Below are 288,358 nucleotides of genomic sequence, written 5' to 3' on the forward strand. Positions count from 1 at the left end.
GTGCTATATATACAATTTAATTTAATATTGAGTAAAATATGTCATAATTTTTAATGTGTTATTATTTTCCAGTAAATATTTTTTTTATATACGTAATATTACATCTTATAATTTTTAAATTATAAATTGCTATAGTTTGGAAATTATTTGACCAAGTATATTAAGTAGGTACTTAAGGTTTGTGTGAAAATATAACTACTCGATTTTTAAAATATATTACAATGCATCAATTAGTCATACTGAGTTTGCATTATTAAAGGATAGAAATTACAATTAACTACATATATATTTATATAAATTATTAAATAAATCACATTACAGAGTTGCATATAAAGAAGTTTTGGATATAATTAGATGTAAGAAATGTAAGAATTTATCGTTAATAAAATTGGTTGTATGAGTAGGTATAATTTCTGATAGTATTTCTGATATATATATTAATGTTATATTATTTTTAGAAACAAATATTTCAAGTTTATTCAAAAATTAAAATCATAGAAAATACTCATAAAAAAGTTAACCGTTTTTGTTTTTCATTTGAGTTCTTTAAGATGACGTTTTTTTATTTTTAAAATAAATATCAAAAACATAAGAAAACTCAAGTGATTAATAAATGTTGTACAAGAATTTTTAGTCAGTTTTTTACTGGATATAGATAACTTCAAATTAGTTTAAACGATTTGTCAATAGACTTATTAACTGTAATTTAACTGATTATATGGTTCATTCAATATATCACATAATTTAATTATATATTACTCAAATAATGATATCGTTATGAATTTACTGGCTATTTGAAATAGATATCTACAATTAATGTATTTTTTAAAATTCGCGAAAAATGTAAAATCTCATAAAGGAATAAGGACGATCTGATCTCTCTTATTCTTATAAAATTGGATCAAATAAATGTTCAGCTTCTCGACCATTCAAAGAAAGAAACGCTTGATTACGGTAGTTGCAGGGATCGATAAAATAATATTATATTATATTATTATGTACGTGCACGAATTTTGTCACAGTTTTTCGCGTAACAATTTTAAGTTTATATTTTTCGTTAACCGTTCCTTATTAGAAATTCCTCGGCGCGTATGTTTTCAAAACGACCCTACAGTGTGCACTATCAATCAGTATAACAAACCTAACCTCTGCCCGTCGCCAGAATACAAGCGTAGTGGTATTATAGTCCGTGCGACGATGCACCCGGTTCGATCATCCGGAAAAAGAATCCAACGTACGCTAAACTTTTTCGTGGAACTATACGATTCGAGTATTTATTAATGATTGGGAGATCCGCAGTCGTGCATGAGTGTTGGCTCAAAACGTCAATGCGCTGACCCGTTAACATACATGGCCGGCACACCTGAAAAATATGTGAATCAGCTTGTAGGAGTTATTTTTCACGATTTTTAGATTTTTTTTTTAAACTTTTTTTCTACGAAACCTATTTATTTTTTCGTTCCATAACTTCAACTAAAACATTTTTGCCAACAATTACACGTAGAAATTTTAGTCGTTGAAACATTGGTTGTTTGCTTACAATGTTTAAACTAAGATAAGTGAAACAACCCCATGCAATTTTTGACATCAAATTTTAAATTATAATTAATAAAATGATTTTTTTTATCAGTATTATTTTGTATATTGTAGCTTAGAAACGTTAAAATGAAAATTATTAATCGATACAGTAATTTTCTTTTCTACGAAAATCTATTTTTGTTATATTCATATTAGATACAGTGTACTTACTACTTACCTACATTATAATCTTTCTGTTACGTAAAATGTTTTATGGTTTTTATTTTTAAATACTTTAAATAAAATTACAGACATTAAATTTCAAAATTTAAAAGGGAAATATTATATTTTTTTTTTTTTTTTAGAAATTTGGTGCTTAGTTAGAAAACCTAATATTTTTCTAATTTTTAAATTTTAATTATTAGTTAAATTAAATTAAATACAGTATGTTATTTATCGAGACAATTTATAACAGTTGGTTAATTACGAGTTTTTTGTTGAAGTAAATAAATGTGAATATCTAGACTCTAGTAGTTATTGATAATATTATAATATATTATTATTTTTTTTTATATAAATTATTATATTTATATGTGTTTTAGTTTAGTTTAATTCGTCCATCGAATAATATTATAATAATGTAACGTATCTGATTTTCAAGTTTTAATAACTATCAACAATTATTATAATATAATAAATATATGTAAACATTTCTTATCCATTAGTAAAATTTTCTACAAACACTAGGCGTCTAATGTTAAAGGCACTTTATATTGATAATAATTATCTGAATTTCTAAAAATGTATGATTTTAATATTATCACAAGATCTTTTGATAAATAGAACACAAAAAAAGTACTGTGTAAGACTTTATATTAAATCTCAACTAAAATATTATTTATTTAATAATAAAAAATGAATTTCCTGAATTAATAATACGATACGTTTTATAATTTCCAAATCATGTTATAAAATGCATAGTATACAATGTATAAAAATGTCATTACCTATAATGGTGACCCGTCATTTGATCCGGTAAATTATATCCGGCGACAATTGATCCCGTTCAAAAAACACTTGTACCAAAAATTTTCGGCTAAAAAACGTCCGGTAATAAAAAAATAATATAAAATTTAAAATTATTATTTTATTTACATAATTTTTAATAACGTCAGGTCAATTATAAATTATTTTTAAAGGCAATTAAAAAAATAAAAAAAATAAGAAAATAATATTTTATGATAACAATTTTTTATACTCGATACAACGCCATAATACTTTGTTTCATACACATTATGAATACTATATGAAAAACCTTTATTTATAAGTATATTTATGCCTTTTTATGAATTTAAATAGCATTATTTAATGTTAACGTTATTTATATACGTTTGCATATGGCTAGATGTACACTGTACTAAAATCAAAAAAATGGATATCAAGCTATCTCCGTCACAATAATAATTTTTATTTGAAAAATCGTTAAGAGCTGATTAGATTCGCTTATTCGTGGTTTAATCAACTATTATCTGTATATAAGATAATATTTTTTATAAAGTGGACTATCCACTTATTATATTCTATAATATTTTACATTATTATAGATTATTTTTCTAAAATTGTAATTATAATTTTTACGAGTATATATTTGTATTTTATATTTTTTTTTTTAATACTGTAATAACGTGAAAATTAAGAAAAAATAATATTCCCATATAAATATAAGTTTTAAAAGAAAGGTATTATCTTACTCCTAATATTCGGAGGGTTCTGGAGGTAGTGTCTTATAAAAGTAATCAAGTATACCGTTACATAAATTTAGTATTAAAAAAAGCTATAGAAATAATAGGTATTTTAGTCATACATCTTATCAGGTTCTCCGCAGTATGTTCTTTGGGAAGAGGTAAGGTAACACTGATTAAGAAACAACTTAAAGATAACTTAAATTTAAATAAGAAAAAACACCACTGGTTTAACTTATAAAAAAGGAAGAAGTCCAGTTATCACTCGCAGAATCTTGTGTGGGTCGTGTGGAGAGCTCTTGTTTGTGTGTATGGTGCGCATGCACTTAACAGTTTGGATGGTGCTCATGCACTCGACAGCTTGGCTGGTGTTTATGTACTTGATAGCTTGGCTAATGCTTATGCACTGATAAGAGAAAACGACCTGGTCAAGCCGGCCAGAATCGCTGGCAGCTCTATCAAAGGTCTCCGCGTTTTCTAAAGAAATTGGCTTTTTCCTAGGCGACAAAGACCCTCACTGGGCCATCCCTTGTCTTTGACGGCACACGAAATACATCACACGTGTTGCACCAATTGTCATAACTACATGTGAGTTCCTACGTGACCAAATAATATAGATCGTTCCTTTCATAAGTGATTAATTTTATTTATAAGGTTTTAAATGATTATCTACGCGCAACAACTTAACCGTTATTTATTTTATTGAATAGATAAATATAAGAAATATTACAATCATGGTATGTGAGCATATTATTACAATACTGGACGTTTTTTAGCTGGATATTTTTGACACAAGTTCGTTTTGAACCGGATCAAATGTCGCTATATATAATTTATCGGACCAAATGACGTAGAGCCTATTATAATGTAACATAATAATATATTATTTATATCAACCAAAATACAGATCACTTCAAGTGATAAGAAAGTGTTAAAAAGTAATCAAATTTATTTAACAGTTAAACACATTATTGTTATTTAATTTGAAATATAATGTAGTGGACGACCTCTTATTTTATGTTAGTACTGTGTTAATGATAAATTGGCATTATTAAATTAGTATAATCTTATTATAGCATAAAATTCAAAACATAATTAAATAAAACACGAATATGAACGTTAAAAAATTGTACATTTATAATCAAATATAAAAACATTGGTTATTATATTTATTATAAGATCTATTCATCTCACATCAAACGTAATGTAATGATAATTTTCCAATAACGAAATTCATTCATCGTAAATTATAATTGTAAATAAGATCTGATATTCAAAATTAAAACGCCTATGGGGATTTTGAGTAAAAAGCTTTATGAAAAATTTAAGTAATTATAACATTGTGAAAATCTTATTATATAATCACATTGATATTTAAAAATAATATTGATCAATTAATGTATTTATTAAAATATTTTTGTTCCTTATGTCTATAAGATTTTTAAATTTAGGATATTCTTTACAGATCGATCAAATGTTTTTCTTACCAGTGATAATTATATATCATTGAAATCATGAAAATATAAAAATATCTGACACGAATTTCAGAGAGTTCAATAATGAATCATTAAATCATAACGATGACGCACATGTGGTATAACTCAGAGACATTGGTTGTCTGATATATTTTGTAGATTAGTGTAGATATGATCTTGTAGGTATTCCGATGAATTGTTTACGCGACTATTAAATTTAAAAAAAAATATATATAAATATTTATTAGTTAATATAATATTAATATACACCATGGTTATCTACGATTACATATAATGTACTTAATATGTATTATATGTGTGTTTGCGGACAGATGGTGAGATTGCACCGCAAACGGTGTTGAAAATCAGACCAAAACATTATCACGCACTCCCGAGAATAACAAACATAATTAAAAAAACTGGTCTGAAATATTATTATTAATATATTTTGCCGTCCCACGTTTTACCTATAAAATTCAATTTCGTACGCGATAAACTACGCGAGTGTAAATTAATAAAAATAAATGCGTTTCGAGCAAACTGAATACCTATAATACTACTGTCGTAAACATGCGCTAGCAAGTAAACACACACACACACACACACACACTAACACACACTGTAAACAATTTCCTACTTCTGTTCACTTTTTAAACAGTGTACTAGGGTTTAATGACGACAGGCCTTAGAGTTAAATGGTGTGTAGTATATAGGTGTATACTGTATACGTAGTATAATGTAATACATAGTGGGTTGGCGCGTATGCCACACAAATCTCAAAAAGAAGCTTTAGAAAAAAAACTGTCTAAAAATTTGTCTCTGATCGTACACCATTTTAATATGATATGTGTGATAACATTTTTACTATACTATTTTAATACCTACGGTTTATGGTTATTTTATTTGTTTTATGAAACTGAACTTGTAGTATTTTACGTACATTTTACTTTTTAACAGTATTTCAAGTGAATAAATCAATTATAAATCCGAATTATTTCATAGGGTTTTTGCTACAGGATTTTTTTTCTCTTTACTATGCCACATGTATTATAATATATTAGGTGAGTTATGTATTCAATAAATCACTTATACTAATAAGGATTTTAATTGAACATCTTCTAAACATTTTATATTTTATTAATAATTTAATTGGTTAACGAACTCCGCACTAATGTAAAAGATGTGCATTCAGTTTAAGTAGTAAATAAATATTATTAGCAAGATTAGCAAGCCATGAAAAGCTGACTCTCTTAAACTCAGTAAAAAAAAAAAGTAGATACACGCCTTCAACTGGAAATGAAAATACTTTTGTAGCATTTTTTGTCTGTTTAAAATCTTTCTTATCCAAAAACATATTTTCCACTTTAATTTTCTCTATAAAAACTCAAGGATATTTGCGTTGGAAAAAAATTAAAACATTGAAGTCGAAAAATATATCTGTTAAAATCAATGATGTGCTATGAAAACAAATGTGGCTTGGGAAAACTATTTGACTAGCCTTCCGCATTTTTTTTTATCCAGGATATATTTAGTGGATGTTCAATACTAAAATCTATATTTATTTTGGAGTTTTATAGAACATGTTCTCCTAAAATAGTAATTGTGCTAAAAAAAATAACTCATATTTGACACAGCACACACAAAAAAAAAAATATAGTTAACAATACAATATATTATAGTTTTTCATCTGATAAATTACTTTTATTTTTTACGATGTTAATAGTGTTTTCAACATCAATGTTATCACATATACCTATTAGATTTTGAGTAGAGCGACTAATGTATTGATTTTACGATAATATATTGTTTGTGTGTGTGTATTTATATAGAGTTTAATCTATTTCCCTATTCATGGTATAATTTTCAAAATATTTTTATTTTTATTTTTTGAGCTATTTATAAACAATTGAAGTATATAAATGTTTAAGTTAAAATTATTAACAAATTTGACCAAAATTACAAAATTAGCACACTATTTTGTAGTTAGAAATTTGTAAAAGTTTTTTTTTTTAAATTAAGATTTAAAAATTTAAAACAAAAAAATGTATGGATATTTAATACTAGAACCAACAAATCTTAAAAATATACGATTGTAATTATTTTTTGATACCTGGATATTTAAATTTAAAACTTTAACGTAATTACATACATGAACAATGAACGACTATTATCATTATTTTGATATAATTCAAAACATTGTTCGTGAAGTGACGTAAAACTTTTACGAAAATTATAAATATTTTTATACTTAATGAAGTTTTTAAATTATATAAATTAATTTAAATACATTGCCTATATTGGTTTTTGTATACATTGATGTATAATTTTGAATTTAAATTTAACACATTAATATTACAGTGACTCATTTGAATTATATTTTACAGCAGACTGGTACCCATTACCAACTTTTTTTCTCTACAGCCATAAGCAAGAATACGAATACCTTTAATTATTATTTGTTTAAGTTGCTCACTAAAAACCGCAGCCCATAGGGAAAAGTACAGATATCCCGTTCCGTTTGTATAGTTCTAATTTTTTATAAGAATTTCGTAGGTTTTGATCTCTTGACTTTCATCTCGCTTGATTCTTTTTAAAATAAATTTAATACAAATTGCGTCCTGGATTATATTATAAAATTTATTATTTTTAATATTTTTTAACTGATTAATTAATTTATAAAATATTCTGAATAGTGTTAGAACTGACATATTTAGCTAATATATATTACAATATTTATTTTTCAAATATTTCCCAGGACTGATAATATTAAATTGAGTATTATATTTTATTTCACCAATTTATTTATCTGTTAAAAAAAATATAAATTTATTTTATTTTATCCTTTTCTTTCTCTCAAGTTAAATTTTTTTTTTTGTATATAAATACCATACTTAAAAATTTTTAAATTAGTAATCAAACACTATTTTACTGATAACAAGTTTTTCTCAATGATGTATAAAGTTTTTAAAAAATTATGCAAAGTTAAAAATATAAAAATAAACCGTGTATAATTACGGGATAAATTAATATTGCATTTTACATCTCTATAGTTGCAGCTTCAAAAATCGGTCTTTGACGTTACCAGTAAATCAAATAAGTCAGCCAGCAATTCAAAACGCGTGACGTGACGTGAAAAACGAATATTTACATAATATGCTACGGTGATGATCCATTAAAGACATGTTGACAGTGTCTACCATCGAACTTGAATTTTATATTTGAATAATTATTGATAAAATATTTAATTTTAATAAGAGAAATCTCATATAAATATCAACTGAAAATTCTGATTTAATAGTTTAAGTTTTTTATTATTTTCCTAACGACGTGAACTGAATAGTAGTCAAAGCGATGTATGTCTCATATTTTCAATATCAAACGTAGTTGTTCGTATTGGTTGCATCGCTGTTTTGTGGATTTTTAAAGTACGTACCCTAACAACTTGTATGTAGTTCTATGAAGCACGTCTCGTGCTTGTTGATAACTATTTTTATGTTGTTCTTTTTTGTTTGTAAATTTACTTTCGTAATTTTCTGTATTATAATTACTATTTACTACTTCGATTTACGACCGTATCTAATGAGCATAAAAACATTTATTTATTTACATTCTGTTGTTATATTATAGCTCAGACGGTTGCGACTTAAATATAATAAAATATTATAATATATACTATACACTCGTATATAAATATATAATAATATTTTTAATTTTACCATTTTGATTTTATCTAACGTCGAAATTACGTAATCATCCAATAGATAAAATAATAAACGATGGTATACCTATTTGCTTACATATAATTATTGATTTATGAACAAAAACATAATTTACCAAGAGAAAAACAATTTATATTATTAAATTATATGTACTAGACGTGCTTTCTTTATTTTTTGTGTTTATTTAAAAAATTTAACTACTGATACGGTTACGTACTGTTTAGAATGCTCCGTCAATGCGTTCTATATATATAGCACGTGTACGCGTGGAGTTATTGTTACGGGGATTAAGAGTGGGCGCTCGCCAAATGTAAAATTAAATTTCAATTTCGCGGGTCGTGCAAGGAAAATTCCTTTGAACTTTTCGACAAAGAGACATTACCCGGCGGGCTTCGCCGACAAATAAATAATAAGCTCACGGATGAGCGACGTCCACCATTGTCATACAAATAAAAAGTAAATCTAATATTGTAATGTTATTGGATACAAATACATACCTACTGCCGCTGTCAAAATAACGAAAAATTAAATGAAAAATAGACTGTTATATTATAATTACGTTTCTTATTAAATTTTCGCTACAGTGGTATTATGTTGTTATTATTATTATCATCATCATCATCGTTGTATTAAAATAATTGGCATACACGAATTTTCCCGTTTTTGAGACCAGTATTTATTTTGCTATATTATCCTAAATATGTGTGTATCATCTTTATTATTATACAATATTGTTATCGTTGAATTATTATTTTCTTATAAATTTCCATTATACGCGCAATATAATAATATTACTATCGTTATGAAAACGAGTATTTTCATGAGCTCGTTGACTACTTAATAGAATAGTCAGCCATATAATAACGGCTAAATAGGCCACTCATCTATACGCCCGTCGTCTAAAAGCCCTTATAATAAAGGTAAAAAATAAAAAGAACATCATTATAATCTGCTCGTTATGAAGACCCGAATAATTATGATTAGTAAAAATAAGAAAATATAATGTTTCAAGATTTTCATATTTCGGTGGTTAATACCTTTTTTTATTTTTTGTTCCGCAGATATCTCTTAAATGAATATAATTTTTGAGCACTGTGTACGCGCTTTTCATTGATTCCGTTTACTGTTTAAGTTTCATAATATTAGCGTAATTAGTCAAGCAGGTTACCCATACGTACGTCGCATATTATTAAAATATTATATGACCTACGGAGTTATTAAAATTCAAAACTAAAAATAAAGTACGAACTTAATTGTATGCCGCCGAAAACCGAAGAGCACAATAACAGTCATTTTTTCTTTCGCCCCCTCCCCCATATCATATACAATTCACAATATACGACCGTAAGAGCACCATTATATTTTATTTGTACGTCATTAAAACGCGTTCGATTAAATTCCTCTAAGTGCCCACCACTTCTCTTTATTGTAGTGCAATTTCGTCATCCAGTATGATAATATTATTATACTATTACGACTCAAAAGTACAATCAAAGTAGCATTGTGATCGAGAGGTCAATAATATGATATACCGAGTCAAGTATTGTATGCATTTTATAAGCTAATGACAATCAAATGTTATAATAATACACTCGTATTTGTATATTTTTTTAACTACGATTCACGACTGTTCAATCATAATAAGCCGTCTATCTGCGAAAAAATTAAGGACGAGATTCCTTGTACGATAAATGTATCATACAATAGCAAAGTTCTAATCATAATATTATAATGATGTGCTGCGGCCAGCAAACGAATGTCTTACGGTAGCTTTGCAAACTAGGTATTGCGCGCACAGTTCTTCCCTCTTCCACTAGTATCATGCTATAAATTATTACCACTATTTTTGACTGATTTTTTATCACTATATTTTGATCATGTTATTTTATCTTCAAAATATTTGATAATAATAAAAAAAAAACAGTTTAATCTCAGGTAATTTAAAAGCAATAGTGTAATTACTTCTAAATACTTTTATGCATGCGAATGATTGAAAGTATTTTAAATATTTATAGTCTTATTATTATCATCTTCAAGTCCAGAAATAACCACATTAACTTCATTAATAAAAGCTTTGCTATTTATCAGTGGTCTTACTAGGATTTTCATAAAAGGGGTGTTAATTAAAAACATTATATATGTTACGCACAAACTTTAACTATTATTTTAATTAATTAATATGTATACATTATTTCTGTGTAAAGAAAATAAAATATAATAATTATACAAATAATAGATATAATAAAATATTTTTTTAACAAAGCCAATTTGTGTTTCTACTTTTCTTTGAACATTGCATTTTTCAACAGGTTTTAAGTGTATTTGTCTTTTTTTATTCATAATTTTATAATTAATATGAGTTCCACCATTCTTTTCTAGTTTTCTTTCAGTTTTTAAGAAAATATTTATTTTTTGAACTAGGTCTCAACACTATTTTTATTTGGTTGCTAGACTTATTAATTGTGAGCTTGGTAGTAATTATAAATTGCTTGTATACATTAAAATTTGGCGTTCTGTAATATTTCTGTAATTATGAAAGACAGTTTTGTCATCTAAACTTTTAAACTAACAAGCTTAAGCTTGTTTGTGCTAATAAAGATTTATTTTAATAACATTATCAATACAAGAGTATTAAAAAGTATAATTAAAATTAAACATTTTTTTTATTTTAAACATTCATCATTGTATATATTTTGTCAGCATTTATAATATGGTGAGATGTTGTGAAGAATCTGATAATGATTTGATCCTTGATATTATTATGTTATTCAATATTTTATGAAACTATTTTAAGTATATATTAATATTAATACTAATCCAAAGTCTTAAACTCTTAAAAGATAGCATTAATACAAATATGTACTTAGTAAGCTTAAAAGTTATGGCCGTTTTAAGTATTATTTTTCGTAATGTATGTGAAATTTACTGGTGTCATTGTCTTGTTTTAAATTTTTTATAACTTTTTGGAGATGATTACCTATTAAATTCAGTATAAGTTATTTATAATAATATTTTCAATGATTTTATAGACAAGTGATTTTTTTTTTTTATCTTCTATGAATGTTAAATACATTTTGTCTTCAGAATGTATCTATCAGTAAAGTATTGAAAAATATATATTTAACTGGTTCAACTATAGTAAGCCAAGTATTATAAAATGATTAGAGCATGATCTGTCAAAAAGACTCTACAGTGAATTACTTCATTACATTTGTTTTTTTCTTAAATAATTGAAAAATTTGTTCTTTGGATCGATTTGATAAACAATTTACAACTGAGCAATCTATTTCAAATTAATTGACGGCAATAGCAGTATACACGAGAATGCATTTGTTCTATTCACATAAACTTGATCATGGCCAAATTAACAAATTGCACCGAGATAAAAACGATTTATATTGTATTTTACGTGAGAATTAGTATTGGATATGAAATATCTATTACACGAATAATATGAACATTAATTTATATTGTAAATTTATAACTGTTAAAAAACAAAAAAAATAACAAAAACTGATAAATTGACATTGTAATAAATCTTAATTATGCGTCAATAGACTGTATAACGCTAGTTTAATTGTGATCTGAAATTTCTAGAATTTATTTTTCCCTTTGTATTAAAAGTGCCTACGTGTCTACGAGTGTAATAGCAGCATGTTGTTGTTAGGATTGAGATCTAAAACCATACAATAACATTCGTCCATTTTGAGCATACTACGCTATGTTGGCCCAAATATTAATGTGAAACACGCGCACAAACACACTCCACCCAATCGCATTCAATAATCGTATATAATATTATAAGCGGCGATTGGATGCGAATTAGTTGGTCGATTCGCACGGCGGTCGGCTGTGGTGTGCAGGACAATATGATATATAATATGCAAACGATTGTCGTCATCGGTATAAATATATATATATATATAAATACACAGAGTAACATTAACTATGGTAAGCACACGCGCGCACACTTACGCGTGCACTAATGCGATGATAATAATATCTCGCCAAATAATAATATAATATATTTAACGACCGTGACGAGGACGCGTGTGTTGTATGTATTAGATTCGTCAGCGAGGTTTTTTTTTCAAATTTTTTCGGGTTTTTTTTTTTTTTTTTTTTTTTTTTTTGGCACCATAAACACGGCGCGCGCGTCATTATGTGCATGTAATGTGTAATTTATATCCGGTCGTTACGGCAAGGGCTTCCGATCGGAACGCGGCTCGGTCGGTTTATACATGTATAATACACGAGCACGATATGTATAAGCGCACATCGCGTTGTGGTGGTTTTGCACGGACCCGCATACCGCGACAATGAATTTTCCAGGTGACATGTATTGTTGAACACGTTATGAACACAATAAATATGATATTATTATTATTTTATATAGGTATAATTTTAAACTTTAATATTTTTTTGTGACGTCGTATCGCCGGACAACCGGATATTACTAGCTGATATTAGCTGTCAACGCGTAATATTCGATTGCCATGCGTTCGTCACAATCGTTCAAATAGTAATGATAATAATTATAATTAATATTAAAACAATATTTTCCGCTTACCGCGGATGATTTAGCATTAAATCGCTTTTCTGATTGTCCACATCGCTGTTTGGAAAAATAAGGCAGTATAGGTATAATGTAATTTATGCTATGCAAGGTGATTCATCTAGCATACTCACTCCCCTAAAACTATCTTAATCTAACTGATCCAGTAAACATTATTTTGGTAGTCGCTTAAAGTATTGTTGTTTTGAGTTCTCTGTGTGAATGCCAAATTTAAGCAAATATATGTATATGGTCGCGAGTTCATACAAAATTCCCATCGGAAAAAGCACTTACAGTTTTACCTGAATTTTTTAATTTTCTAGAAAACTTTTCCAATTTTTCTTTTCGTAAAAACTTTATTCAGATTATGATGAGCATTTTGAAAAAAAGCATTTCATCCATATGCATATATATATATATATAGAAATAAAAATAATACATATATTAAATTTCATTTTTGAATTTTTTAGTATAGGTACTTATAATGACTATAGTTTGATGCTTTTTCATCAAATTTTAAACAAATAATACATGAATAGTCTAGCATTTTTTATACTTGAATAATGTTTACGAATTATGAAATTCTAATATATTAGGTGTTATAAATATTTACTATAATAGTATAGTAATTTTTAAATCATTATAGATAACTAATTTTTATATATTTAATCAGAAACAATTTATTACGATTTCGACTAATCAACTGGACCAAAAAGGTAATTTATATGACGTAAAAGTTATGTTAAATGAATTGTAATTTAGAAGAAATTTTAATTTTTCTTTATCTGCGGAGGCATAGTGTAGTAAATATTCTCAAACTGCTGTCAATATTGACGTATGTGTGAACGACGGCTGAATGCTTAAATCATATATAGACCAAAATATTGTACATTATATTATACTCGTAATAGTCGTAATAATAATATACGATAAATATACGTTAGTTCGTGACGGGTGCCGGAAATTACTGTTTCCTTTTTCGCTTGAATTTCGAGTATGTATATGATTGTGACATATTTCACAAACATAATATTATAATACATGCATTAGGCAGAATTTTATAAGAACGCGATTTTGGCTAATAACCCCATTCAGAGCGTCTGGTTTTTAATTTTACTGAAAATTACTATTACCAACGTCGTTTTTCGCATTCTTGACAGTAATTATTATTCGTATATTCTTTTCTGTTGCCTGTTTATAGCAATACTTTTCAAATTAAGACTATTGCGTCCTACTGTGAGCAGTAAACAAAAAAAACATTTTCAATTACATTATTTTCGTACGCATACAATAAAAAACGAGGAAATAATTTAGTTTGAAAAGAAAATTATTTATTATAATTTATAATTTATAACTGTAGTACTTACATAACTATAGTAAATTCTAAAATTGTTTTTCTTTGTATCTTAACACAAATAAATTGATAATATTTAAGAATAGAATGAAAAAAATAATTTATCATCAAAGACTTAAGTAGAAGCGGAGTAAGAAATATTTTAAATGTGTTTATACAACTGGTCGTATACGTCATTAAAATCGTACACAATTGCACAGTATTTTATAATAAAAACAATTTAATATTATTTAAATGCAATTTTCTTCTAATGGTCTTGAGCCATTATAATTTTTAAATTATTTTTTTTCAAAAGACGTTTATGGCACATAACATGAAATTCTGGAATTGAAAATAGCCACTTAACTATTTAATAATTTAAAAAGAAAAAAATTGTTCCAAAGTACATTTGATTAAAAATTATTACTGTAAGTTTTTAGTTAGAAGAGGTGAATTGTAGCGTATTCAAGTAATTAGAAAAATATTCGTGATGGCTGGTAAACATCGTCACCAACTATTTGTTTAGAAAAGCGTAGTTTAATAAGAAAATTATTTTATAAAATTACGTAACTAAAATTTCTAATAAAAGTAATCAAGTAATCAAACTCAAAATCATTTTTGTATGTGATTATTTATCAGCACGATTCCTAACAACCAGGTACGCAATCCGACCGATTTTTATTTGTAAAATGTGTAATACAGCGCAAAGTATAGGCAATATATTTTAAAATTCTTATAGTTATGGTCTTATGGATATTATTTAAAAAAAAATGAAAATCAGATAATACATATTTTAATGTTATTGACTTATTCAATAAATATTTATTTTGATATACAATTCATGTTTCAAATGTTATATTTGAACTTTTGAATAAACTAAACTGATTTTCAACGAAAATAAAGAAAGAAAAAAACCCGTGTCAAATTTGACGGGCCGTTTATTGTATGATTACAATCTTGAAGCACTATCCTGTTGGTTTTTTTGCTATTTTTCTTTCATTGTTAAATTATGTGGTCACCGTAGACAGTAAAAATATTAAAAAAAAACTATTAATGCTGATTTATCATATGTGTATGGCAATAAAGTTTTTGGTTTACTTAATTTTGAGCAGTTGTGGTTAGTACAAGTGAGTGACCAAAATCTATTTGAATCATACCTCATAGCTATTTAGAGAAATAAATATTTTCATATTTTTATGTGTATTTTGATTGGCAGCTTAATATTAGAAATTGTGAAAAAATTAATTTATGAATATCCAGACTGGAGACCAAATTTGAAATAACCATAAAAAAGAGTCGTTTAAGATAAAGAAATAATAGAGTATTTTGCTCTATTGTTATTTCTAAATACGCTTATCACTCTGATAGCATGTTATTCATACTTTTGATTTAATCAAAATTGAAACATAATAAGCGAGGCGCGTCTGGTGTCGATGTCATGAAAAAGACGCAAGCAGGTTTTCGGCCCGTAATGTGATTTATTATTTTTTATCGATAAAAATATTTTTTTTTATCCATGTTAATATCTAATCGAAACGACTAACATACTTTCATCGATTTGTAAAGATAATGTTACGGTACTTTAATCAATCATTTATTTCAAACGTCACTTTAAATTTGTTCGTGATGAGTACCGCCATCGTTATTATTTTCATTGTTTTCTCGGCGCGTCCACTTTGATTGTGCACCAACAGATGATGTGACGTCTCATTTCTTCACAAAAAGTATTCATTATATCTGATTAATTAGTGATTGGTGCTTATTTTTTTGGTATTTGTATTTTTTAGCAAAGTGACTTTATTGGAAAAACATAAAAAATACCTATAAACAATAAAAATAAAAATTTTAATCTTAACACTTATAAATTAGAGTGTATTTATTTGATGGTTTTTAACTATATTTCATCGCTCATCTCATCTTGAGTGGATATTTTTCAAATTTTATTTTGGACTAATTGTTGGATATCATATAAAACTTAATGGATTCTATAATACTTTCATACTATTTTTGGGTTGAATGTATACTATAATGTCAATTCATATTTGTCACAAAATAAACAATTGAAAGTTTCTGCAACTCTTTACTCTTTGTTGATGATTCTATTTTATAGCTGCTGAAAAATATAATAGGTTTGTTATATTGAAAAGATAAAAACATGAATTTTTCAAAAGTCTCTACCCGAAAAAAATGCATTAATTTGTTTTGTGTAAACCATTAAATATTTTTATTTGCTACTCATCATTTTTACACTTATTTATTCATCTTATTCACCTGCATCTTTTCATATGAGTTCCTATAATTATGACCACTAACTTTTTGCGAAGACCGCAAACAAACGGTGTATGCAGACAACGGGAATACCACCACAGAGTTGTTATTCGTGGGCTATATGATTATTGATTGGGTAAATAGTTTTAAAAATCTAGTGATTAAATTTGCTTCGTTAATTCATGTTGTAGAAGTGTTCATTATTTATTAAAAAATTGGTTAAACCAAAAATCAAAGTTGATTTTGTAATATTATAATTTATAATCATCTACGTTTTATAAAAACTAAACATTCATGTATTTTTTATAGATTAAATGTAATTTTTTAATATTATTACGCCATAGTCTCATAGCTGTTAACAAATAAAACTGATGTGTAGTTACGTATATACTAAGAGTATTAAATTTGAAAAAAATTATTTTCTTAGTTCATGTTTTAAAATATTGAAAGATTTTCGTTTTAAATTATAAATAATTGGTTATTATTAGATCTTTGTTTTCAAGTGTTTAACGATTAAATAAATACTTAACTAGTAGCCACACTAACTAAATACAAATCACATTTATTTAATGTGTTGTCTTTATTTGTGTCAAGGAAATAATATTTTTTTCTGTCAAATATTTTCCAGTAAAAAAATAGTATTTTATTCTATTAATATTTATATATTATGCATATCATTACATGTATATAAAATTCTATAAATTTGGTGGCAATTGCATTATGTATATGAAAAATTATTTTTAATATGATTATTTATCATTTCAGCTTTTAGCACCCGATCATACATCAGCATAATGCTTTATTTTCCAAATTTTCGTTCCCAACTTTGGTAAGACAATAAAAAAAATAATTATAATGGCCATAGAAATTTATCGAACAACATTAATTGAGTGATATGAACTCTTCAGTATTAGTAATTGGCTGGTGCGTATATCAATAATGTTTAATTGTATATTATCGTTTTATCGTGAGTTGATACATATTTTAAATGCGTTTCATCGTCCATTATGTTAAAAAAATTTGTTTTTAACTTAACAAAATTTGTATATGAAAAATCGTCTTGTCTCTACTCCAAACATAACGATATTTGTTGGCTTTTTAGTGCCATTCATCGCCTCACTACCACAGCCACAGCGCATTTATGTCAGCTCCCCAACGCATGAATTAATCCAAAGGATTTAAAAACATTTCCGTGTCATAGTGTATCTTGTATAATATAATATATATTGTACACACTCAGACCACATTATTTACTGGATGGAATTGAGGATTAACGACGAAGATTATGTGTGATTGAACCTAATGCGTCGAACAACGACGGTGCAGTACGTGGTGTTGGGGGATATTATAGAATACCGCTATTTCAATATTAGTTCTAGTGCCGTAACCGTATAAGTCCAAACAAAAAAGGTATAATATTTTATAATCTATTAGTTTGTGTATTTGAAATGATACTATTCAGTGTATTGGCATTGTTTTCATTGTAAAATATGTTTAATATAAATAATTTAAAATTTAGATTATTTATATATAATCATACACTGGAAAAAACCAGTCGACATAAAAGTTACATAAATTAATGTTTATACATTTAAAAATACAAGGCATATAATGTAATGTAAATAAAAAATAATATTATATATATATATATATAATGTTTCTATAGATAGTATACATTTCATGTGCATTTAAATACACGTGTATATAGCATTATTATAATAACGTTTTTATGCAGACACTTTAAAATATAACAACTAAGATGTTTATTTTATTCAATAAAAACTTTTATAATTCCTTAAAAAATGATATAAAAAATACGATAAATTATAATATAAACCATACAAAAAATGTCTTTAAAATTGTTTAAACTACATCCTGACCTCTGCAACAGTGTTTCAAACCATACAATACGATTTGTCATTTTGCACGGTACCAAGTGGCAAGTAAATATTATATGGATAAGAATAAACGAATATATTGTCTTAAATTATAATCAAGTTAATAATACAGCTTATAAAATAATAGTAATTATATTGTTTTTATTCCGCATTTGACAAATCGATAGCAAAGGCGATCGAAAAATCTCAACGAAATCAAAATTTAATGTCGTATTACCTCGCAATATTGCGAATACGCGATCATTGGTAATAGATATAGCGCGTACCAACTATTATTATTATTATCTAATATCGTTTTTGTTCGCAGATGGCAAAAACGATATTTGAAGTTTAAAAAGCATAGTGCGGAAGTGTTGTTTAACTGCAACACCCATGTGTACATAAGATAATATACTTACATCCCTAACTTCACGTACACATTTAATACTTAACGTCTTGTATTCCTAATAATATGGCGTATCGCATGAATTCGGTCACCGCGCACTCTCCGATATGACGATATCATACACGGTGTCTCGTCCCACGGGACATCACAACTGTATAGTGTTACAGTGTAACGCAATATAATGTTATACACATAGTTAAGTAGGTCGGCTGCAGATAGGTATAGGTATGTATTATATTGTGCGAATTTGTAGCCTTATAGGTAAATAAGTAAGTACACACCTACCGCGCGCGGTGTGTGTGTGTGAGTGTGCAGCGCGTTGTCAGAATTGTAAAGTTTCCGAACACAACCTGCGGATCTGATAGGATTATTATATTATTTATGTTATATATTATTATTTGTCACAAATAATAATGATGATATTATTGTCGTAATTTTGTATGTTTGTGAGTGTGTGTGAGTGACAGAAATGACAGTGTTTTACACAATTATTATGAAATAACACAGGCTGTTTCGCCATTTTCGTCGTCGTAGACTGTAGTCCAACAATATACACGCTAGCCCGCTTTAAATAATATAATACTCGTATACTATAAAAGCACGTGGGTTAATTCCGTGGTATTATACATATAGTTCTGTGTGTGTCGCTTAACATAATCACATTTCGGTTAGGGTTGATTCTATTCACCATATATAGTCGATTCCGTAAAACATTTTTATCACTATCATCATTTTTTATATTTACACATTTAATAATAAAAATTAAACACGTTCCTACATAATATAGTTTTAATAAAAATGAACGATAAAGAAAAAAATAATTGATTACATTTAAGCGTAATTTATTTTCCATATCACAGAGTTCTACGTCAATAATATGATAACAATAAATACTTCTGATTTCGACTGTTTAAAGCTGTAATACCTCTAAAAGTGTTATAACTATATAATGGTTGGTGCACATTGAATTTAATAAAATGTTTGTTTTTAACATTAGAAATATGATTTGTTTTAGGTTTTTTATGTTTTTGTTTATTATAAACGGTCGATTCAATTATCCATCGATTACATGTCAGACAGATATATTGTTTATTTGTATATGATGCATGTTATATTTGATGTATATGTATACCTACGAATTACCTATTCTAATATATCTAATCTAATGATTGACGTGTATATCGATAATTTGAAATGTTAACATAATCATTTACATATATAAAATTAGTTCTTCCTACCAATAAAACGACACAGCTGGTTTTCTATGTTACATAAAAACGAGAATTTTAATTTTTAATATTGAGTTGAAATATTGGCTGGTAAAAAATAACGACGGCGAGCGATGCATTACGGTGTATACACGCCTTATATTATTACTATTTAAATGCACGTGGTCTAAGGGAGCAACAGGGTGACAAGGCAACAGAGTAACCGGCGACCGACAATAATAAGCTCATGCACATTATAATATTATTATTATAATTTCCGTCGACCTTGTACTTGATATCATTCTACAAAAAACTTTGCGCGTGTTTAGATTTTAATAATATCGTTTTGATCATCACAGCCAAGGGAAACTTAATTCAAAATATGTAATCTTAGATATATAAAGGACGTATTTCTATATGATAATACAGAAGAGCTGTGTAATATCGTTTCACGTGACTGTGCAGTAATAGGGCGTTTGGGCTTCTTCCCAGTCCTCGTATCGAATCCCGTTCGAACATTTAATATTATTTATTATTTTATATTTGAATAAGGATAAAAATAAAATGCGTAATTAGTAATAATTTAACCATTAAAATATATTCACGAATGTGAATTTCTTATTTTCTAAAACGTAAAAAAAAAAAAAAAAACGATTTTTACACTCGGATAAATTCGTTTTTTTGCGATATACTATTGTACGGTCTACGGTCTTAATCCATATAATATATAATGATATAATATTATTTAAGGGAGTTGACGTATCGATTGAATTGTAAATCTAATTACAACACATCTTTTTGACGTATAGTCGCTTGTACGGTTGCGTATACGTATGTATAGCAGTCCAGTCCGGTGAGAAAAAATAACATTTCTAGTATTGAAAAAGTTTCTCCGTAGAGCCAATAAATGGCTTTTATTCTATACACATACATATGCAATATACCTACGCGTGTATCATTGCGTATTTTACCTATATAGCTACCGCGCTGACCGGTGGGAAATAAAACGTCTATACGATACGCGCGCAGAGACCTATTTAAAAAAGTTTTCTTGACGAGACCATATTGTGTATTATATTGTATTATATTATATTATTCCGACTTCTTATGTCATCGACAGCTGCGCGCGGCGTTGATGTCGGTTTGCACTACGCACCGATTATCGAGTAGAAAAAAAAAACGATGTCCACGAGACGAAAGGAAAAACTGCGTCACGCGTGTCGTTTTATTTTGAGCTCTGCACGAGAAATCGACTGACCCGCATCAGTATAATATGTCCGTAAGAGAGAAAACTTTTCGACGTCGAGACATTACGCCGACAAAAACACGAAACGTTAAAAGCACGTCAATACGGGTTTGATGTGTTGTACAACTTGGCTTATTTGCGTTCAGCAGAACCGATCTTATGTAGTTAGCTTCAAAATTGGACATTTTGAGTTAACTCAACTATTATCAAACGTAAAAGGTTAAAAACTAAAAACATTGTTTCTGTCTTAACGTTAGCCTTTACTATATTTAATACTTTAAACATGTCAGTGCTGAGTATGGTATTACTAGTTAAAAAGCATTCATAACACGCTGATAAAAAAATCATGTATCGTATATATATATTTAGGCGTAACAGACGAACTAAGATGTACAGTATGATCTTAAAAATGATAAATCCCAATATCAAACTTTAAGTATACTTTATAGTTAATCGGAAAATATTATTTAAGTTCTTCATAAGAAGAGTATCGGTCTTATTTTTATTATTATGTACGACGTAAATTTTTGCACCCAGGCTTTTAGTTTTCAATTTTTTAATTATGTATTGTCAATTTCTCTTCACATTTTGATCATTTGACATAACTTAACCTCACAAGACTGTATTGTTCTTTTAAAGTAAGTACATTATGTGAAAATAGACAACATTATTGTTAAATTGTATTATTTTTTTGACCTAACTATCATGCATGCAGTTTATTATAATTATTGAAAAGAATATGCGATATTCCTATCATGTGAGATTCACTAAACAAGTAGTACGTATTATAACTAAAATATGCCTGTACAGTACAGTTACACAAATCTTAAACAAAACATAGGTTTTTGATTAAAATAAAGCTTTTAATTCCCATCACGATTTAATCAAAAGTTAAAGACACTAATCAATATAATCATTAAATGAAATCTTTTAGCAAAATTATGAATAAAATTGTGTACCAGGAACAATAACATATTATAGTTTTTATTTTTTTATTTACTTTAATTTATGAGTACATTATTAAAACACAATTTTAAAACTTATAATGATAAATTTATTAATTATTATAAATTTAATTATTTTTCTTTTATAAAAAATAAAAATAAAAATATACATTCTATATTTATTTAGTTAAACAACGTTAACTCTTATCGAATAACAAATTAAAAACTTTTATCTTTTAAATTAAGTCTTACACCAGAAGGATAAAAGAAAAAGTTATATAAGGTAAAATAGTAATCGTTTTAATTTAATTAATAAGATATTAAACAGGAATGTTCTTGTAAATTCAGTGGTAACATTTTATTTTTTTTCAACTTTTAAGTAATAGTATAGGAGACATACAAAAATCAGGCTAATTGAAAATAACAAGCAGCAAAGAGTTTTTAGCGGAAATCTTATCTTATCAAAAGCTCATCGAAGATAGAACGGTTGAAGAGTGATGTTTTCTAGTTTCAATTGAAGCTTTTGATAGCGAATTACTTTTCAGAGTTCTGTTAATCATTTTAGTATTATTTTAGATTCAAAATAAACTAATAATTATTATTTGAGTCAAATATATTACAATTTATTATTACATTGTATATATAATGTATGTATCCAATTAAATATAATGTGATTACACACTAATTACCACAAATAGTGTCATAACTCGTGAGTGCATCTTTCGTGGTTGAAATATTTGGAAAGCTTGCTTATGTATAATACACATATTTCATAACAGTTTATGTTTTTAACAAATAGAGTATAAATTTCATTAAGCAAGCATCTATTAAACATATTTTAAAATTATAAACATGAATGTTTATAAAATAAAAATGTCTTAAATTGTAAAATGTTCCAGTAAGAATTTTTAATTTAAACCGTACTATGCATATATAACACTCATGCATTATACGTATACGTATAGTAATAAACCAAAGTGCTAAAATATATTTGTTTATTATATTCTAAAATTCGAGTTCTTGGTAATAAAAACAATAACCACAAATTCACTCAACAGTTTAAACGAATTCACATACATTATTTTAATTAAATTCATCCTTCATGTGTTTTACTTACCGTTTGCAACCCTCGTCCTTCATCTAGAGCTACGGATTTAAAGATAAAACAAAATATTGTTGAATTTGCTTGAAAATAAATATTTGTGTATGAAAAACTGACGAAACTAAATAATCATCGTAATGTCTTATTATTTATTTCAAGAAATATAATTTTTTCATGTTGAAAAAAAATAAGAAAATTGATATTCATTGAGTAAATCACTATGATAAACTGACAATTTTATTAATCAAAGTATTTTTGACAATATATTATGCATAGAAAATAATAATATACGTCGTAATAAAACTTTCAAATCTCTATGAGTATTTATTAAATTTATACAGAATAACAAAAATTTTTATAATTAAGTAATAATTTGATCTTGAAATATCTGGAAAACAATTTGCAAATCTGTTTTGATATTTTTAAATTTCTTTGAGAAAATTTATAAGGATCTTCATATTAAATAACCAAAAAATAGTCATTCAAATTTACATTATATATTGTCAAATTTTGAACGTCATAAGTTTCTTAAATTGGTTACTTGTGAAATTTTCATACGAGTATTTTTAAATTTCTACAAGTATAGTACTTATACGGTTCATCAATATTTAGATATTATAAAAAAAAAAAAATGAAAACTTTTTAACATTAAAAATGCTTATAAAAAGCTTAAAAAAATATATTTAAATATTTTGAAAATTTTATTATGCATTGATAAAGATATTTTAATAATTGACAAATGTTTAAAGTTTATATGGTAATTATATTTTTGAATAATAAAAAAAATAATAAAAATCGCTTAAAGATTTTTTTTTTAATTTCAGTGGTAAATTAATATTATGGGATCTGTGTATTACAATTATTAAAATTCAAGTTATTTAATTAAGAAAAAAATGTATTTTTTACTTCTAAACCTCTCTAAAGGATTAATCAGATGTTTAAAATATACAATTCATTGTACAAAAATAAAGAATAAATAGACAAACATTATTATAAAACCAATATATTCATCGATATATGAATAGTATTATTAATATGATGGTAGTTTATGAAAAACTTGATGGAATTATGAGCATAAATGAATCTGTCTTCGCATTTTATGAAAAGGCTTTTGTACAAATACTTAATAATATTTCTATGGTTGCATATTATCACGGTCATTTATTTCTAGTAAAAAGTACAAAAGTACAGATATTAAACATGAAATATCATTTCAGTATAGTATATTATTATTGTATATCCCTCTGAAATTCCTGCTACAGTAAATTCAGAAAAATATATCAAATTTAATTAATAAAGAGTTTGTAATAAATATTATTTTGTTTCCGAAATGAATGATACAGTCGATTGTGTGAAAGTAATCGTGTGAAAATAATCCAAATTGCGTGGATTGTCTAAAATTAATCCGATTGGGTGAAGCACAATTGCATTATTGTTCGATAATATTATTATGATAGATAATAATTATAGTAAATGTATGATATAATAGAAGAGTAAGTTGGGCGATTAATCAGAAAATAATTACAAATTGTTTTGCCATATTTAATAGATTTCCGATTCTATTTTCTACGGGTTTTTTTATGAAAAAAAAAAAAAATAATAATAACAATAATATATAAAATTATTGTGATTATAATTATATTAAATAGTTATCAGAGCTCTGAATAGCTTAATTATAAATATTCGAGATTATTAATGATTAAACGTGATGTTTGGTGATAACTGACACATTTAAAAAATATAATTTATCAACTATTATTCATAGGTATTCGACTTACCGTCAAGGCGTCAACAAAAAAAAAATGATATTTTAATTTATATCACTTCAATCACATAATTTTTTTTATCAACAAACCATAAAAACCATTTGATAAATGATTCAGATAAATAAAACATAATACTTAATTTAATTTAATTTTGATTATCTAATATTATTTGTTGGAATTTTTAGTTTGGAGAACTGTAATACCTAACTTAACCTAAGTATTAATACCTTACGTTTTATGGTTGGATAAAAATAAATAAAATATAATCATTTAATACTACACAGGTAAGACATTTTAAGCAATATAATTTTTTTTAGATAGCAATACCATAATCATATTAACATGATGTACTATATTAATTAAAAACTATACTATTAGTAAAATACTGAAGTAAATTGCAAAGTATCATCTGATTTATATAAATTATAACGATCGAAGTCTTAACCTTAAGAATGTTGTATTGTATGCGTTCAATGTATGTTTAAATATATGGTGTGGTTATTATTAGTTTTGTTTTATTAATACACCTATTTACTGTCTTGTAATTCACAAAGAAGGATATACTATCTCTAAGCTTTCAAAACGCAAACATTCATAATATTTAGCATTCTAATGATAAATTATCAATGATGTAAAAAGATAAAAAATTGTAAAATAATATTCTAAGAATATAATATATTATACCCATTATTATTTTTCAATAATAAGTTCTTTTTTGATTTTTTGTATGATTTCATTCAAATATTTATATAAAATAAAAATAAGATCTAATGTTTTACGTAGAGAAAAAATATTTGTTTTAAAAGTACAGGGAACAGCATAGTAACTACTATATGTTAAAACCATAATATAAAATAATGTTTATTTTTCAAAAATATAACACGTACTTACCGTTTATCTAGTTTAGATACGATAACATATTGGTGTACTCAAATAAGTCATTGTGTTATGTTTTGACGAAGGATGACTGATCGTTGTTCATCCATGTTATTGTGTGGCGATTATAGGGAAAATAGGTTAGTGTAATAAAAAACTCTTACACATAAAGGTATACATACATATTTATTAAATAACATTTTTTTTTTTCATTTTTCAGAGACAGATAAACGTTAATAATACTGATTTATTATTTCTAAAGATAATTAAACAACAATATAGTCAATGAAAATACATTATACAAATACATATGAATTTCAAGTTTATATTATAATATAATGTATATTATACTTAAATATTATATTTATTATTTATATATATATTTATTAAAGACTATGTTTTATTTGTTATTACAAAATGCCTAATGCATATCAATAATATTATGTCTTATAAGTATTAAATTACTTATTGCAAGTTTATATTGTATATAGGAAACAAATAGCTTTACTTAATTATTAGATTGGGTCACAACTGAAATAAAAGGAAAATATTTTGTGTTCCTTCAACGATAGGTATAATACATTTTAAATGTGTGCGGGAAATTCGTTATTATTAATATATATATATATATATATATAAATATAATAAATATGTATAATTTTTTTTTTACAAAATTTTATAGACCAAAAAGTGTTAGAGATTGATTGTCTCTTAGCAACGTGGGCAATTGATTATACCCTCCATGTAATAGTATTATTATTTACACACCATTTCATGCCACCCTTTGAAAAGTGCCATTTTATCAATTTCGCTGTCATGTGACCGCGGCTTAAATTAAATTCTATCGTAAATCATAATTAGGGGCTTAATACTGAGAAATTTATGCTATTTTGGAAAGTTTGGAGAAAAACACGTACTAAACTATATATATATATATATATATATATATATACATATATATTATATGATATGCAAATTTAAAAAATATAATAATATATATATATATATATATATATATCACACACCTTTTTAAAAAATAAAAACGGAAATACTATAATTGCTTTTCAAATAAATATATTATGGATACATACTCGAACGATTGTTTAGCTATAATAAGAACAGATATTGGCACCATTTTATTTTAAATTGCACATTAAATTATTTTATATTTAATATAAATACGATTTATTGCATTTTACACGAGCTCAGCTAATCCACTTTTGAGCTTAATACATTGAAATCATAGTTTTTTTTGCATTATATCAACCAATATATAATAATATTAATTAAATACAAAATACAAAAAATTATTCAAAAGGTATAGTTGAAGAAAACGAGAAAATGTATTTACAATATAAATTTAGATCAACGCGATTATAATATGATGATTCGATTGATAATCACACATCGCAGCTAGTAATAAATAAATAAATAAAAAAAAAAAAAAAATGAAGAAAAAAACATTAAATCCCTTAAATATTAATTTTAGAACAGAATATGACACTTGACGTATAGGTCATATTCGTTTCAACTACTTGGAAAGACGTTGGAGTGAGTTAATGTAATGTAGCATTACATTTACTACCGTTAAAAGAAACATAATAATATGTTATATTTTAGTAATAAGTAATAGAAATAACGTGGATAGTTTTTTGAGATAACAAATAATTTTAACTACATATCCATTTGAGTTTTATACAAGTCAATAAATATAAATAGTTTTATATAAAAATTATTTTGTCCTGGCCTAAATAAAAATAATTTATTAAATTTAATAATTATACACATACATGCGTTGTTTGTGAAAAGTAAGAGCGTATATTAATTTAATAAGATTGTTAAGTTTCCAAATTAGAGTCTAACGCTGAATCTCGAACAACAATAGATATAGTATTATGTACATGAAATAAAATTCGAAAATTGTATATACAGAATTATAACTTAAAGAAATTTAATTACAGGAAAATAAAATAAAAACTATAATATGTAATAACCATTTTCTAACACGTATTTTGGGTCGAAACAGAATAATTTGAGGTGCAAATTTTCAACGTTTCATTATTAAACGGATTGAATCGTGGAAGACATTGCGTGTAAAATAGATTGATTACATTTGGTTATCATTAGCAATTAAAACAATGAATATTTTTAAGTCATTAGTAATTAAAATATCGTCCAACCGCCGGTGTAAAAAAGTGGGTGGGGTCATAGGTGGAGAGTGTAACATTTTATGTTCAAACGAGAAATCGAACACGCGAAATATTACGCGTACAGTTGTTGTTCAAAAAGGCGGTAACTAAAGTATACATATACTATAATATAATATTATGTATAATAAACTTTTATAACTCTGGAAATGACGTTAAACTGAGTTTAGAAGTCGAGATGCATACAACGATAAATTTTAAATATCTTGGCGTTGAGTTTGAACAATAAACATCCTATACAACACAAGCATGTACCAAATACTTCTTTTATGTATAGTATTGTATTATATTACAATAATGTCCAGCTTTCGAAAAAACATATTTTCATATAATTTAAGAATTCTAAGTTGAACGATGCACAACAAAAAGTATCCATGGACAAAAATATTCAAACTACAAAATCTGGTACGAAAAATTTAACAAAAAAAAATGATTTGATATTCTGTGACAAGAAAAAAAAAACTAGAATTTTTCCACTGACAACATGACAAAATAGTAATATTATTTTAGTTTATATCGTAATGATTTTGAGTATTTATTTGTGATGAGCAAATAAAAACTCGGATGAGAAGGATGTATAACTAAATATTTTGGTTTAGATTTTTTCTATCCATGGATTTTGTCTGTTTTGAATTTTTGATAGAACATGAATATGTTATATGGGCATCACGGGTAAAAATATTTGATTATTACGATAGGTATGCAGTCTTACAAATCCTAAAAACAAAAATAATAATACTACCGTTGATACTACTACTACTACTACTAATGATAATAATGATAATAATGATCATCATCATTAATCAATCATCATTACGGCGTCGAGAAAATAAATCCGGTGGGTGTCCTCATGTGTTTAATGAACAACATTCTTTACGGACAGCGATCGAAAAAAACAAGGAACCGTATTATAATAGTGATGTATGACATAGATGCGGATGGGCGATGGAAGGGTATTGGACATGGTGTTCCGTGAAATCATCCCTGCAGAGGTACAGGGATGTCGCGGGGTACACAATTCGCACGTGTCAGAGAGAGGAAGGATATAGACGAGCACCCGGAAGGTGCGTACCTACCTGGGAATTAAGAAACTGGCGCAACACGATACCGTTTAGTCATCGTTATTCGGGACGTTGCAAAGTGCGCTAGTCGAGTAGGGGTTGTCGTGGCAGGTGCGTAGCGGTGCTGGTAGTCGCGGAAGTGTTGGTCGGGTGCGAGTTGGATCATATCACCGGTATGTAACCGAGGTTCTTGCGTTGCAGGAACAGATGTATTTCCGAGAACTTCGGCCGATCCGAGTCGCCGCGCTTCCAGCACTCGGCCATGATCTCATACATTTCGCGCGGGCAGCTGGGCGGCGGTTCCGCGTACCTGTGCTTGCCGTTGGCCAGGTACATGTGGTTGGCGTTCTCCACCACCTGTTCGTTGGTCAGCTCTGCCAGCGGTTGGTGGCTGCAGAACATGAGTATCTCCCACAGGGTGACTGCGAATGACCAAACGTCGCTTTTCGACGTGTACTTGCCCTGCGAGCACATAAACCAGACGGTATCGTTGTTACAATAATTCAATACGGAGTAACTCGCCGCCGCGATTACTAATTGCGTTTGGAGACTGGTTTTCGAACATATCGAACGTTCTGAACTTTATGCGATTTAAATTTCGAATCCGGAAACTAATACTTGAAATCGAACGGTTCGAGAAAAATTGAGTTCGATGTACATACTTTTATAAATTATGAAAAACAGAACTCTAGAACACTATTTTTATTTACCGAATTTCCCGTATCGTTTCGTAAACTAAATTTAAAGTTTGAAAGTTCAAAATTTTCAAGTAAGCAACGTGTTTGGTTTTGTTTTCGATTTTAAACAAATCGAAAATTAGTGTTCGAGAAAAATGAAGTTCGACTCATTCCCAGTCGTGATTAAAATATCGCGGCTGGAGAGTAATTTTTTGGTGTTTTGTTGTTAAAAAATGTATTTATTACCTTTTAGTGTAGATTGTGCGATGTACAATTGTTATTAATTTTATTTTGTGTATTATGAGTTACGAAAATTCTACTTAATTAATCTGCATTTTCTATTGATATGGTCAATATCTAAATATTTTCAATATTTACCCATTTATTATATTTTAATGAAAATGTATAGTTATTGTTAAAATATCAAATATAATTATTCAATCATATTTTTATTTTTTTTTTAACTGTGAATTGAGCTAAAAAAAAAATTACATAGTTTCAGTCCATATTTTTCATATTTTTATACCTACATTTGAATCCCAAAAATAATGACAACTTTGCATAAAAAAAAATAAAAAATAAAAATGTTGTAATTAATTTAAAAGAAAAAGTTGAAAAATGTTTTTATTACACTGCAAATTTTAAGTTATAATTAGTGACAAAAATGGTAGAAATTAATGATAATAATTATTAATAGCTATAAATTATTTCTCTGTAATCATGCGTAGGTACACTGCAAAAAATTCATATGGACGCTTATTGTTACCCTTATAGCGAGAAAGTTACAAATTTCTATTATACATAAACCATGTACTCTGAGTTAGAAACTTCAAGTGTGAAACGTGCATGTACACAATATTATAAATTTAAAAATAACAATTAAAATATTATGTCCATTACATAAAAAAAAAAACGATCTGTCTAAAGTACCAAATATATATTATTTAAGTTTATATTAAAAAAAAAAAAATTATTATATCTACATAATTATTAATTATTTTAGTTTTGTAGGTGGTGATTACGTTTGGAAATATTATACAATAAACGAGTATTACAAAAATTATTTGAAAAATATTATAATATTTACTGGGAGTAATATAAACAATAATCTAAACGCAATAGAAATGTACATACGATAAGGAAAATCATATAATAAATATTGTTTGGTCATTTAATTCTGATTAATTTAATGAAACAATTAAAAACTACAAACTTGAAATTATTTTGAGCTGTTATACTTTTAAAGGAAAATTAAAAAAAAAAAAAAAAAAAATGAAAGTTGTTTTTAGAATTAAAAAAGTTTTATTCATTATAAATATCAATAATTATATAGATATGCAATTTATGAAATAGTCTGGATAAAGATCATCAAATTACTTATAATATTTATTGATTTATTTGAATGTTTACGCACAGTGATAACGGAATATATTGTAATCTATACGAATATAGATGTAGGTCTATTAGAAATTAAAATATTATTACAAAACCAACACAGAAATAAAAATAAATACCAAATCTAATTTAAGTTTAATTAAAAATGAAGTTTGTAATGGTGCATATCGTAATAACTTTTCTATAAGCTATTAGGTTGTTGTTAGGGGCAACATTTTAAAAGCTGTATTTCATAGAATCGCTCTTTAACATTTCGAATTCTAAATAAACATATTTAAAAATAATTACTAAGCTTACCCAACGTTTAATAAATAAATACTCTAAATAATTAAGGACACAAATAAATATCAATATTATACTTTTATGTACTGCATACATTTTTGTGTGAACGATTTACATTATGTTTAATATACAGTCGCTATTTAAATTTGTGTTAGTACGTATGTCAGTGTGTATTTAAGAAGTTTGTTTGGACAAAGTATTTCCAAAGTAAAAAAAGAGGTAAAGTCTTACGTATAAATACTATAAAGTAAGCAAAGTCAGTTCGAAATGATGAATGAGTAGAAAGGGAAGTAGATCACTATCTCAATTATTGTGTAATTGCGTTTTATACACACATACATTGACATAGAAAGAATGCTTAAATATTCACTAAAATATCGTAAAAAATATTATTTTTTTATTTTATTTTTTTTCTATGTTTGATAATATCATGAGGATAATTTTATTTATTTACATTTTAGAGCTTCAATTGAAAACATAATAATAATAATAATTGACTTACCAGAAGTAAACTTTCCCACGACATCCATCTGATCGGCAATCTCGACTTAGTGTCACTAACGTAATAATCTGAATCGTATTGAGTACAATATAACGCGTGATCGGATATCTTCAGTGAATAGTTTTTTCCCACCAAGCAATTTCTCGCGGCTAAGTCTCTGTGGACAATCCCTTTACCCTCTAAATGTTTCATGCCCGATGCGATCTGAGTGGCAAAGTATAGCAAACATCCGTAACTGCAAGAATACAAAATTGAAATAAAAAAAAATACTGAAAGTATGAGTATTTAACACCATTCATTATTCGTGATAAATATTATACAGGTAATATAATTATTAAAATAACGTGTGCACACTGTAGGTACATGTATGAAAAAGCTGTTTATTATATTATTTGTGGAACGTTTAAAATCATTGGAATTAATACGTAATTTGACTTAATTTGAAACAATGAAATGGAACGTACTAGTTACATTCACTTGTTATTTTTAATACAAAATAAAATCTTACAAAAAACTATTCTTTCATAGAATATGAAAAACATTTAATATTTTATTTTAAAATTTATTTCTCACTTTTTACACTTATTTTTACATCGTTGATATAAACATACAAAATAAAAAACATTTGGTACAATTCTTATTTAATACTAAATCTTTATGTTATCTTTTGATATATTGTGTGTTAAATACTTAAATTCAACAATTACTTGGTCTATGTTGATTTATTTAACTTTTTAAAAAGTTGTAATATTTATTCACTAGGTAACTTAACCTTTCTTAAAATTATATTGTTATTATTATTATTATTATTTGATAACAGTACCTAGGTAAATTATATCATATTGTAATAAATACTTTATCATAATACCCATAACTTCATAAGAAGGTAATAATTATATTTCAGTTTTCCTAATAATTTAGTACAATTAAAATGATTATACCAACAGGCATCTAATGTGATGGTTCAGGATCTATATTGGCATAGATTATTTTATATTTCAGTTAAAAAATCTACGGCGGAATATGTGTGAAGTGTATAAAAACAGTATATTCTTACTTGATTGTTGGATGAGCTTCAGTAGATTCTGTGGTTTGGACCTTCAAGAAACTCGGCAAGTCGCCGTATTCGCAATATTCCTGTATTATGCATAGAGGTTCATCAGGGCTGCAAACGCCCACAATACGTGCCAAATTTGGATCCCGAACGGTATACAGACATTTAGTCTCTCTCATCACGTCTTGTCTAAAGATAAATACACATCAAAACATAATATATTTATTAAAAATATAGAATATAGGACTCGTATAAATGTTTTTAATAATTGTATTTTATAAATTTATTTTCTATCTATCTCAGCAGAGAACATAACATTTAGTTTAAATCGAATCATTGACTTACAAAATAGATATTGTTAACCGAAATTGAAATATCGTTATCGTCTCGTCAGTCATTTTTGTATTGGAGGTAAACAGGCAAATGATAAATAAAATAACATTTTTTTTGCTTGTGTTATTACGATAATGGCGTACGTGCGAAAGAAATTGTAAATAGGGCACGTTTTTTGAAGAATGTCGTTTAGACGAAAAATCGATTTTAGAATCTCGCGTATTTTTATAATAATAATGCTCAGGTCTAGAGTATACGAAAATAAAGAGGAAAAAAAACTACGGGCATAAAGCAAAAATTGTGATGTTTATAAATATTATTTATTTTTTATTATTATTATTATTATTCTACTCACTTGTTTTGTTCACCACAGCCACGACGAAGCGATTTGACGATCACTTGTCTTTTGTGGAACGTCGACGTGGCATTGTACTCGGGTATCCCATCCGTTTCGCATAAGTGGATCTATATAATATGGAATTGACAGTTGTTTATTAAATATCATCAAGCATTCCAATCACGTTTGGTGTGTTGGAGAAGTTACCCTACACCGTGTGTGCGTGTGGGAGCTCTCGGGGTTAAGTAAGGGGGGAGGGGGTGTTGGAAGTACGGCAAAGTGCGCTCACCATTCCGAAATTGCCTTCGCCTAGTTTTTCGATCACTCGCAATCGATTTCGAGATATCTCGTACAGTGACGTTTGACTGCATTCATCCTGTTTGTCTTCCGGCAGTTTCATGCACGTGAACACGCCCGGCGTGAAATGCTGCTCTTTGCGTTCCGTCTGCAAAAACCGGCGAGTAGAAAAATAAGAAATGTTAATTCCATCTGATAGCTATTTCGAGGTATCTATGGATGTCAACACATACTTTGATTATATCGATAGCCGCATAGTAATTGTGCAGGTTTGCCGGCAGCGATTTGTTCAGCTGTTCCGATTGCTGTTGTAAGAGTGGCGGCGGTCTGGTGCTAGGTGGCGGCGGTGGGTTTAGTGTGTACATCGACGGCGACGAGTATTTAACATCGTCTTGTCCGAAACTGCCGACACTCGTGAAGTCTAAATAGAAATACATATATAGTACCAACTACCGGTTATAAACACCACAAACGACACTAACAAGCAAACATAGCCCCATAAATGGCATACTGTTGTTCTAAACCCATTTCCTCGAATATAATATTGATATAACATAAAAAAATATTCAAGTCACTGACACGACTGTGAAACCAAAATAGCTTTTGTCAAAAAACGACTTTAAAATAATAATAAAGTATAAATATAACATGTTGCGAATGTTCCAAATTATTATATATTCTATGGTTCTGTCACATTAGCGAACATAAATTAATTTTAAGTAGTCTTAAATGGTTTAATGTACATAAATTGATTTAATTTTAGTATAAACAATTTGTAATTAATAAATATTTAATAACTATATATGTGGATATACTTTATGACTTGGGTACTAATGAAAAGAATAGCAACTCAATAATAACACTTCACAAGATGATTTAACAAAAGTTGATTTTAATATAGGTTTATTAAGATTTAAATAATTTTTAAGTCCCTTCACTATTTTCTCTTTAGCGTGCAAGGAAGATTACCAAGAATGGCAAGAATAATGTCGGAACTAAGAAGAGATATTAGTGGATTTTAGTGATTTGTCAATCAAAGCAGAAGAGTTTGTATAGGATTTTGACAGTTAGTTCTTTGTAGTTTTATATATATATATATACAATGTAATCATATTCTGACTTATTTAACATAATATATAATATTTAAAGATTATATTGTGTATTAAAGACAATTGATTAGTCGGATTCTTATACTTAATGAATAAGTTATTTTTAGTTTCTATAGTTCATATGAATATAAAAATGAACAATTGACATATTTTAATATATTTTATAGTAAAAATAAATGTGATAAATCAATTTATATATTTTTTTAATGTAATATAACCATACAATGAAATCTTTATTTTGAACATTCACTAAGCAGTGCCTTAGAAAATGTATATTCACTGTTTAATTAACTTGTTGTTTCCGCATTGACATTTCATGGTTTTGAATCGCAATTATAAAATTCTTAAGTTTTACGAAACAACTAAATACGATACATAAATTAATTATAATATTACAGATAAATCGATAATAATATAACAGTTATTTGTAATAACAATAGGTTAGTTGATTAAATACATAGCTTGAACTAGTTAATTTAAGTTAATTTAGTCAATATTTAGTATAATAAATTGAATTAAAGTTAAAAAAAAAATAAATATTATATTTAACTGAGCAAGATTAATGTTAATAAGCGAAAAATACTAACTTATCACAGTTAACAAAAAATAACCTAGATTCGTATAACATAATGACTGACAACTTTTAATTTTGTTTAATCATTTCGTTAAAAAATATGTTACAATTTTTTTTTTTTTAAATATACACTTTTGTGGAAAATCAATGAATACACGTTTGTGTCTGCTAAAAAAAAAAAAAAAATATTGATTCAAAAAATAAAACGTATTAATTTTGCTTTTTTATACACAGTCATATCGTGACGGGAGACAAACAAAATATTTTATTCAATCGATTTTCAATTAAATCTGCAGCGGGTGCACGTTAGCAAAAACACGATTTTAACTCTGAGTCTAATTACGTATTTTAAGGCGGACATTTAGAAAAAAAAATACTCAAATAGTAATTCGATAATAATTTCTACGGCGCAAAGCCAATCGCACACGTGTGTGCATCGTACCGTATAGATTAAAATATATGATACGAAAACCCGCCGCCGCGAAAGCGCCGGGAGTAGCATGTGGGTATCGTGAATGGGGGGGGTGCGTTGGCGACTTACCTGTGTATTCGCTGCTCTTGCTCGTGGTCAACGCCGACACGTCCTTCTTGAACAGGAACGTGGTCGGCGCGTAATCGTGGTTCTTGCCAGAGGGCAACCGCTTGTACGGCTCGTGGTACACGGACGAGTTGTCGCTGTCCTCGGACTCGTGTCCGACATGTCCGCCGACGCCGCCGACCCGACCGCCGCCGATGCCGATGCCGATGCCGCCGCTCAACATGGTCCCGCTCCGGCCGTACAGCGACGACGACCCGACAGCGGCTTTTGACCCGTTCTTCAGGTGCTTCATGTTGATGGACTGCTGTTTGGGCGCCCCGAGCGTGGCCTGCTTGAACTGGAGCAGCGCGACCTTTTGCCGACCGCGTTTCAGCGCGAGGCCGACGGCCACGCCGGCCACCAGTAGCACGGTCATGGCCAGCGACCCGGTGACCAGGCCCACGTACGTCTGCGTGCTGTTGCCCGGACTTGGTCCTGCGAAAAAGGATTTACGGATGGTTGTTATATCGTCGCTATTTTTTCGACTCGCGTGAGCGAGTTTTCGTGTTACATAATAATAATATCAATCATATAGCGCGGAACACGGCGTAAGTCGTCAGTGTCCCCGAAATACAGTAGGTAACTGTTTATGATAATAATAATGATATGTATAAACCCTTCGAAACGTGGCTACAAAGTCTAAAAGCTCTGAAAAAACTTCCGTTTAAAATCACTCGCAATCGTTCTTTCTTTTTTTTTTTTTTATTCTGAAAACGTTTATTTTATAAATTCTTTACTATGCGCGTGGTATTATGTCGGAAATAGTTTTTAACTTAAAATCTTTTCTTTTTCTTTTTTTTTTTGCAGTACGTGACTGATTACATTGTCTTAAATACGTTAAAAAAAATATTTACATGATATCTTTAAGACTAATAAAATAGGATTTCCAAAATTAAAATTTCGTGGAGAACTTACAAAAAATATCACACTTTTTCAAAGACGAGAAAAAAAAGTTTATGATGATTATGATTTATAAATAATAGCTTTTACAAAGTTTATTATTATTATAGATTCGAAATATCAATAACGTAATATGTAGACATTTTGGTTTAAATATTGACAACACTAAAGAAAATCAATCTATACTTGAAACGACATTCCAAGTATATTTAGTTATAAAGAGATAATATTGCTACAATTTTATTTAAGAGCCGCTAAATAATGAATTTATAAAACAAAAATCAACAACTCATATACCGTAGACCATATGTACTACGTTCACAGTATAAAAGATAAACTCACCATCTACCTTAATGAAAAATTATAACATCATAATGAATTTTCTACGAGTCTATTTAATGCATACTGAATAGCTATTATTTTAATAGAAAACGAATAAATGTAAACGGAACAGAAAAATTTAGAATATTAGTAGATTTTTGAGTACTTAAGTTTAACAGAATTTAAATTTTAAGATATTTAAAACAAACAGTACTACAATATATATTATAAAACACATATTTATACTTTTATTTTAACGTGAGTATATAAAAACAATGTATATACCTAATAATGAGGTCATCAATCAGGAATGTGCGACGAAAAAAACAACTACGATTAACACAAAAAATAAACCAAATATATGAACCACAAGGACATTTGGCACATGTCAAAAAATGAGCGATTCTGAGACTTACATTAAAAAAATATTTCGAAAATAGTACGTTAGCGGAGACTTGCATCGACCTTTAAGAGGTATACTAATTATTTAAAGATATAATCCTGGGATCCTGGGAAATAAATTATTTTATACGTGATTTTATCGAGTTTGTGAAAACAATTTCACGCCAATAAATTCAATATCAGTTATAAAAATATTTTCAATTTTTGCGTTGATCAATATTTGGATGATTAATATTATTAAAAATTAAACTAAAATAATTAATAAATTTATACTCTACTGAGTAAAGTAAATCAATTTTATGATTATGATACACAATGGGTGTACTACTATAATAATACAATTGTTGGCATCGTGTGATTGAATTGATATTGTTTACATACTCTACATATTGTTTTTAATCTGTCTTTATTACCCTAGTTCAAATATAATATTTTTACTAATCAGTGAACATGTGATTAGACATTATGATTATAATTTAATTTTAAAATGTCAAATTGACATTTTATAGTTATTTTAAAAATGATACAAGGGACAAGATGGTTAGCGATATTGTTATTCGTGTTAAAAATAGTGGTATTGGTCACGGAGATCGTCGTTGTAGTAACTTTGTTCTACACGAATTAAGATTATTAAACTGATAATTAAAACTGTTATTTTTTGTGCAATGAGAAGTTAATCCAACTAATGAAATAGTTCTTACTCTATAGAGTAAGAGAGATGTTATATGTCATGATTTAATGTAAATTGCAAGACTATCAGACTTTACTAATAAATTAAAGACAATTGTGCTTAGATATTTTTTGTTTCTATGGGTAGTAAACTTCTGAATTTATGACAGTCTGTAGTAAATAAACAGGAACTTGTTAATTGTACGATTAACATAATATAAAACATTACTGTAGAAGCTAGTCATGAAAAAATATGTAAACTAAAAAATAACATGATGTAAGTTATTATTTTAGGTTAAATTAAGGAAATTAAAGGTAGCCAAGAGTCAAAACATACCAAATTACATATTTTAAAGCTTATTTCGGTCTTTTAATACCACCTTTAAGTTACAGACCTTAAAAAAATATTGCTATAAAATGTATATTTTTCATTAAATTAAATAAACTTTTCGTTGATCTAAGGTACGAGTCTTTACGTTTACCAACTCAATATTAATTATTAACAGACTGATTGTCGTTGGTACCCAACAATAGTTATAGTCTATTCAATATAAAACTTACAAACTTCAATAAATATACATCCATTGAATTTAACAATGCTTATAACGATCAATAATATAAAATACATTTTTAAAAAGCAATAAGGCTAAAAAAACATTTTTTATCATAAAATATTAAAAATAATTGTTTTTTTTTTGTCGTAAAATTGTAAATTATTATAATCCTTTATAACCTATATTCAACAATTCAATAAATGTATAGTTATTATGAAAAAAAAACACATATATATTTTGTTAATTAAATGATTTTTTTTTCATTGAAACCAACCACAATATATCTACTTCCTTGATCTCCTTAACTAAAATCGTACACGACTTTTTTGATTGTATACAATCACCGAAAATGTACATCACGTAATAAAATAGCATTAAATACATAATACAGATAAAGGTGTACAATATGTACATGGATTATTTATTTTGAATGGTTTACCTGTAGTAACTTCCTTTCTCGTTTGCGTCGTATCACCACTTTGGCGAAGTTCGTATCCAGTTTCTTTTTGCGTGTAGAACTGTGATAGTAATCCTTCGGTTATGTTCGCAGCGACCAATTCTGTAAATTACCAATAATACCGTAAACGTTATAACAACTCATTCACGACAACACTGTTCATCGTATCCATAACTGCCAGTTAATGGATACGTATATAGGAGGGTCGTAGGTATATGGGCTCTATACGCGACGTCTAGTTTACATATATTACGGTTTGTATTTTGCAATTAGACTGCCACCAACTACGGTAAATTTTAATGTTGGGTCGCCTATGGTCATTGTTCGAAAGGATGAGAATTCATGTTTTAATGGAATGTACTCATTAAAGGAGAGCTCGGAGGGCTTAAAAGCACGCCTGTTATTTGTGCATGAAACACAAACACACCTGGTCCCGAAACATAAATTTTAAGTTACGTTGTGTGGATAAAAAAATAATAATAATAGTAAGAAAAAAAGTTTTAATCCTACGTAGGAGAGGTATTGACTAATGGATGTCTTAATTAACGCCAAATGTTTCAGTTACTGTACGCTGGAAACACAAGGGACGTAAATAGGTGAGTGAAAAGTTTTCAGACGTTAACAACTTTTATTTATTTTTTTTTACTCCGGAAAACGTTTTTGTTTAGTTCTGTAAATGCCAATGGTCAATATTGATGATGTTTTTGTCCGTTGAATGATTTGATATACATATATATATAAATATATATTTAATATGATTGATAGACGTAAAGTTTGTAATATAAGTTGCCATTTCGTTTTTAAAATAAAACTATTAACAGATACCATTAAAATATACTTTACAGAGCGTTCAATACTATAAATCGAATTTAAAACGATTGACTATTAGTTTTGTCGCAGCATCGAGAATAAATTTGATGTTTTACCGGTATACAAAGATAATAAACGATTGATTTACCACCATACGAAAAACTAATATAATTTATATTATACATTTGTTCCCATCAAATATCAACCATAAAAATATTAAAGTAATGGCAGTAGTTATTAATTCATTGCTCGCTCTATATACTTGAATTTCATACTACTTCTCTGTGTGTTAAATAATTTATAGTGTTCATGTGAAACCATTACTTTTTCTGAAATAGTTTTGGTGTACTAAACTAAGGCAAAATCATAACAATTTGTTACAGCAGTATTAGAATAATTTATAAAAGGTTAAAATAGTAATGTTTAACAACTGAATCTTAAATACAACTTCATTATACTTGATATACACAAATTAAAATAACAAAATATTAAATTAAATCTTATAACTATAATATTATTTTACTCGTATATATTATCCAAAAATACAAAAATATTTAATTTTGTGTAACTCGTAATGCCCGGACCAATTAGTAAATTAATTAACGTTGAGTAACGTAATATCTATATTAAACTATTTTTTTATGAGGACATTTGATCTTAAGTCTTAAGGTTAGCGTACGGGAGTAGTAATATAATATAATATAAAATAGTATTGGTATTTATCACTATATTTTTAAAATATTTATTAAATATATTTAATATATTTAATATATTCTAAATTGTATTTTTTAAGCTCTCCAAAATATTCTTACTTGATAATTTCTGATCAAATCTCCCCTCTCCGTTACTTTCAGATAAAAGTTTGTTCGTCATACTTGGGTATAGCCAAGAGCAGTGCAGGTGTTCAATATGGGGGTGTTTTGTCTCTCTTATATTATATAATAAATATGCTACCATTCATAAAAAATGTCATACTGCTTTCCTTAATCTCCAAAATCATTTCGATGTCATAGCTGCTTGATATAAAAATTAGCGTTTCAAAATCAACCAATTAAATCAATACATAATACATTCACTTTTCGCATTCCTTTTAGCCCTGCAATATTTCTAAATAATATTCAAATTTATACATATCAATCAACTTAGGTCTAATTATTGATCACCGGCTCGTTTGGTCACATCACATCAGAACTAAAAGGGCTTAATGCACATATCAGCTTACTTAAAAATCAAATGATCGACAACAAGTACACTAAATTAAATACAAAACTTCTAATATATAAATACATATTCAAACCAATGTTGATTTATGGTCTCCAGCTTTAGCAATGCTAAAAAATAAAAATACTGATAAATTCAAATCTTCCAAAATAATCTTCTTAAAATCACCAATTCTTAATTTTATGTGACAAATTTAACATTACATACCCATCTAAAAATCAAAACCGTCCACGAAGAAACAGCAACGTTTTATAAAATATTCCACTTCAAATTTCCATCTCATATAAACCCCCCTCATATCAAACTTACCACTCTCACAGTTCTTGGGAGATTCCCAAAAAATCTTAAAAGGAATATTGGTGTTGTGACATATTTGAGGTTTAGTGTTTAAAAATTTAAATAAGAAAACAAAATAATAAAAAGTTAGGGTATTATTACCACTGGGTGACTATTTCTATCGTGCTACTCATATTAAAAAATAAGTTCTGTTATCGCATTTTTTTCTTAGGGAATAGATTAAATGTGCCTTTAAATAAATTTAAAAAAACTTGATAATTACGTAATACATACATTATACTATCATGAAAATTATCGATAACTATGTTCAACTATGTTCTTAGCTTTAAATTATTTATGAAAGGATTTTTAATTCGATAAATTAAATGTCTAGTACAAGAAAAATAGTCTGAATAGAATAAAAACAGTATGTCTTAGAACTTGTATGAAGAAAATAGGACATTGTTTGTAGGAAACATGAAATGAGTGGAAATTCTAATTTAAACAAATTATGCAAAGTAAATGCAACACGTTGTGACCTTTCAAAACCTGCTGTGGATGTACTAACAGGAAGATATTATGTTTGTATACCAAGTATAAGCATATAAAACGATGGATCCAATAACTAAGTTTTGTGGTTAACCATAGTCGATTAATCTCATAAATTTATGATTGGCATTATACGTGAGTACATATTAAAACTGGTAGTGACAGGTCGACCACAACGATACATTATTGTCATTATAATGAAAAGAATAGAGACTCGCTAATACCGATTAGTGTCACTTGCATGCTAAGTGAAAATGATTTTAATCAGACAAAAAACTAAAATAGTATAATATGTAATAAAATCGGTGGGATGATTACAATTTCGGTATTTTGATTAGGTATTTTTTTTTTTTCGTAGTACATAAACCGCAATTTGCAACGACCGAGACAGCCTTATCATTTCACTCGTTCGTTGTTCAATGTGCATTGATTCAAGGAAATCCTTTGAAATTGGATTTCTTTAGAGGTACATAAAACCACACTACGGTGGCCACGAGGAATTTCTATTCACTGAAGGATTTGATGGGATTTTGTGTCTTAACGCATTCTTGTATTATAAAAGTTCATTTTGAATAATGTTTCAATGTAGTAAAAATATTGCACATGAATCCAACTGTACACCTTTTATATGATGTTTTTGTTTTAAGAAGTAATTTATTTCAAAGCAGCTATACGGATACGGTGTTTGTGCGTGTCTGCTTATTATTTATTTTTCGAGTGCATAATGCATTTGGATGTTAAATTTAATTTCAATCAAGTCCAAAATTTTCAGCCAACGATACTAATAGTCATATTATGTTGAAATTGGTATAAAATTCGACGGGTTTCGTTTGAAATTTGCAATTTCACAATATTTTTTGCTAGATTCATTCATATTTTTGATGTGGATGGTGGGCGGGTGTCGGTATAAAGCAAACGGCAGTGTTTTCTTATAATAGATAATAATATACTTATATTCTACACACACACACACACATTCATGTCAACGTACAAATATTATAATATATGGTAAAAACGTTTTCGATTTATTTATTTTTATCAAGGGAGTATATACACGGTTGTGGTATATTCCGACAAAATGTCTCGTACGGAAATAATAGTAAAATGTAACTCGAGCTCGATGTTATTGCGAGAGAAAAATGCGGATTGTTATCCCCATGTCATCATTGATGTGTGACGTGCACCGAAAGAAGCTCCCTCGTATGCTGTATCGCGTATAATAATATCTTTCAACGTTTACCGATTGCGACCGACCGGAAATTTAAATCGTACCAATATATGCGACGACGTTTCTACATATATGCGCACGGAGGGTGGTGAATATATATTATAATAGACCGTACTGCGTTTTTCCCCCTTCCAGTTACTTTTTCCTGTACATGTCGCATGCTGGAAAACAATTTTTGTTTCCACGGTTGGGATGTGCGACTTGAGCGTAGACCGAACTTTTAAGTGTATCTATGGTCAAAACAGACAGTTTAAAAAGGACGGCGTTTTTTTGTCGTACAGAATTTGTTATAAACGTATTTTTGTCAACTCGTAAACGTGAAAGGTCGAGAGTTTGATTTTACACGAATCGTTTTTTAATGAAATGGAAAACAAATACAATCGTGGGCAGTCACGTACCAAGCTGACTGCTTTAGTGTGAATTCGAGAATAAAATGGGATTGGTCGTGCACGTAAACATATTGATGATTGTTTTCTGTTATTATAAATTGTTAGAGAATTTTTGTTGGAATTATGTCCATTTCCAGACTATTATTAAACAGCAGACATACTATCTACAAATAAGTAGAACATCTCAAAGTAATGATTATGTACATTTAATAAAACTAGTTCAAATCAAACGATTGAATAAACTTTAATTTATTTCTATAAGTATACACTATACACAATATATACACCATATAAACATTTTCGATATTGATGAAACATAACTATTTGGGTTTAAAGGGGATTGAAACCAAAACCCAAATAGAATAGGATTATAAAGGTTAGTCAATCTGTAATAGCGTGCTGACAATTTTTTTTTTCACTTAAACCAAGAAAGTTTGATATTAAAATTGAAACGAATATTCTGTTTCCAGTATTTATAAGTTTGTAAATATATCGAAAATCTAAAATTGTCTTCCGTACGTGCTATGGTACAAGGTGCGTATGATATCATGATAAAAAATAAAATTGGGATTTCTCAATAAGAAAATCACTTTGTTAAAACATTTATCTTGTTTATTTAGTGACAATTTAGAGTTATATGGCTAATAAATTATAATTATAATACGTTGACTTGTCGCAGATACTTGTGCAGATATAACGCGTCTAGTTGATAAACGTAAATAAGTTTGTAGGAACATAAACTATGCTAAGTTATGGTGAATTATAGTTTTTGTCTATTCAGTAACCGTACCAAGTTTACAAACGCTAGTGATTTATGTGGTCGGTGGTTAAAATGACAAGTGGACTGAAGTAATATGCTTTCGAATGAGAATAGAGTGCAGGTTGGTTTATTGATTAGCTAGATTTACAACATACGACTATTTATGTCATCTTGGTTTAAAGTGAATAGGCCATTATAATAATATGACATAAACCTAAGAACATTTAATTGTAAAATATCTTAAACCATATATATTTGAAGAACAATAATGCTTATACATTTTTATTTTGTATAATTAAAAAAATGTACTGAATTGAAGACCTTAAAATTTTAAAATTATATTTAAAATATTTATTTTTTTATGGCTTTTGCGATATCCTTTTAACTTTTTTCAGAACTGCTATCCAGAACTTGGTGTAATATAAAAAGAATTATTACGATATATTACCCGAGTGTGTCCAAAAATTACTTACCGGACTCAAACGAGACCTCGCTGATGAGTATCCATCGAGCAGAAAAATAGAGACATATCTTGATATACCGGCCCACCCTGCTCTTCAGATTGATGGTTATGTTTACAGCGGTGTCCTTAATGGCCTCCGACTTTGTACTAAACTTTATCGGCCATTCTTGCCATTTGTCCCCGTCCAAGCTGACGTAAATCAACGCCATACTAAACACCTGAAAGGGCAGAAAAATATATGTCGTGTTGAGAAAAAAAACAATTCCATAAATCACATAGATACACATTGAATATTGTTTGCATATTATTATTTATGTACACATGCACCCTATAATGTTTGATGCTTTCATAAAATTAAACATTTATCTCTATAATATTATATTGTATACTGAATAAGATAAACATTTTTGTTTTATCATGTTTTCAGATAAATTAAGAAATTTGAAATATTTGAATTTTTTTTTTTGCAATTGAATTTTTTATTTTCTCAATGGATTCTATAATTTTTGTTTATCAAATTAAAATACAAGAATTTCCTTTTGTATATTTTACATGAAAAAATTAGTATGATTAGAAAATTATATAACTATATATCCGTAATCGTTTTATTAAGCCTCAAAATAAAAATATTAATATATATTATATCATCTTAAAATTATGTAATAATTTATATTAAAATAAAACGTTTTACAAAAACTTAACTTTAAATATACAATAAATATAACTAATACGTATATTAATGTAAAAGAACCACTTTTCTGAAGTAAATACCATTTGTGTTACCTAATACAAAAAAAAAAGCAATAAAACATTTTTAAATAACATTGATATGATTGAAGTATATTTTTATGGTAAATTATAATATATATATATATATATATATATTATTTGTTATTTGTTTCGGTATATAGTTTATTTAAGGTTACGGTTTTTGTCTCTGAATATTTAGTTTTCAATTAATTCAAATAATATTATATACATTATACTTAGATTACAAAAACATCAAATAGGGAGTGATTGATTGATTTACAAATAACAAAACTCAACGCCAATGTAATAATATCAATTTCCACCAAGTCTATACATTATTCATTAATGTGTAATTTGATCTGAGACTAAACGCTGGTAGTTAATATTTACTCAGTCAGGTATTATTGCTTATAAATGTAAATAAATAATTTAGTTTATACAGTCGAAGGAAAAACTAAAATATTAACCGTGTTCCCGAATGCATATAATATAGATACTATAACGTGTTAAAAATAAAATATGTAAGAACACTGAGGTGTTCCATTTTCAAAATTGAATGAAGTACAGCAGAGTTCAACAGAGACATAATATATTATAAGAAATGTTGGATTTGGAATAACGGTTTAGATCCATTATTGTCTTTTTCTTTTATATTGCCAATAAATATAATATTCAAATAGAAGGTTATCTGCAAACACCGCCGGTGATCTTGTACTAAATTCAAATTTACAACTCTCGTGGTGAATGTAATAAATACTGAGTTATAAAAAGTATAAGCAGAATATATTAAATGTAATATAAATGTAGGTACATAACAAAAAAAACCTTCTCAAACAATAATAATACAATGACAGATTGAATTATTAAGGATATCATTTTAAAAATTAAAAATCCTAATATTTACAATGGTACCGATTAATCGATGGTGAATAACATTTGTATCATGAAATCTATTTTTATTTAATATAAAAATACAACGATGGAATATTGAGAAAATATATCGAACTCAAATGTCTTGATTAGTTCAAGCAGTTAGAGCATAATCAAATTCAAAATATTCAAATATGATAGCAGATTAATTTTATATTTTTTAGCAGTTGCACACACTATTTATTTTTGAAAATCTTGATATCAAATTATAATGTCTGGTTACGTGATTTGTTATTATACATTTTGAGATACGTTTTTAGTTTGTTTTTTTTTTTTTTTTTTTAATATGATTTAAAAATTAAAAAGATAAACTTTTAACCTTAAAAGTTTATTTTACTACAACTATATTTAAAAATTTGTGAAGGTAACATTTTTAAAAGTTCAACAAACTTCAAAAATACAAAAAAAGTTTGAATTAGATTCAAGTTTAAAAAAAAAATTTAAGTTCGAGTTCGTGAAAATGTAATATTGACCAATCCCTTATAGAAATGATAAAAGTCACTATAAAATACTTTGTCATCATATAATACATTTTATTCAGATATGACTTCTAAAAAGGTTAAATGTATATTATTATAGTATATTTCAAAATGAACATTTGTAGCCTGTAGGCATTTCCAAGAAATTTTAGAAGAGGTATATATATAAGTTAACAAACACGACAAACTTTGGGACTGTAGCGAGTACATAACTTATAAATCATAAAACAAATGTACTATAATATACTATGTAGAAATTTTGTTTTTAAGACAAGGAACATTTACGTAATAAATAATAATAATATTTAGGTTAGATTTGATAGAATCAAATACTTGCAATAAAGTCAATCTATGATATTTGCAATATTTGGCAGGACATTCAAATGTATTAAATTAAAACAATAAGGATTATTTAGTACTTTACTATAGTGAAAAACATAAACAAGACTATATTGAGATATAAAACCACTCTAAAATCCATTGTGTTCACTATTTATTTATTGAAGAGCCAATTATAACTTTTAAGGCTTTCGAAAATCAGCATATCAAAATGTTTAGCATCTCAACGATTAACGACTTTTAAAATGAGCAACTTTATTTTTATAAGCACGAACATAAATGATAGAAGAATGACAGTTTAACTTTCGAAATTATTTGCACTCCCTTATCTCATCTAATCTAACAATAACACAAAACAAAACACTAAACTTAGCCAATAGCCATGTATTAAAAATGTCTAAAAACTATTTTAAGCAATTTTTATGAAACCAATATTTCTTGATAAAATATTTCTAATTTTATAATTTACACTTAAAACGTAATCGATGTATAAACAAAATAATATACAAACTAAAAATCAATAAAATAATGTTAATAATATATCCGGGAATGCTCAAAAAGTGTAAAATAAAAGTTTTACTTGAATCGTCTATTACATGAAATTAATTAAGTACTTGAAATGTCCTAGAATACTGAAAATATCATAACTACTACTACTATTATTATTATTGTTATTAATTATTTGTTATAAATTGACTACATGGGTGTTAGTATTAAGTACGTTAAAGTAAATATTAGCTTTGTTTACAATAATTAATTCACTCCACAGACCACAAATAAATACGCGTATAGGTATCTACATTTAAATTGTAAAATATACTTTTATGAATACGTAAGTAATATTAAACATTGATTTGATTTTAAAATTTCTAAAAAAATTGTCTACTAAGATATATTAATTCAAAAACATATATTTTTATAAAAAAAAAAGCACGCAATAAGATTAAAATAACCGACAACAGTTAAAAATATCTTTATTTTTATTTTTCAAAAAATATCCCGCAGTGATGTCGAAAAAAGTTTTCAAAAACACGCAAACACAATATCATCTAGAGAATCGATGTCGATCGTAATAAAATAAAAATTACCACTATTCATGGTGCTTTAGTAGTCTACCAAACATATGAAACGGGGAGCGAGAACAAGCGCTCTCAGATCACGCCCACGCCGAATGCGACATAAGTGTGCTGCGTTTAAAGGCTTAACGCAAACGAACGTGATAAAAAGAAAATAAACCGATATAGAACTGTATTAACACCAAGAACACTTATCCTACAGCAGTGGATGTATCACACACTCATGTACAGGGTGGATAGACAATCGCGAGTTAGACGTTGCCAGTTCGAAATTCGAAGGAGGGTAATTCCCACTCGCACGAGTTCAGCGAATCACTCTGTACATCCATTTTATTTAATGTGTCCGGTAGCACACAATGGCTGTTCGTTACTATTGAGAGCTTTCGCGGTATCCTACAATCGGGGGGGGGGGGGGGGGGGGGGGGGGGCCCGGCGGGGGGGGGGGGGGGGGGGGTGGAACCATGGGAGAAAGGGACTGGTGCGCAACCACTTGCGGCGACAGCTCCGTTTCTGCAGTGCGCGTATAATAGTGACATACAAACAGGGAGGCTGTCGTCGAGGAAACAATGCACGCGTAATAACGTATAATAGCGTACAGTATTATAGTATATTGTTTTGTACGAAACGTTATAACTTATAAATTACAATAATAATCATAATAATCATAATGTGGGAGAGACTGGCTCACGTCGAATTGCAGACGACTAGTATTCGAAGGGAGAAATCGTCGGTTAGAAGGATTTTGTCGTCGACGAACGAACCGTTTTAGCGCGACTCGTACAATAGGGAGAGAGAAAATGAAATTAATAAAACCGTGAAACTTATCGAATACTGACAACGCACGATGATCGCACGAAGTTTAAATCGAACTTCGGTCGATCATCTTTATTCGGGAGTTTTATACGAAAATCGCTAACACGTTGCGGTAATGATTTGATGATTGGGATTCGCGTTTGCCGTGGCTTTGATTTTTGTTTTTCAATACTTTGCTATGAAGACTATTACGAGTAAGTTAATTAACTACGGTATTCGATCACGAATATATTCAAAAATATTATTATTATTATATCATCATAGTACCACTATAATAATTATAAAATATGATGATGAAATAACAATTTTAAATCCTGCGGACACGGTAATGCAAGTTTCCAGCGTTTGCAGTAAAAATTGAAAATCACGGTTTAATCATTTAAAAAAAAATAAAAAAAATATGTATTGTTAGGCTTATCTTAAGTTCAAGTACCTATACGTTGTAATCTATTATTACACAATTAATGACCAAGATTCGATAAAAGTTTATAGCTCGTAAATCCCGTGGACCGTGGTAAAGAAACTATATATATTATACGAATACAGAAATATATATTATTACAGTAGATATTGTGAAACGTGCAGGGTACTCACTTTTACGTCTCTGGTTGGTATATGGCTGCTGTGTATTTTTACTTCTTTGAACATTCGGAAACCGTTGAACTCAAAAACCAAATCCAACTTATTACCAATGGAATCGTTCGACCAGCCGACCCATCTTTTACCTACAACAATAAGCACATTCAACTGTAGCAAAATATCAATAGAATTACACACATGTTATTATTATAATAATCCAGAACGTTTTGTAGAACGATGTTTAAAGGTATTTAAAGAACCGTAAAAAATATGGTGAAGGAGTAAAAGAAGAAAAAAATATAATAATATATACGTTTTTTTTTTTTTGTCAATGTCCGTAACTAAAATAACGAACACTTACCGCACAAAGGTAGTATACAAATTGAATAGTCAAACGGATGTACATCATTTATCACGAGCGATATAATAATGATAATAATAATAAAATGGTGCATATTATAATAGTATACGTATAATTGGAACTCGAATATTTTATATTTATAAAATGAAAAGATCGAAAAAATTTTTTTACGGTCCAAAATATCTGTTTTATTTACACGCATAGTTTTTTTTTTTTAATTATTATTATTTTTTTTTTATTTTTTATTTTTTTTTGGTTTTATTATTTAAAAGCAAAATGCGAACGGTGAGATACGTTTTAAACGTGAATTTAGTTTCATTATAAATCGCACTGCGAGTATTACGAACATTTCAAGAGTGTTTAAAAAATAGTTTTGATGACAAAAAAATCAAACAGATAAATAAAAATAAATTACGAAGTATTATTATAAGTTAAAATGATTCAATTTTATGATATTTATGGTCGAATTATAATCTAATATAATATAATATCACAATTAAAATAATTACTTTGTCTTTTATTAAATGTTGTCAGGAGAATAGATTTTAGTATACCTACATTTAAACATTTTAAATGCGTTTTCTGATTAATTCTACCAATTATATTTTCACTCTCACACCCGCATAATTCCTAATTTGATTCAATATCAACGTTTAATAATATGTGAACTCTCGTTGGTCAAGTTAAAGAAAGGTTTTTTTTATTTTTGTTGTCAATCATTAAATTTTTTTGTTGCAAATTTTAATGCTTCAATTGAATTAGTTCCTTTAAGTCTTTGTGCTTTTCTTTATTCATGTTATGATTTAAATCATATATTCTAACCTTGGTATTTTTCATATGCGTTGTTATAATAAAATTATTGAAGATTTTATTTTACCTTGTATTCTTGTCTAATAACTTTACGCTGACTATTCTTTTAACAAATAGAATCTTTAAAGCGATTTTCTGAAGCATTTTACAAGGTTTCGAGCTTTTTTTTTCATCTAAGCCCATTGCTGATTTTTTTTTGCAATTAAACAATGTTATACTTAAAATTAGATTATTTAGAATTACTTTTTTACAAAAATATTGACGCTTTTAGTATTTTAGTGAATGAATGGTTTTTACCTTTGAAGGATCTTTCACCTGTATAATTTTATAAATTATAATATATATTTTTTTAAGAAATTCTCTAAAATACTGTTTCCTAAGCATTTAAAATAACAGATTCTAAACTTATTTAATCACTTTGTTTTTCACGAGTATTTAAAAAATCAAAAATTTTAAATACAATAATAAATTATAAAAATGTAAAAATATTTATTAATTTATACATACTCGCTGTTTGTATTATTTTAACCAGATATTTTTAAGAATTTAAGATTAATATTAGACATTATTAATTTTGTTTCAGTAGTTTGTTTATTTTTTTTTTCATTATTTTTAAATTGTATAGGATAATATTTAGTATTTTTACCATTTAAATTTTTAACTTAAACTCATATTTCTGACAATATTTTGGTAAGTTATAAGTTCAAATGCGTTATAAAAATGTATTATATTCCTTTTGCTAATGCACGTTACATACTATAACTTATCATATATTAATTCTATATTATACAGTGTACATACTATAGAATTTTTATAGAATTTTCTATTATACAATATACACACTCTGATACTCAAAATGTTTTGACTCCGTTTAAATTATTAAAATAACATGTAATGTGCAGTGTATCCAAGGAAACTTAAAAAAAAAATAAAATATTTAAAGAAAACTATCCTTATATAATACAGTAAGGTACTAATAAAAATATATAAATAACAGTAAAGTTGTAAACTATACGTATTTTTTTATTGACTTAAGCCCCTTGCATCTTATCTATAAGGAGTACAGATCTTTTCCCGGATAATTTATTTTATAATATTAGGTCTTTCCGATTACGACAATACATATATCATACTATAATCTTTTGTGCGGCATTTGGGTTCAGTATTTACAAAGGCGTTAACGCGATATGATGTTTTTATAGTATATTATTTTAATAACAACAGTGTAAAAAGAAACGTTTTTTTTCTTTTTTTCCTTAGACGGCGTCTGACCAATTATCTTAAATTTCACTGGCTCTAAATGAATTACTCTAAAAGCCAAAAGATCACGACTTTTTATACATAAACACAAAACATACATGTTCGATGTTGGAAGACTTCTTGGAATACTTTTTTACGGTAATAATAATAATAATAATAATAATATTTAGGTGAACACAAAACAACGGTGGAGACGGCGGCATTCGGAAATAATAACGCGGTCTTCATCGCTGACGTTTTAGGCTCTGTGTGGTTACTGTAATCTGCACGTTGATTTATACCGTGAGTCGGGCGCCAGTGGCGGGCACCGCTTTTTGCCTTAGACTGTATGTTTAAAATATGTATAGATATACAACTTGTGAATGAAAACCGTCGAAATAATTTGCGACGTTCGTCTCTGCCGCGTTTCGAGTTAATAAGATTTAACCATACAACGCGTTTCTCGGCAATTCCGCCGAATACTGTTTCGGAAGCGATGGCGTATGTGAATTTCTAATTTGGTGTATAACTCTTCTAAACGAGTTCTATATAATGTACATCGCCACAGTTACAGTGTGTTGTTCGTGCCGTTATTATTATTATTATTATTATTATTACTATTTACAGTATAACGCCAATGGGTTCGAGTGTAGTGACTGTAGTGGTGAAATGACGGTATGAATACAATATACGTATAATAAATAAATATCTGTTAAGACCACCGTACGAATATTTAATCATTATTAATATATAATGGCACGTAACAATGTTTTACGAGTATAATGTTGTGTCCACTCTTCGGTGGCTTATATACGTGATTGATATAGGTACAATAATTATATATATATATCGGTTTTATTTTTTTTTTTGCCATGGTTTATAAAAATTCTCTATGATAATTTTCTATTACGTTTAAAAATGTATTAAAAACATATTATAAAATTAATATTAAAAATATAAATTTATAGTGTAGATCAATCACGAGTAAAGTATTAAATTAATGTAATATCTAATGCATTATTTTCTAACACGCTGTCAGTTAGAATTAAATCAGTGTGCAGAAATATTGTACAAAACCGTACTTTTAAATTAAAATCATAAGTTTTAGAAAACTTTATTTTTATTCTTTTGATAAATATTCGAAAAGAACATCCAAAGCTGCTTACCAATTACTTACTTACTCAGAGACCATAAACTATTATGACAATTTTTTGTATTATTATTATCATAATTATGACGCAAAAACATTATCTTCTTAAAATTTAATACGACAAAATATAAAGAATGTAAACACTGTAAAATAAAGTAACTTGGATAATTCATAAATTTACATCTTTGCACTAATTACATTAACGCAAAAATCATGTGCTTGGTTTATTTAATAAAATAAATAGACATTTACCAAAATCGGGTTATTGATAAATTGTACAGATCAAAAATTGTTTGTAAATTGTTATGTCATGTGCTTGTATAAACGATAATTTTTTTTTTTTCGAAAACTTGGATTTGTGCAAAGCTAATACATTTGGGAGAAAAAATTATTTTACTTTGGTATGCCAAAATATATTGATGACACAATCGTTTAAATCCATAGTAAATAAACTTATAGGTATATAATATAATTTATTTTTAATTTAATGAAATACGTGTATTTTTTATCGTAAATATTAATAATACTCACTGAGAGGTTTATGAAACTGCAAATCGAATTGTAAGAAATCATCTGCTCCATACAAGCTGTCGGTTAGCATTCCCAGACCACCCGTCATGAGTGATCGTGCTAGGTCTCCATCATAGCTGAGGTCTTCAAATTCGGTGTCGGCTCTGGGTGCTACATAACTCACAACACTCTCTAAAAAAATAAAACCAACATGATTAATTAAATATACACAATAGCTAAATAGTAAATATGTTTTTATAAATATTTAGTGGGGGAGGAATATCATAAAATTCTTTAATTGTACGTGTATGTCATATTATAAATACACTAAATACATAATTCAAATATTTTTATTATTTATTAATTTGTTACGATAATTGATAAATGTATGAATTTACAATATTATAAATTTTTATTGTTTGAACCTTTAAGTATATTCATCTCGAAGATTTACCAAAATATTTCTCAGTTAGTCGAAAATATACACACATAATTTTGATCGTGCCAATAATACAATAATAGTATTTAAAATAAATAATAATTTACAAAATTATTTTTTAAATGTCAAAAAATATACTTATATAAAAGTAAATAGTTATTCATATTCATAATATTATATTCATTTTGATACATATACAAAATCAATATCACACAACTTAACAAATATTGTTGATAGATTTAAATTTTTTTTTTCGAGATAATTGTTAAGGAGGACTATTAATCTAATCGAACATCCCTATCCTATGAATAAACATTTTACCAGTAATGTTTTTTAGTTACTCATATCATTTGAATGAAAGAAATAAATATTCGGGTTACATTTATGTTAACATATATATATATATATGAATATTATATGAACGCGCATGAAAGTAGTACTCTACGCATTATAGGCGGTGGTAAAGTTTTGGTCATAATGGAGTGTCAGCGCTGGAGCAAAAGTTCGGTGCGTTCATAATAGACACGCCAGTTTCTGATACCCTCCACAGCCATCTCTTTGCCCGCGAGAACTGCAACTAAATGACGGGGGCGGGGATTTGGTATTGCGAAACATAAGCCCGGACTTCCGGTCGGTAAACATTAAGCAAAACAAACTTCTGTAGCACCGACTGGTTTAGCATTCGTAAATGGCACGTTTCAATGGAGAGTCGAGTCTGATAGATATACATATGTATATTATATATATATATATACTTTACACGCGTTGGCGATGAAGAGAAGTCGACGAGTTAATGCACTGGCACGAGTAGTAAAGTGTAGGCACATCTTAAGCCCGTCGGATCCCGCGCGGAAGTTTCCGGTAAGATTAGGTCGACATGTGGATATAATATATATATATAAATATATTTATATATTTCGTGAGTCACGCGTAGTTCACCGCAATGATAAGTTCATCGATTGGCTACCATTAAGATTCATCTATGTTTATATATGCGTACCTGTGGTTGTGTCACTGATATACACAAAACTCAATTAAGTTTAAAATACAAAATAATCAACAATGGTAAAGTTTTTGCTCATACGTTATATATTTTGGTAAACAATTATTATTGTTACGTATCTATAGGTCTTGTTGTGGATAATTGAAAAAATGTCGATTATAAGTTATATTATAATAATATATACAAGATGTTTCTTTGAGAATTCTTAGCTCTCTTCCTCCTTAATCCTAAGCATAAAGTATAGTTTGAAGAATTTTTAAATATATTTTTTTAAATTTTAAATTGAAAGTCATCAGTTATATAATAGTCTATGAACATTTTATAGTTTATAAAAATCTTCCAAGTAATATTTACTTTAATACATTTAAATTCTATCTTAAGGTTTTTTTAGCTCTATTCTACTTTTTACCATTACAATAATATTATTATATTATTAAAATAATTCGATTTTTGTATATTTTCCAATATAACGGTGTTCTGTGTAAATCGTATGGTTAAAACGATAACATAGTATACAACTACTCGACAGATCAGTTAAGTAGTTATTTTAATAACTAGTCAAACATATTTACGTTCTCATTCAATTTTATTTTATTTTAGCGATAAATTTTTCTAATTTATTAATATGGACCACATGATCTATAAGGAAGACATTGATTGTTAAATATTGTCAAGTACATTGTATCTTCAGATACAATACAATGTATAAAATGAAGTAATTCACTTAACTATAAACAATAGAAAAAATGGAATTTCTCACAAACCACCCGATATATTATGAATAACAATATATGTGTATTATAACGTAATGCGAGAATCAACATCATTTTTGACCAAGTAAGGAACAGATATTTCGTCAGAAAAATCGAGCACACGAGCGTGTAAAATGTGATCGCGTTTCAATAAATGCTTGGCCCTTGTATTGTTCACGGTGAGATTATCTGCTCACCACAACTGTTTACTTGATTCAACAAGGAAGGCACATAATACATTATATTATTATTATTATTATTATTATTTATTGAATCATTTGTTTTCATCTGCTGTGGCAGTAACCACTGCTTACGTCTGCATTTCCTGTTACATAGTATATGTTACGATACGCTTAAACGCGTGATTTACATCTACGTGAGCTTAATGCAAGCAAATATTCAATTAATTTAATGGTCTCGAATGGAAAATGATCGAACAACATTGTAAGCACAGAACAACGGTGGTTAATGGAAACAGTCGATTGTAAAAAACGGTCAAAGCTCGAAATAAATAAAGCAAAAGAAAAAATAATTTAAACCTATATTTTATGTACATTTTAAAATTGATAAATATTAGATATTTATTATTACATAATAGTATTGGTATTGGTCATTGTACTGTATTGTACTGACTTGACTTGCTCTTATTTTTTTTATTTACATATAACAGCGAGAGATTTCGTTTAGATACATAGGTATTTTTATTACGTCTGTAATATTAAAATATTAAAATATTGCATTATAAACACAAAAAACTTATCAAATTATAAAATAAATTTTTATTGTAAATCATCTGATATTTATACTAAAGTAAGAAAAAAAAATAGTAGTAAACGACTTTTTTAATTGATGCTTTTATTTCAATGAATAACGAATTAATAAGAATTACTAAAATTAGAATTTTACATAAAACAAACTTAACAAAAAAGTATGTGCTATAATTAAACAAGCATAATATTTATTTATTAGAAATGAAAACTTTAATGGTATCAATTTTAAAAATAATATTATTATTTATTATTTTATTTTATTTTTTTATGGTGATTCACAAAAAAATATTAGACATTTCCTTACATTTATCTATTTCACTATATCACTATTAAATTAGATTAGTGGTAATATTATTAAAATTTACAATTACAATTAAATAATAAATATTATGCCTATAATATAATTGTAACTTGTATATCGACACTGGTATGACTATCAAGAATAAAATTAGTTGTAATTTTCTTATCCTAACCCTGAAATAATTAAAACAGAAACTTATTATTGTCAATAAAATATGGTAACCTAAATAGCCGTATGAACCCTGTTTGTGACATTATAAATACTATTTATCATTATTGTATTATTCCTGAGTTTATCAAGAATACATATTATTAAATATATTAATTAAAAATTAGAGTTTGTTATCTTTACAAATTAATATACATATTAAAATAAATTATAGTTTAAATCAACGAAAAAGTTAATTAAGAGTTAAATATATATATATATATATATATATATACAATATATGTAATTAATTCCTTTATATTAAACAAATATTTGGCGAATTATATACTGCTACAAATTAACAGTAAATAATAATTAGTAAGTAATAAACTAAAAACTAATATTAAAAGTCCATTTGAGTAAACATATGAAATACGTACAATTAAAAATCTTATAAATAGAATAATTATTATTGAAAGAGTAGAAATTTTGTTTAGTAATAGTAACAACACATTTAAGACAAAATATGTATTAGGCTATTAAGTTGCACGTAACTCGTAAGCGTAAGTATAAATATTTTTTTGAATACTGTATTATTTACTTATGTCTATGCCTAAAAGTAGAGTATCATATCAATACATTATTTTCATAAGAATAGGTTGGTCTTAAATTAATAAATAATATTACTGCACACAGAGTGATTTACTCAGTGGTGTATTGGAGGGGGGAGGGGTATACGGGTATACACAAGTATATGACGTATATCCGGATCCCTATTTTTGGATTTATGCGTATACCTTAAAGAAAATTCATCTATTGTGGGTATACGGTGTATACTATACGCCAACTGAAAATCAATGCATTATGGGTATGCACAAGCTTCTAGTTTATTATCAGTTATAGTTAATATCATAGTATAAAATAGAAAATAATCATAATAATAATAATAATAATATATAATTGTTATTTTATTATGTACACTATTAAACTGTCCAAAAATAGCCTCGTATGACCCCGTATGAAGTTTGAAATTAGGAAACTACCGAGCGTGTATACTGTTAAGTGTAAATATTAAATATTGACATCAATACTATAGAAGTTTAAAATGTGTGTGTCAATAGTGAATATTCCACTGAATTTTATACTGTCGGAATACTACTCACATTCAAACCAAATCTACCGGTTTACATCCTACTAATCACTAAAATCGCAATTTTAGTTTTATTTAATATAAAATTCACAGTTATATAAACATTTGTTAGATAAAGTAAATAAATTTAAAAACTACAAAAATAAATTACCAAAATTAAATTTCAAAAGTGTGCTAGTTAAAATATATTTACTTTGATACATATAGGTATACGTAATAAGCATATGCGTTAAGATACTTTGAGCGAAGCAAGAACATTTTTTTAGGTATAGGTTACCCATAAATTTATTTTTTGGTTTGGTTTTTTCAAAAAAATTGAATCCAGATAATGAAATAAAATCTAAACATTTTGTGGGTTTAGAGAGAATTGAGATATGTACTGGTTTTAAAATATTATGTGTTATATTAAATTCTCAAATTTGGTTATCTTTATTTGATAAAAATATATATATATATAACAGCATATATTTGTTTAAAAAAATAATTTAGTCTTTAAATAAGTATCTTCCTTTGAATTTCTCAATAATTTTAAAGAAAAAAAAGAAATTAAAATTGTTTTTTAAATAACTAATTCATAACAAGTTTAGTTTTTGAAAATTATTGAATAAATTGATATCCATCAAAGCAGGCATAATATGTTTTATTTAAAACAAATTATTTCGAAATATTTAAAAGTGTACAATCGTTATCTAAAAAAGAATATTTTGTTCTGGAAATACGCAAACATTTTTAAGAATATTTTAAATTTAATTAACCAGCGGATATTCCTTATTACCAACATTTGATAATTTCACTACGATGATTCTATAATAATATTTTTTGATGTGATTAAAAATCTAATATAAATATTTTTGCTCTTAAACTCTCGAGATCTAAACAATATTATCAAGAAATATTTGAAAATTTGTTAATAATTCTAATTATAATGATAATTATACGATCGAACATTTTCAAAAACGCACTGTAGTTGAACATTTATAATTTCATCGTAATTAGAATTTTGACATCGGCTTAGTTCACTGACGTCTAACAATGTTGTGTTGTTAAATCCTCACTGCGCGTCATCATTATAACTATCGTCTTTGCTGTCATCAATGAATTTACGGTGTCATCTATACAATTATTGTCCACGGAGATTTGATCTAATTAATCAACTTCGAAGTTCAATGTACAACAAATAGTTATGTGCTTGCGTAAGTGGGTACCTAGGCGTTAAATATTTCTACCAAACTTCTCCACACGTTCAACGACCGTACATAAGTCTTTGCGCATTAGCTTCGATGATCTCTCACAGTCTCCATCCCCCAACTGTACACACGTTTCGCAAACTTCTCACAAAACTATTTATCCTTTCTCTCTTTCTCTCGCTCTTCTGTATGTCTGTCTATCTTTATCTATGTTGGGCTTAATATAATAATTTATAACATAAAGCGTTTGCGTGTGCCGAATGCGTGAGAAGTTCGAACACGAAACAAGTATGTTTATTTATCAAGTACAGTATAAGTTTGGTGTACTCAGTTTACTGCCGTCCCAACTGCTGATTGATTGATACGTCGTTTGTGGAGTATGCAGGCCAACTCCGGACAAGATATTGCGGATTGAGAGCGTCGCTGGTGCTCAATATACACCGTTTTATAAATGAAAAATAATATTATATGAAACAATTCATAGATAAATATTAAATACCTGTAGTTTCAAATTATTTTCTAGCTTTATTTTCATAGATGAATTAGTCATAATGGTTTTTAAATATGTTAATGTAAGATTTCACGTACGTTAACAGTTATATAAACAAAACGAAAATGATCCTTTAATTTCAATAATACCCATCGATAATATCTACTGGGTAAACAAGAAACATATTATTAAAAGAAATAATAAAACTGTAAATATGTAAAGTACTACAGAATAAGAAAATCAATGTTTGCTAGTGATTAAAAATTATATTTTAATAAGATAAATAATATATATATATATATATATATTATATAATGATAATGTTTAAAGTGAATTATAATTAATCGCATTGTCTGAATCAAGCATTAAAATTAAAAGAATATTAAAAATTCTAAGTAATGGGAAATCTTAGAAATCATTTAATAACATGCATACTTTATTTATTAAATATTGTCTGCTAATAATAGAAGGAGCTAAACTTACATTTCTCAAAAGAAATAATAGTTTATATTGTCTTGTCTCGTGTATAAAAAATTGTTTCACATTTTCTTTGTGTTTTGTCATAAATAATTAAAAAATAAAAATTCTTAGTGAAACGCCTTATCTTTTGTTCATCATTTTATTTCTTTGTAGAACAAGTAAATTCACAAAGGTGCACTTTTGTATTATAAACTAATCCTCACAAAAAAATAAATAAATAAATATATAAAACTATAATAAACAATTCTTTACTTTTTATTTGAATTAATTTGTATTGTCTCCATGAAAAATAAAAATAACTTTTTAGTAAAACTGAAATAAACCTGATAAGTATTTTGGAATTTAATTTTTACACGCCCAGTAAATACACTTTAAACCAATACAACAATACTAACACAGAATGATACATCGAATGTTTGAAAAGGTATCATTATATTTTGTGTAGTAGTAAGAACATTATATTTTACCTTTTAAAACATCCCTAACACCTTCTACTCAGTTAACGTTTGGTACTTATTACAAGGTATAATCTGATATTCAAGTACGTTCAAAACTTAGATGTTTGTTCGAAAGACCCGATACCTCTGATTCATTATTTACAGCAATTGAACAGTTCTAAAGCAGCTTATTTTGGTTCAAGAATTGTCTACCATGGGTCTACCGCCGGTTGCAGGTGTTACGGTTCAGATTAAAGTGATACAAGTTTTAACATTAACGGACATCTAGGCACATAGTGTCTCTGATTAATTATGTACAAGTTTTGGAGATAATAGTTAATTCAAATCAATTTTCACTTAACTAAAGTAGATACTTAGAATTTATAACTTTACATAGTAATATATTATATATGTATTACGACACGATATTATACCTTGAGCTCAATAGATGATAGTTGATTATTTCCGTTTGAATTAACTTCATTTCAATAATTGTGATAAACACAATTTAAATAATAACTCAAAGAGGTTATTGAAATTGTTTAATATTCGTATAATATGCGCTATAGAAAAGTGGATCACCTACTTAAAAATTGAATGAAATTTTAATAACGACTACATAGGTATATAAGCATAATATTATATTTATATATATATATATCAAGTATAAAACGTAATAAACGTATAAACGTTAAAAGCTTTTAATATGTAGTTATTATAAAGTAAACGAGTTTAATTTAATAACTATATTTGAGTTTTCAAGAAGGTACGTTTTCTGAAAAAATAAAAATTACTTTTCGTCTAGTCACCCGTCTAAGCTACTGTGGCAAGAATTTTCATTAAAATTATGATAATAAATGAAATCTTTAGACGAATATCATCTACAGTAGTAAGAAGATTATTTATAGTAAAATAAGTATATATTATATACGTCGTGCATTTGAGACACCGTGAAAAATACATATAGTTTAAACAGCGACACTAGTCGTTAAAACTGGAGAGAAAAAAAATTGCTTAAACTTTACAGATTTAACGCTTGAATATCATAAGAAACAACCCAAGGGATGGTATACAACACACGCACGTGAATTAGATAGATGCTATGCAACTGAGTAGATGTACGCTAGGTTAGTTTAGGACTCGTTTATCCTCATAACCAACCTTTTTAATAACTACTTGAAACTGCTAATTAATAATAATTATTTTTTGTCGTAATTACGATATCGTTAGGAATGTGTAAAAAAAAAATTAAATGAAATGATTACTTAATATTATTTTGTGAATACTATTTAATTATGTAATAAATACAATTTTAGTTTAAGACTCAAAAATATTTTTATATAATTAATCATGGTAAATAATATTATGATTTATATAAAGCAATTTGCTACACTATAATAATATTGTTTTTTCATACCTGACATCGCCGTAGTTCGTAAAATAAATACGTTTCTCAGCAGTCTAAATGCTTATAAATATTTTTTTGAAGATTTTTTTTTTTTTTTAATTTACATTCATTATTATAACACTAATTAATATACATAAAAAAAAAATTTTTCTGAACTCATGAAAAACCAATATCATTGGAATAACATATTCAAACGATTATAATATATTTGAATAATTATAATCTATTATACGACACAAAGTTCAATTACATGAAAACTGATTTAGGTAGATTCGAGGACCCTCGAATTTCATAGCACGCTTACAGAATGACTTTTCCTTTGTTCCCGTGTGTTGTTAAATTATTTTTCTGTAGGCATTTTGTAAGACGTAGGTTTATGAAATTATTTCAATCAAATAATTTCATTAATGCAATCATGGTAACACGGCGTGCTAAATAGGCAATTTAGGTACACAATTTTCGATGGTCCATAGCAAATAATAAAATATAGAAATTCGAGTTTATAACAATATGTAAAACCTTTTTTCACAGGGTTGGACCAAAAATTGTTTGCACTTAATAAATGTATATAGATTTACGCTGAAAAATATATTTCAAAAAATTCAACGCGTTGTCTAGGTTATGTTGGGAGTATTATTAATTCAATGTAATACGATATACGTATCCCGCACCCGTACAAGTAATAATAATGAATAGTAAAAATATTACACAATGGTAAACATATTTGCCAGCAGCGGTTAGTCTAATCAATATTCATAAATTCAATGTACCTAATATGATAATATACTAATAAATAATTATCATAATGTTATCAATTATTTCGTGATGTGTAACATCACCGCCACGGGATACACACAAACACAAGTTTATACTAGAGGGGTGATGACAAAACCGTAACAGGTACGTGTATCAGCGGGACAGTATTATATATGTGGTATTGTGTACGAGGAGAAAGGTCCACGGGGCCGTGTGTCGGACTGGACCCGTGTAACGGTCAAAAGTCTCACGAGCGTTGCAAATTCGGTTGGATATATACAGTGGAACTCAGTCGCTTTCGGCACGTGTTTTACAATGGCCCTCTGGGGTGACTCCGGCTTTGCGGGGAGGAGGATAACGCGATTGGACGCATTTACTATGGCTGCAGGGTACACGCGGATCTGGCATATAATATTTCCGAACGATGGGCCGGCCGTATTGTACATAATATATGACGATGTTATAGCCTATGTGCAATGTAATAATATAATTTTCCGGTCCAAATCCAAATTCCATGGCCGTACGGTAAAAAAAAAAAACGGTACTCATCCCGCCTTGCGCATAGGAGACAGGGGTACTATACAAACACTGTAAACTGAGCGAGAGAATAATAGTATGACGTGCAGTAGCACTAGTCTCTCTTTCACAGATCGTATAATTCTTCATTATCCCTTTCTGCACCCACCACCACCGACCCCGAGTATCGCGCCGACATCCGCACATATTATTTAGATATACTATACTGTGTGTGTATATATATATGCATGTATATAAATACTGAAGGTATACAACACGTTAAAACTCGACCGGTGGCGTTGAAATTATTCCCGTCGGCCGTGTTTACATGGCCAAGCTTTTAGTCATCGCAATACGTTATCAATACTAACGACCAGCAAAGGATTACATAATACGTTTATATCATAATAATATTATTATGAAGATGATAGTATAATATTCGGGTGTTAACGCCAATACTATATTATTATTATATCGTAGGTATACTCACTATAATGATACCGTGTGTATAACATATAGAGATAATAGTTATATATTATAACATTGTAAACAATCTATAAACGATGAATTAACGTATACATTTATCTATTATTAGCTACCCTGGCTTCATCCAAAAAATATATGATACAAAATAAATAAACTGACACGAAAAAAATGTCAACAGATTTTTTCTTTGAAATTATAGAATGTACTAGCTTATTAGTAACGTATGAATATAATATTAATAACATATTTTTGTGATCAATGATGGAAAATAAAAACCAGATAAGAAGTTAACTCGATGTGGTAAAAATCGAGTTTTAAAGGAATTCAAAACAAGAACTTTGAATTTTTCACTTCTTAATCAACCAAACCCAGTCCATTATAGAAGCTGTCAAGTCCGTAAAGACATTAAAATATTCTGCCAAACGTTTTCATCCAAAACCACTTATTTCCAGGAACTGAAATCAAAAACTGATAACTTCGTAACATTGAATATTCTAAAAGAATTCAATGCATCATCTCGCATTAAATTTACTCAAATATAAAACTAAATGTAAATCAAAACTACACTCTCACAAACTTCATAGGAAATTTTTCCGATTCCGAACACAAGAATCAATAAATTCAAAATCCTTAAATCTTACATATTATCATCTAACTAAGTGGTGTAAGACCATCGATTAATAATATGTTGAGTCGAAATTATAAATAATGCTTCTTTCGTTTAAAAAAAAAACCCCAAGTAAGGCGATGACAGGTGCTTTTCTATGTTTTTATTCCACCTAGGGTATCACCAAAGGAAAACTTCCTCTGTTCTGTCTGTATTTTTTTTATAATTAAAATACATTTTATATAATATGATATTTAATTAACTTATTGTATATATACCTCATGTAAATCATAAATTAATATTCAATTGTAATTAACAAGATCAATAATATAAAGAAAAAAATAAATCAACTAAAGCATACAATATAGATATCCCTATAAGTAAAAATGGATTAAAAATTATAATCAATGAGTTACGTAATAATTAAAAATAAATTAAATTTTTCCTTTATTGATAAACAAAATAAATCTTAAGTTATTTGACCAGTATTATCTGTATTCTTTACTAAGTATTTCTTTACTATCCATATAGCATATACTAATACTCTTATCTACAATAGAACATTTTGAAATTATATTTAGTTTAAAAATAAACAATTTTTTGATTGCCGAGAAATGTCTACTCATATTGGTGAAAATGGTAATTAATTATTTTTTTTATAACAGTAACACCTTATTAGCAGTAAAAATCATATAATTTAAAAAAAAATATTAAAATAATTTAACTAAAAATCTATTTTTCCAGCGTCATACATAATTTTTACGATTTTTAAATAAAAATGATATATATTATTAAACAAAATACACCCTTAACTTAATTTATGTAATAATGCATGAACCTCGTTTTTGTTCATAAATCCGCATCTGAACTCACTGGTGCAGCCGCAAACTTAAACGGTATAATACATTAATTGTGTTTATATGCCTTAAATTTTGATTATATTCTGTAACCTTTGTGGCTTTGTACTGTAGAATTGAAATCGTACAATTGGTTAAATATTTGTACGCGAGCGCTCATTAAACGTGAGAAGTATGCGCTGCAAACTTTACACCGAATAACTGTTATTGTAAATGTGAATCAAATACGTATATATTATATATATATATATATATATATATATATATATATTTATAAATACATTATAAATTTTCTATTTGAGACGTAACTCAAATTAATAGTTAAATTCACGTTTTGATATTATGTTTTTGAGAAAGTTTAGCAGTAAAACGGTCGGTAGGTGTAGATATGGTATAGAAAACGAATAAGAATAGAATTAAATATCTCGAAATTAAGTCTTTCATATCACTAATATATTGTTTGATGTCGGTACCTTTTGTCTTTTGATAATAAGGTGAATTTAAATTAGTGACAACATTAAAACAAAATAGGTACTACAATCATATTTTTTTATTGTTTGAACCTTTGTTTTTTGCATAAAATATAAGTATCTAATTATTGTAACCATAGTAACTTTAAGTCATATTATTTTGAAATAATATTAGATTAACAAAAAAATTAAATATCTTGTTAGTTTTTTTTTTTTTTTGTTTAATTAACAAATCATTGGAAAGGTATACCATACTGATCAATAATTGCTCGCCCGTATATTTTTCTTCTAAACAATATTAATTATTTTAAAAGTATTATGAAACCATATTGACTGTAAAAACTACATGAAGTAAAAATAAATCCAAGTTTTTTTTTTTTTTTAACGAACGTTCAGTACATGACACGATTAAACTATAAAACACATTTAAATGTGATATGATTTTTTCATACAATCTAATTCAAAAAACATTTCATTGATATATTATGTTGTTGAAAAAAAATTAATCGATATTGTCTTTCATATAAGATACTATCAATAGTTTCGTTGTATCAATAGTAAGATACATTTAATTAGACATCAAGGAAAGTGTTTTATAAACAAATTATTAAATACCTGCATAAAATCATTAATTAATTTGATTGCAGACTGCAATATAATATTATTATAGTCTACAGTTGTTGGCGATGTAAATAGTATTATGTTGTACACGTACTCTTAGCATGTATTATTTGAAGTACTACTGTGGTATCGTTCCATTGAATAATTGATCGTTTTCACTATCAAAACTACTGAGTTTATATCGTAGGTTTACGACCACGAGTATATAAAAACGGCTAGTTTCTGTTAAGTTTATGGACGCGCAATCCACTAACAAGAACTAACTTCTCGGAACGGACGTCGAAAAGTAATATGACCAGTAAAAGTTTAGTGAATACGTGACTTTAGTCTTCGGTAATCTGTTTTAAATAAATATAATATATATATTGTTATGTAACGCAAATACGCGCATACTTTGTGTATACATATGTAATATAACGTTTATACTGCCATTCAGATCGCAAACAATTACTGTTTATATTTTCAATTTCTCACTTTGTACGCATGCAGATATTTTAATACATTATTACTAAAATATTATGTCCTGTATGAAATGATAGAGATCCATGGTAGATACAATGATATTGAAAAACCCCGAACAGTGGCTATGACGAGGGTCGACGTAAAGTGATGGACTCAGAACCAAAAAAATCTATTTCAAAATATCAATTTTTTCAGGAGTAATTCTAAACTTTAAACCGTGATATGATTTTTCGTAGAATATAATATTTAATGGTTTTCAAGCAACAAAAATAACTGAGTTGTTCTACGTTAAATCTTGAAATTATTTATTTGGTTTAAATAAAAGTTAACGTGCAGAATACGATAATGGAAGAAATTTTAGTTGAGAACCAAAATGTTTTTCAGATAAACATTTTTTTAGTTCATTTTTTTTCCACGCAGTATGAACTTTTATTTATTCTAATGTATGGTTTACTCAAGTGTATTATCAACCCTAAAATAATTAATAACTTGGTATTGGTCATTTTTAATAGATACTTATTTTATAATCTAAAAATAGTAAATAGCGGATTTTTCATTGTAAAAAGCAAAAACAATTGCATCACTATACATCAAACCTCCAACATCATATTATACAGGTATAAATAAAAAGTCAAAACCAAAAAATGTGACAATTGTGACGTGATGTTTTTATTGAAATAATATTATGGTACTATCATTATTCGTAGAATTTTTTATTTCATCATCGATAAGTTAACAATATTTAGTAATATTGTATCATAATAATATTATTATATAAATGATTTAATAAATCTAAGACAAATACTTTTTTTTTTTTAATTAATTAATTAATTTTATTATATTTATACAGCCATCTTCTTTTTTTTTATGACTATAGTCAATAAGCAAATAAATATGCTGTTTAATAATTATATCAATTTAATACATTTTTGAATAAAAATCGATTTAGCGTCCTTTGCTCAGTTTGCTCCAAGCCCACGAAATCGTCATACAAAACTCTCGCGTTTTATAACTTATTAATTATTATTAAAAGTAATAAATAATTTATTTATTTGTTGTGGGTCATTGCCGGTTAGCATTTCGTTTCCGAATAGCAAGAATAAGACGTAAGCATCGCATATCACACAATTCCTATTTTCCAGTCGTGCCATACGAATGCAAAATCAAAGGAACGACATGTTGGCGACATCTCAAAACGCGACAATGAGCTATGGTATTTTTATAACATAATATTATGATAGCAATATAGGTAATATACCGAGACCCAAACATCCAAATGGGGTGGAGGTACGAAGATGAAAAAAAAAACACGTCAAAATAATAGCGACGCGACGATATTTCCAATAATAAAATTATAAATTGTATTGTACTGCGTGTGGGTACGAAACAATAGTGATTCCGCGGACCCGATGAAATACGTTAAAATATATACAACTATACGTATAGCGATGCGGAATAAATGTGAATTCCATCGGGTTTTCCGGGGGTTTTTACCGGGGGCGATTTGATGAGTTAATAATGTTAATATATACGACGTGATTGCGAGGGACAGGCGCGCATTAAAATAACAATAAATGTTTCGATTAGAGAATAATATTACGCGGCACTGGCGGCACTCGCGTGCGTGTGAATTTGTGCGCGGGGTGTGCGGATACGGGCGAGACGTTTTCCGTCAGAATATTATTATCACAATAATAATATTACGATGACTACGGCGACGACGATGACGCGGATAATAGTAATAATACGATACGATATTAATCGGCGGCGAGCAACGTGACAGATGATACTGTACACACGCTACTATACGTGACTTTAGACTCCGATAACCGATTTAGCCAGTACCGTGTTTGTGTGTGTGTGTGTGTATGTATATATGTATGTGAGTTTGTGTGTGTATATACGACGTGCGTCTAATGATCTGCACAGACACACTGCACGTACGATTCGTATCATTAGAATGTACATTTATACATAGTGAGCACGAGCGTGTGCATCATAGTCGTATGGGGGGGGAGCGAAGGGATATACTCTTGTGCGTGCGACTTAACCCTCCGGCGGTGTAAATGACTCGGTGGTGACGGCTGCTATCCTCGTCGTCCTGTGGTATCTGGTATGTGTGCGTGCCCTCGGGGCCCAGACGACTGTTTATAATAAAGCGCGACACGACGGTCCTGTACACACATAACATCACATTATAACAAATAATAATAATAATATGTGTTAACCGCGATCGTCGTCGTCGTCGTCGTCGCCGTTTCGATTCGATAACATTCTCGAACGCAGTCGGGTCCGCAAGCAAGCGATTTATATAATAACGAAATATGCGCACCGTGATAATATTATATTATAGTACTACACTATGTATTATACGCGTGTGCGGCGAATGCAAATTTCCCGTCAGGTTTTCTCTGTCACCTTCGCCGCCGCCACCGCCGACGTTGATTTATTCCGAGTGTGTGCGTGCGTTTGCACTAGACAAGTCGTCGCCGTTAACAAAGACCCAGAAGTTAATTCGCAGAACAATCGACATCTACCGCGTTATAACGTACACGAGTATTATAATAATATTATAATGATAACAATATTGTACGTGTAGTGTATACGTGCCCACTAAACGCATTGTACGGTTTCGAGTGGCGATGTTATTTAGCGTCCGTTTCCTACTCTTTTGTACGTATTATTATCATTAAAGTATTGTTATATACACGATAATATCATCGCATTGCGTGCCAGCCCGCCGAATGAGAACTGGTGCTCTTTGGCGAAGTGTATGCCGCACAAAAATACCATTTTTGTATGAATTTGGGTTAATTATAATATAGTCGATCGGACTGTCATTCACACAAAAAAATACTATTCGTCAACGAATTTTTGCTCCTAATTTCTCGATACAAAAGTATCCTGATATTGTGATATCGCGTTGGTATTGCGGAACATCTAAAGCTCGCCGGGGGTACCAAATGCGTGATCCAGCCACCGTATTATAATAAACTGGTGGATTTTATCTGAAAATCAAAATCTATTTGTGCGTATAAAAAATTGTAATTATACGTGCTTTTAGTTATCCTAATTACCGTATAACGATTATTCAAAACACTGGTATATCGGCACGGTAAAAACCCTTAATTTAAATAATACAACAATGTAAGATTAATTTGAAATTTGTATTAAAATATAATAAAATCATTAATAAAACACGTTAGGACAACAAAAAAAGTAAACATTTAATAAAAAACTCTTCAACAATAACTTATTACCAAAATTAAAATAAATTATACTGTTCATCAAATATATATACGCTTTTTATATTATACATTTTTTAAATATACAATTTAGTTTTACTCACAGGTGCAGGTAGCAACTATAGTGTAAGGGCTTTATAATATAGCTTGAAATAAATAACATTTATGGTTTAATTCTGAGCTTGACGATAAAAACTCTTAAAATTGATAGTGATCAATAACTCTGAGAAATTAAAAGCTGTCATATAACTTTAATTTTTAATACTTTAATGATATAATTTATAGATCTATACATCGTAAACAAATATAATTAAGTTTTAGCGGCATGGTGGAGATAACAATTAATAGTGTACTATGTAACTACATTACTTAATTTAAATTCGAAGTTCATTTATTGTTTTGTACTTTAATTATACGAGTATATACTCGTATTAGGAAAGGTAGATAAATAAATAAAACCAGTTATAAGTTTATTAAATAATTTTATGCAAGTTGTTTACCAGAAGTCTAACTGACTATAGCTCAGACTAAAAATTATTTACTAACAGCTAAAAAAGAAAGGTTGATGACATTGCACCTTGAGGAAAACGAGATAAAAGCACAGTTGTATTTGCGATTTAACTTAATTATGCAGTTTAATTCACTGCTGCGCATTTTAAATATTAAAGTTAATCCAGGAAACATTTATTCTTCTTAAGTTCACCAAGATTAAGATTATTACTTATTTTCTATTAATAATAATTACACAAAACTTTATTATGAGTATAATATGAAAAATGTAGGTACTAAGTAAACTCAGCATATTTAGTCGATTATGTTAATTTAATTTACTGTTAAAGTATAGCATATGCTAACTAGTAATTTTTTCTTCATGATATGAAAGTTATATAATGTAATAAAAATTAAATAATATAATGAGCATCAAAAAAAAAAAAAAAATAATAATAAATAAATAAATAATAATATACTTCATGATAAACAAAATTTAATATTAGATAATTTAAAAAATAATCTAATGGATATTTTTAAAAATTTTGTTCTCAGCACAAAACCATACTAAGATAGATTCTTTACTATCATATCAGAATGTAATATTAACATTACTCCTATGTAGTTTTATTGTGTAAGTATATTTTTTACCATAACCCACTCATTGTAATCCTCGAGGAAAAAATAAAAACAAATTAAGACATTTTATAAATACAAGTATAAATTCAGAATAATTCAACTAAACTGAATTTCGTATTTATCTTGAGGTAACTATAATTAATTAAATAAAGTTTAACATTTATTCTTAGAAACTAAATATTACTCTTTGATTACTAAGAAAATGTAAAATATGTTTAAGTTTAAAATTTAAAAAGAGTGAACATCTTTCTCATGTGCATATTTATTTCGTACTTAACTTATATTTATTTGTTTTATACATACATGATTATTTACTAGTGGAAGAATATTCAGAATTAAAGTTATATTGGTACAATTTGGTTTATCGGAAGAAATAAAAAAAAAAATGTGAGCGTATAAATAAGTTTATAACAAGCAGTTGTCTTTTATTTTGAGTCAGTAAACTTTGTCAGTAATAAGCAGACTTTTGTGCACTCTAAGATACTTTAACACTCAAATTATAGTCTTTAAATATGGTAATGTTGATAATGATATACCTTGTTATAACTTATAAGTTTTGAATTTATTGTTGGACGTATATACTCGTACACAAGTTTTTGATAACAATGATGTAGTAACTATTTGTTAATTAATTTTTTTTTCTATCGGCCAATTATTGTTTGTGGATTGAATTTTTACTTGGACATAATAATCATTTATTGAGTTCACACATCATAGCATTTCCATCGTTGGCAGGATAAAGTTCGACATCTTTTAATAAATATTATTTACACTAAGAGCAACATCGGCAATCCTCTTCACACTCGCAAGTTTCCCAAAAATTATTCACATATATATTATTAATACTATACAGTATATACATACAATTATGCTGCAAGGTATTATACGATAAACGAATACAATTGTTTTATTGGCGATCCTTTGCTATAGATTTTGCGTCCATATAAATTACTGGGATCAATTGAAAAAATACATATACACATACAAACACACTTAATGTATACTATATATAATAAAATAAATAATTGGTCAACAAACGTTACATGCAAAAACGATGACGTCGACGGTACGGTATAACCATGTTACATGTATTAACAATATTAAAGGTCGAAAGCGGTGATATTTCGTATTTACGGCGATGGTGGTCGACGGTGAGGAGGTTGCGTGGAGGTGTGGTGTTGCGGGAGCACCGTGGGACGACGATGATGGAAGGCGGAACCGTTGCCTATTATATACGAACGTCCGTTCAAAGGCTCCATTAGTCAACGGTCGGTGTTTTAAAATATATGTATATATATGTTATATAAGCCGTGTGTGTATGTGTGTGTACGCAACGCGCACTCACACTTACGCCAGTTACACAGTTGTAGCGAAAACGGTTATGAATATTATTCACTATATCGTAGTAAATACTCCGTATTACGAGACGGTCTTTGACAAAACCCTTTCTACACCCTCCTGTATTCTTGTGACAGCATCGCTGCGCCATGCACAACACGCCATTCCTCTTATTCTGCGTTCAGTTTCCTGTACCGCAGACGCTGACAACGCTAACGGTTTTTGTAGTAGCTATAGAAGCCGTATAGGTAGTAATATAGACCTTTATACTATATGTCAATATGTGTAAATAGCACGCATACACCAAATAATGGTGTACATATATATAGATTTGTTATATATAAAAAACGCGATGAATGCCGGTAAAAGCATATTATTGGCGTCGGAGAAACACGCTCGGCCTTTAAAAAGCTGCAGAGAACGTGATTTTGTGCGGAAGCGTTAAAAAATTACCTCGTTAAAAGTACACCAGGCAACGGACAGTACTGCTGTCGACTGCAGAAGAATTTTTTTTTTTGTGTCGTTCAAAATACACTTCGTTAAAAAAAAAAGGCCATTTGGACTTTTTTCGATTTTTTTATACACTCCAATACCTCCAACGATAAACTAAAAACCCGACTACGACGATTCACAATCTGCACCGCTGTCGATTTCTCCCGTTTAAGCGAATATACGTTTCAATTTAATACCTACTATTCTGTTTAATGGAGATTAGAGAACTAGATCGAGAACGTTCCACGTACAACGTTTCAATCTAAATGTATATTGAACATACCGTATTAATAATAATGGTTACATTGTTTGTAATACGTGCATTTCCGGACAATAGAAGGAAATTACGTAAAAGGAACACGGCCACGCATCATACGGGTTAATGTTATATATTATGTGGATATGAGGCACCTATACATAGTTATAGCAACAGAAAACGGATATTGAAAAAGAAGCGAATATGCAGAGGATCCCACGTTTGGAGGTAAAGCTAACTGTAGTTACTGACGTTATTCGAGTTTGTAATATTATCATGTATATATATTTAAAAATAATTATGCTTATAAACGCACTGAGATTGATTATTAATAAAAAAACGTATTATTTATTTTAATATTACTGTTATTATTTATAATTTTTTATTATTCATTTCGCTATAATATCTATAACACCATGTTATATGACACCGAACAGTCTGAATTGTTATTAATTATTACAGCCTTTATAATGTAATAGTAATATAACATTTCACGATTTCATAACATTATTAGTGGTATCTAACTATAGTAGGTACTTAAACCGTTAATAATTCCACCTCGCGCGTCGTATATATGATATCATTATATTTTAATATCGTTGTAATACGAGAAGGCAAAGAAGATCTCTATCACTATGCCGGAGAATTTCGTTGCTGTGATATGACATTGATGTATCGAAGTCAAAAATATATTCACTCATTTTCATTTAACTGAAAAATATAATGGATAACACCAACACATCCTTTGGATTTTATATGGACATAGTAAAACTATACATACTAGGTACACAGACATTTATTTATTCTGAACTGTACATTTTGGAACAATCAACCTTAGTGTGTGTTTATATAATATGTATTATAAGTAACAACATCGTTAAGGTCCAAACTATTTTTAATATATTGTTTTAAGAGAAACCTAACCTTAACTGTGGTGTACAGCAAGCAGTATACATAAAATGCCCTTAGGGCCTTAGGGGTTAAGTTAATGTAATGAGTACTCAATCTTCTTTTTGACATAATCGCCAAATATTTTAACCCTTTTGGGATTAACGTTATATTATGTTACTCGTAATAGAAAATAAATGTACTTACGTTCCCAAGGACACCCGTAGATTTCCACACGCATGCAGACGGTTCTAGGATGTATGCTAAAAGGCACGAAACGTATTCTACTCGCCACAAACGGCAGTTCCAATTCTTGATTGACCGACAAATAAGTATTTACATTGCCCGGTAATACCTGGAATTAAATATAAAATATAAATTTTATAAATGCACAGTATATAATTATAATATAGCTATGATTCTTAATTTGTATGTATATTATGTTATACTGTTGTAAAAATATATTTGAAATGGACTATTTTATTAATAGGTTTTATTAATTACTAATTAATTATTACCTACTAAGTGGTATTTAATTCTTGTAATTGTCACTCTACTTACACTGTAGAAGTGTAACCTAGTAGTTTAACACATTATTAAAAATATAAATTACAACAAAACTAATTTTTTTAAGAAATTTCACAAGGTTTATTGTGTTATATTTTTTTGAATATACTTAAATTGTATAGTTAATTTAATCATATAAAAATAGGTTTATTTATTAATACCACAATTATCAGAATTATCAGTTAGAAATTTAAAACAAAATGTCATAAAAACGCATTTCTAATTAAAAAATTTTATTTGATTAAATATCAATAATTGTATTTTTTGATAATGAGATATTCTAAACTTAACAATTTTTTTTTTTAAAGTAACATACAAAGTTTTCAAATTATTATTTTTTCTATTAAGGAAAATGTTAGAAGATGGTTTCAAATTTCACTCTAGAATACATTTTTGTATATAAATACGGAACTTAGATAGTAAATAGAAGCTTAAAACTTGTATTACTGTAACCAATTTGAAAATATTCGCCTAATAGTACACAGTACTGACAAAAGGTAATAAAGAACAGGAGGTAAACTTCTAGAAACTGACTACAAACTAGCCATATAAATTTATGATCAGAGAAACTTGAAAACAAAAATATGAATTCTTTAAACCAAATTTAAAACAACAAACATCATCTTAAATTTTCATAAAATTCATAAATTAATCTTACATAGCCTAAGCATGTATTATAATTAATAATCTATCACTGTCCATAATAACTAATTTATCCTATTATTTAACTATGTAAATTTTAAATATTGTATTTTTTTAATATTATAGTAAATTAAAAAATTATAATTTAAAATATAACAACACTTTTAATTCTTTACAAAAATATTTTTTCAATTCCATTTCTTAATCACTTAGGTATATAATATTTTAACATAAAAAATTTAACAGATGTGTTATTGTTATAATGAATTAGGTTCCATTAATTTTTTTGAATATTCTACCCCGAACATTGCAGAGTATATTCTATTATCAGAACAAAAATTAAAATAAACGTATTTAAACATTATTATTGTTATCAAATTTTAACTTTTAATGATTGAAAGTGAATTTTATCAAATCTGTTTACAAGGTCAATAATAATAATTATATTTATTGTTTTTATTTCTATATAATTCAATAATATACTATGTCATAATGGTGTCGGTCAAATCGTCTTAGTTAAAAATGTATGGTATATGTTAAAGATGATGTAACAATGATGAAACAATTTATTTTCCGAGCAATAAATAGTTAAGTGGTTATTACATAGATCACTTTTTTTTTTACTTATGATATGCATACCTAGTTATTCTATGCATTGAATTTTTTTTTAAAATTATAATAGGTTTCACGCTTTTTATATTTTTCTTTTATAACCCCCATAATCTTTCGTCGTATAGTAAGCTCATCGTTGAATATGAATTTTTACTTAAAAATTTGCATACTATTTATAATTAGTTTTTAGCTGAGCATGATCAAAGAATATTTTTGTAATTTTTCTTCTTTAAACTAAATATCACATTCCCAATCAGTATATTTGTCTAACATGACTGACCTCGTTTCCATTTGTCCACTTCAAGCCTATTTTAATCTCCCTTGGTTTTTCTTATTGGTTTCAGAGAGTTCTAACACGCATAACGTTAAGCTCACATATTATTGCATACAAGTTCAAAAATAATAAATAAATAATGGTTAAGTATCGGATGCAAATATATTTAGTTATTCCAAATATAAATCTTCATCACTGATGTAAAAGACGACTTGCATTGTAAGGTCACGTAGAAACATGTTTGTAAAAATAAAACACAAGACGTGTGGCTTTCTCGTGTACCACCAGAAACAAAGGGATATCCGAAGAAGGGTGTTTGAGGCCTAGAAAAAAGCTAATTTTTTTGAAACACAGAAGTATTTGATAAAGCCTCTAGCCACTCTAGTTGGCATGACCGTGTCTTCTTTTTCATTAGTGCGTGCACACTAGCCATATTAGCAACACTTCTATCAACATTGGTGCTCCTGCGAGTAATAATTGGATCTATTTTTTTTAATGAAGTCACCCAGTCAATGTTGTATTTATTTGTATTTATGTATTTAAAGTTCTTAATTCAATTTATGTTCATTTGTAAAGCCAGATAAGACGAACATGATTATTATTATATTTTTCATATTATTACATTCGTAGCTTATCTAAAAATTTTATTAAATTTAATGTTGTACTCACTAATTTTTCGAGTACACAACTTTGAGAGCCCTTCAAAGATTAGGAGGAAGGTAATAGCTTGAATTTTATTTTACAGCACTCATAAGTTGATAAAAAAATCAACCAGATCCTATTATTCAAGTCTTAGTCAAATTTTATATTTCTTTTTGTTTTTGTTTTTTACGTTATTATAAACGTTTTACTATAAATATAATTTTTTTTTTTTGGTATTCTTTTACTCATCACTGATTATTTGTCGAATTTTCTTTAAGTATGTCTGTTTGTTTACAAATGAAGACCCTTTTTTTCCTTTTAACAAACCATATTTAAAACCATCCTTATTATATACGTATATGATTATTTTTATTGTTTCTATTCTTATACTTTATAATCATATTAGCATTATTAATATTGACATAATTTTACGTTTATCGCAATTGAACTTAGTTTCCAATAATGTATATTTTAAATTTTTAATCCATAATATATTATATGGAGAATTTTCACGGATTATATTATACGTACCCTGGATTCTTTTGAGTCTTTGTATTCCACCCATCGGTCAATGGACTTTCTCCAATATTCGACGGTGAACGCTTCAGTGAACTCTTGTCCCTGACCATTGCCCCACCGGCCTTGTGTTTCGGTCCACGTGACCAAGTGGTCTTCATCCAAATCGATCTCCAGGTACTCTCTGACTTCGCTACTGATTTGCGCTTTTGGGCACCACGCACCTCCGTTCTTCTCTTGGCGAATTCTAAAACAATAATATACCGTACGTTATATTACATTGTTATTAATATTAGCATAATTGTATTGAGGCATGTGCGTTATTCGATGTTTTATTGACATCACATTGGTGAATAATAATGCATAATGTAACATAATATTGTACAAATTATATTGTGTTGATGTTTTGAATATTAGCTTTAAGCGTAACCTGTATAGACAGATTAAGTGAGATAATATTAATTTTACTTTTCAATCCATTTAATGTTCAAAAAGTTAAATTGTTTTTGAATTTAACACTTCAATGCGAATACTAACTTTCCAAAAATACTTTTATAATAATACATTACTGTTTTTCATTATTTATAAATCCAGAGGCATAGGATTTTGTTAAAAACCACACACAATTACAATTAAATAACTATATTATATGCTGATGAAAACTGTGTAAGCTAGATATATTGATACAAGTAGGTACAACACAGTGTTGTTTAATTTTAGATAAACCATATAATTAGAGAGTATTAGAGTACGCGCGGATGGTACAAAACGATTAACGGCTGTAATTTAAAATGATTATTGGTAATACTGTGGTCTAGCCACTCTGACCGCTAATATTAATTACCAAGGATCTTTATATTGTTAAACGGTAGGACGACTGTTATATATTTATTTATTTATTTTGATAATATATTTCATATCTGGTTTAATATATTATTCATTTAAATACAACACCCAATACTATACACGTATGGTATTTTCCGAACAAGTGTACATCAAATATGACGGATTTAACATTACCCGTCATAGAATTATACACAAATAATTATTAATAGAACGATCAATGTTAACGTAGACACATTATGGTTACTTCTCAGTTCTCTTCACGACTTCACCATTAACTTATACGATAATTGATTACAAATCGTAGGTACGGTTTTAGGCATGTGAAAATAAAATTTGCCATGTACTATTTTCACCGTAAGTCACTTGTTTAATGAGCTTCTCGTTCCGGGATGAATAACAATAGTATAATAATAAAACGATTTACTAGTTTATAGTAAAATAGTATTTCTGCGAAATATAGAATTTGTACAGTTACATATTATTATTACTATTGAATGCATTAATTATTGCCATGAATCGTGATATCGGTTTATTGCCGTTATAAATATATAATATTGTCATAATCATCATCATCATCATCATCATCATCGTCGTCGTCATCGTTATCATCGTCTACGCCATTATGATTATTAATTTATTATTATTATTATTATTACTCGTTCATCGCGCCCCGGAATGCAAGCAGAATTATGCGGGAAATTTGGTGCTAATAGTACAGCGAATATTACACAAACAACCGCGCGGATTCTCAGAATAATCTGTACAACTATTTCCGAAATATCCGATGGCATTTGACGATATTTTTCGGCCATGGTGTATTTGCGCCCGATCGGGCCCAACGGAAAAACACAATGCAGTCGAGTCCGCTGTATCGTATTATAATGTTGCTATGGATTTACCATTTATACATACACCTCATTGTTCAACAATAATAATGACGATAATATTACACTGTTGTCGAGTTTTCGGCGCACGGTCACTGCTCGACGAGCGAGCGTACATTTATCACTCGTGGGCGGCTTAGGAATTCCGGCTCTCTTGACTCATATTCCAGTCCTACTGGCAAAGAATTTCTAACAACTGTGATCTGCCCTATTCCAGCTATTTTTTACGCTCAGTAATCGATAAATCCCGACTGCAAAAGGACAAAAAGGAAAGACGAAACCACACTCTTCAAAAAATGTCTGCACTATATGGATTTTAATGAAAAATTAGTGTCATATGCATCTGTACGACTGCAAAAAATTGTGAGATATAAAAATAAATCTACATACATCAATAACCTAATCTCAAAAAATAATGTTATGAATGACAGAAAAGCTTTTCTGAAAAACTGGGATTGATCAAAAAAAAAAAAAAAAATGTCTGTTATAATATAGCAGATAATATGACAATATAATATAATCTTAATGCATGTTTCATGTACTAACGGTTATTATTTAGGTACATCATAAAATGTAAATTAAATATCTGACGTAATAACTATAATATGTTTAAATCTATTTAAGAGATTAATTTTTTCAACAAAACTAAAAATCAATACTAATAGTAATACGGTGAAATAAAAAACAAATAATTTTTAAAATGGTTTATGAAACATGTATTTATGTATTAATTATTCTTTTTTTCACCATTATAAATTTTACTCTTTGTACAGTATGTAATATAGTAATTTAAAAATAAGTCTATATAACATACAATACAAGGATATAATTAACATATTTTTATCATCCTAAATACTTTATTTATACTGATAGATACCATAAAAATATTAATATTTAATTTAATATTTTATTAATTAGGATTGTGAATAATATAAAGCGCGTTTAGGTACCTACTTAATAAAGAAAATAGATTTCAGTTCGAACCAACATCCAAAGATACGGTAACTAGTAAATGAAAATATCGAATATATCGAATATAATTTTTTATATGTATAAAAATGTGAATTTTCATCGGAAAAAATCGACATTTATATTTTTATTACTTGTTTTTTTATACTTTTATCAAGCAAAACCATGTTTATAGGACGAAGTCGTTCGCTAAGTCAGCAGTGGACAAATCCTTGTTGTTCTGTTCGAAATAACTCGTTGCGACTATTTTATAAACAATAATTGTCTCTACGTAATAGAATTGCAGTACATTTTATAACAAAAAGAGAAATAAAATTAAAGAAATGAAAAACTATATCATTAAACAAATTTCCGGATTAATTAAAGACATTTTTTCTGTGTCTAATATGCAACATCCTATTTATTCCAATCACTGTAAAAGCATTTGTCTTTATTTATTTTATGATTTTTTTTTTCTTTATTCTTTTTGGATTATACAATTTGAAGTATAAATAAAAAGTTTTTTCTGTGTGTGTGTATATATATATATATATATAAACATACATTTTTAAGTTTAGCGAAAGCAATTCATTTCGACAACAGAGTGGTGTATAGAAGTTGTGCAATTTGTTTAATTTCATTTCATTTTGATAAAAATGTCTTTATAAAAAAAAAAAAAAGCATACAAAAAAATCATTTCGCATAATTCACGATAACCTAATTAATGACTTTAATTATTTGGTTGGACTTGTAGTTTGTTCGTTGGTTGACAGAAAAAAATCCATCAATAATTAAACTGCGAGAATAATTAATAAAATAAAAAACAAATAAAAACTTAAATTGCTTTTGGACACAACGGTACTGCTCTTAATGGTGCGCTGTCCAATTTATGATCTAATTTTATATTTTATATCCACCAGTGATTTATCATTATTGTACTGCAGTTATAGGGAATAAAAAGAGATATTAGTATCACCGAATGTCCGTCCCCTAACGAACCTTTTTTTTTTTTTTTGTTTAGCATGAAATAATAATAACATCATATTATATTATATTATGAATATAAAATAGAATGATGACTAAAGTATAAGTATTACTGTATTAGGTATACGTTTAATGGTCGTTACGATGTATTTTAATTCTTAATAATCAAAAGCTGCCAAAAAAAAAAAATAGTAAAATATTCTTAGACGGGTTCGAGTTAAATTTTGAAATCTGAGATTCTGTTAAAAGTAATATAGTTTATATTATAATCGTGTTTTGCAAGGATATTAGAAACACGGGATTCGAACTATGTCTGGAAGCCGAAATTTTTGAAAATAGCCTGTAGCTGTGGTAAAATAGTATTATTAAATTATTTATTTAGTGCGTGGATTTTCGTATTAACTATAAATACATAATATTATTGAATGTAGATTTCTTAATCCTAATTTAAAATTAGCAAATTTCATGATACTCTTCAATAAATAAAATGTATTCATTATTAAATACTTTGAATTAAATAAATTTTCTTAAATATTTTATGAATAATTATTTTCTTCATTAAATATTTCTTATTTTATTTGTACCTTCTCTCTAACATATTAACAATAATCATTATTCTGTAAGATATCTATTATAAATCATAACATAGGACGTAGTAATAAATATTAAGATAAAATAGATAAACGATTTTTGATATTGCTATATAAGGTAGGTATCTACTATAGAATATATTATTCTAGAGTTGTCCGGTTGTCCGGTTGTTCTATTTTGTTTATTTTTATAATCATTATTTTTCTTTTTTAAATGATTCAAACTTTAAAAATCAGTGTTGAATAAAAACATTTTTTTTAATATTATATGTTTTTTGATATGTATTTTTTTATTTAATAATACATACATATTTATACCCCAATAATTGCATGTGTTATTCAATTAAATGCAATTTTAAAAAAGCACAATGATAAAATGTCACGGGTGGGATTTACAGACAATATCACCTTCCTGTTATTCAGAAATTGTAATTAAACGGTTAAAATTATTAGATACAAATATTTCCCTCCAACATTAAGGAAAACTTTTTGTTTTTATTTTTGGTCAGTTTATAGTGGCATACTATTATAAAATATTTTGTTTTTACAAGTATAATAATGTTAACATGGACATTTTTTTTTGTATTATTTAAATACATTTATTTTAAATTATTATCTTTTGCCCGTTACCTAAATTATATTATCAACGTGAAAGTTAAGGTCATAAATGATGTGTAATAGTTTTCATATTTTACTTTATATACCATAAATTATAACTTTAAATGTACCTACACAAAAAAACTTTGTAATGTATTGCACATACACTGACATCATATTTAAAGTATTTATAATTCGATAATAATTAAATTAAAGCAACGCGTATAATAGTATTTTAACTTTTAAGTATGTTTTATTTTTGTAATCTGTATTATTAATTATCATTATTCATTTATCATAGATTATCTGTTGTAAGATATTTCAGTTTCTAAACCCATTTATATTATTGAAAACTGTATTAACTAGATGTTAGGTTTGATTGGCCATTAAAAAAGTAAAATATATTTAGTCTCATTCACCAAACCTACATAGGAATACATTAAATTATATATGTAAATGTAGCTTATGCAGTATCTAAAGTGGTTACAGGTCTCTAGGGTCCATACAATACTGGACCTCAAAATCGAATCACTAAATTTACCTATTTCAAAAATAGATCGTTCAAATGGTATCAATTGAAAATAAATTGAAATTCTACAAAGTTTGTTTTTGTTTTTATTAATTTTAGTACAAAATTAAATTATTACTAATGAATAATGATATTCCTAATTATCAGTGATATATAAATTCAAAATAAAAGATCCAAAGTTAGCAAACTATATAATATATTATGTTATTTTTATTTATTTTTGTAGGTATTTAGTATTTGTTTGTTAATTATAACATGATATAAATAACGAATCAATGTTTAGTAATAAAAATATTCGTAATTTACTTGTTTCCTGATAAATTAATATAATAATAGTAAACTTCAGTAATAACATATTATCATGATTTTCAATTACTGACACAAAAGTAGTAAACAGCGCACCTCAAATTCTATACTACCTACTATTCATCTACTAAATTATAATACCTATATGGTAATATGTTTGTTATATATGTATATAACAACAACAAATATCGAACTCATGTTAGGATATAACTAGGAATATTACACACGACCGGAATTCAAGAAATAACAACAATGGGCTATCCGGTCTCCTCGTACAAAATAGGATATAATGGTCCTTTAGTAAATACCTAGTGGCTGAGCAGAAAGATTTTACCAGAGTTAATGCAAAAAAGACTTTTAGGTTAGTTTATCGTTTTTATTGCGATTTTAATCAATCAATCAATCAGGTATTGTATATGGTATAAAATAAAATGTATTTTTTTATTCACATTCATATTTGTTTTGTTATATTCATTATATTTATATATACTTTGAATAACATCAAACTACAATATAGAACCTATATAAATGATTCCGAATTGTTAACGTAACGAAAAAATGATTAACGTTTAGTAAAATTTTCTAATGTGAAATCCTCGTAAACACATACGATAAAATCTCTGCAAATCCAATATAATATGCTAATTTGGGGTTGAAAATTGTAAACAATATTACGATGTAATATTTTACAAAATCGGGTGCGTTTTGTGCAAAGAACAGCTGTTTCTCACGCTATCGACATGGCTTCACTAGTCTCGAACGCCTTTGAACATTATAGCACAACTTGAGATCCGGGTTTAATCTTACGGTGCGTCAATGTTTCGTTCACCAAAGAATACGGACACGGGTGAAGATTCGTGCCGCCGGGACAAAGGTCCCGGCGGTGTAATATATTTTACTATGACGTGTACACGGGCTGGACTACGACATCGCACAAAGGTCTTTCTGTTTGTCATAGTCCCGTATAATGCACGCGTGTTCGCAATACCGTGTCAAACGTTATCACTCATTAACGAACCGCGTCAAAAAGATTGCGCGTGAGACCTTATATCAACGTTGTGCGTACAAGAAACTTAGTTTTGTGTTTTTTGATCACTCTTTTCAGCTATTCGGGCCATTTGCGTACTGTGTATCGGTCGTTCCACCGAGATGATAATATTAATGGCATTTTCCTAATTAAAACCGACATCCCGTTAGAGTCATCGCCGACATAGTATCGCGGCCGACCGACCGACAAAGTTTTAATGAACATTAATATTGAGAGGGATGACGCAAGTACACAATCACCCGCACATAAGCACACTCACTCGCGCTCCAACACACTTGCACACACACGCCCGCACATATATACCCTTTTAACAACCCTTTCCGTTAGTATATTATGTACCAAATGCACACACGTGTACAATTGCAGTCAGTGTATAATTATTTATGTACACAGTATATCCGGGAATGCTAACATATAATAAACGCGCGGTTTCGAAGAAAGTTAAACGGGCCAAAATCGGTACTTTCAGGTTTAAACGAGATACGGGGATGTATTGCACAAATAGTTCAAAGTTAGAAGATATTTTTCTGTAACTATAGCCTATATACGATACCTGATATATTAATGTTTAAGGACGTTGATCTCATTTTCTATATTAGGGTTCTCAATTATATTGTATACAATTGAATCCCTGATCCCTTCGCATACAGAGTTTACTTCAGGTAAAAAATATGACTCATTGTACAGTTCAAGTCATTGCAGGAGAACACGACTGCGTTATGGAGTACTATATTTCTAAACGGATAACAACGAAAAAAACGCAATCGCGTAAGTGCTTGAAGAATAAAATATTTACAAGTTGCTTTTACGTTTAACTAATAATAATATTTAGTAAAAATCTACATAGACATTAGATACGTATAAAATATAATATTGGGTATATGCGTATGATCTTGGCATTGCAATTAACTTTGGTATTAGTATACGCGTGACTCCTCGTCCTGAGGATTTGATATCTATTGTGTTATTGTTTATGATTTTAAACAAGAACACGACGCGTCTAATTGTCTGGTACATGCGTCATGTGGTTAAATATAACCGATTATTTACAAAAAAACATTTTTATAATCTCATAGCATCATTTTTAAACGTTAACCGGACGTTCATCTCTACGCTTCAAAATAACTTCATCGTACGTATATATGATATATCCATAATATTTAATACATCAATATATAATAGAAATACATCTAGGCATACAGTAAAATCTCAAATGAACAAAATTGGCGGTTCATAAAATAAAAATAGTTAAGTAGAAATAACTTTTTTTCCACCTTATTATCTAATTATTATTGTATAAAACCAATACCAATAAATAATAATAATAATGATATACATAATAATATGAATTTAAATATCCAGCGTTGTCTGCATGGCCGAGACTTCAATGATAAAATAGATCCTTAACATTCAGTTAATATAGTTGTCATAGATTTTATAAAATAAACGAATTATATTACACGAACGAGGTCGATCATCGAATATATAATATTTATTTTAATGATGGTACTAACATTAAAAAGGGGAGAGTACTTGAAAATGTATACATTATTGTATATCATTAATCCTTAATGCAATTGCTGCTTATTTTCTCTAATTTAGAAATAGGTGCCATTAATTTTTAAAATTAAGAAAATAACTGAAGTTATCATTCAAATCTTCTCATCGTGTCAAATTTACCATTTGCAATGCAAAATAAATTACCTCAGCAAGTGCTATTTTTCAAGCCTAAATTTAATAACTCACTCACTCACTATTACTATATATGTTATAAATATATTATAGATATACATGAAATGTATGTAGTTGTATGCGTATTTTGTCAACTAACTGTTATTATAGCATACGTAAACAGTGGTCACAATCGTAAACGCGTTAATACTCTTTCAAATGTGAAAAAATGAAAATAAATTCATGATATAATGATATGATTTATCAATTTTCTAAGAAAAGTCCATCATCTCACGTATTCCTTTCCTGAATATATTCTGCTGTAACTGAGAAACGGTCGTATTCTTTTTTTACACTAAAGTCTTGCTGCGCGCGTGTCGTCATTTATCATCATCATTTTTGTAGCCGTTTTCAAACTGTTCGAAAGGATGAAGGGTGGGGGTTAACAGCCAGCTCGTTGATTATCTCTTCGCTCCCCTCTCCGGCAGCAACTTAACATCGTTTCTGAGCATGTTGTGTTTTTTTCGTTAGTTTCGTCTCCGCTTGTAATACTACTACTACCATACTACTATTTCGACTACAGTTGTGCTTACGTCCGTGCGCCCATCCATTTTCGTTTACCGGACGACAGGGTATACACCTCCGACCAACTGCCCGAAAAACGCTAAACACGCGCGCGATCGTTGGCCACTCATCGGGTCATGAGTTTAGATCTTGCCGAAGAAACGATTTTCCACGAGATATTTTATTTACGCAGTCGAGATAGATGAGATATATAAATATTTAAGTATTCTAACGATAACACGATAGCGTGCGTATTAATAATATTTTTTCAAATTTCTATGAGAACAACTTCGGAGAAACATTGTAATATCGTGTCAATTTTTTTAATCTTTAAGTATTTCAATTGAAGTTGTTATGATGAAGTTTCAATTAAAAAAGAATTTGTGATTTTTTGAGATTTGAATACCTATTAAATTAAATAATTTTGTAACTATAACTATATCAATATTTAAATATTAATAATAGCAGTTCAAGCGGAGTACAATATATTTTTTTTATTATATTTTAAGTAGTTAACTTCCGAAATAATAGTAATTACTCGATTTCCAATAATATGGTAGTATGTAGTTATAAGCTATATTATTATAATAGTAGTAAATATGTGATATTTTACAATAGAATTATTCGCCTGTATTTCTGTATTGTTCTCGTCCTGGCTAAGTTCACGACACCGCTTTAACAATACCTACTTACTAAAACATACATTGTCTACTAGGTACACGACTATTATTAATAGTATTTATTATTCCTAGGTGATGGTTTCGCATTAATTTTTCGTTGATTAAACAACGTTACTATATTTTGTTTAACTACGCAGTATAGAGATTATATTGATACCATTTTTAATTTTGTTATTGCATTTCATTAAAACACTAGAAACTCGAATCCTAAGACTTTAGGTGTGTGGTTATGTATAACATATAATACATAAATATATAAAAAGAGTGAAGAGAACGATTTAAAATTTCCTTTTCCACGTTGGCCGACATGATTAATATTTTTGACAGATTCATTAAACAATGCATGCATAATCGAGTATTCTATTTTAGAGTATTTATTTGTTTTAGTTAGAAATATCAAATAAGTGTTTAAATAGAAATAAAAATATCGAGAAATTTCCTACATAAATAGGGATATGATTTTGTTTTGGCGGAAGAGAAAAAACTGTGTCTTATTCAAAAATAAATCCTAAGTTGTACAAAACATTCTTATAGAATAATCGTGTATGAATACATGATTTGCTTATATTAAATTTATTGTGTATTATAAACAGGGATGAAAAAAACCTTCAACTCGCCGGGAGCGTTACGCGAACAGCCAGAGTCTCAAAACGAATATCTCTCTCCGGGTATATTATATAAATACATCCGCCTCTTTTACACCAGTGCAGTGTATATTTACTTAACCTTTGAGGACTTTGCAGAAAACATATTATACAGAAAGTTGTGCAACAATATTATAAAAATGGATGAACATGTTGATAGCATAAAAAATATGTCTTTACAAACAATGGCGCTGCCAGCGTGAACTTGGCTGCACAAAGTTCAAATTTTCAAAATGTTGAAAATAAATTCCTATAAATTTTGAAAGTTTATCAACAGTGGTCAAAAAATCAGGAAGAACGCGTTAAGTATCAAAAAAACAAAAAAATTTGCAATTACGCTTATTGCACTGCCAGCGTAAACTCGACTGTGCTAAAGTATGAATCGATTTACTGCAGCCGAACATATAGATCGACACATTAGGTTAGATGGGTTAGAACGATGTCTGTTAATGTGCGCTACCCGCAACGTCACAGTGGCGGTGTTTATGCCTACCTAATATCGTTGCCGTTTGCAAGACATTGGATGAATAAATACGTCACACCGTGGAAACGAGAAAAAGATACTCAGCGTCGGGTTATAATATTCATTTTCTTTTGGATACGCATACACAAATATTATGTGCACTATAAACAATATTATATATAAATACGTAAACTGATCCTGTCTCGCTCCAATGGCGCAATATCCGCTCGCGACATATATACCTTTATACTGGGTATGATAATAATATAATATATCCACCACAGTTACTATCATAAACTTTTTCTCTGATGTTATAAACATTTTAAACGCTTTACTCTTATAATCCACACGCACACGTATATATAAATATATATATGTGAGTGTGTATGTGCGAGCGCTCGCGTGTGTGTGTGTGTTTGTATATGTATTATTAAATTTTTCGTATATATTATACATATTGCGTTATACAATAATAGTATATTCAGTGATGGTCTTTGCCACGAAGACAGCAAAGGCAGCATAAGTGAATGAGACAGTGGAAAAGGTGTGTTCTTTGCACGACACACGCTCGGGCGTTCTCATTGTTATTTACACTTAGGCAAAGCTGAGTTATATTCAGGATTTTTATACGCGTGGAAACTGTGCCTTTGGGACGCGACAAAAGGATGTAACTGTTTTTTTTTTTTTTTGTTTTTTTTTTTATGCAGGTATAAAATATAAACGAAAATAAACAGAAAAAAGACGAACATTCGCCTATACGTATTCAAACTGGCAGATTTGTATTCCGAATTCGTATACTTACGGCACACTTTCCAAATGTTACCCCCCTCCACCCATTACATACTCACCCAAATAGTATTTATTTTTTCGTGTATCCGCACATTAAATGCGCGCGTATGATATACCTATGGCGCCGCCGCGGTAACGGTCTGACCGAATAAAACGTGTATGTAAATTTAAGGTTTTTTATTTATAAAATATTATATTATGTTCCTTTATTTTTTATTTTAACTTTTTGAGCGTGGAAGAGAAGATACGTGGAATTTTTACGAAATATTTTTTATTGTTGTTAAATATATCACTTTTACAATGACTTTTTCTTTCGAAGTTTCATTGTTTTTGTGTTGTACATCTTTTTCGATCACGATAAATAAGACAAACGAATCGACGATATCATATAATATGATGTATAATACCCATATTGTTTTGATGCAGTAAGCGTTGATCATATCTCTTCACCAAACAATATATATATATATATAAATATACGTATTTATTATCTATACAAGATAATCCATTAAAGTGTCTATTGGTTTTATCAATATTTCGAAGAGTTTTAACTTTTTTTTTTAAATAAACATTTAATAATTTGATATGATTTGAATTTTCACAAATTTTTAACGTTTCATTATTTATAAGTTACTTGCTTTTTTGGATACTTCCATCATACATTTTTTTTTTTTTTATATTTTTAAGCAGAATATTTGCGTACTATTTTTATACATAATAGTTGAATTTCGAATCATTAAAACTATCGATCACATTAATTGGAAAAAAACATTTTACACTTTTTAAAAAAATACTGGAAAAATCTTCCAATATAATACAAGTTTAGACACTGAAAAGGTTCACTATCTGTATAACTATTCTATTGAAGTACATTTTATTTGTTGTTGATGTATTTGATAAATTCATTTTGCCTGGACTTTTTGTTTTGTTTTTTTTTTTTCACAATTTGCAACCCGTTATTGTCGTAGTTGCACAAAAACATAAATGATGGTGGTTCTACGATTATGACTGCTCAAAATATATTATTTTGGTACGTCAAAAACTTAATAAATAAAACAACGAAATAGTTACGGAATAAATATATATTAGTATATATAATATACGTTATCAATAAATACGTAAAACGTAGTATCTAAATTTCGTTCGTTATCTCTGTGTTTCGTCGTGATTTTAGGGTCGTTATAACGTTGTAAAATTCGTAACTGGTGCGGAGGAGTTAAAAAAAAAGCCAATAATATATATATATACATACAAAAAAATAAAATCATCTCAGTATTCTCAGTAACCGAGTACACAATCTCGATTGTAAATATTATTCCCCAATCTACGACATACACTTCAACAGTGTTGGAGCAAACAGATAGATATACACTTTGTCGAATTCGATTCACACACAAAGGGTGTTCTTATATGTATTTTTGTACGTCCAATATATAATATATATTTATATTAAACATTCACTCATGTTTTCTCTGGAGGTGTTGAAATCCATAATCCTATACACATATATACGCACGCACACACACACGCACACGCGCACACACGCACACACACACACACACACACACACACAACACACATATATATATATATAATAGAAAATTATTGCCTACATGAGATATTTCAATTTCATCCCTATAAGTGCAACATTTGAATATTTACTTTAAACGCATAAAAGATATGTGCACAATAACGACTTGGCGTAACCTTAGTGGTATAATAATATCGTTACCAAGAATAATGTGTAAAACATAGCTAGTTGCTACATACATATTTTTATATATACTTGCTACTTAGTACTTACACAACGATTATAATAACAATAATAACACACTTTATACCGTATAACAATAATATTTAAGTATAATATATTTATATAATAATATTATTCTATCCGAGAGAACACGTTCGTCCAAAAGTGCAATAATAGTGTTATTATTATATGGTGATAATACAATGTATAATATGTATCAAATAAAAGATAGATATTTGAGACTGTGAACTAGATTCGAAATCACATTTTCTACTTTATACATTATGAGTTTAGTTATTACAGACACTAACACTATAAAGTAATTAGCAAGTACTCATGAATATGTTTTAAGTGGATTTTTGAAATGTTGTAGAATATTTCCTTACTATATAAGTATACCTATAATATTATATATATTCACATTTCGTACGTAAATTGTCAAGTGTATGTTCTTAACCAAGTTAATTAAATTATGAATGGGAGCCCTTTTCTTTGTTGCATTATCAACAATTTTGAACACATTTTTCTTTTTTTACGTCTCAATAAGACCACTCATATTTTATATACAGCACTACAGTGTTATATATTTATATGTAAATATAAGTACACAAAAAAAAAAAAACTTTTAGGGACTATTAATTGTAATAAACGCATTCCAGTGAACGTGGTAATTCTTTGATTTTTATCGTTAATCATTTTACCTAATTAACCTAACACGGATTCTGAATTAGCTAAAAATACTTTGATTCTTGAAGGAGGTTATAGAAAATATGTATTATAACTTGTGGTAGATGTTTAAAAGAGTTGGATAATAAGCAAAAAAAGGGGGGGGGGGAAGTTGACATTCATTTAAATTTAATACCATAAGTTTATATTATTATTATTGCCATTAGATTATACCTCATCAATTACGTTACGATAAAGCGGAACTCGCGTTCTATTATACTATTATAACAGATATATGTATATTGTAAGTGTATCAAAGCATACGCTTTTAAGTCTAGGTAATGAATGTTTGTATATGGAGTACATTTAATTACATAATATGGAGTGACAGTTTTTGTGAAATATTTGTGATGGCGAGATCAGTACGACTGGAAAACCTTTTCCCATCATAGATAACACAGGTTTCCGCTGTTATATACATTTCATAGAATTAACGATTGAGATGTAGTCGACCATTCAGCGCGACCGTTTCCCTCCCAGTAACTGTATGATTTATACGAATCAATGATGATATTTGTAACAGAGCGTATAATATAAGATAAATATAAATTATAATCACGTGGTTATTTAGAATTTACTAGTGATATAGAGCCGCTGAATGCGGGTGGTCGACAATATAATAATTATTCATAATTTCTATTTTCTATATTAGTATAGGTACCTACATAATAATATTGTGAATAGAGAAACAGGCACGTACCGACGATGACGGAATGTTGTTTGGTATTTTGGCTTTAGTTTGGCGGTAACCGAGCATAATATATACATATGTAAATATATATATATATATATATATGTATATACAAATAAATATATATATAGGTACTATCAGAATGCTAATCGTGTTTAACGGGGTGGAAATTAATTACGTTGTGTACAAGTAAATCATTCATCAACGTGCGATGACCTCTGTCTCTCTCCCATCCACGCACGCACACACACACACACACACACACACGTACACGTATACAGATAGACATATACACACTGTCCGTGAAAATCCGCACATACCGGTATAGTAGTGAAGACACAAGGGAAAGCAGTTACAATATACGAGTGTGGTCCGATAAGTTCGAAACGCGGGCGCGGAGACAATAATCGGGAATGCGAATATTCCTGTAAGTTTGTGTAGTTAAGGGTACGCGCATGCGTCGATTGATTTCGACAGTGTACAATATACTCGTATATACTGTATGCACAACACAATTATATAGTATTGTATATACTCGGACGGCACGGACATCGGCTCGAGGGGTTTTTAATTAAAATCCCCCCCCCCCCCCCCAATCGTATGTACCTACAACATATAGTATAATACGATGTATATAATATCATGTTGCGGCACGATATGTGAACAGACCGAATTTTTTTATTTTTTCCATTCGAATATTACACATAATATGATATCCAACCGATACCTACAGCTATATTAGGTATGCTGTGCATAGTACTCGAGCGTTTCCGTATTTTATTTTGCTCGTATGTGTTTATACGACTGAATAGAGAATAAAAAAATTATACAAGTTTAAGAGAAACGGTCAATATTCCTGCAGCGAGTCATTTATCCCCGAAAACACACATTTTTCAAACGTCCGGGTTTAATGCGCACGCGATACGTTATTTCCAGGAGTAAGTTTACACAAAAGATTTAACTGCGTAAAAAATTACACTGAATTAATTTCAAACTATCCAATTAAGTTAAAGCGCGTTACAAATGAGAACTTCGAAAGTGTTGAAAAAAATAATACACAATATGTATTACATTTTACAGATACAATTATTTGTATGGAATTAATCACGGACATTATAGTGTGAGACTCGTGTTGTTATTGCTCTAATATAGGTATACCGTGGTGACAAAATAACGCACACTTCAATACTCCACTAAACATATGAGATGTTATGCCATATCAGCAATCTAACAATCTGCATTTGATTGGACCGATATTAATTATGTCCAATAGCATTGCCGCACAACTGCCGTCAGCCTAATGAGATCTTGCTTATGCATACAATGCATGTGAACATATTTAACAGATTAATAATTCATTTATTTAAACGAAACATCGATATTGTATCTACTTACTAATTTATGCGCGATGTAAATTTATTTAATATTAAACGATAGCATATCATATACAACTTCGATGTATAGTACACGTCATAATATAATGATAAAATTATATTACAGGCGACAAGTTGTGTTTATTTTCAAAATAAATCGATTAGACCAAGATTAAATTCCAAATAGAAATGCATAAAGCACGCCAAATAAACAAACTTACCAATTAAACAAGTTTTAACTATTAATTTAAAAAATTACTAGGATCAAAATACAAACAACTGTTATAAATTATATCTAATGTATACTAAATTAATGTTTCGAAGTTTGCCATTCATTTTATAACGCATTCAGTTAACGATTTTGTGTATAATATTTCTTTTGAACCCGAAATTGTTGACAATTTTTTGATATTTTAATTTTTTTTTTTTAAAGTCGTTTAAACTAGCCTTTTAAAATTATAAGCTAAATTAAATAAAATTATGCACGCATAAATAGTGTATAATAAATCTTCGAAGTGCTTTTACAGCACCTGTTATTTAATTTTCCGAATGGAATGAATTTTTTTTTTACATAATTTTTTATAAATATTATATACGGACTGCAATTTATAGAATGAGACAAAAAAAAAAAAAAGCGGTTGTGCTATCCTAATGAACAATTTAATTTTAAGCATACTCTGAGTATATATATTTTTTTATTTCAGGACAATTGATCCAATAATTATTATTAATAATAATACATTTAAAACTATTTAAAAATAAAATAATAATAGTCATAATAGTATTAATTTAATAACTATTTAATAATTTAAGGTGATTTTAACTAGATACTCAAAATGATAAAAATTTATTCTATTCAACCCCCATTATATTTGGAATGTACGTATAATGTCTCCGTATTTTAACTATAACAATATCATAAGTAATGCAATACATAATAGTTTATAGTTTTTAATTTTGATATATCTTATAATATAATCTGTGAATTATTTAAATATTTATTTGCCCAGATCATTGATTTAAATAAAATATTTAATATAAACTATATATATATATATATATTAAATTTATTTATAAATTTAGACACTCCTAGCTAGTTGTTATCTAAATCTGCAAATGTATACATACAAACATTTTTTTTTTCACGTATGTCGCATACAATATAATAGTAATAATAATAACATTATGAATAATTCAAATTTTATAATGTAATAGTAACATTAAGTAATTTTAGTTCAATAAACATAATAAATAAGGTCAGTTATACAAACGTTAGATCATGATTTATTAACGGTTGTAGTATACTTTTATTAAAAAAACTTGCATAAGTAACATTATATTTTAAGTTTTAATCTAGTTTATTTGGTTTATATAGTTATATTATCAACTTCAATCAATTTAAATTCTTGGGTATTATCAAACGTTTTACCCTAGTCTATACCAGCTATAGGACTGACATCTCATCCTATTTCTTCAATAACTTTCAGTAGTATTCAATCAAAATAGTTTTACAAACGTTCTATAATTTAATTAAAATATTGTTACATCAACCATATACACGTTTTACCTACTTATGTTTCTATAACCTACTGTAGCTGGTAATAGTAGTGAATCTGATCGATATGCCGTTCACATACAGTGAACATCTGTCGTCAGCGTTGGCTATTTTTTACCACTATATTTTTGACGAAAATAATAATATTACATTCTTGACTCTTATTGATTTTATCGTTTGCGTGAAATGGACACCGCCGTCTACGTTTAAGACCAACACAATTGGTAATGCACGTATATAATATTTTTAAAGTATTTGGAATAAAATTGCCGTTAATGTAAAATAAAATACATTCAACTCTAAGTTTTTCAACCCCTCAACGACAGCTAATACGAACATAGAAACCTTTTTTACCACTACTTTTCACTGTTATACGTTAGATTTTGTAAATACCGAAAGGCTTACCCTTCACATTATAGTGTTCGTTCAAGCAGTAAAAGGTTTTCTGTATATAGTAGGAAAATGTACTAGACAATTTTCTTATTTACCGACCCTTTTAAGATTTCTAAAATCCAACTAAGGAATTCAAAATTCTCATTGGACCATTAAAAATGGTCACTTTGGATTTTCTGTTTAAAGCAAGTTAATCGAATGAAATAACAAAAATAACAATATTTTAACCCACGCTACGCGACGATAAATTTAAAACTAAAAAAATATTTAAAATAATCATGTGATTAATTCAAATAATTACAAACATTTAATAAAAAAAGAAAAATTCAGAAAATATTTGTTATATTTACCAAACACGTACAAGTCACGAATTAGGCACTACTATTATGCTTTTTTATTTACACCACAGCGTTGGACAATGGTGTGTTATTTTTTGTAAATTTTAAAGTGCCTAATTTATGACAGAAACGACCTTCTAAAATCTAAGTTCTTACATAATGAAGACATTTAAAAATATATCGACGTATAATATAAAAATAATTCACTGTAAATTGAGTTTTAATATTAAAGCTAAATTTTTTAAATTTTAGAAATTTGCTATAGCAAAATTGAAATATACTTAATTATATATAGGTACAAGAGTAAAAACAAATGTAATAAAAAATATAAAAATTTTGTTAGTTCTATAATTTTATTTAGCTAAAGTTATATCAAGCAGATACAGTAGTCTGTGAAAATATTTAAGTCTTTGGGGTTATAAACTATTAATTTCTGAATAGTAATACAATAAACTATCTAAAATAAACTTTGTTAGGCGTTAGAAGTTTTCCTTACATTCCGAGAGCTTTTGAAGCTTACGCACAAATCAAAAAACAACTTATTTATATACAGTATATATCAGAACAAGATTAAACGATATGATATCTTATCTTACGTAACAGTATATGGCAGATAGAAAGGAAAGGGGTCATAAAATCATCCATATAACATTATTTTAAAATCGATAGGTACATTCTTTGCTCAACTCAGAATTTTTACTCAATAAATAAATGAATAAAATAAAATAATTTATAAGTTTTTTTATTTATTTAGTTCACTTAATGCTTGAGATCTATGATGAACGATACAGTTGTATTTTATTCGGAATCCGGTCTTACTGAAAAGTTAAACCATTCGGATCGCAAACGTTAGAAAATTGAATCCGACGAACGTGCATTTAACTATTCATTGATAAAGTTCCTAAAGCCGTGGCTGTTTATATACGCAATTATCCGTTATCGAATTGAAGCATTAAAATTTTTTTTTTACGTTAAGTATGATGTAAAAATTCTATTCGATATTAAATTAAAAAAAAATCTGGGTTTACGCGCGATGATAATATATTATATGTTAAGTTTATAAAAACTATTATTCTACTATCTTTAGATAGATATAATTATTTTTCGAATGATTTTATTGTTTGAAAGTACCTATACGTAACGATACTACAAATTTAACAATATTTATTTATGTAGGTAGTGACTTATTTTAGTGCATGTAATCTTTTAATCTCAATTATTGTGAAAATGTAAGCGACAAAAATATTTTTTTTATGTACCGACATTCTTCGACCTTTACAACATGTCTATATAAAACATTAGAAACGATAATTTAATTTACCTTGAAAACTGTCGACAAAACTATATTAATTTGATAAGAAAGAATTCTTATTGAGTATTTTATCATCATTGAAACCAACAATTTATATTAGCTGCATAGAAGAATATAAACATATTAAAAAAAAAAGTTCCAAAAACAAATATTGTCGTAACTTGGACTATGGAAATTAAAACTAGTTTCGATGATAACGACATCATAATTATTAATTACCATGACTGAAACCATATTAAAAGTTATCATGACCACAAATAAAGATATTTTAAGGTCAAGAGACCTCGATAGATCTTTATAAAACAGGAAAAACAAATACGAGAACTGAGTGCATATGTAATGTTCCAATAAAAGTCGTCACGCACGCACGCAATTTATTTTATTTTCAACTACACTTGTATACCTATGTATATAAATACTGTGAGTCGAGCCGAATAACCGTTTAACTGTCTAGCGATATTATATGTTTTACGAACCACTGTAATAATAAATAATTTTCTTGTAAAAGTTGATTTAGGAATTACCCGGAGGATTATTGGTAAAACTTTGCGCAACCAATTCGGTGCGTATAGCTGGGAAAATGTAGTATTTAGGGGTGGTGTAAAATTAAATAAATGCCTCGACTCGAGGATTAATAAATATTTTTCTTTCTGCCGGAAAAGTTTTCGTGTGGTTTTTGATAAATTGTTTTTCAAATATTATTTTTATTAATAGTAACACGCACGCGCTGCGTTAAACACAAGTTCTGCACACCCGGCTATGCACGATAAAATGCAATATAGCTTACTTATATAGTTATATGTAATCATTATTATTACACAAACCTAGTGTAATCGTGTTTAATCGTCGAACTCATAAACAAACTCGTTTACTTGGAATATTAAAGACTTGATAAAAACAGTGTCCGATAATTAATCACGAAACGCTATTTTGACGTAAAATAAATAGGCTTACCAATAAAATGATTAACGAGCATCGATTGGGTTCAAACCATAAATTTTACTACACTTTATTCATTTTTAAACAAACTCCTCCAGTCTTATGTTTTTTTGTTTTTTTTTAATTATCGGTTTTGAGTTACTATTTAATTAACTGATAATGAGTAAAATCATTTTACAAGATAGTAAGGCTTTAAATAATTATATTACCAAGATGATAATATTTAAATCGTCATGATCAGTAAGAACACCGCCCACAGATAAAAAATCTATGAAGAGACAAACAAATTAATTTATTAGGAATAAAAATACTACTCTTTTAGCAAACTACAAATATATGTAATACACGTACTTATGTGCTTACTGTAATGAATTCCGTTTAATCACCAAGTGTTCGTAAAACATTTATTAAATAAATAATATTAACCTTGTATTTATTAGATACAGATATTTTAAATGATAATTTCAAAAGTATAATATTAAAGAATAATCGGAAAAATCAATGTGACAAATCAACACAAACGTATGTCAAAGCTTCAACAATATTTAGGAATACATTATAATATATTGTGATAATAATATCTAACTGAATGGAATTAACACTACCTAAATAAAATAAATGAGCCACGTTTTTCAAATATAAACATTTTTTTTTAATGTAATTTAATATAGTATATTTTTATAGCTTTATAAAAGGAATTATTGTCTCTTAAATATATAACTCTTATGGATGCATCCTTGGTTAGTAGCCAAAGGAATTTGCTCAGCTAAATGTATTTAATCGTACTTACAACTGCAGGGATATTCAGGCGGAACTTTACGCAGGTAGTATAGTAATATATATAGTTACATGTATAAACGTAATAACTTTTCTTAAGTTTTTTATACACCTTTAATTTAACTAAAAATATCCATTAGCTCAAACCAGATTTAATATGGTGCTAATAATAAATAACATTATATTTCAAGTAATCAAACCTTATGATTTTAGCACAAAGGAACGAAATACCTTCAATAAGACAATTTTTCAGACTTTTTTTTTATATTAAAAGAAGTATTACTGTAAGTTTAATGTACGGACCAATATGTATGATAAGAAAAAAAAAATTGCATGTAAATAGTTAAGACTACAAAATGCAGTAACCTGATTGTACGAGACGACAGTATTGATATCACATTTTTCACTTCATACAGGCATCGCGTAAACGGAGCTTCGACTCCCCACAGTGTTTAAAAGAAACGTTAACAAATAATAAGTCGTATAGCGGCTGACAAACGACTAGTGGATTTATTGAATAGTGCAGTGATGTATATGCGAGTGTATACAGCAAAAGCCTAATACGACCGTTACGACCACGTCCTGTTGCAGCGGACTTCCCCTACCGATCCGACCGCAAATATAATATGATATATATAATACAATTCCGGTGCAGTTTTTATCGGACCGAAACCTGCGAACGCGTTACGCCCCGCAATGAGACTGCACGGCCGTAAAAGTTTCCACTGCTCTTTACCTCTCCCTATTCCCTCATTCGACACGGTCGGCGTATACGGTTCATACACCCCTCCACCGGAACCACTACCTTTCGAAGTTCGCCGCGTAATCTCGAAGCGATAGAGAATAGAAGGAGGGGAGTGGTATTAGTGGTAAAGGTATCTTTTCCCCTCCACAGCTACCCACGGGAGTATAACAATTACCGCAATAAAAACAAAACCTCCTCTAACCTCTTACCATCCACTTCTCTTCACAACCACTACACCACCACGTCCACCGAACGGCCAACAACTAGTTACCCCTCTGGACGTTCCACCCGCTGATACGGTCAAAGTTTGGCGCTCTCAATTATGAGAATAAATTACAACGACCACTCATATACATAATATATAATATGGTTTAGTGCATATGGTCGCACAACGTGTTTTCGATGATACTCCGTTATCGCGATACTTGTATACCTACATAATTATCTTGACTGTATCAGATCGGTAAATATATCTTCTATATGAAAATGAAAACTATTTGTTTTTATTTTTAGAATAATTAGAACGACCTTAAAACTTTCAATTTCTTAGTTAAAAATATTGTTATGAATATTTTATATTATTTGTATCAATTTGACACGTATACGGTTAAACTATACGTGTGATTACTTATTAGTTCTGAGTGGTTAAGGTATTTTGTTATTATTTATCTTTACACATGCCATTACATGCGTTATCCCACATGTTATACTCGCTTCGAAGTTGAGATTTCCCAAGTTTCTAGATACCCTTTATGTATATGACAATTATGATACTTTTTTTATAATTTACTCTAGTCCCGAAATATTTCATATTTCCTTTTTATATGTTCTTAAATGCTACATATAATTTTATATTTAGTTTATAGAGATTATAGTATTTTTTTTATGGCATATTAAAATTAATTAATGAAGGTATTGCTGCGTATGTGTATAAAATAATCTATAATAGTCAGTAAAAACCACTTACTTCGATTCAATAACATATAAAATATAATATAACATTATTAAGAGTTGTTAAAAAACATGTACTGTGCCATGGTACTCATAAACATCTACGTCATGACGCCAATCAAAATGACAATTTTATTCGGCCGTATTGCGGCACTTGTTCGATAACAATTCGAAGTCATCGTAACTAATCCCTTGATACGAGGGTTCTCCGCAACATGACGAGTAGACACTTTCTAAATAGCTTTTCTAAGGCCAACAAATTCATTTTTTACTATTATATATAATATTATTATATTTTACACACTGCAAAATATCTGATACAAATTGTGAAATCGATTATAATGAAACATAATGGTAACTATTGCGATGACAGATGTTCTTCTAATACCTAGTATAAATTATGGAAGTCAGAAATTTGTTCAAGGGTTCTCGTGTGAAATATATTACAAAATATACACATTAGGTAAAAAAAAAAAAAATAAATAAAAATCGTCGATTATTAGCGATCCATGAAAAAATCGATTCCTTTCCAGGTTTTATTCTTCAATTCTTGTACGCTATTATTACAGACGTGTGTGCGGCATGAGTGTATTATTGAGTTTTCCTTTAATCGGGCTTCTTATCTAAAAACATGTAAGTGCCCCGCGTAGCTCCCCCTCTCACTAACAAAAACTATTCTTTTCGTTCACCTATCAACTTCCCGATCACATCCATCATCATATAATATCATCTACCGAATATGTCAATGTATACACACGTAATCATATTTATCTTTAAAGTGTATGTATTGTTAACGTCCTATTATAACGATATAATTATAAATTATAATATTATATCGCTCGTTTTTAGTAGAAATAATAATAAAATTCAATATTCACACATAATAACATAAGACACAGCGAGTACCTTTCTTAACACAAAATATCTTCCGTGCACACAAACATTTAAGTAAACTTTTAAAAGTGCCACGCAACGTTCAAAAAAATAATAAAAATTTTGAAATATGTTTAGAATATTATTTTTATAATTATGTGTATATATTATAAACATAACAATTATATTGTACTAAAATTTTACAATCAATCGCCTTGGAGTCACGTATAAACTTTAAACGCACCTGGCCTTTTCCGCCAAAATTTATTGTATGTTTTTTTTTTTTTTTAATGTAGTGGAAAAAATGTTAATGATTCATTTGTGATATGAACAATAATAAAAATATATTAATTGACATACCTATAATAATACGAATAATTACCTAAAAGTAATCTATTTTATTATTAAATAATAATCGGATTTAAAAATTATTATATTGTGGAGATATTTATATCATGGTAAAGGAATAATTATTAATAAAAATATTGATTATTCAGTAGTTATATAGGTGTATATAATATATTTAGCTCAGATAATAATCAATCATACATGATTCAAATAAATTATTGTTAAAAAAAAAAAGGATCAAATATGATATTTATACTTCCATTACCAACAGTTATCAGTCATCACTATAAACATTATAGTATGGTTTTTTCGATTATTTAAAAATGTTAAAATCTTTTTTACATCTTTATACTATTTTAATATAAATAAAAAAATTATCACTTAAAAGTTTAAATCTTTATTTTTCATAATTTTCTTAGAACAGTTGGCATTTATCAAAAATAAAACCTTTTTAATTTTTGGCGGAATTGGTGAGTATAATTTTAATGGGAACAAATATCATCTTTTTTAAACTACACAGAATCTGTTTATTTTTCACGTATGAAACTACTAATTACAAAAACAAAAAACTTGAGTCAATAAAAATCGATTTTAATACAATCATAATATCCTATTATACTATACCTATTATGTAAGTTGTATAGTGTAACGTGTGTTATACTAAAAAAAAAATCAACAAAAATATGCTATAATCGAGATCAATTTTTCTCTTTTTTCATTTAAACGAGAATTGTGCATTTAGGAAATGGAACATACCTAACGAAAAATGTTAGTTGATTTCATTGTCGTTGAAGGTATTATGTCATAGGATTCTTCAAGAGTTTTCTTTGTCGTCGGAGAATTAATACAAAACCTAAGTGAACCATCTTTTAAAATATTGGTGCCATTTTTCTTTGTTTTTATTATTATTATTTTTTTAATAATAATAATAACAAAATATTTCATGATGAAGTGTTATAATATTCACCGAGTCGGGGACATTATGCAAATTTAATGTAAAAAAATTAATTAATAAACCACCCACTGGTTTTCTTGAAACTGGAAAAATCCTAATAATGAAGTCAACAAAAGCACAGCGATTATTCATCCCAAAGCAAATTAAAATATTTCAAATTATGAGGTGATGAATTATATTTTAAACTTTACAGATTTCAAGGTTTTTAACAGATATCTTAGACTGGTTAGTGCTATCTTAAGTTTGTAAGTAAGAACAAAAACATACGATATCTAGCGAGTTATATCTGTATGCTTAATTGTGTGAAAAGAAATCAATTAAATTATGAAAACAGATTTGAATTCTTAATAAAGTATTCATTAAATCATACATTGTCTTATTTTAATTTTATTTTATGCATACGTGAAAAATCTATCAATGTATGTTTATATTTACTTTTTTAAATATACTTATAGACGAGGGCAAACAGCTTTAACATTGAAAAAATGTTTATACAACTAAAATAATTTGAACAATAATTATAACTGTCCAAATAGTTTAAAAACGCTGGTACATCAGTAGAGAGAGAGTGAGAAGGATTGATAACTTTTCATTTTTAAAAATGAGGTCTTACAATATTGTCAACCATATTAACAATAGTACACCTTTAAGTGCTGCTATTATTACATTTGTAGAATTATCATACAAAAACTATCTAACAATATGCTCGTGGTTTTGTAACGTTGTAAGACATTGATAAATATTTGATGGTACCTATATATTTTGAATCCCTAATAGTTCAGTGAACATGGTAGTGTTCATTAGAGTAAATTGTCTAAAGTCTCTTGAATACGATTATCCAGTGTTGATTAAGTTGATTTTAAAAAGTCATTGAGTCATTTTATTCGATGCTCAACTATAGGAAACTTTCTGTATATCTCGGGAAAAGTTAATTAAAAGTTTAACTTTTTTTTTATAATTATAGTGCAAGAAAACATGACGAGGTTCAAACAACTGAAAACTGAATTTTAACGAGTTAAAATTATACATACTCGTACATATATTTTAATTATACTTATTTATTTATTCAATACCTCTATAGTAGACATTTAAAGTACTGTTGTTATTACTACAACTCGAAATAAGTTAAAACGATAACATGTTATGTTATTAGGAAAAGTAATTTCCATTACATTTTCGTTACACAGAAACAATTTTAACAGAATTATGTAACGCGTTACAAACAAAGAAAGTTTCCTGACATTAGTACGTTATACTACCCAACACTGCAATATTAATCTACGAAACAAATTTATTACCTACAATAATTTTGTTATCCAGGTTCCCTTCTACATTAACAGTACCACGTATATTCTTCAAAATTGTTTCTATTCTTTTTTTAAATAAAAGTTGAGAGCACTGCTCAAAAAAAAAGTTTTATCATTAGTAAATAATTCAATTATTTGACCCTTATTGGACCTTTTATAACATCTGTCCGATGCGCTGCGATTGTTGCAATATTATATTATTAGATGAGAAACTTGTCCAGCTGAGCGCAGCTAAAGCTACTTATTTATACTCAAAAACGACGTAACAGACCTACTAACTGCCGATTATCCTCTTTTCAAAGGTTCATTTTATTGTTAAATGTTGATTATAATTAATACAATAAATTTAACTAGTCTATAAAAAATGAAAACATTGTTGTGAATCAAATCTATTGTTTTCACGCTGCATAAGATGTTGGTCTTATCAAGTATTAATTTGTTTTTTAATTTCTTATCAGAACTGATAAATAAATATAATGGAACAGACAAGTGTTAGTAATTATTTGCGTAACCCCAAAAAGCATTCAATAATTCGGATAAACCACTAATCCAGACTATTGTTGTTCTGCAGTTGTTAAAACCCTCGTTTTTGTTTGTTTGGCTTTGAACATTGTAATAGCAAATTCACAAATGGTATTAAATAAAATTGTGTTAGTACTCAGAAGCTCACCTATAAGTCTACGTGCTGCTTATATAATGTCAACTTGACGTACCTGAATATTAAATTTGAAAACGTTTTATGAACGTAATGGATCCACAAACACCTCAACCAGTGATGGCAAGTTTTTTTTACATATCAATGGAGCCTTTAATTTTAATTTTTGTCTTGTCACTGTGGTTAATATGAAAAAAAACCAACAACCGTTTTTTATTACGTTCTTGCACGATATCTAATGAGTGCCTAATCGAATTCAGGTTTCACAATATATGAGATAACTCGAATGAAAACAAGCCACACACACACGTTGTAATATTTATTTTGGCACCATATTTTTAATTTTAAAATAAAAACAACACACTTTTGACCCACCAAAGTTCCATTACCGTTATAATATGTACATATTTTTTTTCTTCTACTGTTTTTATTTATTTTTATTCTCATTTTAATAGCGTTTATTTAAATGAGCAGATAATACCGACCGCAGACGATATACAAACAAATTTTAATCAAAAGATCACGCGCGCCTAGTCTTGTTCGCGCTCCCGTCAGAGTTTATACTTTCACTACATATATATATATTATAAATACGTACAAAACAACGTTTAAAATAATGCTAATCATATTCTCGCATTTGAATTTCTTTTTTTTTTTTATAACTTTTGTTCGGTTCGGCCGCCATTTACCTAATTTATTCGCTGTATAGCAAGGAATCAGAATGATTTATTAAGTTTTCCGAGTCGAAAATAATCGAAATATAATACACGAAGGGTGTTCGTCGTGGTTCTATTTGAGTGTATATTCGTATAATATAGTTCAACTGTATAATTATTATAATATAAATACAAACCGTAGTCGTTTAATTAAAAAATAAATAACTGCGTCAGTAATCGATGATAACAAACAAATGCCGCGTGCCCTCGTTATTAAACAAATCGCACTAACACAAACGATGTTTGTAAACTATAGATATACGGCCGTCAAATCGAATACCGTATATTGTAGAGTTGACCAATAGCATGTATCTGTCCATTTGAACTTTATAGGACATACTCGCATGAAAATATAACGGTTGAAATTTCAATTTTTTTTTTTTTTAATTATTTAGTATCGACGAGCCTCAAAAACGATATGCTTGTGTGTTGACACATCATCGCGGAAGCGTTTGTTTGTTCGGCGTTTTACTCGTAATTTTTAAATACACCAGTAGCCATCTAACCCGCGCTTTAACTATACTGTTTAATTGAAAATGTTTTTTTACGCACACGATGCTGCTGCAACAGCATAGCTTAACGATTCGCTCACGTCCGCGACGTCCTCAGCTTATATTATATTATTATGAAATACGCACGTGGTGGAGATGACAAAACGTTTGCAGTGGCATCGCGCGAGCACATTCGTGTGACAACGATCATCAAAACTTTGTTGTTTAATAATGTTTTTTTCACCCCGCGGTAGACAAGACGATAAATTATTATGAAAGCGTGCTCGAAAAACTTTTTTTTAATAATAAATTTGCGACAAAGTAATATTTATTGTCCACACAAAACGGGCTTTTGCGCTTATTTGAAAAATTCTTTTCACCAGAACAAGGATACTTTTATTATTATTTTTCATCCATTAAATCTTAAGTTCTTAACTCACTCGTCTCCATCTATACGTATACATCAGAGATCAATTGCAATTTTGTGTAGTTTTTTGATAGGTATGAAATTAAATTATCATTGTCACGTCACTAGAATATTTAATGTTTCTGTTTACTTCTAGAATCCTTCTAAAATTTACACAGCCCTAGTTTTCCTATCACTAAAGTTTAAGTGTACTTTCACATGAAAAAAATATTGACGTAATGATAGAGACATGACCTGTAAAATTCAAAACATGTTTTTTCTATTATAGGTAAACACATTATGTTTTTTGTGATAAATATTTCAGTCCCTTGATTCTTTTGTTTGAGATTATCCAATATGCTCTTAAAGTATGATAATCACGACACATTAATGCTTGTAATTATAAACTAATAATACAGGTGTATGAATTATTATAAACATTATAAAGTAAAATATTATTATTTTTTACTCTTTGTGAGTAGTGACAAATATAAAAGTACATACACGAGTATTAACCATTCTTCTCTTTCAAATATTTTTAATAACGTTAATACGAAACGATATAGCATTATTGTTTATATATGTAGGTATATGTTTTTTAGTAAATAACACGTTTAGATACACAGCTATAATAGATTATAAGTACACTGGTATTAGCGGTGTATGTAATTAATATTTGATTATAAGTATACTGAATACTTCACGAAGCATCAGATGATAAATCACTAATTTTGCACAACTAAATTGCAAGTTATGTAACACCAACGTATCGGACATGAATAATTAATGCAATTACTCTGTATATTAAATATCATACACCAATTGCAAAATACATTTAATGTTGCATGAACAATTATAATTGTGTAATAACACATAATGTATAATGTCTGATGGTAATAACTAATATTGTTTGAACAATATAAAAAAATAAAAAAATAAAACAAAAATATAATAATAATACATTACAATATATGTCTCACCGGCAAATAAAACGTCACCAAAAATAATCTAAAATTATTGCTTTGTCATCGTTTTTCATGTAAATTATACCAGTATTGTTGCCTTCTAAAATTATATTTTTAAACAATGTTGTAAATAAATACAAGATGGGACTATTTTGTATTAATATTTATAACATGAATTATAAAAATGTACAAATATACCGTTGTTGCTTCTATAAACGTCAAACTGTGAAATGATGCAATTACTTTTTTCTTTGTTTGTTCAACGTGATGAAATTGAAAATATCACAACAAGTTTAAATACTAAGTGAAGATTAATAAAGCGGCTAATTAAAATGTAAATTAAGTAAAAAATAGTATATTTGTCTTATTTAATTTAATTCTTGCGTATCAGTTAATATAATATTGTGAAAAATATTAAAAAATATTGTATTTTTGATGGAAAAACCTTATGGTCAATCCTCGATATAGAATAAAACCATACCAATCGTATTTTAATCTGAACTTCGTACTAAGCAAAAGTGTTAAGGTCAAGAAAGTGCGAAAACAGTTATACAATATAATTATGTTCACATGCTCGAACCAAAAAACTTGTCTCTAAAAGGATTAAAAGTCTTAAAACTTAAACGGAACTTGTACGCTAAGAGAGTTGATAGCGCGATCCATTCGTCAGCTGCCGTTGCAGATGACGTACCTGCAGGACACATTATATTAATTATATTAGTTATTTTATCGATCAAGTGTAAGCTTTTGAAATCTGGTGAAACTAGAATGCAACGCTATTAAATTGTTCTGACATTTCTCACTAGTTCAAGTACACACTGGGGTACATGAATAGAGGCATTAACACACATGATGTTTGTAGTACGATATTATTATTATTATTATTATTATTAAACATCAATGACGGCGTGGTATGGGGTATACTCGTATGAGTATGGTCCGTCCGATCGGGCGAAGTCTTAGTAGGCAAATCCTGCCGTTACCGGTTGACTCGCATCAATCTCCACATCGGTACAATAATTTATTGAAATTATAACGTTCTGTATGCGGCCGTCAAAAGCACGCTCACACTTTGCCCACCATTTTTCTCCGGGCGTCCTCTTAACAGGATGGTTTCACCCTCTCGTCATAACTAAACGATAATGGTGGCGGAGGTTCTTTTGTACGCACCAGGAGGCGTTTTAACAAAAGGCGAACCTCGACGTTGATTATTATTTTCCTCCGCCACTGAACAGGTATATCAATCACCATCAGATGCAAATTACTCGTGTCGGGCGCCTCGATAACCGAAGGCATCTATCAAAAACAGCTGAGAAAGGATGCGAAGCTCTACGCTAGGCCGATTGCGACGACGGTAAGAGGTCGTGGGTGTGGGGTGTGTGTGTTTATATATATTTACAGGAGTGTTTATGGTCGTAGAGAGGAGGATACTATTGTTATTGTTGTTTTTTAGTCGCGGCTGCTACCGCAACCATTTGTTCGGTGATGGACCTGCAGCTCGGGTATTTATACTTAAAATACATTTTGAGAGAAAATATCTCGCTTATAGCACCAAGCAGATTACCATTATTATTATCCGGATATCTCGTCAATTTTCACATCACAAAGAAAATCAGCCTTTCTTTCATTCCCACTACATTCCCCTACGCCCCTACCCCATTCAACACAACTGGCACGCACTCCATCCATAATTTCTTCAACTATCTTCTTTTATTCTTATTCTTATTATTGTTAATTCATTCTATTTTTTATTTATTTTCAGTTATGACTCACAGCATGGTCGATTTATTTTATGCATTACAAAAAACTCCAGTAAAAACACTTCCTTAACAAAAAATAAAAATAAAACGGGAAACCATCTGAACAATTTACGGTGATTTTAAACGTCCGTGGAATATTTTATTATTTTAGAAAATTTAGCTCCTAGGGAATAATATTGTACATGCTTCAAGGATTCCAAATAATTTGAATTATAATTTGAATTTAGTTTAAATACACAAATAAATCCTGGTTAAATAGTGATCACCCCAGTGGTTTAAGCCGTAAAAACGATTACAATCATTGGATTGATTAGTCTGTAATAATAGCTTTCCCGTAACTACGTAGTATTATATTAGTATATTGGGGTAATAAATTAAAAAAAAAAAATTCGTGAAAATTAATGATGATATATATATATATTTTTATTTATCAAAATAGAGCACCGATTGATTATTTTTAAAAATGTAACCATTTTTGTTGTAAATATTATTTTGTAATTTAGATCGCTATAAAAAAACTACAACAAACGACCAAACGTTAACATAAAAAATATGTACATGGGGGAGATTCTATCAAACGAATCTCGTTTCAAAGGTTAAACATAAATTATGAAGTCAAAATGCAAAACATTATTGTTTTGTATTTTATTTTTTAATAAATAATTTTATCAGAGTAGTAATATCAACTAAATGTATATTTTAACGTAAATGTAAAAAAAAAAATACCTTTACGAATCTATCTGAATTGCAAATTAGTATGGGAATTGTAAAATAAATGTTTTACCTGTTTTGGCAAATAGAGCCCAATCGAATAGCTAACGCCATTTTCAAAGGATAAAATATTTAATAAATTTACTTAGTGAATTCTCGAGGGGTTAAAACAGGTAATTTTAGTTATGAGCAATGTTTTTTAATAGAGTTTATGCCAGAAAGTCAGAGAGAGCCAATTTCGTGGCGACGAAAGGCTAAAAAAAAATCCTTCATTTCCGGTGTGTTGAAGGAAGGAAATCAACGTTTACTTGTTTATTAGATTTCTATTAGTCGCGACAGAAATCTGATCAGGACAAATGGATAGAATATGTTTCAGAAATGACATTTCAACGATATCGATGAAGTTTTTTTTTTTTTTTAATTGAGTTATGTTCAAATCACGCCTTTTACACTTAGTACCATATGTGATCGGGGTATAAACTCTTAAAATTCAACTATTGAATTTATACACAAGTTTTTATTGATAAAATGATAACTATTAACCACTTATTACTACAGCTCATTGAAAACTTTTATTTTGTTGTGACTAGACTAATTACAATAAAGATAATTGTCCCTAACGATTCAAATTGATAAGTTTTCTTATTATTCTTATTTTAAGTATTTTTAAAACTCCATTGCAAACCTATGACGTCATCCAAGTTATTAGATATGAGCAAAAGTTTCTATAACGAGATTTAATCCTTATTCACCCTCTTTTGGTCCCCTCCTCAACCAAAAAAAACGCATTGTTTGTGTTTCAATTTGCCTGAAGCCTTAAACTCTATTAAGAATCCTTTGCATATTAATATAACTTTGTAGGTAGAAAGGGACTGTACAGAAAATAAAAATGGAGTAACACAAAAATACTTTTTCTATAAAAACAGATTATTATTATTGTAATATTTTTCAGTTTTACCAACTTATTGTTCGCCTTGTTTTTAGTTGACGAATTATAGAATGCTATTTCACGAATTTATTGTCATTAACTAAAAATCGATTCAAGGTCGGTTTACTTTTTCACCCTATTGTTACATCGTTAAGTATTATAAAATTATTGTTTATGATTTTCTGACCGTGAAGAAATTTAAATTCTCCCCTTTCTAGGCTAGCTTTTCTCTTATTTTTTTTCATTGTTATTATTATTTTTATTAACCAATTTAATACGATACGAAGGGTCGGACTTTTTACTTTCCACCCAGTTTTCTCACCGACCTACGCTTTTGTCTATCGAGATCCTAATGGGCAATATGCTTGTTCGACCTTTGCTACCCATATTATATTTAGTTTTACTTTCAGATCGCGTCTTGGTGTTAAACACCTGTCATGATGTGGATTTTTGTGGTTCAACCAATATAAATATGACACGATTAAATCTTGCAATTTGCAACAAAAAAGATAATTTAATTGTGTGTTGATTATAATATAATATACTTTAATAGAATATTACCGGTTGAGATATGAAAATATCTATTTTTAATATAAGAATTAGTTATATTGTTATATTTATAGTAATAAAATAATTTGATGCTTATGTTTTAATATATTTAACAGTGCTATGTGATAGTCCATTTTTGTTTTTTATCGAAGATTACTATTATATAAAATAAAATAATTTTAGAATAATTAAATATAAAACTGTCATAAAATCAATAATTAGAAGTTTGAAAATATGTAATAATTCATAAAAAATAATTAGAAAAGTAAAATAAAATATATTTTACTTACAAAGTTTGATTTTTGAAAAATGTTATTCTATGCCCAATTTAAAAACTTAGATTTGACTCAGTATTCAATAGTTCGAAAATATGAAATAGTATATAAATATATAGATTCATCTTGAGATTACATTTGATTATACTCATGTTGTAATCTGCCATAATAATATGTGAAGGGCATTGACCAATGCCCTTCACATATGGTATGATATGTTTTGTAGGTAGGTACAATATGAAATTATATGATACCAATACATGCTAAACGTATTGGAACCATACGCTGATAGTCGCTGTTAAAATGAAATAATTTTATATAGCAAGGGTGGAAAACATGAAATCACTCAATTCTTAGAAAATTAAAAATCTAGCGGGTGTAATTTGAAAATGTAGCATGAGCCAGATATAACAGACTCGCGGGCCGTCAATTTCCTACCCCTGCTATATAGTATAGTTTATTTATTTTTTCCAGAATATTTCTGATTATTTAGTTGATTTAGTTGTACATTGTCTGATAACTACGCTAAAATTCGCGCAAACTGGCATACTACGTACAATTGAGCAAATATTCAAAAATTATGTCGCTGTATGATATTAGATTTAAAGTGTATAATTAATGTTATAACCCTTTCAACATTACCGTTTTTAAAAACTAAAGAATAATGTATTTATAATAAAATTCGTCGATTTTAAAGTTAACATCGTGTGTTAATTGTTTATTACTATGAGTCACATTATACTAATTAGACTGACCTATTTCATTGTAAATTTATCTAATCGAAAACAAGCATTTTAACTCGATTTTATGCTTCTATACATAAAATATTAGTGTAATAATGTTGAACTTAGTTTCAAGCACAATTTAGAATAAAGTGTTTAGCCAAGAAGTAAAATTATTTATACTGTTAAAAACATCTATCATATCAAGTAAATTGGTTCGAAAATTAGAACCAATTTTAATATTTTATATTATTTAATACCTGAACCCTATATAATCAAATGTTTACGGTTTATTGGTCGCAATGTCATTACCGTTTAAGTATCTTTATATCAAATTTATTAGTTCCATACATCGCCTAATCAGTAGCCGATTAATAATTTGTTATTTAGTTTGTACGCATATCATTAAACGAAAAAAATAATAAATAGTCAAGTTGTCAACACAATTACACAAATAACCATAAACTATAAAAATCATACAACTTTTCTTCTTTTCTCGTGTCATCAATAAAATTACATTATTCTTTTGATCGATAAACGTAAATACCTATTGGTACCAAATAACCGTCAAACCACACATTATACTCTTATTATACTCGCTACCATCTATAGCGTAAATACACTACGCATTGGCATATAATGTATCAGAAATACCTAAAACACGCATTGGCATTGTAATATTATATTATATACGATTATGAAGACGATTCTGCAATAGAGAGAAAAGTGAGTATTATTTTCCACGCATTGAATTTCCTAAAAGTAATAATAATTGCAATCAGTGGTGATGATATTATTACATCATAATGCATTGTGTTGTATGAACACAATATACACCAGCGGGTGCAGTACAGTATAATATTTATATACATATAATGGTAACGCGCACTAGAAGGTATATAGTTACACGCTTGTCTGCGTCGCGATGCTAACCTTTTCAATTATTTAAAACCCTCAGTTCTTCGCGTGCGCACACATACGCACACTTACATACCACCCCTCTCAACTATATAATATCGTCCTATCGCCAACAGAAATACGGTCCAGTGAAGTGAACCAGCGCGTACATCGCTTTTTTTCTCCATCTAAAATATGCCACGCGATGACGTTTACACACACGCGCTGTAGTTGAGGGGATCGGTAAACAAGTTCCCCGGGCTATAATAAACGCTGGTATACTATGTGTTCACCTGATAATGAAAAATATACACGACCCGAGGCAACCACCGCGGTAGCATAAAATAAAAAAAATAAAATGAAGCGCTAAGATAAAAAAAATGCATGTAATATATTATTATCTCGAAAAGGGTTGAAAATTAAAATTGAAAACCTAGTCGTGAAGTACCGAGAAGGGCGTACGAGCGGGAAGAGTACACACCCCCGGGATGTGACTAATCCCGCGACTGAGTCTACGTCTATACATAATTTAGAATAATTTACCCTTACAGACATGATTTTGCACTAGACTCTCCGTTACCGTTATACTGGCAATGTTTTGAGTGGCAATCTTTTATCGTCAATGTACACCGAAATGCCCTAACCACAGAAACATTATTACAGACTTTCTCGTCCTCGCCTCCAACCCCCGTTGTGCGAGAAAACACATTTCCTTAAATGCAAGGGTGAGAGATCGTGATTTGTGACTTATGTAATGTGTTCTTACCCACAGCCAAATACCAGAGGGTCAGCAGTGAACACACATGAACGTGTGTGAAAGTTTGTGTGATGTATGCACTATTTAAAAACCGTACTTTTGAACAGAATTTTACAAAAAAAAAAAATAATTGGTAAATATTATTAAATGCGGTTGTCTTAGGAAAATAATTACATATTGATCTCATCTCAATTTTTTCCAATACATCGTACAAGTTACACATTTCTATCAAAAATAAAATGATCAATTTTCAAAATTTCGAAATTTTGAAAAAAATTGATGAAAACAGAAGATTAAGCTTTTATAATTCATAAAAAGCGTTTAGATAAATATTAATTTCATAAAAGTTTCAAAATAATTGTTTGATTTCAATGATTGAGTGTTTTTATAATAACTGTACTTCAATTTAATTTGACGTTAACCATTAAATCTAAAAGTTTTGCTCGTACCTTACAATCAATATAATTTGAAACAGCTTTTACCTTTACGAGTTTGAAAATCGAAGGGATAATAATGAACTTTATGGCTAGTGAAAAAGTTGGAGAGATAAAGGAAAATTATGTTTTGGGTAAAAGTTTCTTCTAACCTTACATGAAATAAGTAGGGTGTCAGAAATATGACTGTCAAAAACTCTGATGTCAACATTATATTTTCGTTTATTTATTAGTATTATACCGAATCGATTGCTAAGAAACTTATAATCAGCAAAAAACGATTTGAAACAATATTTTTCATATCAAGTAGTAATAAGAATAGGATTGTTTTCATTCAAGTTACATTGATTTCTTGAATAAAGACAAGACATAAAATTCTGTTTGTTATGATTAAATAATTTTCCTGATTAAAGTTTTAGAGACTTTTAATTACTATCTTTAACTTGTTAACATTCATATGTATTATATTACCTTAAGGTAATAAGATGTAATTGGATTTAATAATAATAACATTAATAACTTATATGTGTGTAGATAAAAATAAAAATAATATGTTTATTAAATTAGCAAAATGTGATTTAAAAATTGAAATTCGATATCCAAAAATATGTCGAAGCCAAATTATTTTCAAAATTTAATTTTAATATAAAAATCAAAATATAATCAAATTATTATTTTTCACTGACATAACGCACATTTCCAATAATATGAACGTGAGAATCAGTGCAGCAAACCCTATTCTTTGATAAGAAAATAAATGAACTTTCCATTGTGTTGCGTGTGAAACCAATGACTGGCTATTTTAACCCTCTCGCATAATACCACAATGAACTCTCGGGATATCGTATTTTAGCTCGTAAAATCTAGTCTTTTTTTATATGCTATGTCTATTTAATTTTTTCTCCCCTTAAAATTCGCGTAATCCGATTAGTTCGTTGTATTCAATGATACATATTATATATATAAGAACTGTATAGATTTTTTTTTAGGTTAAAACTCTTGTGGGAGAATTTGAAGACGACTCATTGTTCGTCGTTTTTAATCTTTTCGGGTCAGGACTTATTTTTTACAACATGAAAGTAAAAGAAAGAACTAAAATATATAACTTTTCCATCATAATACACAAATTAAATGACATAAAGGATTCAAAATAAATATCAAACACTTTAAGAATAAAGTTGAATTTATTTGTAGATTGAAATACCTAAATATGTTTTGCATATTAAAATTTAAACTTTTATTTTATTATTTTATAACCATTATTATATTAATAATGATTATAACTGTAACTTTTTATAATTACACGTTTAATGGAATATAGAAATAATAGTAATTATGTTATATTATGTTTTTAATTTTATGTATCTTTTTCTATATAAGTTTACGTTTAAAAATGTATCTAAATTACAATTTGCAAAATCCAAAAAAAAAAAAAAAAAAAGGAGGATGAGTAATATTTAATTTGGTAAATAAATATTTCATTGGAATCGAAACGCTTTGAATGACAGTCACGTATCAATGCATCAGTTATTTCCATTAAAACAAAAATATACAAATATTAAAGTATATGAGCTGTTTTTAATCAAAACATACCCTCTCTCATATCCATAAGCTTTTTATATGTATTGATTTAATTTTTTGTTGTTGTTTTTAAGTCCAATATTAATTTTATTGATTCTTTTTTTTATTCTTAAATTTTTAAATTCTGATCACAGTCTTAAATAAACAATTTAAAAATTCGTCTGCATAAAAAAAATTAACTCTTCCACTTTATACAATATTTCTCATTTTTTTAAATTGTATTTCACTCAAACATCAATTTTTTTTAAGCTAACATTCCTTATTTTTATCAAGGAGAACATGTATTTCATATAAAATAAAAATTATTTATTTCTTATATGACGTCTACGATAGTTTAACTTACATAATTTCTACGTTAATGAGTTGAGTAGATATAATTTTGCTAAATTATAAACAATTTTTTTTTATTTAGCAGTATTTATTTTATTGTACTATATTGAATAATCAATATTATATTGTATTTAGAATTATAAGATACTAAAATGTGCATCAATTAAAATAAGTAAACAATTATTATTTTATTATTACTTTACTTTTAAGGATGTTTATTAAATTTATATTATTTTTTAGAGTAGGATTAATCACACAAACTGTAATAGTCTTAGAAAATATATTCATCAAAATATTATGTTTGTAATATTTGCATGTAAATATGAATTTAGAGCAAAGAAACCACAGTATTTATCCTAGAATCGTCTCTTTTCTGCTTTCAATCCTGATATTAATTTTGCCTGGAGTACAGAGAATTATAAAGTTGGGAAGAAACTTTATATGAAGTTTATGCTAAAAGCTTCAATATCAGACTAATTCTAAATTACTATATCAACTAAATATTCGTTTCTTAGAACATACATATATTTTTAAACACGAATTTACGTGGTATAAATTCAAAAACATTATATTTAAACAATTTATTTTAAAGCAACTTAATTTTTTTAGTATGGACTATTTGAAATGATCACATTACGTAGTTAAAAACAAATTTTAAGCATATGTATCCCTATATGTTTCCTTTAAATATAATTATTAATATAAAATTAATGATTTTTAAACTATACATATATATAGTACATACAGATAATTTTATGAATGAGTCAAATAACAAACAACAACAATTGAAAAAACTTCCTGATTTTTTTTTTTTTGCGAATCATTAGTTTTGACGCATTTACTTATGAGGCAAAATCGTCAATTTTATGGCGCTTAAGAACTGAAAAAAATATTAATGATATTAATATGGAAAATTTCTAAGTTTAGAATTTGCATTTATATGGAGTTTGATATATTGTAGTAAGGTTGTAAACTGAAAATAGTTGTTCATTGTGATTCGATCAGTATTATAGTGGCTGCATATCGATTGTTGATACAAGAATGGCCATCGAATTTAGATTCTACTGGAGAAAGGCATTGTTCTATATACAACAAATGAGGATTTACTGAACAAAAGGACCATTATCTTAATCCATAACTATTATATAGACTGTGATATGATGATACTGATTATATGTAAGAGAAAGGGTGATATTGAGGAAACTGTACCATGCTCCGGAAATGATAGCCAGTCAAATACCGGTATTCTCACCGGAACCAAGTTTCCTATCCGGAAGACACCTTTCTTGAATTTGTGGATTGTACCAGCCACCTATACACTTAGTATTTCGGCGAAAATCTGGTTCACCACCAAAAATTAATTATAATTATCTAAATTATAGCGTATACATACATACTATATATATGGTTTTATTTTAATATTATTCATGAATGTTAAAAAGTTATAAAAATAGGGAAATATAAAAAATATAGTTATAACATTTTCCATTAATTGAAAACTATAAATTAAACTAAAATGATATTTGATTAATGATAGAAACATTTATTAAACACTATTCCTCTTTTAGTATAAATTATAAATAAAACACAATTTATCAAAAACGTTAATTGTTTTGTACGTAATAAGTATCTAGTATACGTTTTTACTAATTTAATGATATGGCGATAATAATTTCTTATAATGACTAAAATAAGTATTGAAACCTTAAAAATGTATCGCGGCCTACAGGCAAATGCTGTATACACGTATACAAATAATTATAAAAAATGATATGGTATGATCAAGTCATTTAAAATACAGTTTTATACAAGACAAATATTATGAAATCAACAATAAAAAAAAAAAATTGATCATGGATTTCAATAAAATAAATACTCATTAATACGTGTGGTAGGTAAATCCAAATGAAATATTGCGTATAACGCTACAGAGATGAGAAGAGGAGAAGTAAAAAGGGGAGAGAAAATAGGGGTGAAATATAAAGTGAGATATTATATAAATCCTGAATCCACGATTTACGATCGAATGCGCACGAGCTATATTGCAATGATGATCCCCAATGTGAACTGCGATGTCGGTTGTCATCGCCGCATTGGAGTGAAAAACTCTGTCGCCTGAGTAACGGATAAATACCATGCATTCATGATAGGGTTATGTGTAGGGATATCATGTCATTGGATTTGTGTCAGACAAAAATAAAGTCGATGACGTAATGTTTAAAAATTTGCACAGGTGAAACTCCTTTGGTTCGTGAAGAATTCGTCACCTAATTGCCACCACCGCTATTTCGTACGTTAAAATAATATGTAATTATAATTATATTATACTTACGAATTTCTAATATCTCTTTTTCATGGGGTGAAAACATGTAAGAGTATAATTTAATATATTTCGTATTTTGGGTGTATCGTTATTTTATATATGTTAAAATAAAAGTTAAACGCAGTCTGAAATCTACATCCAGCAAACACATCGTCAGTCGTCACACCATCACAGTACGTTACACTAATTTCTACTCAGAACCTCGGCCACCGCTTAAAATAACGTTTTTGAAATGTCAGCACTTTAAAAAGGTCAATATTGTGGGTACCCCACCCATCAACTACCGCCGCCTCAACTACTGTCATCACTATAACTACCTCAACGTTCTTTACACAAAATCATCAACAAGAATTTGTTAGCGCTCAAAAACTAAATGTATATAATATTATGTAGCTTGCTTTATTGCGCGTTTTACCTACCTATTGTAAGCGTAAACATTATGTCACGTTGCAGCTGAGCTGGCGATTTCCACCGACAGATTGTCATTCGCGGTTCCGTTAAACGACAAAGATAATATTATAATTAACGTGCTCTGTCGCCAACCACCGCCATTGTAAAACTGAACAGAAAACAATGTGCTGTTCTTAAATACAGTTACGGATACGCAGTATATTGAGTGGGCGTGAATCGGGACACCGGGGACTTGAGCGTTTTGGTGGTATCAGAATATTATTTTGTTTTTATACGCTCATTGAATCCTAACAACGGAATTAGTGGTATTCGTATTGTTTTTTATAATTTCATGATAAGTGCGATGACGAAAATACTTTGACTACCATAATATTTGTATAAAAATAATTTACATTAATAAAATAAAATACGGAATTTAACATGATGTATTTTACCAATCAAATCGTATTGCATTACAAACGGTTCATTTTTTTTTTCATAAACAGTAAAAATATTTCACTTTTTATGGGTAACATGATATGTAAAAATATTTTCGAATAGCTATAAATATAAATTTTAGGTATATTAATCAATTAGTAATTAATTTTATATTCTTGAAATTGAAATTCGTCATTTATCAAATATATCGTATTGTTTACTCAAATACCTAACAATATAATAAATCTAGTTTATATTATTATGAACTCTTAATCAGCATACAAAATATGTCTTTGATATTTTATAATAAGCCGACTTCTTGTAATGCAATCAATTATTGAAATATAAAATTATGTTATTTTATAAGTATTTGATATTTTCTTCGTCCTATATTAATCGAAGAGTTAGTAAAAGAAGGTCTATAAATTAAAAACTATGTAAGTGAAAATAAAGCCAACTTATTTTGCAATACAGTACACTAAAATTATTTTCTTAAACTCATAATATTGTAATAACAAATTGTCTTTTAAAAAATGTAATTCAATCATTTAAGTAAAGGATATTTCAAAAAATTATAACTAGTATCTTAATATGAATAGGCGCCATCATATGATTAAATATATTTTTTTTTATCCAAATAAACGTTATTAAAGTTAATAACTTATTTATAAATTACAACCGTTTCAGATAATTAATCTAAAATGCTTTTTATATTTCAATGGTCATAATTTTTTTTTAAATAATGTGTTGTTTTTTTTTTTTTTTTTTTTGTCATATAATAATTATAAGTCACTAAATAATATTTTAAAAACTTTTCTCATAGTAAATATATAATGTATTGGGCGCCTGTAAAAATAATATGGTTTTTATGACTGCGCCGATACACTGAAAAATATTACAGCACACATCGATGAATATAATCAAACTGATTTAAAATGTCTCCGACCAACTATGCAATATTAATTAAATTTAGTGATTGCGACAACCAAGTACTAATATACGTACACTTGTATTTATGTGTATTCAATAATGCAAATGGCTAATTAAAAAGGAATTTTCGAGAAGTTTATTACAAAAGTTGCAGAGTATACACGCGCGTGTGATGCGGTTGACGTGTAAACTTCGAAATAATCAGAAGTCTCCGCACATATATTATAACATATAATATTATATACTCTATATTCGTAATGCAATTTTAATAAACTTTATCCACAAAGTTTTGTTTCAACATGAGGTATAAGTATCCTAGATTTCGATAAAGCTTATATACTGTGTCTTGACACAAGCTTTGGGTCTGTACGGCCCAACAAACATTATATTATAATAATAATTATTATTATTATTATACAGGCGCCACAGAAACTGCCTGCTGAGGGGGTCACATGACTTTCAAAGAAGGAAATAATGGGATGCAACGATGGGCGCCCGCCGTGTAGGTAAAGAGGTTTCAAGATGCCCATTAACCACTGCGTTTTTTTGTCATCATAAACCACTGCACGAAGTGATTCTGAGGAAGCTGAGCCAGAGGAATGTTTTTTTTTTTTTTTAATGCCACTCGACTCGCCGAGGTTGAAGTATTCTTTACGAGACGCTCTCTCCAAACTACCCACAATAAACGTATATGTAGTACCAGTCAAAACATAGTTAACTGACCATCAAATAAACTACACCAGCATTTATAAATGATCGATACGTCCAGAACACGCTTGTAAATAGAGTAAAAAATATATTACTTATTTATGACTATTTTAACAGGATAGGCTCTATTTTCATATATATATAGATTGATTTAATCAAACAAAGGATAACTTAAAATAATATACGGTAAAAATAAAATTGGAAAATTTGATGTAAAATATAAAATATAAGTAGACTTAACTGTATTTAAATTAACAAAATAAAGGAACTAAAAACAAAAATTTAAGTTTGAAAGTTTAAAACTTAAAATGTTGATCCACATTGGCATTTGATATCAATCGTCTTTATGGCTCATTTACTAAATAACTATTGGTGGCATGTGAGATATAGAAATATACTACTTTAATAAACTTAGTTATGAATTTATGTTAGTCTAAAAAAAAAAAAAAAAATTCCTCTCATAAAATGAAAACTACTTTAGTAGTATAATATAACTATAGGTACTGAAATACAAACTTTTTATTTTGCTTAATAATATTATTGATGACGAGTAAATTTTAAAGGTCGACATTTTGCGATTTGCTGTCAGTACGCATCGAAACTGCCAATCACACATTTAATAAATAATAAATGTGAATAATGTATAAATTAATTTAATATAGTCAATCGAATAAAAATACACCAAAACTAATATGAATAATAAAAATTAAATTGAATTTATTCCTAAATTATTATATTTAATTTAAATTTGTAACGCATAGTCATCACTCATCATAATATACAAGCTATACAATAGTCAATATTATTATGTACTCCTCTAAGGATGCATGTAAAATCAGTAAATATTTTCAAATTATAATTCGTCAATAAATTATAAATTATAGTGACGATCAATTTTATAGCTATAGAAAAACTTAAGCTTAAGAAGACGAAACTAATCAGATTAATGATATAAATGTTATCAATAATTTGAACAATATAATTAAATTTAATAAATTCAGAGGATACTTTTTTTTTAACTTTATCAAATTTCTAACTATCAAGCAATTATTATAATCAATGACTAAAAAATTAGTAAAAAATCATTACACTTTTAATTTAATTCTAGATGGATATTAAGTAAAATACATTTTTTTTTTTCAAATGTTATATATTAATAAAAGCGGAGCTCTTTTTAACTTAAATATAATATACAGTTTATATTTATATTTACAATAAATGTACAATGGCAACTATAGTCTAAAAATAGAGAAAAAAGTGTTATATGTTTAAGAGTTTCTTTGTTAAAATTAATTTTAAATCTAACTAATATTATATTTTAACTTAACTTAACCTTTTATGCATTAAAATTGAACTATGAGTACAATAGTAAAATGCTCATAATTAATTGTATAACATTATAAAATTTATTAAAAATGTTATGAATGGTATTGTTAATAATGCACTGTTAAAAGTTCTATAATTTATGTATTTTTATCTGTAATGTGAATCTACCCTTTACCAAATATGGAGTTCTAATAAAACTTTACCCTATATTATACTTCATATGTTTTTTTGTTGTCCCCATGAGATAATAGTCCCAATTCCAAAGATACCGTGCATAATATCAGTGGATTACATATAATAATAACATTTTAGCCTTTGAACTCTTTTAAACAAATTATTAATGTAAAATAATTAATAACACAATTGTTTAGTAGATTAAAACAAAATATTCTTCAAACTACATCTCACATAAAATGAAATTAAAAAATAAACTATTCGGTTCACGCATCGTTTTAATAATTACCTTATATTTACCAAATGTAATTGAAATTCAATATGAAATTTCTTTAAAAAAATGTTGATGTTAAATACAAAATTCATTATTTGATGTTTGAAATATTATCGTCTGACGTTGTATGTAATTTTTGTACTTCATACGAAAACATCGTAGTACTTAAAAGATCTAATGGGTTTCTTAATAATATTATTTACTTTTCACGTTTATACATTATTTTATCGTAATTTCCTAAACTAAGTTGAGATAATGCTTTAGATAGACCCCTTAATTATATTTGTATTTCGTTTGAAACTATTCATTGGTACCAGTATAAAAAGTTAAAGATAGGATGAGCGAAATAAAAAGAGATTAAAATAAACAAAATGAATACCACATTAAAGAATACAATTTAGCACTTAAAACTTTAATAAATTGAAAACCATGCATATATATGTATATAAATTATATCATTGAACAATAGATAGACTTTTTTGTATATCATCAATTTTGAAACTATTTGAGCACTTATATACAAAGTTTACTTTGTTTATTTCCACGTGGTAAATCGTGAATGTCATATACAGTGTATGTTTACCTTGACGGGCGGCCTATTCAGCATTTGACATGACAAAAAAGGCTATGTTAATCGAATCGTTCCCCTAAAAGGGACTAACGTAAAAAAGGGTATAATAAATACTGGACCTTATATAAGCCCAATAATTCTGAAAATCAATCAAATTCACTCAAAGGACTACACATATTTATCTTTCATCTCGTATGATATAAAAAATCGAAACTTTTAATATGTTAAGTTTAAAAAAATGTTTCTAATGATATTAATTCTAGTAACAAATAGAACATAGTCCAATATGTTTATAAAATGTATGAAAAATATTAAAACATTATTCATTGATAAATGTATGAAACCTAAAAAAATTTGAAATCAATAAATAAATTGTTTATTCAATAGATTTTACTTTGAATTAAAAACATCAAATTCAATTAAAATCATCAAACAAATTTGGTTAAAAAAAATTGGCATAATTAATAAAATCCTACAAAAATGTTTCAACTTCTTGATAATATGACTTTTTATAACTTTTTCTATTTGTTTACATTGATTAAACATACGATAAAATTCAATCTAGGCTATTTAGTGCTCGATGATGGCATTTATGAGAACGGTTTCGAGGTGTTACCTATAGTTTCGATGAGCACGAATAGACGATTTTATTTCCGTTAATTTTAAACATTAAAGATCCTCGAAGACTTCAGTCATTTCATTTATGTTCATGTTTTCAAGAGCTTGTTTTTCTACGGTCCGCAAAAAAAACAACTGGGGTGATAATCTTTGCTAAATCGCATTGCACAAAGAAGAAAAAAAACTGTTATTTTTCTCTACAATATACGCCACCAAATCCAGTTTTTCGTACACATTGGACTTTCATTTTCTACCCCCTAACAATCCATCCCTTCGTTATCATCCTCAGCAGCTTTGTTTTTCATTACGGACCAGCCGACCGACTTTAAGCGGATTTATTACCCGAAGCCAAAAATGGTGAGACACTGTTAGAATGGATGGAGAAGGGGAAAAAAGGAAACGAGAAGTTTCGGATATCCGACTACGAGCACCCGTAATCTTATTAGCAGCTATATTTCGTAATCCAAAGAGAATGAAACGGCTATATGTATATAATGTATATAAATATATATATATATGTATCTATTATTTGAATCGTTTACTCATACAATACAAACAAGAAAAGTTAATCATTCTAAAACGATCATTGATAATCTTCAATTTTAACTATAACGGTTTCAAATAATAACTTAATCGTAATTTTATATGAAATAACATATACGTATATATATTATTATAAAATTAGCGATAATATTGTTATAAAATCAGTTATTTGGTTTATCAAGGACACATAAATAAAATTATAGTTCTTTTGTGACTACAGTTAATTTAATTGACTCATTTTTTACGTTTCAGTTGAACTAACAATAAATAACTTTCTTTAACCACCATTTTAATTGTATTTATTAATAATTTATTTACAACTATAAAAATTCAAAAATCAAATATATTGCAGTATTTAAATTTAATGATTAATATTTTTATTGTAAGTATATTATATTTAAATGTTCAATAAAAATTAGCTCCCTATTAAAAATAACTCTGATTAAACTAAAAATGTAACCTTATAACACTCACAAAGTAGAAATAAAATAAACTTTCTGTATTTACTGTGTATGAATATTACTAATATTAGTAGCGAAAAATGTTCATATTATAATTATAACTTGGCCATTTAATTGCGTTATTATCATCTGTTGTATAGGTTGTATAGGGTTCATTAATATATAATTATTTATTTTATAAATGCCGTAGCTACAACGTTAACACTTATAAAACATATTAGAATGGTTAAAAATGATTGAATGCTAAATACCGATAATATTTAGGTAAATAATAACACGCAGTGTACGTATATTTAATTTACAAAAATATTGTACGATAATTCAAATAAAAGACAAACAATGATGTAAACGTATGATAATAATGGAAACAAACAATAAAGATTTACTGAGCACGTCATTTCCAGAGCGAATAACAATTTTATATTCATTGAAAAAAAAATCGAACAAGACTTGTATAGGTATATAAGAAATAATTTTCAAGAAAAATGATTTGAAAAGGGAATTATTCTCTCCAATTGTAAATTATATAGACCATTGAAAAAATGAGAGTAACAAAAATGTCAATTTTATTTATTTGAACAGTGCGTGAAATTAAAAAAAAAAAAACAATACTAATGAGTCATAAATATAACAATGAGTTTCTAGAATTGTACTGTTATTTAAATTAAAACAATTGATTGATATTATCTTTGAAATATTTATTTTATTTGCTGATTGTCACGAAAATAAACGTTTCAATATTTGTTTTATTCATTTTGAGATTGGAGGTTTTCTTTTATTAAAGGAAATAACCGCTAACTGATATTATTCTAAATGTTAATAACAAAAACTTACTAAATGAATCTTATGGACCGAATTAGGCTTTTTACTTAGTATGAAAGCAGTTAAAAGTTTTCAAACTAGCAGCTGTATATGGCTCGACTTTGCGATATTCCTCAAGTACAATAGTTTTCGAGAGGATAGGTAATAATAAAGCAGCAGTTTAATTTTAAAAACTTTTTTTTGTTCAAACTTATTTTTATTCGGTTTCATACAAGAAGTTTTCAGAAAAAAATTTACACAATCAAATTACTTACTATACATCTTATATTCAATAACTGTAATCTATAAATAGCAAATAATAAGTTTATACCAAAAATTAAAATTTCATATGACTTACCTAGCATTCTGTGGTCCTACTGATTTGACTTCATATGAAGAGCTAGCTGTTATCCTATGATCTGGAATTTTGCTGAACTCCATACCGAGCTGTGAACGACATTCTTCTAAATAAAAATAATAAAGAATTAATGAATAACATTAAAAAAATATCTTTCGTACGTAAGATTCAAACGCTTATTTAATCAATATTGATAATTGTATTATCAAACTTACTAACGGTTTTTAATTTTATATTTAATTATATCAGACATCGGTATTATGTATTCAATTACCTACTGCAACAATACCTCTTTTGTTCTTTTTAGACAAGTTTCTATAGATATTTATACCTAATCTTGTTCAGTTAAGGAGTAGTAAGTTAGCTATTTCCGCTATACAAACTGGTCTTGGGAACCGGGTTGTTGGATCGATACAAATAAAGTTTTCTTAGTTTTATTTTACAAGTCTTAAAAACTTAAGATTTGCGTTCATAAACTAATACAATCGAATATAACATAGCAACTTATACAACGTTTATTAAATTATTAAAATAGTAATAATATTATGCAGTAAGTATTACTCGATTAACTCTATTCTTAAGGGTAGTATATTTTACATCATAGGAGTAGCGGAGTACGAGTTGAAATAATTGAATTATTCTGATTTACTTTAAGGTAGGTTATTGTACCTATAGTAAATCAAATTATTAATAGTATTTAAATATGTGGAAAAACGGCTGTTATCGAATAGTCTATACTTCGTGATTAAAAACTTGACTGTTGGCTATTTCAATGATATATTTCCTCAAACTCAACGTTTCTGTAATCTGTAAACCTAAGCCGATTCGTCTAATATGACATAAATGACGAGTCAGTTATCTATAAATCGTCACACTACATAAAATATTGATTATGATTTATACTTAGAATATCTAAAATTTATCTTAAATAGGTAGCTGTTGCTTTTATTTTTATAATATGTTTACCAGAAATCGCTTTGAATTACAAATAATTATATTAGTATGAATATATAAATAATAAATTCAAAAAAAAAAAACCAACAACATATACTTGAGTTAATTTTAAAATGGTTAAAGACGTTAGTATATTTTTGGAGACATATTTATTATATTTTTTTTGCTTACAAAGCTCAGAAATGTTTTATATACAAACACTATTACCACTTCAAAAGAACTGAAAATGGTATTTTCGTTCTCATTTTTTTTGTATACCTACATATAAGCTTTTTTATAGCTCTATGATTAAATTAAAGGTCCTAATATTCAAAATTATAAACTTTAAAATGTGTTCATAAAATAGTATGTTTATTATTAGGTATCGTATAAACAGTTATAAAAACGATTATTTTTACTTATAAAAAGTATGAAACGTAATATGAAATGTAATATTATTTTTTTTTTTAAATATGAGTGACTATTTAAATTTAGTGTAAGAGGCTAAATGAACATTAATAATTTATAAAATTAAAAAAAAAAACAATATAATCGGTGTCAAAGATTAAATGATATATTTTTACCATTATTCCTTTTGATTTATTGTTTATAAAAATATGATGGTAAGTGACTTTTGAGACAAATGTAATACTTCCCTCGGGTAACACATACAAAAAATGTTAGGCAAACCTTACGTGTGTTTCAACTTGCTCCGTTCAAGTCCAATTTCTGGGAAACGTTTCGAAAAGAACCATTAAGACTGTTGACCTTTTAATCGTACCCCTTAAAACAAAAAGCTATTCCAAAACTACAGTGGGGACAAACAAAAGTATGGGGTGTCTTATCTTGCCGAACAGTCACACATAAATGCAGAAAACTTTCCATAGGAACAAACACTGATAGTACCGATTTTAACGGTTCTACATACGCCGCCATTGAACTTAATATTCACCCAACGGCGAAATAATGCAATGCTGTGCCACCTTCTGGATGAATATTTCCACGTTGTGTATATTGATATGATTTAAAAGTTATAGGGAAAAAAAATATCAGCCAAAAAAATGATGGATTTGTATTCACCGAACGTTTTCTCCTACACTTCCAACCTAACCGACTGTATTTCAACTATTTTTTTCTTTTCGGTCACTTTTCTCGCACTACAGCCGGTCTGCGGTTAGTTAGGCGATTATAACTGGATGTGCCAAAATGGTGAAAACCACGCCGCAGAATTTCATCGCACTTCATGCGTGTTTGGAGTTCAAAAGGATACATAATTTAAATTTGTTATATTTTTTCATTTGTTTTGGAAATCTACGGAGGGAAATTGAGTTACGACAACTATAAAAATTCTTTGAACAACCTTATAGTACTGATACAGTTTCAAAATACAAAAATAAAAATGCAATTTAATAACCAAACAAAATAAAATAAATATATTCGCGTTTGAAAAAGTATTTCAAATAAAATTACTCTATATTTAAATTACTGTAAAATTTGATAAAACAATATTCAAAAGTATAATTACAAAAGCTTTTTAAGTTTAAAATATGATTATTACAGTAAATAATATCAATAGTAAATTTATAATATGCTAAATAAAATAATACTAATACATGCATTGTAAATATTAGTTATATTTATTTAAACAACATTTTTTAAACAAATAAAGTTAAATTACCATAACTTGCAAGATTTATAAAACGAAATTGTGCTTTTCCAGAACAGACCTTCATCGTTTATTTAACTCAATAATTTCTATAAACATGTACATTTAAAATCAATTAAATTCTACTTTACTTATATATTAAATGATTAATCTTTGCAGAACACATTAAAATTATAACGTTAAAAAACAAGTGTATTAATCATTTAATTAAATAACAAATCGCATTTGAGCTTTATTGAATAACATACGTTATGGCAATTTCTTGGCAGCGACATAAAATATATTATATATACATCTATAAATCCATATCAAAAGTATGAGATATAAGCAACAATTTAATGGAAGAAAAGTAAATATATCATACTTTTCAAAAATTGATATTAGAATCAACCAAACGAACAGCCATCTTACACTTAATTAATATATTTTATTAATATGACGTAAGTTATTTATCAGAATAAATGACAAGCGAGTATAACACTAAGTCATTTCTCTAGGGCATCAGCTGTTATAAAGAGAACATACCACGAGATGTCATTTTCATGAGGATTCCAGTGAATATGTTTGATTTATTTTGAATACTTAAAATGATTCACGGGTTAATTATTATAAGTGTATTAAAGCACGTCAAAAATTTGATCGGATTATACGCATAAGTAGATATTACGTATTATAGAAAATGAAATATGATATTCGAATATCAGTATTTTTTATTTATAGATATTAATAGGTATTGTAATAATGAGATTTTACCAAAAAAAAAAAATAATATATTTTGTTTTTAAATAAAAACATTCAAACACAATTAAAAAGTCGATGACATAATTTTTGATATACATACCTGCTTCATAAATTAAAAAAAAACATTAAGTATACTCTTAGATTATTAAATATAATTAAATAATATCAGTAAATTTTCTTTCACTATGACAAAATCTTTTCAAGCAAACTATAATTAATAGTCCTTTAATTATGTTCTAATTCCCAGAATACGCAGGTATAATTTTAACTTACAATTTATAAAGAGCGATTTGGCTGTTGTGGGGAGAGACTGCTAACTAAACTTCAACAGCTCCGCACCGGGCCTAGGGGTACGGTCAATTTACGAATTATGGTGAAGAACTTACAATTTCTTACAATTAAACGACCATAACTTACAATTAACTTGCATAAATTTATATAGGTAACTTTTCCTATGATAGGGGGAGAGAAACTATTCATTTTTGACAAGATTAAATGTAGATTTAATGTGTGACTAAAGCGTTCAAATAACACATATTTAAAACAAAGGCATTTTTATGATACACCATTAGCGAAAACATCTACTTTAGATTCTATAGTGATGTGGTGCATAAATTATTAACTCTTGCTGTTGCAGTAAATAAATTATTATCCGAGATGAGGAGTGGTTTAAATTAATTTAATTTCGTTCGCATAGACAAATAGACGTAGCTCGCATACACGCCTAAATAGAGCGCAGTGGTTTAGCAGTGCGCCTCTTTTGTACGTTAACCCAATTTCCAAAATCAAGTAACTCTGCGATGGTACTTATACCTACGACCCGTCGACCATTATGTTTGGTACACAGTGCCGATCCCCGCGAGCGCCAAACGCGTAACTTGTTTCGCAAATACTCGTATCAACACGTATTATCTATATACATGTATGCGCGTACCCGGCATCATCCCGAGCACGCTTGTTACAGAGTGTTACGAGTTTATTCAATAGACATAGACCATCGCGGTCGTCCCACCGGGTCACATGGAAGTTTTACACGCATGCACGGGATAAAGCACAAGAGAATAGAATTTGAGAATGCAAAACTCGGTGGATGCGTTGCGTGAATTCGACGGGAAAATTTTAATGAATATGTATGAGCGAGTTGACCACGTCGCGATGTTCCCCCGGGAACTTGTGTATATATAAAGAAGTGTAACGTAAGCCCCGTAGTCGTATAAAAACTTTACACAATCAACAAAAGTAATCTCGACCTCTGGCCAACAACATACAATATATTGGTTGAAATCGGAGGGGTTAAAGGTTTAACCCCGCAAATGTCTTCCGAGCACCCCTTAAAAATAATTTTAATATTTTCCTTTTCGAATACCTATATAGTTTATAGAAAAAGCACTTGGAATATTTTCACAGTAAAAGTAGTAAATATTTTGACTGGATGAAAAAAAATTCTCATTTTTCATAAGCTGCATATGAACCACACTATTTTATTTTTAAAATAAAATATACATAAACAAAATGTAGAAAATAGCTTTGAATTTCCTTCGTAAAACTATTACAATATATAGTCAATTAAAATAAATGATACCCATTAAACAACAATTTTCATAAAATGATTCCGTTATTTTTTTATTCGTTCTATTTAAATATTTCAATTAATTTTAAACCTTCATATATTTTTGTAGTTACATTTTTTTTATTACTGTACACAAAATAAATACTAGTTTTAAGATACTTTGCAGCTACATACATACCTAATCTTAGTTGAAAATAATTAGCTTTCAAGGAGCGTAGTAACAAGTCATGTGGATTAAAATATCACTACCCTAATAGATTCTATTATGTTTAAATTCTATAAAGAAGTTTCAATTTAATACGAAAAAATAGTCTACATAATTTAATAATAAAGTAATTATTGTATAATGTATAACTACTAAAAATAAACATACCATTAATAATTTTAAATTTTATAAATGTTTTATAAATTATTAATTAAAATTATTTCTTTTTAACACGAATACTAAGTTTATAGGAATTTCATTTTTTATATGATACAGTAAAATTAATATAAGCAAATAAATAAATATTTTATGTTGAACTAAACATTGGTTGCCCATCACACATTCGTGGTCCAGATTCCCCTAGGTATATGTTTATTTTTTACAAATAACAATCGTTACCAATAATTTATCATAACAATAATTACTGTATTGTGATAACAACAAACATTGATGACAGACGCTTGACAAATTGTACGTTTGGGACTATTGAGTTATTATTACTAATTCAGTTGATATTTACATAGTGTAAAGACGCACGCGCGATTACGAAATAACTAATAAGCAATTCAAAAAACGAGCTCGGTAATACATATTATTATTATTCATTATATTATACTACATACGTTTACGATTAATACTTAGTTAAAAGTTTTTGACTGAATTGATTTAATTTTTATTTATTATTATCATAAAAATACTATATTTTTTATTCAAGCTGTTGAATATCAATATTTGGCAAAATACTATACAGTGCGTATTTATTTTTTTGCATTAATTTATAACAGTACATAACATATAATTTATTATTTTTTGTATAAAAAGCAAAACGAACACATTTTCAAAATTATTAAGTGCTGTTAAATAATACTATGAATTTGTTCATTCGTGAATCATATTTAGTATTTTTTATACTTTATTAACTACCTTTATTAGTCAAAAAGTTTTAAAATACAGTAAGTTACACTAACGTGACTGAGTGATGTAAAATCTGTTTCAATACGTAATTTCCACATGCACGCGTGACACGTATATGAAAAAGTACCATGTGTAACGAAAAATTAATTAAATTAACACTATATAGGGAAGCACTGATTACAGAGTGAAAATGTAATCAGTGAATATATAGTGAATAAAAATCAAAGAGAAGAATTTCTCTCATTTAGCACAAAAAATCGTTTTGTCAATACTATCCAAAGAAAAAAAAACGTTCGTTGCTAATAAATTGCAATTAGTATAATCGATAAAAGGACTAATGATATTATATGTATAGTTAACTTTTTATTTAAAGCCATGAACCTCAACTTTAGTTAAATATCTAATTGACATAAAACTATACCATGCAATTAAATTAAATTTCAATATATTTTTTTGTTGTGCCATAAGTATAATTATGCAAATTAATTACATGTTTTAGAACTGATCGTAATTTTACCCACTCAAAACGCTACTTAATTTAAACTCTTAATATAACTCTGAGGTAACGATAAGTTAAGCAAACTGACATTGGTTATAATTAAAATCAAAGAAAATAAAAACATTGTACATTTTAGTTAGCAAATAATTGACATTATTTTTAAAAATATGGTATAATAATAAACTAAGTATGTACATAATTTCATTGAAATACATTTAAACTAAGCAAACCAATTTATTGAAGTTAATGTCTCTAAAATTTGAGATAAAATATAATGATTTAACTATTTTAAACATTAACACGTATTAATACGATAAGTAACGATTAAATACAAACAATGACGAATGGAAGTATAAAAAAATAATAATTTCGAAATACGGTATCTTTACATTTAATTTATTTCATTTTTAATGTAATTTTGTTTTGCATGCTCATATTTTGCGTAGCTCCCGTACTTTTGTAAACAGTGTTCTGTTTTGCTGTTGGGTTTCTCCTTGGAATAACTATTGTTGTTTGAAAGTGCTTTTGGGCCCAGAAGGGCAACAGAAATTAATTTCTACCCGCGGGTGGGCTGTACCAACCGACGCTGCAATAGCGATGTCAGTTTATTTGGTGTGTAGGTGCAGGGTTTTTCGTGGTTGAATTTTCAATTTTTACGCTCCACACGACTCCTTTATGCTGCCACAGGCGTATGTTAGCTTTCGATATTTTTTAATACCCTATTAAACTTCAGTGCGGTTACACAAGCAAAACAATATTTGCTTAATATATTGCCTCGGAGGTCGTTACACGTTTAATAAGATCCAGAAGCTCGAAACGGTGAAGAGGCCTGTTTGACAGAAACCTTTTCTATAAATCAAATTTAACTGAGCCGGTACCTTGCGACTGTTACGTTCCACGATAATTTGCCCGCACATACACGGCGGCTGACATTCCACGCGGGGACGAAGAATAATATTATACGGCTCGCCGAGCAGAATAATGACATATACGACATTTATAATGCAGTCGATATACGTACACCACACGGTACGCACACAATAATAATAATAATAATAATAATATTTGCAGTTAATTGAGTTAATAGTAATGATAATTTCGAAACGTTCGAGAAGACATACGTACATACACTATAGTCTACACTTCTACAGTCTGTAGACTACAGATAAATAGGTTTCGGTAAACAATTCGAATGTTGTTGGATATTCATTATTATAATATTATGACAAGTTCCTACAATAAACGAAATTCCGTAGTATAAACGTATAATCCTGGTATTTGTTTTTACCCGTCTCACCGGGAAATTCGTAGCAATATTGATAACTGAATGAACACCAGAATTTCCACCGTTACGTGCACAGTCGTCGGCGTGTTGTATAACAAGAGCACTCGAGTAAAGCAAAAAAAAATATATAATTACCACGCTCCCCCTGGTCACAAAATTCATTTTCACTGAGCTCAAAAGGTCGTTAATAATAATGAATATATATATATATATATATATATATATATTCATATACATAGCATCATTATAAAATATATAACTCTTTGTTTAAATATACCTAATATATATACATATATATCTCCCTTAAGGATAGAGGACACCTTTTGATGTAAAGTTCATGTTTATTATGGTCCCCATACTCGGATAACAAGAACCTATTTAAATTGCGGGAAACATATCCGTAGTTGCCGGCAGCTAACAGACCTCTAATACAAAAGGCTAAAATTTCATAACATTACACAGCACAATGAAGATTAATAATATTAACATTTTGATGAAACGGCGTATTATATCAACGTGTGGCCCTCAGTGAGTAATCGAAACAATAATGCTGCGTGGACGAGGATACTAGCGCGATATTATCAAGTTCAAATCCGAAAACGAGTCCGACTTCAAAGCCGACTTTATTCACATCACAGCAGCGGTTACGTGGAAAACGACGACAATGATAATGTCGAAACGTCAATAACGGTTGTACGCTACACGAAATGTTCGATGACACATACTAATAATATACGTATATAATAATATCTATATTCTGTTCATGAATAGAATGTATAATATACGATAGATACGTCGATCACACGAATTCCGGTGACCGCGACGATGTCCTAAACATCGCGGATCGTTCTCAGTTTTTATTACGCGTGAGTGCAACGCGGTAATGTGGCGCGGCAATTTTGGCGTCGAGATTTATGTCCTCGCGAAATCCCCCGGAGCATCCGATTTGTGCATTTATTCGCTAGTTGTCACGAGAACGCCGAGTGAAATGTACTTTTTTCTTCCGTGTACGCATATATAAACCTACATACCGCTTTTATTTTCCGTGTCTTTCTTGGTGAGTTTAAAGCGCGCGCACAACAATATACCTTTGTCATACCTATGCGAGAGGATATTCCGTATCGATTGACGCGGTGACTGCCGTCATACTGGCGGACGGATTACGCGACGGCTATACCAAACACCGATAGTTTATTTAATCAGCTGATCGACGATGTATACGTATACGAAATTCGGGGCGGGGAAAAAATTATGCTTTTCGATAGCGTCGAACTGGTGATGATGATCCACCATCAAGGCGGAGATAGAGTAGGAGAGTACACGGATAAACTGTCACCACGACGGTATAATTATCGACGTTAATTAAAGATGAAACTTTTCACTGTAACGCGAGAAGAGCAGGAGACCTTTAATTAAAGCACTACGAAGACAGGCCGCGTAGGGAAGTTTGTAATCGATAGGCAGGGAACAGAAGAATGAAAACCCGACACGGGATCCTAGGTCTGATCTAAATTACTTTTTCAGATACAACGAGGGGGGAAAAAAGTTCACGATCGGTCTACCGGGAATTACTTCAAAGTAAATACTGAAGAAATGTTGATGAATTCAATATTTATACCAGTATTCGAATTGCAAAAGTAAGTTTTTTTTTAATTCTTAATGTTTTAATTAAAAACAAAAGTAATTTTTTGTTCATCTACCGAAAAAATATTTATATTATGCCATTTTAACAAGTAATTTTACTCAAAAAAATGAAAATATGACAAAAACTGTATTTTTATTACTTATTTAGATGCTTAGTTATTATATAGCATAAAAATAACTGATTTAATAAACCACTATTAATTAATAATTATTTATATAATAGATTAATCATCGACCCAACAAGAATCATTATAAGTCATATATGTAAATATTTTAACCAAAAAATACAATGATGTATTTAAAAAATATAAATTACAACATATAAGTAAAATTCATATTTATAGTGAATTATAAAAAATATTTCAAGTGTATCCTCTCTCTGTCAACAATTCAATTATTTAAACTAAATTTTAGTATTCTAGATGCATATTTTGGTCAGTAGAATATATTATACACTTTCAGAATACAAAACATTTTTTTTTTCAAATATTTTCTTTCTACAACGTTTAAAAAATATTATGGTAAATGTTTTAAATATTTCCTCACGACTAATTTTGCACATTATCGTTATTTTATTTTGTTTTTTTTTTTTTTTATTTACTTATACATACTAAAAAAATTCGTTTAACAAATTGTGACCATAAATGATTCAGTTCAATTTTTTCTCGATGAGAACGTCATAAAATTGTTTAGGAAAAAGTTAAACGGTAGGACAATGTCGTAAAAGTAACATAAAAAAATATGGGCGGTGACGACGAGGGAGAAGCTATTTTGGGCCAGAGAATAACAACCAGAGCAAAAAACAAGACTAATAATAATCGTAAAATATTCTGGGTTGTTTTAAGTGAATTTTCCGGTATTTTTCATTTGGACCCCCGCGTAATTTCCCTCGGGTCTCCCTTCACTTCACTGCCATCAACTCTTGCCCCACCACTTTCATAACCTGTCAAACTGAATTTACCGGTCATAAAACTTGTATACTGACGCTTCAGAAAGAAGAAATTTTTTTATATTATTAAATATGAATGCTCAGAGAAACGATAGTTCAGATATGAAGTGTATTAATATTTAAAAAGGGACCGGTGGTTACTTTTGTATTTTTCTTTTTTTCGTATTCCTCTCCCTACGGACTATATGGATAATATATATACACTCCAATACCGTTATAATGAATTTCTATACTATTGTCTTGTACAATTGCTTTTATGAAAATGAAAAATAAGAAATATTTTTGTCTGGAATTCTATATGAACTAAATGGAAATAATAATATAGATTCGATATCGTCTGGACGTCAGATGAACTGGTCATGTTTTTTTATTTGTTTAAGAAACTGCCAACAACTATGGTAATCAATAATATAATATAAAATTGTAAATTATATTATTTTTTTTTTTTTTTTTTAAAGAGTAAAGTACCTTTTTATTTTATATAAATTTCTGTCAAATAACTATTGATCGATTTCAAACTAATTTTATTGTGTTGAAATACAAATTAGTTTTATACTAAAGTATTATTTTTTAATCGGGTTTTTAATTAGTATACAGGTACAAGAAAGTAATGAAATTCAAATGCAAACAATATTTTTAATTTTATTTACAGATAACTTACTTTTATTTTTGTTATTTATTTTTAAAATAATGGTAATAAGTTATAAACGTAACTATTTTCGTAAAGTTGATATCATTTGAAGGAAAATAAAAATTTTTATAATTTTATAAAACTTTGCGAAAAATATGAATACAGTATCTTATTTATATATTTTGTTAAATTTTACAAGATATCTATAAATTATTTTAAAACGATTTAAAAATAATAAATCAACCTAATAAAATACATTTCTTATACTAACAAAGTTAATTATTTTAAGTATGCTTGTTAAAATTATATTATCTGAAATAACTCTCGATTACTTTAATAATAAACTCCACATGATTGTTTTTATTTAAACAAACAACTATATTTTAGTTAATAAACATACAATTTGAATGCCATGAATGTTGATAAAATTATTTTAGAAATAATCTTTGATTATCAGAATATTATGTCTTTATTGTTGTTTCTTAAGTTTATTCCGGGTTATAATGTTTTGTCTACTTTTGGAGACTTAAGGAAAGTGAATGGACTCGAATTTCAGCATACTTGTGGCCATGTCAGGTCAAAAGAAAACTTTATGGTTGTAGTCAAAGTTTCTGTGTTGTCGCTGAGAGGAAGTAGATATTGTTACTTTGACCGTTAAGAAAGTACCAGTTTATTTCACGCTTGAGGAGCTTCCGTTTCAACGTTGTATAAGGACCGTGATAATCGTAGTTCCTAATGTACCCCTTTTTGAAAAGATAACGGTTCTCAAGACTATTAGTTTTTATCAATTGAGTTAAGAATTAAACAACTCGCGAACATAACAGAAACTATACTACAATATTTTGCTATTCGTCGCACAATATTTAGATAAACATTACGTTTTTCAACTAACTAATCAATCATGAAATTTGTCTTTTTCTTCACTAGTATATTCATCTAGTGAAATTCAGTGATTGACTACAAAATGTCGGGTAGAGACACATTTGAACTTTGACCGATCGATAAACTTTTGTGTGGTCTTGCCTGTTGTTTCAGCGACCCCTTGTTTGGATGCGTCTCTAGGGCCCAGCTGTGTCTTCTTTTGGGGTGAAATAAAGAATGAAGGGTAAATCCAAGAAACGGAAATAAAGACCCAAGGTATTGAAAAAGAACGAATAAAATAAAAATAGTAGAAAAAAAAAACAGTTTTCTGCGCGACTGGTCTCCGATCAAAACGATACCGTTAACTAAACTAAACGGTTTCTTTTTCTTAAAAAAAGATTTGTGTTTTTACGGCTTGAAAGAATAAAAGTCCTTACGGGCTATAAAAAATAGTTAAAATGATTTTCCGATAAAGTGAACAATTGAGTTTGTAGTCATTTTTGTGATAGTATAAAAATGTAATGACTTCAAACACGTTGGCCCATTTGAGTTTAAAGTTCAAATTCTTAACATCATCTTTAAATTCTATTAAAATTGGTTTCAATAGCAGTTATTTTGAATTAATCTACTCTATCACTTCATGAATTTTAACATATTTCTGATAATTTTTTTTTTTTTATTAATATGATTTTATACTACGATTTAATTCTAAACAATTAAGTAGTATTTAATAACTATCATATAACTAATAAAATAGTTATTAAATAAAATAAACTAATATTGTGAATATAAAATAATAACTATTATTACTTTAATCCGACATGAGTAAAGGTTTTTCTATAATATTTTATTGGAATGTCTTTTATATGAGCTAGTTCAATGAAATGAAGACAATACATTAAACTCTTAGTAAAACCAGAAAGGTATTGGTTAAGCAATAACCAGAAATAATGTTTTATTTTAGAACCCTTTTTTTAAGGTAATAAAAGTGCTCTAAAAGCTTCATATAGCATGTCTATTGATTTGAAATAAGTCGTAGATTCCCATTTAGGTTTGTTAGTATTGTAAAACTTCAATATTGTAAAAAAATAAATCATCAAATGAACAATTTATATTGTCATGAATCCATTATTAGTTTCTACTTGAAAACAAAATAAATAAAAAATATTTAAATTTATAATATCATATAATGATACCATTGATATTATTTTTTTATTAAATTTAATTCATGTTTATTTAAAACTGATTTTAAATTAATTATTAATTTATAAACTTATTTAAAAAAATGATCATTAAATAAAAAATATACATCACAAGTAACTATATAAACAGCTCTTTAAATAGATTTAAAATGTTATAATTATGGTTTTAAAATTAAAAATACAAATTTAATATTTTCATCCAAGTAATACATAGTTATAAAAAGTATTAACCACTTTTAAAACAATTAAAAATATATATTTAAAAATATAACCACAACCTATTTTGTTAATTATTTTTATTAAATAATTTATTCATAATATAATAATATGATTTAGACTTAATTAATTTAATACGTATAAATGAGTAGTATACAGTAAGATAATTATTTATAGTAAAATATGACAAGTTGATATAGTGAAAATTAAAATCCCGTTATTTTATTATATTATAAGGATATATTATTTTTGTAACTCTGAAAATCTGTTTGAATTGTGATGTTAAATACTTTAAACTATTCGCATAAATCAAAAACAATACATTTTAAAATATTTTCCCAATTTCAAATATAGTTTTTTTTTACTATTGTTAAAGCGTATTATCCTTGCTCTAATTCCAAAAAAATATGATTCTCACTATATTATTTTAAGTCTGAAACTGTAATCTCTTAATTAGATAAAAATTCTACAATATTTAAAAATTATAATATGTTATTTTAATATTATGACGTACGGTTAATTTGTATTGGCGAACACACGTAGTTGGCTTACCTATACAAACAGCCGTGTCAATATAATTTGGGAATCGTAGCTTGTGGTTTTATACCTTCTGCCCGAGATGTATTTTCATAATCTCCATGAGCCATTCGAACATTAGCATAATGAAAGGTACGATGGGTGGAGAAAAATTAAATCCTGTTATTTATAATATAATGTCTTTGTAACGGACATCCTCCTGACACAAATGACATTCCTCATCTCTCCCGTTGAGTGTTTCCGGTCTTAAAAACAATTTATACGTATATATTTTTAACTACCGAACGTTAAAACGTTAAAAGCTACTTTTAATTACCAAGATCCTTTCTTCTCCATTAAATATGAAATATAATATTAATTAAGGAAAATGTTAATGATAAATATTAAGAAAGTACTTTTTTTCTTTTTTTTAACAACTATTATATTTGTTCGCTGCTTATATATTACTCCATTATAATGTTATGTACAATAAACATACGTATTTTACGTTTTTCTTCTTTTTTTTTTTTTTTTGAAAACCTGTTTTATTAAAGTATATCATAATGTTATGAAGAAACTCAAAATGCAACATCAGTAGTTTGAGAATACTTAACATAGTTTAAGCATAAACAAATAAAAATGATACGAATAAATTTATTTCAAATAGATATTTAATGATTTTATACTAGATGGGTAAATTACTGTACATCATTTTTATTATACTTTTAATAAAACTGAAGGCTTACTTGTATGCGCTGATCGTGCTATGATAACTGTAAGAAGACAACACAGCCAATAATGGACAGACTTGTTAGAGAATGCGAATGGAATCATAGCGAGGCGTTTGTCCATCACCTGAGTACCATTTCACGTTGCCTCAGATAAAGTTTTGACTGTGATTTATTTTTATATCAAATTAACCAATACAATTCGATGATCTTCAATCATATCTATAAAAATAAAACAAAAATCAAACATTAATAAGAATGAATAAAAATGTTTAGCTAAAATTAATAATAAAAAAATAAATTGTCACTTGCTATTACATTTAACTACAGATTTACCAGTGAAAAATCATTTATATTATAATAAATATAGTTTATTAAAAATAAATATTTTATTTGCTTACATGTTATAAATATGTATATAATAATAAAATCGATTTTAAATAATGAGCATACTATATAAATGTACTTAATATACTATATTGCACTAGAAATGTATGTAATTATCACCTATTTGTTCATTTTGTTTAAATTTAGTTTATTTTTCAAATTGAGTTTACAAATTTACAAATCTATACAATACTTGTTGAATACCCAATAGCTTTTGCGAGTATTCTAGTAGATATATGGTTTTTAATATAAACGCCTACTTGATAAAGACGTTCAGTAATTTCGGTTAATGAACGCGAATGTTTAGTTATAAACGAAAGTTTATTGAGAATCAACTCAGTTTTAATTGCGTGAAATATAACTTTGAGATCTTTGTTATTAAAACTGCAAACTCCCTCTCTATCATTCGCACGCATACCATGATCGTAAAGCATTTGAAAGTTTTACCGCTATATGAAAATGCACGTGCGACAAAATATTTCCTGCTTCAACTCGCTAATAGCATTATGTTGCAATAAAATACATTTTTGAAAGACTTTAACCATTATTATTTCTATACTTATGTCATATTTTATAAAATATTTAAATATATTTAGGTACTTATTTATAGGTATCATATAATTGTTAAAGTAAATATATAATAATTAATAAATTTAAATTCTATCAATTTAGAATAATTAATTGTTTTAAATAATAAAATAATTATAAATTGTATTAATATCAAATAACAAGTTTTATTTAAGTATAGATATTTTGCACCGAAAATGTTTATAACATATTTTACGATAAATACATTGTAACATCATTATGCTATGAAAATTTTACTGTCTTCCGATTATTTCTATATATAATATATATGTATTTATGATATTAATAATAATAATAATGTAATGTATAAGTCGACTAATAGTTCATAGACATAACAATATATAATACACAAATAAAGCGTCAATCGACGATAACGATAAAATATAATATACAGTATGAACAATATACTGAAATTAATATAAAGTGTAATCAGGTCTACTCATAGTTTCTGTCCCAAACAATAAATCATTTGAATGAGAATTTTGTTTTTACGACGCTAATACTTCACGAGAGATAGTGTTCAGGGTAAATATATTCAAAATCACATAAGTCTAAATATGGTTGACATTCCAGTAAAACTATACTTCAACAATGTCTTCCAGCCCACGGAAAACTTTTACAATTAATCAGCCACACACACGACAGACTGTTTCTATAATTTCAATTTGCGTGCGCCGTATAGTTTGTTTGATTTTCAACATTTTAATTCAATAAACAGAACCATTAATATTCTTCGATCAGTTACCGGCTATTTCGCTATTTCTTTTGGGTGTAATGCTTGAAATATAAACTCTAGAGAAGTTAGCATTGAAACTAACGCCGTGTTGGGTATGAAAAGGACGTTCATAATTCCCCAATCCTAATAAAAACAATTGTTCCTCTTGTGGGCTCTGACGTCCCAAACACTGTCCTTTCATTTCTACAGGCCTTTTGCCGGAATGCTATAAATAAATATAAATTATAGTATGAGCAAAATAACCGTACAAGTACACCCTCTTTTATTATACATTTCTCTAATCATAAATTTTTAATAAACAACAGCCAAGTCAATTATATTTTATGGAGAATAATATTGTTGTATTTTTTTCTTATATTATAATTATTTATTATTATTATTATTATTTTGTATTGATACCAACTTTATATGTCCTGCAGTGATTGATATAGGTCGTATATATATGAAAACAAAAAGTAATTTATTATATTATTATGTCACATGGATAATGAATAATACGAAAAAATAAATAAATATTATGTTCTAGGGCTAAAAGTTTTTAACAAATAAAACGTTTGTCAATTTCTATTTAAAGTTTCCTACATACCTACCCGAAATTAATCCAAAATACGATAATGTCTAACCATATTAATTAATGATAGCAATTTCTGTTGTCATTCAAAAATGAATTATAAATTTAAAAATTTATCAAACGCTATACATAATGTTTTATTATTTTAATACCCATACTAGTATTTAATAAAAAAAAAAAAATGTTTTAAAGAATTAATTATTTATTTTTTATAATCCATACTATATTACTGTAGAAAAAATATTCTTATACGTAATATCGTAACAACATACTGAGAATTTAATATCAAGTAATTTAATTTAATTCAAGACAAAACTATTTTAAATACAAAATGTTATGTTAATGCATCTATTCATAAATATATACATTACAATACATATATATATATATATATATATATATTTAATGTTTTTATTGTTTATACTTGGAAAAAATAATGATGAATTTGATTAACTTGATACATAAGTAGTATTAAATACTTATAATACTTTAAAAATACTTTAAAATAATAAATATTTATTTTACGTGAATGCATTTTGTATAATTTATATATTATTTCAAAACTTTTAGTGCATATTTCCGATTTTTTATTCATAAGAAATACATACAATATATTTATTGATATTGCAGCCTATTTAATTATCTACCCTTACAATAACCAAATATGTTATAATTGTGTTATTTGTGCAATATTTACATTAGCTACAAAATACAAATGTCAAAATTACTATTTACATTTTGAGAGCCACTTAAAACTTATGTAAAATATATATTTTAACGTTAGAATGTTAGATAAATTTTATTTATTTATTAATTTAATTCAATTACACGCGTGAACGCTCGAACCATGCCTTTAACGTATACCGATTAATGTTATAAAATTTACTATAACATTTTAATAAAAGTAAATATAACAATAATTATACTCGTATTACCAAAATATTTGTATCTATGATCAAAAAAATATTATGTTCACGTTTATGTATTTAATTTTGGAAATGCATCCCATAATATTAAGATAATATATTGTACTGTAGAACACGTGCACAGCGTACATGACTGCAGTCTTATATTTTTCATATTGATATATTTTCTTAACTTCCGGATTAGCATGGAAGCGAACGTTAAATGAGAAAAACAACGATTACAACAATAATGGATAAAATTTAAAAAAAAAAATCTTAATGAAAAACAAAATTGCATCTATTTTTAGGATTATAGCATAGGATGTAGGAAATACTTATTAGAATCTCAATGCAGGTGTGTTGTTTATTAAACAGATTTACGTATTATAATATAAAGTACGCACCTACGTGGCTTATGTAAGTATTACGATTTAATAATAGACACACTTGTAACATATTATATCACTTTATTACAATGTTCTAAAATTGTTTAGCACACAAAATATACATGAATAACAGATTAATTATTCGAACCATATGACTGATATAACTAGCTAAAAACTGAATACGAAATTCAATAACTAAAACAATTAAAACCACGAGCACGCCGTTTGAGAATTATCGTAACTTGTTACAGCTCGTGATAATAATTAACGATAAGATTGACTTAAGCAATTATATTCTTACGCGATTTCGTGTTTAAGAATATTATTTCCCGGCGAAACAAGTTCGATAAAAATTAATGTAAAAAACGCTTCGAACGTTCTAAGAACACTTTCAAAGGTATACGTGCTTATTGGATTATGTGAACTGTACGCGCAATTTCGCGTTATGTTAGAAATCCCTAGGAAAAAAGAAAAATAAAGGACGTACGCATAAAAATACCAATACTACTACTAATACTACTACTACTAATACTACTGTTACTACTACTACAACTACTTCTACTACTATAATAAATGGATTGAACGCTGCCGGTATTATTATAATAAGGTCGGTACCGGACTACTTGGAAAAAAATTCGGTCGTCCCCTGCCACGCGATGGGATATATTATTTTATAATAATATGTTATGTTTAAATGTTTTGCATTTATATGAACGCGTGTACGTGGTGTTTTTTTTATTTTTTTTTTTTATTAATATTATTTTTCGACCGTCCGTTTCGATCGGATTTTCGCGCACAGCCGCGCTTAGAACCCGTCCGCACGCACCCGTATTATTATACGTAGTATAGGCTGATTTTAAATCAATACCCACACTACCGCACACGCGTATATTGTGTGCGTGTGTGTGTGCGTGTGTGCGGCAGAAGACACACGCTGGCTGGCTGGCAAGAGAAACGGCGGCGACGGCGAAATTATAAATTATGCGCCGACACGTGACTCTCTCCGTCCCGACGTATGTGCTCATAATAATACGTATTACGTATACGGTTTACTACCGCACACGGCCCGGCGGCACCCGGACCGGAGAGTGTTTATGCGCACGCGCGCCGGCCGCGCGTAGTGTGCGCGCCATTTGGTACCGACCACTCCATCGCTGCCCTCCTCCATCACACACACAAACAAACACACTCCCTCACACACACAAACAAATACACGCGCGCACACACACACACACACACACACACACACACACACACACACACACAACATCACCTATACCGGGTTTTGAAACCAAAAAATACCCGGGGCGCATAACCGATATTTTTTTTCGTCTCGCGCGTCTTCCCCGCCCGGCCGCCCACCGAAAACAACGAGCGCCACAGCAACCGGTGTTTTAACACGCACACACACACACACTCACACCCTACACGATCCACTGCACCGTCGTTTTTCCTGCAATGCGGTTTTCGCGGTCTACACCCAATTAGCTCGACTTCCGGTGCTGTCGCCGCCGCCCGGTAAAAACCGTGACAATAACAATAATAATATGATTATTGAACGCGCCGATTTATTTGAAAAAAAAAAAAATTTAATGCAAAAAAACAATACGTTCGAGGATCAGTGTAATCGTGTTATTGTCGCCTATTAAAGTTTTCGCATCAACATCGACGGTTCTTACTTGTTACTACATAAGTACCTATCTATAGCAGGTATAATGTGTCGAATTTACACATGTATTTTTACTATATTATGTTTATACATAATTTTCAACATTGATTTGTTTTAAAAGTTTTAATATTTTGTTCAAATCATCCGGTAAGTTATTTTAACTTTTTTTTTTTGATCCGTTTTGTGGTTTCTTCCTTAGTCAATAAGAAATCGTGAGATGACTTTGAGTTCGGCCAATTTGTAGTGTTTCGTGCTAACTCGACTTTTTTATTTTTGTTCTCCTAGTACGCTTTTGTTTCAACAATATCTGTTGTGATACACACGTGCGTTTTTGATGCGACGATGACACCGATTTACACATTATAATTATTATTGTATCAATATTCAATATATAGGACAATTATTCGCCTAGCATATTCACCTCTATATTATTCTTTAGTGATGCGTATTTTTATGTTTTAATTTTTAGAAGTCTTAAGTAAATTGGTAGTAATCAGGTAGACTTAAAGTCTAAAGACCATATTATTTTAAAATACTTAGATTTTTATAAATGGTATTTATGTAAGGAATGAAAAAACTTTTTTTTACGAGAACAACCTTTTTAATTGTAAATTGTTTCTTGATTTGTATACATCTAAATGAAAACTCTAACAATTGGTTTATGAGGTAACTAAGATATATTAAGCTTGCTATGTCAATAGTAATGATAAAAGGCGTGTGTGCTTTATAATATCTATACTACAGGTAGGTACTCTGTATTTATATAATCATATATACATATATATAATATAAAAGTAGTGGAATGTTTATATAATACTAAATACTTCAAATTATAAAGTACTAGTGAATTAATAATGATTACAGTTGCATTTAAATTATTTAAGGTAAACACTTAAAATTTCCAAATACCCTAATCCAAATAAACGGTTACATAATTGGATAAAGAATAAAATGGATGTGAGTACGACTACGATATTCAGGATGATAATAAACATAGATTCGGCCGACTACATTTAATAATAATTAAATAACTCTCCCTATCTATCTATTTGCTTCTATACCTACTACTCGTCGACGGAAAACAGTTCGTGTTTGTTCGATAAACATGTAAAATTTACAGTACAGTCGAAAACCGAATAGGGGTACATATTCTGACGTTGCTGAGTCTTCGTCACTATCATAACATCGATAATGCTTAAACAACAAAGACGAAGAGGGAGACCGAGTATGACATATAATACTCCAGAGTGTATAGTAATAGTTCAAATAGCTGCACATAGTGTAAATATTATGTTAATCCCACCACCACGTAACGTGCTATTGATCGATGAATAAACGATCGCATTTACCTTATATAATTATAAATGCCGGTTTGTAATGACCATCGTGATTCTGAATTTATAAATATCATATTATAATATTGATCAATTTTTAGACGGAATAACTTCATACTGATATAATTCAATATATTTTTAGCATTAAAATAATAATAATTATTATGACAATAAAATAAATAATAAATAGAAAAAAACAAATAAAAAATATTTAAATATTATAAAAAAAAAAATATATCAAATAAAACAAAATATATTGAAATTGAATTGTAAAACGTAAAAAATAATTTTTTGTTGAATTCGTGGAATTTGAGAATCCAAATGACTGTATATTTCAAGTGTTAACAAGCGATTAAAGAATATACATTTTTCAAAATAAATTCAATTTTTCAAATGCATTCAAAAACCCCAGAAATTAAATTAAGATGGATATTTATTTCTTATTAAATAAATGTGATTTCAAAAGTTAATTTTGATTAGACCAGAATTCCTAATAATTGACAAAAAAGTTTACATACGGAATTGAAGAACTATATAAAAATATCTATTTTTATATATCTATAATATATTAGATAAATTACTATAATTTTAAAATTAATCGATAACATAAAAGATATTTTGTATCTATAATACCACAGACTAATTTATTCTTACTCTTTAGTATAAAATGTTAAGTAACTCAAAAGTCATTAGTTAAAAATATAATGTATACATTTTATATAGGTACTTACATTAATATTTAAGAAATAAAATGATCAGCTGTTTCACAGCTTATAGTAAAAATAGTGGTTATTTAAAGAAAAAGTTTGTGTCACCAAAGGATACTTTTTGCGTTGTATACTAATCTAAGTATTTAAAAATATGATCTTCAAGTATAGTTGAAAATTTTAAGTACCAGAGTTAATAATTGAGAAAAAATGTCGATGAGTTTATGCTCGATTACTCACTTTGAACATATTGTGTATTACATTATATTACGAATCGTTGAACAATTTTATTTAAAATATTATAAGTGTACCAACCGTCAATCCATTGTTGTTGAACGCCATTAAAGTTAGTCGGAAAACACGCATATCGTTGGAATTTTCCATACAGAGGCAATTACAACGGGTATAAATTTATACTGACTGCGAACACTAAAATGTATATCACAATCTTGTGCCATAAAACTCGACAAAACGTTGAATGCACACATAATCATTCAGGACACATAAAACGACAGCAGATCTATGTTATTATGTATTATATTAATAATTATTAGCGGCCATCGATGAGATCCGTTTATGACGATGTCGTCGTGTTAATTTTCGGAGTACACAAAATACATTTACATTATATATATATATAATTATTATTGTATATACATAACACATGCTTACGAAAACATAGATAATTCAATCAACTATAAATTAACGCGATAATAGTTTTATGGCCCGAAACTTATGCGTATAACAAAACAACACCACCGATCGTTGACAGGGTTAATATTATTGTGGTAGGAATAGTAGTAGTACGATAATCGTTTCGAAACGACAAAAGATCAATGTGAACGGAAATGACCGAACCCCGATGGGCGTCTTGCGCCAACGGATTACAAGCATAAATACCATATAATAAATCAAAATCATAACACGTGCGTGGAGTATAATATACATCATAAATTATAATTTACAATAATAATATATTATTAACAGCGCAACGCTTAAACAAATAACAAACTTGGTGGTCGAACTTATCGTAAAATATTCAAAAAATTGATCAATACCTTCAGCTATATTGTTCCCTATTCTAAATGGAATGTCTATATTGTATAAAAATGTTCTCAAAGCCTATTTACAAGTAAGTACTTTAATAACTACTTAGATATGTTTGTTCTAATTTAAAGCGAATCTACACAGCCCACTTAAAAATATTGCAAATGTTTAAAAATAAAAGCTTTTTAATAATAACAAAATGCTCCATGGTTTGTAAGCAACCTTAACACTCACAAAGATTTCGATATTCCATAATCCTTAGACAACACTTAACATTTGGCTGAAAGTTTCTCCAAGTCCGTTTAAAAGTCGACAGATTCAATGTACTACAATCTCAATACACAGAATCACCATACAACGCAGTCTAAAACAAAGACAGCTTCTTCAAGTCTTTATTATCTAATTATTTATTTAATATTTATAATTGATAACTACTTATCACTCAATCAATACGTTCAATTACAATTATTTAATAGTATTTAAGAAATTACAGTTAGTCGAAACGTGTATATATTGCAGGCTGAAAATGTTTTATTATATAAAAATAAAAACTGTGCACGCCATTGACGGTATGACATTGTGATTGCATAGAGCTTTAGTGAACGAATAGACCGACTTAAGAGGCGACGAAAGGGATAACGAACAAACTGTATTATAATGTAGAGAATAAACGACCCGGGGAGATATAATAATCCAGTGACATGACATCGCAATTATTAACCTGACTCCCTTTCCGTGAAAATTGAGGACAGCAACCTTACCTATTTTTTTACTTATAAACTTGTTTCTTATTCAAGTATTTTTTTTTTTTTTTTTATTAATGAAATATTGAGAAATTTGAATCGATTTATTGATGTATAATATATAAAAATTCATTTTCCGCACATTAAAATGTATTATTTATTTATATATACACAAAATATTAATATATATACATCGATGGTCTTAATTTTCAATATAGTAGATATATTTTAGATTACTTGCCATTTGCACAAAATTTAAAAATTGTATTTAAGTGATAAATAATAAAAATAATCTTCTCAAACTTAATCTTATTATAACAAAAACCTAACGTAATTACGTTCATGCTAAATTATAATTATAGTAAGAAAAATATGCTAATGATGACATTTTGGAGAAAGTATTTTGTTGATTTACCTTTAACCTAAATATAATATACCTATATTTTAATATTATCAAGATTATCAAAAGTAAAAATAATATTATTTAAGTAGATTCACATATTATGGATGACAATATACAATTAATATTTTTATTTATTGACTCATGATTACATTTTCTATGCAATTCATGAACAAAACGTAAAACTCTAATGCCATAAATATCTTCAGATAACAACTGTGAACTGCTACAATATTTATGTAGGACCTTATTTTTCATTTATTTGTGAGTTGTAACTGATAAATAATCAATTCCTTTTTTCCAATTTAAAGTTTATTTATTAAAATAGGTAAATTTTTTATAGTTTCTGTTAAAAAGCAAGCCACGCAGAGTATTCAATAAAACAAAATGCCATCTATTATTTTCGAAATGAAAAAATAATAAAACCAAATAGCTAAACATAACAAGTAGCTTATGCTGAAATTTATTAAAATGCATTTTTTGCTGCTCTTTTTTAATATACTTGGTAAATTTACGACTTTAAAGTGAATCAAAATAAATTGCATGACGTTAATAAACATTTGACAGAGAATTTTAAACAAAATTTGTAATCGAATACATTTTTTCAATTTTACTATTATAACAACAAACGGAATTAGATAATTTATTTTAACGTCGATGTTCACTAGTTCAATTTCGTTCAATATTAACCGTCGAACAAGAATATAAAATAATCGTTTTCTTTAGTGTTAATTGCGTAAGTTTAAAATCAAAATATTTCATTAACTTCTTTTTTAAGCAGAGCACAAAGTCACTTTAAATTTAAGTATTAATAAAACGATATGTACTGTTGACTTTTAAATTTGTACCTTAATATTTTATACATTAACCGTATTTACCTCCATTTATTTTGATTGATTAAATACAAACTCAAGTAATTCAACACGATTGTTACAATTTCCAATATCTGCACGTATACACGATTGATATTATTTCACTGCTCAAGTCAGAGAAGGCAAAAGGTTTCCTTTTTCAGAATTATTAGCGTACAAAACTTCCGGAATGCATAATGTACAGTACGGACTTATGTAATATATTGTTTTCAGACGTTTTTGCAGAGGGGGACAAAAACGTGATCCGAATATAAATTGTAAATATTAATTTTGGTAGTTTTTTTTTTTTTTTATTAGTATCACTATAAATATATTTATATATTTTCAGTGTCTACTCCTCCTACGACTAAACACGCAACAAAAACAACACTAAAAGCAACACCGAAAACGTCTATTCCATTCTGGTTTTATTCTCACATGCAACACATTAAGAATACACTCTGGCACGCTAAAATTTATCGGGATACGCCAAGTTAATCCGAACCTAGGGACGCAATGTCGTGCTTTTGTTGTCACCGTAAAACAATTTTTTTGCCTTTCATATTACCATAACAATAACGAATCTTCTTTTTTTATTTCTGACAAAAATTATTACAATTACGTGACTTCATTTCTTAGAATCACGATGATGATAATAATTATTATTATTACTATTATTTTGAATAGCAAACGTGGTTTAATAATTTTTTTTATTTTTTAATTTTCCATAAGTTCAAAGGTAGTCAAAGTACTAACGTAAAAAAAAAAACATCAAAGAAAACAACTTTTCCACTAGAACTGAAAATAATTAATGTATAATAATATGTTATCTTATTATATTTTGTTTATTCTTATGATACATTTTAAAATTATAAATATTTCAATATGATTCATAAAACAAACCGATGTCTTTATCATGCTTAAGATAAAGATAAACAATTAATGTGCTTATAAATAACGACAATTGAATATCGTTTATGATAGATTTTAAGTAATACATTAATATGTACTAATATTATTTGATATAAATCTTATAAAAAAATTATATCGTTTCAGAGAAAACTTCTGAAATATTTCAATGTAATTAAATATTAAAATTTATGCCAAACAGTTCTAAATCTTTAACTGCATATTTTAATGCATAATAATATCAATGAAAATATTATAATTTAATTTCTTGTAAAAACATTTAATACATTCCATCATGTAAAATAGTTTTTAATTGTTTATTTTAAATAAAATACTATGCTAAAAATGTAGAAATAAATCGGAAAATGATTACACTATAATTATTATTATTATTTACTAGTAAATGAAATTATTTATTTGTAAATATTTTAAAATAAGGATTAAGTTTCAAAATAAATCGAAAAATTGATATTAGAATCGCTTTTGAACAATAGTGATGAAAATGCGTGTTATTAAATTAAATATTCCTACAATTTTTCTGTTCTTATAAGTTATACTGCACCGATGTACTAAGTGCTTTTTCATTTTCAAATATACAATCTAAACAAATTCACAAACTTCAACATATTTTATCAGTTTACACAAAAAAACCCATTTATGTATTAGTTTATACACAATGTGTTTAAACAAACCCTGAGATGAATTACCATTAAAATTTTATATTGTTAAACGAAATAATATAAAATGAATTCGGTTTATATATGCATAGATAAATATTCAAAATTGTTTGGCTCTAATGGATAATATGTAGCTATAGATACTTTATATGTGTGTGATTGATTTAATGAGTCAGCACGACGAAAGTAGAATTTAAAAAAAGTCGTACGTGTTTATCGAGTACGGCGTCATCGAAACAAGAAAAAGCACTAGGCGCCCGTTAAAAGTCAAATATGTGTGCTTTTTAAAAACCGACTTTCCATGCGGTAAGTGATTCTGGTGGCAACCTCGTTTAAACGGCGTTTAAAGGCGAAATAGGTTTTCAGCTTTTGCACAAGTTTTTATTTGCAAGTTGCCATCATATCCCGGGACTTTAGAAGCGAAATAGCACGTGACGAAAATTCACCACCCTTTTTCGCACATGACCCTTCCTCCCCGTCCCTTATTCGCTCACTTTTTACCCCCCCTCCCCCACTCTTTAACTGTCTCTCTCACATTCTCATTCACCTCCTCTCCTTAACCTACCATATACGCTGGTATCAGTCATGGTAGTGTGTGTGGTGGTGGTTGTCATACTTTCCTTGTACTTTTCTCCCCCGGGCTACGACCGTTAAACTTTCTATTTTTACCCCGGAAACATCTAAGAAAGTTGGCCATTTTCACGCCTTTCTGGATGCACGATTACTATAGTGATGAGTAGTACATATACGGACCACAATCTAATTTGTCTAACCGAAAGGGGCTGACTTATTCTTCTCAATGCGTTCGTTCTACCACTGTCTCCATCACATTTAGAATACAAAACACACTATATACGTATAATGCTTTGTAAATACTACAATAATTTGAGATATATTAATAAGACTGAAATTCATGGGTTTGTTAATAGTTAAAAAAAAAAAAAGCTTTATACTACAAAGACATTTTTAGAAAAAATGTAATAATTCCATTGTAAAATGTTGAACTTTCAAAGTACAGTTTACACATAATAAGTGTCAATAGTCTTATTTATATTTCTTTCAGAACAGAATATTGTAAAATACTAAATATAATTCTAATATAAAATCGACAGATCATAATAATAGAACCTGTATGTATTGACATTTGAATACAATAAACAACGATCAAAAGTAATAAATATTTATTATATCTTACTTTATGAGGATAACTATAATAATTAATTTCTTCCATTATTTGTTAATTTTACTTTTTGGTAAAGCTTATAACCTAATCTTATTATACATTATCAGCATAATTTAATTTTCACATGCAAAATATAGCTCTGAGTGTCTCATTTATAAACATTACTTTAATAATATTTTCAATAACAGAGTTAATTAGTTATTCTACACAAATTATGATACTAATAAATTCCAAATTCAATGAAATGTGAATAAATTATAGAATCTGACACCATTTTGTAACTGCAATTCGTAAAAATTAAGATCGTTTGTGAGTTAAACTTTAATTAGTTTTCATTTTCATTTTTAATTAATTCACCAGCTAACAATAACTTATTTTCAACAATTATGAAAAATATTTTTATTCATTAAACGAGTATGCGTTGCTTTGATTTTGATTTAATCATAAATAATATTTGAGAGAAAATAGATTAATAGTACAAGACGTATATTTTGTATATTATATATCATTAAAGTAAAACATTAACGTGAAATTTGAAAAAGAATTTGTTTTAATAACGCCTACTGTATAAGAAAAAAAAAAGTAACGTTTAACATAAATATGTTACCAAATTATTTTTTTTAATTGTGCAATAATATGAACTAATATTCTTAGTATAATATTAATTAATATAGGATTAATGTTATAACAATGTATTAAGATATTTCTGTTTCAGTTATACTTTATAAAAATAGCTATTTATTTATAGTATTACTACTCGAATGTTATTTATACTTTTCTAAAAATGAGTGATAGTATTTTAAGAACGAATATCAAATATTATGAATCATTTTGACACAAAACAAATATAATAAAGTTAAATGTAAAAATACTTTTTTAACATAATTTACATTTTTTTATTCCGCTCATACTTAAAATTCCAATAACACTACCGATGTGATAAAATGTAAACTATGATAAAATTAAAAAATTGTATTGAATACTGTACACAAATATTGCCACAATTTTAATGGAAAAACGAGTCCATTAAAGAGTCATAAAAACTTATGGGACATCAGGCGAACTAATGAAATAAACCCCCGTTCTTCGGACGTCACTATCCTACTTGGAAATCTCTCACTAAGCCGTTAATGGTTTCGGTCTCAGTGGTGGTGGAAAAAAAATCACATTCGACCAACAAAAACTAATTTTCACACAACTGACGCACTAGTCGTCAAGAATTCAAAAGCTGCTTAAACCACTAGGTTTTATTTTTTTAAGACTTATCTTTTAAAAATAAAAGCTGATCGAATACGCGTGTCTGCTAACAATTTGGTTACATCCGAATGGATTATCTAGATTTTCTAACCACACAATACAAATAAATCACATCAATGAACTTTTTAGAATCTATAGTTTCTATGTGAAGTATATTCAGATAAGATTAACGTTTTTTCGTAACACTTGCACAGCATTAGTTAATTTCAAGGTTTAAAATTATGAAATTTTATAATATGTTATTTTATTTCATGATTATCTCACATAACATTAAGTTTTTACTGTCTACTGTTTAAAATAGTTCAAAAATTAAAAATATTAAATACTACATGTTTAACAAGTTTTACTACAATTGGTTATTTTTAAAATTAATAATTTAAAACATTTATTTAAGGTTGTAATGATTAAATTAATATCATGTCGATACACAATTTACATTGAGCCACAACTATCACAAATAATGGTACATGGATTATGGTTTATACTATATTATAATTATTAATTTTTTTTTTTTTTTAAACTATACTAACAGTATATATATATTATATAAGGAGCTTTAGTTAATATTTTTTATAAGACACCAAATTTGAATTATTACGCAATAATTTATAATAAAAACAAAGTTTCATGTTTTGATATTTAAGAAAACTATTTATCCTCACTTTTTGGTTAAAACTTTTTTACATTAAATGTCTTCTACTCGTATTTGTATATTATTATTTATTTAAACAGCAATAATTCCATATATGGCTACAGATACCCATATAATATTTTAGTTTTAGAACTTTAAATCGTATAATAATTTATTTTTTATTTATGATCTCGTTACACACAACGCACGTAGTGTACATCATATTAATATTATTATTTTGCATAAAATGAGTATTATTAATTTTTTTCAACCATAAATAACGTGTTTTCTTTTTATCGCAATCCTGCAGAGATACCGACCATGCGTAAACACAACAGGTATGTGGAAACACAAACGAAAAATATAGTAGAAATATATAAAATGTCTAATAAAAAATGAACCTTGGGTGAAACGTTTCCGAGAATATGGAATGTATACATGTGGTTTTTGGTTATGAATAAGACGGGCAACGAAGAAATAACGTTTTATAGAGCTAAGGGAAGGGAAAGAGGAAACACTCGAATGAGGAAATATTAAAACTTTTTCCTTTTATAAATAATTTACGGGCGAAGAATTCTGTTTTCTATGTAACCAAAGGGACAATATTATTATATTCTCAATCCTACACATAAAATAATAATAATAGTAATAATAAAAAATAGGCGAGCTGTTCCCTTCAGGTGTTCGTGTATGCAGTATCAATTCCCCATTCGAATAATACCATATGAATACAAGCTGTATGAATAAAAAATATGTATACAATTTTTTTAGTCTGAAACGTCTTCAATGTCATGAATATAGTACACAAATTGTTTACTCATACGAAAGTTTCAATGTTTGGTGAAGTACACAGAACACAAATATATAATCAATAAATGAAAAATAAAAAATAAATGCTATAGGTATACAGTCATATACTTTTGATAAAATGTAATTTAAATATTTTTTTAACACAGTGAACGAATAGTGTGCTTTATTTTCTATTATCACGATTTTTTCTATTGTTCATAGGATTTCATTTATAATAAATAAAAAAGGTATTTCATTTTAAACACTAATACCTACTTGTAGCTATAATCGTAAAAAATAAAGAAAGAAAAAAAGGTTCAAATATGCGTGGGTATGAAATTATTCTTCCATTAAAATTAATTTCAATGGAATATTTTGATAAAGAAAATAAGATAGTTAAAGAATTAAACATTTTTAACCATAATATTATAAGTGTTTTAATTATAATTGACTTCATAAATTATAAGTATAACACAATAAATAGCATTCATTAAAAAAAAAAAAACAAAAAAAACTGTATTAATTTTAAACCAATTATAACTTTAAATTATTATAATACATAGCATTTAAAATTGAACACATACAAAATTGAAAATATCAAGGAATTAACACGTACTCATGACATATAAATACAATTTAACACCATAAAATAATAAATCATTAATATTATTATTCAAATATTTATAAAATGCATAAAATGTTTATCATATTAACTGCAAATTTACAAGAAATATAAACAATGTGTTTAAAATCATTATTAACATGTAATCATTGTCATTTTGATATTATTAAACCTATAACGTATAGTTATGAAGTTTACATTATTCCAAGAACGTAATTTCGATTATTAATTATAATTGTTTATTTTTAATAACTGAAATATATATATATTGTAAGAATGGAATATCATTACTTGTTCAGCATAATAAATTTAAGTAAAATGTATGTAATTGATTATTCATAACCGTATTACACTTTTATCGATACACGTAGATCTTGTGTTATAGATGAATGACGATTGACAAACCCTCTGGGTAATATTTTGTTCTTTGTTTTGTTTGGTATACGAACGTGTTGTTCTTGTTTGTCGTATGGTTATTGATCAATAAGTTCAAAACCTAACCACTATATATATATATATTTACGTATAGTGTAAAAATAAGGGGAAAAATTGACTATCACATATCCACATCTCCACCTACTTTAGTACACAAAAATAAATAAATTCGTCTATTAAAATGTAATTGAATTTTAAAAATGTTTTAAGAATATTTTAACATTTTAACTTATAAATACACTTACAACAAAAAATATGCCGTGTAATCCAATAGCTGCAAGTATGGGCCACAGTATTATATTTGCTATATTAAATTAATATCATACATAATACAAAATATGATTATTAGTTATTACACTAGGTATATAAATGTAATTCAGCGCATTGATACAGCGCACACGACACATTAGATTATCGTCATTCAGAATTCGTCATCTGTACCTACCTTCGTCTTGAATCTAAAATACACATATTTCCCATTTAGAGCTTACATTCCGGTCGTGTGTAAACTGTCTTACCGAATGTGTCTCGCGAAACTTTGCTTTTAATTTCAAAAGCCCTACGCTCATAACCCTATACACCATCCGTCGTTTCGTCCAGCTTAATTCAATACTACCATTCATCCATTCATCCCAATGCTCTTTAAGCCTGACACTAAGTGCTTAACTAATGTTGTCTCTTTACGGAGCGCTTTGTTATCGAATAAGCTTCAACACACAAACATACTAAATTTGACAGATCTGCCACATTGGTTTACTGTTTAGTGTATTATAACTGCCTAACACAAAATATTGATACGAATCACTAATACAATAACAATTTATTACATTATACTATATTTAACATACAAAGTGAATTTAATAAAATAATTACGATATATATATATATATATATATATATATATATATATATATACATGATTAATAATTGATAATGATAATTTATTATAACTTTTAAGAAAATGTTTTTAAATATTAATCGTAAAAATACTACTGTTATATAATAATAAATTTTTATTTTTACAAAATATTTGTTGATTTCCAATATTATTTTCATAGTAAATTTTTTACTACAAATAATAAGTAAAATTGTATTACATTTAAGTATGTATAAATATTCAAATTCGAGTTATGACGATTATTTTAGTGATTTTATTAACTTCTTAGTATAAAAGCTATACATAATTATAAATATATAACATCAAATAAAATATTATCTTCAGTAAACATAGATTATGTTTTATCGATGAGCTCAAATAAATGTAATGAGAATTTTTACTACTAATTAATTTTCAGTCGACGGCGTTATAGTCAATTTTTGTAAGTAAATAATATACAAAACAAATTTGCCAAATTCGGTCTTTTTAAAAACGAAAACTGTTTGCTTCGGTTGTGAATAACTTATAAAAAAATAAGGTTACTAGCAAGAATTTGAATTGATAATCATAGGTTAACGGAGTTTTTAGACAAGCATTACTACAACGTGTATAACAACAACTAAGAGTATAAATAATATTCTTTCAAGCATTTTAATTTTTTAATGATAGTTGTTTATAAAAATAGTGAAGCACATTATGTAGTATTAAATACATTTTATATAATATTAATTTAATTAAATCAAAAAAAAAAAAATTAACATTAAAAGTATTGTACCATATTTTTACAAAAATATATTATATATTAATGTCAATAGTTTTATAAAATATATATCTCGCTTCCATGCATAATTATCATTTACTATAAGCTTATATAATAAATTATAAATAATAGTTTTTTCATACCTCTAAAGTGCAATAATATCACTAAATAAATGTGTAGAAAATATATACAAGTACTAACATTTAAGTACCACAAAAAAAATTGAAGAATTGAGTTATTGAATAATTTTACTACCTTAAAGTTATAAACAAAACAAAAATAAGACTGGTCGTAAGAAAAATTATTTTATCTCTATTTTGACAGTTTTCGAAAGCCACTTTTTTCAATGATAACAATCAGATTTTCTCTTTCGGTTTATGTAAGCACTTTGTAATAGCCATAAAAACGAATTCGATAGTTTTTTATCGCGGTTATTTTCACCATGCCAATACTCTATATGGCTTTTGGAAGTTTTTTATGGAGTCAAAAATACATCTGAGGATATAGTATATACAAACAAGATTAAATAAAAACGTGTACAAAATAAACAGCTAAACAATTATTACTTATTCTTATTATGGCAGTCAGAACTCAGAATTTATTTTTAAGTTATTTTAAGGTACATTTTTTGAACAGAAAAAATTAATAGAGTCTATAACATGGTAATTTGGTGAATATAAACTATACTTTACGTTAAAACATGAATACTGAAGTGCTACTGAATCACACAAAACTCCTACAAAAATATTTAGCTAAATACTTATATTAACCAGAAAAGATTATAAATCATAAAAAAAATTGTGAATTGTCTACTGGTAAGTTGAAAAACACTACAGGTTAGGTTTTTCAAACATTAATAATATACCTTTATAATCAATTTAAATTTGAACAGTGATAGGAAAATTGTTTTTAATAATTGTATTAATTTTATTATTAGCTAAGGATATTTTCAAGCAAATCTTTTTGAAGTGAAAGTGGCTTAACGCAGATTTTATTCATTTTAATTTACTATTGCTAGGCTCATGCATATTTAAATTATATGATTGAAAAATTCTCTAACTTGATGTGTTAAAAAACTGATATGAAAACAGTATAAAAAATCCATTTTAGAAAACGATAATATAAATATAAATTACGAACTCCTCTATTGTTATAATAATACAAGTATATACAAATGTATAATTTTTCATATTGTTCAAAATGTTTATAAAGGATGGATAAAAATTATAAAAGTTAATCCTCTTTGTGAGTAAACTGATTACTATTTCCGAAAATCAAAGTCTAGTATACTAAAATATGTATAGAAAAAATAATCAAGATCATCCCAAGACTTTCGTCATCAATTTCGACAAAAAGTAAACTGAAGTTTACCCGTTGTAAAAAATATATCTTTATTAGATCGTCTATTATAAATGCAGTTGTAACTTTTATTTTCGTGATATTCATTCTTATGCTTTTCGATGTAAAACTTACGAACAAAAAGTTATGATGGGTGAGGAAGAAGAGGTGTGTTTTTTACTCCACTCGGTTTCTCGAGTTAATAATAATAATGGATATAGCTGAAGAAAGTGCGTAATGAAATATGCCAAAGGCACACGTTGATTAAATCAACAGTTTCGTGGTAAACGACAAACTCAATATGACAAGTAAGGATAAAAAACGACATAATTTTAAACGTTGTCGCGACTAACGGGGTTTATAGATTAACATAATTTTTTTTTTCATATAATTTATATAAAATTACACACAACTTAACACTTTCCTATGCAATACTTCATACTTAAATTAAATAATTAACTGATTAAGAACATTTCTGGTAATATACCAAATTCATATCATGTATGTACTCTGAATTTACACAAATCAAATTTCGCTAATCGACATTAGAAATAACAATTTATTTTACGTTTATTTCGTACCTTATCTAAATAATTAATCATGTTAATTGTTTGACTTCGTAATGATTATTATCTTTGTATTAAATTCTACAACGACATAATTTTAATTTCGTTGTTTATATTAAGTAGATTTGTAAATTTTGATTAAATTCAATTACTTATTGATTTTCGTAATAGTTATTCGAAATACTACTGCACTAAATTATAGTAAAGTATTTATCAAAATAATTCTCTCACTCTGAAAGAACTTTGGGAATTAAACGGGTTTTTGTCATCAACCAATTAAATGTACATCATTCATATCGAGGGTCGTATGTATTTTGACGGCTTTCTGCCCGGATTAAATCACCGACGTGTCCATTAACACGGACCATCAGATTCATACCTCTTAGTTGTCTTCTATAATATTATTATAACATTATATGTAAATTTAAATCCATCAATCAATGTACATAATATACATACTGATATTATTATAGTATATATCGGTAGCATAACCTGACACATATTTAATGAATATTTCTTGACAAAGGAAATTCAATAATATATGTTTTTATTTCCGTAAAAGTATCATTCAATAATAAGCTATTAGATCATTAGAATTACATTAAACCAAAGAATGTGTTATTCAACTAGTGAAATCTGTCTAAACATTATAACATAAATCAGGTGTATACTCTGCCTTTTTTTTTTTTTTTTTTGTAGCATACATTTTTTTATAACAATATATTATATTATTCACCACCATATACAGGTAATTAAAATTTCTACAGGATGTAGAAGTTTAATATTCATAAATTATAATGCAAATAAAACAATTAAAAATATAATTGGTTTTTAAGAGAGGGCATTATATAAATGAATCACAAATTAAAAATAGAATAACAGCTTATATAGATTTTGAAGATGTACAACTTAAAATGTAAGTTGGTAGAGTTTAGCGTGAGATTACGCAGAACAACCGATTTTTGTAAGGTCACGACAAGTTTCTCGATGGATAGACTTGATAAAGTATATTACAGCATTTCTTAAACTGTGTTCCGAGAAACCCCAGGGTTTCGCGAAGATCATTTCAGGGTTCTACGGAGCTTAAGTAATTTTCTTGAAAATGTTGAGAAAAATTACTTTAAAATGTTTGTACAACTTTCATCTGCAATACTAAGAATATTTGTAATAATAAAAAGCAATATCACTTATCTCATTAAAATTATAATTTAGTCTAATTAAAATAATTTAAGTATTATTATAATTATTTATTTTAACATATTTTATGAATCAAATATCTTTAACACATTATTATTGAATGAAATAGTTATAATTTTTATTGAAAATAATCCTAAAAAAGCTAAAAAAAAAGTAGGGGTTCCACGAATAAAAAAAGTTTAAGGAATGCTGGAGTACAACATTAAGTTGAGTGGAAAGCTACTTCGACAGCGCACCGCGCATACCCTCACAACTATTTTTGTTAAATATATTTATAGTGTTTACATTTTTAAATTAAAGATCATCATAGGTGTTTCAAGTTAAATACAGTTTAGCTTAAATAATCGGCTACTACCAACACTTGCTGCTTCAAAAATTGTTTTCTAATAACACACACAGAACTATTTCCTTGTTTATGGACTGCCGTTTAAAATATCATACAACACCAAAAATAAATTTATAATCATCACTATAATATTCAAAATAAAATAACATTAATTATAATAAGCACAAAAAAGGAAATCCCGAAATAAATTGGAGTAATTTCCAGTTTCTTAATCCAATACTTAAAAAGACAATGTATACAACTGCTATATTTAAAATAAAACGATTTTAAATGTATTAATGTAATGTAAATAATACAAAAACTTTATTCAACTGGCTATCGACTTGGTAGTTAAATATGTACAAATAATAATAATAATAAACATCCATTACAAAAAAATTAAAAAACTTTAAAAACGTTTCAATATATTATTAAAATCGATAATATTTAGTCACATAATTTAGTTTGACAAGATACCTTTAAGATATCTGCAAAATAACCATTAAAATATTAATTTATTATTATTATTATTATTATAATCATCATTATTAAAATTACTTATTAGTTATTAAATTTATAATTATTGCGTTTAACATGTGGGAGCTATGCAAACTGTTAAAATACACAAATGGTCAATATTGGATTTTATATTTATACATGCCACAAATGTTAATTACTCTGCAAGTTTACTTGTAATTTACCTACCTGTCATACGCAATGCATATAATTTTGTTATGTTATATATTCCATTTGATTTTACTCAAAACCCAATAACAATGCAATCATTTCATGTTTGACTATTTCCACTACCTACGTATACACTGCACCAAAACAATTTAGTTATGTACGCTATCTATACATTCACTCAGTATTTTATAATTATTAATTATATATTAAGTGATATTTAGTAACAAAGATTTTTTGAGTAAATTGTAAGTTATATTATTTGCAAATCAAGCAAATAAATAGGAAAAATGCTATTATTGTTTTAAATTGAATTAAAAATTCAGTTGAAAGAAAAACTGAAAAATAAAATAATTTAACTTAGATATTTCACAACAGAATAATAATTGTTTGCAAATCATAGTAAAAAAACACCTATAATAAACACTAAACTTGATCTACCAAAATTAAATACTAAAATAAAAACATATTTTAAGCTTTTATTTATTTTCTAAGTTAATAATTATACTATACCAAAATTTAACATTCTAAAGATTAGTATTTTTCAATTTTAATTGCATGGAAAATTGTTTTTTTTTTTTTAATGTTAGAAGGGTTTTTACATGGTATCAGGTGTTTTTGGTGGCGACGTAAATTTTAATGCTACCAAAATAATGACCTGATGATAACATCACGTGCCACTGAGTTTGCTCTAAAGGGATTAAGGATCGTATGAGCAAAGCCTTTTTGGTACGAGACAGGTGCAAAATGATAAAACTAATTTAATTAAACGTTTAGACATTTTAATGTTTACCATTTACTAGAGTAACTAGTAACAGCGCATAATTATTTTGTCATGGCTTCTATTAAAAAACAAATTTAATTCAAGTCGATAAGAACTTTGGACTCTCTTAATGAAATATTATATTCATTTAAAATTAATTAAATATCCATAACACATGTGCGAATTTAAAATCTTATTTATATACCTGATGGTACATACTACTAGCGTCTCAAAATGCAATCTATTATTTTTATAAAGCATAATATGACTGGCGTGTAGGGCAAGTAATAACTATGATGTCAATCTTATTTATAATGATTGAAATATGTTTGTTGTGGGTACGGAAAATACATAAAAAAATAAAATAAATTATATTTATATTATAATTTGTTTTGCATACACGACATATAATATATTTATATAATTATTGTTATAAGTGATTATGAAAATCATTTTAATATATAATGATAAAATCCTTAATTTGTGTAACTTTATTAGCAAAATAAAAATAAATCAATAAAATAGCTTCAAATATTAATATGACTACGTAAATAAACTAGTGATGAAAAAATATGAAAAGCGTATTTTTTTTTTAATATCAAATAAAAAATAATAAATATAAATTACAGTTGAAACATAAAGAGTTTTAGATTACAGATTCCTCGAGGAAGCCCAATGTAGTATAAAAAACTGTAAAAATGTTTACTCGAGAAATCTAAAATATTTAATATACTCGCATATTCATAATTTTTGCCTCCCGTTTTAAAATAATATAATTAAAACCTTTAATCAAACCCTTTTCTATAGTATGTTAAAGTTAATTTAAGTTTACGCTTACACTTCGATTAAGGCAAAATAAAAAAAATAAAATGTAGATAAGTACCAAGAATAATGTGTGTTAAACAATTAAACAAAAAAATAATCTCTCGAAAAAATGTTTTCCAGTCAAGTTAATAAAAACATATACAGTGCACTAAATAGATCTTTCAAATTTAATATTGGTAATTTTATTAGTTATAATTAGTTATGATTAACTTAGTTCGATACATCAATATAAAAATTTACAAATATAAGAAGATATAGAATGATAATAATTGTTTATACAATACACTTTTTACGATATGTGAAGTACTGCAAATGAAAAGTTTTGATTAAATTTGATAGCATGCGTATAGTTTATGAACTATTAAGTAAAATAAAAATATTCTAATCCGAGAAAAAAAACGAACCATTTATCAACTATAAGACCTTATTTTTTTCTTTCGATGAACTTTTGCATTCAAATGTTAAAGTTCTCTTTTATAATTTTAAAACTTTTAAGCTTGTGAATATCGCACAAATGACGTGATAAGAGCAAAGATAAATACAACAATAATATGTTCTAACCTGAATTATACTGGTTAAGTTTATTACATTTTGTCAAGTTTTCTTGACGAGTTTCTGCAAATGTTTTAAGTGCGCGTAATCCAACCCAGAAACCTACGTCAACGTTTATAATTACCCTATTTTTCGTCGGAAAGTGCAAGGGAGAGTAAACAGATAAGATAGGTCGACTGTCAAGTGACGTGCGGAAGACAAAACGAGAAGAACATGATAATCCGATTGCCGAACCCTACCAACGCGGTACTACGTTTTGTTCGTCGACGGAAGAGGTTACACGCAGAGAATGAGAGCGGAAGAGAGAGACGGGAGAAAACAAGGTAAATACACTAATGAAATAAGCCATGGGACACTGGCGCACTTTAAAGGCCGTTAATACCAGTAGCTCCTGAGCTGTATGGGAAACGAATTCGGTTACCTAGGGAAAGACCTTGGGGACTTCGAGAGAAAACTGAGTATAAATGATGAAAGAGAGAGAAAAAGCTTTTGTTTTCAGTGATTGTAAAACGGTGGATTACTCACCTAAAGCAGAGGTCTAAAAAAGATAACTAAATGTTCAGAAGGAAAGAGGTTAGCAAATCCCAATGTGGTATGTAGGTATTCGTATATATTTATATATTGTACATGAATACTTTAGGGATTTCTACGTGTCTCAATGACAAATGAGAACTTTTTGGTTCAAATGTATTTTTCTCATAATGTAATTTTATCTATAAATACCATACAAATATTGATTTGATACATTTACAAATAGTCATACACTCGTAGTAAACTATTTTAGTCTGATAAAGTATATTAGTTTTAAGTCGAATAAATTATTCCACAATAAGGCCATTAAATAAACTTTCAAAATATATTATGAGGGTAAGATTAAACCTATGATTTGGGGAGTATGGAGGTGTACAATTAACAATACGTAATACAGAAATTCTTGCCACAGCGGGATGAAAGTAGAAAATGCACAGGAGCATAAACGATGGTACGTTTGCGTTAGTGATTTATACGCACGTGGTCTCACAACTTATTAAAATTGTTAAAATGTATTCTCTTCGAAGAATTGTAATTCTGCTGACAACTGTTTGCTTTATAAAAAACAATATATGAATCATATTTACCTATTTGATCTGCAAAAGTAAACAAAAACATCAGAAATTGAATAAAATTATTTTTTAAAAATTATTTAAGATACACAATGGCGTGTATATATGTATTCCATAAATTTAATTTTTTCAATATTTAAATTATTGAAGCGTAGTTTTTGTTATTACATTACATAATACTATAGTTTTATAGGAATTATACAAAAACTATAACAAAACAAATCGTAAAAATATTTCAAATAAATTATTAAGTAAAATAAAAACATAATAAAGCAACAATACGAGTATTGTACACGTTATCAAAAATATCAATTATTATTATAACTTTTCATTTAATATAATATAATATAAATAAAATAAAGTATTGATTTTCACATAATATCGTGGCTAATGTTTAAATGCACTCACATCAATTTTAACAAATAATTTATGAGTAAAACGTAAACATAATGAATTCAAATAAAGGTGATTTTAATAATAATCAAAATATTGATAGAATTTCAAATATTTTTTTTATATTCTATATTGAAATAAAACAAATATAGTACAAATGTATAATGCTTTTCGATTTACGATATTTGGGTATTTGCGTTTGACAGTAAAATTATTTATTTAAATAATAAAAAAAAAAAAAAAATAGTAAAGCAAGTGAGAACTTTGTTAGCCACCAAAAGTGTTAAACAAATATATTAAGGTTCGCTAACTTTAAATAAAATATAAATTGTAAATGCGTACAAGAAATTACCTTTATGATTATTTTTTCTTAACGTATTTTATTTAGTGTAGGTATTACAATAAGCTAAAACTATTAAAAAAATAAAAATTACCATTATTAGAAACATCAGATAATATTTCTCTTTTAGTGACGCTAAAAACTGTTTATTTATGGTTTCACATTCGAGTGCTTTTCGTCGACATTCCCGCTAGTGTTTATCAAAAAATATTGGAATGACGAGCTGTCGATTGGATTGGAAAACACATTTCATACGCTTTTGCATCACTGCGACTACTCAGTATTTCATTGTTTATATAGAAGGAGAGGATGCATTTATTATTATAACTTTTTTTTTTTTACATGCATAGGGTGTCAGAGAAAATCTGTAAACGAAATATATGCGAAAATAAATCCCTCTAAACTGAATTAAATAAACACATCGGGGTGAAACAAATCATATTATTTCTATATGATATCATATTTTTATTTTCTATCGTGTCACAAGCATTTTCAATGAAAAAAATTAAATGAAAGTTGAAACCCTTTTTCCAGGCCGATTATATTAGTAAAGAAATTGTATTTTTATGAACGATGATGCAATAAATCACGTTATATAAGACGTTTTAAGTGAATAGGTATAATTATTAAGTGTATCTAAAATGTACATACAATTTTAGTTATCGTATAGGTATTACTTTATGTGTAATATTTTATTAATGCGATTACGATATTTTTCCAAAAAAAATTCTAAATTCAAACTAAATCGTTTCAATTTTAATTTCATGTTTATCTATTTATTTTTTGTGAGTAAACACCGCGATTTTAACACTAATAACTAATACAAATTCAGTGCATACAAATCTAAGTAATTTATGTGGATGATTGATGAGTGTAGAGGTATGTACTCAAACGTCTCAAACTACCTTTATAATGACAAATCCACCTCATCGCCTTTTTATTTATTTATTTTTTCGTTCGAAGACTCGACTAATTGGATCAATTATAACTAATAATATTGACCGTATTAAAAAAAATATTGTAATAGGATTTTTCATTTTTTTAATATATAATAATAATAATATATTGTACTGTGTAAACAAGACCCTAGCCTTGGGGACGATTTCCCAAGGGTCGGAGTGTGTACGGTATGTTATGCAATCTACTCGTTGTGTAAAGGAATGAACGAGGAGATGAAAAAAAATAAAATAGAAGACGTTGTTGATTTTGTTAACGATATGTATACAATATACATGTACACCCACAGAAGTTTCTTTGGGACATTGTACATACGCATCCGCCTCGGTATACGCCAAGCCAATTCTGTGTGTCGTTAGTCAACTGACGTATAAAAGCTAATTTTATTATTGTATGAAATTAGAGACACGACATATTATAATATGTTTTATTGAATTTTCCCCATCTATAGTCATACAATAAGATCATGAGATAAATTTTTAATCCTGTGCTATTCTCCACAGACAAATCAATAAAGATATATCATTTTTTCATATTGAAATATTTATTTTTTATACTATCATAACTTTATGCAGTAGTTCTAATATTTATCATTTACTTATTATATTTTTCAATCATACTTTCTAGTATTATAAAAATATTTAAATACATGATATTATAAAAACTGAAAAATAGGTAGGTACATACCTACTATTGTACAAATCAAATATTAAGCACACACACGGCCACACGTAGAATGCAGTCATTTCATAACACATTAAAAATATAATAGTAATCCGAAATTCTTAGAAATTCTTAGAATAATATTAATCTACATAATAACTAATAAGTATTTATGAGACATTTAATTTTTAAATAATATTCCACAATTAAACTACGGGTCATCAAACGAGATTTTTGGTTTTTTTCTTACATTAAGGAGTTATATAGTTCTATTGTAATATATGTTTTTAATATCAAAGGCCCTGGGTCCATTTTACATTTACACAGACGGATACTGACAATAAATTCATGTATTTGCCTCTTTTCGTCTTTAATTTATAACGCATGTTTTTAAAAAAAGCGTTCGTTATATCCGTTTCATATTTCTATTCGTTCCCCGACTATACAACATTACGAATTCTAATTTAAAATTTCCACCAAATTTTTTTTTCTTCAGGAAAGGAGATATGGCATCCGTCTTCAATATTGTCGACTCGGTGGGAAACCGATGCTTAGACCAATTTATCCAATAATAAGCTGTCTAACGTGAGTGCGTGACGTACTTAGCTAACGTTTTAAATATATATTTAATGATATCCTAATGATCCTATAATGCATTTTAACTTAAAATATTGTTCAGATGGTTTTTTATATGCCATGGTTCTTTTGAGAGAGCTACAAGGACCTACAGGTTGTTGAGCGAGAGAAAAGATAATACCAAGAATATTCGTTTTTTTTTCAATATTATTGTACTCTGGTTTCTAAAAAAAATTGTTTTCGAGTATTCCCGTACAAATAAAACCAATAAGAGAGTTAGAAGAGGGAAAAAAGGTTACGGGAAAAGGCAAAGTAAAAACCCATACGAATAAAAAAATGAGATTTTAGGTATTCTAACAGGTAAAAGTATAGATTATAACGATTGTCATTAACATTTTTCTAAAGATCTACGCTACAGTTGTCTATATTCTACTTGTTACTACCCATATTATTATTTTAGACCACATAAGGGACTGTATAAAATGCAATTGATTTTAAATTACCTATGTATTAAACAATTATAATTGTTGAGCTATTAAAATTTAGTAAATTATTGTATCATAAATCATAATAGTAAAAGCTATAAATTAACCCATGAAATAATTTTAATAAAATCTGGTTTTTTTTGTGAATAATAAAATATTTCTATTATTTTAATAACTTTTATTTTGTGTTTTAAAATGGAGGGGGGTATGAAATATAAATTCAAAAATTATTAAAAGTATTTAATTTTTTTATTACAATTGAATATTACATTACAGTTTATGGAACCACGTACATTATTATTTAGTTATCTTTATAATTCAAAACTATTTATAAGCTTAATCAGTGACGTAATTTTTGTGGCAGGGAGGCAAGTTATCATCTTCCTCTACAGATATATCCACAGTTCAAAAAATCATTAAATTTTCTCGAAGAAAAAATGTAATATATTTAACGTAAATTTATAAGGTAAAAATATTATTTTCCACAAATTATTGCTTAAAGTATATTTATTCCACGTTTCTTCTGCTGTTTAACAAGTTGACGTATTGACAACGTTGTCTACCGCATTATCTGGGTTATAAAAATAACCAATGGTATATTATTTCATAAATTATGATTACGTGTTTATCATCACATTTATTTTTACAAACAACTCAATATAGACTTCTGTTAGCTTTTCTAACAAACTCTGGTTTATGTAGTTAATAATATTTAATAACATCGTAGGTACCCTATGATTTATTTTCAAGCCATAAAATGAGTTTGAAGAATTAGGTATGTAAAAACAAATAACTAAGTTATGATTTTGTTAAATAAATTATCCCCTCAACTCAAACTTTTTACCTAGTTATGCCACTAAGCTTCTGTGAATATTTTTTTAAATATTTACAGGCTTACAGCCATGTTTACATATCTAATATTTTTTTGCTTTAAACTAATACAAGCATACTGTGAATACGATGTCATAAAAATGTATTGTCAAGCAGTTTATAAGCTAATTTAATGTGCATTTTACGAAAAACACATTACTGGACGAGAATATTTATTTTACAACTATTTACCTAATTGGTTTACTGCAACTATTCATAAAACTATGTCGTATTTATTATTATTCAGGTATTATATTATATCACTTATAAATTATAACTAATCCTCTCGCTTTTAAACACATTTCTTATAATTTCCTAGTATGATTTTCGTCACACCTATTTATTTTAATACTTTAAAAATCAATAAAATTATTGCGATTATCGAAACTTATCTTGATCTTTGACTTCTCTTTGTAATCGTGTATTTTGAGTATTTTTGTTCGCCGTGAACTGAATATTAATTAACTTTGAAGTATAATATAATTAATTATTACTGCATGTTAACTAACTGTTATTAAAATAAAATATATAAATAAACATATCATGTCTGTACTTTTTTGTCTCATAAAAAATGTTTACGTCTGGAATATAATAATGAATATAATAATGCTATATGGTAATTGATAGTTTATCACTCAAATACCACATAATATTAATCCATTTTTACAATACGTAAATACATATTATTATTATAAATATTAATCAGTGCACATTGTACCTACCATAAGATGTTTAAACGACATCGATTATTATACAGAGTCAATCAGTGAAATGGGATGATTTCAATGTTTAATTATTATTTAAAAAATTAATTTATTTTAATTTTAATAAATATAAATACAAAGAATAAGAGTTACTATTTTATGTCCAGTACAAAAAAATACTATTTTTTTATGTACTACGTTTGCAAATGATCTCCATTGCTATTTATGCATTCTTATATATTTATTTCCTTGGTCATTTGCAAACGTAGTACCTACATAAAAATATTATTTTTTTGTATTGAACATCAAATAGTATCTTTTATACTTTACTCGTATATTTATGAAAATGAAAATAAATTCATTCTTTAAATAATAATTAAATATTGAAAGCATCCCGTTTCACTGCCGGATCCTGTATTTTCACGTAGGGTAAATAGGTAGATATAAAATATGTGCTTTGACAAAAAAAGACAAATATCGGAATAGGTAATAAATAATAATAATAATTCATAAAAATACTATTATGTTCTTTCTGTGCGCATAGTATAGCATTATTATTATATTTTATCATGATCCTTCAATCTTCCTAAATGTTATCATATTTTATTATAAATATAATAATTTATATTGATACAATATTATTGACTATTGTATTTTATTATATTTTAATGTCATACTTGATACAACGCGCTGCACCCATACGGTATTTATATTAACGAACACTAGAAAATCATTTGAGAAATATAGTGTTACTAATACACAATATACTAACTTTTTTATAATATGTAAATCGTGCAATAAATTATTGCCAGCACGTACGAAATGGGAGTTGCGCGAGGTATGGGTATAAGTAAAAAATACATCACTTTACAGGAAACGAAAAAACTTTCTCATTTCAATATTTTAGTATTGACTGTAGTAACGGATTGTAATAGTTTTATTAAGATATAAAAAAAAAAATTCAACAATTGTTTAAATTTTGACATTAAAAATTACGGTTGTTTGCAATGTATTTTATAATAATTGAATTGCTATAAACATGGACAAAACAAATACTTGTTTAAATAATTATTTTATATTTTTGTAATATTTTTAGAAATAATTTTAGCAAAAAATACTACATTTAAAATAATACATGTTAGGTAACTTTTTATGGTACATCAATAAATGTCATATTTACAATAAATGCTAATATTTTATTATAATGTTGTATTCAATAGAATAACATACGATTACGGACTCATAAAAATAAAAATACCTTATTAGGTAATACTCTTTTAGAAATAATAATGTACTAGCCTTCTATACATTATGCCACTGAACGACTGAACATATTATTATACAGTAGAAATATATATAGATAGACACAAAAAATGAAATGGTGTGGTTATATTATATTATGAAAAAATGTATTATATAATATTTGAATTCCTTATGAATAAACAATAAGAAAAAAAATTTCTTTGAACACTGCAAAAAGGCTCCGGGGAGATTCGAACTCCCGATCTCCTGTTTACTAGACAGGCGCTTTAACCAACTAAGCCACGGCGCCAGTATACCCGACTGGCGATATACTAAGCATAAAAAGTAAACGACTGATCTAATAACTTTAATTTAAAATAAACATTTTTATAGGTAATAACTATATGATTTGTATGTACTACAAAAATATGACATCCCACCACTTTTAACGCGTGTTAAATGTATATAGTTTATTTTGTAATTAAAAACAAGAACATTAATATCATTAATTTTATTGTTTCCACACTTACCTATGTATTAAATATTAATATCTTAATTGTTCTTGTCCAATAGTTTTTATTAGATTATTTATTTTTTATAATCTTGCCAAGTTTACTATATTTTAATATATAAATTGGTGACAATACTTTAAAAAAAAAAAAAAAAATGCTAGATAATCAATTACTTCTTAATTGGTTCAATTTCACTAGGTACAGTCTAAAACACAATGTTAGTAGGTATAGCTTCAATCCAATCTATCTAAATAGTCTAGAAAATTCATTGTATTTAATAAAATATAATAAATTATAATATTCTACTAAAAACTAAAATCGTTTGATGAGAATAATCCTCATTTTATTCATGATTAATACAGCTAGACGATGCATAAATAAATAAAAAACAAAACACATCATTATATAAAATTAATTCATTCAATGCTTCACTCAAAATGTAAAACAGCGAACTTAGTTTGTTAATTTATAGATCATTATTATAATAATAATTACCTAATATGTATTGTTTTTTTTAAAAAAAAAACATGGTTTTGGAATTTTGGATTTTAAAATATTTTACTTGAAACCGCTAAAAAATATTTTATCAATACCTATGTTATTATTTAATTTCAAAATCAAGATTATTGTAATAAATAGTTTTGATTGTAAAATGATGTTTTTTTCAAGTTTTATTTGATTAGCCAGTACGTCAATAAGTATGATTTTATGATATATCATATTATACGTAATTAATAAATATGTTATTATAGCTGTCTCGTCATTGAATTGAATAAGTGATGAAGATTTTGGAGTCATAAAAATATAAAATAATACTTTTTCTGAAATAATAATATTATGTAATATTCTGCATAAGTAACGTTCAAAAAAAAAAAAAAAGAAATGCTGAGGTTTTGAAAAAAAAAATGTGTTATGTGTATTGAAACATTTCCTATGATGTAATATTGAAAAAAAATTATCTGAAAAATATCGCAAAAAGGCTCCGGGGAGATTCGAACTCCCGATCTCCTGTTTACTAGACAGGCGCTTTAACCAACTAAGCCACGGCGCCACCACGTTGACTCGATGGTATTTTTATAGTGATAATAGCAGTTTAAAGCAACTAATAAAAATTATAATTATCCATTAATAACTATATAATTATTATTTATTTAGATATTATTATTTATTATGTATTATTTTATTTAATACTACTTTCTATAAGTAATACTGTTTATTGTAATATTATTTTGTTTCATAAAAACTATTTTCTTTTTGAAATAATACCGGTGAAAATAACTTTTATTAAAAATATCTAATATAAAAACATTTATTACCTACCTATACTATCAATTTTTAAAGGATCTTAGAGTGGATTTTTTGGGGATGGGCTCGATCCCCCCCCCTCTTTTTGCGTCACTGAACTTACATAAAATAATCATAATATATCACGATTCACAAATAATATAATAACATTAATAACTATTAACTACCGCCATAGGATTAGGATACTAAGATACTTTGATATACCTACCCATAAGACCATAAACAATACCCATTATGTTTGTTTGCATTAATATTTCATATTTTAATAAATACATTTCGTGCAGAATAAACTTAGATTACGAAAATTAATGAATACTATTTACAAGCTATAATTTTGTTTCTGTAATAATCAATAACATCACTTAAATCGTGACAATAAGTAGGTATACCTACCTGATACCTCCATAGGTATTATGTTCGTAAATCGTAATCTGAACTATTTTCAGTGATAACAATGTTTTTCCTGATTAATTTTTTTAATAGGAACATAATAAACGATGGTTTCAAATATAAACAAATACATAACAATATTATTTATATCCTAAGCACGTAGCTCGTAATGATTATACATATCTAATGCATTTACGTGCATAACATTAATCTGTAGGTGCCGTAGTGCCCCAAGCGCTCGATTATTTACACTAATCACACTAGGTAATTTTGATTTTGATTGTGGGTGAGGTTGAGGGCTTGAAGATAATCGATTTGTTGGAATAATCTATATATTCAATGAATATGAATTTAAATGTACCTATTATATAATTAAAAAAAAAAAAAAACTAATGTAGGTACTGTACATGTATGTATACATAAGTATAATATGATTAAATACCTAATTATTATTTACCTACGTTGAAGGTATATGTATTATTGTTATTAATTATTATGTTAATATTTTCTTTTGGATCCCATTTTAATTTAAACGAGTAAACAGCGTACTCGATCACGTTTATTTAACTAAATTTAAAATTAAATATCTATATTAAAGTGAACTGTGGTAAATAGTACAATAATCTCGTATTTTATAAAACCTAATAAACGTTAAAACTGAAATCTATAAATACATTTTATTTTAAATTCTGTAGTGCGGATAATAAATTAACGAGCAAGATTAATTGACGTGCAGATATTTTGAAGTTAATTAGCTTATGCTATAATACCTATTTAATATTAAATAACATAAAATATTGATAGCTTATCTTTTTAAATACTGGCGATAGGTATATGTAAAACCCTTAACCTACTATACAAATATTCAGTAAAATTAAATACCCGGAGTGATACGAGCATTGATTATAATATTATATTGTAAACTATACTGTTTTTGCAATATAATCATTGATATGAGGTACCAATAAAAGTATCTAAATAGTCATTAATAATTATTATTTATTTATTTATTTTTTTTTTTTTTTGAGCTTTAACAACAAAAATATGGTTAATTTCTTAAATTATTATTATTTATAATTTATTCATTGGGTTGTTTATATTAGATAAATATCTATATATATATACAGACATACAGGTACCTATAATACCTATACACTTTAATTTTTTTTTTTAATAAGAAATTCAATTATGTATTAAATATTTACAGTTGCAAAGAGTCCAATAATTGCTTCTTTTAAATTTTTCGGTATAAAAAATTCATCTTTAAAATATGTAAAATGGACGATAATATTTGCTTGACAATCGACTGTATATATAGGTACGTTATTTAATGAACAAAATAGAGGTTTCGTTTCATCTTGGAGAACAAGTAACCACCAAAAACCTCATGTGATAAATTCTTAGTCTATTGTGTAAGTTTTTCATTACGGGTTATGCTATAGATATAGTTAAAGCTATTTAGGTTTAGCCAGAGATCAACGGAATTTAATCAGTATTTTATAGACTGAGAGGAGTCATACTCATCCGCTACTTAGAAGAATTAATATAAGCAATTTTAATGGTATATTGAAAAAAAGTTAATATGTTTAATCTTAAATATATTTTAATACTAGTTCAAAATATTTTAAAGGTGGACTCATGTCAGTACCAACAATTTATAGTGGTTGCGTAACAATAAGATTAATGATTAAACAGAAAAATGGTTTCGCGCAGAACAAATTTTGGTGTATATACTTACATTATTTATTTATAGTAGATTTATCAAATTTTCATATAAAACAAAAGTATCTGCCGTAGTGCTATTATTTGTTTGATGTCAATACTAAATAATGTTTAATAAGTGAATATTAAAAAGAATCTGTATGAAGGAATGATTTTAATAATTTTCTAAGATATCAAAAAAAATAAAAACGCTTTAAGCAACATAAAATGGTATGTATAAAGATATTTACAGATGAGCGCATTTTTAAAATGTTTATCATAACACTCATATATTATTATTATATTATATTGTCTATAGGATGTTGTATGTGTAATAATATTTGCTTGTGTGTTTTTTTAATGCATTTTAATGATCTTTTAAAACCTAAAAGAACAAAACAATCTAAATAAACAGAAAAAAAATATTGGAAAAAAATACGAAAAAATTGTTGAAGCAATTGCGCGGTTCAACTAGGCTCTGGAGAGATTCGAACTCTCGATCTCCTGTTTACTAGACAGGCGCTTTAACCAACTAAGCCACAGCGCCAGTGATGGCGAGTGCAATAATTTGTTAAATTATTTTTATATCATGGTCGTTTGAATAGTTAGCATTTTTTTGTATATTTATTATTCTTATTAATATCTGCTTATAAATTATTAGTTATTACTCATTAGACCCACAATATGATATGTGAATCTACCGTACACTATTTTAAGCGATTGCATCACATGATAATACATTATTGTGTACATTAATACCTAATATTTGTAGATATAGATATTTAGTATCTATTAATCTACTCTTTAGGTACAACATTAGTTAATAAAACCCATATTAGTATTAATTATTTAGTAATCCTAATTTTAAGTATGTGTGAAATATGTATCATTGCTAAATTGCTTAGTTATTAGTAATTAGCATAAGTACCTAATAGCTAATCGAGTGTCATTTCAACATTGTTTTATGCTAATAGGTAACAATAGGCTATACAGGATCCCTAAAAATTCATAAGAAAGTAGGTATCATAATTTAAAATAATACCCAACTGTAAAATTTGACTTATTCGCCCAGGCAAAGTTATCACAAAATATGGCACTATGTTGGTGTATTTATAAGTTTTAATTATACAGTGAATTTTTTATTTGCATCCGTAGCTCTTTAAACATTTCAATCGTCAGATACAATAATGATTATTGATATCGAATAATGTACGTATCTATTAACAATAATATTACTTTTGTTCTTTATATATATATATATATATATATATTGTTAACTCCATTGATTTACTTAAAGTATATGGAATGAACTTCCTACTTTTTTATCTTATATGATGTTGAAGCTTCGAAGGTTATAAAATCATCTTTGGATCTTTTTACGACTTAAGTATAACGATTGAAATGACCAGTACCCAGTAGGTATAAATTACAAATTATCTTTAGTCATAGATTAAATATAGGTAGGTACTTAATATATTTAAATATTTAATCTATGCTATAAACGACTATATAGTTGATTTATTTTGAATAAATACATCAATAGTATAGATAACTAAAATATTTACTACATCTATTTAGTAATAATATTATATAATATTTATATGTAAGCAACTAAAAATTATACTGCACAAAACACATTTGATACCTCAATAATACGTATAATACGTATTTACCTTAGAATAAATATAAATATATATATACCTAAAATCATTTGAAAATAATGTATTTTTATGTTTTCCTTTTAAACAAGAATAAGACTAATAATAAAAAAAAAAAGAATAAGACTATAATACAACTGCAGTAAAATATCTAATATTTTATTACACTTATTCATAAACATATAAATAAGGTGATTTTTTTTTATTTAAACCGGGCAAAACCTTTTATAATTATATCAATGCATTAAAAATTTAAAGATTTAAATATTATTAAGTGAATAAATTTTCGTTAGTTACATTGTAATTAATAGTTATAATTTTTAAACCTTATGAAAAACTATTTTTCATACAAATCTCCTACCTAAAATATAATTTCTAGTATAACTAAGTATACAAATCAAATACCTAAAAGTTAAATAGGAAGAGATTTTTTAAAATAAATAGGTACGTGTTATTTAGTATGGTACGTTTGCTTGCATATTATACCACGTATACTGTACAATATACATACTAAATAGATATCAGATATGTGATAGTGAACATATTGCTTGGACCTTGGATGTTATTATTATATTACATTATTACCTATTATGGCTTGTACAATTATACCTCATTTTATTATAAATAATCAAATATTATTTAACAACATCATCGATCATATTAATCAATTATGATTTCTCATTTCGTTCTGGAAGTTAACCTGTTCAATTTTACTAGTTTGTACCCGCCCCAAACATTATATTATAATAGGTATACTTTATTTTTGTTTACAGTACAAGAAAAGCAAACGGGATTTCGATTGAGTATCATTATGCGTCGTAAATATAGCTTAACTACATGGTATTTTATACTGTACTACTACTTGAGTATACAATTACATATTAATGAGAAAAATGATTTATAAAAATGTTAAACTTTTAAAAACAAAACAATCAATTAATATTGTAGTAGATTAGCTATATCAGTTATATTTTAAAATGCATAGTTGGTAACTGAAAATATATTTGTTTATAAATATAGCAGTGAAGTATTTGCCACATGTAATGGTATTTAGAGTATAGAGAAAATATAATAATAATAATAATTTTTTTAGTATAGGGATATGACCATCATCACCATGCACAATCTAACTATGTAGGTAACATTAACAACCACAGACTATTGTTTTAAAATACAAACAGGAAATAGCCGTATTACTAGCAAGGTACTAGGCAGGAATTAATGTATATTGCAGTTTTCGGTAAATGTTATATGTAGCATTGCAGTATATTCAACAGTGAAAACATAGTGGGCTATTTTGAATTACAAAAATTAATACTTTATAGCAGAAATTCCCAACCTTTTTTAAGCCATGCGTCACCCAAAGTTAGATATTTTAAAAAAATTCAAAAGTGCTCTATAATATTATAGTATTTTGTGTAGGTATTTATAATTATATTATTTTATAACTTAAGTTTTCTCTAACTATATATCATAAAACAATATAATTTACACATATATTAGTATATTTAAAACAAATGAATTATAGATAATTAATGCAATAAATATAATATACACTATACCTTTCAAAAAATAATTTTTTTTTTTAAATTGTGAAAACTATGTATGATTGCTTTATACTAGAAATAATTTCACGACACCCTTAATTCAAATTCTAAGAATTATGGTTAAGAACTTTTGCTGTACATTTTATAGTAACGTATAATATCTGAAATTGTTTAATTGAAAATTTTGGTCGATCACCCCTGGTTAATATACTAATTTCAACGTATAAATACATAGATATACCATGTATATAATATAGCGACAGTGCGTCACAGTACACGTAAATTTGCATATAAATCATATTATTTTTTGCTAGAGTTTCAATGTTTATTTTGCCGCCTCAAATATTACAAAAAGGTATACTTAAAAACGTTTTGGTGAGGTGCAAACACGAGCGCACGCGCGCAGCTCAAACTTCTGTCGTCGCAATGCGGTTTCGTTACCGATAAGACGTTTCTCGTTTCACTGTAAGACCGTACTCGCTCTTAAACATGGCTGTAGTATAAGTACTTATGTATATATGGATTCGTCACATTGGATTGAACATTTAAACACCTCTCTCCCAATCTGTAAAAAATGTCCACCATTCACGCCCTTTGGCAAGCTGCAAGGAACAGCGATCGTGTAACTGCAGCTGGTGTCGACAGTTGGAATGCTCAATATCGTAATATATATATATTATACTATACGATATTATCGTATACATTTTAATCTGCTCGAGTCAGTGTTAATGATATTTAACAATTTACTATAATGTATTAATTTATTATAGATAACATAAAATAATCGGTCAGCTTTGTGATGAGATTTTAATCTACATATCAACATAATAATTAATAATATATATACATAACTCAGCACCGTCTCGGTACCTACCTACTTTAATCATTTACAGTGAAATTATGTTTATAGATACAATTATTTGGTGAAGTTATAATAGTATAATCGCTTGAATGTGTTGATAAATTATCTATTTCTAATATATACTAGTCACTTGGTAATTTATTCACCGAATATGATCGTTGATTACTCCAAATTTTGATTTAATTAATTCAATTTCTGATTTTTGGAATTATTAATTATATTTAAAGACTTTCTTTTAATATATTTAGAATATTTACTATCTTCCTAACTAATACTATTTAATGAATATTTTTTAATGATAATATATTTATTTTTTTATTTTTAACTAAATTTTTAATTAGGTAAGACATTTTATAACATGTTGATAAAAATAAATAATTAATAAAAATTCAAACAAGTAACTGCAATAGGTATCTACTTTTTGAGTTAATGAAAATTGATAATAGTCTTAGTTATTTATTTATTATCATTGATGATAAGGTTTAAAATACACGGAAGTTAGGTATGATAGTGTCTTTATTTCAATTTTCTATACCTAAAAATATATAGCTTTAACAAGTAAAAAATTTAGTTGCTGTTTACTACGAAAATAATGCTGTCGGTACAATGTCTGTTATAAAGCCATATTATCCATAATAGATTTATACATATATAATATTATATTATCTAATTAACTATTTGTCTATATATTTAAAGTATATCAGCGTTCAAAAAAATAAACACGTACTTTAAATACCTACAATATTTATTGAAAAAAAAAATAAATAAGGATTCGTTGAAATTTACCAACTTAATATGATTTTGTCAATTTAAACTACAAAGAATATAATATAATCACTAGCATTAGTCAAATAATATTATGTTAGCAAGGAAATAGATAATAAAAAAAGAAGAATTATTTCATTGAATTAGTGCCAATTTTCCTTTAGATATAAGTACCTACCTAATATTATGAATTAAGTACAATTTAAATGTTAAATTCTAGGTATATAGGTTAGGTACCTAGTTATAAGACTGACTAGTTGAAGGTAACAATATTAATAACTAATAATTATTATTTATATAGTTATTATTGTTTGAATACTAATATCAGTAATATCATTAAATATTATTAAATGCTGATGTTGACTAACTATAAACAAAGTGCATATTATTACAATTTTAAATTATACTATGAGCTAAATACGTTAAGTATGTTCAGCGATGGCCACTGGCGCTGTGGCTTAGTTGGTTAAAGCACCTGTCTAGTAAACTGGAGATCGAGAGAGTTCGAATCTCTCCAGTGCCTTGTTTGCGAACCACGCAACAAAAATTGAGTTTTTGCACTTATTTTCTATTTTTTTTTTTTTCATGTTAACTTTCATACCTAATTTTTATAATTTATTTATTTAGAGAGATACTTTTATTTTTTATTAATATTTAAAATAATTACAATTGATTTTACATATTTTATAAATTGTGCATTTGAATAAGTTATACGAATTATACACTATTAATTTAAACGGGTTATGAGTTAATGTGCTTAAACATAATAATGTTTTACTAATATTATATTTAACAACATATTTCTAACTTTTAAGATTCTATGCCTAAACGCAGTAATGTATTGGTTTTATAATATAGTGTTTTTTATCCAAAACATTTTTTAAAGGAGAAAAAAAAAGCATTTACTAGTGTTAATATATCCATTTTGTTAAAAAGATTTGAATATAATAGTATTTCTGGACTTATAATTAAATGGTTTAAATCATACTTATTTAATAACATTTAACAAGTTATACTTATTAAGTTATTCATTTTTAAAGTTACATCTAGATGGTCAAATGGATACCTATCACTTATAATCTTCTATTATTTATTAATTACATCAAAAATAGTCTTAATGTTCACCGATGACCTTAAGCTTTATAGGCCAATTTATTCTACTAATGAAAATTATATACTTCAATCTGATAAAGATAAAATTTTATAATTGGTGTTCATTGAATGGCTAAATTGTTAATGTAAATAAATATTCTCAAATCTCTTTTTCGCATCAAAACTCAAACTTAATATATAAATATAAAATTAATGGTCTAGATTTAATAGTAGTATCATAAATAAAAGATCTAGGTATTCTATTATCAAGACATTTATCTTTTAATAATAAATAAAGCTTCCTGTACATTTGAGTTTATACACCAAAACTGTTGAAAATTCAATAATCTAAGTTGCTTAAAAGTGCAGTATTTCTCTTTAGTTCATTTAATTTTAGAATATGGATCAGTAATTTAGAACCTTCGTCAAGTTAGTTTAATAGATAAACTTGTTCAGAATAGCTGGTTTATATGTGTATTAGCTTATTAAATAAACAAAACTGATACATGTCTTAAGTAATTGGCAGAATATTTTAACATAGAGCCACTTGAAAAGTGAAAAAAATGTATTGATGCATGTGCTCTGAGTCTATAAATTACTTAATTCTCAAGTTTAATGTTTTTACTTAAGAACTATTGAGTCAAATACCTTTCAATGTCCATTGTTTTAAAACTCGTGTATCTTAAACATTCTACACAAATGCCTACCGCTAAAATTAATGTCGTTTTGTTCTTATTAATAGAATATTAATTAGAAATTCACTAAAAACTTAATTTTTTTTAAATAAAAATTCAACCAGGTTAAAACCTTTGATCTAATCATAAATAGTTTACCATTATTATCTTTTAATTATCTATACATTTTTATTTGTTATATTATATTCTGCACGTTAAACAACTTTAAAACGCTTATGTATGTTTTAATATTGAATCATTTGCACTAAGTCCATTATAAGCGTTTATTATTATTAAATAAATAAACCTTCAAATAACACTGAGAGATGAGTCATCATCGCCGACAATTAGCGGTAATGTGCTATGTAGTAGGTACGAGTATGTATCATATACTCGTCAGTGGTTTATTTTAAACTCTTAGAATTCAAATAATTTATTAATGTTTTGTAGAATTTAAAATATGCAATTCTATATATTGAAATTAACTTTATGATCCTAATATAAATAAATAATAAATACTGTGCTCTACACATAGTCGAAACTGAATACATTTTATACTGTAATAACACAAAAGCTATAGCAATATAATATTACCTGTAATAATGCCTTAAGTACAAATACAAAATTTTCACTCAACGATTTGTTTCGTACCTGAAATAAAATAAAATATATAATAAGTATATTTTAGTATAGTTTATCATAAATCATAATATTTTACTTAAAAGGTATAATGGATACATTAATTTAATAAAACATATTTGGATGTTCACGCAGTTATTATTACTATTTTTTTTTTAAAATAATAAAAATGATTTCGATGTATATAATGTATTTCGAAGGGTGTATGGACAAGAAAATAAGTCAATTTTGTCATTTTTTTTTTTTATATATATCAATATATTACGCTATATATTTATAAAACGATAATTTAGTTTTTATCACCAAAATATAAACAATTTATACATATTTATTTTTTTGATAAAATTAGCTGCAAAGTATGAAAATCTATTATAGACAATACCACAATCATTTTTAGACTTTTTTGTTTCTTGAAAATTAGTGATTTTACTAATAATATGTATTTATACATAAATTCTAAAATTAAGTTTTATTTATCCGTTAACTGTATTGTCGTATCAAATGGTTTTTGCTTAAATTAATGTTTTTACAGCTTAATTTTATAATTTGTAGTAATTTAATCTAAACTGAGCTTAAAATAAAGTGTCAGTTAATAGACATTCCATTTACGGATACGTTACTGTTTTGGGGTAGAATTATAATTTATAGAGTGATTCTTTTAACAGTAATACTTAAGATTATTAACATTTATATATATATTTTTCTTCATTGTTTATAGCCATTATACTATTTAACGTTTTAAAAAAATAACTAAAAATTATCGTAATCATTCTTAAGTAGTTTACTTGATTGAAACAAAGTGGCATTAAGGAAATAACCTGAAAAGTGTTGGTCTATACTTCGCTTAAATAAGCTTAAACGTTTTAGTAAATTATTAGTGGAAAATTTGATTTTATACATTAAACTTTAAAAAATAAAAATACTTTGCCTCGGAAGATGAAATTAAAAATATGTATTGTTCAAAAAAATAAATTAATTAAAAAATAGTTAAATATACATATTTTTTTCAAAACTGTTGATTTGTTACGTTTTCAAATATTGCACAAAAAATATTTTCAAAAATTATAATACATTTTGTTATAACGTATATTAATATGAAAAAGAATCACTTAACATTATATAACTAAGTGTATTACAAATTAAATGTTTTTGTATAAATTAGAGTAATCATAAAAACTCTATCAGATCTCGCGTCGTTTATTTCAGTCCTGGAAAAACGTTTGAAATATTATACCTAAATATTTAGCTCAGAAAAATGTGTCTAAGAACTTTTAAAAGAAGATTTATGACACGTAAGCGGTGCAACAAGTATACGTATAATATTATAAAGACGACGTATGTGTGTTGGCCGACATCGTTTTCCTGGTAAAACAAATACAGTTCAGTAATATATATATATAGCTAAAAGTATGAGGTATTTACGCAATTGATGCGTTTTTCCGGAACGATGACAGCTGGTACAGTGTTCTTGGACGAGGTAAGTAATACCGGTCATGTGCAATAATACACACCATATTGTTATACCAATATATAATACGCGTGTGTGTGTGTGTGTGTGTGTGTGCAACATCGCGGGAAACGAATGGTTAGGTTAAGAGAAAAAAAGGGGCCGCGAGAAAAATATAAGAGCCGCGTGCGTAAAGTTTTGGCAAAATTAAACTATAGGTACACCTAGCTAGAACATCCCTCGTCCGTCAGCCACGTATATAGTATATATATATATATTATATATATATATATATATATATATATACGGTCTGAGCAACCGATTTGTAGCACAAAGAAAACAAGCCATTATTATTATCATCATTTTCGTCGTCGTGGTCGGTTACAGATATATTATATTATACACACAGCATCCGAAAGTATAGTATACGGGACAAGGGGGCGATATCGTCCGTCCGCTGATATCTTTCACGTCTTAACGACTAACGGAAGACAAAGTGCGAGTGCGCAACGAATAAACCGCCCCAATCGTACAGAACGACGACAACAACAACAACAACAACAACAACAACGATATATTATATACGTATGTATAATAAATATGGGTAACACCGCCGCACCGGATAATCATCTCGTAAATTAATGTCCGTACATCTATAATATAACTGGAAAACAATTTGTATTTGTGTGTAGGTCTAATGTATAGTGACTCTGTAGGTTGTGTGTTACAGACAGGCGCATTACATCTGCGCCAGGTATCTGTATAGAACGAGATGAGTTCATAATAAATCAGGTGTATATAGAATATTAGGATGGATGGATTTTCAAATCGATAACTGCATAATGTGGGACAGTCTTTAAAAAACAAAACACCGGATGATACAACCGCGTTGTAGAGCGGTTTTTTTTTTTTACTATCCTCTGATTTTAATCCCACTTAATTACGATAATTTAACGTCGATGAAACGAATACAGAAGAGGTCAAGTGAATACTGACCGTTAAGTTTTTGGCTACACGATACTATTATAATATTTTATCGTGAAATAAATTATGTTAACGATTTTTATTTACCATTTGAAAAAGAAAAAACCCGCTCAGAGTTATTTATAGTATTTCTATTGAAATATATTATAGTTAATACGCGATATACCGTGGTACTCATAAAAGTAAAATAAAGTACGATACATAATATCTAGATATTGAGTATTTTTTTTTTAAATTACCATGACTTCTGGTCGACTTTCACAACAATTTTTCAAATATTCTAATTATTCTAAAAAAAAATATGAGTTGCAGTAGGTATATAATGTATTGTTTACATCTCCAATAAATTAATATTTCAACGGTTTAATAAAATACATCAGATATCAGCTCTCTACTCTAAATTTTACATTTTTGACCGGTATGAATAGCTTTGTATTAGTATTTTAATCTAAGTTACAAACACACGTTTAAACCGATATTTGTATACATATTTTCCTATAGATTCGTTTTTAAATGTATTCAATAATGTTTATATAAAACTACAACACTCCTGCTACCGAATTTAAAATTAATACATTATGGACGAAACTATAGCTATATTATACATTATTATGATTTATGAATAGAGTATTTTACTCTCATATGATTTGTTGCTTTCGCTTACACAAAACCTATACATCACATCTACACAATATAATATGTACATAAACTTAAGTCTTAGACTTCTGTATGCAATGACATGAAGTGTTTTATTGAAACACGCGTGCGATCGAAAATTATTTATAGTCTTGGATGGCGTTTTTTTTTTCTTAAAAAAACAACAAACAAAATATATCTACGGAAAAATCAAAATTATACTATACACGTTTAATATTAGAAATGTTCGTAATATATATTATATATTAGGTAGCTATTGTATGATTTATAATAAGAGCGGAGCGTATTGGTTTCCAAAAGGAAATACGCTGACAGCAACGTATGTAATGTATTATACATATTATATTATATTTATATAATATGATATAAAATGCTATTTGAAAAATGACATAAACACGAGCAATTTTTTCTCGCAAGTATAAATGTAAACAATACAATACGCCCCTAACTTCCACCAGGTATAATGAGTTGAATAAAAAAAAAAAAACAAAACGAGAAATAGTAGCATACGCAAGTGCGCTAGTTCGTATAATATGTGCGATGTGCACGTGATTTGTGAGGACAATTTGTCTCAGTGACATTTCTAGGCACTTGACTTTTTCACGGTACACGGATCGTAAAATTCATTTCATCCTGTGTTATTATTCTAGACCGAATTTAGGCAAGTCTACAAATTGTGTACTTTGGTACACTTATATATATATATATATTATACATACTCATATACATATTTTACATAAAGTATAGTAGGTATATACATTTTAGATTCATTTTATTTTTTCACTATATACGTATATATGTATACTCTAGACATTTCACGTTACTCTATGTGTTCTTCCATTCGATTTTATGAGATCATTGACCAATATAACGACACAAGTTGATAGTTTATTTGTATATTATTTATACACATATAATAATATGTTTTGTTATGGGTTAACAAAATAATTTCGAAACGTGAATGCAAAATTGATAGTTTTTAGGATAATAAACAATTAATGAAGTCGGACAGTAAATGTTAGTAATTTCGATCTTATATACGATTATAAAGGTACGGTTTTACATAGAAGATTTGTCATAATTGTTTTTATTATTTGTAAATGGAAACACAACACTGGTATTACAAAGATTTTACAAATAAAGGATTATTGCAGTATACCGTAGATAATGTTATATATTCTATAGTTTGAGGGTTGTTTTGAGCCGTATATCAGTACAGTTTTCGTTGCAGGTGGTGACTTACAACTTGTAAGTAAATATTGTGCCTTACGTATTCTATAACATCCACTGTCGTAAACAATATAATAAAATAATAATATTACGTTGGCGTTTAAAGTTCAAACGGAATGAAATGCAAATTAGTAAACGTCAATGAGCTACAGATTGTGGTGGTGTTGTGGATAGGGGAGTGAGTGGTGGATAATCCCGTATTGAAAAACATGACCGACGGCACGCACGGCAATGTTTGGCTTACTAGAAGGGCGAGATCCGCGACGACGACGGTGATAGCATACAGGGTGAATCATTGTAAAAAATAAGTATTTGGAAATAAATTAACTTTTTTGGCATTTTTTTCGGTTTTTGAAAAATTTAAGATAGGTACACAAAGTTGTACATTTATTGACTGGTTTTCAGTTTTTAAACGGCAGTCTATTTTTGTAGTTTCATTATTTGAAGCATATAACATAAAATAATATAGAAGTTAAATACACAACTTTTTGTAACGCTTTTAACTTTAAATTTAAAAAGATGTTAGTTATTACTCATCACTTTTCACAGTTAAGAGATTTAATAAAATATAAATGAGTAAAAAAAAAAATGGCACCGAAATACGTCTCAAAATTTTGATCCATTACACTTTTCTCTTGTAAACTTTAAATACTATTATAAGTTATAACTAATAAACTACTCGTTTGAAATTCGATTTTCAATTTTCATACATTTATCAGAATTTCCAATAAAATATTCTGCTTCGTAATAGGTATGCAGTTAAACATTTATGTGTAATAATCAATTTTTAAAATTATAGTTTTATAATGAATTTGAATTATGTGAAAAAAACAAATTTTATTGTTAAAATAATCACTCTGTATAGTGTATTTACGCCATGATAGTGTATAGTCGGATAGAGGACCGCACAGGAAGGGTGCAGAGACGTTAAAATAACACGAACGAAAAAGGGACGTCAAATAACAGAGGATAAACTTCGTGGTTGATGACTGTATACCTTTATATACTATATAGGGTTCTTTTGGGTCCTTGAGCAACACGACTGTATAGACTATAGACACACACTTGTAGTATTATTGTATTATATAATATCGTATTATTGTGTACAGGCTGTTTGCGACACGTTCGTCTTTCGTTGGTGTACCTTTTTTTTTAAGAAAAGAAATAATATTATTAATAAAATATAAAATACCAATTGATCGTTTTAACAGTTTATTTCTACGATAAGAAAACGTATATAAATAATAATTTGTATATTATATAATATATTCATAATATTAAATATACTAAATGTTCAAAGACAACAACAAAAATTTATTTTTATTATTTTTTTTTTTTGTGACATTAATTTATCATTAAAATATACTATCGTTAGTGAAATAATGTACTCGTGGGGTGTCAACAAAATATTTTTTCAAGTATAATTGAGTACCCATAATAAAAAATATACTTCAATAGTACCTATACATAATGTATACATAAGTAAATTACAATAATACACCAATAGTTGAAGTTTAGATTAATAAACACTGTAGGGGAGTCCTTTAAAGTTTTTTTTCTTTTTTTGAAACAAATAATTGTAGTATCGTATTGCTTTGGTGTTTTCAATAAAATTAAAACCATATTGATTATTTTGTTATTTTATTATATTGCATACCATAATAAAATTATACTATTCGATGTGACTTGTTACTTTCGACTTTGTACGCCATTTATTTGCGTTCAAAGTCGCGAGAGTCATACAAAACCGCGTATGTAGTTAGGGTTCGGTTTAGTCGTTCAGGTACATGCGTACCATAAACCACTCGGTATATACTAACGAAGCTCAAACAAGCATGCTAAGTATACGCGTGAACATGAAAAAACGCCCCCTCAGTAAACTGCATCAAAGAGCGCACACATAAAATATCAGTGAAGGTAAGGGAGTTTGGGCATAATAAATAATTTATAACGTTTCTATTGGGAATTCTATAAATCATTGGATCGGGCGCAACACGCAACCGTCGTCATTGTGAGTTTTTAAAACGTTTTTAAGATGATTTAAGATTATATATACGTTTTTTTATTTTATTTTTCCCTCATATTTTTGTTTCTTTTGAAACGGAATTCGTTGGATGAATATTAATTAGGAGACGCGTTTACGTATAATATGTTGGAATTATTATGACGATACTATGATGAATTATAAATGTTCGTTATTTGAATAACAAAAAAGTAGTATGCCTAATATATATATATATAAATGATATAATCAAATTACTACAAATGTATATTTTGTAAGCTGCATTCATTTTTGATTTAATTTAGCGAGTTGGCCTGTATCAACATTTTTGTTCTATAGATTAATTTTAAGTAGCTCGAATTCAATAGTTTGTTCTCAAAGTTTTGTATTCATCATATAGATATTTTGATAACCAGGAAAAATAATAATTAATAAGTACGTTTAATATTTATCAGTAAGTTCTACCGTACATCCTAAATCTGGCCCTGTTGATAACGAAAACTATGATTTAACGCAACTATTTCAGTAAACTGATTTCAATATAACGATATCACATATTAGACGTGATATTTGAAAAGCTATATATCACTGCTAAAAAAAAACCTTAAAAATTAACCTTTAAATCAGATTTTAATAAAATTATTGAATAATTATTACGGATTATAACATATTTATTAGATATACAAAGGCAAAGCGTTTAAATTGAAATATAATAAATATAATTATATATTAGAATTTTTCGAGTTAATAATATTACTCTGCATAATTGTAATAGATTTTTATTTAAATCTTGTTCTTATTTAACCAGTGAAACTTTCAAATTCATGTATACGTAAGTATATACGTGTTCACCGGACGAATATAGAAAACTGTAAGGATATATCATCTACAATTGATTAATTGAAAACCAACGCATCAACACGGACATTTTGTTACATTTTAAAGTACTACAATCGTTAATATTATCTAAAGTAAAGTTGTAGCAGTCAGCACTCCGATTACTGTTTACATGGCCCACAGATGTATAATATATATTCCCTTTTAGGGGAGGAGGGCTATTGACATTTTTGAGGCTATCTGTGTTCGTCGGATATTGAAAGTATATATATCAGATTATTATTTAAACCACTATACCACACAATATAATATTATTGTGCATAATCTATTATATATATATACATTGTAGTACACCATTGAAAATATTGCAAGTATTGCGAGTATTCGATCAATTAGCTTTGAAGCGTTCCAATTTTAATGATGTTAATTTAAACTGAAGACATTATATTTTTGAAACAAGTGCAAATAATGTTTCAAAAATTAACTTGTAAAAATAATCATTATATATCACTCAATAATTTTTTCATATTATGGTTATTTACGTTTTTTTTTCATACAATTTTCCGTATAATACATTTATGAATTCATAATTTATATTATTTAAGCTCACGTGATAATATTGCATAGATACTAAAAAAATTAAATAATATAGATGAAAAATTAATACAGATATTACAGTTTAGATTAATGTTGCCCCCAACTTACTGATTTGATTTTTTGTTGAATCATATGCATATCATAAAATTAAATTATAGAATCAATAACTAAAAAAATAAATAAACTCTATTATAGTAGAATAGTAGTATGTACTAGAATTTTTTTGTTTTAGTTTGTCTGACAGAATAAGCGTGGGTTACCATATAACAATGGCTGGAAAACACTTTTGGTGAAATGTATATGTTTTATTGTTCTATCAAAAATGTATCGGTTTCTCACTAGAATTTGTGTTATTATTTTAACGGAACGAACACAAAAATCTAAAAAGCTAGTATAGGTTTGCAAGTATAAGTTTACTGCGAAAAAAATTATAATATTAATATTATCCACTTCATACGAAATTATTTTAGTTAGATAACGCGATGAAATAATTATTAAAATTATGCGATAACAGCAGAAATCAGTAAGGGAAATTTTCTGATATTATAATTGAAATCGTTTAAAAAAAATAAATATTTTCATAAAAATCAATAATATTATATTAGTAACTCTGGAGTATAACTCTCTGTGCGATCTCTAAGGCTAATGAATAGATAAACAATTTAAATACTAAGTTATAAACTAATATAATTATAGCATTGTATCGCGATCAAACGTATAATCTATTACTACCATTCATTAAAAATAATTTAATCCTATTGCCTTCTCCTTATAAATCACTTATCATTATCTCTTTATCTATGATATACAAATAGATGAATAAATAACAATAATATATAATATTACATTTGTAACATGACTCGGTGAATACCCACGTTTAATTCGTTTTAGATTTAATAATTTTTTAAGTTTATAGATACTATACACCTATATAATATGGGGCGGCGTTGTTCATCGAATGACACTCGAAAGAGGTTACTTTTATGATTGTACGCCCACTATATACAGTTGTAATATAACTCTTATCTAGATAAGTCTCAACACTGTACGTAGGTATTAAGCCGAATGATCTCGAAGACGTTCGTTATAGTATAGCTAGTATATAGTTTGAAACATAATAATATAATACGCATAATGTTATAATCGATTCAGTAAATTGCGCTCCGCACTAAAATCGTATATCGTTATTATTATAGTTGTTGCTATTATTATTTTATGTCGTATAATAAAGGGGAAGGTATGAGAACTTTTGTATAAAAATATTTTGATGTTCACGTAGAGCACTACTGAGTGAAATTTAAATGAAAAAAGTTGCGTAGCACTTTACCCCTCCCCGACACCACTCGTCCCGTCTATCGTGCACACACACACACCCATCACGAGTCTTCTGCCGCGGCTATTCGTGTATTACTCATCAAAACATTTTATCCATGACATCGGTTGTTTTTGCGGCCGCACAAACTTTTTCGTCTCGTTCGTATATAGCCGCTCCCTTTTTCTTATACAGTACCGCGTGGTGAAAAATGAAAAAAATCCGCCCAACACAAAACTTCTTTTTCCAGAAAATATGACAGCATTATTCTTCATTTTCAAAAAAAAAAAAAAAATAATAATAATGATAATCTAGTATCTGCTCTGTACTCCTAAATAATATGGGTACCTATACTAGCATATCTTAAAATGTAATATATTATCGCCTGATATATATAAGTCTGTAGCTGCGTGAATATCTACCCTTAAAATAAACAAAAATTAAAACCTATGTAGTATTTTATATTTATTTATTTATTTATAATTATTGACGGGCTCAGAGCCCAATAAAACAATATAATCTATAGTAATAAGATAGTAATTAAGTTTAAAAAACATTAATATGTGTATCAAAATAACAAATGGTAGTTATAAAAAGTTAAAAATAGTAATACACAGATTTTCTTTTTTTGATTTTTAAAAGAAATTTACAATCTGTACTCAATGGCACAATGAGTAAATGTGAATTTAGATAACGTACAGTTATTCAGATATATTAGTCACAAGGAGAAACAATCATAATAAATTATACATATTTTGATACGCTGGAGAAAGCAGCCACCCATTAGCGACACTTACATTTTGGAGTAGAATACACAGATTAAAGTAGAATAAATAACAAAAGAAAACATTTTAAATTAAGCTTAGGTGTTCGTATTAAAATAAATTTTATTTATTTATTTTTTTTACTGTTTTATTTTTTATTGGTTGATAGTATCAATCGGTGATTATTAAATTTTATAAACGATATTTTTCGAATGATCAATTCAATACGTAATAATACGGTTCATGTAGTATTTTTAAGAGGCGTTTGTTGATTTCGTAGTCATACATCTACGTGTGAAATCTTTTATCGAATTTAATTGTTAAATGTGTACCTATTATGGATGACTAAATTGCAAAAGTAATTTTTCGTTTTTAATAAATATAAATAAGAGAAAACATTTTTAAATTTTAAATGGAGTATAGGAGCTATAGTTGTTTTACAATGATGTTTATTTTATTATTTTATTTTTACTTTCAAAACAACTTTTTTTGTCAAAGGTGTGAATCTACTCTGTGTAGGTTTAAAATATAAAATAAAACTTTTTATATACTTAATTAAAAAATTATTCTAATGATAATTTATCTCTAAAAATGACAAATTGGAATATATACGTTGAAATAGTTTAATAGGTACTTAAATTATTTCTAGTTTACATTAGTGTATTGTTTTTATATTTTTTTCATATAAATGCAATATATATATATAAATAAATTACATACTTAATATTCTGTTGTTATCGTAACCTTTTAATAATAATTATTATTTTTTTTTTTTTTTCATTGATCTTATAGAAGCTAAGGTCATTAGTTTAAAAATATTTTTTAGAACGTTTAAATATATAAATTAAATTATATATGTTTTGCAAATAGAATAGATATAAACATAATAGATTACTTAATTGTGTAGTTATTGCATTTATCTACCAAGTCAAGCTTTATTAAGAAAGGAAATGAGGTTTTTCGATATATCAGGGCCTATAGCTCCATGTAGGTTTGAGTGTACTTCACTTCTATGCATGATAGACAATTTGTGAAGACGTGTTTAACTGTTATTGTCACTTTACACTAAGTGCAGGCTCTTTATTTCACATTAGGTATTTGTTAGTTAAACAAATATTGTTGACTTACAATCTACTTTATTAAATTTGTAATGGTGTATGACTCAAGAAAGCAGCACTTAGAAAAAACTTGTAACTTTAGAGTGTTTGAAAAGATACGATTCAGAAGAATTTATTATAAACAAACCGGAAGTAAAACGTACATATATAAATATTAATATTTTTATTTTTATTTTGTATAATATTTTATGAAATAAAATATACATAATAGTAGTACATATATTAGAGTCTACTTTGAATTTCCAATTCCGTTTTTCAGTATGTCACAATTTTTTTAAATTTATCTCTTATCTTAATATCTTTAGTGATTTTCTCAAAGAGTTGTCTTGATATCTTTTCTACCCTGGTATATGTATAAACACGATATATTATGTATAATGTATGTAAAACATAATGAATATAACGTGCTTATTGAATAGACATTTGTAAAACTACATTGGCAGATAGAGTCAAGTTACAGGAAAGCGAGAAAGGTATTTATGGCAAAAATGAGAGAACAAAAATAAAAAAAAACAATATTATAAAGTAATTAAAAATTAAAAAAATTAAAAAGATCGCCATTATTATTTCATTAATATTATTCATTGTAATTAATATTAAAAACATTTAAAAAAAAAAAAATAAAGATTGAAAAATACGAGTGGTGAAAAAGCATCTGACAGTAAAATATAATATCACCTTCAATACACAACAGAAATAATCATAGTACTATAACGTTATGAATAATTTATTATTTGACAAACGCCTCAATAATTTAAATGATTTTTCGATGTTTGTAAGTTGCAACAAGTGTATAATGTTTTATAATGTTTTAACATTTTTTGGTTGCAACTAGGATTTTTGACACATTATCATTCGAAGGTTCTTAACATTTGAAGAATACAATTTAAAATTTCCACAATATCCATTATTTGTCTTATTTTATTATTTTTGTATAGTTTGGTGAACAATTTTTTTATTGGAATTTTGATGACATCTGCCTCGCCGTATCTGACAATAGGTTCGCGAGACGACACCGGCGAGCGAAGAGACGTACGATACACACTGCAGCAGTGCAGCGTCATCAAAGGACTAGCCATTTAAACAGTTATGTTGGCGGTGAACACATATATACAACGCGTATTGTGCACAAGCGCTGCACATCGAACACATAGGTCTTGACGAGGCTATACATATTATACCGTATATACCACGTACGTGTAGTAGGTGGGTATGTGTATATACATATTATATATAGATATACACCATGCACCGCCGGCGGTGCGCGTAAACACTGCCGTGCACGCACGTCGGTGTCATTGATTTTCTGCTTTCTCTCGTTACTACTCCCTCGTACGGGGTACAAATAAAAAGAACCTGTCAAACGGCGGAATTCAATTTGTCAAAATCATCCCGTTAATACCTTCGCCCGCGTCCGTGTGTATGTGTGTGCAGGGGACGCATCCGTCCTATCTCGAGTGTGTCTTTTCGTCAGACCCGGCTAGCACACACATACACACACACACACTCACGTCAATATTATGTATATATATATATATATATATGTATTTGCGAGGGTTAACATCGCGTATACCGACATATCAATGGCTCTTGTGGCTTTCGTGGGGTTTTTTTTTATTGTTATCAAATAATAACGTTTCTCGACGACGAGGCATTATCGGCGGTCGGCAGTGTGTTGGCAGGTAAGTATAGGGTAGCTGTGGCGGAAACAGCACACGTGATATATTAATAATAATAACAATATACAAAACGAATAAATAAAACGTTCTTTTTGCGGCGACCCACGACATATTGCTCCGGATCTGCGACGGGCGCCGTAATCCAACATTTCGGCGTGTTGTGTTGGTGAGTCGTGGTGTGGGTGATTGGTTGAGATGACGGGTGGTGTGGTGACGATCTCGTAGATACAGGGGTGGATTACCTATGAGAAAAGTTTTTTTTGCAGAAAACCTACATCGCATTATATAATGCGTTTGAATCTCAACCCTATTATTTATGAAATCTCGCGGGTCGGAAATACATATACGCGAAGACGACGACGACAAAGTTATTCATCGCGCGGACAATAAATGTCATGAAACCATTACACAATACGTTTTCGCTATATAATATATATATATATATGCTTATAAAGGGCGCATCACGCATCGACTCGACGTTTTTATATCGAAATCACACATTTGAAATATTACGTCAAATCTTCGTAATGCGTTCTTATACATACATATTACACTACAACAATATTATATTATTATGTTCATATGATGAGATCCGTAGATAGTTTTTATTATTATTATAGTGCATGCTTAAAAACACGTATTTTAATGTCGTCGGTAGTCGGTGGTGCAGTTATTGCGTTATAACGAACGTTACTCTGAAGAGAATTTGTGATATTATGATATTATGATACCGCGAGAAGAAAAACTCTCCCCAAATATTCCCGCTGCCGATAAATTATTTTTCCTTTTCATCATCCTCGCTCTTCCTCCCCACACCATCTATAAAATATATTATTGTGTCTGTATAGTTACTTCCTATTACGTTCTCCTGATAACTCAGAAGCAAGCTGTAAACATTTCCCACTATACCTATATATACATACAGAGAATATTAATTTGAATATACCATTTGATAGACAACGATAGATATGTATTCTGAAACACGGTTGTAGTACACATATACCTAACCTAACCTATCCAACGTATATTATTATTTAAAATCAACCATTTATGATTTAAATAATATTCCAATGACATTTCAATGACATTTTTTTTCCAATGTATCAACTTACTAGACATCCTTCTATTTTTTTTTTTTTTATCAGTTTAGTAATAAAAAGTTTATTAATTTAAAAAAATACAATGTTACTACATCAGTAAAAATTAATACGATTTAATTATATGTACAAACGTGATGTTACTTTGTAAAATTTTATAAGACTTATACACATAACATAATATATTTTATTTATCTATATTACTTCATCTACATCTGTAACAATTTATAATAAAATTTAATATTTTTTTTGAACTATAATAATATATTATAAATGAGAATCTTTTAAGATTATCTCTACCAAAACTACTGTATACATGTATATAACATAAAGTGTAGGTTTGCTAATTTATGACTGTTCACAAATGTATAATATGTTTATATATTGTTTTTCCATTTCAGATTAAATTTCAAATGCTAATTTTAGCTATACGAGTATATAGTCTTTAAAACGAATCATATATTCATCTATAGATATACACGCGTTAGTGTAGCAATTATTATTGTTATTATAGGGTTTGTTTGTTGAACAAAACAAATCTAACGTAGATCAAAATTCTCGTGTATGAGTTTATAGGTACATTCAGAAATTCTTTGTCTACATGATGCAATAATCGCATTAACTAAGAGAGTAAATAAGGTTATTAAATTGAAAGGGAAACCGTTGGATAACGAACTAAGAAATAGTAAGGTAAACAAAAGGATAGAATCTTCTGTAGTATATGAGTATATGGTTTACAGGTATATCCTAAGTACGACAATTTTCGAGTTATAGGAAGCAAAAGAGTACTTGTTTAAAAGGAAAGATAATCTTTTGTACAGTAGGTGTAGGTATACATATAGGAAGTATTCTTAAAGGATTACTATATTTATACAACACAACTCAAACAAGCTGTATGAGTAGAAAACATTTTCAATGTATATTACATAAATATATATTGTCATTGTGGTTACGTGACTATATTGAGAGATATTTCCGATATTTCAGGAAATTGTGTTTTAAATTATGAAAGTATTTTTCCGAAAATGTCAACACAATTATATAATATTTTATTGACTGCGTATTGTACATTTTAATATTAATATTTATTTAATTTATTACATTTTTTTTATATAGCATTATTACGACCTATAGTAATGTATTCTAAAGTTTAACAATAGTTAATATTAAATACGAACAGTTCCTGGTATTTATATTATGTATTATGTTATATTATATTCAGAGGCCATGTTTATTCATGTCGTACCCTGATAATGCAAAATATAAAAGCCAAAGGTTTAACGAAAAGGGTCACTGTAAATCGTCTTGTCTACAGATAATATCGTGCGTTTTCATATAAGATTTGAATACTTACATATTTTATGTTTATTTATTTAAAATGAAAGATAAAAAATTCGTGACAAAAAATCGATTATTTTTCCACAACCGTATATTTACAATGAAACATTTTGTTTGTTCTTCATTTATTTTTTACACGCACTAGATATGAATAAGATTTTATTTTGCACTCCAAGCAAGCGAAGATATTTGTTTTACAATAATCGTCTTATTATGCCTGATTTCTAATATTATTATTTTTTGGGAGTTATAAAAAACAAACATACGTATATAAATTATTCACGTTATGTGTAGGTGTTTCTTTGCGGATTTCTTCTTATTTGTTAACGCGTTAATGTTCAATAATCTGAATTAAGTATAATAGTTCCGTATAAATCCTTGTCGATTTAACGAATCCGCAGTGCCAATAGGAAATCATGACAACAAGTCTAAAAAATATTTTAATAGATCTTAGTAGCGTCACTACTCGCAGGGAAATTTGCTAGATTTTTAACGTTAAGTTGTTTAAAATTCCAAAAACCAATAAACGAAGATAAAAATTTTTTACAAAAACGATTTCGACTGCGAGAATCCAACGAGGAGACTATATTATTATCTCTATCCCGAAATCCCAAACGCACACAACCACAAATGTGCTACAAAGGCATGTTGTAGGTACACGTCATTATAATATTACCTATACTAAAATAGACTCACCAGCAGTGTTGTAGCAAATTCAGCATTTTGTGTAAATACTACGCAATAATAATAATATGCTAAGCTGAATTCGACCACCGCTTGCACTGGGCGTCATGGCAGTGTGCTGGTTTAATTACAACAACATAACAATATATATAAATTGCTATGCTGTTAAATAATATATATATATATATATATACTTTTCGATGGGTGTGTTACGCGTAATATCATATAATATATAGAGATTGAATGCTGTAGCTGCAGCAGTTGCGGTGTCAGATACGTATATATTATTATATGTCATACCCGCGGTGGCGACGGGTTATAATGATTTAGGTACATGACGTATATACACACGGGTATCGTCGCCGCCGCCATTCCGCAGCGTAGGTAGTATTTTGAACACGTGACCGGAATGGTATGTATATAGTTTCGTGATGGGCGGGGTACGTTCGTTTTCCCACTACGTCGTAAGCGCCAACCCGGTTATACTATACACACACACACACACACACACACATACGCATAAACATTTGGATTTATTACGGTATGCGTCTCAAGAATATCTATGCCTGCGAACAGCGGGCATCTCTCACACGACGATCGTTGGTCGACTGCAACGGTCGTCATGTATGTAATATAACGTAACGTATTATTATTATTTGGGACGACAACGACAACTATGGCGCAGATCGGTCACGGAAGTAAACGTTAAAACCTGCTAATGACCCGACCTAATCTCATCATCCGCCGTAACGACTCGTAATTCATTTATCGTGGCCTATCGTATCTCGGCTACAGTAATCGCCAAAATACTCGCGGGCGAACGTGAAACATTATTGTATTCTGTGAAACGGAAGGATATACACCAGGATGTAACATGACGTAATAAACCGATAAACCCTCATCCGAGCACAAAATACAAACGGTTTTCTTTCTGAAAACGGCATTCGCACGGGGACTTGATTAAATTCTTAGAACTGTCGTTCGTATTGGTTTGCAGGCGAACGCGGTATTTCGGCGATATTGATGTTATATTGATTGACGTATAGATTCACTTGCAGTATCTTACTATCTATATAGGTATCCAATAATAGAATTTCAATTAAGCGCTAAACGGAAATAACAAAGTATCGTTCTGATAATATGTCACTGTAAAACAGCTGAAAAAAGATCTAAATTGTGTAACATAATAGGTACTATGTAAAACGTCTGTCCCACTTTGATCTGTGTAAGAGAATTAATATCATAAATGTATAATAGCTATAGTACCTACCATGATTTAGAATTTTAACGAAAACTCGTTTATAAAATATAATTACGTAACTAATGTTAATAATGTAATTACAATTTTGGTGTGTAGATTACAAAATTACAATATTGTTATTATTATTTTATCGACACCATCAATGTTAATATAAAAAATAATAATTATGCCGCGTAATGGCGACGACTAATGAATAATAATTAATATTGTCAATAACCATAAGTATAATTCGTTAAAGTTAATAATTAAAGCATACCTTAAAAATAATAATATAATTTGCAAAAATAATAAAAAAACGTTTACAAATAAATAAGATTTTAATACAAACATTTGAACCTAAGTGCAATAATAAAGTATTTAAGTATTATTTCAAATATTATCATTTTGGCCGATGTATACAAGTAAACACTTTCTAAAACATTGCGTAGGTACCTTATAATATCATTAAGATTTTTTTTCTATAATTATCAAAACTTAACATTTATTAACAGTATGTTTTGCTTTTTGATTCCGATTTTACTTTTTTCAATCTTTATAAACACATGAAAAAATGTTTTACACTTGATAGGAACCGTTTTGATTTCTCGTCGAAGAAAACAAACCAAAATTCATCACTGCTTGGCCACTCTGTATAACATATTGGTATGTATTACGTTAATATTATAACAGTATACAATTTATACATAGTACGGTCTGAGGTGGCCTGCGGGTCATAACCTTCTCCGGTCATCTGTGAGTTGTTGCGCGCGGGTGGAGATTATATTATTATTGTAATATACGTAGGGAAATAAAATTATACTATACACCAGTCGCCGAACCGCCTCGACTGCCGCCGCCGACACCCAGGGGTGTAATAAAACAAACAAAACGCAACGGTATGGGCAATGGGGACGGGAGGACTTTTGAATAAACAATCAATTTTTTTTTATTATTATTATTATTATTATTATTATTCATCGTCTCCGCGCCGCGCCGACCGGCCATCGATACTGTACATAATAATATAATATATCATAATAACATCGTATATACGCGGGCGTGTTGTATATACGTGACACTCGGCGGCGGATAAATCAAATTCGGTGACAAGTAATACGCGAAGCCTTTATGCTAATAACCGGCCGACGAGTGCAGGGGTTCAAAGTTCAGCAGTCGTATGTTATTGTGCGCGCGCACGTTCGCAATAAATAATGTAATATCACGCAACACTGTTGAAGTCGTGAACAGAGAAAAATACTAAGAAGAAAAAAAGTCTGTATACCGAAAAACTACAACAGCGACGGCCTTTTCTCGTACGGTTTCTATATACCTACATAAACGAACGAACGACCAACTGAAGCTGGACGGGCATGGACCAATTGCGCCTAAAACAAAGTTTTTGTTTAGAATCAGTGTACAAATTGCACTCCTTATATTTTAAGGTCAGTGTACCAATTGTGCTTGTATTTAAATTTTCCTATCTTCAGGTATGAAAATATCGTTGTTCAATGTAATTCAATAAACAATCTACACACACAAATGCTTAAAAATTAAAAAAGATATTTATTGATCAATTGATCAATTGATTACTGGTTTAAGTGACAGGTCATAATAATTTTATAGCAGTATCAGGAATTTTTTAAAACATTATTATTATTATGCATGTTTGATCGTACAAGTATAAATTTGAGTTATAGACGAAAATACATTTTCATTATCGTTGGATATTTATCAGCCTAATTGTTTGGATGCACAATACAATATACTATACTATTATAGTACTATACTATATTATAGAATAACACATTGGTGATGGCCGTTACTTATATCTTGTTGTTTAGTATTAGCTTGAACTTAAAAAAAGTTTAAATGTGAATTATTATGTAACTGATTAACTTTAATTTTGAATAATTGACTAAATTAATTTATTTATATTATATCTTGTATTTATACTTGTAAAAAAATCGATGTGTATTTATCATATAATTTTAACTATAACTAATAAGTTTTCACTAAGTATTTTAAAATGTTTTGAGCGCAGTTGGTCTATTGACCCTAAAATATTTAGAGTGCAATTGGTATATAAAATACAAATTTTAAGCGGAATTGGTAAACTCCCATCTGGACAACGGCCTCGATGCCTAAGTGCCGCAATACGCCGTTGACATTTTTTTCTCCATAATATTATAATAATATACATTTAATTTATTCTACGAGCAAAACTAAAACTCGAATAGCCCCGGAATACGCGAATCGCAATTTCCATCATCGCGCACGTACTGTCGTGTTTTTTTTTTTAACCAACATAATATTATTGTTGCGATTTATTTTTAAATTACTATTTTCTTTAAATAAAATTCGTAGAAGACATTTGGATCGGATAATATTACAACAATATTATATACATACGAGTATACGACATAATACAAGCCACGTTCACTGTCCGTGTTCAACATACCTACCTATATGTATAGACACAGATGAGCTTTCACAATAGTTTTTAAACGTGTTCAGATATTTTGACATGCTATAAAGTTATTTAGGCACAATTAAAATGCAAATTTAATAATTTTTATATACAGAGCGATATTTCGTGAATTATCCATTGTATATTATAATATATCATAATGTATAAAAATTGATAATATTTAAATGTAAATAAGTAAATTATAATAAGTAATTAAATGAGTAAGTGAGTGAGTAAGTAAGTAAGTAAGAAGTATAGCTTCGAGGAAAAAACTACGCCCTACACAAAGAGAAAAAAGATGATAAGAGAGAAAATAATTTTTTTAAATAAAATGAATTCATCTGGTTTTGGCACAGTACTTTTTTATTCTTTAAATAAAAGTTTATTAAACCATTTTGTTAGAGTTGTGCATTAAACTTATATATTATATATAAATTAATTATTAACTCTTGGGTTATATAATATTATAAATAAAGAAATTCAAAAAAGGTACGTCAAGATAAAACTCTAATATACAGGGTTTTAAAAATGGACATGTAGAAGAAAAACTGCAGGAAAAACCTTACTAACCAAATTCAATCCAATCTTAGTTTGAAATATAATTGTTTTTTTTTTTTTTTTAATGACATTATTTATACATCTTATTTGTTGTATGTTCAAATAACTAACACACTTAAGATCTTTTAACAAGGAAAAGTTGTAACCAAATTTAATATTCAAGAAGTAATAAACTACGGTAGATTTAAAATAAGTAGGTATATATAAGTATAATGATATAAAAGTCTACAGTACAAGTGTACAAGTAAACTTTGTTGATTACTCCGCCGCAAAATTATGAATATTTGTAATACAAATTTCAAACATATTTTATTCTTGTTTTAACTACTAGATATGATTTTAAGCATACTTAAAAGTTAACTTAATACGATTTCACAGTTTGTAAAGTATTGTAAGCTCATATCGTGATATTTAATACTTTTTAAATTATACCTAGGCATAACATTTTATGAATTATTATAACTTTTAAGGACGTTATTAATATAATATTAAGTCCGGTGCTTACAATTATGTTACAAGAGCTGCGCATCAAACGAATAATACTCTCGTCCTATGCAAGAACAAAGTGCGTCCTGTTACGCTTCCTCGTAAAGTGGTAAAACAAAATGTATATGTAAAATATATATTTTACAGTAATTATGAAGGTTGTGTTTTAAGTTACTAAAGACTATGGTTAAAATATAATAATTATAAACAATATAAACTAAAAATGTTGTTAATTTTAGTAAAATTATTTTAAAATTTATAAACTTTTATAATGGACACGCTCTTTTTTCTTTCCACTGTGTCATCGGATATACAAAATGTACATATAGTGTATTATTGCAATCGCTTTATTTATATACGAACGACTTGTTTAATTATTGTTATCGTTATTATATTTTAATATTTTATAAAACCTAATAATTATAGTATATAGAATAAATTGTATGTGGAATATAATATAACATAATACGAGTATAGTAGATATTCATTTGTTCATCGAAGTAAGAATAATTGCTGATGTGGTAAAGATATTTTAACGGATATTACACTTTTAAATTTAAGTTATGATATACATTTTGACTTAATAATTACACAAAGTTTACAATCAAGATAATACAGAATGATAAGTAAAAATACTTTTAAGGAGAAACAAAAAATGAATCGCACTGGAATTTTATGTAAATCTCTGATTGGTTCGTTGGATAGATAGTTGGTGGTGTACTGATGTAGTCTAAAACTAAGAATACAACGTATGATCTGATTTTTCATTAAAGAACTTTTAAGTTCAATAGAGATAAAAACAATGTCACGGTGTATTAAAATGTAATCTCGATCATGACATTATTATAATATTGATTCTGTTGTGTAAATTATCCTAGTTTTTTTTTTTTTTGTTTTTTTTTCGTAGTTTTTATCCTGTTAAGAAACTGAAAAATTTCGGTACAAAAACGGCGTGGATAGTGTCTGATGCGCAACAAATGCGGTCCGTTTCATTGTTTTACGATGACGCCGTTAGTACCGTGTAGTGAAGTAGTAGATATAGGCACCGTATGGAGAGGGTTTAACGACATGCGGTGGAGTTATTTTCGAAAAATATAAAATATAGGCAAAAAATATTATATATACTCCGCGGGAACAAATTTGGTATCGATTTGAGTTGTGCACGCGCGCATGTTTATACTCCCATAGGGCACTTTGATTGCGATCTCCGTTTGCTTTCGCGTAAAAGGTTTACTGTATACATGCATAAATAAACTCGATGAACAAATGCAATATATCATTAAGTAATATTGTACGCCCGTCAGCAGTGTCTGAACCGCGTGGTCTGCTTCTCTCTCTTTCTCTCTCTCTCACTTTCATTCTCTTCTTTTTTTTCTTTCCGTACACCTCGCCCGTCTGTAACTATGTTTTCCGGACCCTTTTCAGCTGTATTGTAATTACCCGAAAACGATTTTACCAATGTGCTATAATATATATATATATATACATACATATACATGCGCATAATGGCCTCCGGAGCCTTTAAAGTAGGTCGGCCAAAGGGTACGAAAAACGCGATTTTATTAATTAATAATGACTCCATAATAATTATATTTCGTTTAGACCGGAAACGCACCGATAGTGGTTTGAGTTTTATTTATTCAAATAACGAGAGGATTTTATTTTTATTTTTTCATCCACCTCAAATGCATATTATACGATTTTACGCGGACGAAACAGATTACCGAACAACGGCGATCCGTCTTGCGATTATAACTGGCCAGTTCCATTATTAATTTATAGTATTTCCAATATTAACGTTCATTTAAACAACAAACTTATATGAGTATTTGAATTTCATCGCAACATAATTGTTTCGTTATTTGGTTTTTTCTTTCAATAACCAGTACAAAAACGAATAAACTATATCGCAATACGTTCAGTACAATAAATCACTACCTCTGACGACACATTGAATTTAACGACGTTAACGGTAGGTAACTAAAAATGGCATTATATGTCATCACTAATCAAAAATGTATTATATTTTGTTTAATTTTGATATAGGTCATAAGTTACAACTCATATAGTTTATCACATACACAGTTATAAATTGTTCATAGTATTTTGTATGTGTATAGATATATTATTATATGAGTCAAAGTTAATTTAACAGTTAAAACTATTTAAATAATGGAAAAATAATATATTAATGCGATTGGAGAACAAATTTTTTTATAGCATTGTGTTAGATATATCAAGGGACACTCCTTTCAGAATTGAAAACTTCGAGTATTGAATCAAAATGAAAAGTGGAATGTAATGAAAATATAGTAGAAGTTAAACTGACCGGAGAAACCAAATATGATTGTTCGTTTGAAGTTTATAGTGTTTATATACAATATAAACAAATGACAATATAGTATAGATTGTTTTTCAATAACGTCTAAGTGAAACGTTCCGTTCAACGACTGCTGCATTGTCACGACGAATTTAAAACGCGAACTTTTAATCGTCGTTTATTCTTCAACGCACTGGCCAAACGACGTATAGTTTTAATGCTCGAAGATTCGTGAGAGTAAACAAAACGGCTTTTGATAGAAGGTCAGAAATGGTTAAGTATAATTACCATCTAAATGACCGCTATTGGAAATGTAGTACACTCTGCTTAAAATTATGTGCGTATACACATCATACATATTTATGAGCGAAACGGTGGCGCACAAGAGAGATGATTTGCATTAGTGCCGTTCTCACAAGAAATCTATACCCCTTACGATGTTTTGCTTAGATTTACAATATTATTAGCACTAACAGTAGTAGTAGTAGTAGTAGTAGTAGTAGTAGTAGTAGTAATAGTAGTAGTAGTAGTAGTAGTAGTAGTAATAGTAGTAGTAGTAGTAAGTAGTAGTAGTAGTAGTAGTAGTAGTAGTAGTAGTAGTAGTAGTAGTAATATTAGTAGTTGGTAGTTGTTGTAGTAGTGATGGTAGTGGTAACGGTTGTGGTGGTCGCTGTTAAAATCTATATAGTTATATTGGCGAGATACCTTATTTACTTATAATAATTACAGTTTAATAACAGCTTACAACTTCGACGAAAAGTCGGTGAAAACGGAAAGGATGATGATCCGCGAGAAGCTTTTGTGATATGTTTCATTTTATTCATTGTGAATTGTTAGTATACTTCAAAAATTCACAACAATGCATTTTTTTGACAAATCAAATCAAATTTTTAGGATTTTAAATTAAAATTTTTTTTTTCAATTTCAAAATATCTTGTACCGAGTTTTTTTTTTAAAGTTTTTAAAATGATACAAGACTGCTCTTATATAATGATTTGTCGAATCAATGATTCAAATGATATGAAAATATATTTGCTGAAAATCAGCAAATGGAACGAGATTTTTTACTTAAAAATTTTATTCGCATATAATTTAACTTATTATTATTATAACAACAGTCGGTAAAGAGTCGATTCAAAAAATATCGGCACCAGTTCGTACATTCGCGGGCTGTAACGTGGGAGTGCGGTAAATTCAATGAAATTTAATTTAAACCGTCAAGGTTTTTCGGTATTTATTCCAAAAACGTACGATGAATTGTTAAGTAGCTGGTCTAGGTGATGTACGGTGCGGTGCAGGTGTTGTAGGTGGTCAATTTATACTACTGTCTTTCGAAAATCAAGCTAGTGCAGTACGAAAATGATTTTGGTGATAACCGCGGCGTTGTACAATACAACTATGTTAATAATATTATCGTTATCATGTACACGGAACACCGTGATATTAAACACTAAGATCGAACTCGATGCAATAGTTATAAATAAACACGTTTCGTACCTACTTAATATATTTAGATGGTATCATTGAATTATATTATTATTACGCTATTAAAACTACAGAATATTCAAATGTTGTTTCAGTAACATTAAAATGATGCCGTGGAATAAAGCGCTATCAAAACCGTTTATAAGGCGTGGCAAATAACGCAATATTATATTTTATGATGTCCATAATATATCTAGTGTGTAATAAAAAATAAAATAAAAGTACTAACTACGATTTAGAATATTGATGCTTAAGTGTAACGGGACGACCATACAAAAAACAACGACGAAATCGACGAGTAATTATAATAATTCGTAGGTATATACTCGTATATAACTATTTAGATTTTTGACATGCAAACAATCATCGCAACAACTAACAACTCAGTTTTTGTGTTCACCAATAGTATGCTACTCATACATAGCTTGAAATACTTTTTATTAGTACCTACTATTAAAGTTTAGACGAGTAGAAAGTCATTGTTATACCAAACGTTATCAAAACTTAAAATATGCGTTTAGAATGAAAATTGCGACACTTTATACTATATAAAATACAATTTTTCGTCAAAAAAAAAAAAAAAAAAAAACATAAAAACTCTAAGAAAATACAAACGTTGACCTACAAGGAAATTTTTAAAAGTCATCCCAAAAAAAAATTTTTAGGTATAAAATATTTTTAAAAACGATTACATTTTTATTATTTTTTATTGTTTTAGTTTTTTGAATGATGACATGTATTTTTAATTTTATTTTCAAAATCAGTATACTTTTCTGGAAATTTTAAACAAGTAGTTAATTATAAAATAGTTATAAGTATTAAAAGTTTTGATGAGAGCACGTGGATACCTCTCAAAATGTTTATCCACTACTCCACTTATTACTAATTTAAACTTTTTAAACTTATTTTAACTTAAAATAAAATTAATCAATTACTCATTTAAAATTTAAAATTTCAATTTTACGAGTATACATTATTGAAATTTTCAATTACATATTCTGCATTGTATAAATATAAAATTACGATAAAAAAAAATTAAATTTTTCCGTCAAAAATACTATAATAATATTATTATCAAATGCGTAAATTATGTTAAAAAAAATATTTTCTAAAACATTAAAATTTCATACCATAATATCTTTAAAAATTTCACTCTTTATACAGTTAATGTTGCAGGTAGGTGCAATCAAGTATACAATTATACTATCAATCGAATTAACACATGGTCGGTGGACACCATCATGGTGGCTTGAAATACGTATACTGATGTATCTGCGTGCTGTCTTTGCTATCATGTAATGATAATATTATATTTTTAATAGGTACATGATATTATATATATCTATATGTATTTGTATATGTTTGTCATCATAATCGTTCTCTAAACAACGCCTACCAGCTGCAGTTGACAGTGATTGTTTAACGAGAAATGTGAGTGGTACAACGGCTTCGAGTTAATGCGTTTTAAAAAAATGGAAAAAAATTTTCATTAGAACGCGCTTTTACGGACCGACGGCTTTTTAAGGGGCGACCGGTCGGAATGAAAACCAAAAGTGGAGTAAACAAAGGTCGCGTTCGAGCGGTGAGTAAAACTTTTCACTCGTATACAGGAATATTTTAGAATTCCGATGTTTTTTGTTTTATCGTATTTAAAAACGTTGGTTGGCCGTTGTCTCCATACAATATATACAAAATTTTTACCAAGTTTGCAATCTCAGAAGCGATGTGTAGGTGTAATGACGCTTATGATGGGTTACTAGCTCGTCGGGTCGAATTTTCAACGATCCTCGTTTGACACTGCGTAATATGTCGCAATCCATTTTGGCAATGCGTATATGTTTAGAATTTGAACAACGTCTTTTATAATGCGTTTTATGCTGTAGCATAATTTTGTTAAGCCATTATGGTGAAATTATTTTTTAAGATTTTATGTATCATTTTAAAAATTGAAAAACAAATCACCACTGATAGAAATAGTAAATGATAGGATTTGGTTGCTTTCCAAACACGGTACTGTTATCAAGAAAACATAGATATAAGTATATATATCCACCAATACATTACAAGTACTACTGCGATTTGTGTTTTTTTTTTTTTAAACACAAACTACTGAAAATACGAACGTATAATATAAAAAAATTACTTTATTGCATGTAGGTATGTATATTTATATTTTCTCTGGTCCATTCGATGTCGTTGTAAGTGCGCGAGGGGTCCGCGTGGTATTACATGGTATAGTTGGTAGCAGGTATTACCTATACAAGAGTTGGAAGAAAAATTCGTCTACGAAATTACGTTCACTAGACGATTTAAAAAGGAAATGTCTTTTCTCCCCATCCCCGGGGCACTATTATACGATTTCTTTGAAACTTTGTCACTACATCCCTATTTTTTATTTTCAAATGATATGAGAGCTAACTTTATTTTAATTTGTTTGTTTTAAAAAAAATGCTTTGCAGATAGTAAACATAATGCTTATTTACAAAACGTGATTTTATTTTAGAAATTTTTCACACGTTTTAAACAATTTTTTTGTGCAAAAAAAACGCTATACATGTATACATTTTTAAGGCATAATTTATTTTATTTATACTTAATTATTATAGTTAATAAGCGTAAAATTAATAAAAAAACATTTATTTTATGATAACTTGCTAGCATTCAAAACATGTCCGTTTAAATACATTTATTTAAAAATAATATAATATAATATTTTATGAATTATTTACACCCATTGTTTTTGGTGTTTTGACATGACATAGTATTTTAAAATATACGATGAAATACAATAAAATAATTGTTAAAAGAGTTATCGTTTTAATAGAGTCCAATAACAAACGTCATACAATAGTTATTAGTCTGATAAAAAACACGACAAGTTTTCATTATACATTTTCTTCGAAGTGCACATTATTATTATTAAATATAATGTTAAATAATAATACAGTTGAAATATAATTCTGCTATTATATTATAATATATTTGAGGTTATTTATTAATTGATTATTTATACTAAATAATAAATGTATACAGAATTATTTGTACTGTTAAGCAAAACAAAAAATAAATATATATATTTATTGTAGTGTTGTAGGCGAAAATATATATACACAAGTAAACACGAAATAGGTCATTTGTTCGAAATACCATAACAATCCGACACGGAGTCTTTTATCCCCGTTATAGTTGCAACCATGAAAGCCTTTGAGTTGCTTAAGCTATTTATACACAATAGTAAAAAAAAAGAAAGAACGAAAAAAACAAGTAGAACATTTTTATTGTACCCTGAAATAATATACTTTTTTAATTGGCTATCGTATAATATATTTCTGTAAAGAGAATCGCTAACGAGAACGGATTTGGCGTCTGCAGTGTTCTCTGAGGACATGGGTGAACGCTTCTCTTGTTCCGTCAGCGTCGGTTTCAGACTGCAGACTTACGCGCGTGCGGTCTCTCTGTCAGTCTCTAAATTTAATTGGCCGTACGCGCATATCCCCGTCCACTACCACCCCGAACACCACAATGCTCATCTACTACTACCCTCCGTAAACAATCACCCCCTCCCCCCACCACTACCACGCCAGTCGATACAGACGGTTGTAATATCAATCTGGTCGAGTGTTATTCGAACATCGCCGAATCCGGTACGTTGGCGCGCAAACGATTTATCGGGGAGAAACGATTGCGCCTACCAGAGAACGAAATACTCCGCGATGGATGCTAGGCGAAGGGGTAGAAGCGAGTTAAAATGAAAAAAAAACCGAAATAAGGAATAGTATACTACCGTGGGTAGACGGGGTGAGCCGTGTTGACGGTTTTCTCGAGACGGGGTTGATTTATGAACGTTCAACGCCATTTCCACACTCGCATCAGAAAACTCTGTAGGTCGTACCATCCCTTCTCACCGATAATACATGTACCTTCCTCGCCGACGCTGTACATCCTTTTTCCTATTACTAGTCGCCTTACACGAAATTACTGTGCTTCGAAGGCATTGCAGCACAGGTAGACGAAGGCGTCGACGACTATACGACAACGACGAAAAGAGGCAACTGTTGATATTATAGACCCGGTCGCCGAGGTGTGGAAGGTCATAAGAAAGACGGAAACATTGTTAGAAGAAATAATGATTTTTCTTGTTTCAAGTGGGTATAGTGGTTTTCAATTTCGTTCTCTTCATATAAATATATATAATATATATAATACATATATACACGTATATATTGGGTGGCGTTTTGGAACTAGGCAAAACAAAAAAAAAAAAAAACGCACACACACCACTGCCAAACACACGGGTAATGGGTTTTCGCAAAACTTTAAAACTCTAGACGATTCGTAAAAATAATATCCACATTCAAAAGCCGTGTGCGTTTAACTGAAAAATGGGCTTTTCGCTAGTTTTTATACTACAGCTATATGTACATACCCTCCTGACGTCATAACTCGTGTATGTATAGTGCAAGAGAAAAAAATGGAAATGGTACTAAGTACGGATTTACGTTTAGACTGTTTAGAGGTACGCGAAATGAGGTTTCCTTATTTAATGTCTTCTTTTTTTCAATTATTTCCGGTGAAGGCGTAAAAGTAATTATCGTTTCTCTGCCACGAAAAAAATGTCTCTTCGTGTAAAATTTCAGTTGTGGAGAATACATAATATTATTGCGTACACGTCATTAAAGTATGCACATCATTATGGTTTACAAACGACTATAAATATAAAGGTGTGAACAGAAAGTATATTATTACTCAAGAAAATTACATTTTGTTAGTTTTAATTTATCAACAGATGTATGGATATAAACTTTAGTCAAAACAGATCGATCGGTATTTATTCTAAATTTCCAAGGGTGAACAAAACAATAGTTATTCGATGAGTTTAACGCTATAATAGATTAACATTAAAAATCGCTTTCAAAAGAAACATCGCGAGAATTTCATCAGAATTTATATTATGTATTATGTACATTTTATATGCATATTTATTATATTATATACAGTGGTGGAACTTATAATATGAAATCCGCAGAGGAATATTTCAGACAAAAGTTTTAACCGGTAATCATAATAAATATAACTTACTAAAAATAAAATTTGGCAATGTTAAATTTTGAAAGGAAACTTTTTGGAAGTAATAAGGAATATTATATTTGTTTCATTATTATGATAAAAAAATGAAAAGTTATATGTTTTTATCGGACGTAAGTGGGTTAATGATATTTATATCACGGTTTTTGTAATAATAATGATGATTTTATAATACAAAATAATATTATACAACATCCTATACTCACTGCAATCGTGCATTATACTAATAGGTCAATCAATTATCAAATCGGTTAGAAAAATATGACTACATCGTAGATAGGTTACTTAAACAAATAGTAATAAATTCGTAAGAATTTCAATCGAAAATATACCCTTCGTTTGTAGAATAAATTCCCATGCCGACGTGTCGTTATTCCGTTTTGGCCGTGAATCCGAAATGGAAGTTAAAATCGTTAAGCCAACTACACATATACTTCATGACCCGGGCGAATATGACGACAAAAATAATTAATAATAAATTGAAAATAATTCGAATCTCTGAATGTTTTTATCGATACAAAACACGCGTGACCGTAAATAAGAGCGACGCACGCTCCAAACTCGCGCATAACACTGTTGTGTTTAATCAGCGTTCGGAAGTTTTAGTATTTTATTAATATTATATAATTATTTAATGTCGTTACATTTTGTTACACGCGTATGCGTTTCCGACGAGGTTTATGAGTTCCCAATGACGGGCAGTGTATGGCTTATGCATATTATATTGAAACTACTGTGGCGGCGTGTTGAGTGCTGAATATAGTGTTTTAAATTGAACGCGGGAACGTGGAGTGAATAAAATCACGATCGCGAGTTTTTCGCATCGACGTGACATCGGGACGACGAGAATCAGCTGATATTCATAATATAAATACCGCGACCGCGGTAGCACTGCCGGAAGTGGTCGGTAACAGAAAATGGCTGCAGTAGTTGAAGCAGCAGAAGCGGTAGCAACGGAACACTAGTACTATGTTATATATATATATATATATATATATATATATATATAGTGTTGTAGCGTAGTAGCGGTTTAGGGCGCCCGCGGGAACTGTTATAATACGTGTGTTCGAAAACTTTGTAGCTGATAGGGTCTCTACACTACCCAGCGGCAATTTTTTTTCTCCCTAAAACGTATATAGATGCGTATGTCTGTGGATTTTTATATTTTTTATTTAGCGTCTCGTCGCTGTTCCGTCTCCATTAAAATTTCGTTAAATCCTCGGAATCCGATGAGCGAGTCCAAAAGAAAGCGTACGGTTTTCTCGAGATAATTTGTGTACCGAATACGTATGCGGGGTTTCCGCACCTTACCTCTACCTATCTCTTTTTTTGGTTTTGGCTCTTTTTCTTTTCCCTTCCCATGCCGCGCGTGGACTCTCGGCCGTCTCGTAATCCACAATATAGTATAATAACGTATGCTTTCGGCATCAAGCAGGACGACGGGTGGCGCGTCTTATACACATCGAATTACGTATAAACGATATATTATATTATGCCGTGTAGTGTATATATACTTACACGTCATATGCGCATATGGCGCGCGTTAAATTTTATCTCCGTACCGAGTTCGTACACGTACTTACTACGTTGTGTACACGGTTCGTATTGCAGTCAAAGCGATTGCCGTAATACGACGCGGCGGCTGTCATATGCGTAGTATAACACCACAGCACACGCACGCACATACAATATTTTATCAGGTACGTAACGGCCGAGTCGGAGCTGGCAATACAACAAATCTGGTCAAATTGAGCGCAATGGTCACGTCCTATGGCCGCTGCTGTTACGTAATACGGAATTCCTCGCACAATATTGCCTTTCCTACTCTTCCGACTCCTATTTTATAGTCCTACGCACCCTCAATCTTGTTCCTCAGCAATATAGTGTACCCGCCTACCCAATAACCACCCACCCACGCACCTACCACTCCGGTGTCGTGTATGGCGCGCGAGTTATGTAAGAATCGTAATAACCGTTGTTGATATTACCGGTCAAAATTGTATTACAACTGGTCGTAAATATATATACAATATAAGACACAAGACGAGTGGTGGCAAAGGAATCATTGACGGTGGCGGACTGCGACCTCAGGGAGCAGAATAGATACAATAGTGAAATCAAATCGACCGCGCGCTTTAAGGCCGTCGTCGTCGCTTAGCTATCATTGCTACCTACTTAACTACTCAGGATGTACCGATACGGCGATACACATATTATATATTACAGATATTTTATTTTGTATGCGTATGTCTGGGGTACATATAGTATTGTTTTGCTGTTAAGTATAATCGTCTATTAAAGTAAAATATCGAAACAAATTATAGATACCAAATTCTATATTATTCTCTAATATTATCCTAATACAATAATCTATAATAATATGTGAATCGATCGTGTTTTCGTAATGGTATACTGGTGCTATTAATGTATATATTTATTTAATTCATGATAAATTTACCAGTGAAAAATATGTAAGTATAAAATTCAGATGGTTTAAATAAATCGATGCAATTAACGAATAATGAACACACAATTTCAAAACTCACAATGCAACGGTACAAATATCATACGTATTAGTTATATTTGGATGCACTATATTTATGTATTTTACACTTTATGTATATCATTCTACAGTATTGTGGAAGAATGAGTTAAATTAAAAATATATCATACAACCTTAAACACTATTGGAATAAAATATCTGAAGTTTATTTCTCAAGTATTTAGATTATAGATTTAATAAAAAATATTATTGTTAAGCAACACACGTAGTTAATTATTAATTTAGTTTTGTTTTTAAATTGGAATTTCATGAATGTAGTTATATATATTATAATATTACAATATGGTAAGTAAAATATATTTATCCTAATAGATATATGAGGAATATATGATTTTTAACGGTCGAAATTGCACTTATTTGTGGTTTTTAACGAAAATAATTTTTATAGTCGTTTATAGAAATATAGAAATAATTCATATTTACTATTTTTTTTTTACTTATTAAAAAATATTTCAGATTCCACAAAAAAATATCGCTGATTGAATTATGGTATGCATGTAGAGATGTTACGAGCTTTCATTTGTAAGTTTCATCATAAACGCATTGTGTGTCTATATAATATTAGGTATAGTGTAAATTCACACATGTTTCACTCTAAAAAAATCATGAGGCCCATCTATTTCCAGCGATATGATATTCTCGTGCAACTACTTTAAGATAACAAAGAAAATGAAGTTTAAAAAGATCTATCATACTTACGGCGAAATAGATAAGCTATAACAGGTAATCTATACAAAATAATGAAAGTCATAAATCATAAAATGAAGCAACTTTTTTTCAAAAAAATAAATATATTTATACATAAGTATTAAGTATTTGAGACTGCTGAGTTCATTGTTATAGCGAGATGAAAAAAGTTCTGCTGATAAATTCTAGCTAACACTATTAATAATTATAACCGTATACACATATTGTACAAATATATTTAATGTGTGTAAAACTTTTGATTACTTACACAATTTTAAACGTTTTTTTTTTTTGTTGTTGTTGTTCATAAACTAAAATCATTTTTCAATTTATATGTATATTAGAGTCCAATTTTGGCTTAATAAAAAAACAAAAAAAAAACAACGTTATTACTAATCTATTAATTAATTAATTTTCATTATCGAGCTTCATTTCCCAGTAAAAATGGACTCAGAAGCCTCAAATTGAAATTACTTGTATACAAGTAAAAATCATAAACAAATGACAAATATGAAAAAATATCATTGTATTCATCTGTGCGTATTAAAATTACGAGTACTATTCTTTATTAACCCATTAAGGCCTAGCGTAACCGTATGGTAACACAATTATAGTCATGTTTGAATGCATGCTATTTTTAAACTTATGGGATTATCCAGTTCCAACGTCGTTCATATCGTTGATAATGACCCGGTGATTAATTTTACACACAGATATCTTTATTATATGTTGACATTAAATATTTATCAAGAAATTCAATTTAGTTTGAAAATTATTTCGTAGAACATGGATATCAATTTCGAGTAAGTAAATTATATATATTTTAAATATATGAATCAACTATAATTTTTTATTTATGCGTATTCAGTATACTATAGGGATTAATATTAACTTAATAAAGTGTGATATTATTCAATATTGAATAAGTTATGAAAGTTAAAAGTTTGATGTTACCGTATGGTAACGCTAGGCGCAAGTACTACATATAATTTAAATTTTTTCAACAGAACTGGATTTTCGCTGTCTGAGGCGTTAGACATTTTGTACAATGACATAGATGCAGACGAGATATATATCGAACCACCTGAACCATGTGTACAAACTGATGAAGATTCCGGGGATGAAAACAATGGTGAAGTAGACAACTTATCAGCACGCCAATTACGATCTAAAGCAGAAATTAAATTAGCCAATAATAAGAGGTACGGCGGTATTGGTGATGATAATATTGGTCTAGAAAACATTTTGAGCAGTAAATCTGTGACATCGAGTGAACAATATAAACACGTAAGCACGAAAAGTATAGATGAGTGGATGAAAAAAATAAAAACTGGTAAGAAATCTTTTACGTGGATAAAAGGGGGAGATTTTGAAGAGCTTCAAAAGAACTTTCCTGAGCCTGATTTTTCAAGTTACAAAAACTTATCTATTGTAGACATTTTTGAAACTTTTTTGGATTACGACATAATTAATTATCTTGTGGATGAAACTAGGCGTTATGCACTTTTTTTAAATTGTCCAGATCCACATATAACACATGACGAAATTCGATGTTTTATTAGTATTTTATACCTTAGTGGATACAATAAATTACCTTCAAAAAAGTCGTTTTGGGACTCTATGGATGATATGAAAAATGAGGCTGTCTGTAATGCAATGCGCCGTGATAGATTTTTGCAAATATGTCGCTTTATTCATTGTGCTGATAATACACAAATTGATGCTAAAGATAAGGCTTGGAAAATTAGACCTCTTATGAATATGATAAAAAATAAGTGCTTAGAAAATTTTGTACCTCAAAAACATCTTGCTTATGACGAATCAATGGTGAAGTACTTTGGTAAGCATGGATGTAAGCAATTTATTAGAGGTAAACCAATACGATTTGGTTACAAAATGTGGTGTGTAAATACGAATGACGGTTATCTTGTAAATTTTGAATTGTATCAAGGCAAAGATCCTCGTGAAAACGAAAAATATAATTCTATATTTGGAAAGGCAGTATCACCTCTTATTTTAATGCTTGAAGACTTACCCAATTCTAAAAAAAAATTACCTTACTCATTGTACATGGATAACTTATTTACTGGGATAAATGTTTTTAATTATTTCAAATATCTGGGTTACTCAGCGATTGGTACTATCCGACAGAATAGAATACCAAAAAATTGTCCTTTGACCGACAAAAAAAAATTTTCAAAAAAAGAACGCGGAAGTTTTGAAACCGCAATAGAAAAAAATGAGGGTATTTTGTTGGTTAGGTGGATGGATAATGCAGTTGTTACAATGGCTTCCACTGATGTCGGCACCGAAAAAGTATCTAGTGTAAAAAGATATTCACAAAAACATAAAAAACATATAAATGTAAGTCGCCCCAATCTTGTTGCGCAATATAACCAGTATATGGGCGGAACTGATCAGATGGATCAAAACATAGCCACTTATAGAATTGGGGTGAGAGGTAAAAAATGGTGGTGGCCAATTTTTACTTGGCTATTGGAAATTCCAATGAACAACAGTTGGACTTTGTACAAAAAAGCTAACTCTAAACAAATTACTCAATTGGATTTCCGCCGTGAATTAGTTCAAACATATTTACAAAGATATGGTATAGCTCGAATAGGTGCAGGGAGACCTTCAAGATCTCTGTCATCATCCGACAGTCGTATTTCCGATGATATTAGATATGATCGTATGGACCACTTAGTTTCATATACTCAAGAGAAGAAAAGAAGGAGGTGTGCAAAAGATGGCTGTAAATCAGTAGGACGGACAATGTGTGTCAAATGTGACGTTGGACTATGTATAGATTGTTTCGTGAACTTCCATAAAAAATAAATTTGATTACAACTATTCAGTTTTAATGTAATATTTATAATTATAATTATGCAATCATTGTTAAAATAATACAATTGATTTCGTCAATAATAATTGGTTGTTGAAATTGTATACCTACTATAACGATATTTATTTGTAAAAAAAATATGATGATTTTAAAATAGGTAGTATATACTTCTAGCGTTACCATATGGTCACGGAACTTATCTTAAAAACGGGGTAAAAAAAAAAAAAAAAAATTATAGACAATTATTATATAAGTACGTAAGGTGACCTTTTAATCAAAATCAACTTCAAATTAAAAAAAAAAAAAATTCCGGACTTAATGGGTTAAAAAACATAAATCTCACGAAAATGTGTTGTGTTAATAATTGTTTATTGATAGGTTTAAATAATTATACATGTACATTTAGATATTTGCTAAAAAAAAAATGTTTTTAAATGGATCGAAATATAAAATTAAAGAAAAAAAAACAAAAATATGTTAAACAAATTGGTGATCTACGTATTTATAATGAAATTTTATTATTACATCTAAAACAGCAATAAATTATAAAAATATGAAAAATGTAAGAAATTCTAATATAGATACGACGAATAATAACACTTAATTCAAGAAACGTCTACAAAGTAATGTGATGATGTAATATTATGTTTTTTTACGTGGAAAATATACACATAGAAATGTTTTAGTTTGTATTTGACACTGAAATTTCAATAAAAATATCATCAATTTTCTAAATAAATGAATACATTTTTTTAGAATTTAATACTACTATACAAAAATACAAAATTTTTGATTAATTCAAAATTACGAAGAATTAAAAAACGTATGCGCTCTTATAAAAACTGTAAATTGAACCATATTATATAACTTATAATGTAATATAAAAATATCACACAAAAATATTTACTCAGAATTTTATAATGTCGATAACAATATATTTTTACAAAATTAAGTTTTATTATGAACTACGCTACTAAAAAAAAAAAAAAAAAATGCATTTATGCTCTAGAAACTCTCGTGGCATAATTGTAATGGTATCTTGGTACTATCCGACCATCATAGCAATATAGATATAATCAATTTTCCAGTAAATCGGGTAAATCCATATTATAGGTAATTTCAGATTTGACCTTAGAGAGTCGTTTTTATGAAAACAATATATATATAATAGTAAAATATCAGCTGCAACAATAATACCTATGAGTTTATGGTATTATAAACATTTACAATTATATTAAAAAATAATTTTTCACAAATGATTGGGTAACTGGGTGTATGTAAAAACAAATTCTCATTGATAACGAATAATATAATATGTATCTTCATTTAGGACGTTCGATCAAACATGACTTAACAAACGTCGTCTTATGAGTTATAAGAATTTTCAAATACTTATATTTTTCATACTCATAACTTACTTAAAAATGAAAATATCGTAAAAACCAACGATAAAACACAGATAATGTTCTTGACTAAAAGTTTGATAATATGTCAATTTACACTAATATCAAAACTAAAAGCACACTATTGAAACTGGTGAACGGAAATTCATTACGTCGTACGTGTGTAAGACATGCGGATGCGGCGTCTTCTTAAAGACCAAAGTATGAATATCAAATTGTTCAAAACTAATTAAAAAAAAAAAAATAAAAAATAAAGTCTATAATATCCAACTTTTCGAGTGATAGTAACGAACAACAAAACATGTAATCGCATAAACATCCAACGCATTTGATGCACATTTGCCGACGTAATAATAAATCGCCCCATATTATTCCGGGACAATATTATATTTATTATGTGTACGTTTCCGGTGCACATAGGTATTATAATATTATATCTACGTGATGCATTGATGTATATTATATACTTCCGAGTACAGACGATGAAATAACGTACATTTGGATGGGATAACGGCGAGAAAAATATTAAATTATACTCGCGTATAATATGTAGTACACACCCCTATGCGTGTGCAGTGTGTGCAAAGTGCGTATAGTGCATAGGATATTGTTATACGTACTGTGTGCGTGTTTAAGTAGAACGCATACCACCGACGTGATCGGAGACGTCAATAAGTCGTCGTACATATAATAATAATAATAATAGTGTATACCTATACGGCAATACGTTTGTATGCTCTTGAGCTTTTGTGATTGCAGTACAATGCACACATACACACACATACGCATATATATACATACTGTTCGCATTATATACGTATAGTGTAGGTACCTATACATTATAATAATATTGCCGTGAATACGTATATATGCCCCGCACGAGTATAATAGACGCCCGTATGGGCGTAATAATAAAAATATATAACCCGAGTGTGTACGTACACAGTGGATTTTACTCCTGGTTTTTGGGTCGTTTGGATATTTACAATATTCGTTGCTTGAACTGTTTAGAGTAGGTATAGCAAATGTGTTTATGTGGCGTTTTTTTTTTATTTTTATTTTTAAAACGCCAAGATTTTTTTTTAGATTTTTTTTTTTTTTTTTGATAACAATCAATCTGCAACCAGTGAAAAAAGAGAAGGGCGAGTCACCCCGCTCCCTCGAGTTTTGGGTTTATTATCATGTCGCATTAAACAGTGGATAATTGTTTCAGATAGAATGATAAGTTCGTACAATATATTTCTATCCTAGAAATTAGTATAAAATGTTAAAAACAATTTAGAACAATATAATTTTTTTAAATATTGAATTTAGAACCCAGCATTTACTTTAAAAAACTAATTATTGTTTTGAACAGCACAGTTGTGGTCTGCACTGTTGTGCAATATTATATAGCAATGGTTTTTAGATTTTTAGCGTATATATCATGCATACATGGGCGCCTATAGGTAATATTTTAGGGGGGGTCAAAATAAAAAAAATTTCGAATGTAAGATAATAAAGATTTAATGTTATTTTTCACATATAAATGTATACACTATACATGCATGTTATATTTTTATTTGTATATATATAGTGTGTATTAATATAATAATTGCCATACGAATAAATAAATAAATAAATAAATAAATAATAATTTTAATAAGTATATAAAAAAAATAAAAATAAAATAATAAAATTAAGTATATTATTCGGTATCAGTAAATAAGAACTGTAAATTTCTTCGTTTTATACCAAACATATTAATGACATCCTGAATGAAAGTATCCTTGTTTGCGTTAGGTTAAAATATTTGTAGTACCTATATCGTGATCTTTATAGATTTACCACAAATTATCTGCGATAAATTATTTTACGTATAGGTTATACAGACTACAGAATACGACCTATTTATGATGTTAATATACGATAACAATGAGTATATTTTTATATTTATTTCATATCTTAAAAGTGATTTCAACAAATAATATGCCTCGGTAATAAGGTAATATTGTGGTAATATTTTTTTCAGGGGGGGGGGGGCAAGTGCCCAGTCTTGCCTCCCCCCCCAATGGGCGCCCATGCATTCATAGGTACGCATCATCCAGAGAATCAGAATACTTGATGAATACAATTTATTAGGTACTGTTAATTTTAATATTAATTGTTTTATTAATTACTTTATTTTAATATATATATATATATATTATTTTGAATATATTAACTACATTTTACGATTAAATTATATTGGTTATTGTTTTAAATATTATTAAAAATCACTTAATTCTTTATTCTTATTTGTAACTTTATGGTATGTAGTATGTTTACGTAGGTATCTAAATAAATACTTCAAATATTATATATCCATTGTAATAATAACTATACTCTATAATTGTGTAAAAGTTGGTTTCAAATTCATCCTTCCCCATCGTCATTCTATGTCAATATTATTATGGTTTTATAATCTATAATCACATCTGAAAATAATATAACTATTCGTCGATATTATCATTGATTAGTTTTGATCAATGAATCAAAGAAATATTAGCAACGCGATAATGATTATAGACTTGCGTGATATCAGTAACGATTCTCTGATGAAATATTTTGTTGACACGTGAAGTGTGTGTATATTACACGTCATAATATATTATGAGTTATAATTTATAACTTATAAGACCGTAGTATTTTACCTTACTGTTTGCAATGTTGTCCACTCTAATTTTAATATCCAACCGAGGAATAAACACTATTGGTTTATTACAAATCGATACAACAGGCTTGTTATATTACTCTATCCTCATTTTTAATTCTTCCAGCGCATAGAAAAATAAAAATTTATAACGTTATATTATTGTATATTTTTAAAACATGTAATATTAAAATACTGGATTTTGTAGTGAAACTTTATTGTTCACAGTAATGAGGAGTTCCAAAAATGGATCGATATTTAATTTCGATTATAACATAGAATTTTATAGTTCATGTTTAATTTAAATAATAAATTATCAACGTATCAAGTAAAAAAAATAATAAACCTTATACATTTTTTACAGCATTTATTATTTTATTAATTTATTTTTTTTCAAATATCGAGTTCATGACAGGACTTTCAAATGTTATAATAACGTTATATTTAACAAAAAATGATTGAAATTTGTAAACGTAATTATATAACGGAAGACGATAAACATAAATAATTAAATAGAACAAAATAAAACATAACGATTAACAAAATATATGATATATCATAAAAAAAAAAAAAAACATAACGCAAAACGTTATATTATACATATTATAGTATATCATTTAAAAAATAATTAATTTCCAATAATTTAATGGTTATATATTATGAAATATATTAAAAATTTTAATTCCGAATAACGATAAACGCAAAAATTGAATAACGTTTTAATTCTGAATAACGATAAACTCAAAATATATATACCTAACATTTTAATTATAAATAACGTATGACATAATTTTTTTTTTCAAATGCAATCCCTGGTTCATGGTATAAACTGTAATAGTTAAATGAATACCTTCAAATAACAGTTAACTATTAATTTGTCATCATTATTTAATGCATTTAATTATTTTTAATTAAATATTGTATATTTCTATAGTTAGTATAGATAAATGTAGAAACAACGTTGTACCTGTTGAAATTTACAAGTTTTACTTTAATTTAGAATCTATGTATAATAACACTTTTTTGTTTTGAAAATAAATAAAATACTAAAATATTATATTTTACCAAAAAATGCTCAAATAATAGACATTTTATTATTGTATAAAAATAAAATATATTGAAACAAATAATAATGAAATATCGTATTATTATCATTTATATTATTATGTATATACAAAAAACTGATAAAAAAAACGTTTTATTCTAGATTAGTAATAGCACCGATCATATATTTTAACATTATGAAAATTATTATAATGTTATTGTCATTTTAGATCATAAAAAACTATCTCCTCTCGCCTTAAGAAATTCCAATTCTCAGTAATATCAAATAAGTAACAAATGTTCGAATTTGATGTTTCCTCGCGTACGTGATTTTCCGACTGCACTTTTTTCGGTTCGACATTAAATTATTTTTACTTCACTTGAAAAATAACATACAAAAGATTTATACATTTCAATTTGTGTGCAATGTAGTATGAAGTGATCGAATGAAGTTAATTTAAGTAAAACGCATATACCGTAACTATATCGATTTTGTGTTAGTGTTCAAAACATAATTGTTAATTCACTTTGTAACTAGTGTGTGGCTGCTTATACATATACATATGTATTATTATTTAAATATTTAACTACACTGTCGTCGGTGAAACTACTTAAGAAAATATAATATACGTTACTTATGTGATAATAAGAAAATATCATATCTTAAATACTACGTATTACATACATATAAAAATATATTTTAAAATTCAAAAAAAGTTATTCTGCAAGTGTGTTTTCACGAACATCAAAAGTATAACTAATTATATATTTCCACAAATAAATTTTAAATCATTAAATTAAAATAAAAAAAAAAAGTTATAATTATATTAATTAATAAAAATGTACTATCATAAATAAATATTAATTATAAATAATTTTTAAAATTGTCAAACAACTTTAGTAATAAATCGATCGTAAAAATGTCTTTATGCAGAAATAAAACAGATTTTACGAAGATATTTTAGTGAAATTTATGATGTTGTGCTATAAACAATTTATCCAATAATTCACAATAATAATTTAAAAAAATAATGAATTTTAAATTATTAATTAAGTATTAAACATTGACACATAATTATAAAATGCAATTATACTAGTTCAATAATAAGCGTTATTACTTGTTATCGATTTTTATTTGTTTCATCTTTGATAAATTATATAATAATATAAAATTTAATCTTGTATCTACTTACCTCTGTGGCTCTGTATAACTTCATATATATTTATTTATCAATAAAATTTAGTTATTTTTCATTGAAACTTAATTTTAATACGAGTATAACATAATATTTAATAATATATTGGTCCGGTATTTCAGGTTTAGAGCGTACAAGAAACGTATAAAGATAGGGAATATTCTGAAGAGTGAAAGTTTCAAAAATTAACCTTATTTATTATATATTTGATCCAGTAAGTAATTAAGTTCAAAAAATAAAACTTTTTAAGGCCATTTGCCATTTTCACAGCTGTTTCCCTAATTTAAATAAAAAGTACCTAAAATTCTCATAACGTTTATTTTAATCGCGTGATCGATTTCTGTATTGTGTCTTAAAAACAGAGTAGAATATATAATATTATAGATATTCAGAATTCATTAAAAAAATTGAGAACGAATAGTTTTAAAATTATTAAATTCTATTTTAACAAGTTTATTTTGATTTTTAATATTTTTAAAATCGATTATATTTGGTTTTAATAAATTATTCAGACTTAAGTGTACGACATACACGTATTAAAAATCAACAAATGAATACAAGATTTTTCTGAAAAATTAATGTTGTACTAACCATAATTTGGAATCATCAATGAACACGACCTCTTGTATCACGTCCAAACGTTCAACAGAATGTCGAAAACATATTTTACTCATCTACTCAGTTCGAACACAAAGGCCATACATTTACAACAATAGAATGTCACCATACACAGATATTATGCATTAGTGACATAATACGTAAAATAATATTGGAAAGAAAAAACTAAACGCAGTCTAGAACGTTGATTTTCATATATTTTTACACAGAGGGATTTTTCAAGCATTCTCTTAACCATTTATTGTTTTAACGATATCGTCAAATGCTTATTTTCGGAAATTTAAATAGGATACTTGAAAACCGCGTGTTCAATTATTTAAATTTAAGGAGTATTTTGTGGTGAGGAATACTTTTTTTTATAAAATGAGATCTAACTATCTTTAGTGTAAAATGTTAAGCAGATGACTTTTTTTTCGATAATTTTGATGCATCCACTATTTAAATGAAAATTTGAAAGAGTATAGGTATAAAAATTTATATAATTTTACAAAAATATATTATAATTAATATATTCTAAACATATAGTACTTAGAAAACAAAGTTAAATATTAAAAAACTTATTTTTGATTTAGATACGTCAACATTTTCATAAAATTTATTTGCCAACAATTTAAAGAAAAAAATGGCGTTCTCATTAAAAAAAAAAAAAAATTGTACCGTTATAGGACACTCCTCGAATGATAAAAATTCTTAGTATTTAAATATCCTTAAGTATGCTTAAAAATCCGAAAATCATAATTTAAATAAAAGTATTACAAAGGGAATAATCTGCGTGAGCATGCTTGACGAATCACCCTGTAATTTCACTGAACTTTATTTCGTTCTATTATGTCTACTTTTTTGTTTGTTCGGTTTTTTGTTCAGTCGTATCGTTTTACGTTTGAATATTTTTTGCAGTGATGTGGAAAGTCAATTGGCGTTCAGCAGCCGCAGCAACAACGCTACTACTTGCGATTGATCGACATTTGATTGGTCGGATTAGCCCGTTTCGATAATGTAAAACGTTATCACCCTATCCGGTATGTACAATGCACATATATTATTTTATTACCGCGCATATAACAACTGATATCGATATATATCATACGTTGATATATCACTATTTAGTTTGTGTATCTTTGTGCATTATGTTAAATGATATATTATCGTAAGCCACCACACATTTCCTTCGATTGGCGGCTTACGGCGGGACAATAAAACAAACAAAAAATAAAAATAATCTCATGACTTTTTTTGGAATACTCACATAGGGGTATCATATATGTTTGTTCAAAAGTCTTGCGTATGTGCTCCTAGGACGGCAGTCAACTATTTAACAACTGTTTAATATTATACTTATAAATACCTTTTTTTTTTTTTTTTTTATCAGCAGTCAAGTTTTATAAAAAAAAAAAAAAAGGTAATGGTAACGCGGTCGTTAAAACGCGACCAACTGGATTAGGAAAAAAAAACCTAGACTGCAAATGGTGGTGGTTATATACTGCAGAGGGAGTGAGAGACGGATAGCGAGCGAGCGGTTGATATGAGAGTGGGCGAACGAACGAGCGGGTGAGCTAATCTCTGTGGCCGAATTAATGGCACGTTATCGAACAACACCAAAAGACCGCGTGCGTCGCCCGATCCAGACCGATTGTGCTGAAAACCGCTTGCGCCCGCGTCCCGGCCCGACTTTGGGTGTCGTTTGTCAACCCCTTGACTAATGGCTATTGTATCAATTTAATATACGTGCATGTTGTATACGCTGCTACAGTACGTTATTAGCAGTCAGCACAATGCATATTTGTATACGAGACGACACCGGGCCTGGGTTCCCTGCAATACTGCAAGAGGGGGGGGGTGTTTTGACGGGGTTAGCTGTCGTTCATATGTACGATATACGATATATTATTAAACTGCACGATGCAGTGCGGTTATACGCTCGTTTTCTCGGCGAAGTTTCGTATTTAATTTTTTATAATTTTGTTATTTAGATAGGCGATGCAGATTATCGTGCATGTATACAATAGTATTCTGAAAGTAAAATTTAAGATAAGGTTGTAGTTAAAAAAAAAAAAAAAACAAAAATAATTTAAGTAATTTAAATGATTATAATAAATCTGATGGTACACATAAAACGATATGTTACAATATTATTTCCATATTTTATTCATTTTCTTAGAATAATAAAAGTAATCACATAACTTAATACCTAAAAACAACAATCAGATTGTCGTAAAATTTAAAAATAATATTTTTTTTGCAGTTTTTGTGAGCAAAAAATATGTTGTGGAATTTATTTTTTTGATTTCTTTTGTTAATTTTATATTTGGCGTATGTGGAGTGTACTATTATAAGAAAAAAGGGATAAAGTAACTTTTAAACAATATAATAATTACCCACTTGTTGACAGTTAAGAGTTACTCAACGTATATGATGTATAGGGCAGAGTCAGCAACCACTGATGTAAAATGAGATAATAGTGTATTACAATGTAAAATGCAGTTTTAAATTTAATTTAAATATACGTACAAAGAATGAATACGATTGTATCTTTTTTAGGGCTGCCCATTGTTTACTGTACATACGTACTCGTAAACGCCGAATCACGAATTAATGTAATGTATCATATTATTATACTTATGGAAAACGTAAAACTCATGTATTATATTATAATTAAAGTTTATCGACTTTTCGCTGTTTATATTTTTTATTGACATCAGTTATCGCGTTGTCTTAAAGCCCCGATCACGACAACGTTTTTCTAAACTGGGGGGGTTGAAACTTTTGCTTTGTGTCCGTGCCCGTGGCCGATGTATATAGATTACAGATAACATTATTATACGGATTACGATCCGCGGCAATCGACCGCGTGTGCGCCACGTCGATCGGATATGAAAATATACGGATACGACCGCCGTAACGGAGGTGATTGTTATAATGTTTTTATTATTATTGTACGAACAGCGACCGTGACGCCTGAATGTAGCTCTAATCGCCCATTATGCGACGGGCGACAAAACGCGAACCCGTGGAAAATCATAACCTACTTTTTTTTTTACATATACAGACGTTTGCAATTTTTCGATGTTTAGTTATAGAATATTTTTATTTTATTTTTTAAACATATTCACTCCGTTTTAATATATTATTATGTTATTATACACCGATAAAAAATATTGCCCCGTTTAGTGTATTGTTGTCGTGTATATAACAATAATATGTCGGGTTGATATCATCGCGGGGCAGGACGACGGGTGGTCGAGGAAAGCATATTATTGTACACTATATAATATATCATATTATATCTCAAAGCAGAGGGAGTGGAATTAAAAAAGAAGAAATAAAAAGGGGTGCGTTTTGATCTATTGTGATGGAAATTTTTACTCGGCTGGCAGCTCTCTCGTCGCATTGTTCGGGCTCGGCTTACGTTTAAAACGTGGTAATTAGATGTGACGGAAAACTAAAAAGTGAACAAACTTTGCGCGAACAAGTGGTGGCGGATGTTTTGCGGTCGGCAAATCGCAATATATAATAATATGATTATTGTTGTTGTTATTATTATTATTATTATTATCATCATGACGATGTGGAAAACATTTGTTCTTTGCATTGTTCAATGATGGTCTTTCCACAATTTATGCATTATCTCGGTGCAGTCGTTTGACTCGGTCTTCACCGGGGTCCGATAGAAAATAATAATAGTAATTTGTATGTATTGTATATCTTATTGTTTTTTGTTTAAAAAAAAAATGACTCTAGGAATTTTTGCTATTAAGAGTAATATTTTTTTTTCTTTTTCTTATAAATTTATTAAAATACAATAAAAAATTAATTAATGATAATAATAATTACAAATGTACAAAACTTAGGTATATCACATTATATCAATTTATCCAATACCGACTTATGAAAGAAGGAGAAAATGTTTGGTATTGGAAGTTTTCGTCCTATTATTTCTTATATTATATCGTAGTTATTATATTATTATTGTCCACCTGTGAAAATAACTTGTCGACTCAAGTCGGAGATAACGCGTGAACAGTGGCGTGGCGGCGTTTGTGATTTTGAGCAGCGATTAGCTACGACGTCAGCGAAGAAATGCATTGCACATGCGTGCGTTTTGTTGTACATAATATAATAATAATACACACCACACAAAATTGCACTGGAGTATAAACGATAAGGATGAGAGGCTATGCTGATGTTAATCGCCAAAACGTTTTTCGAACGGTTTACAAAACTGCATAAATTACTATTGTGGAAGAACAAAAAAAAAAAAAAAACGTCTGTACTCAACTGTGATAATGATAATAATAATAATAATAATATTTTTATTATTGTACACAATGACAGAGATAATACAAATACTCAGGATAAAATGAAAAAGCTATCACTTAAATATTCACATTCACGGCAACTCTGTGACTAAAAAACATACTCTGAAGAGTAAATCTTTAAAAATAATTGTTCTAATTCGTACGGCCTTTAATTTTTTTGTAAGTTAATGCCTAATAAATAGTTAATTGCTTATTTATCCTCGATTATGTGCAACTCTAATGTTTGAGCAGAGAAGTACTTGATTTACGTGGATTTTGATCATCGTAATATTATCATGATACAGTAAACAATAATTTTTAAAGTGGTAACTAATTAGTGATTTAATTGGTTTTAAAGTTCCATAAATGTATTAATTTAAAATACTTAACATGTTTTTATTTTTATAATATGATAAATTATTTATAAAATTTATAATTGAATGGTAAAGAAAAAATAAAAAAGAACAAGTAAATATCTTGATTAAATAAAGAATAAAAATGATATAAATCATTAGAGTAATAAATAATAAGATATTAAATAAGCAAGGCAAGGTATTTATGATGTATTTCATTGAATTTTATTTTTGAATAAAATAACCGTTGAGTAGAGAATGTTAAATTCTGTTTGTAATTTGTTTATTTTATTTTAAATTCCATTAATAATAAATTGTTGTATTCTATATGGCTTAGTGTGAGAAAATGTATATTTAAGGGTGTCGAAGTATTTTGTATCGCATTAAAATATAAATCTTGAATTTTTAAAAAATATTAGGGATTTCATCGCATTGATTATCGAGTTAATAGTAAAGTACTTACAAGAAATTACCTAAATATAAGTTTTCAGCAATACCAAAGTACAATATTGTATTATTGAATGTTTTCATGTTTGTAGAAACATTTTGCATTCTATCTATTTATAGAATTTAGTATGTCTACAGGTATATTGGACTGTATTTTAAATTTTTAAGATCATAATATAGGTACCTACTCTGTATTCTGTAATAAGATTATTACAAGTATACTGTAATGTTAATATCATATACAAAGGGTTTAAACGATATCGTTTTTTTTTTTCATATAATATATCCTTTAGTTTGAATTTAATTCAACTCCAAAACATTATTTCGTTTTTTGTTGTTTGTTTTTCAAGTTAAAAATTATTTTTAATTCCTATAAACAATAAGTTATTCAACTTTTAACTGAAAACTATATTGTATCAATACTACCTATTTTAGTTCAGACTATAATAAAAAAAAAAAATGTACTTGTATTAGTAGTTGAATATAATACATTTTTTTCTAATTTAATACCTTGAAGTGAAACAACAATATTTAAAATTAATCCTCACGCAAAATCATGGATGTAGTTAAATTAAACCATATTAGGTATACATTGGTTGATACAAAAATTAGTTTAAATATAAAAATAGCATAACAGTTTTAAATGTGTTCTTTTTAAAAATAATAAAATATTAAAATACAAATATTTTAAAATTTAAATTGCATTATTTAGTTTGAATGTTTTATATATTTAAGGTTATAGGTTTTAGAATATTTTTCACTATTGTGTAGCCATAATTTCCACAGAACAAACTGGTTACCACTCCTGAACTGTTTTATTATTAGTAAATTATATATAATAATACGATATTATTTTAGTATGACATTATTGCAGGAGAAGTAGCTGACTCCCTTGACTCTCCAGAACTTATGTTTATGATTATTGTTATGTTAGCAAATATTTTGGTTCCTTGATTTTTATTAAATAACAATCTAAGTTATAACTGTAATATTGCTTGTTTTATTGTAAAAATGTAATATTTAATAGAAACAGTTTTAGCTTATAGTGAGTTACACTAAAGGTAATATTGTTAATGACGTTAAGATTATTATTATTGCAAATCATTTAATTTTTAATTATATTTTAAATTAAATAATTTAATGTAAATTAAATTAAAATAATAATTATTATTTTTAAGTAGTTTGTTGCAAGTTACTTTATAGAATAAATGCAATATAAATATACTATTTATAATAAAACGTGAACGTGACGTGAAAGCAGTAAAATAAGTGTCAACATGAAATCCACGAGTAATTATATTAACCATCAATAACGCAAGAGGTATAAAAAAAGGTCGACTGCAATTTATTCAATCAATATTTATTGTTATTAAAATGTGAATAAAAAAAATTACCAATACAGATATTATACGAGTACTTACACTTATTTGTAATTAAATTTTAAATTGCGGAAAAGGGTTGGAATTAATTAATAGTTATAAATTCACTTAAAAGTTTCACGAGGAAATATCTATCAAAAACGAATATATCAAAATGTAAACTGTAAAGAGTATAATTAAATGATAACAGGTTTTTAAAAACTTATGAATATTTATTCTAAAATTTACAAATTATTGAAATTAACTTTAAAATTATAAAAAGAGAATCGATTTTTAATTTGTAAAAGTCTTCAAATTAAAGTAAGTATGATATAAAATGTGTACATTTACACATTTTTTATTCATATTCTTGTAAGATCATTCAAATTTCTACCCTGCATAACTATTTTAAACAAATTAATAATTGAGTAGGTACTTTACTTCGTTATAAATTGTTATACGCTGTTGTTTAATAATATTTTAGAAGTTTGACAAACATATATTTGTTATAAACCCTAAACCGTGTTGTATAAATTATAATTTATTTTCCTCTTGTACTACATATATTGTATTATTGTATTAAAGTGATCGCGTTAAATGTTAAACTGCATTAAAACAAGCCCGAGCGTTGCTGAAATGAAATAAATCAGCGAAATCATCAGTTGAGAACTGATTTAGTAACGGATGAGTTTTACTAATTTAAAATTTTAAAAACATTGAAATATGTACATTTTATTAGTATATTTACTATATGCACGAACACGGTGCTCGTCTTTGATCGGAAAGTAAATGACTGCGTATTTTAGAACTATAATATTATTACACTTGGTTATTTTTTTAATGCTCAAGATTCTGAAGTCGTTGTGAAAACATTAAAATACGGTTTTTATTTGATTTCTCAAAACATTTTATCGAGACGGCATCATGAATTACGCTGAAAACGAACCATCTGGGGACTTCTATTAGAACTTTTTGAATAACGAACTTTAGTATAAATGATTTTATTAATCAAAATTAGCGACTGTATACTTCATCAACTAATGAAAAATTAACGGTAAAGACGTAGAGCTAGTAATGTTTCTCTTGGGCATATTTAAATAGAAAACACAATATTGTATATTATGCAAATTGCGTAGGTACCTACATATATAAATATATGCATCCTATATTAATTACCATATGCCAGTATTCTAAGCAAATGTAAGTTTGTAATGAAAATAAACATTTGCTTTCGCAATCTTTTATAATATTAACAAGAAAAAAAATTATAATACGTAATAATAAAGAATATTACATTATGTTATTATTTTTCTGATACAAATTAATCGAAAAAGAAGCTTTTATAATATAATAGCATACAATATTATATAGGTACTGTTATAGTGAATGTTTGAATTACTAATAACCAATTCATAGAAACAGCAATCAAAAATCACAAAAAAATAAACTATGAATTTGAAATTAAAAATGTAAACAACTAAAAAAATACGAATTATAATATTTTAATGTCTTTTTTACTGTAGAAAAAAACCAATCGGTAAATGTATTTATTTTTTTTATCTTTATGTTACACCGTTTTACCTACCACACAGATAATTGACATCTGCCATCCTCTTGAAAACCCAACGTTTTTTCGACGTTATAAATTATAAAAATAAAATATTTTTCCAAATATAATATTTGAACAACCTTTGTAAAAAAATAAATATCAATTATACAGTCCGTCACTGCATTAGCTAAAAAATTCCCCATGGCCAAATATTTTTTCAATTATATTTTGTTGTATTAATAAGGTACCTACATCGAGTTTTTTGTTTTTTTTTTTTTTATTCAGAATTCTTTATTAGTTTTTTTTTTTTTTTTTAGAAAACGCTCGTAAATTAATTAAACACAATTTAAATCATTTTAAAAATCTAGATTTTAAATAAAAAATTATAATGTATTATTTTAACTGGTGAAAACACCAAAATTTAATTTGTATTAAATTCTTATAAATTAATATTAATTGAAGAGAGTGTGTACTTAACAATTACATGAATATCATCTCAAATAGTGTTTTATGTCTTCTATTAGCGTATTTATTTAAATTCTAGAAATTATAATTAAGTTATTAATAATTAGTAACCTAACCAATATTTTTTTTTATACTCTTTTATTCTTTTATCCAGAGACTAATCAGATTATTGTACCACTTCGAAATGTTGTTATTTTTTAAAAAAATATGTTATATTAGTTTTACTATTCATATTAGGTATATATAATAATATGTATTAAAAAAATGATAATTTTTATTGTAATATTTGATAAAAAAAAATGTAAATTCTAGGTATTATTGAACAAAGCTTTTGAAACGTCAACAAGTAGATTATGTAGCGAATATATTGTTATTTAATAAGTATCAATAAAAATAAATTAATACAATAATTTCTATTATTTGTGATAAACTGAAAAATAAATATTCATTTTTATAATTTAAGGTAAAAATATTTATTGATTTAGTATTGAAAACCTTATTATAAAAAGGAAATAATTTCTTGTCATCATTCAGCAACTTAAATTATTTACAAGTTATAAGTATCAAACTATCTAACTAAAGTCTATACACTTTTATCAGTGATATTTACCAATTTATAATTTATAATACAATATTAATTCGTAAAGTGATTTTTTTCTGTTAAGGCTAAAAATAATATATAATTTAAATGTCTTTAAAAAATTTAAAATAATTGAATCCTGATCGATTTTGAGTAAAGGTAGTAAGATAATAATTTTATTGAAGAATAATCTCATAGCAGATTTTTTTTTTAATAAGAGAGATCTTAAATAAGTATCATACAGTTAATATTCATAGTTTAAATAAATATAAATTTATCATAAAAAGCGTGGAAAATATTTTAGTAATCTTGATTTGACAAAATCTATAGGTTTTGAATTATATTATTAGTTTCAAACTTAAAAATATTCATTACAGTCACTTACTACTTGCCTAATATTTTTTTTCTTATAAATGTTAGTGAAACAATCCAACATTCCTCTTACACAATTTATTAAATAATTAAATTAATACAAAATGATTTATGATATTATCTAAACATGGTATAAAAAATTATGTCCGTAAAAAATATCCCAATTAAGTAATGAAAATAATATGACATTTTCAAATTGAATTAAAAATATTAATATCTGTTTATAATATAAATATGTTGTTTGTGCAAAACAATTATAAACTAGTTAATTACCTTGTTAATAAAGATTAAAGTTGTATGTATGTATTACATACATTAACTACTCACTATTATGTACAAATTAAATATTTATATTCTACAAAATAAATTCATATTATTATAATTCAATTAAGTGATAAAGTTATATCCAATAAAATATTTAATATAGATTTTCATAAAATATTTAACTATAACAAGTGTATATTTAATCTTTTTTATTCTCAGCAGTTACAGATATGAGGTGTAATAAAACTATGAAATGTAAAATAATTTGTATTTGTATTTTTTATTCAATAACAATTTTTTTTAATAAGTAGCATTGTATTAAATAGTGTAATATAGCGAATCTCAATCTTTTTAGTACCGCGACCCAAATTTCCCCCGTTAAAATAAATCTTTAGTGACCCACATGGTTTCACTTTTCAAAAAGTAGTTAAATAAAAATAAAATTTGAATTTAAAATAATATAATATAATATATTTCAATTTTTTTTAACAAAATTTGTTTATTAAGTTTAAATTATTATTTTTATTATTGTATAGGTTTAAAACCAATATATTTTTACAAATGTACTTTTATTAATAATAATATATTTAATATTAATTTAACATACATTTCTTAGAATCTGTATAATTAAAAAAATTATTCACGATCCACCAAAAATTAACCGACGACACACAATTTGAGAAACGCTGGTGTAATTCATTATAATCAAATTATTTCAGGATAAAACAATATAACATACTCGCACAAATTAAGCCATTATTATTAATTATAAGTTATGCGTTATGCCGTTATAATGAATGGGTAAATAAAAAAAAAAAAGAAAGTTTTTTGTCGCCGTTAAAATCATTCGAACCTTTCTGCTTTAGTGAATCGATATATTACGATATTGCCGAGCGAATAAAGGTTATGAGAAAAAATGTAGGTATGACAAATATAATATATAACCTTATCACATGCGATTTGTTAGTTATTAGTTATGTTTAAATACCTACTAGCTAGGTATTTCATATTTATTGAATAATTCCTTATAAACAATTAGAAGGGTATACTATTTAGAGTCACCATAGAAGTATTATTTTATAAATTACTTAATAATTTAAATCGTTAATGTCAGGTATGGATTGTATGGTGAAAATTTCATTATTTTTTTTTTTTTTGGCATTTTTCCAGAAAATGTCAATAAACACCCTGTATTCAATTTTTATTCGGTCTACACGATAATATTTACAAACTTTTAAGCACCTTTTGTCTTATAATAGTGATTCTTCTATAGTTTAAGTTTTAAACTTTAAAAAAACTGAAAAAACACATATCATTGTAAAACAAATATGCACTATTGCGCTGCCTGAAACTCCTCATTATGACAATCCAAGTATAGAGCAAACGGTAATGTGAGCAAAAAATAAAAAATAAAATAACGTCAGCGTATAAACATACAGTGAAGTGTACACTTAGATAATATTTTAATTAGGACCCAGATTATGATGACAATTGTTAATATGTGACTCTTTCCTTGCATAACCGTGTACCTAAATACATTAAATGTACCTAAAAATATAAAATTTCTAAATTTTTTATTTTATGCAAAATCGTATTGTGAGAAAAATCGATATTTCATTTATCATATTGTAACATATTATACTAAAAGCACATCTAAACCAGATGAAACGTAAAATTTCCGAATTCAATTTTGATAAACCAACGTTAGTTTGAAAAATAATATTTCAACAGGATTTGAGCACGTAATTGCTTAATTAAATCATGCTGTATCGTGTACGCACCACGCATAGTAATATTCAGTACATATTTCCGAACAGTCGTATTGTTGTTTATAAGTACTTGCGTATGAAAATTTTAACAATCCTAAAAATTGTTATATATTTCGCTGGCATTTTTAATTAAAATATATTATACGCATGCGAACATAGTTTTTTATGTAATAATAATTCTTATTGACTGTTTTTTTTTTTTTTTATAGTATCGACTTTAGAACGTCCAAATTAAAATTAAAAATATTATAATTATATTTTTATCATAGAGCGCGTTGGATCGATGACCACTTGTAACGCGCTGCACAACTGCTCTTACCGGTCAACGGATGAAAGCGCCACTGGCCGGGCTTGCGACAAATACGTTCCCGACGTTTTTTATCGCCTTTGGTGTAGCTAGTTATTATAATCGGTCCTAGCTGTTTACGTTTGAGTCGATAACACCACCACGAAAATCTTTTGCTTGCCCGCACAAAAACACACACTGCTCACGTGACCGACAAGAATATATTATAATACTATTATAACTTTTTTTTTTTTTTTATTTACGCGATCGAAAAAAAAAACGGTGACACCCGAATACAGTAATCCGTGACGATATAGTCGAAAATATGATCAAAAACGAGATAACGGTTATCTGGTTATGCGCTCTGCGTGTTTATTATAATATAATGTAATATATTATATTATGCATACGGTACATCGTAGGACGCGAAACCGACGACGAAGACGACTGACCGTATTGCGACGAAACGAGACAAGACGGAACTCGATGGACGCCCGCGATCGACTGGCACACCGGAGACCACGCGCACCGCGTAAGCGCCGCAGCATCAAATTCGCCCTTTCGGTGGTCCCCTCCGCCGCCGCCCCTGACCCCGTCCATCTACTACATCACTATATACACCATCACCTCCCCCGTATAACTCCGACCACTGCTGCCGACGCTACCGCCACCACTCCTCGTCCGCCGTTACGACCGCCGCGGCGGTGGCTAAATCGAAAATCACCCGAAACTTATGTCCACGGTGGTGCGTAAGGCGTAAATTATATACGTTTACCTATGTATTACGCGCGTGCCGTTCGGTCACGTGCTCGGTACGTTCTTTATAGTCACTTGACCGTGGGTCGTGGTTTTTTTTATGTTCGTTTGTACCCTCTTACCCCATCGCCGAAGGTTAGTTTTTCATTTTTCGTTATCGTTGGGGCCGTTCGATTATTAAAATACAATGGCTGAATGGGTATCATATTATTTTGTTGTAATGCATCTGAGTCTCGTGTTTGAACAAACGGTTTTGTTGTAATATGTATTCTAATCGTCATGTCCTACAAAAAAGTACAATTCGTTATGTTGTTTTTATTTAAAACGTACGATATCTGTATCGTAGTATAGTTAACGGTACTGGGATGAAATATCTTAGGCTAAAGTAACCAATGAATAGGATATCCAGATAAAAATATTTAAATAACCAATTTACTTGAAGAATAAATGCTTATTATTACTAATAGATACCACTCTTAATTTTTAAATCACATTTTAAAAACACATTAAATTTGTTGTGAAGTACGTAGTTATATCCATAATAATATTAAGTATGTTATCTAAAGAATAATAATTATAAAAAAAATTTTCTAATGAACATTTTTAAAATAATTTATTTTTATATTTTTAATATATATTTAACAATCATTCCCAAGTAAAATATTGTTAAATATGTTTTTCTTAATAAGCCATTTTCAATTTTTTTAATTAGAAATTGTTTTCTTATTTCTTATTTATTTGAACTCTAGAAGTTTTATGCATTGGATATTATGGTTTTGATATTTTAGACTTAAATATTAAATATTTTGTGTTTTGACCTAGATTCTTAATTAAAATTTAATATGAATTATATATTAATACATATAGATAAACCCGTGTTATATATTATGAAAATTTGAATATAGGAAGGACCCATGTAAATATTTAACTTTTTACGATAAACAAACATTCAACAAATTAAAAACGTATTTAATAATTATTTATTTGATCAGAAATTCTAATAGTAAATTATATTAATTTGAAAAGTGTGATAATATTGTTTAACATTATAACATATAAGACCGATTTTTTTTCATTTAACTTGTAGAACACTTTTTAATTTGGATTAAATCTGATGGGTCTTTAAATACAAATTAATTAAGAGCAAAAAATATTTATGTTTCACCCTTAAAGTTGTTAAAAAATGTTTTAAAGTCCCAAACATCCGTTCAACTACGTTATATATGATTATTATTATTTTCCTAGCGTCAACGCACTTATTTGTATGCACATAATTAAAATATATAAATTGTTTAAACGTTCTCGGTACACTGCAGCACACCTGTGACGTTTAAATAGAAAACCGGTGAAATTGTTTACCCAGTGAAATCAAATATAGCACCGAAAAATGGCATTATCTATCGATTGTTATTACCCAACTAAATGTACTACAGTTATTATACCTAATCATATAATATTGACTACAGTACCGAAACGCGTGTTGTTTATAGGCCACGTAATTTTCGTCCAAAGTACTTGAGCAGTGTACGACCATTAAAACAATTCGATTGGAATCAGACGATCATCGTTTGATCTACTAGTTGTAACCTACTAGCTTTATTATACTGTAACTCGAATTCCATCAGTTAAACAAAGCAGCTGTGTATATAGTTCAATACATTTTTTTAATGTATTTTTAATGTTTTTTAATAACAGTGCACGGCAACGAAAGCCATAATGGACACGCATAGCGAATATATATTATTGCACCTTGTAGAAAAGCATTCTAATGGTTAGAATCTAAAAATATGAATCTTATCCTAATGTAATATTTTATTCCTAATTGTTGCAGTAAATTAATTTCATTTTTATTCACTAACGTTTTTTGTATACATAAAGTTCATTTTTTGACCACAATTAAATGTGGTGGTAAACCACAAATGTCTCAACTTGTTTGTATAAATAATTAAAATATGTTTCTCTTTCGTAATATTAAATTTAAAATATTATTGTTGTTTTATGCATATTTTTTTTGTAACTTGAAAGTTTTTAATGGAAAAAAGTTCAAAATGTGTTTAATAAAAAAAATCTAAGAAACATACATGATAAAAAATATGACTCATAACAATATAATAATTATTACTAAAATTATGCAATATGTATAAACTTATTTATTAGTTAATTTATATTATAATTATTAATAGTAAGTATTGGTAAATAACTCAAGTTTAATATTAGTATTTAAACATTTAACGATTTTCGAGAAATTTCAATATGACAATATTGAATTAGCAATCACTTTTTAAAAAATAAGTATAATTTGTATTTAATTTACTAATCTAAGAAAAATAAATAGGTACCTACTATTTTATATTACATTTTAGATCGCATAAAACTTATTTGAAAAAGTCCATTTCCAAGATTAAAAATTATGTTTATAAAAATTTAACTAACTAATTTTTACGTTTACAATTACATAAAATATTTTTTTATTAATTTATATTTTTTAAAGTTTTATAGTATAGTTATATAGTCGAATAATTTATTAAATTAATATAATTTAATACTCGACCTTTTTAAGTATTTTTTTTTTATAAGTGAAATTATTCTTACTAATAAACTCATTATATTTATAGTCACATTAATCTATGAAATTAAAAATACATAAATGTTTATGTGTTCATGTCATTTACTCAGTTTATATAAATTACAGTTAAAAAAATACTTAAAATGTGTTTGTGTTCAGGCACAGAGCTTTAACGTTTAAATATAGGTTAATAAAAACTATTTTCATTGTTATTCAAAATATTCACATTTTTTAAACAAAACAAGTAAAATATAACATTTTTAATTTAATAATAATACATCCAAGATGAATATTTGTATCACTTATATCAAGTATGTGAGTGTTTTAAATCATGCTGAAAATAAATAATATTAAATTAGTAATTTCATTCGTAAGTTTAAACTTATTTCTTATGATTCAAAGCAAATAAAGTAATTACTTGGGAAATATAATTTTAAAATTAAATTTATAACTGAATAATTCGCTAAACCCTATACTCATATTATATGCAAATAATTTAATTTATAATGTATTCCACTTTTTATTTTTATTTTGTTTATGATGATGCATGGTAGAGTTAGTAAAATAATTAACCAAACATTTAATATAAAGACACGTGAACTCAATCAAAAAATGTTAATATCAGAAAATATTTCGTAACCATGTATCATACGTTTCAAATAAAGTTTTGACTTATACTGAATACAAAAAAGTCTAGATTTTATAGGCTGCAAGTCAGTATAAACATTTCATTATATTGTATAACCGTGCGTGCGAAATGTTATGGGACGAATTCATATTTATGAGAAACCATATTCTCCGATTCTCAACAAATTGCTTTATTTCGATTTAAAGTAATAAAAATATTATACATAATATACAAAATTATAAATGTACGTTAAAGAAATATCGTAACTCAAAAATTCAGTCAAAGTTAAAAATAGTAATATGTTTTTATTAAGTTCGTGTTTATAACTTAGTCACAGAACACAGACTTTTAAATACTATATGAATATTGAATAAAAGCAATAAATAAATATTATGTTAAAGATCAATATTTTGAAGAAATTTAATACAATTTTTATTTTATCGCACAATAGTTTTCTAAAGTAACGCTTATTGTTATGGCGACTCTAAATGTGTATAGCTTATTATATTTACATATTTTCAACTTGATATTTTTATTTTGTAAGTTATTTATTTCACATCAATATTAATTCAATGTATCTTTTGACGTCTAAAAGTCAGTTTGCAAGACACGGCAAATTTCCATATTTTTTTGATTTGAATACGTCCCACAAGTTTTATACTTTTCTTTTGGTTTCTCGTTTTAAATTTTCTGCTTGACATTTTTGTGATTATAAAACAATTAACTTACATGAACAAGTTAAAGTTTCTTTTAAATTTAATCTATAAATATGAATATATAAATGTAATCATGAATTTATTAAGATAAAAAAAAAAAAAAATTATTGTTATTAAATCATTGAATCACTCTCTGTTTATATTTCTAACGACAAAATCTTTAACAATGATATACGAATTATGGTTACCACCAATACAAGTAATCGATGTTGCTGTATATCCAAGAGTTTTATTATTTTTAATTCTAAGCAGAGTGATAGGTTTATTGGTTATACAATGATGATTTTTTTTAAATATTATCTAAAAAAAAAAAAATATTGTGTCAGGAGACAATGTTCAACTTCTTGGGAGGTTTTTGGTTAAAAATTGAATCTTATTTATTTTTATGAGGTCAAAAGTAGAACATTTTTGCAAAAATGTCCAAGAAAATGAGATATTTACGCAAAATCCATTTTGTTTTCTTGTTGTAATTCCAAGAAGAATTACCATAAAAACTTACATTTTTTTTTTTTTATCAAATTATTAACATTTTTTTGATTTCATAGAATTTTTAAAATGTATTTACTTTTTTTTTGCTAGAAGATATTTAAAATGTTCAACTTAATTTAGTTCTTATTTGAACTAAATATTAAATTACTAAATAATAATTATAAAATTTTTGTTTTTTCTCTTTTTTTAATATTATATTTAAAGCTTGAAAATTTAATATAGGGGTTCTTATTATTTATTTATAACCCAATACCTATATATGTATATTTTTTATTTATATATATAAATAAAGAAAAAAAAATGTCATTTTCATCATATTTCACTTGTCATAAAGTTTACGCTATTTTATTAACTCGAGTTTTTATTATCATTTTTTTTTATAGGTCGATGGACGGTACACATATAAGCTCAATGGGCTTGACTTTCGCCAAAGACTAACCCCCTTATGGTCATTACGGGAATCGCATGTGCACCAAATAACTTCAAATTCCATTTCAACTTCAAATAGTAGTGAAAGTAGCCACTAGCCAGTCAAAAACCATAGGTGAACTGCAATAAAAGTTAATGGTGGGTAAAAGGTCTTATATAAGAACACTTGAATTGAACTGTTTTTAACAAACATTAAGGTATTTTCTGACTATGTTTGGTGAATTGGATAGGTCGTGAGAATTGTTGGATCCTTCGTAAATGATAAAATAAATTGCCTTTGAACCAATTAGGAACTTACATGAATAAAGTGGCCAACTTTAAAACATTTATATGTTTTGTACTTCTGTATGTTTACGCATATACATATATATATATATATATATAGACGTGAAATACTTAGTATATAGTTTATAAATAGAATATATGAATAATAGTTGTTAATTCTAAGTTATGAAGTAAAATTACTAGAATTGAAAAAAAAAACTTTAATTTAAACATCTCTCTTGCCGTAAATTATGAAGCTTTACATTTATTTTTGAACGATGTTGGGATAAAAGCCAAAGTACATTTTATGCTATTGAGATAAGAAAACTTTGAGTTCATAAGTCTTTAAAAAGTTATAAAAATTGGTAATAAGCAACACCAATCTATCTTAAGCAAATTTTAAATCTCTATCAAATCCAGAAAATTATTTTTACATTTGCAGAATAAATTTTGTTTAATATGAGTATGAAATGATTTCATATAAAATTAAATATATATGTATAATATAAATTACTTATTAAATAAATATTATATCTGCAAAATGCAGTATTTGTATTTTTAAGACAATGTAATCGGCCTTTAACATTGTTATAGTGACAAACGTATAAAAACATTTAAAAAATAGTAGTATAATAACAAACATTTTCCATTCCTACTACGATAAATACTTGTAAATATTAAATTAAATCGATCAGCAGTTAACATAGAGTGTACTAATAAACTTTATTAAAATTACGGTATTGGGTTAAATTCGTAAACTTACCTACATATAAAATAATGATTTAAAATTCATAAATTTCAATCATTGAAATTTTTAATACTTTAATGAAGAATTAAAGTTTTTAATATTGAAATAAATACAATTTTAGTATGAAAACACGATTTGGTGAATAATAATTAATAATAGTTCATAATCGATAAAATCATTTATTATTTGTGATTATTAATTTTGTTTGACTTTATTTGAACGCGTAAGTGAAATATATTATTTGATCATTATTTTTTATACCTACTCGCTAAATACAAGGTATCTACCTATATTGACAAATACGATGAATATGTATAATATTATTTTAGATTTTATATTATAGATGATAATATTATAATCTTTTTAAACGTTAACCATGCACAGAATTTTCGTTGCTTAACACTAACAAAATCATAAATGCTGATAGGATAGTACGTTCTATGTTGAAAACAATTTTATTATATATAGGTGTCTTTGTCGCAGTTAGTCAACGGCTTATTATGCACAAATCCCACTATTCCGTGTGGAGAAGAACACGCGTGTGTGAATTTCACGACACTCGCAATTTTTATTTTTTGAGATAACAAAAAAAAATAAAATAATTATTACCCGACGAGTCGTTTTCGAGCACCATGAATTATCTCTAGACAACCAGATACCTACCGTTAATGTTATAATACGTACAACGCACTTAAACAGAGCAAAGCATTTTATTTAACGAAAAACAAATATAAAATTATACAGGTACCTACCTACATAAACGTGCGGCGCGCGACGTAAAAACAAACCGTGCCAAACGATAATAATTTACACCGTACACACACCGTGTCAGACCATTCGGATTAAAATCCAGACATGCAACTATATTATTATAATAAAGAGCATTTAAAAATTTGCTCATACAGGAATTAAAAGGTTTTTTATTACGAGTGTAATAACGACGACAGCGATAATATTATTATACGTGTCGCCGGTACAAATCTAAATGTTTATTATATATTATAATTACACGGTCGTGCCCCACTGCGCGCCTGTATAGTTATATACAGAGTGATTCTCCAAACATACTCATCTCGTTTCGTTTCTTTATTTAAATTTATTGAAAATTTTGGAATTTTTAAACATAATTAAATAAGTATACTATATTTTCAATTAATTGAAATACTTTGTAATACTTAAGAAATATTTTGTGACAATACAAACTTTTATTTTCAAACAAAAACTTCCCGTCCCTACTTTTCATGTAAATGATTTTTGTGAATGATTTTTTTAGAATATTTTATTTTATGTAAAAAATTCAAAATTCAAATCAGTAGTTTACCAGTTATCAAAATATTAGTACTAAGAACGATAGTCCTTAAAAATGGTTTTACAAAAATTTTAAATAATTTTATTAATTGGATGGATCTCATGTTTATTAAAGTTGGACCATTTTTAAAAATTTCAATATTTATAGATTTATATCAATTACGTACTGGTACTCTGGTACTTACTCCAAAAATCATAATATTAAGGAAAAAAAGAAAACGGCACGCTTGATCAATAATCCTGTATACCGTATGTCATTATCGTTGTTTTATGAGCGATTTATAGTTGTAATCGTCGGAAGTTTAATCTGAATTTTTTTTCGCTTTTTACGGTAGTTGTTCAAATAGAATATCCCGGAATGATGTGTACTACACAGGTCATAACGCGAGTAAGTTACCGCTGTCCATACACAATAAACATAATATATAATATACGTACACATCGCACATCGCATATTATGACTCGTGCAGTATACGCTTGTGCGCACTTCTCGTATTCGGCAGGCATTTTTTTTTTTTTTTTTTTTACGACGTCGTTAAACTTCAAGTATTTGTCACAGTACAATAATAATAATGTATGCGGGTGCGCGCGCGGGGATATACGAGAAGCGACCGTGTACACCGTAGGTAAGTAGGAAGGTAGGTACTGCGCTTTTCATTTTGACGAGACCCTTATTGCCGGTAAGGACACTCTGGACGGTAAAAACGAGAGCGACGCAAATTGTGTTTTCGCACACACGGGCCACTTGGTTATTCGAGTCGACTCCTGCAGTGTCTTAACCTTTTAACCCTTTATCATATAATATATTACGACGTGTATATCCAGTACATTTTTGAAGTAAGCTGACGGAAAACCCGAGTGTTGCGTGTATTACCCGCGTGAAAAATATAATAATATAGATTATGCTCTACCCAAAACACGGAAAATGTTCACGTAGTGTTGTTGTTTTTTTTTTTAGTATTTACCGTCTGGATAGTGGATAGTAACCAATAACTAATACACAAACGTCGTAGCAGTCTACAAGAAAAATCTATCGTTGAAACTATAAACTAAAATCGCCAAATTCCATTTTATTTACACCGGGATGTTTATTTTTGTAAAATTTATTTTCGTGGAAAAAATATTATCGCTCATACTCAACACACTATTTTTTCATAACTAAAACGCCACACGTAATGATTACTATAGGTACTACGACAAATATATTTTAGATAAAAATTAATTCAATGTTAAATATTTAACGACAAAATAATCAAAAAATAATCGAAAAAATTAATAAAATATTAGATTTTATCATTTAATCAAGTGTAAGTAGGTAATTAACTCAATTATTTGATGATTTATAAAAAGAATATTGTTTTTCTATTATAAATGTTAAGTAAAAACTAAATATCATCATAAATTATTAAAGCTTAATTCCGATAAAATCAGTCGTCTTTAAACATTTTTTTTTTCAAGACAACAGGACTCTATAATTAAAATCAGCGTAGTTACGGAAAAATTAGACATGTATGGAAACCATAATCCTAAGTCGCAGGCCCTTTTTCAATGGAGTATATTTTTTGACTGTATGGATTTTTTTATTTTAAATTTTTCTTTCCGATCAATTCGGATTTTTATAAAACACCCTTGTTATTCTCTTTAATGTAATTTTAGCTGGCATAACCGTTAAAATATATGATACAAAATATAAATTATAAAATAATTTTACCCAACAATGATATTGTATTTATTATATGTTAGTATATATTGTAATAAGTGGTTTCTAAAAGAACTAACCGCTTTCCTGACCTATATGATACGTTAAGCTGGTTGCAGATGGAATAAAAAATAACGTATTCCAAACAGGCTATACTATTGAATAGAACCTAGTCTTTTCATAAAAATAAAGATTCTTCGTACAATTTATGATATAAATATGATACAATATTGGTACAAATGGATCAATATTGTGTACTTTAACATATTACACTACGGAACGATTTAAGCAATATTTTTGAAATCAAATTACTATCTTTATTATTTTTAAAAATTTTACTTTTTACTAAATAACAGTAATACATCAAACATTTTTTATTTCATATTTATTTTGGAAACATAATTTTTTTAGGTAATTTGATGAATTAAAATCGTAATTTACGCCAGTATTAGTTAGATATGATTGTTATAAACATAAAATGTTTATATGAACTAAGTAAAATATGGTGCAAGAGCTACCTGAACATGCTGTCAAAAAATATTATCAAATAAAATATCTACATGGAGATGTAATATTAAAAATGCATTTTGTCATATTCTAAAAATATAAACTTAAACATAATATCAATAAAAATATATTTTTTGTAATTAAAAACGTTATTATGTAATCCATTTAAAAAGATATTTTAAAAAAAAACTTAATACTTTTCGAGATAATGAATAATTATTTGTAACAAAATAACCATGTAATAACAACGAACAAGATTTTATTATTATGGTCTAATGTATAGTATTTATTGAAATCATTAGTAGACCTAATTTTAAAAAATCAAAACAATAAAGACATATTGGATAATGCATAAGCAATTTTTCAAAATAATTAACAACTAAACCTACTTCAATGTACAGAGCTATATGCAATAATAATAAAGGATTGTCTATGACAAAACACACGTAATATATATTTATAATATTAAATGAAACTCTAAACGATTCGATAAAAAACAATGATAATGATTATACGAGTATTATGTATTTATATTTTATTTTACCTCTTATAGGCTTCCATGGCAATTTAAAGTATGATCATTTCATTTTTAGATAAACTGTTAACGGTTGCAAATTTTTTTCAATTACCATGTATTGTATTTATTTAAAGAAATATAACTATTTTAAAACTACATTTTTATCATTATTATTATTTACAAATACGTTTTGGAGAGTACCCAAACTGTTTTTTTGTGTAGCACTTCAAAAGATCGAAAATCGAGACACCGTAATATTATAATACTATAAAGGTCATTTTTTTGATTTTTGAATTGTTGTTACTAGAAAAAAATACGACAACAAAGAACGAACGTTTTTAAAGAAATTTCAGTAAGTACGAGTTTAACTGGATTTCGTTCAAAATCGTTTTTGAAATTTGGTCGTTGTCATCGCGTTTCGAATTTAACTTACAATATGTATAATTTACAAATATTATTACAAATTATACATAATTTACAATATTTAAAATGTGCACGAAACGAAAGTTTATTTTGTGTCACGGTAATAGAAACATATAATAAACATCATCTATATTCTAGTTGTTATGTATTATATTATGTTATACTTGACTATTATTCAATTATATTAATTTGAATTTTTTTTATTCTAATTAGATAATAATTGCTCATTTACATTTTAAATACTCGTCATGTATCTACTATTTTATTATACTGTAAATGATGATATTATTTGCATATTTCATTTACTAACTTTTTTTTCAATACTTATCATTAATATTATTTATGACGAGTACGGAAGGAAAATAAAATGAAAGCCATTTGTATATTTTGAATTTTTTTAGAACCAGCGTAACGCAACACTGATTGCGCGTGGTGTAAACGCTGCTACATATCTAATGTAAACCATGGTACTTCGGAGGTCAGCGGGAAGACATCTTTGTAGAAGTGGAAAGATTTTTACTTGTAATGAAATAACATGTCCTTTCATCCGTGTGCGTTGACGTTGATTGCGAATCCGTTTTTGTGCTTGGCCAAACGCCGGTCTAGTTTGTCTCTTTTTTGCTCGACGACCTTATCTTTTTGTTCGGTTGCACTTTGTGTACGTGATTTACAGGGGTGGACATTTTTATTTTTTTACATTTTATTCGCATCAAAATCCAAATCTTCTATTGAATTCGGCCAGTAAACGAGACAAATATTGCAAACAGTAGAAATACTATTATAGTAAAAAAATATATAATTTTATAATGAAATCAAGAATAAGTCACAGTCAACATAATACTAATTTACTGATTTAAAGATGAAATATTTCTGAAACTTAATTACTATATAAATATAATATTGAAATAAAAATGATTTTTTTCTATTAAAACAAGCTTATTAACAATCTATACTTAAGTAAGTACAATAAGTAGATGTTTTTATAATTAAGGGAATATTTACATAACATGAGTACGTTTTTGAGGAGACTACCTTTGAGTTTTAATATTTATTTATTGGTTGTTAAATTGTTAAATTCAAATTTAACACATTTATAGAGTGGCTTAATCAATTATACTGTACTCTCAAAACCTTCTGTGCAGCAGAATGATTTCCCTGGTTTTTCGTTTAAATTATTTCTTAATGATCAATTATTACATTTTATACCATCTATGTATTGAAATTTGAAAGTGTATTATCACTTTAAGTTCCTAATTATTTATGCAATATTATATTAAAATTTTATTATACTACAATTTATAAAACAATTTATAAACACATGTATTTACCACTAAAATTAACCGAATGCTATTGTTTTTCACTGTTAATAATATTTCAACACCAGAGATTATCGAGTGACTAAATCAATCAATCGTGGCTAATGCCATTCATCGTGTAACAAATGTACATCTGATTGTGAGCTAACGGCATTTAATATAATTTTAAATTATTATATTTACAATAGTACATTTAAAAAACATTTAAATTTGTTAAATTTTTGGTCGCTTCCATGTCATGAATTTTAATAGAACTGAAATACCTTCTTTTACCTACCTTTATACCTATACCACTCTATGTTTGTTCAATTTAGAGTTTGGGGGTCATGAGTAGATATTTTTTCCATAATCTTTTAAAACCGACTAAAGCCCACAATATTTCAAGTGTTTTTATTGGACAGTTTGTGATGTCCTAAAATAACAAATAACACCTTAAAATAAATATCGTTTGTGGCTATGGCGTTTTCACCCTACGCATTTTACCGTACTTAAAAAATTCAGGAATCATCTGATAATTGTTATTATTATTAATTATTTCAATAGGATGGACCTGTAACGACTACCTAACCGTACTTATATATGTTTTTCATGCTCTTAAGTAATAATAAAATTAATATAAATTCGGAAACATAAGTTTCTATGAATATATTGTATAGTAAAAATTAAAAACGCTTCCAAGGTTTTTATTCTTGTTTCGCTTAGCTAATTTTTATTGAGAATTGAACTTCGAGTTTCAAAATTTAACAGATATATCAAGGGTTTGATTTTTATTTAAAATTTTATGCAAATAAATATTACCAACATGATTATGAATTTAGTGTTGACTTAAAATTTATCAATTTTTAAATTTGACAGTATGGGCGATGATTTGTTATTTGTCAGTTCTCTAAATACAATATAATATATATATATAAATCATACCTAATAGATTATATATATGGTACGTAAAGAACTTATCGAAAATAACATATCATTTTAAAGCCATTGAGACGTACTCTTAGTTCATACAGAAAATCAACGTGTATTATCATGTCCAATTTAAAATCGGAATCCTTTTAGGATATCACTTCTAATGTTGTTTTCGGGAGTTCCATTCGAATTACTTTAATTTCATGCACGGCCGAGCATTGACGATATCGTCTGACTTGAGTAATTGATAGTGAAACACTCAATGGTCTATCAAAATTTGTATTCATTATACTGTTACTGTTGTACCTACACGACAGTGACAAAAGTGGACTTAGGGTGGACAAATGGGCAATTAACTCCCCTTATTTATGTGAATCGGCCTTTCCAATCAGCTTTGAGTTAAACAATTTATTTTAAGTTAAATCAAGTTGATATCAATTATTTGACTTAAAGCTTTTTCCACCATATTTCAACAGATATTTATATTATTTTTATTTTTAAAATCGGCTTTATTTTATATTTTAGTTTAATACTTTATGTTAGATATTTGATTCAAAGAATAAAAATATGATTTAATTTTTAGGTTTATTGTATCATTGCCGCAATGTTTAATCAATATTTAAAAATCTATAGTATGCATGTCACGTATTATTGTTCAAAACTGTTTTCTTTTTTATAAATATATTTTTTTTTCCATTGATAATAACAAAAATATTTTGAGCCAATAATACTTCTTTTATTATGATGTTAAAAATAAAAAAAATTGAAAAATATTCTTTCTTAATTTTATAGTGATTAAGTAGTATGGAAATCAAAACATGTAACTAAGTATATTATATTACAATTATATTTCACATACCACATGAAGTTGTACAAATTCTTTCGTCAAACACCAATTTATTTTAAAATTATGTAACCATTTAAAAAATAATTTTCAAATATTTGTAGTATAATAAATTTCAGATTTTTTAAACTCTTATTTAAACTTTGAAAATGGTTTTTAACAATTTACAAACTACTCATCTTCTCTTTAGATTCTGATCGAATCTAACTTTCGGGAGCTTATAAGCAATCTATAACTCAAATATAAAAGTTATACAATATTTTCAGTCAATATCTATCAGAACAATGACCAATATTCGATCTGTGGTTTAATCTTAGTAATTAAACCTGCCATAATGGCCATCTCTGATCAAGTATCTACACTCATCAAGTATCTACAAATGGTTCCATAAAAAACTACATACTTATTCAAATTTTCTTATGTCAATAGTATAATTTCTTCTACCTAGTCTATTCAATTCATAGACTAAAAATAAAATGGTCTAAACTCTAAAGTCATTATCCATTCTCAATTTTATAAAAAAGAAAAAAAATAATAATAATAAATACAAAAAAACAATAGTTAAACCTTACTATAAGGTTATTATAATTTGTTTTATGTACCTTTATACATACATATATATAATATATGTCAAGTAATATAAATATCTATGAATGTTTTATATTATATTATTTTCTTCGATCACGTTAACTCCATTTCATTATTTTTTCTGATCAAGGTACTTAATATAGATTTTAAATAAAATAAATAAATTATAAAATACTACTAAGTTTTTAATACAGTTACCAACTTACACAATCTGTTCTTCTGATACAATTTTAATGTTCGTTCCTTAAAAGCGAGAATCGGCACCTCCCCAATCTTAATGTCTAAGAGTAAATTAGTTAAAGATTTGGAAATCTTAAAAACTAATTTACAAATATATTTACGAATATTTAAAAAATTTAAAAATTAGGTACTACAAAAATATATTGGTCTTAAGGGGAGGGTATATCAACTTTACACACGTATATTCTCTGTATAATTAGTATTAATTATGACACAATAGTTATTACACATTTTTTTTTTTCAATAGTTTAATATGTCATGTTATAATTTTTATTATTCTACAAGTCATCCATACATATTTTTATACCATTTGCTTATTTAATTATACAGTTCATATGAAAAAAAAACAAATATAAATGTAAATTTTTGCAACCCCAGATTCACTTACATATTACAAAAATAACAATAAAACCAGTCTCGTTTTATACAAATCGCAAAATAAAAAAAAATATGGCATTTAGAGACTAGGTTTTATTTCGTATCGCTCAATACCGTGTAAGTTCATATTATTATATCTATTACACAATATAAACTTTTAAAAGGAACATTAGCTCGAATTCACATAAAAACCTGCACGTTCGTCTTCCAACAAATTATTTGTTTACATTTCACATAAAAAAACAAATTATGTTAATTCATGAAAATCGTATAATCATTTTTATAATACTACCTGCTAAAGATAAAATTATTATTATTGAACGTTAAAAATGATAATACATAAAACATCTATGGGTCGTTAATAATGATATTTTAGTAAGCCAAAAATACAATTGATACATTTAATACTTTATTTTGATGCAATTAGTACATGGTGCACGTACAAGTAGAATCGCATTCTCAAGAATAAGGAGGTTAAAGCGTACACTAACAGCGGAACTCCACGTAGAGTTTTCATAAATTAATTGATTAGTGTTTTTCGGTAATATTTTACAAGATCGGTAAAACGTCCGTAGTAGATTTTACTGGAACGCGAAGTATAATAATTAAAATATTTTCTATGTGCGCGTCTGTTGCCGTTTATTTTCAACGGCAATAATAACTTATTGTCAGACACGGCGCATATCGCATATTGTGTTTAATGGCCAAAAGGTCGAACACTTACGAGCTCGGACTTTGATTAGAAATTGAGAAACGATTCGCTGGAAAAATAATCGTCATTTACCACAGTTGTTTTCTGTCAGACGCACTGAATTATCGGCCTCGGACAAATGCACTGCCCAATAGTTGGGACGCAGCGCAAAGTACCGCTATGTTTTTGTAGGGAACGTTGACTTCGATTAACGAAATTAGATTCAGCCGGCCGTACTAATGTTCCCGAAGTAATTCCCGGTAAGTTTTTGGTAATTCAATAGACGGCGATCTTATCGAGGGTCCATTACACACACGATATTTCGTAATGGGAAACCGCCATTTCAGTCGTATTCCTGAGTGCTCCAGCTTTGTGAATAGACCATTCAGCGAACAAACATTTCCCGTGCACCAAACTTACATCAAACACATTGATATCGTCGTACATATGTGTATAGACGTATAGAACGTAACGATGATTATGATGACGATAATAATAATAATGATAATAATAATAATAATATAGTTCCTATATACTTTTTCCTATAAAAACCTTTACGGAAATTGTCGAACAAAAAGTAATTCAAAAGTTATTTACGAATTATGTAATTTATTATAATTTTCAGATTAAATCACGTTAGTATAATGGGATTATGGAGTATAATAATTACGTAATTATTGCACATATTGGTAATTTAATCATCTAGTTGTATTATTTAACCTATTTACCACAGAAACGTAACTTCCATGATAAGTTTCACTTACAGTTTTGACATACATAAAGGCTCAAACTACTGTCAATATTAAGCAATATTTTAGCGACCAACATGAAAAAAATTAAAACCTATACACTTTCTAGGACAAAATTAAAATACTTAAAACTTCGAGGGGGAGGAGCACATCTTACATAGCCCCCTACTCAGTCATACAAACTTTAAATTTGTACTAATAATTAGTGACCTTTCATTAAACTAATATTGCATGGGCCTTGAAAAAATTACAACTCTGATCAATAAAATTTTATACAAAACAAGTTGTGAAGCTACGCTTCTAACTTTGCGCTATTCACTCAAGACTTTATCAATGTATAGCAATCTATTTCAAAATTTTTTTTTCCTCTTGGAAGTTGTACCAATGAAAGACAAAATGAATTATCACTCATAACATGTGATTTATTGGTAAAATTTTTTTTATATAAGTAGAAACTTTATGGGAAATTTTTTGTACAATTTTCAAATTTTAGATATAACAAAAAATGTTTTATTAAGTTTAATCTATAAAATAATTTAAAATCAGTATTTTAACTTTTAGTTTCTAAATAATACCCGTCGGTATCTAATACGTTATGAGTTTTTTTATAAAGTATGAAGAGGTCCATCTATAAGGAATCAGCATATTATGCTAAAATACTATGATAGGATAATTAATATTAACTATTTTCTAAGTTTTATAGGATATTTTCGAAATCTGTCAGAATTCTTAAATTTTGTAAATTATCTGAATTAATATGACGTATAGCATTTTATAAAAAATTCTAAAATAATATAAAATAATTATTAATATTTATGTACTCCAGACATAAATTGGTAATTTTCAGATTTTGCTAAGAACCAAGTCATTTCCAGAGTATGTTTCAAATTATTATACCTACTACAGCATTAGCACATTAGACCTTTTTCACTCAACTTCCTCCTAATCCAATTTCAACTTTTATGGAGTTGGTGGAGGACATTAAATAGAACTCAATGAGACCTATCCAACAATTTGTTAATTGTTATAGGAAAGGTGTAGAGATAATACTTGTATGTTGGCCCATAGCTTTTTTAATGGACTATTCATTTAAACATGTTAGTTGGTCCTATTTCACTCAGTCAATTAAAAATATAAAATATTTATTACGGTTAATAGAGACAGTATTTCCATTATTTCATCGGTATAAACTAATTAGTATTTTTATTCTAACACGAATACTCATATTTATAGAACACGATTTGGGATATTTAAAAATATGATGATATTGTTGATTCATAAAATATTTAATGTAGCTAATATCATAACTATATTAATCTGTAGACTACTATAAGGGTTAACGTAATATTATAATAATAATTTAAAATATATTTCATAGTTATAATAAAAATAAAATTAATAAAAAGGTTAGTTAGGTACCATAAAGATAACATAGTTTATTCTTCTCATTATACAATCATAATTATTTTGAAACTAATAATTCATTTTTATCGTCTTAATCCTATTTAATATTGACGGATTCAGTGAATGCATGTTTATTGATACATATCAATTTAAAATAATTATACGCGTGATATCTATAAACATCAGTTGTGGTTTTTTTTTTTTTTTTATTGTTCACAAACTGTTGCTTTGTTTGATCACGACTTTTGTTAATAATATTATGTTAACCGACGGCAATAAGACGCGTTTCTAGCTGTAACTTAACTTTGGCATCCGTCGGATGAAAAATTGTGCACGGTCCACAACAATAACAACTATTGGACCATGGCAAACGTTTGAAAGTATCGGATCGATGGCGGACGGCAGACGAAAACTGACTCGAGATTATAATAATTTGATGAGCAATAAGACATGCTCGCGAGTGGGGTGTCACACGCAATATACGAATTTCTCTTGCACACGCGATTAATGGTATACTATTATAGGTAACCACTGCCTCTGCAGGTAAATGTAAGAATATAATGCATGCTTATAATATATCGCATTATATTATTGTTAAGTTGGAACGTGGCCTAAGAATAGTTTAAAATTTATAATTCACTCTGTTCGTCAAATTCGACGAGTGGATACCGCGAACGCGGAAATCTCACGAACAGCTTAGACATTGTTATGTAGTTTCGAAACGACATCGCGTAAAATTTCCGGAGGACAACGTCGTTTCTCACCTGGAAACCGCTCGTTTGTACACGCTAATTTGATGGTCGATTTTTTTATTTTTTTTTTCCGGTGGGAGGGTTTCCCGTTCTCCCCGTCATCGCGCGGTTTTGTTCATTTCGAAAGTTGTTAATCACGACCCCAGCAGAATAGCCTGGAAATTATACCTCGTCCAAAGGCTTAAGACTAAACGAAGATTAATGGAAGCCAAACGCGGCGGCACCGGTTCCTGGCGCGGAGCGGTGGTATTACACGAATATAATTAAACTATGACGACTGGAAAGGGCGGGCCACTGCGGCGTCGGCGGTACGTATTGTATTATTATACACACTACCTATATACATAATACATATTATATATGTGTATATATATATATATATATATATTGCGATGGGTGGCGTGTTAAAGAAATTAAGATGTTAAGGATCCATAAACCTAGGGATTAATATACTTTTTTTTTTTTGCCCGCTTGTTTTTAGTTGATATTTATGTATTTCCCCACTGCAGAAACTCGGCAGGCGCAACGCGAAACAAAGGCTAGTAGAGATTCTTCTTTTATTTATTTATCTTTTTTTCATCCTTTTTATTTCTATATATATGTTATGTATATAAGTACGCAACAAAAGAATTAACGACCTTCTCGTAAAACTTACGCGCGGACTAGTGTTACGCGAAAAAGTCCTCTACTCTTCTGAACCACGTTGATGAACAAAAAAAAAAAAAAATGTGTTTACAAACTATTCCTCGCACGCCAATGTTTGACTGTTTGAATATTTGGTCGGGGACCTTTTAATATATATATTTATATAAATATATAAATTTATATATTTATTGCATGGTCGCAAAAAATACGTTCACTATCGCAGTGACCGCAGGTATACACTCTCTGCTCGTTTATTTTGATCGTATAAAATCATAATACTATACTATATTAGTATAATATTATACACATGATAGCACTCTGTGTAAACATTTTATTTTCAATTCGTTTAAAGGTCCGTCATCATTTTATACACGCCATACAAACAAATTGCGTTTAACGTTCAGTTGGAACACTTAAAACGCACGATAACGCGTATTATTCAACTTTTTACCCGGCCCGCAGCCATTATATTGGTTTTTGTATACCCACTTTGATAAACATTTTTAAAAAGTTTTTTATGCGGTATGCACTATACACGTTCGCGCTGTAGCAACGGAACAATTGTGTTTTAAATTTTCCGACGTTTTCCAAAAACGTTTCTATTTTTTAAGTCATTTTGCAATAAGTAGATTCTAGACATCAATTCTAAAAAAAAAAACAGTAGATAGGTACACTGTTCACTTTCAACGTTCACATTTGCAAATGTCGTATAAATGTTGTAAAGATATCGTTCGCGAGAGTGGGCACAGAGGTATCTTTCGGTATTAATAAATAATATCATCTCGAATGAAGTACTACATTACTGTTTTGAACACATGTACATTATACATATTTACGTACACCTACGAGTTTTTGTAAACGGATACTTTTGATTAAATAAATACGTATGCTATTAGATATACGTTACAATATAAAATATTTAATACAGTATGATTGGTTTGATATTTAACTCCCATAATTTTACACAAATTCTGAACTTTTAATCGAAATTTTCAATTTACGAATTAACGAATGGACGAAAAATATGTAATGTTTATGATCCATGTTATATACAGAAATAAGAGTAACATAAAACGTTTGAATTACGTGCATCTCATATTTTCTGAAAAAAAAACTTTAAAAGAAAAATAGAAGCTTTTTGAAATTATGAGAACTATAACTTTACTATCAAAAGAATATTTCTGTATGCTTATAAATAATATTTATTTATTGCATATAATTATATATATAAATATACAAGAGACAATACTACTTTATAGTTAATATTATAAAATATTATAATGTTATATTATTTAAATAAACGTTTTGACCATGTTGAATCAAGAATTCAAGGGAAATTAATATTATTATATCAATTCAAACGATATCATTCAAACTAAGTAGAAACTAAAGTAAATGAAATTTTTTTTTACATTTTCATCCATAGAACTATTGAAATAAGAGAGATAATTTAAATACTATGTCTAGACATGGTCCTAAAACTCAATGTATTTGTTTGTATATGGAAAACAGATTAGCTTCCATACATTATACATTTATTAGATTACATTATATGCCGACGTTATTCGTTGTACGTTAATGTTAAATCAAATTGAACTTGCGCACAATTTCAGTGCACAATGTGTTAACAACTTTTATTCTAATATATACGCAAAATAATCTTAAAGTTTAAAAGCGTAAGGTTTTTGTGTCGAATACATTATTCGTTCAATTGTGAATAGGCACGCATTTGGAAATAAAAACCACCCTCCTCCCACCTAATCCCTTTTGATAATACGAACTAGTTTCAAATTGACGTTTTAATCATTTACATTTGAATTTTGAAAAGGTCAAGTCGATAACTCATAAAATATGTACTAAGATTTATATTATATAATATAATATAAACTATAAAAAAAATATTATCATAATTATTATCAGTTAATAATCTAGTATAAAGTAAATAATAGTGTGTATGAGTAGGTAAGTATATATTTTATTTTTTTTTTTGGTACCAATGTAATGTAAACTAATAACTTATTTTTACAAATGTATTGTCAAGTACTCAAGTATCCGTACGCAATATAAAGTCATTTATCATAGCAATAATGTCAAATCTTTTCCCTCGGTATAGGCTACAATGGTAGATTATGTCACTCGCCAATAATAGAAATTTAATATTCCATCACTACATATTGCAATTGCACCTATTTACTTGGACATTTGTCATATAGTGTAGATACCGATATAATTTATAAAGTAATAACTTATTATATATTTTCAATATTCAAATTTTTACATCATAAGAGTATGCTGTGGATAGATTCAAATTTATTTTTTAGTTGGTTCAATAAAACTAGCAAAAATATATACTTTTTAACCTAGTAACAAGTTGAGTTAAAATTAGCTAATCAAGAAATTATTTTTATTTTTCGTTAATGATAAATATAGAAATTAAATGGATAGACCTCAAAAGACTGGGGATAAAAGAGGTTATGAGTAGGTTGGAATGGAGCACCATTCATGAATAATCATTCAAGAAAATATTATATATAATTATATACTCGAAGCATGTCAGCAATCTGCTAGCGATCTTAGCTTAGATGAATATAGGAGAGTAATCATGAAATGGATTATTGATTTTTAATACATAACTAGTAAACTTTAAAAGCATACGTTCGAAATTTATTTGAAAAGTGTTGAAAGTGGTAGTGGAATTTTATAAAACAAACAATCATTGAGAATTATTTATCTTACAAGTGTGCAATATAAAACTTTATAAGAAAAGGACAATTTGAAACTTACAATATTATATACTGCAGAACTACACTGAAAATATATAGTATGTAATACGAAACGTGTATAATATACATATTAATAAGCACGTAATTTAAAAATAAAACATTCATTTTTTTCCGACTATTATAGTTAATTGCTGATATTTTGTACTAAATAATTTATCAAAATAATGAATCATCATTTATTAAATCTTATTACAAAATACAAACATAATAATACTTATTAATTATTTTTATTATTATTGGTTTTTTACGAGTTATTTAAGTCAATTGCTTCTACATATCTCTCTAATTTATTAGTTGTTTTTCATTTATTACTCCAAACAATATTTTTTGATCTTATTTTCTTATCTCTCCATCGTTTCCCAATCCAATTTCTTGGGTATTTTGTGTTTAGTTTCTATCGTGTATTTATATTATTATCTATTAATAATCTAATAACACTTGAGTTCGAATTTAAAGTTGGACGAATTATAGATTCTGTTTAATTTCATTTCTATTATATTAATTCATAGTGTAAACTAAATTCAATATCAATGTCTTAGATTAATAAGCTGATAAACCCAAAAACTTTTTAATTTTTAGACACTCAAGTTGATAAAAATTAAATTAATTTTACACGTATTTATGGAATAAACAAAAAAAAAAAAAATGAAATAAAATAACTAACTCATCTTACTTCAAATTCGAATAAAAAGATTATTAATGTACTTCTCTAAAAGATTACAGCAAAATTCCACCCTAAAAATTATGGATCACTCAGCTTTTGCTATTTTGGCAACACATAACACCATTTATGGAGCCTGCCAAAATACTATGATGTATTTATTTATACTAAAATACGGTATTTATGATTTATTTATTATTTTTTTTTTTTTTTATGAAACTTATTTATGTATAGTAGAAAATTGTAAGTTTTGAAAAATAATGTCTTATTTTTCTTTGTCTTTTCAATATAACCCACATCAGATTATTTTAGAAGCCACTATACTACGTCTTCAAACCGTTTGTAAAACGCGTCTTATGTTCTTCCCGTAGGCTAAATTTAAACACACATTATAATATCACGTATGTAAATTTTATGGTTTGACTCCTCTAAAACCCAAAATCCGTCTTAGAGATTAATATGTAAAATAAATGTACTATGATTATTATCGATTTTTGCCAAAACAACATAATCATTTAAGTTTACTTAGATGGAACCACGACGATATAATGACGTTATTAGGACTCATCGGATAAATATAAACTTTAATTCATAACGACATTATGTTCAGAAATATAAGTTTATCCGAACGCAATGTGCATACGACTAATAGTTATGAGCATATTTCGAACAAACAGTTTTCCGAGATCTAAAACAGATCTGAAATTTTCTCGCAAGTTTGTTATACATGTCATCACTGTCCATTACATTTCGTTTCGAAAAATGAAGTTGTTAAAACTTTTGATAAATTATGTGATATTTCAAATTATTATGCTGAGAATGCAGACATTTTGCAACCATCACGCATCAATTATTTTTATGGCATAGCAATCGATTTCATAAAATATTATAGACAAATTGGTGGCTTTCTTTTAATGTTTCAGAACTGTTATACACTGAAACAAAATCTAAAACACTAATATGTCTACATTTCGAAATTAGTAGTATATTTCACTGACGCAATGTGTAAAAGCTAGAGGTTTTATCGTTTTAATTGTTATCGATTGTAATGGTGGTTTATGCCATTGCAGTATTTATATTTTACTATAATATATATTATATTTATATGCATTAAAGTACTTAAAAAAAATATTCAGTTTTAGAATGAGGAATTAAAAGTTTATTTTTTCATTAAAATAAGTAAAATTGGAATATTAAAACAAATAGGTATTATATAAATATTTCAATTCAACACACGTAAATTGTACCGGGTATGAGTAAGTATCTCATCTAATATTATTAACGTTAAAATTCTCTCGTATTCCCTCGTTTGCTATTAACGTATCAATGATATACTGTACCCATGATAAACAACTATTTTAGGTAAGTTCTATAAAGTAACAACAGTTTCAAACGTTAATCGTATACATATAATTACAATAGTAATTCGCGCTACAGTACTTAACAAAATTACGCTATTATACTTGAGCTAATGTGGAAACAATAATTACATGTATACCCCTATTATAATAATTATGTTTTTATTTGATTCTGTTCGAAATCAGTTATCCTTTTATCTTTATACACACATCAAGCCACCGCGAGTGTAGCGATTATAAAGCCAGATGTAATTAGCAAAATAATCTGATGGTGTTAAATAGATATTAAATAGACATTGGATCTCGATAAGTACAAATACTAGTGCCAATGTAGTCTGTAAACGAGTAAACAATCTATTTTATACGCCTGTACTAATAATTTTGATAATCATCTAACCAATAAACACTGTTATGAAACTCGATGAGGTATAATGCAATATTTTGCTATCTTCGGTCCTTTACTAAACAATTAAAACCTTATACATTTTACTATGCAAAATATCGGTGTTGGTGAGTCGCGGCCCAGTCTCAAAATAACGTACGAGTTTCGACCCGGGTTTATAAAGGGTACGTACAAATTGCGGCCCGGGTTTATGAGAGGTACGTACGAATTGCGGCCATACAATAATGTATATTATATATTACATATATATATATATATATATATATATATATATATGTAATATAAACGTGGCAGTGGGATGTAAGATTATTTGAAGCAATTTCTTTATGTCTGAAATAGATGGGTTAGTAGCCAAGTCCGGGTGGGTGTATAATTGTAAGATCTCAACATAAATATCATGACAAATATTATAATTAATATAATATAATTTAATAATAATATTATGCTAGTATGCTACCAAGTCACTGTGGCGACATGCGTGTGTTGTCGTAGTTATTTTAGTTCTGTTTTATCAAATCTAACAAAAGATAACAAATTTTTAAGTTTAGTTTAAGTATAAATGTATACCACTAATATATTAATTTAAATTTAAAATTGTATTAATAATATAATATAATGATAATAATACGACTTTAAATAAATATAATTTCATAATGTACATTTTTTTAGAATAGCAATTTGCATTAAATTGTTAATTATTTTAAGCTTTAGTAAAACATTATCAATTATAAACATTAAAGACTGTTGTAAGGAATTTCATTGTATTTATTTATTTATAATTTAAATTTTAAAATGTGTGAAAAAATTTAATTCTCATTGAGGTGGTCCGTGACGTATCGAAAGTTCTCAAAGTGGTCTGTAGTAGCAAAATGGTTAGGAATCACTGATCTATATTATATAAAAATATAACTTCCCATATACATAGCGAATCTTTCATTTATAGTTATGCATATATAACTTAGATAATGATAATTACTCGGCCGCAACTCACCTGTAGCTAAGATATTGTCGGGCCGCAGCTAACCTATACTTAAAATATTACCGGGTCGCAATTCACCGGTCATCAACACCGGAAACAACAAGTCAGGCCGCAACGACCCTCAACTCAAAATATGATTAAAGTTTGCTTTTTAAAAATTTTAATATAGCCGATGATTTTTTGTTTAATATTAAATCTAAACATGGTAACTATAATAATATTTTATTTAATTGATTTATTTGGCTACAATTTTGCGTGATTTGAATCATTAATAGACCCATAATGTACTAAATTCCAGACATACATATGTTGCTGCTTAATGTGGTGTATAAAAAACAAATTACTTTTATAGGTACTAAAAATTTTAAATTTGACATAACGCCTCAATTTTATTAGAAGTACAGTACTATGCATGCATGGCAACTCTAATAAATACATACGTTAATTTAAGTTCAATATTTCTAAAATATTAATAATAATAACAATAATACTATGTCGTGAAATAGCAATCTTAGATAATAAATAGACACACAATCACTCATACCCTTAAAATGTATAATATATATAACGTCTTAACCGTTAAACATCAAAATGTTTCATTCATTCTAAATAGAAACACTATTATCGTAATTTGATACATCTTCCAAACCTAAACTTTATTTCCATAAAAAGGTATTCCTCGCTGTACGTATCATCCCTTAATTTTTTTCCCTCGGTCAGTTTCAGAGAAATCGTTCTGTTGCTATGGGCAACATCGGAGTCAGTTGTTTTTGTTTGTTGAATAATTCAAAGTATAAATTTTGATAATTAGAGCTAAACTAATTAAGACGATTATTATAATTTATGGTTATCTCCTTATTCCCTATTAACTTCCGTCAAAAACTCAAAACAAAAAAAAATATTAAATTAAAGAAACTTCATAGTTTTGATAAAAATTGTATATTAGCTGTACGTCATTTTATACATAATATTGTGCATAGGTATCATTGATTGCTCGTTTTTTTTGGTCTTTATTTGCATATTTAAAAACAAAAATAATCCAAAGAACAAATTTATGTGATATTATTTGTATAAATATATATTTTAAATATATTTTAAATTTAAATACCTTATTCTATTTATACTTTACAATACGTATAATAATGTATAGCTAATCAACAATAAAATAATAAAATAAATAATTACGAAAAATAATGCAATTTATTCAAGTTAAGTTAATTTTTTTAATTATAGTTTAAAATCTGGCAATGTGATATCAACAAGCTAAATGTAAAGTATAATATTAAGCCACATATTTCAAAGTGTTCTAAATATTTTATCTAAAAATTAAGTTCATAATATTATAGTAAATATTGCAACGATGCACATTAAAATAGTTTGTTATACCAGATAAAAATTGACTAGTCACAAACTTACCTGATGACAAAGTTGTAACACACAGAACTATTTCAATTTCACGAATGTGACGTTTATATTATTTTGTATACAAATTCCTCGAAGTTCGAAGGAAGCGATCATAACTAATTTTTACTCGTATTTGTACATAGTTTAGTACAAAAAAATAACAGTAGGAACAATCGAGCTATAAAAGTTTGAAATTATTTCATGAGAAACATTTGTAAAAAATCTTTATTTCTATAAGTAAAATATAATATATTGACAAAATAGGAAATGGATTAAAAAAAAATTTTAAATTAGTATTTACATAGTAGACTGTTCAATAATTAAATCAATTAAATTTTTTTTTAAATAGGTAAAATAATGTTTCAAATATTTGAGTTAGTCCGTTGTGGTCTACATAATTTTTTATTTTAAGTAATTTCTTACTGAAAAATTACGTAATTTAATAAGATTTTAAAAACCACTGCCATTAGTTGAAAACTTTATTGTTGAAATTTATATTAAATATTCGTGTCAGTGAAAACACCAATGTGTCCACTTAAATAAATTACTAGTTTGGTTACCCATATCAAGAGCAATCCAAAATGACTTAATATTAGAGTTTATTGTAGATGACATTCTTCTTTAATGTATACAAGTCAAATTGAAAAAAAAATATAATTTTTTACAAATAAAATATAATCATAATTCACAAATTGTCAAAATCTCTCCTTTTTTTTAGATCTGTATACAAAATTATACTTTAATAATTATAATATTTAAAAATCAATTTTAAATTTAATGTGATCTATCTCAACAGTTTTGCAACTTCTAGCAAACTGTATACATTATATGCATTAAATAAATAAAATTTCGTTGTTTCTTACGCAGCAATCGTCGTTTTTTTAAGACTGTATTTAAAAGATTTGCGTGACTTTTATATTAAATAATTTAGACTAGATAAAATTTCGAACAAATATATTTTTTTAATACTAATACATAAAAAAAGCTAATTCAATTAAATATTTATATTTGATTAATTATAACTTGATTTCTTTAAACGTAAAATGTCTACTTAGAATATTCTTTTACGATCAATAATTCATTATTATGTTAAATCCATCACAACCATAAATCATCTCTTATAATAATAAAGCTTACTAATTTAATTACAGTACACTTTTTTAATTTCATTAATTTGTTTAGCTTGAAAATTATTGTTTTTTTTTTTTTTAATCTAGATAAAACTGGTTATCTTTGTTGTATAACAACTTTAATACATAATAATGTATTTGTATAGGTTGCATTAACTTACATATAAATATCATATTAAATATTAAAAATATAATTGGTATTTATCAACTGATAAAAAAAAGTTGCACTAATTTTCGTTCAAATTGAACGCTAAAGTATGCCAGTAAGAGCGAAATCATTGTTAAATTCAAGAAGACATCATACAGTTATAATTATTTCTAATGAGAAAAATCAATTCGTAGTCAAAAAAAGCCCAGGAGGTTATAGACATACGTACTTAAGACACCACATTTTTAATCGAGATAGACAACGACTCTATCTGTGTAACAGCGGAATACTTTTTTTTTTTTAATATTTGTATTATTACGTCAAAATGTTTAAAAAGTGAAATTATATATATTTAAATATTCTAAAAAAACTTTTCTGATATCGCAAAGATAAGGTCATGATCTATCTCATGTAAAAAAATTAATCTCCTAATTTTATTTACTTTAGTGGTTTTCAAACTTTCTGCTTTCACACCCACTTTTTATGAACCAAATTCAGCCGTGATGCCTGGCTGTGAGTACTACGAAGTACAATAAAAATATAAAAAAGTGAACTATTGTCGTTTTAATCAATATAAATATTGTCCATCTCGATATGAATATCAACCATGAGTTAAATACAAAGTTTATAAAACTGAACAAAACCGATCCCACCAATTCATGCTTAAAATGTTATCTGCATTTTACAGCATGTCAAACACGTCTAAATAGATAGAAGATAAAAATACTAGGACTCAATTTTATTTTATATTATCAAATAAATAATCTGTTTTATAAGCTTATTATAAGTATTAAGTACTAATACATTGATAGTTAATAGGTAATAGCTATTTTTATTAAATCAAAAATAGGTAATACAAAATAATTACAATAAATGGTAAATATATGTATATTATATTCGTATCAAAGGTACTATGACCCACCTTTGGAAAAAGCTCTTGATACATAGTTTATAACTACTAGTCACAGTATTATACAATTTCAAAAAAACCTAAAAGTTAATACTTTTTAAATTAATGAACGTTTGTTGTTAAAAAAATTAATTCCGGGCACGTTTATCAACTTTTAAACTTGTTGTAACGTAACGTATTAACTGAACAAATTACTATAAAAAAAGCAAAAAGTTTAACTTATGTTGACTAATACTTAAAAAAAAAAATTAAATAGTTAAAATTTTACATTTTCTGATTCGTGATAATAATTAATAATATTTTTAATAGTTGAAAATAATATAAAATTATAATACCTTATGTTCACTATATCGTATGTAATACCTACAATACGTTACAGAGATGAATAAATTTAAACATTATTTTACTATAATAAAGTTTAATTACGTTTATAAGAAATAAACTTGAGACACTCATACATAAGATAAAGAAAAAAAAATAATAACAATCAACTTGAATTCAGTGTTTAACTAAACAGTGCTTAACCCTGATATATACTCGAGACGCAAAGACAACGACTTAAATCACAAAAAAACACATTTTCCAATCGGCACTTGAGAATAATCCCACATTAAAATGACTAGTTCTTGGTTACCTGCATTTACTACGGTGGACCGGAAATCAAATGTACCGTTAAGTTAGGCAGTGATTCGTATTCTTGTCGGGTACGACCTGGTAATTACTGAAATCGTATTTGAAATGCTTGCGGCATTTATTTGGCCATAACAACCTGCCCCGTCAAGTTTCAGATATCCATCGATAACCGCTTCTTGTAGGCAAACCTCGCCCATGTACTACCCATCACCACGGTATTTCCTGACCGAAACTGTCGTCTATACGACGGCATAGAAAGAGAAAGAGAGAGAGCGAGAAATAGTGATTGTATAAAACCTATAGAAATAGTATTGGATCCGACGAAAAAAAAAAGAATTAGAAAAATAGACCCTTTGTTGCATCGAAACTACGCGAGATGAACGTCGGACGTCCGGTTTCTCTTTATTTCCGACGGATCGCACGGGCATCGGACGCGTCAGACATATTAATAATATTGTGCACTACGGCCCGTTGATGAAAAATCATTTGACATGAGTTAATGGTATGTGTATGTGGGTGGATAGGTGGGTGGGGTATAAGAAAACGAGTTTTCCGCACCAACTTGAGGTTAAATTTTGATACAATAACGGCGATAGTGTATATAGATATCAAATAATCATATACACACCGTATCACGATTGCTCGTGCACCCTTTGCACGTATGTTGATAGTTTGGCGTCCAAAGTGATCACGATTTACGGTGGGTTCATCGAGATTCGTTTGTATTTATATGCGCTGAATCGATGACCAACGCGTTTAGACCGTCCGTAAACTATCTCACATTGGTCTAGTTATGTGCACTGCTATGTTTTATTTTCTCCATCGATATGATGCAAAGATACTCAGCAGAATTATAATATAAGATAATCAAATTCTCAATTTATACATTTTTTATAATGATGATTTTAATCTCATCGAACTATACGTATAATAAACAGCAAAATTCATAGTTGTTTTTTTTTTTAAATTATAAATAAAGTATACCTAACTATTAATTGTTATTTAAAAAAATAAATAGCTATTATGTATGTGTACAATTTTAAATGAAATGCAAAAATATAATAATTAACATTTTTCCAACTATTCAAGTACCTACTTAAACATATATATATATATATCAACTTGACATATAATTAAATACAAATAATAAATAAAGTACATAATACAAAATAATTCATTCAAATGTTAACACTAATACACACATTTATTTAAATAATTTAAATTTTTAAAAATATATTTTGATGTCATCACAAAATAACATTCTTGAAAAAATTATATTTTTTTTAATTTTTTTATAATTATCATTTTTTAAGTGAAAAAATAAATTGAATGAATAGTTAATGAGTAATAAGTAATTTAGATAAGCTGGGTAAAGTAGCACTGAGGTACCCAACAAAATTTTGGTCCACTTCTTATTCGCTTATCTAAACGTTAAATACTTACAACTAATTAACTACTTGTTTAAAATAAAAATGAAATATAAAAAATAAAAATATCATTATTTTCAAACCAATTAAAACTTTTTGAAAAAATAAGTGTAAATATTTAAATAAATCCTTGTGTATATTATTATATATATAATAATATATTTATAATTTACATAAATATTATGGATATAAACTATTTTAAACTCAAACAACAAACTACGGAAGTAAGAAATCTTAAAAAAAAATAAAAATAGTGGTATAATTAAAATTTATTACACACATATTCCATAAAACGTACGTCATATTACTGTACAAAATCATATTACTACGATGGTATTCAAGGATACTTCTGTTGCTTGAATAAACCATAGACTATACTAATCGTCGATCGACAAATTACTTATAGTTAATTTATAAGTTATTTTAGAGGTGACTCGTGTAATTCCATTGCCATTTCTGATCAAAATATACTATTGCATATTGATCGTTCATTCGTTTTATGTAGAAGATTGATGGAAGTCGGTGAGAGGGGGTTTATCCCCTTTTAATATTTTGTATTGTGCTTTTATTTTCCATGAAAAAGTACTTAGAGTATTTCCATGTCAAGACTGTAAGAGCAGTACATATTTTAACTGAAAGAAAATGTTCTATTTTTCATCTACGACGAACCACTTGCAAGAAAGCAACCATCTACTATTATTTAAAAAAAAAAATACTTATTTAAAACCACCATTGATCTCCATGATATAACACAATACGTAGAATTTATTTGGTCTTTTTATTATTATTGAGAATTAGTAGCTGTACCATTGAGCTAAAATTCAAAGTAATTTTGTAATTCTTTTATTATTAAATTGTATCAATAAGCTTTGAAAACATGTTTTTTATTTTAATTGTATTTAGTAGAGATATCCTTAAGGTAGATTGTGGCCCAGAGCAATTAGTTTTAAGTGATGCCTCAGAATATAATTTTTTTATAGCACGAGACTCAAAATGTTATACAAATACGTAAGATCCGGGACAGGGATCCAGCAAGCCCCTACTTTTAGCTAGCTCTGGTATTTAAAAGTTTTGAAATATTAGTTCTCTCCGCCACCTTACTTACATCAAATAACTTTACTCAATTACTGTCTACAATAAACGTAGAGAGTATCTATATAATAATCACTGGCAGTTTATGGCGATCGAGTGCTCAATATTTTTATATCTTTTGATCCAAGTTTTGAAACTTCCATACAATAATAATTATGCTTATCACTTTAAACCAGTATCCTATAATATAATTTTTTTTCGTTACACATAAAGCTTCTTCCGAAAAATTTAAATTGATAGTTTTTCGTATAAAATATAATCTCGTGATTATTATTTTTCCTCGTGGTCGTTTTAGCTGTTTGAATTTTGTCAATCGTTAACACTAAAATATTCAACTAAAAATCAAACACCGTCGGGGAGGCTAATGAAAATCAAACACAGTATACATCGTTCACTTTCTTTATGTTACTTATACAATGATAATTTTAATAAGTTAAATTATTTAATTATAATGGTATAAGACAGCGAGACGAACAAACAACAGTGACGGCATATATATATAATATACACGAGTATATTGCTTGTAGTGGCGTCGTTGTCGGCAAGATAAAAAAATTAAGACGTCGGAATCTATAAACCTAGGAATTAATTTACCTTTTTTTCTCGCTCGTTTCAGTTAAAATTTATGTGTCTTTCTAGTATACGAACAATGGAATAAATGCCAGTAGATTATTTCCCTTGTATTTATTTATCTTCTTTAATATACACAATAGGTACATAAGAACATCGACTTATACTCATATAAATTATATAACCTGCGAAACGCGAAAAATACTTCCACTCGAATTAAATCTCAGTCTACCACAACGTCTATCCGTAATCGTTTTTATTATATCTTATAAATGTTATGAATTACAAGATTTAATAACATTTTTAATAAAACTTTAAACGCGTTTAAATATTTTGCTATGAATTATACAACATTTATAAATGCGTCGTAAAATGTTTATGTCAACCTAATTGTCTTAAATTTACTTAAATAATTGTAATTTCATATGCATTAAACAAACACAGAAATATAACACAATTTATCACTTTGATTTCTTTGCTTCTACAATAAATATAATAGAAAAAACATGGATTTATAAAAATGTATTAAAAAAAATAAAATGATAAACGTACAAGTATTATTTGAACAGATACAACATTTATAAAATCAATACATTTCTTCTTAACTTAAAATAAAAAAGTAAAAAAAGTCATTGAATACAGGAGTTGAGTGGATACTAGGAGTTTGAATGATTGTCAATAAGTTTAAAAGCAATTCTTAGAACTTAGAAACAACTAATGTGTCTTGATTACAAAAGGATTGAGAAGACATTTGAAAAATAACAGGTTGACAAATTAACGATAATTCAATACGTATTGTATATAAACAAATTTTTAATAAGTTGCAACTATATTATTATAACTATACCACATAATATAAAACAATGGGTAATAATAACTAAATTTTCAGCTATTTTAAATGTATTACATTCGATTATCTATGATAGAAACGACTTAAATTTTATGCTATATACTAATATTACATATTCACCTTGTTTTACTTCCTTAAATAATATAATATGGTAGCAAAATTGTACTTTTTTGTATAATGTAGGTACCTCGCATACCTTCTAGTATATCATACTATAATATTATAATACCAGAAAAATGCAGCCTCGGTAATCATAACGTTGCTAGGTCGACCATTCATAAATTCGTGCAATCATAATACATAAATTTTATAATTATTATTACGTAAATCTCATATCTTATATTGTTTTTATACACAAAATATTCTGTAATTGATATAAAAAACTAAATGAAATATGTATATTATTTAATTATTAAAAGTACAAAGTAAAAACGTATGCTGAGACAGCGAATCCTATGTAATGTATATAGCAAAGCTATATAGTTAATTTTTTACCTATAACGCTGTATTAAAATATATGTTTACCCACATTATGCAGCATTTAAATAAGAAAAAAACTTTTAGTATTTTTTTAAAACTGTTCAACTTATTTAAACAATCCAATTATTTAAATCTCTATAAATTAGTGAAGAAAAATATTTTACATAAATTGACTAAATAAATTATGTAATAATCAAATAAAATTATAATCAGATATATTACAAATATCTTTATATATTTTGTTTACCATGATAATAATCTAATTATAAATATTTTAACGCTTAAAATATGTTAAATATTTAAAATTACAGGATCGTACATTATTGTTATTGACTTTGGAGCTAATTTAAGCAGGTTTAGGTAATCTATCCTCATTCGATATAATATTATTTATTGTTCAATCACCTAGTACACAGATAACGATTATTGGTTCTATGACGATCATTGACCATTCGCAATGAATTAATTATAACCATATGAGCCGCTTAAGCTAAAATGTTTAGTTAAATTACACCCCATTGCATGAAATCAAATATCGGTAACTTAACTCGCACTTAGTTCAACTTATTTATGAAAAGTTAGTAGTGTATTCAGTAATATTATTATGAGCTATATGAATTCATAAGTATTCAAATAGCGTTCAAAAAAAAAAAATCTGATTTTAAGTACTCTATTTACTTTAACGTTCATACGATTATTTAAAAATAATTATAAAAGTACAGCTTATAACGCAGAATAAATTATTTATTATCAAAAAATAAACATTATTATATAATATTATATTATATTATTTAGTTATAATAAAAAAATAAAAATAAATAATTGTTATTTTATACCTACTCGTCGGCTTTTTAATTTATTAGATTTTTCCAATATGTCATTATTATTTATATTATTGGATATATCTCTCTCAATATTTATAATAGCTAAATTTTAAAACCTATCTTGGGCCATTGATGTTTTTAACCAATTTTTAATACACCTCATACAAAAAAGAATCGCTCACACGTTGTTGAATTTATCGGTATAGCTAGAGCTACTTGTAACATGTATCCTTCTTCACAATTTTTTTGATGGTGTCTAATTCAAAATCATTTTTTAAATTTAATACTTAGTTTTTAGCAATGAGCATCTTTATCTTTAAATCATATTGATTTACATTTAAAATTGACTAAAAACCACAAAATGTTCAATTAATTATGTATTAAATAATAAATATTTTTAAATTTTAAAATTTACCTAATATTGATTTTTAAAATATTTACTGTTTTAAATCTATTTTGTAAAAACTATCTAAAAAATTTGCTAGTAATAAACTTTCCAGTTGAAATAGAACTCAATATGTAACATACATAAAAGACATTTTTGTTATTATTGATAACTTCCCCCTAGTCCCTCTCTAATTGCACCTATGCCTATATTCGGTACTAAATACATTTCATGATAGATTTTTTGATGTTCCTATTAAAGTAATTTATTTTACTATTAGTATAACAGTATGTTGTATCATTAATATTTAATAATAATAATATATTTACACAGAATGTTCAATAAGTTTAAAAACGGTTGTTACACGAAATTAGACTGATAAAATAATAATATGTTATAATTAAAGAAGTTGATAAATATTTTACGTTATAAATGTATAGCAGTATTATTTGTTATTGCTCCGTGTAAGTATTAAGAGGACGTCATACCCGCATGTGTCGTCTCCGTTTTACACACGTACGACATAGACAAAACCCGTTGACGCAGTCTGAGTAGAACCCGCTCAAATTTGGTTCTAGAGAAATTACCTATTATAAAATTAAAAGATGGCAAAATTTTGGAGGGCAAGACGCTAAATTTTTAAAAATTAAAGGTTTCTGAAATTTTTGAAATGTTTGCTAATTCTAAACGATTATAATGAACGTTATATTAGGAATAATGGAAAAAAAACTTAGGTCTTGGCTTAGAAATATTATCATATTTTAGTTTTATAATAGGTGTATTTACTCTAAAATAAAAATTGAGCAAGTTCTACTCAGACTGCGTATACACATTTTATCTATGTCGTACGTATGTAAGACGGAGAAAACACATGCTGATATGACGTCCTCTTAAAACATACATTTATATTAATTAAGAGTTTCCTAATTTATTTAGCACCTAATATAATTTATTATTGTTATTGACTTTTGAGACAATACTGCTTTACGATGTGATTAGATTTGTGATATAAATAAGAAATGGGTTAAGATTATTCTACATTTGTTGAAAATATTCTGCAAATAAAATATATAATAATATACCTTCATAAGTTTCAAGTCCCCACAAATAATATTTTTGAATTACAGCAATAAATAACTAAAATTGTTATTCTATTTTTAGATATCTAGTTTTGTCCCAATTTTAGTTTAAAATGTCTATAAGCAAAAAATTATGATAATATATTTTTAAACTTTTTGGTGTCACTATTTACTAACTTTCTTATAACTACTAACTACAAATTAACATGTTCGTTTTTGTGATTATAACGAATTTTATCAAATCTTAAACTTCAAATTCTTACAAAAAATGTATGCCTATTTATCTTTAATAATTTTCAATAGCTATTATAAAAATCTTTAAGGAACCTTGTATTAATTTAAGTATTTTAATTCAAATGAAAAATTTTTTATTAACAACATTTATGGAAAAAAAAATCGAAAATGACAAGTGTTTATAAATAGCTTAAAAATAATAAAAATTATAATATAAACATTTCGTAAACATTTTTAGTGTCTATAATTGTTTATGGCCTACATCAAAAGAAGAAAATCATGCTTAAAAATGTGATAACAAACACAAAAACAAAAATTTTTAAGAAAAAAGACACATTGTTTGAAATTATTATATTCATCGTTTTTCCAAAAATCTAAAACATATAAGTGGCCACTAGTAACTGGTTAACTTAAAATGAATTATATTAATGTTTTTTTTTCAAAAAATACATAGATAATATAAAAATATAATGTACAGTATAAAATAATATAAAATTGCATCGATATAAATTTTGTAAAAGAATGAACTTGAAAATCAACCATATTTTTCGAAATAATGAGTGTTTGCTATTAAAAAAAACATCACCCATTCATATTATTATAAATTTAATATGATACAACATAATTTAAACCGTTTGAATGGGACACCATCATTATAATATTATAGAAGAGCGCCGCATTGAATTTCTACAGCAGCAAGCAATTTATTATGCTAAATCTTGACATTGTCGCGAAGAAAATTTATAATAGGTACAATATAATAATATATTATTTGCGGATACACACTACAAATCTGTAATGAAAGGGTATAGCTATTCGGTGTATGGTATTTTAAAGATTCCGTGCGTATGTGATCGGTCGAGTTTTTTTGCGTGCATTTTACGATTCAACACATTTTTCACTATAACAATATTGAAATATATCAATATTGAATTTTTTTTAAATAATAATATGTAATTAAGTGAAAAAATACATTGATTTACCGCATAAATTATTTAATATAATGTATAAACCAGTATATTGTGCGACTAGTCGAGTGGAAAGATGAATTTAAAAGAATAAAAGGATCTATGTTTGACACTTCTTGCAGTTAAAATGATTTAATATTATAATAATATGTCTGTATGTGGTCCATATTTTTCTTTAGAGAAAAATAATACATATTTTAGATTACAGGCGTTGAATATTCTAATTAGGTTTCGCATTGTATGATTAGTGTATAAACCTAACACTGTATATATATATATATATATACGTAACAGCGAGCTGACACTGAGTGTGTATATACACATACCAATAAATTCATTACGGTTTTTAAAGCTTTCTACGGCCAGTGTGTCGGTAGATATAGCAGTGCAGTCTAAAAGCTTTAATATATTATGCTTAACGTATAATGAAATGATTTACAACTCGTTTTCCCTGAGGAATTCATTATTATTATTATTATATTCAACACGCTTGTTTTTACACCGTGTTAATAATATTATTAAAGTAGAATATACCTTTGCGATTATAAAAAAAAAAAATAATAAAAATAATAATTTGTTTTAATATCCAAGTTAACGATTTATATTGAAAAAAAAAGTTACTTATTTAAAATGTTTACAACAATATAATAATTAATATTATATTCAAAAATATAATATTTCCAGGTAAAATTTGAAACAGGATTTTCATTTGTTTGAGTTTTTGTACTTCATGATATTTCACCCCGACAATTCATTATCATAGTCATGATCGATTTGAGGTTTGGGATAATATTATTATAGTGCATTGTCAAAATATTCTCGAGTGATCACCCATTTGAGAACAGTAGTACCAGTCAAACACTGGTGCTACCATTCAATCGCTCCATCCTAAACACGATCGCGAAAGAAAATACATTTTAAGTATAATTACGAGTAATATAATATAGACGGAAATAATATTTTAAAATAATAAATTAATAGTAATAATTTGTTGTAATAATATAATAGTATTTATCATTTATAATAGTATTTATGCGTATAATGTGGTAATATTAAATTTTAGAAATTCCTATGAAATTCAAATTTAATCATTTTAAAATTAAACATAAATAATATATAATATTATAATATAATAGACTATTAACTTGTTATGGTCTGTATGATATGTTAAAATGTGTAACATTTTTTTCCTTCTATAATATCCTTAGCATACGCCTCATATTACAATATCCGGTCAAAGATGGCATAAAAACGCTGGTCTATAGCAGTCGTCAATTATTCTGTTATAGTAGTACCTATACAGTTTACACATATAAAACTACAGGATTTATTTATATACACGATAAATCAACATTGTAGATCGTTTAGTTTACAGTAAAATTCAAACAAAAATTATACGTCTCTAATTATATTATTATCCATACCACTTTATATCATATTATATGTATCAGTGTCGTAATTAAAGTATTTGTTATTATACTCACTATATAATGGTAAATTCTAGACTCTGCGGGAAGACTTTCATACAATCATACTATGGAACACAATACATAAATATAATGTGTGTGTGATGAGAAACAAGGACTGGCTATGTTATTTAACCGTAGAAAATCGCGCGATTTGTCGAGTATATTAAATCCCATTTTAGCAAGTTGCGTAATAAAGAGGTTTGTCGTGCGAAAAACAGTTCAGATGCGAATTGATGGACTGAATAGGAACGACGAGTGCTATGGAAAGGGGGATGGACAGAGCTTTTTGAAGTTTTTCGAATCCAATCGGTTAATAAATCCAAAGTCACCGAACCGTTCAACTGTGGTACTGTTGATCCACCCCAAGTCCTGCGAGTTGCAGCCGCCGCTACTGGTTTAATAATAATCTCGCGGGCATACGGTTGACGGCGGCGGCAGCAGCGGTGTGAGCGCACCGGCGGTGAGAATAAATAAAACAATTTTACACTCGCACCTGTTAGCAGAAGCAATAACAGCAATAAGGTTTCGTACTGCTGCAGGTATACAGAGATATTTTCAATTTATTTATTTATTTTTATTTTTATTATTTTTATTCTATAAAATATAAACAGATCGCGCGTTATTCCGAGAAAAACAAAAATACTTGGCGCATAAATAAAAAATTTTAATTTCCGTTTTTTTTTCAATTTACAACGACAGCTGCAATACGTATAATAAATGTGTAAAAGTATAGATATTTTACCAAAAATAAAAATTGAAGATTTCACAAAGATCATCTACTTAATAAATATTTATTAATTGAATCGAAGGTACAATATTATAATATAGTTTTGTATGGTATATATAATTATTATATAATTAACATGTTAATTAAAACGTTTGTTGTGAATAAGATACGAATAGTATGATACACCAATTTAATACATATTATAATAAATAAACAATATTACAACATAATGTTAATTTATTAAATTTACTGCTCGGGTTATGGCAAGAAATATTCTACTGTATTATAGGCCTAGACTAGACAGTATACTGGTTATCAAAGCGTTGTTAAAGCTATATCAAAGATGCATAATATGTTAGAATAATTTATTAAGTGTTTAATAAATGTTTAATATATTTTATTATAATTTTCGTTTATATAACTTGAACAATTAAGATCTGTCGAAAATTGAAAATTAATTTTGATGGAAAGTAGACGTCAGTATAATGATTTTGCATTAAATTTTCATTAATATCTTTGTCAATTTTTAGAGATTTTGTAAAAAATGTTTTAACATATTTTCAAAAGACTTTTTAATAGATATTTATAAAATACAAGTACACTTTTTTTTTTTTTTGGTTATAAATTATATATTTGAATTTATTTTAAGTTAATTTAAAAAATGATTTTAACGAAGTAAATTAAGAATTAGTTTATACATTTATTTAATATAAGTTTAATTCATAGTGAATAATAATAATGTAAAGTAAATGTAGATGTTGTAAAGTCATTTCTATCAAGAATATTTAAAATACAATTATTTCAGAAAATGCAATTTTATTTTTTATTTTTAAATTAAAAGCAGTTAAATTAAATTACAAAATAATTATAAAACGAAATTCGGTTTTCTTTAGCATGAACATGCTTTATTATTGTACTGACGCTTCTTGAACTAGTATTAACAAAGTGTTCATTAAACTTTAAGTTTTTCTTTAGAATTTTTTTTAAAACAAACTTTTATAAACTCGTTAACACTGAAATACAATAGCTTTTTGCCTAAAAGTCATAGAAAAATTATAATAAAACTCGAGAGCTGTATATGATTCTTAACTCGTTGTTATAAACTTATAACTTTATAACAAACAATATGTAGTGGTGGTTCAATATAATATTATGTAATTAATTTTACCGATGTCGTAATTGAAGTTGATCTTAATAGAATTTTATGCATTTTTATAACTACAAATTCCTAAAAATATTTTACTTTTATATTATTTGATCTTTTGTATGAACTTTACCAAAGATAATGATGCCAATAAGTAACAAACAAGTCTTACTTATAACGATCTCAATAATGATAGTAGAGAACTGGGGAATAAGGGTATGAATAAAATGTGAATGAAAAAATAAAATAAAATATTGTTTTAATAACAAATATGTAAAACTTGAGTATAAAATATCTATATTGGTATGTCTCATACCTTTTCACGTATATGTATATTGTATTTAATTCCTCGAATAATTTAAATAAATCATGATAATATTTGAAATATTTTTATTTTTATAAAAATATACTTATATGAAAAATCGTATAGTTAATTACTTTGTGAGTTTCTATGATGGTAGTTTATATAAACGCGATTCATAATATAAAAATAACAATATTAAACATAAATTTATGTGTAAATAAATTATATATATTTTTTTTATTTGACAATAGGTATGTAAAGAATGTATTTTAGAAGGCTGTCAATGAAAATACTTATGTGTATAAAGAATATTCTATGATATACTTATTTAATATTATAAATATAGTTATTGAAAAAAATAATTGAAATAAAAATTACTTTGCATACCTATATGCTATTATGTGTTTTCCTCTTTGTGTGGCTGTCAATGCCTTTCATTAAACTTTAAACTTATCTTGTTTGTATTAAAGAAGTTATATAATCAATTTATACTTGGATAGGTTATATTATTTACTACGATACACAACGATCAAATACTAACTAGTGTACCTAATCAATTGGTATCACTAACGCTCACGATACGCGTAATTTTACGATAAACCGAACATAAATAATATTATACTAAAATATATTGTTTATAGTGTATAAACACTAATTAACTATAATATCGACCATTATGGTTAAAAGTTACCTTATATTTATACACCATTCCCATTTAGAAACAACCCGGGCAGCCTTCAGTTTTTTTCGGTGGCGTATAATTCACACATAACTATTTTTCCTACTTAGTCAACCACCAGTAATACAAATACAAAACGATACCATATCCACGAGCAGAAGTCAATTACTTAAGTCGCTTCTAAACGTAGAATATAAAACATGGTATAAATATAATGTCGAGGTAAATTTGGAATAAAATGTAGATACCTCTCGTTCGGCGCGGCGGTTGGTATATGATATAATATCATAACATTCATAACTTATAAATTATTTAAAATTTAATTTAGTTGATTAATCAAATGAACAAATTATTATTAATTAAGTTATAAAAACCAAAAATATAAACGAAAAAACGTGCATATTATTTTTATACCCAATGCTGTTGAATAAGAATGTTATGAAACATTATATAGCCGTCACATTTTCTTGCAATAACGTTGGTTAGATACTAGGGAAATACCTGTATTTTGTTTACACGACTGTGAGACAACCTGTTTAATCTATTAACCTTTTTTATAAACAACTCAACGTCGAAAATAACTCCCCATTTTATTTTTTATGTAGACACATCTATAACCATTTATAATTCCAAAAATGTATAATGTGGATAGAGAGTCTCAATATATTTCTAGTTGTGCTACTGGTACATGCGGCTCTTCAGAAATACCGATGCAGTCCTATTCAAAGATTAGACATTGCCATATTGTTATATTACACTATGACTATCAAAGTTCTATGAATTTAATATGATATCAGTATTAATAGGTAAATATATATTATGTACAATATTATATGCGAATATAAACTAATAACTAAGAGCCTCGCGCAGTGGTCTTTATACGATGTTCATTCGACCGAGAACTTTGATACCGGTTAAAGCCATTATAATAGTACTGTGTAATGCACTAGTGCGAGTATACAGCTATCCGTTGGACTCGGCCAACTTCCATATCATAAACTAGGTGATCTATTGAAGAGTTAACATTTTAAAGACTACACTCATTATTTTGAAAACTTTAACGTTTTTAAAATCCAACTTTAACATAATATTAATTTTTTGATGTCATTGCAAAACAATATTTTTACATTGTTTTTCATGCATTAACGCAGAAATTAAATACTTGATATATTAAGTGTAAAGAAAATCTTTATTTAATTTAACTTAGATATAGAAATACAATATTAATTGTTATGAAATAAAAAACACATTTCTTTGTTTTTTTTTTAATTTTTTTAACTTAATTAGACATATGCATGTGTAGTATAAATGTTTTTTCTTAAATTAAATTTTCATAAAGAAAAATGTTTATTTTAAGGTAGATATCTAATTTTTAATTTTATTATACCCGATAAAATATGATAAGTATTAGGTTAAGTTTATATTCCATTTTAAAATAACATAGATTAATTTAAATATAAATTTAAACAATTTATTTGTTAAATTAATTTATAATTAAATAAATGTATAACTTAAGTAAGAATTCAATTTGTTATTAATTATCAATAAATTCCAATAGATCCATTAAATGCAACTAAATAAACAATTATACTTATTTACGTTTTTTTTACTATAAGTAATAATTCATACACAAATTTAAATAAAAATTATATAATAGTTAAAATTATCACCTCGATAAATAGGGGTGAAAATATCAAGCCTGAACAATCCTAGAATAATTATTCTTAGAGTTACAGTCAAAAAACTAAAAATCGCGCGCATTTTACAGTTTTGATTGAATTGCTATAACTCGGTCAATTTTAAACTATTAAAATTCATTAAAAAATAGACAAAAAATAATAAGTGATTAAAATAGATATTTGCCATTTAAAAAAAAAAGTTGTATTGCGCATAAATCAAAAAAAAAATTCAAATGCCATAAAAATGTGTAATTTTGTGTTATAACAACCAGCTAAAACACATAATTCAAATTACAGGGCTCTTTGCAGAGATATTGACTGTGTTCTCAATTATTAGCGTTTACACACTGCAGTATATAGTGTTATATATTATAATATATTCTTTTAAATCATATAATAATAATAAACATATTATATTTATTTACATAATATTATCATATTGATATAGTGTTATGTGTAATAATTTACAAGTTTACGACGTACCGAAACACAGGACTTATTAGGTACCCAAGTAAATATTTGAAGTACGGATCCTGGTCGGAGAGTCGCATCATCCTAATCCCTATTTAGCGGTTGACAATACTATGTACTGTCATAATTAATTATTAGCGTATCTACGCAAAAATATAGGAGTCGCTGTGTCACGAATATATAACAGCAATAAATTAACAGGTATATTTTCCAAAACGTAGATAGATATACAATGTACCTACTATCTATGTATACTATACTTGTACGTCTATATACAAATAAGTAGGTACTATGTATTATTCACTAGAGCTTACAATACAATAGTTTGAAAGCTATTGCCTTTGTGTTACGGCTATACGCACATATCATTTTAAGCACATAAATTAAGTACAAGATTAATGTTTGACACTTTCACTCTGTGCAGTAGGTACATCAATATCATATTATTTTAAGGCTAAGAATTCAAATAAACTCATTAGGATATTGTTCGTACAAAGTATATTTATATTAATAGATAATTATTATTCAATATTACAGGACAAAAAACTATGATTAACCAACGATTAAAGTTCATAAGAATTATATCTATAATTTAAAATATATTTCAATAAAACAAGACATAGTATAATCAATAATGTACATCTATTGAATTATTCAATACCAAAATTAAAAAAAATCAGTATAATATTATGACCTAAAATTAATAAAAAAAAAACACCTGATAAATAATCTATATGGCTATTAACTAGATATATATTATTAATTTAAGAATGATAATTTTTTTAGAATTGATTTTAAAATCAATACAAAAACCTTAAATTCATTAATTATGGTCAATGTTTTTTAATAATTTCAATACATTCGTTTAGTTAAATTTTAAGATCAGTATAAATTACCTACAATCTACATTATTAGATTATTTTAATATTTTAATATTGAAAAATTCATAAAATAATATGTACTTAATGAATTTCATAAATTTTAAATTAAAAATGTAATCAAAAAATTTTACAAACTATAAACATTAAACAACTGTGTTTTATTTTCAAAGATTTTTTTTTTTGTCAATGTTGTTATACCTATTACACGGTGTTATAAACATAAACTATGAATGAAATTTTAAAAAATAAAAACAATGTGATAAATTAAGTTAAATTTAAATCATATTGATACACAAATGAACAATGCATAGGTACAAATAATAATATAATACATATAAATTAAATTAAGAGGTCTATTTTACAGTCAATTTTTACTTTGAAGTCTGAATATATAAAGCATTATAAGATTAGTATCTACTATAGTACTACAAGGTTGAAATCTATCTATTTGAAAGCGGAATATACTTACAGAATATACAGTTGATATACGGATACCTATCATATTATTAAGACACTGTTCCTAATTAGTTTATGGATAGATAGAACATAACATTCAGTAAGGGAACAAGTTCATACTGTGTAACTAAATCACATCATAAGTTTGCATTCAATATGATTCTGATATATAATAAATATGTATATATAGTATATATATATAAATAAGCACCTATTATGATTTGTACCACTTACCTATATTATATGCAGTAAAATTTAATTATCCATTTGAATTAAATAGATTCTTTCGTTAAATAATACTAAGGTGACAACTGGAAATATTATTTTGTATTTACACTTAGTATTTAAATTGGTAGGTAGTTACTTTATGCACGCATACCAACATTGTACAAGCACTGCAGTAATGATACACGCACAGACTTAAAATCCTATTTTATAACATGATGTGTAATGATATTAAATTACAACAAGAATATCGAATCGTTCCGGTGATCAAGTCTTAATAATGAAAACTGCTGAGTTTGCATTACTTATATTATAATATTCAAATGTATAGGTACCGTGAAACTTTGTAGAACAGTTTTAAAATGTTATCGGAAATCACCGTAAAAATAGATATTTTAGTCAAGTAATTGAAGTAATTTTATCAGGTTACAAAAAAATCTTGAGTCTTAATTAGTTCTATACAATGAATATCTTAAAATTACATATAATATAGTTACCAAACATTATATTCTACGTTTTATTTCGTTTGTAGCTTACCCAAATACCTTACCTAGGTTATGTGAAATTTTGAAGTCATTAAATGTATACATAAAATAGAATTTTCCATTACTAATTGTTATCATTCGAGTTAAAACTTAAGTTTTCAATATAACCACATATATATATGTGTGTGTGTGTGTGTGTGTGTGTGTGTGTGTGTGTGTGTGTGTGTGTGAATGTATATATGTATTACTTATATAGAACACTTAACTTATTAATTACTACCGGCCTACTCAGTCATTCAGCCTGATAAACAAAAAAATTAATATATTAATAAAACACAAAAATAATTCTAGGTATTATAAATACACAAAACATTTTAATCTTGTGTAAGTTATTCCTTATTCTTGAAATGTCGATTTAATTACGCGAGTTAAATAAATGTTCATATTTTCAAAGCAATTTAAGTAAACAGAAATATTCAAAAACATATTAATAAAAATTTAAAATCCAATCCGTGAATGCTTATTTGAAGCTTTAAGGTATGAACATTTTAAAATCAATTCATAAAATATTAACAACGTCAAGTAACCACGGTTGTTTGTTTTTAAATTACAATAAAATAAGAAAACCAATTTTTTCAAAAAATGGTTTTGTGTAGAAATTCCTGTTTTCCCTACTTTGTTTTTTTTAATTATTAATAAAATTACTGGGAATTGTTTACTTTTGATTCCTCCAAAGTACCTACCAACTAAATTTAATTTCCTACTAGAAAATATAATACTTAAGTTAAAATTCTAAGCATTATTAGACAATATTACTTTCTAGAATTTAAAAGGCGAAGACAAGACAAAAAATGTATTTTTTAATTATCATTCAATATATTCACTATAAATTATTATATTATAAATTATTTGCTATTTTTTTATAAGTGATTTTTTAGTAGCGAGAAAAAGCATTAATAATTAATATTCCTATTTTCTATAGGGCATAAATAATAAAGATATTACAGTGTATTTATTAATATATATATATATTAAGGGGACGTTACATTAATAAGTTATTATCACTAGGTAGTAAAACCATCTTTACGGAAAACCAACGAAAAATAATTACTTTTAATATTGTTTTAGGGAGAGAACACTAATTATACAATTGAGTAAACCTCATACGCGTTTAAAAAATTAACATTAAAAAAAAAGTTACAATAGTTTAAAAAAAGCAAAATAATACTTAATTATATTTATCATATTCGTATAAAACTATTCATTTTAATTAATGAAAAACACTAATGAGCTTCGCTCTGAAAACATATTCTCTTTATAAATCAATTAATAGTTTTATTACAATCAAATCACTTTCAAGGGCCTTTTAGTTAGTTTCCATGATCGTATTTTTTTCCGTTCAATTTTATTATCTATCGGTCATGCGCTGCCACTTATAAATATTATAACAGTGGCTAAACGCGGCTGGGAATCGGAATTTCTTCCACCACCTTAAAAGCATGTCAGCATAGATAATAGAATGTAAACAACGTATAATGAAACAAAAAAAAAAAAAAAAACAAAACAAAAAAATGAATATAACTTATTCACAACTTATTTTTATAGACATTTGAAGATTATACAATCTACTATATAAGCTTACAGACTATCCCGCTCAGAATCTTTTTTCGCGTACAATAATGTATCATTGGATTCAAATTTAACACACCCTAATGGACACCTACTGTGCAGTAGAGCGGTACCCATTTGCCTACCTTTTTTAAATAATGTTGAATAAATCCTTAAAATAATTTATTTTCTAATTGTAATTAATATTTAGAAATATGTAACCTGCATATCCTTATGAACATTTTTCATTTTTTTTTTTTTAATTCGTTTTCAATCGCAGGCTTCCACTAAATAGTTATAGCACAACTGTTACTTAGAGCTAAATAACAGTTAATTTTTTTTTTACTCAATGGTTTATAATATCAAGGTTCACCAAATGATGGCCCACGAATAAATTTTATTCGACCCGCAGATAAGGAATAAATAATATGTATTACAATAACGTAAAACATTATAGATATGTGTTATTGTTGTTATTAATAATATTCTCATTCATTACATCCAATTTTAAAATAAAACCTATTATATGATATTTAGAATTGTAATGACTCACGAATTATTTTCAGATTTCTTGTGTGGCCCTTAAAAACATTGATTAGTGACCTGATCTATATTATATGTAAACATTAAAATGGTCTCTGAATTTTATTTTTTTTGAATTAATATTTTTGTCAACCCAATTGAAAAAATATATTATATACATAATATATAATAATATATTAAAACTGTTGCATAAAATACTTCAAGGCCTAAAAATTTATTTTGGTACCTATATCATCGTTATGCAAAATTATTTTCCATAAATTAAAAATATTTGCCTAATTAGATTTAGGCAGGTATAAACGTAAACATATTATTTACAATACTTAAAAGTTTGATACAAGTAAATACAATACAGGTAAGTACAACACATCGAAACTTGAAACTTGAGAGCAAGTTACTCACAATAATTATTTCACATAATTTTATTGTACTTATAACTTGAACTTATGTCTAATAGCTTATAGTCTCTAGGAACAAATAGTCATATAAATAAATAATAAATACATTACTGCAGTAATTATAAATGAGCACTTACATTAATTAGTATGTACCTACCTACAATAGGTAGGTACTTGCGACAGTCATAAACTAATAATTTAAGTAGGTATTAAAAAGTCACCGCTAGGTATTTAGTCTTCATAAAAAATAATGTTTATAACTAAACAATACCGTATGTCCGAATTAACAAAACAATTTAAGACTGTAAAATACTTCTCTACCTAGTTGTAAAATTAGCAATAAGGTCGAAATAAACAACGTAAACCTATTAATTTTATTTTTCATACTATGGATTCGCTCTACATTTATACTGGT

At 27.4% G+C, this 288,358-nt stretch overlaps 2 protein-coding genes and 4 non-coding genes across 7 annotated transcripts; 2 read left to right on the top strand and 4 right to left on the bottom strand.

Moving 5' to 3' along the window:
• Window positions 1–27,353: 27,353 nt before the first annotated feature.
• Window positions 27,354–239,481, bottom strand: LOC112596121 (discoidin domain-containing receptor 2-like). 2 transcript variants are annotated; one of them, XM_025341620.1, is made up of 17 exons: window positions 239,024–239,481; window positions 184,794–184,850; window positions 141,665–141,868; window positions 127,086–127,191; window positions 78,430–78,661; window positions 75,369–75,516; window positions 54,497–54,667; window positions 50,421–50,551; window positions 45,450–45,657; window positions 39,726–39,845; window positions 36,405–36,875; window positions 34,414–34,601; window positions 34,173–34,328; window positions 33,902–34,011; window positions 33,217–33,402; window positions 32,160–32,394; window positions 27,354–29,765 (listed from the first exon to the last, which is right to left on the bottom strand). In XM_025341620.1, exons 3-17 carry the CDS (start codon window positions 141,768–141,770, stop codon window positions 29,466–29,468), a joined length of 2,868 nt encoding a protein of 955 aa, XP_025197405.1. In that variant the 5' UTR covers window positions 141,771–141,868; window positions 184,794–184,850; window positions 239,024–239,481; the 3' UTR covers window positions 27,354–29,465. The 2 variants fall into 2 exon arrangements, with proteins under 2 accessions (XP_025197405.1, XP_025197406.1); XM_025341621.1 differs by lacking the exon at window positions 184,794–184,850.
• Window positions 173,930–174,003, bottom strand: Trnat-agu. Its single transcript has one exon. It is a non-coding gene; the product is annotated as a tRNA-Thr (tRNA).
• On the bottom strand, window positions 175,183–175,256 carry Trnat-agu. Its single transcript has one exon. It is a non-coding gene; the product is annotated as a tRNA-Thr (tRNA).
• Window positions 178,075–178,148, bottom strand: Trnat-agu. Its single transcript has one exon. It is a non-coding gene; the product is annotated as a tRNA-Thr (tRNA).
• Window positions 182,881–182,956, top strand: Trnat-agu. The gene has a single exon. It is a non-coding gene; the product is annotated as a tRNA-Thr (tRNA).
• On the top strand, window positions 218,051–220,360 carry LOC112596123 (piggyBac transposable element-derived protein 3-like). Its single transcript, XM_025341622.1, has 2 exons — window positions 218,051–218,278; window positions 218,483–220,360. The coding sequence occupies exons 1-2, from the start codon at window positions 218,262–218,264 to the stop codon at window positions 220,311–220,313; spliced, it is 1,848 nt and encodes a 615-aa protein (XP_025197407.1). The 5' UTR covers window positions 218,051–218,261; the 3' UTR covers window positions 220,314–220,360.
• Window positions 239,482–288,358: the final 48,877 nt, after the last annotated feature.

Source organism: Melanaphis sacchari, unplaced genomic scaffold (genome assembly GCF_002803265.2).
Source record: "Melanaphis sacchari strain LSU unplaced genomic scaffold, SCAv2.0 Contig2_pilon_pilon, whole genome shotgun sequence".
Classification (NCBI taxonomy): domain Eukaryota; kingdom Metazoa; phylum Arthropoda; class Insecta; order Hemiptera; family Aphididae; genus Melanaphis; species Melanaphis sacchari.

Bases quoted from the DNA above. Each gene is read 5' to 3' on its own strand.
- LOC112596121 (XM_025341621.1), bottom strand. From the start codon at position 141,770: ATGGACAAACGCCTCGCTATGATTCCATTCGCATTCTCTAACAAGTCT. The intron at 45,658-50,420 runs GTGAGTACCCTG...CTGCCCTTTCAG, and splicing joins TACCAACCAGAGACGTAAAA to GTGTTTAGTATGGCGTTGAT. The intron at 36,876-39,725 runs GTAAACCATTCA...CCTTTTTCGCAG, and splicing joins GAGAAAGGAAGTTACTACAG to GACCAAGTCCGGGCAACAGC.